General features: G+C 42.0%; 1 protein-coding gene across 1 annotated transcript; it reads right to left on the minus strand.

The window, feature by feature from the left end:
* Nucleotides 1-9,924: 9,924 nt before the first annotated feature.
* Nucleotides 9,925-184,890, minus strand: MYO10 (myosin X). Its single transcript, XM_050890685.1, has 41 exons — nucleotides 184,806-184,890; nucleotides 150,873-150,971; nucleotides 107,941-108,099; nucleotides 90,543-90,730; nucleotides 83,517-83,651; nucleotides 82,407-82,531; nucleotides 81,484-81,497; nucleotides 81,275-81,359; nucleotides 80,498-80,601; nucleotides 78,268-78,397; nucleotides 77,215-77,333; nucleotides 76,336-76,482; nucleotides 76,057-76,157; nucleotides 75,755-75,821; nucleotides 74,260-74,352; nucleotides 73,435-73,503; nucleotides 73,167-73,249; nucleotides 70,992-71,100; nucleotides 67,720-67,800; nucleotides 42,991-43,115; nucleotides 42,718-42,832; nucleotides 39,352-39,458; nucleotides 38,057-38,296; nucleotides 37,734-37,773; nucleotides 36,380-37,282; nucleotides 34,999-35,122; nucleotides 33,490-33,733; nucleotides 31,078-31,173; nucleotides 27,564-27,657; nucleotides 26,728-26,783; nucleotides 24,168-24,310; nucleotides 23,520-23,714; nucleotides 22,227-22,384; nucleotides 20,818-20,941; nucleotides 18,751-19,048; nucleotides 16,915-17,122; nucleotides 16,176-16,312; nucleotides 15,123-15,243; nucleotides 12,142-12,594; nucleotides 11,589-11,780; nucleotides 9,925-11,305 (listed from the first exon to the last, which is right to left on the minus strand). Exons 1-41 carry the CDS (start codon nucleotides 184,824-184,826, stop codon nucleotides 11,195-11,197), a joined length of 6,213 nt encoding a protein of 2,070 aa, XP_050746642.1. The 5' UTR covers nucleotides 184,827-184,890; the 3' UTR covers nucleotides 9,925-11,194.
* Between the last annotated feature and the right edge of the window lie 90,917 nt (nucleotides 184,891-275,807).

Here is a 275,807-nt window from a genome sequence, read left to right on the forward strand (position 1 = left end):
TTAGTGCATGATTATTGACTCTGTATCCAGTCATCCCCATGGCACTTCCTACCTTGTCTCTGCTTTGAGGCTGAAGAATCGCCTCAGTCATTCTTCGTATGGTAGCAGTTCTGTGACTTTGATCATCCTTGTTCCCCTTCCCTGAACCTTTCCCCGTTCTAAGAGAACCTTCTTGTGCAGTTCTAGTCACATCATCGCTGCGTTCAAAGTGGGAGCAGGTCATGGATTTAAATAGTTTCATAAGAATGCTCTGTGGTTTGCTTTATGCCTTTTGTAATAATTTCTAATGTCTGCTTTCCTTTTTTTTTTCCTTATTCTTTTTTTCTTTCTAACTGGTGCAAGACACCAAGTTGATATTTTCCTGGAACTATTGAAACTTCACAGTTTTGTCCCTTAGTGATAATGATCAGTTCAGAGCTGCTTGTACAGCTGAATCTGGGACTGGGCTTCCCCCCACACACCTCACCTGCCTCACTTTATCTACTTGGAATTTATTCTACCATTTTATTGGACAACTATTCAGTTTCCTAAAGTCATGCAGTTCTTTAGTCTGCCCTTGTCCCCACTTTCCTAAATAACTTGATGTCATCACTAAACTTTGAGCTTGCTGTTTGTCATTTTTCCAGTTCACTGTTGAACAGGTGGAAGAGCACAGAGCCCCTGCAGAACTTCAGTGATGATCCCCTTCCTTTGTTGAAGATGGACCATGTGCTCTTACTGTCTGTTGCCTATCTTCTAGCCAATTATTTCTCCACATCAGGACTTCCCTTCTCATGTGGCTACATAGCTTCTTTAAAAGCCTTAGGTGATGAATTTTGCCAAAAGCCTTTTGGAAATCCAGGTAAACCAGATTTCCCTCATTCACAGGTCTGTCAAAGAACTTCAGCAAATTTCTAGGGCAGAGCTTTATTTTACAGAACCAATGCTGCCTCTCCCCAGTAGATCATATTTCTCCAGGTGTCCACTAATTATATTCTTTATTATAATATTTACTAATTAACATTAAAAGCCTTTAGTTGCCTAGATCCCTCAAACTCTTTAAAGACTGGTGTCATATGTGACATGCATACAGTGCACCTTTCGTTAATCCTCTTTCTGCCTGAAGCTTCATGCATGCTTTTGCGGACTTTCTCATGGGTCTCTTCACTAAACTCTGATCTCTTTTATAGTTACTGTTTAAGTGTAGAATAACTTTACAATTAATAATTGGCAAACAGTTTTCTCCTTTGATGACACCCTCTTAGCCTTTCAGCATCCAGAAGGTCTCTACTCTATTGTGGAACATTGTTGAAACTATGTCCCAAACTGTTTATTCTTTTATTTAACTGTAATATGTCATAAACTTAAAATATGGAGCAGGAATGTGTTAAGTGTTGCCCTATGTTATGCAAAATGCAATTAGGACTGTGACACATTTTTTTAAGTATTTTACATACAAGTTTGTGTATCAGTTAAAATGGCAGGCAGCAACAGTCCTTTTCTACTCTCATCCCCTGCCGCGTGCTTCGAAAACACAGCATTCAGTTTAATGTTCTAGGTTTTGGGCTTCAGTATTGCCATGTGGGTTGTTGCAACTAACTAACTAACTAGTTGTCGTTAAAGGAAATGCAGGGAAATTCAGAGGCATAATTCCCAGTTAGTCTGGGGGAACATCAATCGCCTTCCAGAAACACTTTATTTTAGAGGCTGTCCTCTGCTGTTTCTCTCAGCCATCAGCCTTGCTTCTTGCTTTTTTTTTTTAGCTTCTTGAAGTAAACATAGGATAGCAGAATGAACATGGTTTTAAGTTTTGTGTGTCAAATCCAGCCAAGTATATCTTGTCCCAAATTATATTTTACAAAAAGAACTTTAGTCACTAAGGTCTTGTTTGATATTGATTCTGTGTTGTTTTTTCTTATTGTTTCCTTATTTTTACTTATGTATTCATAAATTCGTGTTTTCCTTCCTTTATCTAAAAAGGAAGGACAATTTATGGGAGAACTTCATTTTAAAAAAAACTAATACCTTGTCATCAGCAGGATGATGCTGTTTAGAATGCTTGCACTGCCTCTGCTGGCTTTTTAAAGTTATACTAGTCTGGAAAACAGAGCACTGGTCGAGAGTGAAGCGACCTGCATTCTGTTTTAGTGTTCCCACTGTCCTGCTGTGTGATAGGGGGAAGATTGCTTGTTATCTTCCCGATACACTGAATACTCCTTGTATCTTCCTGACCTGCTCTTTTTCTTCTCTGTTTGTTAGAAGTCTTTACAGATGGGGGTGATCTCATATGTGTTTGTGCAGTGCCAAGCCTAAGCAGGGTGCAATTTCAAACAGATTTCCCAGGTACTTTCCCAATATAAATAATGAAAAAACATGAGAGCTTGTAATTTACAAATCAAAACTGTGGTTGATTTATAAAACAAATCTTAAAAAAGGTCTGTGCTTGCAAAAGCTTGTAAGTGACCTTAAAATGAAATACTTAGTTGCCTGAGGTTATGAGACTACTTAGCATGTACATAATTGTGCTGGATTGTGGTAGACAATATTAGTGGGTAGGAAAAAATTAAAACTTGGTGCTTTTAACACCAGGTCTGCAAAGATGTATATTCAGGGAAAAAACAAATTAATGTGCATAGCATGCTAAGCAAAATTAAAGTTTCCCAGTTCAGACTTTTCAAAATGCTCTTATGTTACAGTGAAATGTTTATCTGTAGGGCAGCTGGAATTCATGGGACCTAATTGGCCTTGTAAGCTAAAACTATGTGGTGGGTTGACCCTGGCTGGATGCCAGGTGCCCACCAAAGCTGCTCTATCATGCCCCTCCTCAGCTGGACAGGGGAGAGAAAATATAACAAAAGGTTCGTGGGTCGAGATAAGGGCAGGGAGATCACTCAGCAATTACTGTCATGGGCAAAACAGACTCAACTCGGGGAAATTAACTTAATTTATTACCAATCAAATCAGAGTAGGATAATAAGAAATAAAAACTAAATCTTAAAAACACCTTCCCCCCACCCCTCCCTTCTTCCTGGGCTCAACTTCACTCCCGAGTTCTCTACCTCCTCCCCGAGAGGCACAGGGGGACAGGGAACGGGGGTTGCAGTCAGTTCATCACACGTTGTCTCTGCCGCTCCTTCCTCCTCAGGGGGAGGACTCCTCACATTCTTCCCCTGCTCCAGCGTGGGGTCCCTCCCACGGGAGACAGTCCTCCACGAACTTCTCCAACGTGAGTCCTTCCCACGGGCTGCAGTTCTTCATGAACTGCTCCAGTGTGGGTCCCTTCCATGGGGTGCAGTCCTTCAGGAACAGACTGCTCCAGTGTGGGTCCCCCGCGAGGTCACAAGTCCTGCCAGCAAACCTGCTCCAGTGGGGGCTCCTCTCTCCATGGGTCCACAGGTCCTGCCAGGAGCCTGCTCCAGCGCAGGCTTCCCATGGGGTCCCAGCCTTCTTCAGGCATCCACCTGCTCTGGTGTGGGGTCCTCCATGGGCTGCAGGTGGATATCTGCTCCACCGTGGACCTCCATGGGCTGCAGGGGGACAGCCTGCCTCACCATGGTCTTCCCCACGGGCTGCAGGGGAATCTCAGCTCCGGCGCCTGGAGCACCTCCTCCCCCTCCTTCTTCCCTGACCTTGGTGTCTGCAGAGTTGTTTCTCTCACAGGTTCTCACTCCTCTCTCCGGCTGCAGTTTGTTGTGCATTTTTTTTCCCTTCTTAAATACATTATCACAGAGGCGCTACCACAGTCACTGATGGGCTCGGGCTTGGCCAGCAGCGGGTCCATCTTGGAGCTGGCTGGCATTGGCTCCATCGGACATGGGGGAAGCTTCTGGCATCTTCTTACAGAAGCCACCCCTGTAGCCACCCCCCGCTACCAAAACCTTGCCACGCAAACCCAATACAAACTACCAGGTGGTAAAAGATAAAAAAATTAACGAGTGACAAAATTATATGAATGTTGATGCTGCTTCTTATCCAGGAATGTTAGCATTTGGGGTCTTTTTCCTCACTGCTAGGCTATGCTGCTTCTTAATGCCCGTGAACTCAAAGCTTTAAGAGTAGAACTCAACAACAAAGTAATATATGGAAGAATCATGCTTCAGTTTTAGTTTTTCTGTAATACAAATCATGATCAGGATGCTCTGATAGCCGTGCATCAGATATTCCTTTTTGTGTGCTTAATGTGTGTGAGAGCAATAGTAAATGTTCCATTCTCAAATGCAGCGTTGTTCTTTTCCAAATCCAGGTTCTATAGAATTGACCTAGTGTAACAATATACATTTCTATGTTTTGAATTGTTGGCGTGGCATTAGATGGATAATAAAGACAGATCAACTTTAAATTAGAAAGGACAATAGCTCTGACGTAACTGCTTAGGACCTGAGACAAAGGACTTTGCAGAAGAAAATGTATGTTGACAGGCTCAACAGCTATGGTCAAAGCCAATTAAGAAACCACTTAAAACAAGTGGTTTTAGCCCAGAAATAGTATTGTACAACAATCTTATAAAATATTTATACAATTTATAGGTGTTCAACACCCAACTATGTTGCTCTTCTTGTCTGTTTAATCATGCCATGTAGAGGATCAATAATTGATTTTCATGGATCTAATTTTGGAACTAATTACGGTAATCTCTTAGATAGCATTATCTGTTTGAATATATGTGGTAGAGAGTCGATAATGACTTTATGGGTTTAGCTGCACTCTTCGGTCAACTCCTCCTGAGAGCAGGCCAAGCAGGCCAGCAACCTTTTTGAATCTAGCAATTGTTTAGAATTTGTGAAACAGGTAAGCTCATATGGGAGTTGTCATTGGCAAGGAAGAATCAAAATTGCTGGGAATCAGCAAATTCGTACATTAGTCTTTTGGCTTTATTTGTAGGGAGAGTGATCTAAGCAAAAACATTAGTATTGCGGTAAAACTATACAATGCCTTAAATATTGTGGAGAGGAAAGTAATTAGATGCATTTGATTATTACATTGACTTTATGAACTTACTTTTTAGATGCAGGCTATGTGGGTGATCTGTCAAGAGTTGATGTTTGACGCTGTGCTTTGTTTAAAAACTGTAGTTCGAGAGATCAAGATTCTCAAAGTGGGAAGAAGTGTGGGGGACACAAAATTGGGAGCAGTTGAGAATGGAGAGAGTATGTTTGCTGTGTAAGTAGCCAGAACTGCAACCCCAGCTGCTGCCAGGGAGAGTGCTACAAATTGTGGTCTCCACAGCTAAGGCTGCAGGAGGGCAGTGGATACATCAGCGTGCTCTGGCGAGGGATAGTAGCAAACAGGTAATTTCACTTGAGGGTAAAAGGTCGAAATTCTTGGTGGCAATCTGTGGAGAGGACAGTTGGGTGTAATGTTGGGCTTAGTGAACTGTCAAGCTCATAGTGAGGAGCGGGCTAAGGTAATGCCTAGCTAGAGAAAACTGGATTGTGGCACTGTACTGAGAAGGCTGACTGTGGTAGCGTGGGTGGCGAAATACAGAAGGGGGCATATAAGAAAAAAGTTAGGGAAATGTCTTTCAGAATGCAAAACGGATACAGTGCCCTTTATATGGAATTTCCCAGAGTGCACACAAGATCCTTCCTTATAACTGAGAAAACAGATCTTGAAGATGCAATTTCATCAGCGTCTACTGTTTTTTAATTCTGACACAGTCAAATGAGAGATGTTTGTGATCTTACTGTTGGTCAGTTGGTAAATACCAGGAGTGTGATTCAGGTCTGCCAAGGAGATGTGTGTGGGTGACTAGCAGCAAAGGAAAAATAAACTCTTATGCGAGAAAAAGGAAGTAATCTAAAAAGTTTGAAAATTGCTGTTTTAAGATACAGCATATAGAAATTCTTACAAAAATAAGATGGGTAGGAAGGTGGCAAAAGGGAATATGTTGGGTTTTTTTATGGGACCTTACTAATATAAATCACTGAAGTTATAATTGTGTTACCAGGGATGGGTTGGAGATCCCTTTAAATGTTTTTATTGGTGACATGATTATAAGAACAGTGTTTTGATATGTATGAAGCAAAACTAGGCAGGATAATCACAAAGGACGGACTGGATGCTCTTATGGATACGAGTAAGAGAAATTACATGTAACAACACAGAATGAAAAATAATATGCTTGGGAACTGATTTCAAGAACTAGTTGAAATCTTGTCCGTTGATTAAGTTTGGCCCTTTGTCCCCTCCTTTCATCTTTATCAGTCTAGAATTCCCATGCAGAATTAAAGGGATGTCACTATGAACAGCACTAGTGAGATTATGAGATACAGGTAAAGTACTTTTAGTTGATAGAGTTTTAGACTGTTGTTATAAAGCAACAGTAAGGTGTTTAGAGCACTGTACCATTCCCATCTTTGTTTTTAAAGAACGTAAACTGTAATAGATGCTGAAAGATGCTATGAGGCTGATTAGGGAGAAGGGAGAACTTGCTTTTGAGAAAAGTTTATTTAAAAAAAGTTTTAGCTCGAGTAGTCTTGCAAAATGAACGCTGGAAGATGATGCAAATACTACTTATAAAACGTATTGGGAGGGAGGAGTGGGTAAAAATTCATGGAGGAAAAATTATTAAAAGATTGTGCTGGAACAGGAACAAATAAGCTAGTCATGAATTAACTTTAGACAAGAAATTGTGGAAAAATGTCTACAGAGAAGTTCAGGAACTGCCTTCTGAACAGGGTAATGGGGGCAAGCAGTGCCTCCCCCCCCCCCCCCCCCCCCCCCCCCCCCCCCCCCCATGTATCAGTAAAAAGGAGTGACTGTTCAATTAGAAACTTGCAACTTTGGCCTTAGAAGTTTCACTTTGTTTTGTTGGTGTCCCCTTTCTCCAGCCCCTCTGATGCTTAACGTATTTTTCACTTTATGACTGCCCAAAGCTAGAGATGGATGGGGCTGTTGGCATGTCTGAGGAGCAGCCCGAGTAGCTGTTGCTTGTCCTAATCACACGCCTGGTGGACATGGCGAGAGGGCTCCCTCTTCCTTCTCCTACCCCAGCCTGTTGCCTTGTGATAAAGATCAGGTAAAATCACACTACAGATGGAACCGCTGTCTGTATAGCTCACTTCTTTGGAACGCTGCTGCCCTCTTCTGCTTGCTTCCCATGGCTGTTGTAGCATGCGTAGTTTTTGATGTGTTGCACCAGAGGCCTTGTGTCTGTTGTGACGTTATTGGTGGGAGATATTCTCAGTGGGTTCCTTCACGATTAAACTTTATTAGATGTTTGCTTGTGATGTGAGTTTAACTGGCATTGATAACTCAGTACTTTGAAATAAATAGGGGTCGATTGATTGAAAGTCCTATGAACCAATTGCAAATGCCCATCCCCACAATCTCGCCCACCTTGCAGCCCTGTGTGTGCGCCTGTGTTTGTGACAGTACGGTTGTGCCACGGCACAGCTGGTAGCTGTATTGCTGTATCTGATGGAGTGAAATGCAGTGGGTTTCTAGGGCTGGGCACCATGCAGAATTAGTTAAGACAGTGCTGTCATATTTGGTTGGTACCCTTCTGTATTTGCTTCAGAGAGCTGTAAGTGATCTGCAGTAGACGTGCTGTGAGAAATAGTCTGTCAGCACTGAAGAAGCTGCCACTGTTCTGCCCAAGTTGCTGTAAAACCGACTTACGCCAGCATGACTTGCAGTGCTGCAGCACGTCTGCATTAGGTGTTTGTACTGGTGCAAACCTGTTATAGCCCTACGCCTCAGAAGCGTGGGGCTTGAAACCTAGGTTTCTGATGCAACACTTTTTGGGTGAAGCAATTTCCTCTGCATAACTTGTGTAATTAAGTTTATTAAGAATTCTGGCACCCTGACAAATGGATGTATGTGTATTATGAGGCACGGGGAAAGTGCCAGACTGAAGCCTGAGGACATAGGTGGAATGGAGGCACGGCCAGCTTTAAGGTGTGCTAAGATGATGATACACAGTTGTGTTATTTCCATTGCAGCTGCCACTCTATTCCTAGGCCAGACTGCACAGTTTCTGCCTAGCCTGGGCTCCTGCAGCATGTCCTGCCGGTGGGGTCCTAGGGCTTTTCTCGCTGTGGCTGTATTCGACCAGGCGCAGTCAGAGGGCACGGGAACCAGAGGGGTTTCGACAGGGTCAGTGTAACCACCTGGGGCTGGCGGCTCTGCTGGAGCGGCAGCACTGGGATCAGGGCTGGTCCTGGGGGCAGGGGTGGGCGGCGGCAGGAGATGGGCACAGGAGCACGCATTGCTGCTCTCCATTCCCTCAGAAAATACATGATCGTTTCAAATCCTGAAAACCACAACATGTACAGTAAAATTCCCCTTCTCTCTAGAGGTACTGGACAAGGCATGGTGCTTCTCCTAGAACCCTTTAACTGCTAATACTCTGTGATTTCTGATGCGCTCAACCTACAGCGTGCAGCAGTTGCAATACTATGGCCTGTCCAGAGGTACAGATCTACTCTTTCTTTTATAAGCAGTAGTAAGCTTCTACAGTGTTTGTTCTTTTGAAAACGCAAACCGTTATTTCAAAACTAGAATAAAAGTAAGAATGTATTCTATGATGAAAGTTCCTCTCCTCTCTTCAGATAAACTCAACTGCTACTGTAACAGAAGAGATCACAGGCAGGAGAGAATTTCTGGCTCTAGCAAGAAATTTCATGTATTCTTGGAATAAGCTTTTACTGAAGCAAAATAATTTGCAAGAACAGATCATCTCCTCAATCAATTTTTAAATATTTTACAGTTTAAGGAACACTGTTCTCACTTCCAAACCCAGGTATATCTATTATGCAGTACTTATTTTGATAAACTGTTCATTCTTTCTTGTGAGTATCAACAATTATGAAATCTTTTATTTGCCTCAAAAATAGTAACTGAAGTAAGATTTGCATGGCAGGTTGGCAGAATTGGCATGAACAAAGAGAAGCTCTTAGATGTAGTGACAGGCACTTCTGTGTATTGACTCAGAGCAAACATCCCTCCTAATGGCTGAGAGCATCTAGAAGTCAGGAGGTAAATGAACTGGGACTGGAGAAGTGGCATCAGCTTCTCAAGACTGTGACCCTGAAGAAGATTGTCACCTTGTATATTCCTGTTTTTTTGACCAATTAACCATGATGATGATGTGTCAGGGACTTCTCTGAGCATGTTTACAAACAGCACATAGACAAAACTGAACCACCTTGCTGCGCTGGCTGAAATGTATAAATTGCGTCATTCCAAGGATGCCTTGCTAAGAGCAGCTAAGTTCTTTCTAAACAACTTTCATATGGAAAAAATCAGAAGTGTTACAGTCTCGGATACTTTGTGTATGTGTAGCTATACATACTGGAGTTACAGTTCTCTCATTTTTCTTGTCTTGCTTAAATTAAGTTCACCTTTGCTGGGAGGGTGGGGACATGAAATCAGTAGTGTTATTTAGTAAGCCTTTAGGGAGTGAGGGGCAGTGTCACAGGTGGAGTGACTAAAAGTATCTGCCAGTTGGAGGAGGGTGGAGGATTTCTCATAGCCTTTATAGACTACAAGGCTCGCTATGTACGCTTACGAGGGCAGCACATGCTGCACTACCATGCTGCGGCTGGCTAGTAAAAACAAGCCATCTTACATCAGGGCTACACAAATAGCGAAAGCTTTACTTGCACATTCCTTGTGGAGTGGAATTGCTCAGCAGTCCTTCCCCTCTATCCTGTTGGTGTAACTGACACACATCACATGATCAAGGAAACCTGCCCCATTACAACACAAAGCACATGCACCTTTCCGAGCAAAAGCAGGTATATATAGATAGATATAGATATATATGTAGCCTATGCTGTGTTCCTGTCTTGGCTCCTGTGTTCCTGTCTTGGCTCCTGAGAAGACAGACAAAATTAGGGCTTTGTTGCAAGTCCAACTCAGTATGAAGCGGGAACAGAGCACATCACATATATTCTTTATTGCTGGACCTTTTTTTTTTTTCTCCCCAGTAAGTAGGCATGATTCCTTAAAGGCTGAGGTTTTTAATAACAGTAAGGTTTTTCACGTTTCTTTTTTTGCTGTGGACAAAAAGATACCTTTGATCAAAGTTTTGCCTTATATTACAGTATTTCTGTACAAAAATAGAAGTCCAAAATCAGCTTATTATTAGCTGATATTCCCCAATTTATTTACAGGGTACTGTCAAGAACCTTCATCAGGCAACCAGGTAAAATAGAGAACGCTGTATTAAAGCAGGTGCGTTGTATAACTTTGCGTTCTCTAGTCAACTCTGAAGGGCTCTGACCTTTGGCAGTCAGTCTGGGTTGGAGAGTCCAGCCAGAATTATAAGAGAGTGATGTCTAAAAGAAAAATTTAATAGTAAAAACTTAAGCTGACATTATGGAGTATTGAACTGATAATTGTATTTCCATATTAGGGTAGTCTATAAATATTCTCAGCTACATCTCTCTTTATAATACAGCAGATACAGAATGCAGACTTCTGCTACTTATATGGTAATACATATTTGCAATAGTAAAATCAATGTATGAAAATTTTGGAATTTACTTGTTAATAAAACTGCTTATAAAGTAACCATACAATTGTAACAACTATAACTCTGAACTATTAAAATGTACAGAAAGACTGTTTACACCATTGCACATACTTATTCCCTTTGCTTCAAAAAGACTTGTGAAATACAGAATAAAGTTAGTCAAATTTTACTGACAGCTCAAATCCGCACGCACAATGTGCACATCCATGGAAGCAAGGGGAAAAAAAATGTTGGCGTCCATCAGGAAGGCTGCCAGCAGCTCTCCAAAAAAATATACCTTGCTCTTCTTCCCTCCCCCTTCCCACATGTATACAGGCCAGTAGATTAGTGCAGAATGGATGAATACAACTTTGTTTTCAGTGTTCTGAAAGGACAAAAAAAATCCTCTTGACTTTTACCAGCAATTGTAGGTCAATACAAGTTGGGTTTAATATTGTAAGGCACTTATTACTGCTTGTATTGCAGTGGATCAAGTCTTAAGGCATTTGTTACATCAACTGAAGGTAATGCTGCTTTGGAAAGTTTTGAATGAGCCAGCAGTTCCAGTATGTGACTATTTCAGCTGATTTTCCCCTTCCCACCCTCTGGTCTTTCTAAAACAAAGTTTGAAGATATTTTCCGTGGAAACTCTGGTTCTTGGTTAGCTTGTCAACAGACGTGATCAGTATCATCAGGTCATTTTGAGGCCAAGCAACGCTATGTTCTATTTAGAGCACAGTAGAACTGGTTTTGTTTTCACCTGGAGCTGCCCTGACTTCCGTGACTACTCACTGATCGAGAGGTGCTGTAGCGTTTTTTCACGATCATACTGATGTAAGCTTTCATCAGCTTTGCAATGTCAACTACCTGCCAAAAGAGTATAAAGAGCAAAGTTCTTAGTAAGATAACAGTATGTGAATGAATTTCTTTAGACGCTAACAATATAAAACTGTCAAGCTTTCAACAAAACCCTTTTGCGGTTAAACAAATAAAAATACTCAGCACTTCTATCCATCTCATTATGTCTTCCCTTTAGCTTGACAGGGATCTTGAATAAATCTGTAACATTTGCAGCAATTACTTAAATTACTAAGTAGCCTGGCTATCAGAACAGGAAGACCACAACAACAAAATTCCTTCTTGCTCTTACCTCACTAGTTTCAAACAGCAGTTCTCTCTCATCCACCACGATCTTGTAGGTGTTGGCAAGCGGTGCACCAAATGACAAGATATGTTCATACTGAAACACCTCCAGAGGCCTTCCTTCCCCACGCTTGTAGACAGAAACTGCATCAGCGCTGACTCCAAGCCACAACTCTTGTGGGAATCCCCCTTCTTTACACTAGACGAAAAAATGTAAATTATCAGCAAAGGGAACAGCGGGAGCCACACACCACTTACTGTTGATGTTCTTGTCTGTAACTATTTTTTAAAAAGTTCATATTGCTTGTCCCTCTTTGAACGCAGCCTTTTACATTTCTCAAACTTGTTTGCAATTCATCAGGCTAGCATTCTGCCCCTCTGTATTTTATGGTTAACTAGCAGATTTAAATAGCTACAGTGCTTGCTTTTAATACCTACCATTTTATTACATCAGCTGTCTGAGCGTTGTGATACCGTATTTATGGTTTCACTACTCTGTAATGAAATCGTCGTCTATACAGTATGAACTGTAGTTCGAGTGTTCAGGAGGTCTTACTCACCTCTACGTCAAAGAGTGTTGAGCCATAGCCAGGCCATTCCTTAATCAAAGCCATATACTTTGCCATAGCCTGCTCCTGGTTCATCCTCTGGAGTTTTTTCCATTTGTCAATAATACTAGTCCTGGAAGCTGAGATTTCCTCTTTGACCCACATGTCTAACATCTGATCCTCCTCAACCTTCTGTTTGCTGACAGAGCCACTGCGAAAACTCCTCCGCAACGTTCCTTCAAGAAAGCTGGCTCGTTTCTTCTCAGCCTTCTCTGCTGCAGTAAATGTTTTGGTAGACTGTGTAATCCGAGACTTCAGCTTTTGCAAGGGATAGACTTCCTCCATGTCTGGTATGGTGGTATGCAGAGTGTAATCTCCCTGAAGGTACTGAAGACGCAAAGCTGCAAGGACCTGGAGGGTTTCTTCAGGAGCAGGATAATGTCCTCTAATCACTGCTTCATGAGCCTATCAAGGGGAAGAAGGTAGTTTTTTTATGTACAAACCAGTCTTTGAAAGGACTAAGAGAGAAATAGGAAGTAGATTTACTGCCGGGCAAACCCAGGATCTGAAATAAATGATCCATTAAATAAACCAAACGTGGTAAATCTCTTGGCAAATTTATTAAACTGGGTAAGACAGGGTTTACCAGAAGAACTGCAAGGCAACTGAGGAACTTGCTAAACGGGAATTACTGTTACTAGTACAGCTCTTAGTGAACTCACATATATAAGAGGAACTGAGTTACTAAAAAGGAAAATAAAGTGCAAAGGGGAGAAAAATCAGGATCTAAACATCTAATTGGGAGGAAGCCATCTATGTTCAAGGTCATTAGGAAGAAACGGATATCTAGTTTTGCTTACTGCTATCAATAATCTGGCTGTGAAAACTGACGTTTCCAGCCAAACAAGCAAAGCCCTAGGACAGCTTTGTAATAAACCTCACTGAGGGAAAACAGTAAATCTTCAAGGGATCCCAGATAAAGTTAGTAAAACGTTTATATGTTATAGTGGTCTGTAGCATCAGGGATGAGATTCTGAACCAAGAAGGCTCTTTCAGAGCCTAGCTCTTTGCACACCCATTCAAACCTTTGGAAACGTGCAGGAGCTAGGATTATTTTTTTTTTTCCCCCATATGACACTAGTACAGGAAACAAACATGCCTCATGTCTGGGGATGCAGGAATTGCAAGCAGTTTAGTGAACACAGAGATAATTCACATCTAAGTAAGAGCTAGTTCATTTAGGTGTACGCTTAGGATGGAGACAAATGTGCCTTTAAACATGCAAGATGGTTCACCTGAGATTGTACACATGCAGAAGAAAGAGCTGTCTTGTGGAAATGGAAGGACAGTATTTTAATGAGAAAGAACAACTAAAAGGTTTTCTTCAGTGCCTTATGAATTAAAGGATTCAGACTTTAAAATAATGGAGGTTACAGAACTAAAACTGATGACAAAAGGGAACTTTCTTAATTGGCTGAAAAAAGTCAATGACTGCCATCAAAAGCAGACAATTAGCAAAAAACCAGAACTGATGTTAGAATGTAATAAGTCACCTCTTTAAGGTATTGCTGTAATATTAATCGTAGGGATTGAATGTGCCGTGCTTTATAGCTGAAATACTATTGGTCTTGGCAAGACATAAAATATTTGGCGAAACACCAGTCAGCACAGAATGCTGCATGAAAACAATCTGCTTCAGCGAATGTGCTTGTTTTAGCTGTTCCGATGGAAAACTATCTAAATCTGCCTCTTAAACCAATAATGTAATGTAAAATATCTGACGCAGAGCTCTCATGGATTTTCTTCTTACTGTTTGAACTTCATCCCAAAGCAGAGGCATTAACTGGCTGACTCCTCTACACGTAAAAACAGAGAGACAGTCAGAATGGCAACGTTTCTAAAGCCCAACCAAGGCAATCTATTGCCCAGATCCTTCAGTCAACAATAAGCAGTTCTGGATTGAGCTACAGTAGTAGGCTCTGGAAAGAGACTTTTCGTAGACTCATGATGTAATATGGTGCCTTAAAACCTAAACTGTGAACAAGGAAGAAATACTCTATTACAGTGAAGATGTTTCTGATCCTGTGGAAGGGGAAAAGGCTTCATACATATGAAAACTGAAATATGTCAGTTCTTGATCACATCAGGCTTGCTTACCAACAGAACGTCAGTGTCTTGGCATTGCAAATAGCCTTACGCAGAAATCTTTATCTGTCTCTAGTGCCCACTTGAAAGAAGCTGTCCACTGGAAGAATTTTTAGCCATTTGCAATATAGTAGAAAAGGAGGAGGTCAATCAGCAATAATAAATGCCATCAGTGAGAGTTTCTGAGCAACTACAGGACTTCATATAATAGAAATCCAACTGCTGACGCATTTAATTTTCATTATAAATCAATTTCACTTATTTTACGTTTTGCAGTATAGCCTCATTCTGTGCTTAGCACATTCATTAAGTGGATTTCTGCTCATCATAGCTGTCTTACAGTTACTGCTGAGACTGGACTGATTTGTTTTACTACGGTGCCTATGAAATAATCAGTTTTTGAAAAGAGAAAAAGCTATTGTTCTATTAGTTCTGTACAGTTGCCAACATGGGTCTCTAACAATTAATTTGCTTGCCAATTACACATTTTTCACTTTCTCTTGCACTTTCTTACAAAAATGGTTTCATAAGAGCAAAATTAAAAGCACGTATTATCCTTTTTTTATCCAGCTTAGACACAGTTATCCAATTTTTTACCACTATACATAAAGCAATTCACAAGTAATGCAGAAGTAAGAAAAGTCATAACACTAGGTAAATCATATGTGCTTCACTTATGTCAGGCTAAGCCTGTTTTGACCACTGAACTGCTTTCTTTGCGCTTGATGCTTGAGTAGTAGTGCATTTAGTTAAACAGAAGCATAATCAAAACTGTCTCTGTGCTGCCTAGATCTCTTGCTTTTTTCCTCCTCTGAAAAGTGCCTCAAAACGGAACCTTTGTCCTTTACCTGCTCAAACATAAAGGCAAATTCCACGCTATCTTTTGGGACGTTTTCTGTGTCCAGGAAGCAGTAGAGCTTGAAGTAGAACTTCCAGTGCATCTCCCCAGCTTCAGCAGTGGCAGCAAGCCTGCACGGTTGTGTGAAGAGGAAGAGAGAGATCAGATCTGTGAAATCAAACTCCTTTCTAAATTGACACCTGAAGAGTCCAAGCAAGGCATCAGCTGAATTTTGCTTTGTTACACCTGCTATCAATCTGGTATTGTTGACAGGAGCTAATTGTTTTCAGCAGTATACCTGACTGATGTCATTTGGAGAGGGGGGGAGGGGGTTGGGGTGGTGTATTTAGAGCCTACAGCAACATCAAGGACTTAGAAATGTTGACTCAGTTCTCAGTCAACTGTTTCTAACCCAAATTCTCTTAATAAACTTTTATTTATGGCTCAGTCAGGTGTTGATAAAAGCAACATTATTAAGTCCTGTTATAAAATGTAATTGCACAACACTTTAGACATTCCTTTTTTCCCCATTATTATGTGGCTAAAGGAGGCTGATTGCCATGCATATAGCGTAAGGATGACAAACAGGTATTTAGGCTTGTATTACATTTTCTTACTACAGTGCTATGGGTGGTTTCAATTTTACTGGTAAGAAAAATGTTGTGAGCTGTACTGTGGTGACTTCCACGTGAAGTTAGGCAACGGGTAGTCAGAATGGCAGTGACGGCCTGGAGTTCAGTTCTCCCAGTAGTAGGGCAGCCACAATGCTAGTAATGGTGGAAAAATTTGTAGTAGTGGAAAAGAAAATGTGGAAATAGTGATGAGAAGTATTACTCTACTGGTGTCAAGACAGAGGAAAACCAAACACAAGTGAATAGGTGGCTCATTAATTCCTTTAAGAAAAAAAATAAAGATGCTTTTGTTCCAGAAATGGCCATGTGTGTAATTCAGCTGCATCATCACAAACAAGCAAGAGAAAGAGAAAACTCAGCATTATTGACACTGGAAATTTATTTAATTGCTACTTATTAGAGTGGTGAGAGAGAGGGAGAGGCACACTCACTTTTCAAACTTTGCCAAGACATCAGCCACAATGGTTCTGCTTTCAATTGCTTTATCAGTAGTTCCATTGTATTCAAACAAAGCAAACATATTTCTGCTATCCTCCATGGCCAAGCCACGAATTAACTTTTCAACCACCTAATGAAAAACAGCACATGAAAAACCATAGCACGGAAAAGCAGCACCACGGGGTAAGACAAACAATTAGAAGAAAACTCAGAGCCGGGTTTTACATCAGCCTAAAAACGTTGCTAGCATGTTCTCATCAGCAGTATTAATTGTTGTCAAATTCCACTTTAATTTTTATACTAAATAGTGCTGATTCTTTCAGCATATGTACGTGCTATCACCTGGCCAGGTATAACCCCTGTATTTCACCAACTCAGCAAGCGTCTTCCAGTTTTAGGAGGCAACTTGGCTCTCATACCCACCAATATCTACTGAACTTATTCCAATAATGCCTCTACTGAATTGCTTAGTCTTTCCTGTAATTTTTCCTGTATGAGGGAACCATAGTTGTGTAAACCCCTGCAGAATAAAGACAGTTTTTATAGCAGGGATTTCTTCAGAACACACTGGGGGGTTGGAGGGACACCTCTGTAAGCCTTCCCTCCCCTGAAAGGAGAGACTGGTAGAGAAACCCCCAGCGCTTCCGAAGTTTAACGCTACTACTGGCTGGAACTGGCACGTAAAGGGACACACTGATTTTGTGCCAAAGCCATTCTGTCACCACTTCTCACCTCTCCAGCTGTAGTGTGTGAGTTGATTGTAATCTTACAGGAGCCCCCACCATGGCAATAAACGGTGGATGTCATTTCCTGCCTGCCGATCAGAGCTTCTATTTCATCCCGCGATGGTACGAACTCTCTGCATTTGGTTTTCTTCAGAGATTCATAAGTAAAAAGTGCGTATTTCTCCATTTCGGTTCCTGGAAACTGGTCACGAACCCTGTGAGACAAATATTACTACTGTAAGCTGCCAGTCTGTGAAATAGAAAGTTTACTTATTTGAGAATGTGTTCTTTTCCTTGAAAGTACTTCTGTATCCAGTATGCTATTTAATTGACACGCTCAAAGGTTTATCTTCACTGCCAAGGAAAGCGTTCTAACTTGTGATTTACTGTGGGATAACTTACATACTTTCATCGTTTTGTTCTACAAACCTAATGGAAAGAAAAAACTGAGCTACCTTTATAGCATTAACTACAGGAATCTTGTAATGACTCAGATTTGACACCAAGACAACTATGAAAATCTTCTTGTAACCAACTCCCCTTTTTGTCAGTAACAGTTGTTGAATGAAGACTAAACTGCACTAAGGTGCTATAGAAAAAAGCAATAAAACATATTTGATTGCTCAGTTTTGTGGTAGTGTCACTTAGGATACTTGATTTCTATTCCTGATTTGCTTAAAGATTCTCTCTAGACCTTACTGTTCAGCAGTTAGTATTATGGGTATTCACTAACAACTTTAATGAACTCAGCTCTTAACTATTGAAAACTGTTGAATTCGGGTAGCTTTCAGTACCGAGTGTTTCTGTAATGTTTCCAGTGATATCAGCTTCTTAGAGCTACTAAGGTTTAATTTATGTGAAAAAGTACAGTTATTCATGATCTACAAGGCATAAAAAGATTACTGCAGGATTACAGAAATGCTGTAAGATGATTATGCATCTACAATATTGAAACCAACCTACAAATGTTGTATCAGCTGCAATTTTTTTTAACTAGGAGGCCAGTTTATGAGCTGAGTTAAACTGAGAAAGTGAATCAATGTTGGATTTTTTCATTTTAAAAGTTATATAAAGTGATTGATATTTTTCACTGATCTTACTTTGTTTGAAAGGTATATCTTCAATACAAGCATTTTACAAATATTTATAAAATAAGATTTAGCAAAGTGATTGACAAAATCCATGCTCTAGCACAAATACAGAGAAGACTTTTAAATTACTGAGAACAGCTTGTTGTTGGTGGACTAACTTTCCTAATGACACACTCTACATTCTTCTGCTGCATCACAGCAAGAGGAATTCCGCATTCTGGTTAGTGCTGAACTGTCAACAACGATGTATTTTTTTTTTTTAATGGTCACTAATATCTTAAAATTCGATTTGCAAACAGACATTTTTATCTCAAATACATCTTTAAATATGGTAATGTTCTTTTATGTGCATGATGCATACCTCATAAAACTAAGGTAAGCAGGGCAAATAATTTTTAACAGGTTGATTTGGACAGTTAAGAATGGGACTTGGGTGTATGGGCTGCAAGTCATTTAAGCAAGTTTATACAATTACAGAAAGCCCCCTTTTGTCAACATTAACAAATTGTGCATTCAGTTTTGTGGCATTTTGCTTGATTTTTCAAATGCGAATAATTCCACCTAGATCAACTCATACACACTCTTCCTACATCATTTTCTTTTTAGATTCATTGTTTGGCATAACCAGTTCACTAAGTGAATGCATCTTCGAGTCTCACTTCAAGATATCTAAACACTGTTACAAGTTGTGGTGAAGAAAACAGTGAGTGAAGAAACTTCTTTTCTTGCTTTAGTAGTTCAAAGCTTCTCACCTTTTGAGATGGAACTTGAGATATTTGAGGATGCTGCGACTTGGCAGAAATGTGCAACTCATGCAGGTGAGTATTTGCCAACTATACAGGTTCCCCACGCTCCCAGGGTTAGGCACTTTATTGGTCTGCTTGATGAGCTGACAGTAGAGCTCATCTCGAAGAGGTCGTAAATCATGTCCTGTTTGGAGGATACCTTGGATTATAGGGATGGGATCAGACATCGACTCCAGCTGCTGTAAAGAATTAAATATCTTGATGGCTTCATCCTGCAGAGTTGTGTAGCCTTTGTCTTTCAGCACTACAAAAGAAAAATAGGGAGAAAGGTGCTTAGACTGAGATATGAAAGAGAAAGCACTCAGGCTTAACGTAGGAATTGCTTAATGCAATTCTGCGACCCTTATTATGCAGGATATTAGAATGGATCTTTGCCATTTCAAATGTATGACGCAAACTCATTTTATGAGCTATTTTGCTATTAGGATTTGTTCCGAATTTAATGAAATCCCATTTTGACATTTTCTGACAACATAACTTAAAAAGTGTATCTTGCTTGATCAGAGTTTTTTTGATGGAGAATCTTCCTTCCAGAGCAATCCACACCGCTGAAGTGTCTATCATTTTTTCGCTGTCACAAGGAAGTGAAAATCTAATTGGATCGTAAGTGAGGTAAAGCATGACTGCGTTATGGAAAGTGACAAAGATACTTCGCATGACTTTTGTCTACAGCAGTAGCATTTCAATTAAACCCAAACAATAGTACTAAACTAAATCATTGCCACGACACTGCAACTTGCTTTTTGAATGCTGGAAAAGGTGTTGATTGTTTTTGTACTACAGGTTATTCAAGGTGGGCTAATAACTTTTACAATCTACTTAAAAGAACCACGCAGTTCTTGGTTTCAAGACACGGAAAAGATTGCTCTGATGTCTGAATCAGTTAGGCCTACTAACCATCAAAGCACAAAACAGTACAGATGTATGTTATGAAGTTTCTAACCTGACATTATACTATTACAGAAAATAACTAGAACTCAGCTGCAAGTCAAGGCAGTAACTGAGCATCAGTCCATCTGTGGAGCTACATTTAGTATGGGAAGACTTCGGCAAGACTTCTACTTCAGAGGGAGCTAGCTGTTCCTGTCCATGGGGAATAGAGAGCAACCATGCTGCACTCCTGCACAGGACAACCCGCTCAAGTGCCGAGAAGATCAGAACTGTGCCTTGCCACTGTACAGAAGGGGGAAGAGAAGGGCAGGGCTTCTCCTAGGATTTTCCTTCTCATTTGAGCAGAAGGATATCACTCGAGTTACCAGGAAGTCTTACCTGAAATACCTTAGCTTTTAACCAACTGTGACCTCCCACCCTCCTCCCAAGGATGAAACTTCTGATCTGAGTCATATCTTGTTTAACACGCAGTTCCAAAATAAGATAAGCAAATTCATTTAAGGACACCAAATTCACAACCATCAATAGCTCTGAACCATTCATTCAAAACAGACTTCTAAGTTAGTGATTGAGCCAAGGATATTAAAAAACATGGTCACACCTGTTTCAGGAGTAAATGAACCATTACTTTTTAAAACCATGTCCACTCAAACGTTGTTTCCATAAATAATGCTTCCCACCACAACTGATGAAACTTAGACTTGTTAATTGGAAGTTGTGGCTGGTGCAGCTCCCCACATGGGGTAGGAAGCAACAATGATTTGAGAAGGAAAGTATGATTCAAGGAGACTGAATGAATTAGGTTTAGTTGCTTATTTCAGTGCAAGGCTTTTCAAATTTGGTCTTCTTAGCTGTGTTGCTGAGGGTAACAAACTTATATTCCAGCAGCAATAGCAACTTTCCCTTCTGTAAGACCCATGCAGGAGCACCACAAGCCCATGGCTCTGTGCTAGACAAACTGCTATTCTCTACCTCCCGGAAGAGAACAGGGAAACTTGGCTGTTTGTATTACAAACATGTATTTTGCCTACCGTTACTTCCCTATAGCCCACTGACTAAAAAACCCCATCCTCTGGTTTAGTCTTCCATAAGGAAAAGTGTTTCTATGATTGAAAAACTTACAGTTTAGATTGATGTCCCCGTATGGCAGTGGCAGTAATGGTGAGTGCAACGGGTGATGAGTGTAACGGAGAATAGGGTTTCTCTTATAAATCTGTTCAACCACATCAGCATTCAGGCAGTTTTCCTATTGGGGTAAGAAAAAAGCAGGATTTGTGGTCCAGCATTAACGGTAATGCAATGCTTCGTGCCCTTAGGTTGGCTGTGAAAAAATTAGTCATCAGCGTTACCAGCACTGTTTGGTGCTAAATCCAGTTGAGGGTACTGTGGCTGCCATGGCACTCCGCGGGCTATGAATGCTCAGTATCTGCTAACCTCAGGCCTTGCATAAGCTTACTTTAACTGTGCAGTAAAAAACAAACCACAGCAGAGCTGCAGGACTCAAAAAATGAAGTTTCATAAAATTTTTTTGAAGTGTGTTTTCATTTTACAATCATTTTTACTCCAGTATTTCATAACTGGAAGACATCTGTATTCAAGTTTTATTTAAAAATGTTTCTCCAGCATAACTAATTGGCCTTTTCAGTTAGAATCTACAGGAGCTACCATAACAAAATAGTCCAGAAAAACTGCTGCTGTAAACCTGATGCACCCACTTTGACGTCTAAATACTGTTCTTTCTTAGGCCAAGTTTGACAGATGTGTGACCACTGTCTTCTATCAATCCTGAACTTCCACATATGTCTACTGCTCTGAAGAAAAGCGTTCATAGTCTTGGAATTTAGGACTTGATACTTCTTTTCCATGAGAGAATAGGTGGCACTCTCTAAGGGAAAACGTTAGTAAGCAGTTCTCCCCTCTTGCCTATTTTTCTGGTCTCTTCTGAGAATCTTTATCCTCTCTCCTGAAAGCACATTAGCAAAAATGTCCAGGACATTCTCTGGCTATGCATGCAATGTCTCCAACAGGACCATGAAGCAGTAAGCATTAATTGAATATGTTTCTCATCACACAGAGACATGAGATGCTTAGCCCGTGCTATCACAGAACAACAAAAGAACCATAATGAAAAAAAAAAATCACAAGAGCTGTCTAGTCCACATCCTGGTGTGCTGCTCACTGTGGACATAGGCAAACAGGTCTGCTAACTCATGAAGCTGCATACTCCGCTCTACTGCCAGGTATAGCAACGTCTGTCAAGTTACAAAAACGAGTAAAACTTGTTACTGTTTTCATGGAAAAAAGTCATCCCTCTTGCCCTCCAAGTTGCACTTCGTACTTTGCTCTTTTACTGTTTAGACAGAAATTCCTTGATCAGGTCAGTGAATACATTCAGGTTCCACAATTTCAGTCCATGTCACTGTGTGACTAAAACTTAATTTTCTGCTTTATTACCCAATATGGCAAAGCCAACATAAAAAAGATTTAAGCAACCATTCTTTCCCACCCCACACCCTCCTGTTTGTGCCTACCTTAATATCCTGAATAAGCTGCTGAGTTGGAGTATCAATTGGCGCTTTTGTGTCAATCACATTCTGGATGGCACTTGACCAGCGGGTCGCCTCATTAAGCAATTTTGTATAGAGACGGTAACAATGTTTGCGTCCGTATACGGTTACATTCCAATAACCTGGCACAACAGTAAAAATTATTAATCATAGAAGCTGTATCTATAAAAATACCCCAACTTCTATCTGAAAACAGCTGTAGTCCCATCAGACCCTGAGCGCTGCATTCTGGATCATGCTGGCAGTTTTTCCGGAACTAAGAAGTTGTACGAGTAATCAAGTATCATAATACAGATACTATGGTATTAAAGGAGATTCTCTCCTTTAGAAAAGACTAGCAGTAATCTCAGAGTACAACCACCATCATGCAGCCTCCCATTTTATCCAGTAATCTTAGTAAAAGTGACCATAAGACAACACTATGGAATGCTGTTAGCTACGTGTGGCTTGTGGGCCCTACTTCTCCAGCTCTGTCTTTAACAGGAAAATCTGAGACAGCCTTGCTTTGTATGCGAGAGTCTTTCATCATCTGTGGCACACGTACAAACAGGTATAAAGCATGAACTACCTCTTCTGTAAAAAAGTCATTAATTTCACACCAATGAAGTGGCAACTCTGATAGGAAGAGCATTTCAGTTCACATTCTCTCTCTGCATCATTGTATAGGCTTTTTATGAAGCAGATTCAATTAAAGAAAATCTATTTCATCTTTCACTAGCGAAAGCCTCTTTGAAGTATCAGTGACCCCAATGAGATTATATAGGACTGTCAACAGTCGCTTCTCATTTGCAAACAGCTGCTTCCTAGTTGAAAACCAGTTTTGAAAATGCACAGGAGAGCTGACTCAGGTGTAGTATGTAGGTTAGCACAAACTGGACTCTTAGTCTAGATCTCCCTATACTTGCTCCACCTCATAGTTCCTCAGCACATAAAATAATGTATGAGGAGAGTGCTACCCATATGTCTTTCCCCAGCTCTTTGATGTGTAAGCATAAGTGTTCACACTAACTTAGCAGCAGTGTCAGTCTATAACTTGAATGTTGGTGAGAACAGATTTTGCTCCTGTATACATTATTACCTCTGTTTTTCGCCCAGTAATTCCCTGTAAAATGCCTCAGTGACTTAGGAACCTGATTTGTTCATCAAACTGAAACCATAATAATCCATTTAAAATATTCGTATGCACGGTTTGTTGCATTACTACGTAGTAGGACAGAAGGCAACCGAAAGCATATTTGAACAAGAGCAAACAATTACCTGTCTCTTTGAAGATTTTTTCATCAGGTGGGACCACTGAGCAGAGGCTGTTCAGGACCAACGTACCCAATTTCAAAGCATTTTTCTCCGAACTCTTGTAGTAGTCCAAAGAATTGTGCGTCAAAACAAACCAACGCTTCTTTAATTTTAGTGAAGACATCTTTGGGTTGTTCTTTACTTCCTTGTGTAGCCATCCTGTTAAAGACACAATTTGAATCACACTTCTTTTTATAAACAGAGTTGAACAAAATTAGGCTGCTGAAAGTTAGTTGTATACTTTCAACAACAACAAAAATATGATGTGAATTGTTTAGCTCACATATTAAACAACTTTAAGTAAAATTCTCAAACAATGAAATGATGAAGATATAATAAAATTAATATGAGAAATTTTCAACTTCGGTGTTTACCTAGGAAAAAATCTTTTGTCAACTTACAAAAACGCTTTTGTCATCATTACAGTGTTTTCTTACATTGCACAGCAGGAGTATAATTTCAGCTGCATTACTTTGCGAGTAAACTCCACCGTACAAAGACAAGGCTCCAACACTACCATGCTGGCATATTACCCTGATTATATTGTGGGAACAATCTCTTCAAAGCTTAATGGATGTTATTTACTTTGTTACTGCCCCACTCAGTTCTTACCCCTCACAATGAATTCTTGTCCCTCCACTCTAGTGTCCCCCTTTGACCTTTGGAGCAGTGTTATCCAGTGATGCATCTCTTCAGGAGTGTCAGCATTACAGTGAAGAACACGATTAGCAGTGATGATCACAAATGAATTGGGTCTATGAAAACAAATGAAGATTGAAACAGACTTTACAATCGACATATGTACTGTTTACCTCACTCACCATAACCATAAACACTGTCCATTGCTTGCATTTTCTATTCAGACAAATACTGTCCACCTCTAAAGCATTTATTTCAACAACACTAAACCTAAAAAAAATTAAGCATTTGAAAAGACTCAATTATGTTGGATTCACACCAAAATGCTAGGGCTCTGAATGGTGGGAAAGTTTACATTAAATTGCAACTTGTCCTATCTCAAAATAAATCTATGGTGAGAAAAACCTCCTATCTTTGGATGTGAATCAGAACTCTATTTCAGGGTTAGATCTATATAGAGTGTCTGCTTCAGTAGTTACATTAGCTAAAACCAACTACAATTTACAAAGGTCTGTAGTGAAGCAGCACGATTCACACAGATTCTTTTATTTTTAATGCAGTGCAACCCAATTCGCAGAGAGTACAATCTATTTTTAATGAGAGCCTGGCTTTTACCCAACCCTACACCAGAATTCACTGAAGCATGAAGAACTAGCCCAAGTGAACTGTGCTGATGGCTCTCTGGATTAGAGAGACAGGTTCTTCAGCCTACAAACACTTGCTTTAACCCTTTACTGTTAATTTTTTCACCCTGGAACACACACAGTTTTTAAGAACTGCATCAGATGTAGAAAATGGGAACAATTTGGGCCCAAATGCAGTTTGGGCCATCCCATACACGAGAAGCTCACGGGCCTTCCTTTTACAGTTCTTGCAAGAAGGTAACTGGGTAGAAATTAGAACCAATCAAACAATTGTTTATGGGGATGGAGAGGTTCACCCAAATATGATACCATACTCCAAAACCAGTGTGTGCCATGTAAAAGCTAGATGGATGACAAGATAAAGAAAAAAGTAAATAAAACTATTGGGAGGAAAAATTAGAAAACTGTGTGAAGGGAGGTTACAGTAAATCAAGTAACATGAGAAGTGTGTAAGTTATCTTAAAAGTTATCTCAGAGTTATCTACTGCTAGTGCTCACCAGTGCCACAGAAGGGAGTAAGGGAGCGATCAGAATCCAATGTTTTGGGCGCACTCACTGTGGTGCTGAAGTGCTACATTATTCAGGAAGAGTGGTGGATGAGGAAACAAGTGGGCATGTGAACTGAACAGAAGAATTTTGTTGACCATGTTTTGAAATGTGTGAAGAGGAGGCAGCTTTAGATTGAGCTACATGAAGCACACACTAGAAAGCTGGATAATGTGATATACATGACAGAAGCTATAGCTGAGCTGTAGCAAGAGAACTGAAAAAGGAGAGCGCTAAGGTATAAACTAAGGTAGATCACGCTACCAAACACGAGGTTATGATCAATAGTAGCCAACCTTCCAGGCTCCCTTCTCCTCCTCAGTTTAGGAAAATGACGGAAGCCCTGTTCTTGGGATTCTTTCTGAATACAGATTCAAAGGGCGCTCTACTCAGCTTCTCTCTTTTGAGCTTGCAATAGTGGGTTCATTTATGTCAAGATAAAAATAATCTATTGCCTGTATTAGTCAAATTTGTTTCCTAATTGAAAAACCTTTCATCAGTGATTTAGACTCAGACAAGTAAAAAAAAAAATTAAATGAAAAAAAACCTGTGTGAAAAATGCTTACAGGAGAAATGCCTTTCTAACTTAGAATTTTGAAAGCTCTGGAAATTTGTGTTGTATTGTTTAGGAAACCTGGGCTTATAATCACTGTTACTTGTGGTATCAGGGTCTTGGCAGGCCAAGGACAAACCAGTAACTTAAACCCAACTGTTTCACACATGTGCAATGAGGAGACTGGAATGAACTCCTACAGTGCTAATAACACCGCACAGCCCCTAACCTTATAACCAGAGTCATAGCCTGAACCCAGATTACTTTTTATCCCCCAAAACACTGTTACAAGTTCAAGAACTAAGAATATCCTGACAGTTATTTTTTATGCTGCATTGTCTTCTTTGTTACAAGACATTTTTATTCTGGGAAATAATTCTCATCCCTGTAGAATACAACATTCTTGCATGAGACGCTGAACAGAAAAATGTTAAAATGAATTTTTCTGCCTACAATATTGCTAAAGGACTTAGCTGCTCTTTTTCAGGAGTATTACTTGTATAAATGAAAGAAATATTTAGTCGTCTACTTTTGGATCGCTTTAGTAGCTCAACAGTTCATATATGAAGCAGTGTCAGGGAAGTTAGTGAAGCCCCGCCCCCCAAAACCACCACCATTCCTATTCCATGTTTTAACATGTGGTGTTTAGTACTATGAAAAGGGAGGCAATAATGAATCACTTTAATGCATGGTTGGTCAGTAGAATATAGAGACTGAAGTATAAAGCATCCGATTTTGGCTTTGGAAAGGAGAAAAAGAAAGACAGTCACCAGGCATGGTTCTGACTTACCTATCTGGATTGTCAGCAGCACAGACAGAATCAATTAGTCCTACATCAAGTGTACCCTATAAACAAATATCCACCAGAAAAGGAGGAAGACATTTACTATTACATTACTCACAGTACTCTTCTCAGAGACAGCTGAAAGGAGCAGCAGCTTTGATCAAGCAAAATGAACTGCAGATTTAGGCATCAGTTTCTCTTAACCATTAAAACTGCTGAGGGGAAAACTAAGAGACTCAGATAAACACATCCAGTAAAAGATTATCTCTAGTTAAGCTGGAGGCAGCTCAAAAACTGCTCTTATTTTTCTATGCTTCCAAACCTGCTTGAATTTTTCACCTAAAAGTGTCATCCCAATATAAATGGCATCCTCTCAGAACACAGTTCTGAAACTATTAAGCAGAAGTTTTCATTTCCCTTTGTTTGATATTAGGTTCCAAATGCATCTCATTTATTTCCAGTGTATGTTGTACAGAATGATAAATGCAGGACCAGAGAAATCTCAAATTTTCAACTCTTGGTTTTTTAATTTACTCATTAACTGTATCTTTGCAAAACTTGAAACTCAAGCATACACTGTGGTGTGATAGGGAACTGGACCAGAAAAGAACATCCCCCAAAACAACACTCATTTTTCATCAAGGTGAATTATGGGAGAGGAATCAGAAGTCAGACTCTCTTCTTGTGTAGCTACAGGACGAAGGACATGGAGCCTCTATCCAGTGTCACAGCTACCACCACATTTAAGGAAACCTAGGTTGTGACTGACTCTCAGAAGCCGTGGCCACCACAGTGCCTCTGTTTTCTAAAAATATTTGCTTTGAAAAGTTCTTCAGACTTACCACAGCATTCTGTGGATTTGCCTGCTCATCATGCATCTCTCGGATCTCTTGCTCTGTGGAGGCATGGACTTGACTCAGTACACTAAACCACTGGCTGTGGAGAGAAAGGCAGCAGTGTAAGTAAAATGGTGCTTCTGCACAAGCCTTCTGTCACCTTTGTTCTGCAGAGATCTAGCAGGTTCTGCAGGTTTTTGAAATTGCTTAAGATTCCTTTTGTCAACATGCATAAAAGCAGCAAGGCTTTATGTCAGTTCAAGTAATACTGGGTACAAGCAAGCCCCTCCAAGATCTCCCATCCAAGCTCACGTCATACCCTTCTTCCTGAAGACAAATACCTTGTACAAAAAGTGGCATCTCTGAAAAACTGGCAGTAAGCACACTGAAACATCTGAGTGCTTAGAGAGTATTTGTAACACATTCCGCACATTTCATCTGGAAAAAAATATATTACTAGCTATACACAAAGCCTTTAATGGGAAACCCAACCTTCAGATTAGAAATTCTGCTGCACTGATAGTGTGACTGGTAACAGTTTCTTACAAGGATACTTCTGCAAAGACCACCCAAGTCCATCAAGTCCTCTGTAGAAGCACAACTGAGAGGGGGGAAAAAAGAATAAAATTCCCAAGCAAATACCTCTACATTTTTTGTTCCCTATGGAGCATTGGAAAATCCAGCTGCTGGAAGGACCAGTGAAGTTGAACCAGAGCCAATCTGTGCCACTCCAGTGGCCTTGTATATATCCACAACAGGAAAACCGACAGAGAGGTTTCCAGTACTTCAGCCCCTAGTGCTGAGCAGCAATTGCAGAAGGATTTAATTCCAACCCCACCTTCTGCTTCTGGGAAATCTCTACCCTTCTGGCACTTGTATATGCTAAAGCTCAACTGCTCTAAGCAATCCCACTGCACTCTGAGGGCAGAGCTTGGCCTGTTCGGCAGGTTCCTGAATGCCATTCTTTGAGATATGAATTTGCCATTCTAATGAAAACCACCTGGGGCCAAGTTTTCAAAGGGCTCGAAAGCCCAGCCTTTAAAACAGACTCCTCACTTTTCTGCAGAGGCTCCTCCACCACCGCCAGGTTGAGGAAACAAATGCAAAACTACTGCCTTTAAAGCTATCTGCATTTATGCTAAAGCTGCATATAAAGCTATCTTTTCTGCAATTGCTTATCGTCACAGAATTTATGCCTAGGACACTGAAGTGCAGCCTCCTTAACTCCAGCATTCAGAAGCCAACTGTTCCCCATAATGTAGGTATCTGGAAACCGAACCACCAAAATAGCTTGAGAAAACCTGTGTAGTCTGTCAAACAGTATGCTGCCATATCCTAAATCCTTTCTAACAGCTTATGCTTTCATTAGAAACAATGCAAGGCATGAAGAAAAACGAAGATTTAGAGTGCCTGACAATAAAGAAGAGGAGAAGTTAGTTCTGATTCTTCTGTGAAGACTTAGAGATACCCACAGAGAGGTTGTGCTTAACACTTACTTTGCTGGTTGTAAGACAAGGTCACTGAGAACCCCTCAAAACAAGGGAAGGGTCATCTAGAGAGAAGGAACCATCAGCTGAAGAAAACTAAACCTCATCTACCAAAAAATTCCCACAAATTAAATTCAGCTTTCCTTTTTGGGCTCAGGAATTGCAAATGTATTTAAATGTCAATCTTCTATTTAAAAACAAAAACAGATTTCATAGCACTGTATGCACATTTAGTAATAATTTATTATTGGATTTTAAAGAACAATTCAGAGTTTTCATAATTTCATGTAATCTTTGTGTAAACAATGAAAAAGAAATTAATCATGGCACTTTGCAAAAGACAAAGGCAGATTTTACTCTCCTTTTGCTTTCTTCCCTCTCGGAACCTCCTTTGTCTTTCAGCTGAGTCCCAGAACCCAGGAACAGGGAAAAAGACTGGGGATTTGAAAGGAATAAACCCTCAGCAATGGCTGCCCACTGAAGCATTACTTCTTTCCTCAAATACACTTTCATGATCAAAATAGTAATTCCTCTTTTGAGGGGGCTGTCAGGTTTCTCTTGTTTTTTCCCTTCATTTGAACAAACAGCAACCTCAGATCATGATCTAGCCCATGTACAAAATATTTTTTCAATAGCAGATCCAGAACCAACACAGTCCAATGATTTTGTACTTCACTTTCAACAATGCCAAACATTAACGAGGCTTTGACTTAAGCCTATCTGCAAGTCCTTACACATCTCCCTCATTAAAGTCTTCTGGGAAGACTGAGAAAAAAGAAACATGAAATACACTGGTAAAAAGTAATTTAATCTGGATGTGTGTTAAGTGTACTATGGACAACAACAGCGTATAGTGTCTCCTCCTCCATGTTTAAGAAAAAAATGAAAGAGATGCATGACAACAGACAAGGCTTTATGCTGATAATTTCTTATTGGTCCCTAGGCCATGTACACAAGTCTAATAGAAGAGACTTTAGCTAAGCCTTCATTTTAAAATATACTCACAGCACACAAGAATCTTAACAATAACTGCTGGAAAGCTCGTAACTTACTTCAAGGGTAATTTTAAGGATGCCTAAAAAATGAAGAATGATTCTGCGTTGTAAGCATTGCTAAATTTATACTCAGGGTCCTGTGATATAGGAAGGTATTATACCTTTAAAAAGAATAGAATACAAAGCAACTTTCAAGGCGTCAGAGCAAAGTAGCTCAAGTGATGTTGACACAGGCATCCTGTATTCTGGCCTTGGGGCAGCAAGGTAGTGGGTAATAAGCTTTGATTACTAAGTTCACTTTATTTAAATGCTTGATTTTTATGGGCAAGTGTATTATTATCTCGCATGAACTGTAGTGTGGGGATTTTTCTTTTTTTTTTTTTTTTTTTTTTTTTTAAAAACATGCACTACAACTGATCTGACAAGTCAAGCTTGCTCCTCACCTACCAGCCTCCCCCTACAGTTTGATATGGATCCTTTAGCAGCAAAAGCAAGACCCTTTTTAAATTGGCAGAAAGGGAAACACTCTCTTGCACACTCTTCTTATTCATGAACACGCTTTCACCCTAAAATCCAGTGACCACATTACAACTTCTATCTGAAAAAATTTTAGGCCCTGCTTAGGCAAACAGATCCCAACCCTGAAGAACAGTACTTTATTTCAGGCAGATTAAAGGGTCTTAAATATTGATTTAATCTATGCAGCTAAACACAGCAGGGTAATGCACAAGACAAACACCAATGGATGATGACCGCCTCTCTACAAACATACTGTATTTCAGAAAGTTGCTAGTAATAAATGGGTAACAGCCAAATTCTAGGCAAATTTTCATTGGCAGTCTGACTCCTCCCAGTAATGTTCTGCCACAAGATTTTCTTCTCAGCAGACCTTTCGAAAAAGTGTTATATGCAACATATTTAACACAGCCTGAATATTTTGTGACAGTGGGCAAACAAATTACTGACAAGCACAAGTCAGAATGGCATAGAGGTTAAAAAAGAAAAAAAGAAAATAAAAAGGCCTGATGATTTTCATACCTTGCATCCTCTGGAGACTCAGCAATTAAGTGGTAGGTCCTATCACCCATTATTAGATCAATACCATTTTCCTTGCCTGTATTATCAACAATCTCTCTGAAAAGAAGAAAACACCAAGATTGAGCATTAGAGATTGTCAACATTTTGAAAATTCTGTTCTGCTGAGAGGCTCACAAACTACTGATATGTAAAATAACAGCAGTCAGCCTTAATGAGGTTCATTTGCGAGACTCACGATGTGATTTATCAGACAGTATTAATTCACCAAACTATAGTTGTTGTGTTTTCTGCCTGTATGGTACAAATATTCAAACTATTATGAATGTCACTATACCAAGTTGACTATTCTGTTATTGTTTTAACAAGAACTAAAGAAAAAGCATTATCAAATCTCAAGAGAGGCAAGGATAACTGAGTTGAGAAATGGATATATTTCTGAACGGACTGCATACCCAAGTAATTTTTGGAGTGGTAAAAAGAAAGCTCTTGAAGATTACAAACAAAAAACAAACAAAACCTGGATTAGTGATTCTGTGTGGTTGTGAGTCAGCATAAAGACAATTCCAAACAAGACTTCCAGAAAAAGCTGAGCACTCATCCGCTGAAAAATTACATCTTTCTAATTTGTAGTTTGGACATCTAAGTATTGACATATTAAACAATCATGACCCACAAAGCACAAGGTTTTTAAGGAGTAATTTAAGTATTACATCAGGTTTTCCTGAAGCTTAAGAAATCAACTTGATTTCTTTTTTGCTGTTTCACTGTATTTGTCTGAAGCTTATTATTTCCTGAACTAGCTATACTTCCTTATCAGCTATACTATTCTCATAAATCTCTATCCCATAAAAAATATACGCAAGCTCTGCTTATCAGACTCATCAGGACAATTTATCTGCTATTAAAACAAAAAGCTATAACTCTGTACTGTTCTCTTTAATTTGGTTTCCTTCCCTCCCAATAACAGTGTCCAACAGAATACCTCCCTGTTCTGTGTTTTAAGTGAATCAGCCTACGATTTATTTAATTTGAACGAGGTCCCTAATATGGAGCGGTGAAATATGTAAGTTGCACGATATGTTAGGAATGCACTTAGTGAATATTAAAGTTACCTAGAAAAGCTATTGCTTATTTCTCATGACATACAGCTCTTTAAATACCAGTACCCTTTCTTTTAGCTATTTTATACACAAATACTCATTGATTGAACCTACAGTTCAAGGTAGGTTCAACAACCTTTACCTGACAACTTTAAAGGTACGTTCAGCAAAGAACTTGTACAGGGCATAGTCAATGAAACAATGTGGTGACAACAAAAAAAGAAGGTTTAAACATATTAGAAAAATATGCTAAATAAATACTATGATACATGAGACAGAGTCAAATTCAGTTTCAACAAAAAAAAACTGTGGTAGGAACTTCAGTCTCTATTCAGAGATTTACTTGACAGCCAGCAGCCCACTGGTTTTACAAGAGCAAGTCAGGATGCTCACTGAAACTATTTATTTTGTCCTGCTTGAAATCAGGCTCAAGCCAGAACTTCCAAAGAAAAGATTAATCTAAGCTTTCAATTTAGTTTAAGAAGTACTCTGTTAAATTAAGAAAATAAAATGGATAGTTGCAGATTACAAGGAGCAGAGTGGAATCAAGTGTTACAGCCATTTCTATTTTTCTCTACCTTGGAAGAAAGCTTAGGTACACTTTTATACAGAAATGAGACTACCAATGTTAGCGGACTCTAATTTTTAAATTAGTTAGATAATCCGTAAGTTCATAAAGCATACTGCTTGTTTAGAAGGAAAAATGCCATCCCCTTAGAAAACATTTTTGATGCATGCTTCAGGAAGCACAGAATTTTAAGGCATGAGGAACTTTAATAAGCAAGACATAAGTTACTAAGTTAGGTTTACTAATTCTATTTTTTTTTAAATGAATATATGCATTTTAAAGACTTTTCTACCACTACCACAATTATTTCAAACATGAAAAAAGTCGTAAATGCATACAGAAGATACAGCTTTGACCCATTCTAACTCAAATATATTCAGGGCCCATTAATTCCACCCTCTTCATTCTAGGTTTGCCTGCAGCTACGGACTTGGCAACATGCCCCAAATTACCTTGGGAATCATTACAGACTAAGTAGGGCCTCTAGTCTGGGAGAAAGTATAGATGGGTTCATTATAGCAGCAGTTTTCTGAAGTATTTGGCACTGGCTTAGCTCTGGAGCACTCCGTAGACTTAAGAGGGAGCCAAGTAAGGACAACACTTGCTTTTAATAACTTCATCACACACACTCTCATGCTTGCATTCACACAATTTGAAGGCAGGGCACTCAGCATCTTCCCAGATTAAGCCCCAAGAAGTATTTAGGAGGAACTATGGCTAACATATAAAGACATATAAACCTACTTGGCTGTTCGGACATCAATGGCACCCTTTAGCTTTTCTTCACTGTCATTTTCAAAGTACATCAACCTGGACTGTCTGAGGACAAACCATCGTTTCTTCCAGTTCCTTCTGGAAAGCGTAGATGATCCACCCCCCTTTTTGTGAAGCCAACCCTGCTTAAGCGCTTCCTGCTTGGAACGAAACCACAGGAAGGTCTCATCTTTCAGGACACACCAGCGTCGCTTCCATGTGTTTATTAAGCCACCTGGCAAGACAGACAGATATGGGTTTATACGTAGTTAAGACAAACAATTATATTATAAAACAGAAGCTGTGACCAAACCAACGCTGGAAGATGCTGACCAACAATGCTGCAGTTAAACTGAGCCTCTGCTGTAAGCCACAAAACCAAAGATCTCATTTTTGCATATCCTTCCAGCCACCAATATTGTTGGCAATCTAAAGACCCTTAAATTATAAATTATAATAAATCCCTATATAACAAAAACATATATGTAACATATATATAATAAACAATAAATTATTTAAAAGTCTTATTGCATATGAGAATCAGATCTTTAACACTGTTTTCAATGTATCTCAATGATAATCTAAGAAAAGTTTAGTGTTAAACTCTTTCCTCTCTCCAGGTTATTAGGAGGTAACAATGTTCAACTCAAAACCACAAAACCTGAAAAAGCTATACTTAGAGTAGGAAATATACCAGTGTGAGCTCAGTCATACCAAAGTGTGGCTATACGGTAGACGATACACCTTGCACTGTAGTTACATCACAGTCATAAAAACCTTAACCAAACCAATATACTCCTGTCATGCCACAAAAATTTATTGCTAACTATGTCAGAAAGTGAAAGCCATGCTAGTGATGACTGCATTATTTTTCACACAAACATAGCTGTGCGCACATTCATCACTGTTCCTATTTCAGGAAAATGAGTTATGCTGCAGTGATGGGTATCGTACAAGGATTCGTCTAGATTATAATTTACTATCAATCATCACAAGATAAAACCAAGAATCTTAACCAGAGAACTCCTGTGTATATTCTTTCAGAGTCTCTCACGTCCCTTTGTTACACGTATCCTTCTTTGTGTCTTTTGGATCCAAAATGAAAGTTGAGTGAGGTCAGTAAAACTGGTCTGCAACGTAGAATGCTGTCTATGTTACAAGGTTTTGGGAGCAGGAATCAGCTTTCCTCAAAATTTGGTACAATTTGACTTTGTGAGTTATTTTGCTATATTTATACTGGATATTCCATTGTTTACGAGCCAGCAAAAAAGTAAAATGAAACAGAGGCAGCCCAAAATGTTGATGTTCCTTTGCAGAGGGGAGAAACACTGCTACATGTAAGCCACTGCAAGTAACTTGAGAGCAGCTCAAATTAAGTTACTTTTCCATCACCCTTTGAAAAATAAGAAAATAGCTTAAGTCTACAGGAATTGGAGTGCAAGGTATAATAAAAATTTCTGGTTATTTTGTATATTTAGCAAATTCTGATTCACCCAGTACCTTTCATGTACAGAAAGCTGTGAAAATATGGCAGGCTGACACAGCTATAGACTGAGTCCCTCCGGTAGGAAAGTTCATCATCTGTATCAAACCTGGAGTCAAAATCTTCTTCACTGTCTTCAAACTACAGAAGAAAGGAAATAAAGGTGAAATGATCTCTCAGTAAAGAATTTAGATAAAATCGGTTTAGAAGTCTGTAGCTAAAACAATTTATGATGTATTGGAAGGATATGATTCCTTGTTGGTTTTCGTCCAGCTAACAAAGGAAGGAGTACATGGTAGTACGTTGCAGCTTGAACTGTTTGATTACACACTAGCCCTAATGTCACGTAACAAATCTACGAAACAGCTTTGTAGCTGCTCAGGAAAGTTATCCCTTTGCAAAAGCATGGCCAGGGTATGCTACCTTGTGCTACCTCCCTCCATCGCTGAAGTGCTGTGGGTAACAGTTTAGAAAAGTCTTGAAAAAGAAACATATTCCACAAACTGTGATAATAGCTCTCCTCCACCCTCACCCCAAATAATCAGAATTTCTGTTCTGTATCTGACACAGACCCAGAGTCGTGCAATAGGAAGGAATCCTCAACAGAGGCAGCTAAAAGTGTTTTCCTCTTAGGCAAGAACTGTGAACTTATCCCAACAACCATGATGGCTCTTTGACTGGTTTTCATTACCTCAACTGTAATAGATACTCTGGTGTTAACATTTTCCTTCTAAATAAGTCAGTGTTGCTGAACTACTTTTTCACTTTCCCAATCAGATAGTCTCACAGAAGTATTCTGTGAGTGGTAGAGGAAATCATATTCTTCAAAAAAATATTCGTAGGAGTAAAGCCCACAGTATACTCAGTAAACAGCACTGAAAAAGAGCTCCTCAGTATGAGTGTCTGCCTCAATAATTTTAACATTTGCCACCATGTGAAATTTACTCTCCAAGTAATCTCAAAATACACCTGGCATTTCAGGGACTTCTGTAAGCAGCTTATTCCTCCATACTGAATCTGTTTTTTCTGAAATCAATTCCCCACCATGCTACCTGGTACCCCGACTCCAAACACAAGACACTGAGAAGAATTTTGCTTATGAATTGCATCCAAGGCCATGCACTAAGCTCCTCACCAGATAATGTGCAGTTCTGCATTAAAACAGATAGAACCATATCCTTGCATAAGCCTAGGACTGCAAGCAGCATCTGAGCTACCTCTAACTCTAATGCACTCACCCCAGTGGCATCTAGATGGCAACAGACAACTATGTCCATACGCAGTCTAAGCAAGTCAAACTACACAACACAGACATTTGTAACAACAGCTACAGTGACTCTATGGCTGCACAGAGAAAGCACATATCAATTATTAGATAATAAAACCAATGATACTTACAGAAGATTGAGCTCCTTCAGAGCTAAATCGGTATGCTCCAGAGCTATTGTATGTCCCCACTGAGCATCGGTAGTCCGGTGACCACTGGCTACTATGCGAGTTAGAGAAGGTCACACTGCTACCAGAAGTAATAGCACCATCTTCATAATCGTCTTGGTCGTAATCATAGTCTCCATCGGGAGAAATAAGTTCCACAGAATTTGGGGGTCTACACGATACATTTTCTGGCATGCAGTATGTGGATTCACCACTTGAAGAGTTGTGGAGACTGACTGTATCATGGGTAGGAGGTATAAGCATGGTGTTGCTAGCAGCAGGAATTGTTGGCACCACAGTATCATTCATATAGGGATCCTCTTCTGAGGAATCATCACTTGTTCTGATGCCACTGGTCCTTTGATCAGAATGGCCATGCTCACTCGGGTTGGGCGAATCCTTAAATGCATCATCGTCAGCTTCAAAGCCCTCATCTACCTCCTCCTCAGGATATGGCTGGCTGAAGTTAAAATTGGGCTTTTCACTGCAGGCATTTCCAGTCTGTTCAGTCAGCTCAGCAGGATACCCATTGCCCACAGAGAGAGACTTCTCAATGTTTCGGACACATTCATCAATCTCATCAAAGTTCAGAGATTCCAGGAACTCCTGGGCTGCTCGACATGCTTCATCCTCAAGCCGCCGGAGTTCCTCATCTCGAAGCTGCTGCAGCCTCTGTAATGAAGCCTCTGTCAAGGACAGCTCCTGCTGCTTCTTCACACGCTGCAGGTCTTCAATTTCTTTTTCCAGACGCAGGATTTCTTCCACCTGCCTGCTTTCTTTCTGCTTCTCTACCTCTTGCTTCAGCTCTGCCTCCTTCTGGGCTTTCTGAATGGCAGCCAGTTCCTGCTTCTTTCTCTCTTCTTCAGCCTGCATTAAAAATAAAAGAAAAAAAATTAAAATAAAAGAAAGCCCCTCAATGCAAGATTCCTTTTAAAATTTATTTATTTCTAAAGCACTATGCTCCCACCATGCTGTTCATTTAAAAGGACCCTTACCCGTACATCAGAAAGAAAAGAAAAGGAAAGAAAAAGGAAAAGAAAAGGAAAGAAAAAGAAAAACAAAAGCATGATTACATTTGTTTACAGATACTGGAAAGCTCAAGTACATGCAGAAAGTTCAATCTTTGCCAGAAATTAAATGAAGTATGAGGTGAAAGAAATTTCCATGCAAACAACTGTATCAGGTTTCCTTTGGCTTTATCTGCCAACTCCTGTAATAAGTTTAGTTTAAATGCCACAGATGCCTTTTATTTTTTTAATGGCTGGGTTGAGATACTCAAATAAACAGGATGGCCGAAAGCATTAAGAATATCATTTACCTCCTGGGCAAGACGCTCTGCTTCTTGTCTTTGTCTTTCCCTAGAAGTGAGGGAAGAAAAGAAGTTAGTAAATCAAGCTCAACATAAGCTCATCGCATACCTTTGCTAGGGCAACAGCTCAGCTTACAGAGATCATCAGCCACATGGAAAAGACAGCCAAAAATAAGGTCACCAAGGATATGTTTGTGAATATGAAACTACCATGATCTGAATATGAAGATACATGCATCTTTTAGCAAAAGAAGCAAAAGTTTCCAAAATCACTTGATCAAGAATAGCCTGAAATAAAGGCTATTCAGACCAAAACCTAATATGGCACAGACAGGAGAGTGATGTAAGACGGCATGCTGCACCTTTCTTCCTCCTCTTTTCTTCTTTCCTCCTCTTGTCTCCGCTTCTCCTCTAGTCGCTCCCTGTAAACACGTCGAGCAAGCTGACCTCGCCGCTGCTTCTGAAGGATTATGGCTGCTTTCTTCAGACATAGGAACTTTTTCCTACCACTGAATGCTCTGTAGTTCTTCTGTATCACAACCACATAGTAGAGAACCTTTCTATACCGCTTTCTGGAGGAGAAAAAAAAAAAGGCAAATTTCTAAGGAAACAAGGAACTAATGAGCAGTCGTGAGAGGTCTTGCCATGGTGACCTGCAATAATGAGCCCATGGTAGTAAAACAACTTATTATTTCTAGCTCTGTGATGGTTTCCCCATTCTCGCTCACATTCTCCTCCCTTTGAGCAGAAAGAGATTCTCTCATTTCAGTGACAGCGCTGTCTGTGTCTTCATTAAGGAAATGCACATTACCTGTCTTACGTGTTCTTATGTCCCTGACAAGAGGATGCTAAAAGGACAGCTCTATGTGTGTGCACACATGTGGAGAAAGAATATACATAGACAGTCATCCCACATCTCTGAAAAGAAAGATCATGAGCAGCAGGATAGTTCTGTCATTAAAAAGGGAATATAGTTTTTAAGTAACATACTGGTCAGAATATAAGGACAGGTCTAATATACACATGAAGAGAAATTACCTCATTATGCAAACAAGTTTCCTTAAACTGTCCTCAACTGATTTGTAGAAAAAGCAGAGAAATAAACAGATGGGATGAGTAACTCCACAGAAATAAACAGATGGGATGAGTAACTCCACCTAATACATAACGCATGAAGCCAGGTAAACAAGTGAAACATTAACCAGTTACCTAATGTCATGGTTCTTTAAGAATCAAACTGATTAGTTTTATTTGCCTTCTCTTTTCTTACCATGACGAAGCAAAGATAAATCTGAATCTCAGCTAGTAACTTGGGGCAGCCCCACTAGGCACCATCCAGCTAGAGCTCCTACCATGGATCTAATGCCACGATACAATTCATTGGATACTGGCTGACCTCCAAACTTCCATACTGTCCTATTCATTATATTAAAACAATTCAAACTCCATTTTGTTTTATTCATGGATCTGGCAAAGACACCAGCTGGTATTTTCAAAAGCCACTTACAAGATTTGGATTCCTGGTCTCCAGGAAAAGTTAAGAATTGTGCAGGAAGAATTTAACTCCATGACATTCCACCCATTTGTTCCAAAGCTTGATTATTAATATTCTCATCTAGTCACTTACCGGGCTGCATAACCTAAGATGTGCGCTCGGATAATCATTGCTGCCTTGGTGACTTCCACCTCTCGCTGTTTCTCCAGCTTGTGTTCCAAGGACTCCCGGAGAAACACCTACAGAAGAAAACTTCTGGCTTAACAACTTGCGGAGAGCATCATACATAAAGGACAGCCAGGGTGCTGCCAATGTCAGTCTGAGCAGCAAGCCTCAGCTTTGAATTCAGAGACAAACATACCATTTCCTCAACAGAAAAGAAAAAACCAAAACATATTCCTCGTGATGATCCTGTAACTTCAGATTTCAGTGGGAAAAGCCTGATTACACTAATGGAAATTTTAATTGGGAGCAGGGTTTTTCCAAAAGCAACATCATTACTGGATTCATCAAACAGCCTTTCCCACCAAAGAGTAACACATGCCAAAGACTTAGCATGAACTTCCTGATTTGAGGGGCAGAAATACCACCCCGATAATTTAGCTGTTTCACAGTACATCAAGCTCCACAACCCCTTACAAGGCTCATTGCTTCAAATGACATTACTATAAGCCTGCAGAAGTAAGCAGAAGTGAGAGTGGTTGCATATTCGGGTTGACTCGACTGTGTTTTCCTGCCCTTACGTGGGGAGATGGCTGCTGGGGCCAGACAGCCCACCACAGCCGTCTGCCCTCCCTGCAGACAGACCACTCCCCAGGCTCTCATCTGAGCACTAACCTGGATCATTCGCCCGGACTGCCTAGGGCCTCTTAGAGGCAGCTTTAGCACATGGCATTGACATATATTGAGCTAGCCCAGCTTATTTTGCCTTAAATGAATGAAACTGCTTCTCCAGCCAAGCAGACGCATGGGGGATGCAGCTTCCCTCTTCCACCTGCCCTTCACTGCACACTCACAAAGTGGTGAGCTATCTGCTGCCAGCGCCTTTTCCAGGTCTTCTCAACTTTTCCTTTTTGAAGGCTAAGTCTGCTGGTATCAGCTATAGGTGGCAACAGCCTGGCATGCTGCTGCCTAAGACATGAGCAGCTGGAAATATCCAGTTCAGTGAGACTTTGATGATCCGGGATGAGAGCCAGGCTGCACGCCACAATGTGGTGACGAGGAAAGCGCACGGACAGTGTGGGCTCTGCTAAGGGAGGAGGGCTGCAAAGACATTTAAAAGCAGGAATGCTTCCTTGAAGTGTTTGGGGTTTTTCTTGCGGGGGGGGGGGGGGGGGCAGAAAAATACAGACTTTTGGGGGTGTTCAAGTAGAAAAAAGGTAGTTTTTCCCTCTGTGTTTAGAGGAAAAAAAGCCCATCATCAAAGCCAAAGCAGCAACACTCCTGAGAGGCACAGTTGTGAGTTTTGAATGTAGCTAGAAAGGGACTACATTTTACCACAAATCACTCAACACTAAGGAACATAGAAAGTCCCACAGAAAGTCTCAAAGTTCCAGCATCCGAATTGCACTGAGCAGCTCTTTCTATACAAAGTTTTTACTCATGGAAAAAGCCTTTTCTTTCACTCAGTGGGCAATCTTTCTTTGCTCTACACACACTGGCTTTAAAAACACAACAAAATTCTGCTTCAGAAAGGCATTCAGCTACTTCCTGAACAAAAATGGATGTTCAGCACACGTTAAACTCAGGCTAATGCCTTTTCCTGAGCAGGTGCATTGCAGCTTGAGATGTAAAAGACAAGAAAAAAAAAATCACACTGAAGCTAAATCATTGCCACATTGTTATTACCCCTTTTAAATAACACGGGCAGGGTAGTGCCCCATACCATGTTCAGTCTGAAACCAATGCGCTCTTGTTCTCTTCTACAATAAGCTGTTTATGAAGACTCTTAAACGTGCAGGCAGCTCCTGGGGTGGATGAGCCCAGGCCCCAGTAAGGGAAGTTACAACAGAGTTCTGGCTCCTGGCGAGGTCCTGATGAGCAGCTGGTTAAAACAATTTCGGGTTCTGATAAATATATGTCCCTAAGATGCCAAAGGGTCTGTGCATAAATACTGTTAATATACTACATCTGAAAGTATAATGGGGAGCACAGCCTAGCTCTGCGGCCAAATGTTATCACTGTATTATTTGTAAGCCATCGTCTACAAAAACGGCATGAAAGATGACTTCAATCATCATCAGAATAGTTCAGATTCTCTCTCCTACAGTAACTGTAAAATGATTAAATCAACTTTCCCAATCTCTAAGACTCCTCAAGTATGCAGAGGAATGGAGGAAACCCTTCAAAACTATGCAGTTGTGGGGAGAAGGGGACGGGGAGGAAGGGTGTTTCACACAGAAATCAATTAGATTTTACAAAATATTTTTGCTACCTTATGGTAATGAGAAAGTTTTTTCACATTTCTAACAATTGACAGGAAAACTGCGAGTGTAACACATAATTCAGCAAACTTTACTTCTGGATCTGTTTTTCGTTCTCTCTCCACTACGGAAGCCCTGGGAGTGCCAACAGGAGTTACTCAGAGAAAAAAGAAGAGAAAGCCATCTGCAGAAGCCTGGGGGATGATCCTTGGCAGTGATGGCCTGATGTCTGTAATTCACTCTCTAGTACTTTGCACCAGGTGTTTTTAATATTTAGAAAATCTCAGATCCTGCAGTGGGGAATCTTCTCCTGAGTATGCAATGCTTTCACATTATTTGTTAAGTCCAAGAGCACAAATTTGCAAGGCAGAAAGCTCTGCACGTAGCTGTTGTCCAAAATCAAACTTGCAAAACGAGCATGCAAAAACACCTGGATAGTTTTAATTCTCAAATTAAAATTCCATTCTTTTAATTAAAATAATGTGAATTTTTTTTGGAAGAAAAAAAGTTGTGGGCAAAGTTCAGGTTCTCTGGTAGGACACATATCGAGGTCTAACGTACCTCTGAAAAAGACTCTCAGACTAGGATGGCAAACACACTTAGAGCTCAACTCTGCCACATGAACACTAGCTAAAATTCCTCCCCCTGATTTCAGCCACTGAGCAGGTATCACGCAGGTGGATTTACTAGTATGAGTGAAGCTCCCTGCAGAACAAGAGTGTTACCTCACATGCTCAATACTTCTAAAAATGATAAAATCCAGCTACCACGTTTTAAGTTCTGATTCTCACCAGTGCTATCGCTTGTGAGCAGTGGCAGAAAATTCAAGTGGACTCTTTTTCCATGAGTGAAATCACCAGTCAGTGTCTAAGTGCCTTAGACAGCAAATTCCTCAGCACAACCACTAATTGTTGCTGTAAGGGTTTCAAGAGCACCAATAGGCATGTGTAGCTTCTTTTAAGGCCAGAAGTAATTACCATTACAACTACATCTCTGCAGCTGTGCAGTTTAAATCCTGTCCCCTCAGCTTTGTATAAGCACCAGCCCCACAATATGCACAGTCAGATTACTTTACCTTATTTTTTCCCAGCTGCCATTCAGTGCTTGTGTTGTCATACAGACGAAGCAGAACGGCACATTTCTCATTTAAATCTTCGGGCAGAGTTAAGTTTCTCATGAGGACTTTATACCTGGCAACCAAAAAGTGTTTATTACTTCATTTAAGAGACAAGTTCTATTTTTGCCATATAATTTTTTTGTTACTAGATTTTCACTTTATTCCTCAACATGGGAACATTGATTTGGTACCCGTGACTCACATCTGAAGTGCACAAGTCAGTGTGTTTACCTTTTATAAAAGTCTTGAAAGGGCCTCCGGACTGGGAAACCAGCCCTCCGAATCCTGACTGTCTCCAACATCCCAGAATAGCGCAGCTGGTTAAGCACCACTGTCTGATCAAACTGGTCTGGCATCTAAAACGAGCAGGTTCAAAACAAGAATTTTAATAGCAATGGTTGGAGATGTCAGGGGAAATAAACAAAGGGCAAATTATATGAATCTGAAATGCACAAAGGCTAAAAACTGGCTACACAATGTCTTAAAGGACATTAGCAGTTCTGAGCATATAAAAATGTATCTACAGGATGGAAATAAAGGGATAATTACACAATATAATTTCCATAGACACAACATTTACAGCCATTTAATGCAATCAGCTCTCTCTTTCCATTTCATGTATATTTGCAGGCCATTGCTGTGCAGGAAGAAATGACAGAAAGAAGCACAGGCAGCTAACAGGTCAACAGCTATAAGCCTGACTATTTTGTTTCTTTAGCAACTGAATTTACAGTCCCTGTAGACGATCCCAAATGTTGAAGATACTCAAATACAGTGGTGTGATACAGTTTTAGAAAAAAACAAAACCAGAAGGGCAGAAAAGATGCAATTTTTAGTGTAGTGACAATTCATCTACTATGGACAGGGATGGACGTTTGCCAGTGGTACCTCAAATCTTAAATAAGCTGTTTTTCAAAGAGTTTCTATTTGCTGCTATTCTGAACAGCAGAAATATTTTCATCTGTAAACAGAAAAAAAAAATCTCCTTATCGGAAGTAAGTTTCCCTTGGTTTGCATGCAGTTCTTTCAGCATCATTTTTCATTTAGAAAACAGGTAACCCCATAGCCACTCAGTCATGAAAACCTGCCAACACTGATCAGTATGTTCCTGCCCTTGGGAGCCTCCGGAATCCTCTCGTCCCATATCAGAATCCCCTGAGTCACCTGTGCTTTCACCACGCTTTGAGGTAAACCAGCCACAGCCACGCAAAGCTACTCAAGATAGTGCTAAGTGCTGCCTTGCAAAACGCCGGCAACCCCGATACCGAAATAACACCACATGTAAATACACCATACACAATTCATCAGCCCAAACATCCACTTTAACCCACCAGTTGACCCTCCTGCACAGTCATTTGCAGGGCTGAAGTACAGTGGTTAGTATTTTGCAAGAAGTTCAGAAGGTGGGATCTCACAGATATAGTCAATGGTTTATATAAGATCTGAAGTTCTTCAGCTGATAGAAATGACAGCAACATCAAGCCCTGAGCAACTGTAAATCAGAGGACTCTCTTGGTATTTATTAACTGGCTTTAATCATGTCTCTTTTTCAACTTAGCAAATAAATTACTCCCCCAAATTTTAACTTATCAAAAGTACTTTCAGGAAAGCACAGACTCAAAAGTTCATTTAAAATATCCAGTCTAAACTTTTCCATCAGCACCTTTATCCATAAAACAAAACTCTGTGTGCTAGTGATGATACCTCCAAGTTGTTAATTAGGTAGCTTCAAAAATACTGATAGATTAACTTCTACCTCCCTCCTTTAAAAGGCAAAATGTCTAAACCAAAATGTTGCTATTCTTCCTTTGAGAGCAGAGGTGGGAGGCTCCTCTGTAGATGCAGCAGCCCTTCTGCACCGAGCTGTCGCCGAGCTGCGCAGGCAAGTGCTTCCCCAGCGCTCACCATTCCTCTGACAGCGAAAGACTTTCCAACCCCTTCCTTTGGTACAGGGGCTAAAATTCATATGGAAAAACACCACAGCCTTGCCCTTCCTCCACAGTCAATAGCACTGAACAAAAATGAAAACAATTTGTGTTTTAAAAAAGTGGCTGGTCACCATGGTGAGCCCTGCCCTGCCTGGGGTAATTAGCACTGCATGCCGGCAGGACCTGATCTGGCCTGAGCAGGCAGACGGGGGCTACAGAGAAAATCAGCCACCACCAGCAGCTGCTTTTGCTTTCCCTCTGAGACGGGCGCTTTGCATCCCAGGGAGACTCAGGAGCTACATCAACTCCGCACAACTCTGGCAGTTGTTATGTTAATGGCTCAGTTACAAATGTAATTTAACATTTTATTTCCATACCTACACGTATAAAAAACCCTAATGTTCCAGAGGGGAAAAATGCCTCTGCGAATAACGCGAACAAACTCTTCTTTCTCAACAATTTGTTGAGACAATGTGTTTCATTTGGATTTTGCCACCACCAGTAAAATACACTGCAAGCAAAATCTTCATATTTTAGTGAACACACAGCATGAATGCTTACAATAAAGGTATCGATACTGTCATGACTGGCATTGCCAACAGTGTTTTCCATACGTGCCCATCCTATGGCAGTCAGGTGTGTTAGGGAACTAGCCTTGCAAAGCCGCCCTTTGAATGTCTGCGCACACACCTGCCTGCCCGTTTCTGTGCAGGTGGCTGATGATGCCCGACAGGAAAGGGAGGGAACAGACACAGATGCACACACAAATCCCGAGGAAAACCATATTCACTTTTTGCCTCATGTAACCCAAGGCTGATGCATGTCACAAGCAGACACAGGTCAATATATCTTTTTTTCTTTAACACTACATCTACGTTCAGTCCTTTTACCCCACCCATACTCATTGGCTCAAAAGGTGATGTTCTTCACAAGACTTGGAAACAAAACAGCATTTTCGGTGTGTTAAGGTGAGGAGGCAGACGCATAGATGGGATCGGGGATACACCCAAGCCAGGCAAAATTTTGGTGACACGACAGATGTCTCTCTCACAAGGCAGCCTCTCCCTCTGCAAGGGAGCACCTCCCGCTTTGAGAGCCAGATGGCTGCTGCACCATCTAATCCTTTTATTGCCACCTCCAGGCACTTAAAAAGTCAAAAGTCAGCCACGTGGCTGGCTTGAAAGCTCGTGTTACTTTTTTAAAAAAACTTTCTCTTTCCATCCCTGTTTTGAGTTGCAGAGGAAGCAGCAACACTTTCATGACCTTTTTCCTGCAACTACGGAAGTCAGAAACAGCCCTGCTCTGTCACCAGGAGCTGGGATTGTCACACAGTCACCTAACTTCAGACACCTGCATTTTTAAAGAAAAGCATGAAACACTGCAAGAGATGTTACCATGGTATCAAAGCAGGGCGACATAAAGACCATTGCAATTTTAATTACATAAGCCTACTCCTTCACAAGTTATTTTTAATTACTCACAGACACATGAGGCTATTAAATTGGAGGGTCAAATCCTGCCCTGGCATATCACTGGAATTACACCTGCAACAAGTCTGGCTGCTTTGAGTAAACCAGGGGTGGTGGTAAGAGATGTGCCGGACTCATCTCTTACACTTTTCAACACAGAGTACCAGAAGATACCCCCGCATCACTTCGGGGTTTTTGACTGAGCCATCACAGCAACTATTCAGTCCTCAGCAATGAGGAGAGCTGCAGCCACTCTGAAAGGGAGCCGAAACCCTAAACACTAAAATGCAGCCAGGGTTTCCCACGTCTAACAAAAACAACCAGAAGAAGTAACAAACGCAGTCCTGTGCACAACACCACAGCATTCAGCATGTCCACCTTATGACTTGGCGATACATCGCACCTCAGGTCGCTTTACTCTGTAGATGAAGAGGATTTCAGCCTCAATTGTATAAACACTTGCAGGCAGGGATAACCTTAAGCATAACTTCCAGTCAGCAGGACTCCTCACACTCAAAAAAATCAATTGCATGTGCATTTATTGAACCAGAGTGCAAATACTGTATATACCCCACTATTAAACTGCAGACACCTCTAAGACAAAGAATGACGACCATCTCCACTTGAACGATGCTCAGTGCAGCACTAAGGAGTTAAACTTGCAATAGTATAAAATCTCCATGCAAAGGGTTACCTATGCAGCTGATGCTCAGTCTTGTATGTTTACTGGTGTTCCTTCAGACTTCCTGTGGTAAGCAAGCTAACTTTCAGATTTACACTGAAGTAACACAGGACAGGACTTGTATCTGGGGTCTGCTAAATTTTTACCGGTGTTGCTGTAAAAACTGGACTTGTTTCACAAATGAACACTTGGGAAGAAATTGTATTCTGTAGGAAAATTTCAGATAGACAACAGAACCATAACTGATTTTAAAACAATATGTCTTCCAACGTAAAAATTTGAATTAATTGCTACAAGTAAGACTCCTGAAAAGTATGATCAAATTTATAAAAGAGAAGGCAACAGAAAAGGAAGTCAACTGATTGCATCTCAGAAAATTTTGGAAGCTATCAACCTCAAATCAACTCAATTTTCAACAGATATTTCACTTTTATCACGGAATGGCAGCACTAAATCACTCCGACATGCAAAATCGCCAGACAACAGCTAGACTCATGTGGGTCACAGCCATGTTAGGGCACTGAGCAACATCAGCGTGAAATTAATAGCTACGAGTCAGGTCTGTTCTACGTGATAAAGGTGTTTTTCGTGGTGCACTCCTTCACAGCACAACTTATAATTTATCATTTCCTGAATCCAAAAGTCTCCACTGAATTTGCGCCAGACGGCACTGAAGCCAAGGCTTTAATGCGACATGGACTCTCTGCTGGCAAGACTCTGGCTCCTTAAGCTGCTAAATGCTTGCTCTCATCTGTTGTGAGCCTCCTAAAGGTTAAAGCTTCTGCCTGAAATCACAATTAGAAGTAGCCATTAGGACAGACATCTAACACCTATGCATAATTTTAATGATAAAATAGTTCCTTAGATTACAGTCTGACTGAGGCTCGAAAAAACACCATCCCTTTTCCCTGCTGTCGTGGTTTAACCCCAGTCAGCAACTAAGCACCATGCAGCCGCTTCCCCCTCCCCCCTCCCAGTGGGGTGGGGAGGAGGAAAGGAAAAAAAGGTGAAACTCGTGGGTTGAGATAAGAACAGTTTAATAACTACAGTAAAAATAAAAATACACTACTAACTAAGAATAATAATAATTGTAATGAAAAAGAATACAACAACAACAACAAAAAGAAATAAGAAAAGACAAGTGATGCACAATGCAATTGCTCACCACCCGCTGACCGATGCCAGAGCCGCGATCCGCGCCGCCCGGCCAACTCCCCCCTGTTTATATACTGGGCATGACGTTCCATGGTATGGAATACCCCTTTGGCTAGTTCGGGTCAGCTGTCCCGGCTCTGCTCCCTCCCAGCTTCTTGCACACCTGCTTGCTGGCAGAGCATGGGAAACTGAAAAGTCCTTGGCTTAAGATAAGCGCTACTTAGCAACAGCTAAAACATCAGCGTGTTATCAACATCATTCTCACACTAAATCCAAAACACAGCACTGTACCAGCTACTAAGAAGAGAGTTAACTCTGTCCCAGCTGAAACCAGGACACCTGGCCAGCACCCTTAGTGGAGACCCCAAGGATCCGAACAACACACACAGAGAACACAACATTTTTTTGTTCTGCGCATCATTTGCTCCGTTCAAACAGAGAAGATACCTGACTTCCCTGTGCGGAAATCCTTTTTTCTCCCTGAACTACTGGCTGCCTCAGAAGAGTACAGGCACAATAATGACAGATTACAGCAGCCTCACGGGATTTTATGTAGGCAGGAGGAACTTCAGAGAGAGATCGGGGGGGGGGGGGGGGGGGGGCGGGGAGAAAGAACACCACCACCACCCCAGACCCTTGTTTCTATATTTCTCTGTGAGAACTTGAGTAGGACTATGTCAGCTTTGCTACTGTGTCTTAAAAGTGTTGATTTTCCTGGCTTAGGAGAGTGCTTTGTGGAAGAGAGGTACAGAGGAAAAAAAAAAAAAAAAAAGAAAAAAAGTAAGAGGATGTGAAAAAGTGATTTTTTATTTAAAAACCAGTAACTTTTCTCAATGTCTTAGTTTTTTAAATCTGCTCTTTTACTCCTAAAATGAAGTTTTGGCAATTTTACTCTGGAGAAAACCAGCAGAAATTAAAAAGAGGTCAGTCTTCCCCTGCTTCATAGCGGGTTTTGAACTTGTTTTCACATCCAAAAGTGTACTGATACTTCTTCAGAAATAGGGGGACTTATTAAGCCAGATCTTTCTGAAACAGTCCCCATGGTCTTCTGATCTGAGTCACCAGCTCCACAAGTCAAAACCAATGCCAGGCTTTCCTCCCAGACAAATATGAAAAGTGTGAACAGATTAACTTCTAATATATAATCTAGCTGAACTGATACGGAAATTTCTGCATGCCCATTGTTTGCCTTTTTTAAACCACATTACGCTCAGCGATTCTTATCCATACATACTGCTCGGCAGCCTTTACTCGTGCCGAGGATTCAAGCCAGTAACTTGAAAGAAGTGAAAGGGAAACGCCTGCACCCGCAATAGGAAAATGCACTGTAAAGCCAGGGCAGGCAGGGCTAGGGCAACCTCCCTGCCAAATCCAGAGACTTCAGCTGCAGTGCCATGTTGGTCACCCTCCTACCTCCAACAAACCATTTCACCCCCTGCTCTTCTAGCCATCATTTCTTCAGTCGCTTGCACCATAAACTTTGATGGCATCGGCTTATTCAACAGAGTTTCAACCTCAGAATTGCTGCGCTTCCAGCACAAGGAGCATTAAAACCTGTGTGTGTCCTGCCCAAGGACCTGGAGCATCAGGTCCCACTGACCTAAGAGCGCGCATATTTCAAAGAAAGAAACCCTCTATGGTCTTCTCCAGCACGCAGCTCGCTGTAACTGGAACAGGTTCAGGTCAAAATATAGGCAAGTTTGATGCCTGCTTTGTTTCTGAAGACGTTCCCTTGCTGTGCCAGGGTATTTGTGTCCACAGACAAACACCACAAGAGTATAGGAGAATAAAAACAAAGAACATGCCACAGCTAAAAAGTTTATTTGGTATTTCTACTGTATGGCACTGGCAAGTCAAGGAATATTTGGATAAACCTGAAATAAAAGTGTTTTGCATGTCCAAAGTTCTCCTGGCCTTTATCCACATACCCACCCCAAAACCCCATAAAAAGCCTTTAAAAATTACTAACACTGCTGGTGGTAACTTGCTAAAAAAAGAGCACGGGTATATTGCAACAACGCTTGTGCCTCAAAAAATTCTGCTGCACACTCCAGGCCGGATTTCACTGCAAACTCAGTAATGATATGCTGGCTCTTTTATACAATCTCTACAGGTCTGAACGTGAAAGTACTGCATTTACCAACAGCAAGCATTTACACAATTAGCTGATCTTCTCTTCAACTCCAACTACTGCATCTGACCTGCGTGACTCATCTTCCAGCCCTGAGTATTTCAGATAAGAGACAGACTTCAGAATTAGCCACTCTCATGCCACAGGTTAGAGTTGCCCGTGCTAAAAATAATTCTGTATAGAAGTAACACTGTAATTTTAGAGTTCTTCTACTGTACCAAAACAGTCAAAGGAGGAGACTCAATAAAGGAATGTGAAAATGCTTTTATATTTATATTCAGCCTGTCACCCAGCTTACTTTACAAGCAAGGGCATCTCAAGGATATTTTTAAGACAGCAGCACGTTTAAGAGCTATGAAGCAGTACATTACCACACTGACCATTTGCACTAGTGCTTAAAGATTTCAATTAGGTCAAGACACTGCTGAGTTAGGTCCATCTACAAAGATGCTGTAGTCACATTTCAGGTCCTGCTTGTCTATATAAAGCAAAGACAAGAGCTGGAACTAGCTTTGTTGTTGGAGAAAGATGCTCAAATGATTTTACCAGCTTGTTGCAATTTCATGCTTTTGTCAACAACGATCAATAAACTCACAATCCTGGAGCTATTTAATGTACTTTTTATTAGTCATTGTCACTGTACTCTTGCATTTCAGAGTTATCTTTTTTTTGTTTGGTTTTTATGGACTAAATGCTACCCCTGAGTAAACACACAACAGCCTCTTTGTGAACCTTCCTTTCTAAAGGTTTACAGCATTTCTTCTAAAGGAAGACAGAATTTGTCTACCTCTCTCATATAAGCCCAGAGGAATACTACCTCCTCAAAATGACAGTGTTGTTTCTTACACACAGGTTAAAACTTCATGGAACAGGAATGGATTGTTAAAGGCACAGGCTTGAACACTAGAGATATTTAGGTTTTCTAAGTGCATGTTTAGAGCTATCTATGTGATTGCCTAAATTTTCAGCTGAAGTGAGCCCTTGTTGCTTGAATACATTATTCAGGGAGTCCATTGAAATGCACAGCAAGTCTCACGAGCTGTTTGTCCCAGAACAGCAACTGCAGGCCCATCCATGTGAGACAGACAATTAAGAGCATTTGGGAAAAGAGGGATTTAAGGTTTGAAGCCGCTCTGGCAGGGTCTCAGCACACTGACAGAAGGTGCAACTCGCAGCACAGACCCCAGCTGGAAGTTTTCATGGACCCTCCTTCTCCACCTGTGAGTAATCTGTTGCCATTTCATCTGAGGTCATCCTCACTAAAGCCTCCAGTCCCTGCAGACTAAACCCCAATCTGGCCTCATTCTCCCCACACTGTAACCAGTCAGCAGGCTTCTCCTGAAGAAAATCAATCAGGCTGCCTGATAGCCACAGACATACCATGAAGAAACATGCTGTGAGGTACTAACTGCAAGGACAGCTGTCCTTCCTTACCGACCCCATGCCAAGACAGCCAACACCAACGTCACCACTGTTCATTACAACGGTCAAGAAAACAACTGCACACACTGTTCCGTGTCTGCTGAGGCTGCATACAGACCAACTGCAGATGGTGAAACCCTGACCCTCCATGTCAGCGATGACATCAAATAATTTACATGGACTGAGACCCCACCCTTATTTTTCTTTTCTTTTTTTTTTTTTTTTAAATTTTTCCACTGTACTTTCACTCTTCTGTGCCAGACTTTTCACCCACACCTTGTAAGTTTTTTTTTGTTATTTGACAATTTATTGGCAGGCTGGGCATGTAAGTCCATTTCTATACTTAAAAGCAATAAATCATGTTTTAGCATGGTTCCTCTAACATGATTTCTTCAGATAATAGTGTTTAGTATCAAGCATTTATTCCTGAAAGATATGAAGTTTCATCAGGGGATAGAAAATTAAGATGAAAATACTTGAGAGAACCTGTTTAAAATGGATTTCATCTTGCATGGCTGAAGTCTGACATAGCTGGAAAACCTTTTCTTGTAACAATCCATGTAAGAACCTAATCCTGTGTACTTCTAATTACTTGTAGTAACACTACACTAGGTATCTCACACTTGAATATGTGAAACCCTCCATGTAGCTAGTTCTCACTGAAATGCTCACACAGTATCACTTCAGCAGTACATCCTGAAATAGTATTGGAGATAACTTTGATCCACATTATCACAACTCTCCTTGCTTTCCCTGGTGACACGAAACTGAGCAACCTTTTTTCAGACTGCAGCTCCATATGGGGGGAGAGAGGATACAGGGATATTGCCTCCTCTTCTCTATTGCAGGTAAGTAGAAAGGAGGAGGTGGAAGAACCTCGCTTCCAGCCACAAGAGCTCGCGATGCACGGGTGGAGGGAGCTAACATCGCACTCCACAGAGGGACAAGAGACACCAACTCATAGAACACAAGGAAAGCAGAAGAGGACTCTAAATCCAAATCTCACTTTATTCTCTGCTTCAGTCCTGCGCACCCACCTGCTGCTTCTCTAGATCTGGTCACACCCTATTGCTTTAGGACCGCGTGCCTGAATGCCATTTACATCTTGGCAATAAAGATCCGAGTAAAAAAAAAGCAGTAAGGGACTTAATAAAAGCCTTGAGGAGCTCATCAATGAGAAAGCTGAGAAGCCTTGATAGTAATCTGTGAGTAGCTATACCAAGAGCATACATTCAACAACAATTTCTAATATACAGCAGATAAAGACATAAAAAGCATGAAAATCAAAGCAAGACATACCCAAACCAGAAGGCACACCTTTTTCTCACCGAGTGTATTCATTGGAAGAGCTTACCCATGATAGTGGGGCCGTCTAAAGCCATGAGACACTTCAAAGAAAACATGGGATGTCCTCCTCCTTCCAGCGGGCATTAATGGTTTCCTTACAGTTTGCCACACAGCGTGTTAGACTAAAAGATCTAACCAGTCCCCCTTCAGCACTCCAGTTGTGGAAAAAATACTACTTTTATTTATTTGAAGAAGCTTAGTGCTGACTTCTATAACCTTTGGTACTGGCACTCCCAAAGACAAACTCTGCACCAGAGAGAGGAACAAGACACACAGCTACTGGCCTGCAGCACACAGTGCAATCCGGAACTGCACTTCCCACATGCAAGCTTCGCCTTGGCAGGAAGAAAGTTCATTACTTATGCAAGTATTTGATGGTCCAGCAAGGGAAGTTTGGCTGAGATTTTACTGTGGCTGACTGTCTATGAAGACACAGGCTGCAGAGCTATGGACTAGCTTAGATTAAGTCATTACAAAGCCTTCGCACATTCACCATGAAATAATAAAAAACTCCTCCACATTATCAGCTCCAATTGTTAAAAATGGGAAAAGCCCTGCAACAATCATGAATCGCACTTCTGCAAACTATAAGGTTTAAAATAATAAAAAAGTTTGAGTTGTCTTTAACTGATTTAAGTGTGGAGCGTACGTGTTTGCTGTACGGCCACGAGGGCCAGCAACTTCCTAGCTAAAAGTCAAAATCAGATTCAAGTAACCTTAAAAAGTTAGCACTTGATCGCACCCCTTTTTCAATATTGAGGCCACAAGCAGTTTCTCCTTCTCCAATGCATTTCGCCCCTGCACGTGGTTCATTCCCTCAGTGGCCCATAAAAGACGCCTACAAAGCACAAGGCTGATGTAACGCACAGACTTGCTGCTCGGTGCTTTCTCAAGCAAGGGAACATTCCAGTGCAATTCCTATGCTGAAAAAAATATATGGTTTTAAAAAATTATCTCCTAAGGAGCCCTTTCTCCTCTCCTTCCTGTATTGAGCCTTTTGTTTGAAAGCTGTAATGGGAAATCAGCCAGGCTTAAATCACAGCCAATATCTGATATGTGTAAATGAGGAACGCCACAAAATATTCAGCCAAACAGCTTTGGGTTGCTAGGACACCGGAGGTCGGGCAGCACTGAAAGGGCAGATTATTCCCACCCCGGCACAGGCACAGGGCTCCATTCACGGCAGGGCTGCTGCCTCCAGGCTGCTGCCTGCACGGGTGCCACAACTCAGCCCTCCCGGAGCACCCCTGCTGCCTGGCTCCCCCGGGACCCCGCACCGACCCCCGCCAGAGTGGCCAGCATGCGGGCCCCTCTGCACCAAAAATGCCCCATCAGGCTGTGCATGGCCCTTGCTGTTTTTCATCATTACCGAGGGCTCGCTTCAACCTGGGGGAGCCCGGGATACCGGGGGGCTGCCTGAGAGCTATGCTGCAGCTGACTTGCAGTGGGTGGTCTGGAGATCTGCTTTAAGTTTTAAAAGTATGAGGAAACCTGTAACACTGCCGTTAAGATACTTTTTAAGTCTAGAGAGGGGAAATTCAAGTTTACAGAAGGTGATGGGCATCCCTGTGATCAGCACAGATGTCTACCTGGCTGACAGCAAGAGTTGCGTGATGGCCCAGATAAATGGCCCAGCTCAATCCCATGTAATCAGTATGTTAATTACTCCTACATCTTATATCTCAGCACGTCTTGGCGTCAGTCTAACTTTGGCATTTTTCTTAGAATGTGGTCTTCAGGCTGCTGCTCTTGTATCCCTACACATTTTTACATTACATATTCAGGACTTGCCTTGCAGATCTGCAACCAACTAGGCAACAAGATATCAAGACTAGCAAAACGTGTGTACCTGTGTGTTTGCAGGGAAGCAACAGAAAATGAAGGTAGTTGTTTCTTCTTGTGTACATTCGTTTCACAGAAAAAGGCAAGAAATACGTTCTCCTTGGACTGCTTTGTGTTGGACACAACAGTCCCGTGCCATCCCATCCCATCCCCCCATTAAGAGCTGGAAAGTCTCCTACTCAAGTTCTTTGATGTTTCTGAGAACCACATCAAAATCAAATTAGATATTTCTGATAATTCTGAAATTTCCATCCTAAACCAAACAAAAAGCTCCTTTACTGATTTCTTCATATATTTTATAAACATGAGATGGAGGCGCTCTGCAGATCACAGCTATCTGTGCTGCCACAGAGGCCACGCTAAAGGCACAGGTGAGTCAACATCATCTTGCCTAGAACAGAAGGTGGCTCCTGTGCTTCCTGCAAGTATTGCTAATAATTGCACTTGGTAGAGCAAAAAAAACATTGTCATCTCATTGCTATAGATTATATATTGGCAAACATTAACACTAGCAATGAAAGTCACCATATATTTTTCCATCACCAAAAAACTGCAGACTACTACTTTGTTCCAATTCCTATACATCTGTGAAATAAGAGTTGACTATAGAGTAAACTCACCTTGCTTTATTTGCATGGTGCAGAGTTACCCAAAATGGATGGCAAGAAACCTCCCTTAACACCAATATGGTTATCAAACTAACTATTAACTGATCTAACTACACGCACACATATACAGAGAGAGAGAAAGAATGAATTATAATAGATGGTAAAACTACATCAGGACCTAACTAATTTAACATTCAACCACCTTCTGAGTAATTTAATTGCGATGCCACTGTTCATCTCCACAAAGCCTGCAGAATTTACAGGCAGGGATGCCGGTCAATGGCCCTTTGTTTCACTAAGGCTAGTTCCATCTTTTCTTAGTTAGATGAAGCACACGCTTTGTTGATTCTATCCATTTTTGAGATGATCCTGTGGAGAAAAGTTCTGCCCTTACTTATGGTTTTACAATCTGCTGTGTCACATTTAAATAATATGGCTTTTCCTGCCCCAGAAGTGGATTTTTTCTATCCTTCTTCCATATTTTCTGATCGTGGTGAAAACACGCTATTGAGATGCCATGATCAGTTAGATGCACTTTCACTGCTGACATACCAGCACTACGTTCTCCTGGGACTGGCCAGCAGCATGGACTCCACACCACTGGCGCAACAGATGTAAGAAGTCTTCTCTTCTGCTCTGCACAGACAACTTGCAACTTTAGGCTGGGTACGCAACTAAGGGAGCTGCACATACGCCTCTCTCCCCTTCAAAGCTGTGTGACAAGAGGCATCGTGGCTCCATGTACTCTGCTATGTGCTGGCCAAAGCAGCATAAAACCAGTAATAACTTAAGCAAAGCATTTAGACATGTGCTTAGAGCTCATTGAGGTCAATGAGATGTACAGGCCCTTTAAGAACTGGGCTGATCTGAGACGCGCTATGTTGTGCGCACCAGTAGTCACAGGGAAATGGCAATTTTGGATGGCTGAACAGCCATTTCTCCCCTGAGAAATTCCTAGGCTGGCTTAAATATACAACAAAACATAACCCTTAATGTTTGAGTCGGAAAGAGACACTGAAGGTAGAATCAGCCTTCCTAAATGCGACTTTGTTCGCTATGCGAATTGTTTGCTTACATTAAAAACTTCTGTGAAGCTAATTTAAGTGCTAAACCACTTTTAACAAAAACCATCATTTCTCCCTTTGAAAGACTACTTCCTTAATGAGGCTGGACACTGTTTCGTTTTGGCTAAATATGCACAAATGGTGTGGCTGGCAAGCTGCAGATGGACATACTCATCCTTTTCATACTGAATCTGGGGCAGCCATTCATTCCAGAAAGCCAGTATCACAGACGATTTGGTATTTATCTGGCTTTCTGAAAGTGGATGTCTTCTCTCAACCCATCTACTTTACCTCTGCTTGACTATTAAAAGTTTTGAGACCCCCCAAAAGCCCCTACTTACCACATACTTAACGTTTAAGATTTCTAGATCTACAGAGACTAAGTTTCAAAAATGCCACAATAGATCTCATCATGTAAATGGTGGAAATGTAACATAGCACTATGAGTTTGGTGACAAACTTGCCTTTTCTACACTAAACATTGCGCAATGCTCACAGGTGTGTGACAATCCAAGGTGGCAGCCAAAATGAAAATGAATGATTTACATGGTGCAATGGCCTTCTTAGCTCACCAGCAACTTCACAGACCTTAACAGAGTGTACGCTTACCCTGTGCTCGGGACTGAACAACAAAACTAATACTGCCCACAGAGCCTGAGGAGTTGTGGTGCTACCACCTCCCCAGCAAAGCTCCCATGAATGAGCCTTCCCCAGCCTGAACAGGGAACGAACATCAGGAACATGGAGTAGACAAACCAAGAGCAGCAACCTCAAACCTCAGCATCTGTCAGCCAAAAACTTCCTGTAGTTCAGGCTGACTGCCGTCACACAGCTACGACTCAGCCTATGTCCTGAAACACGGACTTTACAGCTACTACATTCCACTTCATACAACTGAAACCACAACCTCACTTCTGTAATTCTGATGACAGTGTTAGGAATGGACCTGCCTTGCTTCCTAGGCTTCTAAACTGCCTAAAACCACCAGAAACAGTAAATTCTGAGTGTAAGTTAGACAACAAAGATAAGATGCTTTGATGCGCTTTCAGTAACCATTTCATGTTTAAAGTTCCATCTTATGAGGTGACAGCAGATGTTCTGAAGTGTACTTAGTCCTTACAAATTCATCACAGTGACTTTTTCCCCCCATGAAGTCTTTGCTTCTTCGACGCATCCTGTGACTAAATTAAGAAAAGCCACATATATATACACACACGTAAACAGATAGATACAGTTAAAGAGAAAAAAGTTTAGCAACTGACCCAAGTCTACTCTTAAACAACATTACCTTCTGCTCTTGACATAGGTTTTGTGTTCTGAGGGTAGCTCTGACAAAGATCTGTGAATAGTTGGGACAATACTGTAACTTTCAGATAATTCCTATCAGTAATCTAGCTGTATTGGAAAAAATCATTGTTGTTATGCTTCCATTTATGTTACTGGTTGTAAACACATTTTTTTAATAAGCCAACAAATGAAAAACAAATCTTACCTTTTTTGAAACTAAGCAGTTTTAGCAAAAGAAATACTAAATACATATCACTGATGTTCCACACCACAAAAATACCTACATTTTGACCTACCAGCACTGTTACCACTTTGGGTTTAAAAGGACACATCTTAACATCATTGAGAGAAGAACAACTATAAGTTATGAGAAACCCCTTTCCCAGTCCCACAGGCACTTTACCAGATCATATCTCCTCCATCTAGATTTGCAAGGCAAATCTAGGGTTGCTCTTCTTGACACCAGAATAAAACTCCCATAGACTTCAATGATGCAGGATCAAACCCATTCCCTTCATAACAGGTTCTCTCAAGCAATTTTATCCTAATTTTCTACCCTGTGGCTGAATTCTAATGTTTGCAGAGGCAAGCTCTTTAAGTGGGAAAGCAGGGAGCAAAATGCAGATCCCAGAAGTAAAGGCAATCAGCAGTGAAGAACAGAGCTATTTTACCTGCTAGGCTGGGGGGTTTATTTCATCGGGGGCTGAAGGGGGGAGGTGACACAGCAAACAAAGTCAAAATATACTGCTGTTATGGTATCCCTTCCATTACTACTGCAATTAATTTTTTTTTTTCCCAGGCATATTCCATTTCCTGTATTTCTATGGCAAAAAAATTACTGTCTCAAATGTGCCCCATCAAGTTTGTCCAGTAAAACTACAAAATTAATTTAGACTTCTGGGTGCTGCAGGTATCTTGCTGGACTCCCCCCACCCCGAACACACTTGTCCCCAGTGTCGCTTTCTTATCATGTAATCAAAGCAAAACTGCAGCCATGCCTTATGCCTTAATAAATTACAGGAATACTACGGTCCTAAACTTTACATAGCTGGTTTTCCTGAATCTACGCCACAGACAGAAAAGATCTTTCTCCAGAAAGCAGCCCATCACTACAACACAGGTCGGTCTTCCCCCCTCTGCACACACAGCTCTACTGCTGCTGACTTTTTCCCTGCTCTGTGAACAATCACCCCTTTAACTTTCAAACAGAGTGTGATTTATTAAAGCAGACTGCTTGGCAGCAAAGCTCTCTTGGCGTTCAAAAATATGATTAGACCAGTAAATTTAGTCATTTTTTTCATAAACTTGATTCTGCGTGCATTTACCCTCTTTAAAAGAAAATACAAGCACAGAAACATTTCCAGTACAGCTTGCTCAGCCAAACTCCAGGCAGTTTCTTTTCTTTTTCTACAAGTCCACTGCAGCTCCAAGTGTGCAAGATTAAAATTATTAAAAAACCTGCGTGAATTAAACCCCTTACCTTTTAAGGCTTTTTCACCCTTCAGCGTTCGCCCATTGTGAAAAACTGAATCTTTAGCAGTTGCAGCTACGCACACACACACAGACACACACAGAACAGGGCTTTCTTCAGCTCACTGGTATTTCAAGTCTTTCATGTGATATCTTTGGCTGTACTTGCTTAATTCATTCCTGCTGCTACTCAAAGGAAGTCAAGCCTAGCGAGGGCTGGCTCTACAGCAATCGCTGTAGATATTCCTGACTAACAGGACACGAGGGCTAATCTCACCTTATAGGCATCAAGAATGTAAATATATTTCACAGCCAACAAATTCCTAAAACTTAAGAGATAAAATGCACAAAATGCCCTAAGACACAGTTTAGCAAGGGAGTTACGAACGTTGAAGTTTTTGCTAGAGAACAATACTCTGTACCCCAGCGACGCTTTTGGAGCTCTAAGGACGTCTATTTATCATGGACTGTGCATATTCCCTTGGAGTAGTTACCATGAGAACACAGCAAACAGGATTTGAATGTAAACTGCCATCTAGAGATGTGGGGGGATTTTTTTGTTGTAGTTAAAAAAGAAAACTTCCAAAGCTTGATGAAGGACACAGTTTTTCTGCACACACATTTGCATGACAATGCTCGCAATTCAAATACTTGGTAGAGTGCACAAGAAGGAAGAAAAGCCAAGTTCTTTGCTCGGTATTTATAAAAAGCAAATACTTCAGACTTGGGATCAGTAGTTGCAGTTCCACGAATGCCCATCCATGTCACACAATCGCATATGAAGGAACTCATAAAACACAAAAAATCCATCAGGTGGCACAAAATGCAGAATTATTGCAGTGCTTCAAGTCAGCTGGAGGCAGTAAGACCCTCTGCTGCTGACAGATCAATTGCTGCTGCAGCAGTCAAAATTCTTCTCACTTCTACATATTACACTGAACTACACAGCAAGTGTTGCTCTTTAAAAATACCCCACCCCTAGGCATTTTATTTTTCCCCAGAATTGTTCTGGTACTTTGCCATTTGGGCCACCTCCTCCCAAGTCCCTCCTGAAGCAGCATTTGCTCTCCATGCGTCGCCCCACCCTGCTCACAAGAGCACACTGCCACCGCTACTGAGATCCAAAAATGACTCCTACCACTTGTGGACAGAGTCCTACCAAATGATCTTTCCGCGAAACTTGGCAACTGTGCATGTACGTGCTGCAAAACATGCAAAAATCTGTTTGCCTGCACTGCCTGGAGTTTGATGCAATCTTTACAGCACAGCATCTGCTCCCTCCCCAGCAGCATCCCATCTCAGCTCTCTATCCCCAGCCTTAAACATCTCAATTTTAAACTCCTTATACCACGGTCACTGAAAGACAAATCCTAATACACTTAGCAAAGGGATGCCTAGGCAGCCCTGCTTAGTAAACAACAAACCTTGATGAAGAAGAAGGACATGCCTGTCTGGGTGATTGCCTGGAGAGTGGAATGACCTACTTCAGCCCAGCAAGCAGCAATGCTCTGAGATGGGGACAAAGGGACAACCCAGTGGCTCCCGGGCAGCATAACCAACATGCTGCACCGCAGGAGTGATGGGAGCGATCTTTCGGAGGCGACACAGAAGACAGGCACTGCCTGTGCAGCACGAAACTCCTTGCAGGAATCGTCCTGTTCTTTCAGCCAGGGATTCAGATTCACACCTAACATTACTGCTGGCACTTTGCGAGCAGGAGCGATTGCCTTCCTCACGCCCACTCTCCCAATCACTTTTACCTAAGGAGTCTTCTAGCACCTGACCTAATTACTCAAGTGATGTGTCAGAAAATGATGCAGCTGGAACATACTCCACAAGTCTTGATTTGAAGCTATGTAATTCTGCAAAACCCAAGGTGACAAGATCCAGATAGCTGAATTAAGCGACGTTGGCCAGGCACGATGCCACACCTTGTGACTACGCCTTCCTGATTACGAACAATAAAGCCTTATGGACTAGTTAAAGGGCTAAGGATGAATAGTTTGTATTTGGCCCTGTGCGCTTGTCAGCCTGCGAGATCAGGCCAACATGCTATGGTTTTGGGAAATGGCTGCTCTCCTCCCAAAGGATGAGCCTGAACAGCAGCTCCCAGAGCCTGACCCACGCTGCCCCAGCAAGCCCGATCTCTGCGCAAAGCCTGTGGCTCTGCTTCCTCCAGAAGCAATGACAACAGTAATTGGCAGCCAGAAAGCCTTCTTAAAACAAGTATTTATTGAGAACAACTGAGATTAAAGAGAGATTTTTAAAACTGGCAATAAGGATCTCTAATACATGAGCTGCTTATACAGCTGTAAATGAATACTACTAGACCTTAACTTTCTCCAGATAGCACCGCACACACCCAGCAGCTGTACCTGGGCCATATAATCTATTCCCTTTACTTTCGAAGTATGACAGAGTAGCTATTAACGTGATGATCAGGCTTTCTATTCCCTTTTTCTTATGGATAGCAAGTCAAATTTACCCTGTGATCTGCTAGCTCCCAGTACCAGAGAACATTGCAGCTTTGCTGCAGAAGGGCTACCCCAGGGCTCTGCAACTGAGTAAGCCATAGAGACGCCTCCATGTAGGGCCTAACACTTTTTAGCTTTTAACTGCTGGGCTCAGCATCTTTAAAAACCCACAAAGGTACCTACTCCCCAGTAAGGAGACCCAGTCTTCTGAGTAACTGACGTTGGTGTATAAAGCACATGCTTGGTATACAACTGCAGTAGGATGTACATAGAAGTTTGAAGCTGGACCAATTTATTAAGGATAGTTTTTTAAAATAAAGACTTTTAGAAGTAAAGTTTTATCCAGATGCTTAGCAATCCTGTGCTGAAGGTACAGTAGAATATCCCTGAAGCTCAGAGAATATCCTTGAAGCTCAGAGTCTCCCTCCCTGCATCTTTCAAGGGTTTACGTCAATGCTGTTCTCAATGCAGCAGCATTAGACTTGCACTGTCCTTATCCATATTTCTGCAAAAAAATCTCTCTACAAGGCAAACTCAGTAATTCATACAGTGAAGTCTCAATACGACAATACTGCAATTCCAGCTTGACAACCAGTGCACATACTGCATTCACTGAACTTGTACCTGCTCCACACCCAGCATACAATCATCCTTGCAGACGGGGCCAAGCTGTTCTCTCATTGTTCCTTTGTACCGCGTTCCTGAGCTGTACTTCTAACTGGTGTTTAGGTTGGTATCATGTTATACTTATGTTTGTAATGATTCAGAGTTATTTTAAGAGCACAAGTTTAATTCAGACGCCAAGCGAAATAGGTTTGCATCTTATTTCATATTAGGGGACACACAGCTTGCTATTCCAGGGTGTCTCACGGCTATTAATGACCTGTGCCTCAAAGCACACTGCAGGTGCCAATAGCCATACCTTGATCCCTTTAAATGGCTCTGTCCCCAGAAGCGGTTAGCAATCTTACTGCCTTGATAATAATTTTCCCAGACTGAATATGGATCATGATAGGTCTCCTAAGCAGCACTAAGCCTCACAGAATTTATTACAGACCTTTTTCTACCAGTCTTTCTTTGAATTGCAAAGTTATTACTAGTTTCACTTTTTCTGTTGCTCCCTGTAACCCCTACCCTGCAGCAGGTTTACAATACAGGTTTAATTTTGTCTCATTTCTTTACCTTACCTAATTAAATTTTAAGATTACAAAAATTAATATAAAAAACCTGCAGAGAAACAGAATTGCTCCTTCAGAGCTCACAAGCTTCAGAGAAGGCAGCTTTTATCTTGCCAGTGGCAAGACCATCACTGCAACAGAGGAATGAGACAGACAATAAATGAGCAGACAGGGAGGTGAGTAGAGACCCTGCAATCCTGTTCAGGCAGCACACACGAACACAGGTTTCCTTAACAAAAAAACAGACAACAACAACAAAAAAGTGAAATTCTTGTCTACATCAAATATTTCATGCCAACTCTAACGAAGCCAGATTTTGCCTATTAGGACCAAACTGGACTTAGATCTGTAACCAAAGAGAAGTGGATGCACCTATCTACATGCATGAGAGAACATCTGCATCTGAACCTGCTGAAGTCTCAAGAACAGGGAATTACAGAAACAAGCTGTAATAATCGAGGTTTTAAGAGACCAGCACAGACGAGGCCATGCAGATGCCAGAGATGGGGGCCACTCGCAATTATTATGCCAATGTTATGCCACTCACTATGATTATGCCAATATATTTTCTAAAGAAAAATCCTAAATGGAGAAGGGAACTTGAGAAGGCATTTGAGCCAATCTGCCTGAGGCTGGCTCCTTCTGGCCAACAGGAAAATTTCTGCCTCTGAACAGCTTGCATAGGAAGTTCAGATCTTAAATTTACCCTGAACTGTCTCCTGAGCGGCACCAAGGCTTAGCAACTTTATTAATAGCAGCAAGCTGGAAGAAACATTCAGCTGATGGCTGTAGCAATGGTTGTAGCTTGTTTTAAAAAGACAGTCTTTTTTGTTTTGGGGTTTTTTTGTGGGTTTTTTTTTGTGGTGTTGTTGTTGGTTGTTTTTTTTTTAATTTAAGATGCACAAAAAGGGATAGCTGGAGACCAGAGAAGGCAAGGTTGCAGGGAGGAATCATTATCGAATAGAACAGGAGGTAGGAAAAGAAACATGAGACCAAGAAACAGAGAAAGATGTGTCAAAGTTCAAAAGGATGAAATGATATGTAGTTCTGCAAGCTGCACTGAAGATAAGGGGAGCTGAGGAGAAAGACCCTTCATTAGCAAAAATATTCATTAAGCATACCAAGTGGAAAAGTTTCCACGTTATGGCTAGTTCAGAACAGACTGGAAACTGTGAAAACAGATACACTGATTGTTTGGGGGTCTCCCAAAGATTAATGGGTCCTCTGTTCTTCTGTCTGAGGCCTGCTCGCTAAAATGTCTTGTGACAAAAGGTCATGTACTCTGTGTGCTCCCTTTATGAAATTGCACTAATGAGTGTAGATCCTGCTTTGATATGTAAATGTTCAGTGGTTTACTGCATATGCTGAATTGTTTTTGCTTGCCACTGTAACATATTTAAAAATTAAACTTTTGATCAATTAAAAAAAATCAAATAATTACTGTAAATTATTACATCTCTTATCCAACATGAATATGCTTTAATGTCTAGAAGAGCAGAGGAAGTACTGTCTGTTGCACGTTCTGCTTTTTAAAGGCTTGAATTTGTCTTCCATCTGCTAAACCTCATTCACCTACAGAATTTAAACATACTTCCAGAGCAAAACAGCTCTTCAAGCACCACCAGCTCCTCCCCTCCAGAGTTACAGAGGATGCCTGCCGATAGGTGTGTCACCTATTCGTACCCAACCCAGAGAGCAACGAGTAGCTTAAGAGGCTTTGCCCATGATAACACAACTTCAGGTCTCTCCTTGCTGAGTTTCTCTGGTCCAACTCTCCTTTAATGCTGCATATTTCAAAAAAGCAATTAAAACACCCCTTTCTTTCACATAATTTGTTATTTGGCAAGCACTGTTTAAGTACTTTTTGAAGAGCGACATTTTATCATTCTGCATCACCATCACTGGAGAGTAAAAACTACAGAAGGAAAACACAGAGGAAAATGCTTAGTGAAGATTTTTACTTTCTTTCAATCCCACTTTCTCCGTTTCAGTGGCTCATTCGAATGTTTCAAGCACTTATGTTTCTAACCAACCCTGCACAATGAGTCATGTATATGGTTATCCCTGGTAGTCCATGTACAGCTTACATGTCTCTGAGCTGTGCTGGTTCAGAGCTATGCAAACTGACTCACCTTATTTTCCTTTGTCTAACTGAAAAGAAGCAACAAGTTGTATGACAGGATAAACTATGAAATGTTTAACGTGATGTGCATCCACAGAATCCAGCTGAACTGCAGAGGAGCCAAATGCTGTTCATGTGCCTGCTTCTGTACCTGCACCATTGCAGAAGGAGCAACACTAACAATGTCACAAGATTGGCACTAAAAATCAGTGTCTGTGAGACACGGCGGGGAACAGAGCGCGGTGCACAGTGGACAAAACTTAAAACAGTAAATCCCAAAAAACACATTTTTGCACACTTCCCTGAGTGAAGAATGCCATCGACAAGTATTACATATGGCTTTCCTTCTTATTTTCCAGCTACAACAGGTAAACTGTGTGACCCTTTTCTCTACTCTTGCTCTTCAAATAGGATTTCTTATTTGGTAAAGCCATTGAATCAAGTTAAATTTGCAATCAAATTAAAGCAAATGGAAAACAAGGACAAACATTTTTGTATAAGATTTCAGTGACATTTTATAAGTACTTTGAAAGGGATTCTCTACAGGAATTTCCCAATCTGTTCCTGCATGCACTCCTGCAATTAGACGTGGTTTCCTGAGACTGTCTCAAGCTCCTTCTGCTTGCACAGCTGCTAATTCTGTAAGAACTTTGTTTTAATGATAGTAAAATATATGTGCAGATATAGTAGCATATGCCAAATTTGTCAGGGATAGAGCATTCTAGTGGGAAAAGACTGGCAGAGCAACAAGGAACATGGGAGTGGGAACTCAGTGTTTTCCTTGCTATGGAAATGCAACAAGTGCCTGGTTCTTGCATCAACCATGGGAAATCCTTGTGACTTTGGTACTGTGGAGATGAGCCTTACTCAGATGCAAAAGGACAAATAAGGAAAATGTGTGAGTTACTGAAATTCTTCGTATCCTCCAGTGGTAGCAGGTGGGCTTTAAAAGGATCATGGAGCTTCCAGGCAGAAACGGGAGCAGGGAAGAGAACAAGCTTTTCAAAACTGGCCTCCCTCAGTGATCAGGAGCTTTGCTACACATAGGCTCACAGACCCCAGCTGCTGGCCAAGGCATTGTCATCCATGTGGGTTTGGCTACCTGGTGGCTGCACACCTCAGAGCACCAAACACTTCAGGACGCAGAAAGCAGGACTTATTCACTTCCAGGCTGCTCCCTCTTGCTAAGGTGCCCACAATCTGCATGTTATTTGACACACCACGAGTAACAGTGCAAAAGCGGAGTTAGCAGTTAGCAACTGAAAACATGTAAAGTCGAGGATGTACTGTCCAGATAACACAAAAACCTGCAATGAAATCTGCCAGGTTTGATGTGTTAGCATCCTGATTAACCACACATCCTAGAAAAATGTAATATGTTGTCGTTGTTTTACCCCAGCTAGCAACTAAGCACCATGCAGCTGCTCCCTCACTCACCCCACACAGTGTGATAGGGGAGAGAATTAAAAAAAAAAAACCCTCATGGGTTGAGATAAAGACAGTTTAACAGGACAGAAAGGAAGGAAAAGAATGATAATGATAATAAGAATATGACAATAGTAATACTAAAAGAATTAGAATATACAAAACAAGTGGTACACAATGCAATTGCTCACCACTTGCCAACCAATGCCCAGTTAGTCCCTGAGCAGTGATCCGCCCCTCCTGGCCACCTCTCCCCAGTATATATACTGGGCATGACGTCATATGGTATGGAATATCCCTTTGGCCAGTTTGGGTCAGCTGTCCTGGCTGTGTCCCCTCCCAGCTTCTTGTGCCCCTCCAGCCTTCTTGCTGGCTGGGCACGAGAAGCTGAAAAATCCTTGACTTAGTATAAACACCACTTAGCAACAACTAAAAACATCAGTGTGTTATCAACATTATTTTCCTACTAAATCCAAAACACAGCACTATACCAGCTACTAGGAAGAAAATTAACTCTATCCCAGCCGAAACCAGGACACATGTAAAACTGGATTTATAGCGAAGTCACTTCTTTCTAAGTTGCCATGTGAAAACCGTAAACCAGATTCGTTAGCACCTCTGCCCATTGCGTTTTTGACATAAGCAGACCATACCTGAATAACAGTCTGTAAAGCCAAAAACAGATGCGCAAAAAGCCAGAATATCAGGACCAGGCTAACAATATTAACTTCAGCAATTACTATACCATTACTGCTTCATTTCTAGAGAGCCGTCCAACATATCTAAGTAAGTCTTGACATTGCCTTTCATTATCTGTGACTCAAAAGACAAATTGATACAGTAAGCCTTAGTTCCCAAGTCTGTTTTAAAAACATAATTCTGTAACAGAAGAAAACAGCCCGCATGAAGACACCTAGAATTGTACATAAATTGAAAGACTAAGAGTCTCATGACAGAGACTCAGTCATTCACACCAGTTTTGCTACATGCACCACCGTTCACTGCCTATAGTGATTTAAAACAAACTTTGCAGTTTTGACATTTTCTTCCTAAAATGCCGCTCTCAGAGTTGTCAAATGTGCAGTGCAGCCTTCTACGTTCCTTTTACAACCATCCTTAGAGCCAGTCATTTATCAGAGTTGTAAGCAGTGACCATTAAAAAGGAGACCAAAGACACGGCCCACGTGCAAAAAAAAAAAATCAAAAGCCTCTCCCAGTGCCTTCACCTTGCAGAGCCTTTTACAAAGTCAGTGAAGAACGCCACCCTCTGCTTCACACAGCGGTAAATAGCCAGACAGGCAGCGAACGATTAGGCCTCAGACATATACGAAAGACAGGCGCGATTTTAAGTCTTACCTTCTGCACGTTGGGTTTGATGCACCGAACAAAGAAAGGATTTGAAGAACTCAGCGTCGCCATTAAAGAATGAAGCGATTCCTAAAACACAGGTAGAAAGAAGACAGCACTTCACAAGTCGACTTTTTGTACAAGCAGCATACCCCGGCAAAAGCTCTTGCAGCTAAGCATTGCAGACAATATCTAACTGCAACACCTAGTGGTATACACCAGAAATTACTGTACCATGTAAGCTCTTGCATGTGAACATACAGAATCAATACATGCATGTTGATTTCTTCCACCAGCCCTTCTGATTAAAACTATCATCACCGTTTTGCAGTGAACAAGATATACAGATTGATATGAAGAAAACTGTTCATAAGGAAACACCAAATTGGAAAGTTGCTGTTTCAGGGATCTTTTGAATGACTGTTTAAGAGTTAGGATCCACATTCCCAAATTGCTAAACTCAAGCAAGTCAAAAGGAAGGATAAGGGGTCTAAGGTAAAACTGAAATACCCACAAAACCAGATTTCCTCTTTTCATTTCAACCACCCCATACCCACTCATTTTCCATTTTCCCTGCCACCAGCAGCATTTTGTGCACAGGGAGTTCCTCTCTCCTGTGCAGTCTCAACCTTTCTTGCTGAAAGGACACTCTGATAATAAATGTAAGCCAACATGAGGGTAGAAAAAAATATTAAAAATTTCTGAAAAAAGAGTTACGTTAGAATACATTAGACATTGTTTTATCAATACTAGATTTTAAAACACCCCCCTCCTGAAATTAACAAAAACTGAGTAAAGGATAGAGTGGTAAAGAAAACACATCTTATTGAAAAACAATGCTAACAGCATTAAGCAGACAGTTTCACAGTTATTTCATGTGATAGCTAATTGCATTTAACAATAAAAAGAGAGATTATAAGGTTCAGCTAAAAAAAAAAACAAACAAAACATAGAAGAAAACATGGGGTTTTTCCTAGTTTTAGAACTCTGAATGACCCAATACACATTAGACTATCAGTTGCCTGAACCTCAGCCTGGAGATAAAAATCACAAAAATCCCTCAGTCCTTTTATGATTATTACTTTAATTACACATCCGCCCCTTTCCCGCCTGAGCCGTCATTCCATATCTTATTCCAGCTTGCCTCATTCTGTGTCATTAAGTATGATAAACCATTTTAAACTGAAGTCTTGCCTTTACTTTGCAGAGATACAAATGACTGTATAGGCGGGGAGCCCAGGCTCTCAAGAGCCCAGAAAGCTAGCAATGATAATTCACCCCTCGAAGGTGGCACTGCATGCCAGGCAGCAGAGAGGATACAGAGCAGGCTGCCAAGGAGACAGAAAATTCACTTTTTAAAGGAGCAACACTGTGTGTCCTACCATATGTTTTGGAGTGAAACTGCCCATGGCGGTCTATTACAACAAGTTCTTGCTTTAATCTGCAAACCAAGGGCTTTCTTGATGATTAAACATGAAGGGATAAACGCAACAGGCAGAGTTGTGGCTGTGCATAGAAGCTCGTACAGAGCAAAGGGAGCAAATGGTGAAGTGACTGGGAACATAAATGATGGTTCTTGGTTTGTTTGCCTTTGCCAGCCTATGGACCAGGAGTTGGGGGCAGCAAACATTAAACAGTCAGAAGATACAAAGACAAATATTTTTGTGTAAAGACAAATATTTACAGCTTCAAAAAGTAAAGGCTTCATCTGTATTAAACCTGTGTGAACATTACAATGTCTATGGACAACTAAGCCAATTCTCTCAACACAGGCTACTACTTACAGAGATTGGAAAAGTTGGTCAGTCTAAACAAAAATGATTTAACCTACTTTCACATTCATCTGTGGTACAGAGAGCCAGATTCTGCACAGCGCTGCATGCCTCTAAGTCACTGTCAGGTGACGAGCTAATCTGAAGTTTGTCCTGCTTTAAGCAATAGGCTGAAACAGATGGTATCTAACCTCAGCTATTCTGCGTGCACCCCCAGGCACGCATTAGGCAGGCTGTCAAACGAAAAGAAGAGTTAACCAACCTACCATGAGAATAAAACTGTGAAAGCAGAGTTCTTATCTTCAGTTGAAATGAGATGGACTAATCCCTGGAAGGCTTTAAAACATGGAAAAAACACCCAACCTAATTCTTTGGGGACAGCACTATGTGAAGGTCAACCTCTTGTAACGCAGCCCAGCTGGTTAAATGGTCAGTTACTGCAGCTTTAGATAAGAGGCAACAATGTTTTGATTTCATGTTTTATCATACTTTATGTTGTCTGGGAGCCCTGATGGAGAAGAGAAGGAACTCTATATTATGTTCTACCTTGCAAAGTGGGTGCAAAAACATGGTCAATTTTTATACAGTAACATCTTAAAGGTCTACTTTGCACAGGTACAAATGACTAAGTGGAAACAGTAACTTCTGCTATCCCAGACAGCTAGCAAATAATACCACCTCACCTCAAGAAGCGGGTATTGTCTGAGACGAGCGATGGTAGCACAAAGCAAGCTGTCCAAGAAATATAACATTAGTGTTTTTTAATAAAAGACACACAGTGTCTTTTATTAAAGTATGCCCAGCATACACTCCTTTCTGTTCTGTCCAACACTTGGCAATAGTCTATTAGGATAAAATCTGCCCTCAAGGGGTTTGAGTCTGCTCCCTTTTTTAAAAAAAAGTGAATGAACAGTGCAAATGTATATTAATTCAAACAAAATGAAAGACAACTAATCCAGACTTGTACTCATGCAATTTAGAAAAGGTTTTGTGCCAATCTTTCTCTTTTAAATAATCTGCAGATAGACTTTATGCTAGATTTCAATTTGGTGCCATTTTTGATGGGAGGGCTATAAAGCCTCATAAAAAAGTATTTAATAAAAATGCTTTCCAAACTTTTAAGTTAAAAAGCAAGGCAACACCTTCATGAGGTATTTATTCAGTACTCATTTTTCTTAGCATATAAGCACTGCTGTAAGGCTTTGTGCGATTTTGTGCTTGGTTTTAGACTACAAAGAAAAACCAGGATGAGAGAGACCAACTTAATAGATGAGCTTTAAGGTAAGGACAAACAAGCAAGTGGAAAGCAACAGGAGTTTTGTGCAGATGGTGTGACGCGAAGGTTAGTGTCTGCTTGAAGCTAGCTAGTATGGCCAATCAGTTGATTAGTAAGTGCAGTTTCAATTTTGATGCTGAAGTTTTGCCTGTTTTAATATGCAACTGTTCTTTACTGAACAGGGTTTATCTATCACTGATTAGCTACAGAGCAGAGACGACACATTAACTAACCTTGAACTGGAGACTGACAGTGGGTTTTCGGTGCTTGCTTCCACATTTAAGAGTGTCTTGATTGTTGCGACTTGAAACATGTTCAAATAGATCATAGATGAAATCAAGACTGAAATGGGAAAGAAAAAGAGTATCTCTAAAGTATATCTTAACAGACTATGAGGTTTACCACTACAGAATACAAAGAAAGCACTGTCCCTTAGAAAGCAGCTCCTCCATCCAAAAAATGCGTATTGATTTTCTCCGTAATCTTTAATAAGCAGTAGATGTTGTCTTTGCAGAATTTATGCAAGGGGGAAAAAAAAAACCAAAACAAAACAAAGCAAAACAAAACAAGGAGGTTCTTTCTTCTCCACTCCCAACATGTCATTAGGAAAACAAAGTGTGAAGTCCTAGAGTCCTTACTGCATTTTACTCCACTCACTCAACCAAAACTCCAGCTGACTGTAATGGGAACTGTACCCAAACAAAGACTAAAAAACAAGACTTCCAGCTTGTTTGGGGCCATAAGACAAAATAACCACCCACATGAGCCTCACTTTCAGATACCAGCTGTGTATACTGTTTTCTACCCTATCAGTCGGGTATCCTCCTCTTACCACTTCTACAGAAACACAGACCTTTTAACTTGAGCTCCAGACAGATGATGGTGCAAGAGCAAAACCAGGCCTAGCAGCTTTAACTCATTTATTACTTCTACCTACATACTTGAATTGACAGATATTATGTCAGATATGCCATGAAACCAGAACAAACAACATGGAGAGGGAAACGCTTATTAAGTTTCCCCTGCACAGAAGGGCTTAAGGGATTTACAAACAAGCAACTTGCACAGCCAGGCAGGATGACTGGACGGGATGGGTGAGGGCAGAAGCAGAGACAGCAACACACGGGCTCAGCTCCTTCCTCTTCTGTCACCCCGCTGTGTGTCCTGGAGTCTTAACCATACGCCTACAAAAAGGGACGTGGTACTGCTCCGGCTCACAGGGTACCACTGTAAGGATCCTGAGACCTTACACAGCAGACTGATAGGAGGCATGCAAGTACCAAAGACATCCAAGTTTAGACTTTCAGTAACATAAATCTTTACACAAATTCTCCCTTTGAAGCAATTACTATATGGCAATTGGCACCGTGGTAGGTCCCCGACACTAAGCTTTCAACCAAATTATGGAATGCCAGAAATACAAGCAAATCAGGCTGTATGTGAAGCAAAAAACCATGCATGCATGCTGCCTGTGTGGCATCCTAAAACAGTTAAAAACCATCACCAGCTTTCAGCATCCTTACTCACTACTGAGTAGCAAGTCAGCTCTTTAGCAACCCCCTGGACTGAACACGGACGAGGTACTGTACAATGTGGGAAAACCCGACTTTGTGAGAACTGATTACAGTCAGATCTGCTTACAGGCACGTCATGGTTTAACCCCAGCCAGCAACTAAGCACCACGCAGCTGCTCCCTCACTCCCCTCCCTGCTCCCAGTGGGATGAGGAGGAGAATTGGGAAAGAAGGTAAAACTCGTGGGTTGAGATAAGAATGGTTTAATAAGTAAAGTAAAATATAATACTAACAATAGTAATAATGAAATATAATAATAATAATAGTAATGAAAAGGAATATAACAAAAAAAAAAAAAAAGAAGAGGGGAAAAAAAAGAGGGAAAAAAACCCCAGTGATGCACAATGCAATTGCTCATCATCCGCTGACCGATGCCCAAGCAGTGATCTGCATCCCCCCCCAGCCAACTCCCCCCCGTTTATATACTGGGCATGACGTTCTATGGTATGGAATACCCCTTTGGCTAGTTCAGGTCAGCTGTCCTGGCTCTGCTCCCTCCCAGCTTCTTGCACACCTGCTTGCTGGCAGAGCATGGGAAACTGAAAAGGCCTTAACTTAGGATAAGCGCTACTTAGCAATAACTAAAACATCAGCATGTTATCAACATTATTCTCACACGAAATCCAAAACACAGCACTGTACCAGCTACTAAAAAGAAAGTTAACTCTGTCCCAGCCAAAACCAGGACAAGGCACCTCTGGTATTTCCTCTATGCTCATTTCAACTCTGTCAAGGTCTGATGGTACACGACATCTAACATATTCAAACCCTGGCAGAATTAGGTGAAACGACACCCCTTAATATCATGTCCTAAACAAAAATCGCAGAAACGTACCTGCTTTCACGTAACAAGTTCAGGAGATCGTCTCTGAAAGTATCTCTGTTCTTCTCCAAGATCCCCCTGACATCATACTGGACCTAGCAGGAAACAGAGCTGATTCAAACAACGAGCCAAGTAGTCAGGTACCTCTCGCAAGAGTGGTACTGTAAAAAGTGCTGAGGGAACAGAGTGCTTTAGTTAATTTTGAGCAGCCTCAGGGTAAAATTAAGCTAATGAAAACTCCATTTGGAATAATTTCAGCAAATAAAGAAAAGAAAATTACCTCCCCAGCGTAGTGCTTCACTCCAAAGTTGTGAACGGCAACTCTCGGTTTTACATAAAAAGGATTGTTCTAATTGGAGGGGAAAGAAAAGAGAAAAATATTTGGGGGGGGGGGGGATGTCAGGGAGTGGAACAATATGAAGGGTCACATTATCCTCTCAACCCAGACCTAAACAAACCTTTGTCTTCCAGTGAACTCCCTGGAAGATTAGTGCTCCAAAAGCAAACAAGCAACTTATAACAATAATAGGATTTGTTAGTCTGGGCTGCTTCAAATGCAGTAGTAACAGATTTATAGTATCTAAAAAGGCATTATACTAAACTTGAACCCATCTGGTAGAACCATCTATTAAAGGCACTTTGAAAAAGAAGGCTCTGTCTTAAACTGGCAGTTACAAAGACTGGTAGATACACTTGTATCCCAGAAATTCTCGAAAATAATTCTTGGATCACAAATAAAGGTAACATTAATCCAGACAGAGGAAACAGCAACCTTTCAGTAAATGACATCAAGGTGAATACTTCATTAAATCAAGGGAAATTGAAGATCTAAGTAATCTGAGTTACTGCAGGTTGTCAGAACTCTAAGAGCAGAAATTGGCTTATTCACCAATATGGAAACCTTTATCTGGACAGTAACAAGGATATGTTCTTCCAGGTAACCAACTCAGTCTTGAAAGCAAATGATATGGATTGCCATGGAAGTAGGATCACATCCAAAACAGCCTCTACAACTATGCACCCATATATTTGAACCATGAATTTCTATGGAATCAAAGAGACCTTCCATAATTTGCACAGAAAACATGAGCAAAACATCACATACAGCATGCTGGGTATTCAACTTCTCCAGCAAGGTGGAGTCAGTAGCTTGAGGAAAATGACTCTCTTCATTTATGAGCGCCAGCAGCCCCAGTTTCTAGAAGAGCAAGGAGAGGCAGAAGATGAATTAGTGCACAGATGGACACAGATGTTGCCCCCAGTTTGGAAAAATCACAAAGTCCTTGAAGTTGCTGTGTGCAGAGAGGCGCAAAACCACCTGTACATGACTAAAACCCCACTCTCACAGAGGACTGCAATCCTATTTTTCTGGCAACGCTCCTTTTGAAACATACAGCGTATGATACATGGGCAAAATAAAGAAAAAGAAGCTACTGGAAGAAGCAACAGTTCTGCTGATGTAGGCAGTTTTTAGGTGCACGCAATGACATTGCCCCAGAATATATCCCCAGCCTTCGAGACCTCCAATGATCAGGAGTCCCTTAAATCGGAGGAGTTTGTGTAAACCACCTTTCAAAACTTTTTCTTCCATAAAATTATCTACTTAGTTGTTGAATCAATGCAAACTTTTAGCATCCACAGTGCCTAGGGGCACAGCAAAAGATACACAGTTTAACTACGCACTGCGTGAAACCTAACCTCCCTTTGCTTTGCATACGCCTCTGTGTAATTTCCTTTGATGTTCCCTACTTCTCATACTAGAAGAGGTGGTAAACAAAGCAAGCTACCCTGCAGTTAATTAATGTGTTCAGCAAGCTTCAGGTTGATATAGCCTCTCAGAAGAACACGGTTCTCCAGGTGCATATTTTAATAAGCCACTTCCCATCGGCCCAGAGCAGCTCCTGACAAACCACACGGTCCTGACTGAAGTCACGTCCTGGCAGCTGGATCCCCTGCCCGCTGCCATCAGTTTCTGCGGTCGTCTAAACTCAAGCAGCCACACACCCTGCTACGGAGATAAACTCATGCAGCCCGCTTGTACTGCTGGCAGAAGTGAACATGGATGAAACGATATAAAACTTTGGCTTTGTCATCCAGTCTGAGTTGTAATTTCTACGCAGTGAACTCAGACCTCATCTGCCCATTACCGCTAATGTTCCTACCAATAACCCTGCAGAAACTTCATGCTCTTTTACCTGTTCCTTTAGTACAAATCAGAACACAAACAAAATTATGGATGAAGCGAAAATTGGCAGGCAACAAATGAAGACTACTCACATCCCATGAAAAGCCATGACGGGAGCAAGACACTGTCATTCTTTCTGCCCCATCTTTCTATTCTTTTTAATCATCTCCAAATACTGCTTTTGTATATAATCATACACTGTTAAAAGTTACTACAAGGAAGGATACATACATTGAGCTTACAATATAATCTATAATATATCCATGCATAAAAATGATCCGATTAAAAGTTCACTATTTAAACATGCAAGATCCACCATTCTCTTCACTCGTTCTTTGTGTTGGCAAGTGTTTTAAAGACATATTACCTCAGAACAAAAACTAGAAATAAGTACCAGTACCAAATTCTTTATTACCTTTTCAATAAGATCCAAGCACTCTCCATTGTCTGTCCAGTCAATATCCTCCCAAATTAGTCCTTCCCTAAGGAAAATAAGGAGGGCCTTTTTATTGACAACTACAACGAAATTATTTTAAATATAGAAGTAGGAGAGGCTTATGTATTTATCTTGCAAATTACAGCAAAATCAGCTTGCCTTTAAAAAATACACAGCTCCAGACAGAGATTTTCAAAGGAAGCTAAGGTAGCTGGGAACCCAGATTTAAAGTGAATACTGATATTTTCAAAATTCTTTTGAATTTCATCTGTATCTCTTACCTGCTGTATTCCAGTTGCTCCAAGGAAAAGATGTGCTTGTTGAAATACTCCTGAAGCTTTTCATTTGCATAGTTAATATTGAACTGCTCAAAACGGTTTACCTAAAGAGACATAAAATTTTCAAAAATGCATACACTCCAAGTATTTTACTTTGCAAACAAGGAAATGGTTTAAGTCATACATGTTTAATAATCAAGTTCCAGTGAAGATGACAAAGATATGTAGAACAATGAAGCGTAAATATCAGACAATCCATTTGAACAAACTTTTGAAACCTACCTCAAAGTTTTCAAATCCAAATATGTCCAAAATTCCAATGGACTTGAAGTCTTCCTTGCTCCTGATTCTGCTGTTGATTTTCTTAATGACCCAAGCAAAACACTGAGAATAAAGTGCCATAGCCATAGAATCTCTGCTGTCTATTGCCTGCATTAAAGAAGGAATACACAACGCATCAATCACTCCTGTAACTGAGAACTTACCAGACTTTGCTGGTCAGTGTCCTTTGCACAGCATCAAGCAATGTATAATGCAAGCAGGTTTGTATTCCTATGTACCTTGACAGCAATTGTATTAAGTTACAGAGCGTCACGATTTAAGCTTTAACTGTGTAAGTTATAACAGCTGTACACCTATGTGGCTTTAAAATTACATTTCAAGGCTAAAGCATTCAAAAATTAGGAAATTATAAACTTAAGGTGTGGAGGAAGAAAAGAGCAGGGTAGGAAATAACACCTTAATTTACGCCTTTCTAGAGATAAGCATAATGTTATGTATACCTATTTCTAATCCCCTTCTTGTAAATAATAAAATTATTCTGCTGAAAGTTTTCAAAAACACCCGCCTGACACAAATGTCCATAATGAAAAATAGCAGCCTACATGATTAGAATTTGAAAAAAATGGTAAGCAATCAGGCTTAATTAGAACAACAAGAGCCAAGCTACAAGCCCTGGCTAGAACAATAGGATGGGATCTATAAAGATTTCTAAAAGTCCAGTTATACCCTTCTCAAAAAAACTGTGTAGTATATTTGACAGCAACTCTGATGCATGAGCTAAGCTTCTGTTCCTGAGTGATCAATGATTTCCCTGGACTTGAAGACCAAGCCATATATTTAACAGACCCTAAAAACATGTCAAAACTGAGAAGCTTTTACCTGCTGTATACTAAGAGGTGTTAGGATTTCTTCTCCCCTGAGTATCATTGACCTCTGTGTCAACGCTTCAGTTAGCTGTGTGGAGTCCAGCCCCAGTAGTTCAGCAGATCTACCCAGAGCTGGCAAAAGAAAGAGACAAATACAAATATGTTCTTAAATGTATAAGGTTATGAAACTAATTTGTTATAGGATTATTATTATTATTACTAGCACCACCATTTAAGATGCCTCTAAAATTATGGGGATTAGAGATAAAAACAGAACTAGAAACTCCAGAATATGTTTTTGCTGCTCATGAAAAGGCACAGTATCATAAATATGCACAACTGAAGGAATTTAGCAGTAAAAATTCATCACAAGTAGGTCACAAATATTTATTTTCCTCTTAATGTTACATGTCAATGATTCAAACAATCTACTGCTTACACCAACATATTTTTCCAGATACAGTAATTCACTCTTTGTCCACATGAATGCATTTCAGTTTCTCTCAGGATGATGAGGATAAAAAAAACCAATTAAATTTTTTTCTTACATGCATACTTTAATTTGTAATTTTTCTACAATGTGCTATATAAAGCAGTATGTAATGCTACTCTTTATTGCCATATTTGAACAAACATTTGAAATGCTTGCCAGCCCAATCTTTAGACATACCAGCACATACTTTGAGATTTGTAATTGAAGTATTGAAAGCTCTAACAAAAGATACCTTCAGTGGAGATCTCAGTTAAGGAACGTATTTGAGCACTTATGTTTTATCAACTTGAGAATATTTCAACGAAGGAATTAGATTAAAATGGAATTTCACTACTATTAATGGAATAAATATGTGCCCAAGGTCTTCCCTAATTAAGACCTAGCATCCAGCAGCAGACTAATTTGCCTTCTCTGTCAAAAAAACAAAAATAACATTTTAATCAACATTTACAGATGCTAAAAAGCAGTAAGACCCTTTCAGTGTTTGTCCTTGCTATGGTCAGATATACTAGCAACAAATATAGCTTTCACAGCCTCAAGAAACATTTACATTTGGATGCACAGCTTTCTCACCTGTTTTAAAGGACACCTGTGCCCCACCAGCAGTGATGAACTCAACGTTTCCTAGATGCAAAATGCCAGCCAACAGCCTCAAAACTTCTCGCACCTCCTCCTTGCTGAACTGCATCACTTCCATTGCAGTCTGGAATGACATGTGAGCTTCTTCAATAACATGCACACTGACTCAAAAACAGGGACAAGGACAAACCCACCAACTGTGTTGTCAGGCCTTAGAAAAGCAAGTCAGGACTGACAGAGGGCTGGCAGGAGTTAATTCCTTTGGTTTCATGCCAAATCGAATACACTGTAAGACATGACGGGGACATCTTGGAACATGTAAGTATCACTCTGGTTTTAAGAAACCTCCTTTTGATGCTGTAAGGATGCTGTTATTTGCTTTCAAGTTCTTCATTAACATTGTATAAATATTGGAATGCCCTACTGAGTCGTGCATCAGACACAATTTCACTAATCGGCATTAATAACTGATAACCTCCTCTGTGTTTTTACCAGATTTTGCCAATTAGCCTTGTAGGTAACAAGGCACAGAGGAGGAAACACAACAACACGTAAGATTTGCTCATTTGTTGTCTCAGCCACGGAGAAGTCAGAGGATAAAATGTGTTGAATTTATGAATAATCAATATGGCAACGATCAAGGCTCAACTACGTAAATGAGGAGAACAGCAAATCTCTATCTAAAGAAATATTAACACAAAAGGAGGAACACACGCTTTTCTTTGACATAGAAGGGGTAAGTAATTGTATGTCTCTCAAAATTATCGGAATTTCCCAATTTGGATTTAATATGAGCCTGTCTGAGACCAGATGACAGTTTTATACCCTTACAGTTAGACTCATCATGTTATGGTTACTGCAGGTGTCTGACAGATGACACATGACACATTTTATCTCTCATAAATCATCAATTACAAATGGAAAAGCCTCAGACTCATCCCACAATTAAAAGCAGAGAAGAGATAATGGTTGAAGGTTTATCTTGTATAGAAGACCTTTCACAACAGAGCTTTAAGAAAGGCAGCAACACTAGGAGTTCATCTCCATGCTCACCGTGCAGTTCCTCCCTGTCTCCTACAAAAAAGTTTCACTTAAGTAACATTTCCGGGATTTAAACTGCAACAAAAATAGGCAAAGGAGATGACTATAATAGGAAAAGACAGGAGAGGGCGAACTGTGGGGTTTCTGCCTGTCTCCTGCTCTGGGAATGCAGCCGGGCAGCCTCAGCCCCTGCTCCAAGCCTGCCCGCACTGCAGGCAGCACGCAAGCATCACCTGCCCAGCTGATTTCATGCTCTGCCTACCCTGGGACAATTAGCACAAATTAATTGTCACGCTAATCAACTTAAGCATGTGACTATAATATAGCTAAGTTACCAACTTTTCCAACACCTCCTTCTGCCATACTAGATGAGGGGTTTTTTACACTAAAAATAACCGCTGCATCCACTACACATTAATTTGTCAATTTGGCAAAGAGATTAACATAGCTAAGCAAAAATAGTTTGGTGAAGGGCATAAAATCAAATATTGTGTCTGATTTTTAAAATCTAACACATAGCACCTCGGTGATACAGTAAGCAATTAGAAATAATCCTAACAGTCAGTATAGGGAAATTGCTGTAGCTAATTGGTGTGGGTATAAGATATAAAGCCATTCAGAGAAAGACTCCATCAGGACCTGGTTTTTAATCTGTGTTTACATTTTCTTCAGCTGTATTGTGTAAGTTACTCCATACAACTGGATTTCCCAGCTGTTACTTAAAGAGTCACAGAGGCCAAGGTGCTTCGCTCGCCATGTGCTGCACTGCAGACTTGACCTAGTAGATGCTACATGATCTGGGCAAAGCTTTACGATGGAAAAACACTGGAAGCAGACATAGCTGTAATATAAAACAATGCAGGGAAGGGCAAAGGCATGTAAATGCCTTACTGTCTTCCCAACTGATGCTCTTTGCATTCCAAAATGTAATCATTTCACTAAATTATAGCACAGTTTGAAATAATAGAGTAAAATTCAAATATTGGAGGGAAGGTAAAGGCATGCTCAAAATGACAGTGAAGTGTTATGAGAAAATGTAAGTCCCTGTAAGATTAGTGCCTCAGTGAGAGAGCTGCATGTGCAGGAAAGCACAAGAAGGCTTTGTCCCCTGCTCTGTCAATGGGCCCCAGGTGCCTGAACCTCCAGCATTTTTAAAGCATAAAGAACTAGGGAAACAACTCACAATGACTTCCTTGAAAGAATCTTTGTCACTGATTGTCTTATCCGCTATACATCCAGACTGATTCAGGTAGTGGTAGTTCTCCGGTACAGATAAGTAAAAAGCATCTAATGAGGAAAGAAAAGAGGACGAGTGAAAAGAAAATCCCAAAACAAAAGCACTCCACAAATTACTATGTCAGAGTTAAACAGTTCACAATTTATTTGCTCAGAAATTATGATGATGCACAAAACAAAGTTTTATATTAAAATCAGATATGGGGTTTTATTTTGCTGTTTTTTTGCTTTATTTAGCTGCACAATGGAGTTAACTCTACTTTTTAGCATGCAAAGACAGCAGGCCCAAAGGGAGATGCCAAGACAGCTTTAGGCAATTTTGCACATATACAAATGTAATTTCTTTTGTTCAGTGGATTTATTCTTTATGAGAGAGGATTAGAGGAACCAGAATTATTTCTCTTTGTTGCTGTGGAGTTATTTAGTACCAGCAAAAATATTCAGCTTGAACACAATGAGGCATGTTTGTCCCCAGGTAATTTTCCTGGGGCCACAGCAGAAGCTGGGAGAAAAATTACTGGCAGCTCGGTGACATTCTTCAACTAAGCAGGTTGCTTTATCAAGTTGAGCTCAAATTCACACTCACTGAACCCCGGCTGAATAAATAACCTATTTCTCTGCTTGGGTTAGCGGGTTTCTGCAGTTAAATTCTCCACCACTGTCACCATGGCTGACTGCTAGCAGAAAGCCACTACAGTTGTGTGACTTGTGCTTTGCCACTCACCTTTCTCTCTCTCTTCTATCCCTGCCAGCAGAGCATAGAATATATGATAATTTCTTTCCCCAGGGTTTTGTCTGACTACACGATTCTGTCAAAGTAAAAAATAGTTTCCATTTAGGCAATCATTTTTAAGGAGAATTTTTTTATCCACAATTTCAAAGAAAATATTAAATCAAACAAAATTAACTGAGCAAAAGCAAACATCAACTTACTTTTTCCAATAAATCTATAGCCAGGAAGAAAAACTTCAGTCAAGGAATAAAGTAAAAAGCAATTAATGCATAAGCTATTTATAATCTTCCATCTTTCATTTGAGACAATAGGAAGAGCATCATGGTCTTTTCTTACGACATGCCTACTGCCATAATAAGATGAATAAAGTAGCAACAATGATAATATTGCAGCAGTTCTAATACCAATGTGTTCCCACATCTCCTTCTCCTCCATCCCATCAAAACTGGACTTGTCATGTTCTGGATTTTAAACGACATCTGCTTTTCTTTACTTTTTCTTTTCCTTAGAGCTTGGAAACAGCTTTAAGGATGAAATTTGTCCCATTGCAAAAGCAGCTTATGTTCAAAACACTAGGCAGGATCCTCTCAGTATATTCCTCATCCCCACACCTCTGGTGCTCTGGTGGAGCTGGCTCATAGTCCAATTTTGCCAAATGCAGGACAAATCCAAGGATTTGACCCACCCAGGCTCACACTGCAGAAATTCAGCAGCTCTGCTCTTTCAAGTACTTTTCCAGAAAAGTAAGCAGCTTATCTTCAGATATAATAAATGAGGAAAATAGATGACAACTGAAGTTATCCCCAAGAACTCAGGCTGGTTTAGCTGGCTACGTAGGAACACGCACATGAGCCATGCTAGCAGTAGCAATACAAAATCCTGGCCTTCCAAGAGTATATAAACACCACCCCGCCACAAACGCATGTGTGCATGTGCACAAACACATGCAGAATTTGGTGTTACTACTCCCCTTTCCCACCTACATCAGCTCAATTTAATTGTGTATGTTGCAGGATGAGGTGAAAGGACAGACAAGGGCAAGCCACTTCTCTCTCAGCCCTCCACAGAGGAGGTACGTGGGGGCTGCCTGCAAACAGGGGTAAAAATCATCAAACGAGGATACAATCTATAATTCTTCCTCCCTGAATGTTTCCTTTCTGACAGATGTTCAGCTGAATAAACTTCCCAAAGCGACTTGAGTTGTTGTTGTAAACAGTCTTCGCATTGCCAAAAGCTTCCATAATTGGGCTGTGAAAATACGGAAGAGTGACAAGAGCGTTAACGTGTGACCAGCATGCCAACCGTTTCACATGGGACTGGTGAAAGGAACAGCACTCTGAAAAGCTCGCTTCTGACACCGTCCTCAGCCACAGCCTACATCCTCAGTATTATCCTCAATTTATTAACAACGGGCATCTCAATTTTCTATCAAAAGATGCAAGTATTCAAGCAACAGGAAGATTAATTGTACTGAACTACTCTGCAGCTTAATCTGTAACTGCTCAAAAGATGCATGCAATTCTCATTGCAGTACTCAAATTACAGAAATACAAAATCTCAGCACATGCAAATTGCTAGACAGATGTAGGGAAAGTAGTCCTTGTCCTAAGGCAATTTAAAAAAATAATTACATCAAGATACAGCAGGTAAAATAGAGATGAAGCATGATAAACAAAAGTAATAGCATCTCAAATTGTCTTTGTTTTTAAATAGTTTAGAACCATGTGTTATTTCATTTGAACACTGATTTTTTTTTGCTTGCATAGAGTGTCCCATTTATCTGATGCATTTACTCATCTGTCTTATCAGTTCTCCTTATCCTCCCTTTCCTCAGCATGTTTTTACCACTTGCACACTTTATCTTCACCATGCTGTATCTTGTTCTACCTTATCCTCAGGCTATACAAACCAAACCAATGGGTTCTCCCTCCCATCACCCATTTCCCTCACTGTGATTATCTGAATTCAGCCCCCAACAAAAATGAAAGCCACCACTAAAGCATCATCCATTTCAAAACTCTGCATCTTTTTGCTTCGTTAAGATACACCACTGTGCTCACAACTCTCTAGAGCAGCCAGGTAATTTTGTTTAATGGAAAATTTCCCCCTTTCCAATATTCATTTTATTGTTCAGTGAACACACCCACATCTTTAATTACACTGCAAGCTCTTATTTCAATGACAAGGCTTACATCTTCTGGAAAAAACACTTGTGTATTGAAAGATCTACTACCTGCTCTCAAGAATAGCTTGCTCCACACAGGTGGTCTTCTCTCTGCAAGACAGCTCCAGTGAATGTTGGCTCATTGCAGACAAGAACTTGAGAATCAGCTTAGTGCTTTCCGTCTTACCAGCACCACTTTCGCCACTGAAAGAAGAGGAGGAGGAAAACGTTTGCACAGTTCCAGCTGCCAGGAGGAAAGCCCTCTGTCTGGCCAGCCCTCCAAACTCTAAATTACCGGAGGTCAGGAAGACTGGGGTGATTAGAAATGATACTCAAACGGCAGCAGAATACCCCTTTAAGCTTGCTGAATATGACATTAAACACAAAATGCAAGCTATCTTTAGACTTCATACCACTGTTCAGACAGCATTTCAAGGCATTGATAGCGTAAGGATGTACACATCACCCATGAGGCAACAAAGAGCTCTCTGAATACAAACAACTATCCAACAATTCTCACCACCATGGAAAAACAAAGTTAGAACAAAGGCATGGCAATGGTCAGGGAGAAAGTCCAGAACATGAATCAAGCTGGGCAAGTTCGGGATTATGTTGCAGCAATCTAGCTAAGGAGGGAGCCCTGCTGTGAGAAGGAGGAGGTTAGAGACACCAGTGCATATTATAACACATAAAGGCTACTAGTGTAATTAATACTGATATTCTTAGTGAGCGACACATTCTTTAAACAAACTTTTTATATGCCCATCCAAATAAACCCGATTCATGAGTTCAAAATATACAATTTTCACCTCTCATCGCCATCAGAGACATAAAACCTCTCATCTTCACCCATAGCAGAACAAAGCTATCCGATGTTAAATTGACATTTTAAAAATAAACTGTTAATAAACAATCTTGCTGATACAAACAGAAGGCAATATACTCAATTTCTCTTCAAAACCAACGCTCTAAAAAGGGAAGATATAAATTTGGCTCGTTTCCCCAATATAATTTCCCTTCAATTATGTAGCCTGATAATTAAAAACACACCGTGAGCCATTAAGAAACATAACTTGCCGTTAAAGTTTGTCTACTTTGCTTACTTTTCATCTGAAGTCATAGTGTTATATCCTAAGCTGCAGCCTAATTCCTAGTTTTCCTAATTAAGCTGTGCCTAATTCCAGTTTACTCCCAATGAAAGGAGGTACATTTTGGTCTTATCCTACCCTTTTCATTGCAGCAAGTGGGACTTTTGTCACTGACTTTGATGGAGCACAACTGGGCATGTGGAGCAAGCTTAGTTTATTTAACAGTCTTTTGTTGTGCCACTGCTGAATGGTGACCCTGGTGATTTTAGGTTATAGCAAAGTATGATGATGCTTTCTAGTAAAAAGCAAAGAAGAAAGGTACAGACCAAGAAAGCAGCATGCCATTTTCCTGCAAACGAATGCCAACAATTACAAAATAATCGGGGAAGAGGCATTCAGAAAACATGAGAGACAGAGTTTGTAGCTGAGATTTAAGTGTTTCCCAAGAAGAATCAGAGAGTCTTTAAAATGTTTCATAAAACTTCATACAAGATATGGTACTTGCTGATAGGTTCCAGCAAGTATGATTCATCCATCATACTTATACCATCTCAAACAAATTCTGTAGTATTTTAAATTTAGTTTTACCCTTGATGTCTGGCCTTTTCGGTATTTGTCCCCTTTCTCTTTGTAGGCCCTCACTCACTCATGCTCCTTTGCCAACAAAGCAAATATTTAATATTCCCCACATATAATACTTGCTCCTTGTACAAAACATTTCTACTACTAGTTTTGAAAGAGCTTCACAAACCCTTGCATTATCCTTGTCTAGTGCAAAAAATCATCAAGTGATACATACCTCTTCCTGCCTAAATTCTCACCCCCTCTGAGCAGTGTATAGCTCAACAGCAGGGATATGGGTGCCAAGGAGGACATCAGCTCTTTCACTGACACCATCCTTCCTCTGTCCCCACCCTCTGTCCCATGCTCTGGAGCATATGTAGTTCTATGGAAGCTGAAAGTTACACCACCGTAATCAACAGCAACTCTACAAGTGAAATATTAAAAGCTGATAGAAAAATATTTCCTGTGCTTATCTCTGGTACAGTCGGTATTAGGCACAATTATATGCTCTTGATTTTTTCTTAGAACAGGAGAGGCTCAGAACTGGGTCAGGCCAAAGATCTACTTGCCCAGTGTCCTATCTCTGACAGTGGCCAAACGGAGATGCCCAGGGAAGACATGCAGTACTTCCCTTCTGTATTCTTCCAGCTTCCAGTTATTTGCTGTTCAGAGGATTCCTGATCTAAACCTGGTTTCTCTGTGTCTTGTAACCCTCAATGGATTTATCTTCCATGAGTTTCTAGCCATACTCCCTTAAAAAGCACATGAACGTGTCTTGTTTCGGATGTGCCTCCTATTAGCTTCTTTTGATGCCCCCTAGTTCTCGTATCGGAAGGCGAAACCAACAACTCATCCCAGCACTCCCCCTCTCTGCTGTGCATGACTTCATGGATAGCCCCCCCAATCTGAGTTGCCCATCCCCGTTAGCCATTTCCACATATGGGACCATGCTATACTTTTGATCGCTCCTTTCTGTTCTCCTCTGAACCACCTCCAGTTCCACGAAGTCCTCCTGGATATCATGCAAGGGGGAAAAAGGCACGTGCAAAACACTCAAGATATGAGCAAAGGATGGATTTACCCAATGTTCTCTGTTCATTTACTAGTAACTGCTCTATTCTATTCAGTTTTACAATTACTATTGAGCACCGAGTAGATAGGTTCCTGGAGCCCTCTGGCATGACACAGTAAGATCTCACCCCTGCATGGCGTTGCTCAGTTTGGGACCCATAATTTTATGTGCATCAAGTTAGTTCTGCATTTTTCCTTTACAAAATGCTTTATAAAAAAGTTATTATTAATGAAATGAAAATAAAGAACAAGCATGCTAAACTTTAAAGTTGTTTATTCAACCCCACAGTACACACACTAGGTAGGTTAAGTGGGATCAATCTTTCAGACTCCTTAAAAAGCCTACGCCTACAAGAAGTTGCCAAGGTCAGTAAAAGGGTGAATTTTTTAATGCACAGCCAACCTTTCCAGCAACCTTTCCAGCCCCTGAATTTAAGTGCCCAGCTCATTCCACATCACTACATACAGTACTGTGAATATATTAAGTGTGACAGCAACCCATAAGGCCCCCACTTAGGAGATCTTTAGACTTTCTCCATGACTTGTTCTACGCAGGGCATCTCGCTAAGGGCACAGCAGCCTGGACTCCAGACTGCTGCAGTGGAAAAAGGGGTCACCGAGAGAGACTCCTCATTCTGAAGGACATAACGCAAGTGAGATGGTATCAACAGTACTCTAAATCACTTCTCAGTTCTGTCTGCTGGCTTTAAAACCCCAAAGACACATACACACAGACAAAATAGGCCCCTTCAGCAAATACAGTTCGTCAAACACATGTGAATTTTGGTGTGTCAGTCTCATAAGAACTTCTTCCCATCACAAGTCTGGGTCTCATCCAAAGAGTACTTTGGTTCACTTTGATTTTCAAGCTGAACAACAACAACAAAAATGTCAGGCCATCAAATGATAACAGAGAGAACAAACTGGTGTCAGACTGTGATTTCCCACTCACGGCACTGACTTGAATGTCATTCAGGGCGACTGTTGCTGCTCCTTTGACTGCTTCACACTTTTTTTCAAGTGCTTTAAAGTGGATCAACTGCTATTGCATCTGAGAGAAGAGTATGTGTTTGCTTGTGCATGGACTAGGCCACCTTAAACAGAGCAGCAACCAAAAAAACCCCTAAAGATATTTTCCTATTCTTAAAATAAAGGGGTGGAGGTTTGAACTTGGTCCCAACTTGTGAATATCAGCTAATCATGGAGGAACTCAGTCCCTTCCCTACTTGAGTAAGATGGACTCCCTTCATGCTCCTGCTGAGGCATCCAGCTGAAAAATCAGACGATGTTAAGTTTTTTTAACATGTCTGTTGTAGCATCAAATGTAACTGTGGTGGGCATTTTTTTTTCCCCGTTTTAAATGAAACTGGACTCTGAGGTAAGGTTCAGATCAACACGAAACTGAGCATTCAATGATGCAGATGTTTTTGTCTACATGCAATCTCTAGTTCAATAGCCAGATAAACAATTTTTAGCCTGGGAGAGGGAAAATAGCATTTCACAACTGTGTAAGTATTCTAATGCACAGGTTGTGCACAGCTTCTTCAATGTGCCATTTTGTTGACATTCTGGGTTGCTAAGTCATGTTTATGCAGCATTATCATGAATTAAAATAAGCCTGTGTAACACAGACTGATAAATAAGCACCTTCAGATGACTCCATTTAATATTATATCTTCTGTATTTCCTTCCTTTTCACTTCTGGTCTGGATGGTTATGCTGGAAAAATTGTCTCACATTTACGTTACATTTTGAGTCACTACTGATGACAGTTTTTAATTCAGGTTCTTGCCTTAACCCTCTCATCTTACCTCACCCAGACAAATATCCCAAGCATTTCAAAACAGTAAAAGCTTTTTCACAGGTTTTTGAACCCAATGCCTTAAAAAAGCAGCTCCAAAACAAGCTGAGCTAATTCCGGATGCCAGCAGGGGGCACTTCAAGTCCAGAGGATCATAAGAAAGCATTCAGTACCTTACCTCATGGGGCTGTTAAAAAGTTGCTACTTTTTAGATCCTAAAGTTAGCAGCAGGTGAAACTGCGTATCAGAATGTGAAGCCTACACGAAAAATTCACTCATTTTAACTGGATGTAACTGTTTATGGTGTTTTCGTGATGCAACAAAATTTTCCTTCTTATCATCTCCTACATTAAATACAAGACCAGAATATTTGCCTGAATTCAGACACTGCAGAGCTCCACTTGACCATTTTTTTCAAATGCCAGTAGTACCAAGAGAGCTGGACAGTGACTTGTTGCAACACCTAATTCTAAGCCAGTAAAAGATGCAGGAATGACCAGGATGCTGAAAATGACGAGCACACTTCTGATGCCCCAAACTAAGTATATGATCACAGGGACTTTCCTAAACCTCATGAGGGCCACTGAAAACCTTCAGTAATTTTAAAAAAATCCTGCTCAGAGTCCTTCACAGATACAGCAGATAATACTGCTTTAGGAAAGTACATTTGATTTTTTATTTTTTTATTTGAATTGCATGTTCCCTCAATTTCTGCAGAAACAAGATACTCTTATAAGGTTGTATTGCGGCACTTGTCTGAAACACTGAACTTATACAAATCATTGTTTTAATCCATGAGCACAATAAACAATTTTAAAAGGGACTGCTAATGCAAAACTTCTCCATATTATGGCTTATCTGTACCAAGGCAAATGGTTTACAGAGTGGGGACTGCTGGAGACTCCTCTGGAACATTAGAGACTTCTGCTTATGTCCTTTTTAGGACACAACCTGCTTTTCCCTTGGCAGCTTGTGGGGAACTGGAAGGAAAGGTAAAATACTTGGGCCAGTACAGAATGGCAAAAATACCACCGGCCACCTGGTAGGCACCAGAAATTATTTCGGTCCCCAAAATTTGGGTACCTGGGCTGTTCACAAGTAACTACCTGGCATTAAGACACAAAATCATTACTCCAGGCTAGCTATTTTCACATAACAAAGATCTCTGTGCACTTCATTTTTTCTTGGACTGTCACCTAGACTCAGCTTTATATGTACAGCACTATGTATTAAATAATAAAAAGTAGAAATACAGTTGAAGAAAGCTGAAAAACACACTCCGGCCCCTCCGTCTTTGTGCCACTGCCAGGCAGAACCTGGCTAGAGGCAAGGGCAGGTGGGGACGGCAACCTGAGAGCTTGCAGAAAGTTGGAACCAGACCTAGCTGTGTTGCACCTGATCCACATTTCTAACAACAGCTTGGGTGCTGCACTACATGCACCGAATCCTCCTCTTATCCAGGAAGCCTTGCAAACTGGCCTGTAATCTTAAATGCCAGTAGAAACTGCCTATTGCAAAAGGTGCTGCTCTTACTCTGCTTCATCCCCTCTCTGCCCCACCGGCTGCCCCATGCTGTGGTCCCACGGCTGTCGCAAGAGTTCCTGTGGAGGTCGGGAGACAGCCGAAATTGTGTCACCTTGTGTCTGAAGAGCTCTCCACACTTGTGCTGCTGCAGGAAGGTGAGAGCAAACAGGCTTAATCACAAAAACACTGTGAAGGGGAGAGAGGAGAGGGAGGGGAAACACAAGCTCTCTCACCCACCCGAACATCACCCCATGCCCAGAGCCCGACGGGTGGTGCCACGCTGCCATCACCACAGAGCTGCTCCTCCCGATCCGGTGGGCAAGGCTTCGGTTTCCCTGCCCGCACGCCAGCCAACGCAGCTGAGCTGGCAGACGGGGGAAAGGGAAGAGAGCTGGCTCCGTTTACAGCTCTTCTGGAGCAAGAAGGAAGGAGGAGCTGAAAGCAGCGAAAAGCTATTGAAATGCCAGCTGCTCTCAACGTACATTCGGCAGCAGCGAGATCCTGAACACCAGTGACACAGTGGATCAAACAGGAAGCTATTAAATCACCATTAAATTAAAGCACAACGAGATTAAGCAAGGAAGACTAATCAGGCAGAATTAAGTGGCTGAAATATGGAGGGTTTTCTCTTTTGCTATTCTCATTTACTGCATTTCTCAAGACTGGTGGGTTATTTTTTCTTTTCCTCTCGATACAGGGTTCAGGGTCTAGTGGTGACAAACTACTGAGCTGCACAGGGATGTTTAAACCGGTGGCGAAAGCACTTAGGGTAACATTAGATGGGTAAGTAGCAAAAAATGCACAAAAATAAAATAGATTTTTTCACTAAATGAAATTGTAAGATGCGTAAGAAAAATTAACATTTTGTTAGAGGTCCACAGAACAATACAGAGCGAGTTCAGAACTGTCTCCTGAAGCTCTGATGGTTTAAAAGCCTGCTTTCTTTTGGAGTTCTCCTCTCCATGTGGCCCAAGCCCATGCTGCTCCTAAACCACCTCGGAAGGCTCACCAGCAGGGATAATCAAATCAGCAGCAGCAGCCATTTACCTGATGAGGATACACTGGTTGTCATGGCGCTTCCAAAGGCAGCGGTAGCACTCGTTCGCCACAGCGAAGATATGAGGTGCAATCTCTCCCATGTGGTGCTTGCTGTATCGCTCCACGGCGGCGCAGTCGTACAGTCCCGGGATGCTCTTGTAAGGGTTCACAGAGGCAACTATCGAACCAATGTAGGTCTGCAAGCACAGAGCCCCCCAAAGTTGTTATTACACACAGGGTGGAACAGATTAACACTCTTCCCAAATGAAAGACAACAAATACACATTTGCAAAAGCCTAGCAATCCTTTGGATGAAGGTGGCTAGTATTTTTCCCTGCTTTCTTCCTTTCAACAAAAGCAACAGAAGGGCAAAAGTCGTTTCCGCTTCTGTCATGTTTTCATGCTTACCTCACCTACAGCACAGAGCTTCTCGGTTGTACGAATCCCTGCCTTAACGCCTCTTACAGCTGCACGGTAATGCCTACGAGCGCTGGTCTACAGCTGCTTCTCACGCGTTCTTAGAAACTTGCTGAACTTACTAAAACCTGACTGTGTCCCAAGTATTGGTGCAAAAGTCCGTATTTCCATGTAGACTATCCAAGTCCTTCTCTGCTACTCATTTTTAAAACAGCAGTATCAGACATTATGGTAGACACTAGCACCATTATATGGTAGCAGGCCCTAAGAAAAGCACGTGAACTGGCAGATGCTCTCAAAACAATGGGTTTCTGCAACTTAATTTATTACTAGTTTGATGTGCAACTGCAGCTGACAAGGCATTCATTTCTATCCCATTGCAATTAGACAGCACATCAGTTAAAACCACGCAAGTAGCAGCTTATGCCCATTCCCATTGCCTTAACTCATTAGGCTGTGGTAATGTCATCATTTGCAACAGTCTATTCGCAATGCTGTTCATTTTCTCAGTCACCCTCTATCCACTTCAATGTATTTTTGAAATAAAATCAAATTAAGCAAGGTAGGAGATAACATTAAGCATGTTATCTCCAGAATTTCCAGTACGTTTCTGGGGCATGTGAAATTAATTGATATATCGTATGGTGTGTGCAGTGTTACCGCTGTGATACTAATTTCATTTTGTTAGGCACCCTTTCCGCGGTTACAGGCAGGAAGCTGACACCTGGCTTCAACAGCCCTGCTGCGGACTTGCAAAGAGCCAGGCTGCGAAGCCTCCAGCCCTGTAACACGGTCCCCATGTACAGACAGATGCTTCACCAGCAGTCAACCCTCTCATCGCCGACAGCAACCAGCTGTGAAGTTGACAGCAGGACTGGGGCTCTCTTCACCTCCGCAGCACCCTACCCAGAAAGGGCTGGATAAAGTGAGCAGCATCTTGCACGCCACAGAAATGCAGCCCCACATGCTCCTCCTGCAGCCGCCCTCTTCTCTGGCAAGCCACCGTGGGGGCACTCCCTGAGACCCAGGGACCATCAGCTCCCCCAAGTTTTCCTTTCCTCTCTGTCAGTCTCTTCCACAGCATTTGCATTCCACATCTACCTGCCTCCCTCTTCTCCTTAATTAACATGTAGTTATCGCTATCAGCTCTCCTTTCTCACTGTTACCCTGCTGTTACATTCACCATTATCCACCTGTTCTTCCTCCATGAGGCCCAACACAAGTAGCAGCTTTGAGCTTTTGCTAAGGGGACTACAGCAGTGTCCTTGAAATTATGACAATTTTATTAGCTGTGAGGGGAATATTCCTCCTCACTGTAACTCAAGTACCTTTTACAGAGCTGTGAAGTTTCAATCTGTGTGTTTTATAAAAACCCCCACGCTGTGCAACAGCTCAGAAGGTTTCATCTAGAGGAAAGATACCATTTCAACACAAGATCGTATCGCAGGGCAGTTACAGCACTGAGACAACACTTTAATTTCCTGGGATCATCCCCTCTTGGGTTCTTAAGTAACTAACAAGGAAGTCTCTAAGAACAAACTTCCTCAGTTTGATACTTATTTCAGCACAGATTGCACAGGCAAAATTTTAAGAGACTTTTTTTTTTTTTTAGAATTACATGAATACAGGGCAAGCATGACCAATAAAACAGACTGCCACAGATCTTCCTCTTTACCTCACTAAAGTCTTACTAAAATGTAAGAAGAGTAACTTGAGGCACGCCACCACAACAGATGCCATGGCAAAGAAGCAAATAAAAAAATCCCCACAAAACATGATACCATCTAACATTATAACTGTAAGCATCTGCTCCACAGTTTCTGCATGATCAAGTACCTGACAGAACAGCATCACCACGCTCCCTGATCTTCCTGTGATAAAGCACGGGCAAAACTGCACCACCACTGGCTACAGTGCAACTTTTCTTGCTTCTCCTATTTCAAATGGTAAATATCATCAGAGGCAACAGCAGCCCACTTCTGCACAGACTTGCTTAACATGATGCAGTCTTTCACACGGCTTAAGCATAACTTTTTAAAAATGATATAAACACTTCCAGAATATTAGTCATTACTGCAAATAAGAAAAGGTTTTTATGAAATAAAGTCAGCTGGCTTCATTGCCTCGTAATTCATGTCAGGTATCATACAGAAAAAGGTAGTGTATTTTGGCAATAACAGAAACCTGGTGAATAGCAGAAATGATACTGGCGAAAAAAATTCCTAAGTCACCTCACAGAGTAACACTTCGGACATGTCACTATTTTAAAAATTCCTTCTCTCTCTCTTTTTCTTTCAGCAAAAATGTGAAGAACTACAGCCTCTACTGAAATAGGTCCGATTTTGTGGTTCCAGTCTTCTGGTGCTTTAAGTACGTATTACCTCTTTGCAGAAGTAGTTAAATGCGTGCACAAATCGCCACCAAATTATGATGATACAACACAGAACAAACTTGGGCCCTCAAAAAACAACTTCCTTATCCCAAGGCAAGATCACAAAAAAAAAAAAAAAAAAAAGCTATATTCTTCACAGACACAGTGGATCTGATTTATCATCTACCAAGTGTCATAATCCAACCCAGAAGCAGCCACAACTAGATATCTGCATGGACTAACTAGGAGTTAGCTGGCCCAAGTGAAACTTTCACCTTAACCCAAGGTAGTTCAGCAAGGTATCGATGAGCTGAAGCACCACTGTTATTAAAAACTATTCCCGTTATTAAAAAAGTTCCCATTAAAAGAGAAATCTTCCCAAAGTCTTTGTAAATTTCCCCTGGGATACTCAACAGCAGCAAGATCTGCTGCAAGAATTATTTCCTACATCACTTCCAGGCTTACTACTTTTCCCATCCTGTAACTATCACATGCTCTTACTAGTAGCAGTATTTTATAAACAGTAGATCCTACTCCTGCTAGCCTCTACCCTGGCACCTCTAGGAGCCACGAAGTCAGGGACTTGAGGCACGGCATGACCTGTACCTACATGCAGAAGAGCACCACTTCACCACCTCCCTGTTTGCAGGGCTCTGCTTTCCCTCCCTTTGGGGACTCTGAGCAGCCGCCCAATGCAAGCCCTTTCTTGGAGGGCAGACTTTCCAGTGTTGCAATTGCAAGCACCTTAGCAGCAAGTTAAACCAGTATAAAGATAAACAAAAAATGCAGGGCTGTTCAGTGGATGGGTATTGTCTCCTGAATGCTATTTCTGCACCAGACATCATCATATGGCAAATTAAAGCTGTTAACAGGCAGAAGTGGGATCTCTAAATTACTTTATTATGCTAACACCACAAGGCAGCCGTTTGGATGAAATTTCAGAAAAGGTATTTTCACATAAGAATGTCACTTCCACTTCGCTTAAAAGAGAGTGAATTAAATTTTCTCTTTGTTCTTTGCAGTTTCTAATCTGATTCTTGCAGTCAATAATTACTTATTTTAATGAAAGCACTCCAAAGCAGTTATGAATAGAAAAAAATGCTCATACATCTGCCAGAGCACTAGCAAGAGGACAGGATTTCTGAAGATTTCCAGTTGAAATAGTTTGAGGGGTATTTCAGAGAAACACTGTGTAGAGCTCCTATCACAAGCCTGACTTCTTAAATCCGTGGCAATGAACAGGACAGTTTACTTTTCTCTGTTATATGACTAACTCAACACTTCAGACAGAACCACACACAAACTCTTGAATTACTTTGTTACAGATTAAACCAGCAACAACTTGTTATCAGATCACCGCTAATATATTTATTTAAACCCAAGAATAAATGAAAGTTGAGTTATTCAGTCTGAATCCCAATGCAGCGCTTTGATTACCGTATTAAAAGGCTGGGCTCCTTTTCCACTTTCAAAGTTTTACTGCAATTTTACACTGATAATGCATCTCCCAAAACACTTTCGGTCAAAAACCACAGACACCCCTGCTCCTCCTTTCAGCACAAAAAGAGGAAATAAGATTGTTTGCTGATCCTCTAAGAGGACTTTCAGGATTAGAAGTTCAAGCCCTGTCTTCTCAGCTAGACATTCAGTAAGGCTATGGCATCGCAAGAGTCAAAATGAAAGATGTACTTGAAAAAGGAAGAGATTTCTCATCAGTTCTCCGAATGCTTTTTTTTTTTTGCTTGTTGCCTTCTGATAGCAATCAGCTTTGAACCTGTGTCTTGAAATCACCCCAGACTTCTTCAAACACTCAAAAACAATTAGTTCTTTAACAAGGTTCAAGAGCTCACAAAGATTTCTGATACCCACAGAAACACTCTAGAAAAACGTGCAATGGTCAGAGAAGTCCTGTCTAACATGAGAGGTTCTGTTTGTTTGTTTTATTTGTTTTTAAGGAAGACACAATCAGTTTAGTTTGATGCCAAACAAATGTAAATGATGTAAAAAGCTTTATTGGTTAAAATACACTTTTTCAAGTTAGCTTAAAATTACAAGAAACAAGTTTGCAATAGATTAACTAAATACAGTTTGAAATGTCTTTCTTTCCCATGTAGAAAAGGCTTTCAGACTAAAAGAGGAAAAAGTAGAGTAAGAAATTTCCCCTTCAAAATTTTTTTAGGTTCTCTACACAGAAAAAGCAATGAAAAAGGAAACTGCCCTAATGCAAGATCACTTCATTAATCCTATAAACCAAATATACTAAATATATCAGGACCACCTTGCTCTCCATCTTTTCCCCTTCACAGATGCTTTTTTGGATATATCCTTTCAGGTTTGCTCCATATCCAGCAACCATCCACCTTCCACTTATTCTCTTTTATGTCAAGACTTCTGCATCTCCACAACAACTTTTCTATTTCTGAGGATCCTTTATGATTTCTGTGTTTTACCTAAGCTTGCTCTTCCCATGTAAGGTCATCAATTTTATCCCACAGTTTTTTTCATGACCTCCTTTCACCCTCTACATCAAGGTACCCCTCTGTAGTTCCCAGACTTCTAGCATCTGAGACATCCCATTCCTCCTTCTTTCTTAAATAAATAGGGGACAAAAAGGGTGGGGCGGGGTGGGAAGGACGTCTTTCAGGCTTTGCGTATGTCATGCTACAGGGAGGGTGGGAGATAGGGCAGGAGCAGACTGGAGGACTGTTAAAGGGCATTATGTGCTGCTCTTGAACTAAGTCTTTGATCAACAGTAACAACAGAAACTAAAACTGCTTGCACTATTAAACTGGGCACAAGGAGACTGCATTCCTCAATTTCTATCATTGTGACTCTTCAATGACACCAAAAATCAATATATTCTTCGCAACCTGATACGAGAAATGTTGGAACTGATCAAACACAGAATTAAGATGTTTTGTTACAGATATATACATTAACATTGAGAAATAGCACTTTGTCCAACTTTCTTAAGAGCACTTTCAAGACTTTCTGCTTTGGGACAAGAAAAATCTCTCTCATTACAGAAACAAAAGCATGTTTACAGATGCCTCAAAAATTATGTTCCTGGGTTGTTTCTGAGCAACCCCTGACTTCCCTGGAGTCATTTAAGGAACTGATTCTATGTCTGAAAAGTAAGGGTATTTGTTTTAAAAAGGGGTATTAGCATCAACCTGACAATTTATTCAACAAGTACTATTTTCTGGGCTTACCCTTAATATATGGGAAACTTCAAACAAAACTGCAGTGCAACTGGCTGACTAGAAAGCTACTTATACGTCACTTTTAGACAATGTATGGGAAAAGATTTTTATCACTGTTCCACACAACTTGTGCATCTCTCATACCTTTAAATCATCACGGCTACAGTAACGTTACTGAATTACAATACCAGTGCTTTCACAGAATACGCAGAGGCAAACAACATTTGAAAGACCACAAAATAGCTGTCAAACTTTGTTATGTTTTCAACGCCAAATTTCAAGGTGTCAGGATGCAAAACCCGGGAACAGAAGAGTTTGCCCCACACTGCAGATACAGCCTCCATCGTTCCCAGTTCTCTCAGGTAAAGGGATGGACGGTAATCATGACTGTTTATTCTGAAGCAAAGAAACTAGGTCAACCACCACATACACATCAGCATAAAAAGGAGAAAGATGGCTGGACCATATTTTGGCGTGCTTTTTAGGGGAGGCAGCAGAAGGGGCATGGGTATGCCATAAACAGGATAATTAATGCCCTTGTTCTTGGTAAGACCTTGATTTATCCTCTCTGTGGTAAGTATACGTCATCTTGCAACTAGTCCCATGCCAATTTCAGTGGGACAGAATCCAGTTGTCTCTCTAAATTATAAACTAAAATGTCTGAAGCCAAGCTCCTTTCTTAAAAACCATAATCAAAGTCAAGTACTAAACTACAAGTTTAGATGTTTTCAATCAGTCAAGCCATTTCTAAGATGGAAATGTCATACTCTATAATCATCCTTACATGCTTGGGCTTCTGCAGCCCTCACCATGTTTGGTGACTCATGGTGGGTTTCCAACCGCCCAAAATTTACATCAGCTTTGCTTTTCTTTATCTCTGTGTTCCTTGTCAATGTGCACAACATTATGACCCCTAAATTGTCCTTTTTTCCTGTCAAGGTCAGCTGTAGAATTGATTGCAAAATGAGCTGTTTGTAAACACACAGGCCACACTACATATGCAAGAGTTAGCATCCATAGGAGAGGACCTTTAGAAGGGAACCAGAACACAACAGAGAACATCACTAAGAAGATCAAGTGCTAACAGGCAGCTACCTACATCCAAGACCCACCTGCTAAATGTTCTCCTTGTCATTGTTTTTGAAAAGCGTCTTCTCAGGCACGTTCACACTGCTTAGCTGCACTTTCCCATGTGCTTCAGTCCATGATGTTAACCTGCAGCAGTCTTTTCTACCAACTACCTCCCTGCTGGCCTTTTCACTTCCTGAGCTAAGCACAGATCAGATCCAAGGCATAACAGACCAAGACATTTTCAAAGCCAGGCTTTATGCTTGTTTTCACTGGCACAGCGTGCTGGTTTTGGCTGGGATAGAGTTAATTTTCTTCATAGTAGCTGGTATGGGGCTATGTTTTGGATTTGGGCTGAAAACAGTGTTGATAATGCAGGGATGTTTTCATTATTGCTGAGCAGTGCTTACACAGAGTCAAGGCCTTTTCTGCTTCTCACACCACCCCACCAGCGAGGAGGCTGGGGGTGCACAAGAAGTTGGGAGGGGACACAGCTGGGACAGCTGACCCCAACTGACCAAAGGGATATTCCACACCATAGGACATCAGACTTAGCATACAAAGCTGGGGGAAGAAGAAGGAGCCAGGGGGACGTTTGGAGTCACGGCATTTCGTCTTCCCAAGTTACTGTTACGTGTGATGGAGCCCTGCTTTCCTGGAGATGGCTGAACACCTGCCTGCCGATGGGAAGTAGTGAATGAATTCCTTGTTTTGCTTTGCTTGCGTGTGCAGCTTTTGCTTTACCTCTTAAATTGTCTTTATCTCAACCCATGAGTTTTCTCACTTTTGCCCTTCTGATTCTCTCCCCTGTCCCACCGGGTAGGGGGAGTGAGCAAGTGGCTGTGTGGTGCTTAGTTGCCGGCTGGGGTTAGACCACGACACACAGTTCACAAGAAGATTTTGGAATAGTTTTGGATTTTTTTTAAATATGTGATTTCAGATGATCAGAGGCAACTGTTGGGCAACAGCATACCCTATTAGATGCATCCTTGTCTATTATGTTGACCCTTCAACCCAACTGATGTGACCTTAAGCTTCCCTTGGTACAAGAGTATTAAGCAACACCGTCCTGGTTCCCAAGCCCCTCCAAGGGCAAAAGCTCTGCTACCTCTTCATGAAAAAAGTGGTATTTTGCAATCCAGCTACCTTAACTTCTAAACTAAGTGAATCCTTCCACTCCCTACAGCTTCAACCTTGCACATTCCTAGTGTCCTTGTTCTAGGCAGCTAACTGAAGCTGCCTAGATCTGTCTGTTTCTTAAGGGTTAAAAACTGGGTTTTGATCACCTTAGCTGTCAACGTAAATACCCAAAACAGTGCACAGAGGCAGCCACATCGTTCAGCTTAACTCCACAGGAGGCTGAGAGATGGTGAAGAACCTGCACAAAACTAAGAGCTCTCCACAGGTCGAGATACACTCATAGCTTAATCTCATCTTATTTTCCCATTAATTTTCTCCTACTGAATAGACTGTTCCATGTGGATGGAAATACTCAACGAAACTCTACAAGTGTTATCTAGAATCTGCACAAAAAAATCCAGTTGGGAAATATGAAACCAATATAAAGAAAAGCTGATAAAAGAGCATTGTTACAGCCAAAGCTAAAAACCAAAACAACAGACAATAATAGTGATGTCAGATATCTTTCCTTATTTAAGAACTTCACAGGTTTCTGGTAGTTTTTCTCCTGTATAAAAAGGACCAAGTCTCCTTGTTTTTATTGCTTTTTTTTTTTTGCTGACTAATGCAATACAATCTCTACCATGTAGCAGCCCTATCTACTGCCTGTCAGGATAATGATCTTTTGTGCATAGACTGTTTATATAAACAGTTATGGAAGAGTATCTCTCTTCACCATTGCCAAGTGGAGAGAGGCGGTGACCTCCTGAACAAAAAACTGTGATCAATCAGAATGAGACATTGATTTTTGTCATTTTCACGGGCTGCAATACAGCATGTGAATGTAGGTTTGCACATCAGACTGTAGCAATCTGTGTGCACAAATGCATAGCTTAACTCTAACCAGGCAATCTTTAGCTCAAATCAGAAAAGGCCCCACAAAGAGCAGAGACCCCATGGCTCATCACTTCATTTTAAATGGCCTGTGGCCACACACTAGTTCTTCTTCCTGCTTTATTATTGCAAAATGCTCAAATGAGTCTTTCAAAGTTGTCTGAAGGTCTAATTCACCCTCCAGCAAGGAAAAGAAAAAAAATGGTCATCTTCCTTCCTATAGATCCATCTTGGGAAGATGAAGGGGCTTTTCAGAGAAAACACATGCAAATGAAAACAAAAATGCTGGTAGATGATATACCAAAAAGCAACGCCTCTAGAACCCTGGAGAAATATTTTTAATTATAAAGCTTTGGAGATCCGTTTCATTCTGCCTGTAATATCAGTATTTTACATACTCATATCCAGATTTTCATAACTTCCATGATCCTTTAATGTTTTAAGACCTCTTCTACAGAAAGGGCTTTTTTAGGAGGAGAGCAGGAAGAGCAGGAATTACGCTTTAACAGAGCATGAAAACAGAAATCAAAAGCCAGAATAACTGAAATCTAAGTCTATGCCAGGTAGTTTGCTGGATGGCACCGAACTGCTGCCAAATAGCTGTGGGTCTAGAAATGAGCACTAAGGTGGCAAACGGTATTGGCAGTCAAAAATCTGCTAAATGGAACTTCTGGACTCCATTTGCTTTTAAAAGGAAAGACTGACAGACATCAAAAGGAAATTGCTGAAAGTGCTTGCGAGAAATGGACTACATCTTTTCAAATAAAAGTAACAGCCTGGCTATGAATCAAGAGTACATTTACGCAGGTAGACAATAGCTATAAAAGTAATCTAATTCATTCTCAACTTAAATGGGTTGTCTGTGGCCTTTCTAGTATTAAACTGCTGGAATATGTGAATAAGGCAGTTGGACAGCGTAGCACAAGCAGTAAATTTTGTGCAGCTCGCTTTACAGTCAAAGCCTAACTCACGTAAAGAAAACGTGCTGGTGACAGACAAGCAGCTTAAGTTTTGGAGTCCAAATTCCTGCCCTCCTTTCAATGCCTTTGTGGGTCTGGGAGCAACAGACAGTACAGAAGGGAGCCAAAGCTTACCTGCAAGCGAGGCAAAGGCGCACGCAGAAGCGTTCAGCACCATTTACAAACGCTGTGACTGAATGGCACTAAGCTGCTGTCAGCACTTACGCAAACGACCGAAAAATTTTCCTTTTCATTCTGCACATCGACCTACTTTCTGTTCTCAGCTCATAGAGTTAGCAGTGACATTCAATAAAGGTGTGGAGAAAACAACATGAAAACAAGCCTTCAAATCTGAGAAGACATTAGCAATATATACCATCACCAATGACAAAACCTGCACAAGATGATAGATTTCTACTTTGCAGTTTTCAATATGAAGTGACCGTTAAGTAGGGCCTAGGTATCATTCAAAACTCCTGGAAGTCAACAGGAATTGAGCCTGTTGACCCTGCATGTATTATTTATTCTCCTACCAACCAATCAAATGAGAAGAAAAATATTGGTACAGAGCAGACAGAAAGAGCAAGTTTTTTGATGTTTTAATAAACCTTTGACCGCCTCCCCACCTGCCTCACTGAAACAGCTCACTGATGACAGAGGGTAAGATCCCTACTGCAGCATATACACACAGCAGGTTACCAACAAGTACCTAATGTGCTGCAAACCGTAATATAACTTCATGTGTTTGTGCAGCCATTGCATACATGTAGCCATTGCATACATTGCAAAGTGTTTGTGTAGCCACTGCATACATGATAGTGTACTCAATTACACAGACCTTTCTGAGCAGCTCCCTTTTTAATGATATCACGTTGATCACAACACCTCAGGCCAAAATATTTGCTAAGATCTGAAAATATGCACCTTTAAAATCCGTAATATTTTCAGTTGTGAGGACAAAGTTCAGGCAAACATTCTTTATTGTTGTTGTTATTATTAGCAGTCCCACAAGTTCTGCAGTATGGAGGAATTCAGAAGCAAAGTTGGTTAACCAACCGACGGCATTTGTTTACTTCTCATATCATTACAGCTATGTTCTTCTAACATGTATTAAAAAAAGAAAAACAAATAAAAAATAATGATAATTGGCCTTTGGCAGACAATTGTTGATCTATATAACTGACCATCCTTTAGAAATAGCAATCACCAGAAATAAGTTCCACTAGATTTCCAATTAAAAGCCTGCTGTGTTTATACAGATCTCTGTCTGCTGCTCTCTAGTAACAGATGTGAAATGGAAGCTGTAATTAATGCTTGGAGACAGGAACTCACTTTGAACTACATTTTGAAAACATTATCTGATGTGTGTAAGCATAACATGCTAATTATGGAGGTAAGTAGCTATGTATAGACATTTGTCATGCATTCTTAGCAACAGCATTCTCTGCTCTCTGTACCTCCACTGAAGGAGTTGGTGGAGAGAATTTTCCCCATCTCCTCAGTAGCACAGGAAGGCATGAAAAACACTGTGATTCATCAGCACACTTTTAAAATTTCTTTACTGTAAAAGCAGAGCAATTAAATAAACTGCAGTTTCCTCAGTGACCATAGAGCAGATCCTGCAAACTGGTTACTTGGGACTCCTCTAGAGCACTGGATGCCTGTGGAGAGGAACTGTGCAACCACAGCTGGGTTGCAGACAAGACCAGGATAAATGTAGTTCTAGGAGCTAGTGTAATAACTAAGGACTTGGTCTAAATGTATGTGTACAAGATTTATATATAATTTATGGTACTAACTAATGCCACAATTTGTGTGTACCGTTGTTTGGTTTTTTTAAAGTCAATGGCCCACACTTATTTATACCACGGAGCATGACAGGCCAAAGACTATGGCTGTTGAGCTGTCTGTGATGGTGTATGGGTCCTTGATACACATTCTTTTTAGGTTCAGTTTCTGCAGGGAGTGCATCCAAGTTTTTCCATTTAAGAAATCAGTCATGACAGTTTTCGTCTTTATAAGTAAACACTTTGCGGCTCTTGTCTTCTACTGATCTTCCTTTGTCTCTCTGCCTCCACCTACAACTTGTGTCCATGGTAGAGGACATCTGAACAGGAGTGCTTTCAAAGTGTATGAATTATGTCTGTCTGTCTGTATTTAATTAACCATGACTTTAGTGTGCCCTGCTATTTTCTCACTATAACATGCAGCAACATCCACTTCCTGCTGACCATTGTAACATGGCACAGAGCAACTGCACTGGATCCGAAATGAGTTTTACTGTACTCAGGAAAAAAAAGAATATGCAAAAACCTAGACAAACAAGTCACAGAGAGCAACTGACCTAGACACTAAAGCGTCTGTGTCTGCAAACAGAATTTGAAAAACCCCCGACGGTGATTATTGATTAATACTGCACAAACATCAACTAGTTGCCTCAGGGAATCCTCATGACTTCGAGGGAGATAAATTATCTAATTACTGCAAGTTTAACAAACTACAACTGAACATGCTGCTAAAGTAAATAAACACAGATAGATTTAAAAATCAATGCATAAATAGCTGAATATACCTTTTAAGAACAGATAACTGAGAATTCAGTGTAATGAAGTGGCTAGGAGCTCTGCAAGCAACCTTGTCTGGGAAGAGACAACTTTTCCTGTTTGACACCTTTTTTAAAAATCAGCGAAATGTTGCTTTCTCATCCAAGTTATTCCATGTTTGGTGCTTCTGTTGAAGAGAGAAAGGAAGCCAGCCATGAAAACTGAGCTCCTAATTACCATCATCCTCCCTGTGATGTGGATGTGGCTGGTACAGCACTACATGTCTACGTGGCTGTTACAGAAGTTTTTATACATACACACACAAACCTAACAGATGGTTATAATTATCGGCAGGCACACTGCAGTCCTAATTTGAAAGTGAGCAAAAATAGTTTATGTTCTCTCTCACCCTTCCTGGCCACCACACCCAACTGCTGGACAACCTGGAGGCCACTCTCCCCATCAGGGGAGGGCGGCCGAGGGACCGCCACACCCCACCCCACACAGCATGCCTCTCTGGGCACAGGCACACGTTCTCCACCTAAACAAGACGGGCACGTGTCAAATCATCACCACTTCAAAGGGGAATGTGCCTACCTGGCACTTCAGAGCTTAATTCAAAAGGAAAAAACTAATCAGATGTGCTTTGAAACTTGTTTATTGCTTGAACTCAGGCAAAGGAGGGTGGATCTGATGCTGAAAACCTCCACACTGACCTGCACAATGTATACTGCAGTTATTTCCACCCGCCTCTCACCTCAGCAAAAGCTGCTCTCTAATCCTCTGGTCTGCCCTTCTGAAATTTGCTCGCCTGCATCAGTAACTAACCGCTGGCCACAGAGACAAGACAACCGCAGCTCATCCCAGAGCCGGCTCAAACACCATAATTTGTGCGTCTTGCAGCACAATCCACACGGTGTGGTTTACGGCGTCCTCTCCAAGGCTAAGCCGGTCTCCTCCGCAATGTGTACTTAACTAAAAGTAAATCAGAATCAACAGCTTTGGGAACAACTCGCCTTTGAACAGCGACAAGAACGGCCGCTGCAGCACTTTCCCTCTCCACATTGTGTGCCCCGTGCTGGCCTTGCTTCAGAGGCGACGAAATCCCCCATTCGCCTTCACAAAAGGCTCAGTTTTCAGACGTGGGCACCTTCCGCTTTTAGCACTAGTGTTTGTCTTTCCATATTTTGCTACATACCAGCCTAGCACACAAGCTAATCTGAGCATTCAAAGACGGGCATTAAACCTTGTATGCTGATGTCCAGAAGCTGGACCTCCCATATCAAGTTGTGCCTGATGGAGTAAAATGGAGGAGAAAGTAGCAATGAAAACCACTGCACCATATATGATCACTGCCATCCTAACTCTGCTCCTTTCCTGGACAACAAAAGCAGTGATAGCCCAGAAGCAACCTTTTAGATAAAACCAGTATTAATCAAGAAACCTGAAAAAATACCAGACAGGAGCCTGCTTTAAGTAATCAAGAGAGAGCTTGTACATCCCATGCTTCTCAGAGGCCAAAAAGGGAAAGCATGTACTCTTTTCTTTTACAGAAATTCAGACAAAAAGTATCACAAGCAGATGTCAACAGACTTGACACTGATACAAAAAGATGGTTGCACATAGACACGAACAACTTTTATCGTTCACCTTCTCGCTAACAGCACAGATTCAGCTAAGAGCCTCAACTCATTAAGTATAGAGCCAGGCATCATTCACACTATGAACATAGTCTGTATGCTAAATCAATATTAGTCCCTCCCCAAGAAACAGCAAGAAATATAGAAAATCGTCTGCTCACCCTTTATAGCTGCAGTTGTTGGCAGCAGCAAAGAAAGTCACTGACATATTTGACAAAACTTGGCATCCACAGCAAATATCTTTATAGTATTAATTAGGAAGTAGCAAAGAGTTTAGGAACATGGGTATGATTATGCGAGACAAAAATATTATTAAGTAAAGGAAGATTAAACTGAATTGAAACATCTGAAGATACTTAGTTAAATGCTCATTGCTGGAGAAACAGCTCCTCAAATAGAGACAAACACACAAGTTAACAGTGGAAGATTTGCATAAATAATTGTCTTCTTGAGAAAGCAATTGTTTAAATTTCCTTTTAATTGTTTCTTCTGTGTTTTTGAAATTATATATACTTTACACTACAATTTAGTATATTGCACTTAATATAATTTTTGTGTGTGTGTAAAGAAGCAAGCCTCAAAACTTACGTCCTAATTAAGCGCATTCCTCATTAAGGGTACAAAGGTGCTTCCCGGTCTTATTGCCACTGAGAAAACTAACAAAAAGCTTCCAGACTCAAGAACCACACTAATATGCTTGTAATGCTACAAGCATATAACTCAGAAAATGCCAGCATACCTTTGCATATCTTTTCCCCCCACTCAGGATGTGGACAAGGAGGTGCACAGAGCTGAAGTAAAGAGGGACCTGTAAGCTAAAGTCAGGACATCGCAATTATCTGGTGGTTTATATTCGGGGATGGCCAGGAGTCTTTCAATGGGATGATCAGCCCCGAAGCTCAGAGAGGGCACGTGCTTTCCCGATTTATCTCTAACCCACAAGGGACAGATACAGCCAAGGTGCCGAGGCAGATACAAGAGACAGTATGCGCACTACACTGATGAAGCAGTTCCTGGCCAAGGGAGAGGACTTTTTGGAGGGAAGGGAGAACGCAAATGTACAATCTGGAAAGTTTTAATTGCTCCTGGCATGAACTCCAATGGCTTCTACTGTCCTGTACAAGAACCACTCTGGTCCCAAAGCAGAATGACCAGGAACCTAATTTCTTCAGCTGCAAGCATGCCTTCAACACAGGTGAACTTAATCACCTTTCAGTCCATCTTTTTTTTTTTTTTAACATCAAACATTAAAGTATCATTTAACTGTTCAATACAGTTAAGAGATTTTGGCTTGAAAAAACATGATTCATTTTGCAATGACAACACCTCCTCCTACAACACATGCTCACATATCTATGAAGTTTCACAAAATTATTCGAGCTATTTAATCGGCTTTTCGTGTGGTTTCTGTTCCTGGAGCCCTGTCCTGCTAAAACACTACCACTGGCACAGCAGGAGTGGGGTACCAATGAGGAGGAAGAAAAGATGACGCTTCTTACATCAGGTCCTGGTTACATACATAGGACAACAGAGAGGCTTTCATATGCATGTCAAAACACACCTTTTTTTCAACCACCTTTCAATCATTTTTCAGATGAGGCGGACTCAAAAGAGTACGCAGTAAAATTAGCAAAACTGAAGGGACAATGAGTATTCAGCAGCAACTGAAGATCTGTCATCATTAACAGCACACAAACCTGTTTGTCTAGAAACATACACCACACTGAGCACCAAGTATCAGAATACCCTAAACTTGCCTTGACAAGCTAAGAAATAAGCTAGGACACCTCTCTTCAGAACAAGGTTATTCTTTGCCTCTTCAAAAAATCACCCCCTTTTACACACACGCTTTTTAAAAGGGGGAAGTATCCTCCATTTGAGTACACATAATGGCTCAGAAAACAATTTTTTTAAATTTTGACTCACACTGGGTATTATATTCTAATCTAATAACACTGGTGGAAAACTAAACTCTTCTCAAGTAGCTATTTTTCCCTGCACGTGCAGGATTGTTCATATATGCTATCCATTTTTTGTTTACTGATTTTTCTGAAAGGCAAAATGGTTCATTTGTTTTGAGAGAAAAAAAAAAAATACATAAAGACTTTTGTAAAGAGAACTACCTCAACACTTAAGATTCTCCATACTAGCCACTTTAAAGGTAATGTGCAAAGGAACATGATTTCCTTGTGCCCTTTTTTGCTTTTTATCATAAAGAAATTTCTAAATACAGGGAAAGTTTATTTTTACATTAAGATATGTTCATGTTTAAAATAAAGAAGGCAAACTTAATAGATGAAGCTTGGAATAAAGCATGTATATGGCCAAATTAAGGGCCTAGACAGGTGATGCAAACAAAAACTATTTGTTCTGCCATTATTAATTAAACACACCCCACCCCCCACCCCACCCCCCAAAAAAAACCAAACACACCAATCACTGAACCACTGCAAAGTGAGATTTCACAATCTGTAACAGCCACTAATACTCCTTGTATCTTTCTCACATTTAGCAGTTCCAGATTCAGGAAAGATTCACATCTAGTCAGTTCAAGATTAATGAAAATATTTAAAGAGCAGGTAAATCTAATCACAAAAACCTTCATTACAAAGCTGAGAAAAAGAATTCTGTGTGGACTGATTCCTAGTTTTTGAAACTGATAAACAGCTGCCTATTCTCATACACCCCAAACTCCGACTATCTGTATTTAACGGCACAGGTCCTCAGCTTGATGATCGTAATACCATCCCCTTTCTACTACAGTAGAAAAGGGGAAGCTGATCAGAACTGGATCTTGACCTGACAGGATCTCAAACAGCAGTCACAGACTAAATCCCACCATATCCTCTCTGGTGACGTACACAGCACGTATTGTTGGGGAAGAGAGTCTAAAGGAGAAGAGGAAAACGAGGGCCCTTTACACAACCTGGTCACTGGAAGTGTAAAAGCATATGTAGCATGCCAGTTTTTGAAGGTTTCCAAGGGATTGCCTGGCCAGCCCTGAGCTACCTTCTCCTTCCATCACTGTCGGCGAGAAATCACTAGACGAGGCACACTTCAGCTCTATGTGGATACACAAAGAACTGGAGAACATTAGTAGGGGAGATACCACAGAACAGCAAAACACACACAGCACTTACACATTCAAAAACATTCCCTCTGGATATTTTTCTTAATTTTAGAAGAAACTTACATAGATTTTATCTTGCTGATATCGCTGGAATAAGTTGTGCATAATGGAGCCTTCATGGAGATCTACGAGTGCTGCCATGTCTTCCACGCTCTCTGCGCTTGTTTGATGCATAGGCGTTACTTTTTGGTGTGTGATCGTGCTCTGTTTATAAGTGAATACCTGAAAGAGGGGAAACAAAGAAAATATAATAATCAGAGCACACATTCAAAAACTCCTAGCTGAGGATGGAGCTTTCATACCCATTCATATTCCCTATCCAGTTTATCAGTGAACAGAATTGTAAAATATAATAGCCTGCCAGTCATACCTTCTTCTAAAGTTTCTCTGACAGTAACTGAAGCCCCAAATACGTACATGGGGGTCACATGAAACTAGCACATACTGACAATGCATAAGGTCTTTTCCTTTTTAAGGGCAAATGTAATCTTGTTTCACACTGGACTACTGTTAGACTTTATCAGGAGAAAAATAAATCAAGCACTAATCGTTCCCAAAAAATCCAAAACTAACCAAACAAAAACCCACCCCTTACAGTAAGCCCCACTTATACTCAAATTACTCTGGGAGGAAATGTTTTACAGTGCAAAACAGCAAATGAAAATTATTGCTCTAACAGGCTGTAAGTGTTTATATATTTGATCTGAAATCCACTTAAATGTTTCCATTCAATTCTCCAGTCAGGACCACTATCGGGTTAGGTCATTATTACTAACCTAAGTAGCACGCTAAGTTCAGTGTGCTGCAGATATTTGGAAACAAATAGGCGAACCGACTTCTAATGAATGGACTTTTGAGACGAATTTCTGAAGCCTGTTCAGACGGTAAAAGCTCTAAAAAAGCTGCAACTTAAATACTCAGTCAGAAAACACTTCTACATATCTTCTGTAAAACTATCACAAATACGCTCAGAAGATGTACAAATCCCCAATCTAGCTAAACTTTTATGAATACTAATGACATCACTAAAGACTGTAAAACAATAGCTTTGGAATTCAGCTTCCCATTTCCTTTTAATTTACATCTTGTCAGCTCATCCTTATAGACATATGCCTGCATCTCATAGACAATGCTACTCAGGCAATACTAGTCCCTGCTAATGGCACTGTTTCAGTGTAAGAAAGTCAAGTGCGGGGTTAATGCAAATACTGGAATGATCTGGAACATTTAAAAAAAAACCTTTGCAAAATCCTTTGAAATAGTATTTATAAAGCAGATGGAAGAAGTGCAATAAACAGCAGCCCGAGTGCTGGTGAGCACCACAGGACTGCCGCTGCGGGCTGGGGATCACGCAGCACTGCCCGACGGACAGGGCAGCGCAAGGGGCCGCGTCTACACACAAGGAGAAAACCCCTCAGAGGTTTTCAGCATAAAAACATACGTATGCTCCTGGTAACAAAAGACTGAACAAGTGTCATCATAGGAGGCCATTCAGGAAAACAGTGGTGATGTCTGTCTTACTGAGGCAAGTGAGAAAAAGAAGCTGAAGAAGCAAGAGGCTGAATGCAGACTGGACTTAACATCAAAGCTCTGTACTCGGATATCCCACCAGCTGACAGAGGAGAATTGCCTGATGAAATTTTTTCATTAAAATCGTATCCCAGGCATACCAAATGCTGGCACAGGCCATTGCACTGTTACAGCTGTTACTTGCACCAGCACAAACCGTATTGGAGGAAGGCTGGGGTAGAAAGGAGATCCAGGGAACAAATTTCTAACAGGTGCTGGAAGGCAGCACAAATGTCAACAGTGTATGTGAGCAAACCAACAGAAAGTTCTTACAGATTCAGAGCATCCAAAGCACAATCCCTAACTGCAGGAAAAAGACAGACGCCGAAAGATCTGAGCCTTACTTTGTGGTAAACAACCATCAAGATGACAGGACAGGCATTTGTACAAGGCAGAGAGATACCGGCCAGGATGGAGAAAGCAGACACTCGTACATGATCCAGGGGCAAGTGGTCCACATATCTAATAGACAGAATAATTGTGAACAGCATCAATTGATAGCAAAACTTTTGGGGTTGAAAACGGTGTTAGCAGTCCCAAGACTAACCACACAAAGTGCAAGTGGAATTAGAGGTAATTACATCTCAAGAGCAATAAACTGCAGTTCCTAGTCAGAAGAACCATGATGAAAAACCCAAAGGTCATACTGTAGAACAAAAATATCGTAAGCTGGAAGATTTGGAAATAAAAGGGATTTAAGGAGAACAAATCCTAGAAAAACAAGCAACTTAACAGAGGCCATGTATCAGCCTGGAATTAAAACAGAAAAATAGACTCAGTGAGAGAATTAGGAAACCAAAAGGGGATGGCACATAGCCTCTGAGTGCATCTCATGTGAACATGAAAAGGAAACAAAACATCATTTCTAGGAGGAGAATCTTCATATTTGTGATTTCTGTTCTTTGATATGTGATGCACAGGTTAGTAGGGTAGGCAGAGCACCACATACATCACTAAGCATGTTTATTAACATAAGGAATTCATAGAAATGCACCAACAAAAAGAACGTGATGACTGACTTGTGTGTGGCAGGACTATCGAAGATGGTCTCTGCAGATTCATCCTTCCCACTCAAACCCACTATTTTCTCTTCTTCAGGCTGGTTATTCTCATACTTCCATCTCTCCCACACATTGCCTTTTTGTTTGGGTGAGGAAACAGCTCTGTGAGCTGACTCAGAGATAGGCCTGTGCGTCGACCAGCTAGAAAACACACCAACCGGTCATAATGGCTGCCACCCAAATCAGAAAGGAGGAGGACCTCTTCCCCAACGCCGGGGACTTACTTTTCCTTTACTTTTAATTTTTACCAGAACCACGCATCCCTCAGATTTCCTAAACCCACTGTAAAACTTGCTCAAGACCATCTAACAAGATCAAAGTCATCAGACAGGGCAGCAGGATCACATGCACAGACCTCATTTCCTTAACAGGCTTTTTGCAGTCCTGCTGCTCAAGCCCTGAAAGGCCTGCTTTGTTTTATTTCATCTTGACTCACACCTTTATTAGGATAAGGATGTGAAAAAACTACCTTGAACTTTATCGTTACTAACTAGAAGAGCACGTTATGAAATATTACAGCAGTTGAAATCCTCAGGAAATAGGAATCAAGAGCCATTCTGTGGGGTCAGCATGCAGAAGAGGAAGATGAACAAGTTGGCTCCTGAACTTCAAGAGGAGCCCGTTGGCAGAGCGCAGGAGCGACCATCTTCAAGGATCTTGCCAGCATTTCTGGAAGGTCAAGTAAAACATGCAGGAAACTTGGAATAAGATTTAAGACAAGCCTAAATGAGAATTCAGCAAAAACTTCTTTCCTCTCAAGATATAAATGGTCCAAGATAACAAACATGCTGAATACATGGAAAACTATAAATTAAACCCTAAAGAGACAGCATGCAAAATAAGAACTCTCAAAGTTATTATGGAAGTGAAAATTAGAGGTTGAGATAGGAAGGAGCAATGCAAAGAACAACAACAAAAAGAACAAGCTCAAGAAATACAAGACAAACCACCGAACTCAGCTAAACAACAGTAAAGAGCATTTCACTGGGAAAGAACAACACTTCCAAACTGCTCTACGGTCCCCACCATGGCTTACTACTGCCATGATGAACACACCAAAAAGGGACTCAAATGAGGAAGCAACCTGAAAAGCTGGGGGACCAATGCTACCAAGTTCCCCAGGTAACACGGGAAAAAGCTGTAGCAGGCACTCTTGGGTTCAAAAATAATGTAGGAGGGAACTACTGGACGCCCAAATGTTAACAGCTTGCTGAAACGGAGAACCCACACCTGAGGGCTGGAGGAGCGCTGTTTAGTGTCAGTCTTGAAGAAGAAAGCAAATATGACTAAAAGAAAGTAATCACATGCTGCTGAGTCAGATTTCTTTCTCTAGTCAAAAAAGAGAGACTGAAGAGACAGGTGAGTGAGGACAGGAATATTTGAATGAACATTAAAAATAGGGTGACATGCAGAAACTGTGAAAACAAACCATACTGGTGTGGTTTTGCCAGCCTGTTTCAAAGCTTTGATGATACGAACCTATGTCCTGACTCATGTCCGTTCAGAAATCAACAGGATTATTAGCCCAATTCTATTCTCTCCAGAACTGGGGAAAATTCATCAGCCTTGCTGTGATGGGGACATACCCAGAGCAGTGTCAAGGTCCACCTGCTCAACAACCGTGCTACCTGCACCACTTGCCAGATCTGCTTTAGGACACAATGTCAAGCCCTAGACACTGAGTGTGAGATCTACACTCACACTTCCCAAAAATATTATTCAGATGAGAAAGAAGGATAAGTAGAGAAAATGAATGCATCATCTCACAACGAGAACATTGGCCTTGGACATGGAACCAAGGAAAAAGAAATTAGAGGGAAGTTCTCAGCTGCACACCAGCACATCCAGGACATGGACACGACTGCATTGCGTAGATGGCACAGACTCCAACATCACCCTCTGAAACACCATCCAGATCCCCAGCTGCTGCTGCAGGAAGTGCCTTCTCTTTGCAGAAGATGCCAGTCGGATGTTCTCTAATGCCCTGTAGGAAGCTGGAGAACTTATAGCAGCACATACTGAGATTAAAGGTGAGACTGCAGATGAGCACTACATAAACAGGTTTTTGGCAGTTGACGTTTCGTGACGGGGTTTGTTCTGAAACAGTGGAGTGTCATAAATAAATAAATAAATTCATATAGGACTATTTGGAAAGCAAACAACCCCTAAATCACATACTAAGTCAAAGACATACAATGAAATACATATATAATTTTCCCTGTTCATAAATCCCATACCTATTAATAAATACTGTTGCATGAGCAGTGCAATACTGTACTCCAAAATGTACAAGTATTTGTTAGGCAAGTATATATCTTTATATTTGGTTCATAAAAACATTTTTTGTATGCCATGCAATTTGGAATAACTAGTATTTTACAAGAATATACGCTTTTAAATCAACTAGTGAGCATGTAAAGAAAACAACCCACCAACAAATCAGGAGTTTGAGGCATATGACTGCAATTAAATTCATTTCACTGATGCTTTTAAGAGCATGAAAACCACCAGCATGAAGATCTTAATATTCCCCACTTCTTTATGTTGAAAATGACATTTTATCCTGCGCAATTAATCTGGCATGGGGGGGGGGGGGGGAGTCTTTCAAGCATTCAATTTAAGGGGAATATCACAAAACAATGTCTAATTAATTTTCTGCACTGACAAATTACCCCTAAGCTCAAGATCTAATGGAAATTATATTTTAACAAAAGATTTAATTTGTAATACAATTTATTAACACCAGGAAAGAACGTCAGAGTGGGCCCTCAACGACAGGAGCACACACGCTTTCTCTCTTGCTGTATCATTTTGTGACATGATGCCAAGTGACAAAAATTCCTGCTTGAATAAGGTCATTAAATGGTATCCAGAGATTTCACCACAGCTGAGTCAAGTGAGTTCAGGCAAACGCTGAATTAAGTGCTTAGGTGAAGCACATCAAAAAACCCACACAATGCCCACTTCTTGCAAAAGCTGCAAGTCACACTCAGGCTTTCCAGTCTGCGCAGAGACCATACACAACTGAATCTCTCAGGGTGTTGTTCACAAGGAGATGGGTTTTTGGTCTGATGTTGATGATCCATATTGGATGGGAGGAAGGGAGAAGGTACTCCCAAAGTTTCCTGATCAACAATTCGGTATTTGAATTACGACAATCTTCATTGTTTTAGTGAGATTTCTGTGAGATTTTTATTTAAAGGTAGAAATAGGCTTGTCTGCATGTTGGAAGCCCTGACCCAAGCTAGATTGTTACTGAATCTGCTCTCTGAAACTGTGCAAGATCATCTACCGAAAAGTTTACACATTGCGAGCATTTTAGAACAGCCCCTTCTATACAGGGACCTGAACCCTCGCCCCTCCCAAACACAACTCCCAATCAGTGCAGCCTCAGGTCTCTTTCTTTAATTCAAAGATTGAGATTTGGATCAGAGCAACGGGTAGCAACGGGCACTGCTGCTGCCTCTAGACGGGGACGAGACGCCTGCCCACAGCCTCGAGCCAGGCCATCCCTCATGGCCGTCACCCACCACGCGGGCAGCAGCTCTTTCGGCCGGTCACGTGCCATCGGCTTCACCGTCAACAACACACGCCAGACATAGTGGCGTCTGACCGATGCCAAGTACTGCATGCTGCGGTGCTCGGGAACGGTTACGCAGCTTAGCATGTCCCTGTCGCCAGTGTTGTTGCAATAAATCAAGAGAGGGGGTTTTGGTAGGGGTAACAGAAAAGGAGCAACCAACCTCCCTCCGCTGCCCTTTTCTGTGCAACAAAACTTTTTATCAACCCTAGGCATACTTTACAAACTGCAGGGTCTTACAGAAGATGATACTGATATTTGTACACAGAAAACAGAAATATCGAAGTCTTGTCACACACTCGATTTAAATTAAGTTGCTGTCCTGGTCTTGGCTGGGATAGAGTTAATTTTCTTTTTAGTAGCTGGTACAGTGCTGTGGTTTGGATTTAGTGGCAGAATAATGTTGATAACAGACTGATGGTTTAGTTGTTGCTAAGTAGCGCTTAAGTCAAGGACTTCTCAGTTTCCCATGCTCTGCCAGCAAGCAGGTGTGCAAGAAGCTGGGAGGGAGCAGAGCCAGGACAGCTGACCCCAACATACCATAGAACATCATGCCCAGTATATAAACAGAGGGGAGTTGGCTGGGAGCGGCAGATTGCCACTCAAGCATCGGTCAGCAAGCAATTGCATTGTGCATCATTTGTCTTTTCTTGGGTTTTATTTCTCTCTCTTTTTGTTATATTCCTTTTCATTACAATTATTGTTAGTATTATTATTATATTTCATTATTATTATTGTTAGTATTATAGTTTACTTCAGTTATTAAACCATTCTTATCTCAACCCAGGAGTTTTACCTTTTTTCCTGATTCTCCTCCCCATCCCACTGGGAGTGGGGGGAGAGTGAGGGAGCAGCTGCATGGTGCTTAGCTGCTAGCTGGGGTTAAACTACGACAGTTGCTCAAATCCATATAACGAGAGGGATAATGTAAAATATGGTAGTTTAAATATAAAATTTAGTAAGAGAGGGAAAGTGAAGGCAAAGAGGTATTGTACAGAAGTCATCTGAGAGACACGTTTACAAACAAAAAAAAAGATACAACCAAACAACCAAACTTTTTTCAGTCATGCCTATGATATTAGCGAACTAACTGCTACAGCATCTGGCCAGCCCACAGACACCAGAAAGCAAAGCTAATTGTGACCCAAAAAGTGAAGCCCACAGCCTTCCTGTCATTGCCCCAGGGACTGCTCTATGTGAGTTTTTCACAGGGTTAATCCCAACTGCTACGGTGATGCCCACAAAAATCCACACGACTCAACAGCAACTCCAGAGGACTTGGCTTGTACGTTCAAGACATCAGTGCCCTCAGTTTTCTAAGGCATCTTTTTGATTATGGTCACTGACCCTGCAGCAGACAGATGAGCATAGTCCAGCAAAATACACAGGGCTGTACAGAGAAAAATCCACTTAAAAATATCAAATTTTTTTTCCTTCTCTGCTGTTGGTCTGAACTGAGGATCATCATTTGTGTCTCCCTCATGTTTAGAACTTAAAAGAATGCAATAAATCTTACAAAATGTCTTTATACATGAGTCCAAGCAGAAAAAAAGAGGCCTTGGGCTCACATTACAAGCTGTGGAATGCAGTGTTCCAGGGAGAAAAATAAATCACGACAAGCCCAAGGACCCAGAGATTAAAAACAAAAATAAAAATCTAGCAGTTTACTCTTTTTTTCCTGGAGAGATCTACTGTCTAAGTAGATACTTAAAATACAGGACAAGGAGGCTCTCCTATAAATCAAAAGCAATTTAAGACCAAATGTAAAGCAGATTAACTACTGACACTTTAAATTCTACGGTTAATCATGACAAGAGTGTGACCCAAGTAATGTTTTTGTCTGATAACTTACTATTTCTCTGTAACAGCTGACCTTAGACATCCATTCCATTGTCCCAAAACAATCCTTCAGGCAACAAGATGTACCATGGCCCAAGGCTTGCTTTGATGCAATATAATTTAATCTTTTTCAAGGCAACAAAAAAAACCACAATGAAGCTTCTTATCTATTAAACTACAGAGGAAAATGAAATAATTTTATGTAAGGCATTTATTGATGTCAAGAAAAAAATATTATCAACTAAACTGATATCATTACTACTGTGACTAACACTAGCTTTTTCTTCAAATATCCGATACACACATCAACTGAGAATCAGTTTATTTCCCACCCATTTTGTAAAATTCCTCCCCATTTACCCTGGAAATCAATCCACTCCCAAGCCTCCCTTCCCAGTTAGATGTTAGTCTTGACCTCTAATGCAAAATGTCTAAATGTCCACTTTGCACGTTATTGTACCTACCGAATCAGTTGAGTAACACACAACCCATAAACTGTGTATAATCCTCAATTTCGTCCTTATCCTCTGTTCACTTTGGTTCCTGCCATTTTCAGTCTTCGCTCCTCCTCCTATCAGTCAAACCCCTTCGAAACCCTTCCCCTCAGTCCTCCTTTCATAACACTTCTCAGACTTGCCAGGGCCTGAGACATCTGGGTCAGAAACTGCTCCCAAGTTCAAGCACTGGGAGCCTGTCCTGGTGCCTTCCCACACCCTTTCCCCAACCTCCAGCAGTGACAGCACCAGCGATGGCTCGCAGCGCCTCCCCTGAACGGCTTTCCTACTACAACTTTCAGGTAGTCACACCCACGCAGAATATCCCTCTTTGTTCCTGAGCTCCACAGCGTGGGGAAGCATGCTGCCAGGATGGCAATCCTGGTCATCACCGCAGCAGAGCTCAGCAAACCCACTACATCGCACCTCTTTGTTGTTTCCCTATGCATTGACCACTGTCAATAAGCTTGTCTGATTAAGACTTCCCACCTAACACCTATTCCACAAGAGGTATTTCAAGGTAGTTTATTCCACACACCGACCTGTTTTCATTCGTAGACAAGCTCTATCATCAAGTATGAACAAGCTTCCAATTACAGGTTCAGCACTTATGACCCTTCAATTGGGCTTGCCTACACAGACAATAAAGAAATTTAATTCAAATTAAACACATCAATTTTACCTAGATTATACTATAGTAAGCCTCTAGGCAGTCCATGCTAATTCTTACAAGAAAAAAAAAATGTGCATCTTTAACTTTCTTTGCAAGCGACCTTGTATAACTTATATAGCACCTGAAGACACCGCAAAGCTTGATTTTTAAGAAGCCCACATACAAATACCGTGACCATAGCACTGCAGAAAACATGAAACTTTCCTGGCACGTCACCAGCACTTGCTTCACCACGGAAAAGTGCTCCTTTCTCTTCATGAACCAAGAAGTGGAGGGACTGCAGCTGCCCAGACTTTCCCAGAATGCCAGACCAAGTGAAGTAGTTCAAGGGCGGGACACAGGAGACATACCACAAGACGGTCCTTCAGCTCCCTGCCAGGCAGCCAGGCAGCAGCAGGGTCTCAACTGGAAGCCAGCTTTGACCATGTAGCAAGCCAGGGAAGAGGCCTCCGACCTGCAGGGCACTGCGAGATGAGGCAGAGAGCAGATCCCGACACATAGCAGAGGAATGGAGGAAGGTCTGGGTCCATGTTCCCCAAGGGTTCAATCCTCCATCTGGCTTGGAACACCCCACCAAAGGCACCCCCAAGCCAGTGTTACTGTAAGCAGCACCCAGTAAACAGATGTAATGGCAATATTCCTTTTGCTTTCAATGCATATCACCTTAACTAGCTCCAAGGACAAGGAGGTGAAAATTGATGGTTTCCTCTTCTCAGAAGGAAGGCCAAAACACTAAAAAACCCACAAAAACCCCCTCACCCTTTATCCATCATTTTTCACACAATGGAAAATGCATCTATGGATAATGCCAGGCACTGAAAGCATTAGCTTGACTGTCAGCATCAGTTAGAGCTCAAGTGAAATTCTCAATTTCAAATTCATATTTGTTCAATGATTCATATGAGATAAACAACGACTATTTGCAACTGAATGAACAAGACCGAATTTGAATAAAACGCCCCGCTATGAAGAACTGGAACAACTGTGTTCAATAAGCAGCCTACAAATTATATCAGCTTTTTTGAGGCACAAAGCAATTAATCTCAATAGGTCTTTTTTTCTAAAAAAAGAAGAAAAAAAAAAAAAAGAAAAAACCCTGGAGGTAGCAGACTGGACTGCCTCCGAGTCTAGAATAGGAGCAGCCTGTGTGCAGCACAGCAGTCATGAAATCAGAGGCAACGCTTACGTGGGAGCTGGAGCTCCGAGGGGGCCATCCCTGCAAAGCAAGCCTTGTTCTGATCAAAGGTGCACTGGAGAAGGCAATACTCCGACAAGGCCCTCCAGGATGCTGAAAAAAGCCCTGAGCAACGCCAGCGTAAGCTTTTTGGCCTCATCCCTCTACTTTCCTTTCAGCCCAGCACTTCGTGTGAACCGACCCTGCCCAGGCTGCCAGCGCAGCCACCACGGCCTGTGGGTGCAGATGGTGCCCAAAGCCCGCAGGGACCATCCTGCCTGCCACCAGCCCAGAGGAACGCGCAGGGGGAGCAGGGGGCTGCCCGGGGAACTGCCACCAGGCACAGCTGCTTCGCGGGAAGCTGTTGTCAGGAAAGTCTGCGGCATTTATCACCATCGTATTATTACCAAAACCTGCCACAAGACTCTGCCACAGCACCAGCTATGAAGACTGAAAGGTCCTTGCAGCACCCCTGCTCCAGCTGGTCCCCCCTGCGAAGGGGGACCACAGCTGCTGGGCTGGGGCGCTCCCTCAGCAAGGCTGCTGCAGAGGGCTGGGAGGAAAGAAAAAGAAAACAGAGCCAGAAGAAAGGTTTTTACATGGAAATGGATGGTCTTGCTGGCAAATTTCAGTGCGCTGAGACAACATAGGGCTTGGGTTTCCCTCAGTCCTCCTGCCCTGTAGCAGCCAGCCCCTCGGTTCCGGTCAGTCGCAGCTGGATACCACAGTTTTAACTCCAGCTTCATCGCTCCCTCGTTCAGTACCAGCCGGGAGTCACTGGCTGACAGACCTGCAGGAGCACCCCAGCAGGCTCCAGTGCTGGGGCCACCCCACCACAAGCCATGAGGCAACTGACATGGCCAGGAGCTGGGCTGGAGAAGGGCCAGCGTGGGCAGCACACAGCTATTGGCTGCAGGATCCGGCATGCTCTTAGGGCAATGCACAGGTCAGGGAGGCCTGCGAGGTCTCATGACCCAGGACTACCTCCGTCCTGAAAGCCATCACCCACAGAGGCTCGAGTAGTGACCCACATGGCCCCAGTTCCCTCCCACCTTCTCCTCCTGTGGGTCTTACACCACTGGCAACGGAGCAAACCACGCCTCTCGTCCAGGGCTTTCCACCGACAACCATCTCTGCATTCCTCCTGCAAACCTCCCCTATTTGCACTCATTTGTCCCCCCGTTACATTCTCTGTTTCCCTCCCTCGCCTCCTGGTGCCCTCTCCCACCACTACCTCCCCACAGGGAGACCCATCCCTTTGCAGCCACCCTGTCCCAGCCAACCCTGCTGTGCCGGCCAGCCTGGCGAGGCAAGAACTTGCTTTCTAATCCACGCCTGCATTTGATTTTGAATTTAAACTGCCCAGTCCCTGAAACGCAGGCAGCAGTGCACATAAGTTAATTGGTTCCCACTCTGTCCTGCCCACATCCAAGGTAGGACCTAACATTACAGGTAACGCACCAGTGCTGGCACACAATGAAGTAGAGCTCTTACTGAAAATGGGAAGTAAATGTTATGTGAGGTGCCCTAAAACATCAGGGCAATAAAATAAAATAAAGCAAGAAAAGGATACTGGCAGACGTTATTCACAAATCCAATGCTGAAGGCAAAAACGCCCACTGCACTGAACATTTCTAAAGCCGTCTGTGAATTAAAGACACGACAACTTGCACCTGCAGAGGAAGTTCATATACACACAATCTCAGCTTTCAGATCTCCTGACAACATTTAACTATAAAACTCTCGTAAATTAAGTACGTTTCCATTTTATTTTAATTTCTCCAAGCCTTGGCTTGGTTTCTCTTACTGTATATACTGCACACCTCACAGAAACAATATTCAATTGTACTCAAATCACTTTTTAATCAAATCACTTTTTGTTCACAATGTGTCTGCTTCAGTAAGCCTTTCCCGCCTTAATTTAAAAACTGCCTTTTAGATCTTTCCATATCGACAGGTTTCTGGAAAAGCAGAATAGGCAAAAGGTTAACATGACAGTGAATTGGCAGAGCTCTGAAATGATCTTTGAGGGACTAATTTCCAAGATCATTTGATGCAACTCTGGTGAAATTTACATCGGAGCAGAGTATCATCTTTGCTTGTTTAAAAAAAAATTAGTTTTAGTTTTCTTTGCTTTTATGTTACAAGAATAAAAAAATCTGAGTATGAGAGATCGGTACAAAGCTCTGTATGACTTTGCAGAGATCCTGAAAGTGTAAATCTGAATTGCGGCACAAGCTACTCATTTTAATGGACAACAAAAGCCGGAGTCCCTTTCTCCCTTTTTTTTTTTTTAAAGTAACTTTTAATGTTTTTTATATAATATCACAAAATAACATTTCTACAGTATCACCAACTGCCTTCTAAAGACAAGCCAAAACCCCCACTTGACTGGCAACCTGCACTCTGCACTCCTACTCATACCCTCTCCACTACTTACTATTCCTTTAACACAGAAAATGGGAACTGGGTAACAAGTGATCCCAACACCATGCAAACACCCTAACTTGAACATCAGTCCCTTGCTCACACTCTTTTTGTGTTTTAAATGATCAGAGGGGCTTTTCATTAAGCCAGTCTTTACTACCTGTTTTTTTTTCTTGCAGGTTGCTTGTGGTATGAGGTTTTGACACAGTCATACTGCTACCAAGACAGTCAAGGACATATTTTATTCACAGCTCAAAGCTTCTTCATTGAAGCAGTCCTTTAACAAGGTAGCTGTCTATTCAGCTCCCCTCTCCCAAAAGTTGTAGGTGTATAATGGTAACTTACACAGGGGGTGGGAGGTAGAAAGGGGAGGAACGCAAGCCCTGAATACAGTAACCTCCTAAGGACATCTATCTATGGAAACAAGTATGTACATGATGACACGTAACACACAACGGAGAATGTTCAAAGCAGAATTATGGGTAGGTGAACTTAAAACATGGCATTTTCCCCAAACCTAAGCATATGCTACAGTTTCTATGGCAGCCTTGTTTACAAAGCTATGCTATTTCAAAGTTAACTTTTATCATGCATGATGATCTCAATTCATCAGCCTTTCAGGAAAGGGCTAACAAGGAGAACACTGCAAGGCCACTCCCTCCGTCGCTATAGCCGTTAATTCAGTTAAACAGCAATCAGGATTTTTTCCAGCTCTGCCTGAAGATAACTGGAAGATGCCCTTAGACGACAGTGGGAAGGGGTGACCCCTCCTTACCTACATGCTTGGTTCTGACACGCAGAGGTAATTATAGTGCAGACAGCAACAGACCAGCCCTCAGCGGGTCTCCAAAGCTGCCTTTCAACCTACCCAAGTTCGTGCTGGGTCCCACAACAGCATAGCTTCCTCTGCCCAAGAATGCACCCCAAATATCAACAAAATTTTTTTTGCTAACATGGAAGTACTGCCAAATCAAATAACAGGTGCAGGCAGTTTACCCACACTCAGAACTAGCCAGTGCCGTTCGTATGGCACATGAAACCTGTATAAGCATTGGCAAGAAGAGCACAGTCTAGGGACAGAAGATGCTTTAGCCATATTTCATAGTCTAGGCTGGAGCTAAACCTCAGCTGGCTCCACACAGCGTGAGTAGAGTTTTCTCTGAACAAAGTGCGTGAACCAGGACCCAGAGCACAGAGACACAGGAGAGTCCACGTGTGGAACCAGCCTGGGTCTAAGAGGGGATCGATCGTTCCCTCGGCTTCTCAACCTATCTCCCCGGACCCAGCAGTAAAGCTCGCTACAGCCCATGGCAGTGCCAAAAGGGGACAAGGAGGACGCAACAGAAGAAGGCTTCATGCAGCACACTGGAAAGATTCACTGGCTTTGCTGCAGTGCAGCAGAGATGAAGAGAAGCAGCAGAGCTTCAGCTCTGCACCGCAGTGAGCCAGTCTTCCTGGAGAGTGGGACACCATGAACCGCAATACCCTGGTCCGCAGTGCTGGCTCTGTGGTTAGGTAGGGCTGTGCTGCTCTTCCCAGCATGTCCTGTGTGAACCCGGCGTGTCTCACACTCCCGTTTCTCCCAGAAGATGAAGAGCTGGCTGTAAACCAGATTTTCAGCCTCAGTCTACAAATAAAAAATTAGACATCCCAGCTTCCACATGCTGGAGAGGAACCTGCCAGTGTATGATTTACTGCAGGGATGGCTGCCCAAGTCTGCAAATCCTCTGAAATAGTAATTCTGCAATAACCCCTCCTGAGGGGCACTGCTCTCGCATGCCCTGCTATCAGGACTGTGACAAAGGACTCTGTGTCTGCAGAGGGCAGGAGCAAGGGACCCTGCCTCCCTGCCAGCAGACCACCACAGGCTGCTGCACCGACCGTGTGGGCAGCATCCACTGGTCTCAGGAGGGACGAGGGTCCCTCTGCTGTTACTGTCTCTCCGACGACTTGGCAGAAATAGTAGATGATAGGTGAAAGGTGGGGGAAGGGAGCAAGAAGTTGGAATAATTCTGAATTTCTATACAGTAAGCAAAAAGTGGTGGTTTTTTAATAATATATTCTGAGGAGGTTTCATCATCAAAAATCAGCATAAACCTCATTACTTTCAAAAAGCACAAAGCTGCCTTATTTTAAGGTCTTGCAGAGTGTATTTTGCCCTTAGATTCTTGCTTTTCTCCAGGACTAGTGTGGTTAGACAACAGCAGCAGGCTCCAGCAGACAACCATCGGCAGCTCCTGGAGAAGCGCTGCTGGTCAGTTAGTATCGCTACACACGTCAGCGTGTTGCAGCAGGGCCTTGTTTCACTCTCTTCGACCCCGAGGTCCTCCTAAAAAGCCACCAAGACACTTTGCTAGCTGTGACACAAATCAAACGTTAAAGCTTCAGGACACCCAGGGCTCTCCCATTTGCATGATATTCTCGCAACAAGTCGCCCACCAACATGTCTTGTTACATTGAACTATCACAGAGAGCCACAACCGTTGTCAGCAAGGAAATCTGAAACTTAGTACCTCGGCGAAGTGGGACTGGCTCTCCACCATCACCACCCCCCAGCACTGTTAGCTGCAGCAGGAGGAGAGCTTGCTGCGAGAAAGAACGAAACAGGTTTGGACAAGCATGAAATGAAGCTGCACGTATCTTAAGATAGCAGTCGAGTCGGTTCAGCATTTTTCATTACAACCATGAAACCCAGATCCACATTCCGAGAGCCCAACCAGCTCCCGTTGACCGAGATCCCCCGGCCCTGTGCACGGCTGAAGTCAGAGGGTTCCTGCAGCCCCACGCCAGCCTTCGCCGAGGCACAGGAACCAAACTGCCACTGGCAGTTCATTTATGCTATCTTCAGATTTTCCTGTTGTAGCTACTTTTTTTTTAGCTGTTTGTTTACTTTTATGAGGGGGACACCACACAACTGAAGTTTTCCAGACCTCCTCTGCCCAAGAATTGCTCTGGTTTAAGATCAACAAAAACAGCTGAATATTCCACAATGGTTCATTCATCATAGACCCATGGTGAAGAGAAAGGCAAGTAGTGGAGTAAGAAGAAAAAAAGACAGACAGACACATCTAATAAATAAATAAAAAGCACTCTACTTTATCTTGTTTTGAAAAGGTGCAGAAATGAGAGGGAGGGTAGACTTGAAATGTATAAACTCACAGAAATTTAAGATCTTTGTGTATTTGTCTGGACTGCAAGCCCACACGCAACATTCATTCGTAAGAAAACACTGCAGTGGGCACGAATGCATACTTATCCCAAAGTAAAAAATCTTTAAGTTTAGACTTGGAAAAAGAGAATCTGCTTAGTTACAAGCAGCACACCACAGTCATCTTCTAATTTGCACTGAACAGGAGCATTAGTCAGACTGATTATACAGTCAGGCGCTAATTACTTAGGTTCTCTCAAATGCATGCTAGTAAATTTGACTATTACTCAAATAAAGTATACATTGTTAGGTATGCCAAAGTGAGCTCTTTCTTTGACTGAAAGCTTTTTAGGAAAAAAGCTACCTCTTTGCTATAAAATTTTACAGTGTCTGGCACAAAGACAGAAAGACCTCTTGGAGATACTGAAGTATGAAAACACTACTGCATTTTAATATGTCTGGCTTGGGGGAAAACAATATTATATTCTTTTGCTTGGTTCTAATCAAGGAGCAAGAACTTAGAAGGCCCAGGAGCCATAACAGATTCAAAGAATGGCTTAAAAAAGCCTTTCTTCTGTCTTTCTCAGACCCACCGCAAGTTCTCCTTTTTACATCCTTAGAGATAATACTGCATGTATTACTGTTAATTTTCTGTTACTGTGCAGGTAAGACGCTCTTTTCATTGCACTTGTGAAGAGCCTGTGGATGTTAAACATGAAACCTTAAAGCTTTTTTTGGGGGGGGGGGGAAGAAAAAAAGGGAATAGGTAGAAGGTTTGAATATGCCCAGTCTGGGCCATAATCCTGTAGTAGACTTCTTTTAAGAAAAAGATAAGTAAGTGGTGCTGCTAAAACTTGCCCAGGAGACTGGAGCACCCATCAGCCATTGCAGGGCCTGAATCAACAGGTATGGGCAGATGGAGTGGTCAAGAGATGCAATACCTTTCAAAGCCACATCATAAGTCTTATTGTATGGCATGGATATTGCTTTGACATGTGTGAGAACATGCATTATATACCGATAACAAAAAGAAGTTGCTCTTGGCTGCAAAAGTTTGACAGACTGTTCTGTAAGTCACTCCCATGAAATCTGCATATAAACTGTCTGGTTTGCATTTGAACTATGAACCTCCCACCTTGCAAGAAGCAAAAGAGCAAATTTAACACATAAGAAGGTGGCCCACTTATTAAAATGTGTGTGTGCAATTTAATTTTCCACAGCTAGCCTGTGCTTACATTTGAAAACCACGTTTGTATTACACACCAGATAGCATGTACGTTAGAGAAGCCCAATTACAATTGGTTCCCATGATACAAGCAAAGAGCAATTCATAGCATATTCCCCCCCTGCCCCCCCCATGAAAGGACAGTACTTCTGCAGTAGTTGTGTCAGAATTATGAAGGAGGCAGACAAGAAAGATGTCTTATATTCAGAGAATTACTTGGTAGCTTTACACATAATTGTAATGTTTATAGTCCTGGAAAGAAAAACCCAACCTTTTGCTGCAAAGAAAAACACACCAGCATTTTTCTGTCATTGTAAGGATACTGCAGTTTATTTTTGAATTTGCCTTGACAAACCTCAAGCACATGAAGCTGTAAAAGCCCCAGTCTATATTCTTTAAAATGAGGGTTAGATATAAGTTAAACAGGAAATATGGTGAGATTACCCTGACATGTTACTAAAAACAGATTAGAAGCAGCAGATTAAAATTGGACCACCTTTTCTGATTGCTTGCATGGTAGGAAAGGTTGAGAGAGAGATACATGGACACAGCACTCTTGTGTATTAGCAAATAGAGTTGCCCTCCACTTACCTTCCCAGGCTACTCTCAGCTATCCAAACAGACTTATTTTAGTGTGTTTTCTGACACATATGATCTCTTAAAACTCAGCTTTAGAGATCAATGGGGAAAACCCTCCTGCAAGTGACAAAAGGCTGTCTTTTCCCATATCAAAATCAATGTTCTCTTCCCCTAAAAATGGACCCCTCTCACCGCCCAAAAGATGCTCAGCTTATTACATGCACAACCTTTTCAAGGGTGCAGTCCTCCTGTTAGCATACCAACTAGCTATTTTTATTATTACAGGCATTTATAGCACATAGGCCTTAATGTGAAACAGGCTCAGAGAGTAGGGAATAAAGCTGCATGTCAATCTGGGACAGAACTGAACTGATGGTAAATAAACCCAGGCAGGTGTGAGCCCTCGACGCCCTGCACTGCAGGACGCTGGAAAGTGCGCAGATTGCCTGCCTTTTTACATCCCAGGCCCTATCCCTCTAAATGCTAGAATTCACTGTAAATTTCTAATAGTCTGCAAAGTTCATTATGTTGGTCATTATGATTTCTGGCGGAATGCAAGGTGAGCAAGGACCTTATTTAATTCTTCCTCATTTTAAGGTGAGAGGAAGGAAAGCAACTTCTACTGCAAGGGATGTAGAAGAAAAAAAAATATTGAGTGATTTTATCCACATAACTTACAAGTTGATGGGTATATTTTCCTTAACCTACTGCAGTACAGCAAATAAGCTATATCTTTGAAAAAGCCTCCTACAGAAACAGTGTCAGATTAGACGAAAAAGGACACATTAAATAACCATTTTATTTAGTTACCCAGGGCCCTAACTAATGTCACCTCACCCTAAGAGTATTTACCTAATGTGATCCAAGCGATTTCTCTCCCCTCCTCTGTCTCACCTGTGTACGCTTCAGAACTGAGACCTAGGCTTAGACTCACTGGCCAAATCCAGCGACTTAGTTCTCCACATAAACTCTCTCCTGCTCTGACAACGCAATGATTTTTGTTACATGTATCTTCAGCCTGGCAGATTAAATCAGAAGTTTCTAGAAACAAGGGCATGTTTCAATCCTACAGCCAAAAATTACGAAGTTAGAGAGACCGCTATGCTCTTTTAATCTGAGCGGCTGTATAACATAGAAAATAGACATAACAAGATTCAATTTCTATTTTGCTAAGTCTCAGCCCTGAAATATTGCAAATCTCTTTCCTTTCCCCTAAAATGTCTTGCATTTACTACCATCTGTTTGGATATTGCCTTTTCTTATGCACAATATTAATTTAAACTACCTGTAAACTTTTCTGCAGGCACAGGCATTTCTTATACAAGATTTATGGCTCCCAACTCTTGTCCCACTGATTTTTTAAAAGCCTGGATTTAGCGATGTTCTGTGTGGTACTCAGCCTCGCTTGTCCTCATCCCAGAGCGATTAAGCCCATGGCACTGATAACATACCACAGTATACAATGTGCAGGGAAAGCCATTATCAGTGGTGTGGTAAGTAAAGTGCACAGGATGGGCATAACTGGACAGTCATATACAGCTGGTGGTACAGAGGTACCACCTAACCCCCAAGTTTGAGTGTGGCCACAGGACTGCAGTTCTGCTTAATATCAAGGCAAATCATAGAAACCCATCCTCACCAGTAAAGAAAGATGCCTCACGAAGCTGCAAATGAGCAAAGTGCATCTGCAGACACAGCAGTGCAAGACTGGCTCTCACTACACCAACACGTGCAGCACAGGTGAACTCTAAAAAGGACATAATCTCTTCTCAAAACTCAAATGCTCTGGATTAAAGGCCAGACTTGTGCCTTCAAGTAAGTGGTTACACTCGCCACAGCTAGGACAAAAAGCTGAAAGTCCAAACAAGAAGGACAAAAAAGTACATCACACTACTAGGACTTCTATACACAAGCATCTCCAGTAAGTATTTTATTTGGAGTCATTTTATTGCCCTGAGCACTGCCTGAAGATATGGAACTGAGGCGTAACAAGCCAATTCAACAGAGGGTCATACTTCCCATTAACAAGAAAGCAATAGCGCTCAGTGACTTCAGAGTTCGCAGTCCCAACTATCATCTCAACAGACTATAAAAAAAAATAGTAAGATGACATGACAAATTAGTCATGCAGTACTGAGCTGACTCACCACCAGGTGACTCGTAACTAATGACTGACTCTAAGTCAACTGCAAAATATGAAAAATGCTGTGATCCTACCAAAAAAAACCATTAACATTTGTATCACAAGCTCTTTCATCATCAAAACACAAATCAGCACCAGCACTAACAGCAGGTTTCTTACACCATAACACAAATGTGTATAAAGTATTTAACCGGCAAAAGAAGAGATTATTTCCTAAAAGAATCCATTGAGATATATATATTCCTTCCTTTCAACACAGTAGAATGCTTACCAACTATTCAAATAAAAGACTCATCATTTATCTGTCATTCTGCATTACAATACCTTCAAATACAAATCTTTATACTGATATCTTCGCACATTTTTCTTTAACATCCATACTGACAAACAGGATACAGGTGACCAGGCAAACCACACAAAGACCTCCAACAGTCAGTTATATCCATGGAAGTTCAGTACCAGTGAGGAATCACAGAACCATAGAATAGTTTGGGTTGGAAGGGATCTTTAAAGGTCATCTAGTCGAACCCCCCTGCAATGAGCAGGGACATCTTCAACTAGATCAGGTTGCTCAGAGCACCCTCCAACCTGACCTGGAATGTTTTCAGGGATGGGGCATCTACCACCTCTCTGGGCAACCTGTCGCAGTGTTTCACCACCCTCATTGTAAAAAATGTCTTCCTTATACCTTGTCTAAATGTACCCTCTTTCAGTTTAAAACCATTACCCCTTGTCCTGTTGCAACAGCCTCTGCTAAAAAGTCTCTCCCCATCTTTCTTATAAGCCCCCTTTAAGTACTGAAAGGCCACTATAAGGTCTCCCTGAAGCCTTCTCTTCTCCAGGCTGAACAACCCCAACTCTCTCAGCCTGTCCTCACACGAGAGGTGCTCCAGCCCTCTGATCATTTTCACGGCCCTCCTCTGGACCCACTCCAACAGGTCCATGTCTTTCCTGTGCTGAGGACTCCACAGCTGGATGCAGGACTCCAGCTGGGGTCTCACCAGAGTGGAGCAGAGGGGCAGAATCACCTCCCTCAACCTGCTGGCCACACTTCTTTTGATGCAGCCCAGGATACGGTTGGCTTTCTGGGCTGCGAGCGCACATTGCCGGCTCATGTCCACCACTGTCATGTCATCCACCAGTACCCCCAAGTCCTTCTCCACAGGGCTGCTCTCAATCCACTCATCCCCCAGCCAGTATTGACACCAGCAGTTGCCCTGACCCAGGTGCAAGACCTTGCCCTTGGCCTTGTTGAATCTCATGAGGTTCACATGGGCCCACCTCTCAAGCTTGTCCAGGTCCCCCTGGATGGCATCCTGTCCCTCAGGCGTGTCAACCGCACCACTCAGCTTGGTGTCGTCTGCAAACTTGCTGAGGGTGAACTCGATCCCACTCTCTCTGTCATTGAGGAAGATATTAAACAGTACTCGTTCCAATACGGACCCCTGAGGGACACCACTCATTGCTGATCTCCATCTGGACATTGAGCCATTGACCACTACCCTCTGCATGCCACCATCCAACCAATTCCTCATCCACCAAACAGTCCACCCATCAAATCCCTCTCTCTCCAATTTAGAGAGAAGGATGTTGTGGGGGACCGTGTCAAAGGCCTTTCAGAAGTCCAGACAGATGACATCCGTAGCTCTTCCCTCGTCCACTGCTGTACTCACTCCATCATAGAAGGCCACTAGGTTGGTCAGGCAGGACTTGCCCTTGGTGAAGCCATGCTGGCTGTCTCCAATCAACCTCCCTGTCCTCCTTGTGCCTTAGCATAGCTTCTAGGAGGATCTGTTCCATGGTCTTCCCAGGCACAGAGGTGAGGCTGACAGGTTGGTATTTCCCAGGGTCCTCCTTTCTACCCTTTTTAAAAAAGGGTGCAATGTTTCCCTTTTTCCAGTCACCGGGGACTTCACCTGACTGCCATGACTTTTCAAATATCATGGAGAGTGGCTTGGCAACTATGTCAGCCAATTCCCTCAGGGCTCTGGGATGCATCTCATCAGGTCCCACAGACTTACATATGTTCAGGTTCCTCAGGTGGTCACAAACCTGATCTTCTCTTACAGTGGGAAGGACTTTGCTCCCCCAGTCCCTGCCTTGCGTTCCATCCACTTGAGAGGTGTGGGAAGAGAGGTTGCTAGTGAAGACTGAGGCAACAAGGTTGTTGAGCACCTCAGCCTTCTCCTCATCTGTTGTTACCAGTTTGCCAGTCTTGCTCGTCAGGGGGGTACGCTTTCTTTGACCTTCCTTTTCTGGCTGACATACCCATAGAAGCCCTTCTTATTATTCTTTGCATCCCTTGCCAAGGTCAGCTCCAGCTGCGCCTTGGCCTTCCTGACCCCATCCCTACACAACCAGGCAGCGCCCCTATACTCTTCCCAGGATACCTGTCCCTGCTTCCACTGCCTGTGCATTTCCTTCTTGCTCTTTAGTTTGACCAGCAGGTCTTGACTCAGCCACGCCAGTCTCTTGCCTTCCTTTCCTGATTTCTTACACCTGGGGATCAAGACCTCTTGCGCTCTGTGTAAAGCATCCTTAAAGATCTTCCAGCTCTGTTCTGCTCCCTTGTCCCTGAGTGCAGTTTCCCAGGGGGTCCTATTGACTAACTCCTTGAACAGCTGGAATTTTGCTTTCCTAAAATTCAGGGTCCTGACTTTACTCTTCGCCTGACCCATATCCTTCAGGACTGCAAACTCCACCAGTGCATGATCACCCAACGCCTCATTTACTTCAAGACAGGCAGGTACAAGAAAATCATACTTGTTTCTGGTACAGTTTGAAAATTAATCTACATTAAGTTATTCTCAGGAGACCCTTGTATTGTAAAGACTATAAAAACTACTGTTATATTGGAACTGTTTAATTCTGGAATTCACTAATCTGAAAAGCTCAGTTAACCCAACAAATTTGCTGACACCACCATCACAAAACCTTGCATGCCTAGCAGATGCAACAGAAATACATGTTCTTGTGCTTTTATGCGCAAATACTACTACACTGTGGCGAGGAAAAAACATGCCACAGGATCATACCTTTAGAGTACCCACTTGCAATAACCACACAGGCATAAACGTGAGTCTCCAATGTGCTAAATAAAAGACAATCCCAATGATTTTGCATTAGCTAGATTCCTTTGTAGCGGAAATTTTCAGGAGAAGGAAATGGATCAAAAAAAGAGAAGGAAGGCTCAAATTCAGGTGCTGGAAGTCAAGCACAAAATCTTAATATGAAATACTGAGCAATTGTAAACAGCTAGGAAGAAACTTAGCATCCCTAAAAGCAAGCTATGCAGGTTCCCATCATTACATAAATTAGAGCACCTGATTTCACTTACCATTATTTATAGGTTTTGATTTAACCGATCTGCCCAAGACCAAAACAGATACCCTTATCAGAGGTTGCATAAAAATTGAGAATTCCCCCTCCACCATAAGGCTATGTCCATCAAACACCGCTTCATGTTCCCAGGCAGGGAAACACACCGCATGCAGCCCAGGTACCAGCAGAGGAAGCCTGTAGCTTGTTGGTCAGGATAGACTACCGCTAGACTACCAGGATACGCTTCTTGAGAGGACAAGTCAACGAAAGCACATGCCCAGCATACAACCTTTCAATTAGATTAAGTCAGATAACAAAGTTGAAAAAGCACTCATTTTGATCCCCTCCATCTGCTGCAGCTCAGAGCAAGGTAACTCAAGCACCTGGATATATTGCGTTGCTGACAGAGCATAAGCAAGTGCTGGTCTCTGAAGAAATCCACTTCTTTACATCAGAGACTTTTCCCGTTAAGACAGGTCTGCACTAGATCCTGCTGATGCAGCCCTGTGAATCACAAATACGAGAGGTTTTCCTAGCAGAGGCCCTTGACCTCAGCACAATTATACCGACGGCATTTTTTTGGTGAATTTTCTTTTGCTCACAGGGCTACTGGGGTTACTTGTTTCAGGGTTAGCGGGCTGTCCCCTCAGCTGGGAAGTGCTAGCACATTGTCATGGTAGCCAGACACTGCCAAAAACTTTTTCCAGGCCCCTTGGGGCACAGTTCAATCCAATTAAAACATGCAGAAAAGCAATAGAACTCAAAAACTATTCCCTTGGTGCTGTGGGCTCCAGCAGTCCAAAGGTCTTTCACTCTACTACAGCGCCAGCAACTGAAGCCAAACCCTTTCCAACAAAGTTTCGGCTATTACTGACATCACTTGACTCTTTTCCATGTGCACCTGAGACTCAAACCATGCTGGCAGGCTGGGGTCCTTGGACCTGATGGGATTTTCCTACCCAGTTGCAAAGGAACTGAGAACGGCTTTGCCTCTGCAAAATTCAGCGCTTAACTGCAAGCATGTCCTTCTACTGATACAACCACACCACTGCAGTTAAACCACTCTGCTACATCAGCTGAAGTTACAGTGGTATCAGTGCCCACACTGATATTTTTATTTTGACTTCGCACAAACCACTTCCCAGAAAGTGAAAGATAAAAGTGCTGGGAAGAAAAGGGGCGGAGAGAGGGGGAGTGTTAAATCAAAATAAAACACTAACGTCAGAATTTTTATCACTGTAGCTAAAACATTCATAGTCACCATTTGGCTTACAGTTTTCTTCAGACATGCCTCTGGTGTTCAGCAGTTATTCTGTAAAACATCCCTCCAAAGGAGGTACTTGCATTTGGCGGCAGCTGCCATTTCAGCAGAGAATCGAAGAAAGAGGTGTACTTCCCTCAGACATGAAGATCCTCCACAAAGGACCAAGAACACAGATGCGTGTTCACCTATCTGATTTGGTGAGAAAAGACAAGCTCATTTCCAAAGAATGGTGCAAAAATGTGAGTTAGGATGCAAAGCTTCATCTACTTGGCGATCTGAAAGGTGTTTTGAACCATCGGAGAGACATCCCCCTGGAGCACAGCGTGACATGCAGATGCTTCGAACAGGATACTGACCACAGGGAATGGAGATTTCATAGTTCAAGCTATCGAGGCACGCACACAGCAACCTGTCACAGAGGAAAGGCGCAGGACAGGCTCCCGAAACACGAGGGAGTTTTAAATGCTAGCAAGCCGATGCCATCTCTGGTTCAAGATTGCGAAAGATAACACTGCTGAGGCAAGTTCAAACAGGTGCTCCCCACAACTGCTGCTGAATTGCAGGGCAAAGAAGCGCATTCAGATCAGCAACCAGCAAGTGTTTATCTCCAGTAGGAAGAGGCCGTCAGGAGTGCATATTCTGGCTACTCCAGCAGCCACACTCAACAAGCTGTGCTCACGTCAGGTACACAACTTTCACCCTGGCTGGATGCTCAGCCTCACCAACCCCACGCTAGATCCAACCCGCAGGGAAGGCAACGGGAGTCTCTGGCTAAAGCCAACACACACACGTGAAAACACAGCGCAGGTATACTGCCCAGGGAACTGCTGCACATACGGCTGCTAGACTTACCGGGAGCTGAAAAGTTCCTCTCAACTTGTAATGGGGTGTATTAGTATTTTTTATTAAGAAAAATGCTTACACTCCCACGATTATAGTCTTGTTTCTGACTATTTGCAACAAGAAAAGCTGCAATACTTCTCAAGCAGAACGTAAAAGCAAAGAGCACAGTTTGGGGATGGTTTGGGTATCTTTTTCTTTTTGATTCACAGACCTATTTTCAAACACAAAGCAAGAAGTGAATGACAGGCCTTTTAATACTAAATTTCTAGTCCCAGAAACTAAGTTTTCCATGAGCTCAGAGACCAAAACTCAGACACTTACCACTACTGTGTAGTTCAAAACACCTGTAACGGATTCAAGATCTTCGAAAAGGAAGTTCAAACTCCATTTGTACTCCAACAGTAAGAGCTGGCTTTTCTTCCAAGCCTCTTCACAAACCTGTTGTTCAATAATGAGCTTTCAAAACTATGTCTAATAGTAAAATTCATTGCTCCCTTTATACTCATCTCATTATCCTGGCCTCTTGCTGTGCTTGCTCCTTTTAACGGATGAAGCAAGTATTAGCTTGATTTCCTACCACACATCAAGTTTTCAGCTGAGCTTAGCAATATACATCTCTAACAACTGATAAGATCTCTATTAATTTACTACTAAATGCATAAAGCTAGAGATTTTTTTTTACCTTGCATCTGACAGACAGCGAAAGCACACCTTACTTTCCTGACATGCCGTAACTTCTGCACGCAGACACAACTGATAAGAAGAATTCAGATCAAGGCCAAAATTCAGTTATCATAAAAGTGAAATGAATATATCTATTTGCATTCATACGTAGAGGACCAAAAAAAAAAAAAATCAGAAAGAATACTACACTTGATGCATAACAAAAGAAATTTTTAATAGCTGAAGTTAGCAATGGCACATTTTGATGAGAAAATTAAATTAAAGGACATGGCTGTTCAAAATATGGCTTGCTGACGAAGTTAAAAAAAAAAAAAAGAAAACGGTAAAAAAACCCTTTATTACTAAGCCTCCCAGATTATATTCCTGAGACCCTGCACATTCAGACAGGGGTAGCCAGGTATGAATTCAGGTGAAGCAGCATAAAAGAAAATGTGGAAGGAAGCTGGAAGCAGTGCTAACAGATCATGGAAGTCACACCACTCCAGGTGACTCTGAACTCAGCAGACGTGCCAGGACAACGTTATTAGATGCTTTGCTGTTGGCAAGGCTGCGCTAACATAGACACTAAACGATTTTCAATTAGTAGACCGCTGGGTTTTTTTCTCTAACAGAAATGCAGATCACTTCTTAAGTTTCACAACTGGAAATTAGCGGATAGTATTCATGACCTCATTTCTGCCTCAGTCACCACGTATCCTCTGGTGCCCTTGGCTGAAGGCAACAGCCAGAACCTGCCATCCACCTAAATGCTGGAAAAAGTTAAAGTCTCGAGCATGAAAAGCCTGGTATTCTTTCTAAAGCTAAGGAACCCCTCTCCTGCAAGTCCACGGGAGCAAGAGCCAGCCCCTCTGTCAATATGTATGCCATACAGTGTACAGCATGTTCCCTTAAAGGAAAATGCCAAGGAGGAACTTGCTCCTTACGAGCACAGCTGATGCCAGGGCTGGCTGCAGGAGCTCCAGCCGTCCACGCTGCTACAGCTCACCCTACCCGACTGCAACACAGGGAGACACCGGCCGAAACCTGCCATGAGTTCTCCAATTGATCCAGCACTACGAGTTCCTCACTTCTGTCACGTGCCTTTACACACGACTCAGTACAACGGTGTAACAAATGGATGAGGATCTGCACGTTACTGCTCTGCAGTAAACATAATGCAGCAGTAGCTGATGCGCACATTTACTTGTATTAAATACGTATTTTTAAACACCCAAATCTTGTTGAAGAGTGAAAGAGAATCACCACAATAATTTTCAGAATTCCTCCCTACTGCAAGGACAAGTCTGAGCCTATCAGTACCAATCAACCTCATTTTAAATAAGTATAACAGCCCCCACAAAATTTGTTTATTGAAATTAACTGTGGGGCTGGGCATAAGTTTGGTTTATTTGCTGCAGTAATTTCCAAAGACAAAGCCGTATGCTCAAACTATTAAACAAAGCGCTGGAGTCAGCAGGACCTGAGGTTCTACTCAACCACTGATTCACTGCCTGACCTTGAAGAAGTCCATCACCTCGTCATAAATCTTTCGGCCCAGCTGCGAAACGGGATGAAAGCAGGACTTCCCTGCAAAATGCATGCTGCATCTAGTTTGGCCTTTTGTTAAATAAATATAACGCCCCCTCAAAACAAAACTGAAGAACTAAACAATGTGGGTTTTTTCTATATACAAAGCACTTTGTACTGTATGAAAATGGAGTATTTTACCAAGTGGGAGGGAAACAGATGTAAATATTTACACATGTACTGCAAAGAGCTGTTACTCACTCTAGGGACGTGTATGCTGGTAGCTGTATAATTAAAGAACTACATCAGCACACTGGGGGTGCCTTTGCTAGACAGAAGTAAAGTGCTGGTCTCCAGAAAGCATGCACTGAGCTAACAACGGTAAAGAGAAAAACCCTGACATTAAGGGGACAGTTCCTGCCAGACTGGAAACTAAATTAGCTTCAAACAAAACAGAGATTCAACAAAGCTACAAGTGCTCAGAGCTTAATTATAGGAGTAGATGAAACTACTAGGTTAGCATCCAGATTTTTTTTCCGCTTTTCCATCATCTCACAAACTCTTCCAAAAGGCAAGCGTATTTTGGACTGGTAAGCAAGCCTGGAAGCACAGAGGGTAGCTATTTCTCCTTATGCAACTGATGCTCAATTGCCCCTTATGCCTCCCAAGAAGACAAGCTCATGCAAAGATCAGGATGAGAAGGGCCACCTCAGCCAGTAACTCGGCTGCTTCAGTTGTGTCCTGGTGCAAATGCAGGACCTGCTTGCTACTTTACATCCCTCCATCCCTGAGCTCTTATGGAGGTTACAGGACACTGTTTTCTGACTGACACTTCTACTACAGTATTTACATCGGTGACATATAAGTCCAAATGCAAATTAAAAATTGATTTAAAATCTGTGCTATGTAAGGGAATCAGGTTGACTGGATTTCCTTTCACATGGCAAAGTCTGGCTCCATTAACTCATGGGTACTAACAGCTCAAAATTGCAACTTAAAAGTGATGCAAAAATCCAGAACCAGGTTCCAAAAGCTTCTTTATAAGTTAATTTCATCTTCCATTATAAAAATAAATCCGTCCATTCAGAAACTTCTCAAGAAAAGAGAAGTGGCTACTGTTTTCTGTTGCTATCACTTCAATGGAGGGCTTGTTTTACAAGCATCCGTGTGGTAATGTTTGCCCCTAGTTTGCTAATCAGTTGCCCATTTCTAATCAGCCATTTCTTTCCATTTTCATACGTAAATAGAGGAAGCATTGCTTGTAACTGCAAGCCCAAACCACATTTGATAAGCTGCTTAGTATTTACGTAATGTGCACACTGAAACTGATAAGTACATCACGTTGCGCACAGGTTAAAAGTCATGCAAAAAATGCATGACTCGAGAGCAGCTTCCGCAACTCTGAGTCTTTGTGGTGTCTGAATCTTTGTCTACCTCAAGCTGCCTAATCTGCTCTAAGGACATCAGGTACAGTAAGCAGTTTGTTCAAGCTTGTGGAGAGTCAGATTTAAGGATTTCATATTCAAACAGCACTGACTGAAGTAGCGATGTTCAAGGACTTTTCAAAGTGCAACTGCGGAGCTTATCAATACCACAAGGTGCATACTGCTCTGTGTTTTCTTTAGCCGAGGCCTGGGGTATTGTTTTAATCTAGCATCAGCATGACTGAGTTATAACTGAAAAATCAAGACTTCACTTAGAAAATTTCTTTAGGCTACTGCTGTCCAGGATTTCTTCTACAGAAATGGACACGCATGTGATGCAGAGCAAACACATTTTAAGTCCAGTGTTTTTGGGAAGTAGTACATATATACATCTGTGTGAGCATCTACACACACATTTCCCCACCTCATCGTCTACACAGCACATGTGCACATGACTTAACACTTTCCAGAAGAGCCATCTCAACCTATTAGAGGCATTAAGATACTGCATTGCACTGGAATAGCTCTGCTCGTTTCTGAAAGCATTTGAACAAATGCATGATACGTACACTGTGGGCATGCTTGGGATTAACAGATACCAGCAACTGATTTGGAGTAACTGAATATGCACAGCAGCGTCTGGTCTGATCTGTTAACACTGTCATACATCTGGAATACAAGGCAAGCATTTTAAAAAACGTCCAGAGAAACAACCCAGAAGAAAACCAAGGGTGATGCTTAAGAAAAGGTGGACCCCTAGCAGCCTTCTGCGCAGGCTTTGCTGGATGCAGCCCCTGCCCACGTCAAGGCTTTTGTTCATGTACAAACTCGGTGCAGCAGTCACATTCTCCTTAGAAGTACATGCTTCTATGCTGGACTTAGCAAGCCTTTGTCACGCTTCTGTTGCTTTCCTGATCATGCAGAAATACTGCTCGCTCTTCCCCCCACCGAGAACATGTGAAAAACATTAACATCTCTCAAATGCCTAGCACACCTTGAAGTATCCTTGTCAGAACTTTACATTTCCTGGGCAAATCTTGTGGTGACAGAAACCCTGTGTAATTGCATTTAAGCTAATAATGATGCACAGATAATGCCAATGAAGTCTGGCCAACAGATTTCAATGTATATTAAATGCCTGCCTGAAAGCAGCATTAATAATGGAACGGATTTTGTTATTTACTTCAATTAGAACTCCTTGCTGATGCTAGTGAAAAAATGCACTTTCAAAAGAGAAATAATCAGCAATAAAAGACGTATCAATATTTTCATTATAGGCTTGTGGCACTTCTAGCTATTAAGATTGCTCCCTTCCCAAATCTGTTTTCAATAACTTACAGTTCTGCTATACATGGAAAGCTTCAGATGAAGCATTCAATGGCAGGTACACATCTTACTAACAATGCATATATTTTCAAATTAGCTTATTTTATCACCACAGGCAAAACAGTATTTTTGTCTCGTTCAGGTGACAGTAATTCTGGTGATTCAATACATGAGTACTCTACCAGACTGTTCTTTGGAAAAGGTAAGTTTAATTTAAAAAGGGAATGAATTGTTTCCAAGAGGCAAGATTTTATCTTTCCTGTAAAAGTCATCAGTTCGAGAAAGCTATAAATCACTGGAGAAAAATCCCAGAGTGAGTGTTCAGTAGAGCCTCAGACATTTACCAGCTAAACACCTTGGGAAAGCCCGTCTGCCCTTGGCATGCTCTAGCTGCTGCTGAGCGAGACCTCCCCGTGCTTCCCCCTGCAGCTCCAAGATGCCGTCATCTATGCCAACTCAGACCGAAGCATGCGAAAGGAGGACGAGAAGACCATCTGACCCTTCTGCTCCTCATGAGCTGAAGGAGGCTTGACGAGGTTTTGTGCTCTGCTGAAGTTTGCTGGGTTTGCAGGGATGTGCCCAATGCCTGTGGCTGGGGCTGCCCCGCTGTCCCCCGGCTGCCCTGCTCCTGGCTGGGGGATGCGATGGGCCCTGGCTGCCAGGTCTTGCCATCACCCACCTGGGGAGCCCTCATGCTCCCAGCTCCAGGGAGCTAAAAGCCCCCTTGTGCCCTGACAGGGTGCACGCCGGCATGCGTGCATGTACACCCATGTGTCAGAGAGAAAAGCAGATGCAAACGGGAGCCAGGCTGCAAGGCCAAATGAGCAGGGACCCGTTACGGAAAGCGAAGTTGAAGCAGAAGCTTGGAAAGACCAAACAAGGAAAAGTGCAGGAGCCTGTGCATGGATGACAGGACAAAGGGCAGGTAGGAGGCATCAAAAAAAGAAGAAAAAAAACCCAACAAACACAAAAGGAAGGACTATTAGGGTACTTTCAACAAGCACCCTTTACTTCCACCCTCATATATACTTGTCCCCGTAACCCTACAACATCCAGAAGTTGCTCAGAGCCGATTGATGCCGCTTCCCCTGGTACAGGTCCCTCTCCTCTCCTGTGTGTGCCACAACCACCCAACGGCAGAGGGGCAGTACGCTGCTTTTCCTACAGTGCAAAAAGAGGCTGTGCAGCATTTCCTAACTCTCCAGGGTTTGACTTTGCAACACAGTGGGTTTTTTCCACATATGTTTTATGATTGTCTTTAGTTAAGTCAGTTTGGATAGATAAATCTCCTTAAATCGTCTCTCAGCTCCATCATGTATACGCTAAACAGGACCTGGCTTGTTTTACAAAATAAAGTGTGCTGGATGAGGAAGAGGCACATGACCTAAGCTAACATTTTCTTCCTCTGGTTTAACAAACATAAAAGCACCACTCTGAAAGAGCACTTAAACTTCCTTTTGCAACTAATACTGAAAGAGTTTATCATCACGTTGCAGAAACGCTTTAGGGGAAAACTCACTCCGATACCGTTCTCATGAGAAAGCCTGACGCTTTCAAACAACAAGTTGCTTTGAAACGTTCAAGAACGCAAACGTCATGTGGCTGCTGAAGGTGCAATAACGCATTTTATCCCACCAGGAAGCTCCTGCGTTCCCTGCTAAAAGAATCTGAAGTTCTGCAAGAAATACTGCACCTTTGAAACGGGGAGTATTTCGGACATCAAACCTTGAAAGTAATCTGGCATCAAAACTCCAATCTGACTGCATAGGTTTAGTCTGTTTAAAATTAACTTGCGCAGTGAAGGGTACCTGGAGATGCAGAGGATCCCCCTTCGCTTCTGTATTTCTCAGGTACACAGAGGTAATGTACACCTCAAGAACTACTCAAGTGACCACAGGGGAGAGATCAAACGAGCTTTCCATTTACAGAACTGGCACCGCGCAGTCAAAGGCACCGCAGCCTTCCCCAGAGGACCTGCCTCGGACACTGCCTACTTTCCTACGCATTAATCACCCCCACCTCACGATACTTGCTAGCCAGCATGTGGGCTGGGACCACCAGCACACCTAACGCAGTACCCTACACACCTGTCAGGTGGCTACATTTCTTAAACTACTCACTTGACTTGAAATAGTAACCTAAAAGGATTTTTCACAGCTCGCGCCCCTCAGCTCAGCCCTCTGTCCCCAACAGAGCAGCGCGGCAGGAGCAGGACGTGGCTCTGCCAAACAGTGGCTCCCAGGCAGCTGGCCATCACGGAAAGAGAAGGTAGCCTCTTCTCATGACTCTCAATACTTTTTAAAGTGGTTGCTCGCACACACACTCGCGTTTTCTTACAAGCCCTCATTGTGTAAAATCCCGTCCAGAATTACCCAGTCATTTCTTTGACTTTTTAATTTAAAAAATAAATAATAAAGAATAATAAAATAAATAATCTATAATAATAAAAAAGTTAGGACACTTTATACTACTTGGGTTTTGCTCAACTCTTAATGGGGATAAGTTCACGCACAAGTTGATGGGAGTCTTCTCCAAGTAAAAATCTCAGTGTCCATCCACCATTTATATGCACTGTAAGGTACAAAACCTCACCAGAGCAAAACTGAGCAGTGCCCTGTTGCAGAGCAAAGTATCCCGGTGCGTAATTGCACTTAACCTAAACCATGTGTTCCTAAAAACACCAACAACAGTGAACAATGAGACCAGCCCCACATCCAAGGGAATTTAGGAACAAGGGAACAACTGAAGTGACAAGCTTGCTCATCACAAAGCTACAGATTCATCACTGTCGTCATTTTTTGGCACGCTGCAGTCTGAATTCCTTCCCATGTTTTGTGAACAGCTGAACTGTGTTCCCTTACAAAAGAAATTAATATGGCAGCCTGTGTACATTTGCTTTAATCTTAAAACAAAAGCAGTTTTGCTATCTTTAGTACAAGCATAATAAAAGCACAAAAAAAGCACAGATGGTTTGGATTTTCTTCGCAGAAAGCAAGAGAGAAGACTGACATCTCAACTGTTTACGTAGCCACAACCCATTACGTGGCCACAGCAAACCAAGGGGGGATACAGTAAGTACCTCTTTGTCAGCATCTCAGATACGGACTGCTTTCAGTCAGGTCTTATAAAAAGCATAAAGCAACTCTCTGCTCACAGATAAATGCTTTTGTTCATACAGATTTAATTTATATTGTTAGTAAAACACTTAACAACAGCCACACTAATGCCAAACAAATTAATTTCAGTAAAGCTAAAGCAAACACTACCATTATGTTTAGACAACGCAGAACAAAACCCTTGAAAACCCAACATTAAAGTAGTTATTTATGGTCATTGCTCAGCCCTCCTGCCCCCATCATTTGTGTATGAGAACTCTCTGGCCTGCTCACTTGCAAACTCCCTGACTTCTGACAAAAAGTGGCTACACATTGGTAGCCAGAAAGTTCATTTTGCAGAAATAATAGTGTCAACTTGGTCTGGCAGTCAGGGGTGGGTTTTTTCTTTTGTTTTGTTTTTACAATTCAACCTCTCTTTTAAAATATCTCACTTCAGGATTAAAACTTGCCCCTTCCTGGAATTAATCAAACTGATAGTGGTTTTGGCAGAAAGGCAAGTAATAGGAAAAAAGTAAGGACAGCACATGTGCACTGTATCCAAGAAATACTTCATAACCTGCTCTGTATTTTTTAACGTAATAACTACACAGTAGTTCAGGGAAAAAACACACACAAAGAGAGGCTTTTCCCTATTACCCTTTAGCAAATATTCAGAGAATAGCAGTCGTGTAAAAATACCACTCTTGACATAAAGCAGATAAAAAGGCAAGCTGAACTAGCTCCTGAATCGGGGCAGGGGGGGAGTTTTCTGCTACCTTTATTGCTTCCTTTAGCATTATGAAATATCTTTTTAATATTTCTATCCTATAGCAATCAATGTTTTGGAGAGTTTAAGAGACCCAAACTAATGATTTTTCCAATTAGCAAGTACTTAAAAAGTAAAAAAAGATGGCACATCAGGAAAAAAACTTGTCCAATTTATCAGCGCTTCCATTTGAACCGGTGATCAAACACTGTACTTATAAGTAATGTTTGGGCTTTTGAAGCAGCATTTCCATTAAGGAAAACATTTGCTGCGAGGCCCTACAGTTGCATTAAATCCTTACTAGGCGTGGGGAAGCTTTTGTGCACTGCAGTTACGCTCCATTAAATGCTTCACAGGAGGGACGGGACGACAGAGCTCAGTGGACTTGCGGGACACGTGTGGGCTTGCAGGACACGTACAGCCTCTGCAGCCTCACCTGGTTCACGGAAATCTCTTTCTGAAGAGCATGGGATGGAGAAAGCATGGGCGAGCGGGGCACAGTCCTCCCTCCTTGCAATTCCTTCCAGGCGATGCCCCACAGGCTGGGGTACCAAACGTCGCCTTCCCAAGCTGGGCAGCGCCCGGGACAGAGCGAGCACGGGCTGTGCGAGCTGGGGAGGCCGCTCGCTCCCTGCGGATGCTCCTGGCGGACGCTCACGGTGCCCGGCTCGCATCTGTCATGAGCTCTGTTTACAGGCACGTCAACAGATGCTTGCAGTGAGAGTCGCTGACCTTTGACATCCCACATAAAGATCTGAACACCTCTCTGCAGAAGATAAAACCCGAGTACTAAAAGGCGCTCCGGCTGACTTCTGCCCTCCCCAACCCCACCCCACCCCCCGAACCCAAAATTCCCATACGCATCCCTTAAAAACAACAGCAATAAAAAAAAAAAGTGTCCCAAAACACAAAAACACCCCAAGAAGCCAACATGCAAATAGCGACAGCACCAAACTTTTTTACATATACTAATCAGGAGAATTATTACAAGCAAGCCAAATATAACTGCAGAATAAAATGAACTTTACAGTGTTTAGACAGATGGAATCCTATTTCCTGGTGTAAAGCCACTGAATTTGGCATTGACCCTGAGCCCCAAAGGCAAGGGACCTGCTGCCCGAAACACGCACGAGCTACCCAACGGCCAGAGTCAATAGTCACTACTCTTCATAAGCACCATTAAATTAAAAAGCATTAAAGTCTTCATAAAGTTTGCAGAAAGAGATGGATTCATTTAACGCTAAGAGCAGCCAAGACCAAAGCCCATTGCATATATTTGTGTATTTTCTTAAGAGGCTGTATATACAAGGGAGCACACAAAGGGCTTCTTTAAAATGCTCCCTTGTAAGGGTGTATTTCAAGGGTAATAGATATGGAATTTGGGGAAATGTCCAAAAAAATACTGTTTGAAAATACTGTCAAGTCTTCACATGGAAGAGCTAGAAGCAAGCACGACACTTTTCAACGATAACTAAGAAAATCCTTGTCCAGCAGGATTTACTTCTCCAATGCCTGATCCTATGAACCGATGCAGCCAAACACAGCATTTACTGATAAACAGTCCTACTGACTTCAGTAACTTAAGCCAAGTAACTTCAGTGGTGTTATTCATGCTCTGTGAATATGAACGGAAGACTCTTGTTTAAAAGGGCTCCTCACAGTAGTGAAGGCTAGCACATGAGAGTCCCAAGCGAGGGTGAGAACAGACACAAGGGGAAGAAAAGAGTCCTTATGAGAAGTGCTTAACCATTGCCTGCAAGTTTGGGATTTTTTTTTTTCTTTTAAACCAAAAAGGAGGAAACCATGAACTCTCCTGGTATAACCACATGGTAACTTCAACATAATCCTATTGCTAACTCAAAAAAATCAAACAAAAGGAACCCCCCAAACCAAGCAAAAAAGAAAAAACAAACCCCAAACCTCAAACAAAGCCCAGGTCTAACTTTTCTGAATGAGGTCACAATGAGAAACTCTCCCAGCCTTCAAACTGGAATGGGGGGGGGGGGTGTAGGGAGAGGTGAAAACCTCCATGGAAAACATACTTGAGCTGTGTTTAACAAGGAACATCTGTAGCCTTCCAATTCTTGAGATGCAGAAATGCCCCAGAAGAGCCACATTAAGTTAAACACACAGGAAAAAATACTTTTGTTGCTGACCAAACCATTTACAGGTGCCTCTGATTTGAAGCTAAGGATACTGAGCAGCACTATGTTTGCTGACATAACACCATGCCGTGAAGGACTTCTTTGTAAAGAAAGTTCACAGAAAGCTGGTTTAACTGACAAAGTCTTTGCTGGTGAAATGTGACATCTGTTTTTAAAGAGCCTACATTTTTGGGATATTATCACTCAGCTGCTTCTATTTATAACATATTTGATTTAAAAGCTCCTCTCGGGCAACTAAGCAGGTATGCAATCAAGTAGCCTGAAATTTCAGTATCAGACTCAGGACCATTTGCAGCAATTGATTCAACTTTTACTTCTCCCTGGATGAGTTTCTTCAGAGCAGACTTCCCCTACACGCACATGCACATTATCTCTTACATTTATAGAAATTTTCCCTTGCAAGGGAATAGGCATTATTAAAAATGTGTGTTCTTAGGTACTGTTCTGAAAGTCTCCAATGCTCAAAGGCTTAAACACAGTGCTACTTACACAAACCACCACGACTACATTAAAAAAAATGGGAGGGGGAGACACGCTGACTATACATTTATTGGCATTATTTTTATATATATTTGGATGTACAAATGGAAGAAAAAGTAGACAGCCCTAATTAGGAGACAAGAAAGATGTCCTTGAAACTAATGCCACGCAACTCAAGACAGCTCTTCTGAAAAGATTTCACTCTCCCCCCAAGCTTTTTCTATGTGCTATCTATGCTTTCACTGGGGACAGTTTCAAGCGTGTCTGTGTAAGTCAAGAGCATAATGCAGCCCTCTTTCACACAAGGGGAAAAGTTAGTATTTTATCTGAAATAAAGTTCACATAATTCAGAAAAGAAAAGGAGAGAAACTGGAAAGAGGTTTTTTCCTCAACACAACCACTAACACTCTACCGAACATACACAAGTAAGTAATTTCAAACAAAGCATACAGTGACAGCAGGGCTTTCAGCATTTTATTTAAACATTCACTTGAGTACTTTATAAGCTCACACAACTTCATTAAAAATTTATAGAATATGACGATAAGGAAAAGTCTGCTTTACTGTAAATAAAACCCTTAAGGAAGAAATCATTTTAACCCTAAAAATAGAGGTAGCAAAAATACACTCAAACATGAAAAAAAGATGCAGTAACTGTAATGTCATCTTGTATATATATGTCTATACACACAATGAAAGATCAGGACTTTTTTTAAGTCTGAGTATTCACAGACTGCACTGACATACTTTATACGTATGTTCACAGACATGGTGTTTCCAAAACATCAGACACAGAGTCCTTCACCACCTCTGTGCACACTAATGGAACAAAAAACAAACCAGCAAAGGAGTACAGCATCTTCTCTTCTGGAAAGCATCTGGGAGGTGCTTATAAAGAGAAAAACATTTATGATATGAATTTTCTGCTCATCGCAGCTTCTCGAGTCATTGCAGACCCTTCGTTTTGAAGGCCAGCCTGCAGAAGGCTTCAGAGGTGCTCCAGAGCCAGCTGCAGCCCAAAGCCATGAACGTGTGCTGAGAGGGATGTTACACCTTTCATCTCCCACTCCTTCGTTGTGGGCCAGGGTGGTGAAACACGGCCCTGATGTACTCTTCCCCTCCCTGTATTTAATGAGGCTTTCATCTACCCCCATACAGTGCCACACTTGTCTTTCTTCCATAAAGAGTTAAGACTGTTTCACAGCTATTTGCTCAGGGAAACCCAAACCTACAACCTGAAATTCCCTTTCTTAGTATACCATATCATATGTATCAGATATTCCATGCAGCCTATCAAATCAGCTAGTTTTACAACCATCTCACATAGAGGGTGACAACAGCAGAAGGCAGTACCACAATCATCTTTAATGATAAATAACTAATGGACTGCTTAATTGAAACATTCAGGCAACACAGGAACACTCGAGGAGCAATATCACCATGTGATTATCAAGAAGGGATTCAATACCTGACAGGCAACTTGTTAAAATATTGAAAAGTTATGGCATATTCTCGCAAGAGTATTGGCACTGGGTAGGATTCCCTACAACCAACATCCCTTCAGCATACAACCGCATCCCGCCACAGGTTTTTGTGGCAAATTTATTTACACCACTCAGAGCAGAACAGAAAGAAGAAATTAAGAAGTAATGTACTGTGCTATGATATTTCCATTATTCTGCAGGCTGACGTTGGCAAAGATCTGAAGTGCAAACTCATAAAAGTAAAACCTGAGCACAACTCCAGCAAACACACCTTCCTAGTCCCACTGCCCCATCAATCACGTCTTGAGAAGTCATGCAAAATGCTCAGTGGAAAGGCGAGAAGTGCAATGTCTAGCAGAAGTGCTTTGATAAGGTCCCAACGCTTTCATCAGTTTGTCATTAGACTTGAGCACAAGCTGCAGCTGTCAAGAGGGTCTGGGAATCAATATGCCGGCCATGCTTCAAAAATCATCATCACCCATATTTCTGCAACCTCACCCCTTGCTTCCCCTGCCTTGTTCTTCAAAGTGATATACAGCATTGCAGGGATCGCCAAGCCATCAGAGGTAATCGTGGGGCATTATCTCAGTTTCATTTCACCCGCTTGCAACCTTCTGCAGCCCGTAGGTAACAAAACAGCTAGGGCAGGATGGTCTAAAAGCGCATCAGGAAAAGCAACAGGAGAAAAAGTATTAATTAGTCAACGTCAGCTGGCACAGTCCTTTTACATGCGAAGCGCACTCCTGAAAACATAGGCCTTGAAAAGGACTAAAGTTATCAAATGCAGTGAATCGCTAGGATGCCTTTGGCTGGGCAGTAGCCAGCTCAGACCCGCCGAGGAGACGAGTGCCCCATAATGGGCGTGAAGGCTGCTCCCTATCCCTTTTTGCACCACCTGCTTTTAACACAAGCAGGCGAAACCAAAGGGGTTTTTTTTCCAGTGACATTTATAGCACCAAGGTTTTCTAAGGAAATGTAATCAGTCAGATGATATCACGGTAATGACTTGAGGCTTTTTCTGTATTACCTGAAGTTTCAGCTTGCATTATGTACACCATGGAAAGGCAGCAACATCACACATAACACACACATGCAAGACCATTAGCAAGCACCTCTTCCGCTGGCAGATGCCAACGTTAGCTCTGCCATCCTTTCCTAGGGCACCAAAGCAAGCTGTCTGTTTTACAACAGCATCTGCTGTTCCTGTAAGTATAAGGGTTTTGAAGCTCAAAACACTTCTAACAGTCAGGTTCTTTACAGCTACATGTCCAATTACAAAATCCTGTGAAAATTACAGGTCGCCCCTCCCATAAGCATGTGGGTCACTCCTACTAGAAGCTGGAGAGGGCTTATGTTTAAATGAAAGGCCCAATGTTGGACATTGCTTGGAGCATGTTAGTGTAACAACACACATGGCAGCCTTCCTACTCTAACCTAAATGTAATGGTGATGCTTTAATGTGAGGCATCCTTCTTTTTTCAGCTTCAAAGAGCCAACAAAGGAGACAGTCTCAGCCTCTCCACTTCACTGGACCTCAAATTTCAGTAGGACAGGTCAAAATATGCAACCTCCCAAATCTGAGCAACACTAAATGCACAATTTAACATGCAACCCACCGAAAACACACCAGCACATAGGTGGCCTTCTTGTTTCTCTGTGAGTAGGCTTTGCACCTAGTAGTAGATGCTCTCAGTATAGTTTCATGGATGTCTTCCCCCATACCATGTGTATCTGGGTCACCAATCCAATGTATCTGGTAACTTGGCACAGGTGCAAAGGATCACAGAACCATAGAACGGTTTGGGTTGGAAAGGACCTTTAAATGTCATCTAGTTCAACCCCCCCTGCAATAAGCAGGGACATCTTCAACTAGATCAGGTTGCTCAGAGCCCCCTCCAACCTGACCTGGAATGTTTCCAGGGATGGGGCATCTACCACCTCTCTGGGCAACCTGTCCCAGCGTTTCACCACCCTCACTGTAAAACATTTCTTCCTTATACCTTGTCTAAATCTACCATCGTTCAGTTTAAAACCATTACCCCTTGTCCTATTGCAACAGCCTCTGCTAAAAAGTCTCTCCCCATCTTTCTTATAAGCCCCCTTTAAGTACTGAAAGGCCACTATAAGGTCTCCCTGAAGCCTTCTCTTCTCCAGGCTGAACAACCCCAACTCTCTCAGCCTGTCCTCACACGAGAGGTGCTCCAGCCCTCTGATCATTTTCGTGGCCCTCCTCTGGACCCACTCCAACAGGTCCATGTCTTTCCTGTGCTGAGGACTCCACAGCTGGATGCAGGACTCCAGCTGGGGTCTCACCAGAGTGGAGCAGAGGGGCAGAATCACCTCCCTCAACCTGCTGGCCACACTTCTTTTGATGCAGCCCAGGATACGGTTGGCTTTCTGGGCTGCGAGCGCACATTGCCGGCTCATGTCCACCACTGTCATGTCATCCACCAGTACCCCCAAGTCCTTCTCCACAGGGCTGCTCTCAATCCACTCATCCCCCAGCCAGTATTGACACCAGCAGTTGCCCTGACCCAGGTGCAAGACCTTGCCCTTGGCCTTGTTGAATCTCATGAGGTTCACATGGGCCCACCTCTCAAGCTTGTCCAGGTCCCCCTGGATGGCATCCTGTCCCTCAGGCGTGTCAACCGCACCACTCAGCTTGGTGTCGTCTGCAAACTTGCTGAGGGTGAACTCGATCCCACTCTCTCTGTCATTGAGGAAGATATTAAACAGTACTCGTTCCAATACGGACCCCTGAGGGACACCACTCATTGCTGATCTCCATCTGGACATTGAGCCATTGACCACTACCCTCTGCATGCCACCATCCAACCAATTCCTCATCCACCAAACAGTCCACCCATCAAATCCCTCTCTCTCCAATTTAGAGAGAAGGATGTTGTGGGGGACCGTGTCAAAGGCCTTTCAGAAGTCCAGACAGATGACATCCGTAGCTCTTCCCTCTTCCACTGCTGTACTCACTCCATCATAGAAGGCCACTAGGTTGGTCAGGCAGGACTTGCCCTTGGTGAAGCCATGCTGGCTGTCTCCAATCACCTCCCTGTCCTCCATGTGCCTTAGTATAACTTCTAGGAGGATTCAGGCATTGGCCCGAGAACGAACCGGTGACGTTAGGAGGGCAGTGGATAAGAGTGGGAACGCAACAGCTATCAGGGTGTTGGGCTCCCTGACTACCTCTTCAGATGCTGAGGACAGCAGTGACTTTCACCCATCTCTCTGCCTCCCCAGGGACACGGAGCACAACTAAGTTTTGCCACCAGAGACATCATCAAACACTGGTGCTAGGACACGACCTCCTCTCTGTCACCCTGCTTCCTTTGCCACAAGCCCAGGGACTTTGAAGAGAAGGAAGACACCATTTTCTCTGCCTCAGACCCCGGTTGTTTCACCTCCATTTTCATCCCTCACTGCCAGGACCGCAGCAATTTAACCTCGAGTAGGTTATATCTTGCCCATCAAAAAACACTCTGCAACTGTGTCTGGTTCCTTTCCTGCCTGGAGAAAGGCATGCAAGGAAAGTAAGGGTTCCCTGGCTCTGAAAGACATGCTTTTCCACCATGCTTACCCAGAAAGACATTAAGTGAAGGCAGCAAGAACAGGCAGCATGTTTTCCAGTCTACCGTGCTTTTCTCAGCCTCGTTCACTACCTGAAGCTACCTTCATCTGGTGCAAATAACTAAGAAAAGAAGGCTAAACTGAGGGAACAAACATCCTCCAAAAGTCAAAGGGAGTGTCCTCCGGAGGTTGATGACTGTCTCAGCCTAACTGTTTATATCCAACTCAACCTAAAACTGAAATTTCTTCAGGGAGGCTGCAGGAAGCTGTCTGAATAAACCATGGCCTAATGGAGAGTAGAATAAATAAATAAAAAGTAAGTGCATGAGAAAGCAGAACACTTCCAAGCTGTCAGCAACTGGCAGGGCTAGTTCTGCCTTCTTCTGGGGGTTAAAAAGGAAAATTTAAAAAAAAAAAAAAAAGAAAAAAAAAGGGGGGGGAGCAGGGAACAAGCTCTGCACCAGCTTCCTTCACCAGCTGGCAGCCAGACACTGCAGGCACACACTGCCTGAGATGGCCGAGGTAACCCAAGGAGACACTGGGACCCATCTCCATCTCCGCAGGCAGGCAGGAGCCAGGAGCGCTTGACAGCCAGGAAGCAGATAAAATTTAAAAAAAAAACCCACAAAACCAAAATCAAACCCAAAACTAAATCCAAACCAAAAAAGCAATGAGAAAGGAGTAATGGTCCCCGTCCTTCACAATCGTCTTGCAACAGGAGCTGGTGGAGTTACCTTGGTTTTGCTCTGGGAGGTGTGCCTTGCTGCCTCCCATTGAATCACTGACATTCCACTACCGTGATGCCACAGTGCCACATGCCAGCCCCCCCTTTCTGTTATTGTAAGGGAATACAACCATGGAGAGGCCATGTACCTCCAGTAAACTACATAACCACCGACCTATGTGGAACAAGGTGCTCACACCTGGCAGCACTACTTCAGCTTTGTCAGACACGGTTGTAGCAACTGACCAGACAGGCAATGGAAAGAGCTATTAAAATCAAAGCTGTGCATTCAGGTCATACAAAATGAGTATTTTATTCACAAACCTTAGGCTTTTAGTTTCCCCTATGCCCTCTCCACAAGGAGAGCAGCTTCTTTTCCACACAGTGGCAAAAAGGAGAAAACAGAGGATCGATGCCCATACCTGACCATAGTCTGTCCTGAATACGATGACTCCTTCCGCACAGGAATGAACAGTACTGGGATAATGCTGATTATTTTCTCGCAGCCAGACCCGAGACCCCTACAATAAACAAAACAGAGTTATAGATGGCATAATTAAAAACTGAAAAAAGAAATTCACTCAATATTTTTCTCTGGAAATACTTATCAAGGAAAAGGACAGAAAGCGAGAGCAAGATCCAAATAAGCAAGAGAAAGAAATAAAATAAAGTCTCAGCAAGTATTTGTTGGTTTCTGCCAGAACAGTAAACACAGGAGAACTACACTGAAGTGCTTTTTTTTTTTTTTTGTAGAAGTTCCTAAATGCCCCCAAGAGCAGCTGGAGCCAATTCTCTGAGTCATGTGCCTCATGTTAGCACACGTAAAATTACAAAGCAGTGTTTGAATTTACACACAGTTTAAAAGATCCTCCTCAAAGCCGGCTGGCTCCCTACCTGTTTATTTTCAACCTCTCTGTTAGGCACTCACAGCACTTCCCCCCATCATCTTTCACCTTTTTTCTAAACCACTTTGCCCTTTATACAGTCCTCCTCTCCCGGCTGCACAACAATGCAGAGGATTTAAAAAAAAACAAACAAACAACCTACTAGCAAACAAGGTTACAAAGAAATTACATTTGCTTTTTAGAGGTGAGGAGGCAAGGGAGACGCTACCAGTGAGACACCTAAGTCAGTCTAGTAAGACAGGGTAGGCACAGGCTATTTTAATTTTCACCAAGCAAACAGAAGTATCCAGCACCAAGAACAAGGGAGGAGAAACCACAGCTGATGCTGCAGCAAAAGCCATCCCATTAACAATGCCCACTCAAGTTGCTCCAGCACGGGAAAAGGCTTCAGCTGGCATGAAAACATTGAGCAGCAGCACCCCATGGTCTGTCCTCCAACCCAAACTATACTCCTGTTCTCTACAAATGGACAGCAGGCTCCGTATCAGAAAGACAATATTTTAGTGGTATTTAGAGAACAGAGACTTTTTTTCACTAGAACAGTCAAATTCTCTCCGAAAGAAAAAGGGGGCGGTAGAAAAGAGCTGGGATATACCCTGATAATCATGAGGTTGTGACTTTAGGTGTATGATCACTGAAAAAATCAGCTCAAATAATTAATTTTGCATGCTAGCATCCAAAGGTTGTCCTTGCCTGAATTTCTACACACAGGAACTAGACTTACAGCCTTGCTAAAGTTGGTGGGGTGCAGGGTCCTGATGAACAATGACGACAAATACAGATTTTTATTTCTATTACATATTTAAGGCGAGTGGCCTGTGAGTCTACCACGGACTTCAGCCACGTTACGAGTTGCGTATGCTTTAGATAATGTTGAGTAAACATTATTCTTGTTTCTATGATGGGAGAACAGCAGCACTGAGACACAAAATAATGCTCACGGACAATGTAAAAACTCTTGCTGCTTGGTTTCTCTGAATGGTAAGAGCTCTGCTGCACATAGAGGACCATGTAAGAGCATCCCTCATTATTTTTCTCCCCTCCATCTTTTGACAAACAGCTTTCCATTTTAAATGCTGCAAATGCCTGCAGAGCTGTTTGCCCTTTTACCTCCGAAACCTCGAGCCACATGGTTTCCAGGTTTACAGCAAGTCCGAGGCAGTTCAAACACAGGGTATGTTGACTCAAAAGCACAGAGTGAGGGCAGAGGGGAGCGGAAAGGAGAGCGCTAGCACCCGAGGTGGGCAGGGGGGAGCAGAGAACTGGGAAACAGCGGGGAGAGGGCTCCCCAGAAGTGGTAAGAGCAATACAGAGGATTTGAACATTTAATTCAAAATCCAGTGACAGCAGTGGAAAGACCCACCCGCTCCCCTGGCCCTGCATGGGACTGCAGCCATCAGAGAACCCAGGGTGCAGCTCTGTTTTTAATCTTCTTGAGCGGCACGAACACCCCCACGCTGACCGGTCCAAGTGCACCTCTCAGCCTTCCTCCCTCTGGAAAACGCACGTTGACATGAGGGCATTGCTCTCGGCCTTCCTCTGGTACCTCCCCGCTGGAGCCAGCAAACAGAAATGTCCTCTGTCCCTTAGGTACAGGCACAGGAGCGATGACAACTTTGATGGTGACATCCTCGGTATTAAGGAATATCTACCACAACCACCGGGATGGGAGACGAAGGGGTCTTTCATGTTAATGCAGTTGCTGCCATCAGCCCACCGTCCCCAAGAGCACCCAAGAGGGAAAACTTGAGGCCTGCAGCTGCCTGTCAGCCATGGCGGGACAGTGCAATGCAGTGCTCGGCCGCAGCTGCTGCCCGCCCCACTCAGTCCACCGCAGCGTAGGTCTAAAGCCCATAAGGCACGAGTGCACAGCACTACAGAAGAGAGATCACATACCCATGCTATACCATGCAATACACTCAGAGCAAGGTAAGCTGAGTCTTTTGCCTCAGATTCCTCTATGTCCTCAGCCACTGCACTTCACCTGTGCATCACAGAAGGCTGAGGTTGGAAGGGACCTCTGGAGGGCATCTAGTCCAACCCTCCTCCTCAAGCAGGGCCACCTAGACCTGCTTGCCCGGGACCATGTCCAGCTGGCTTTTGAATATTTGCAAGGATGGAGACTGCACAACCTCTACTGGGCAACCTGTGCCAGTGCTTGATCACCCTCACAGTAAAAAAGTGTTTCCTGCTGTTCAGTGGGAACCTCCTGTGTTCCAGTTTGTGCCCATTGTCTCCAGTGCCATCACTGGGCACTACTGAGAAGAGCCTGGTTTCCTCCTCTTTGCACCTTCCCTCCAGGTATATATACACGTTGGTGAGATCTCCCCTGAGCCTTCTCCAGGCTGAACAGTCCCAGCTCTCTCAGCCTTTCCTCACAGGAGAGATGCTCCAGTGCCTTCATCATCTTTGTGGTCCTTCGTTGGACCCTATCTAGTATGTCCATGTCCCTCCTGTACTGTGGAGCCCAGAACTGGACACAGCACTCCAGGTGTGGCCTCACCAGTGCTGAGCAGAGGGGAAGGATCACCTCCCTCAGCCTGCTGGCAACACTTTTCTAATGCATCCAACAGAAATACCTATAGAAACCTCATGACATGCAATACTTCTGAGTTACCATAGGACACCAGGAGAAAAGAATCGTCAGCCCATGAAATAACCTCATTCAATGTGACAATCGCTGTTTCACATTTGAATATTTTTTGTTATTAGTGGGACCATTCTGACATAAAATGGAAGGACTACAAGGTTGTTCAGCTCATAGAAAATTTTTACTTCACTGGGCATTTCTGCTTTGACCTAATAACCGCACAGGAGCAAGGCATAGCCAAGCTTCCCCCTGAGTAAACAACCATAGTTTTGTTCACAAACTGTAAGAGATTTAATGATGGTGGCTACTCACACCGCCAAGCTCTGGAGACCTGATTGATGGCTCGAGGGGTGGCGGCACATACTACAGTCACCCCAAGCAGCAAAGGGAATTTGGCCCCAAACTTCCCACCACCCAGAGAAATGCTTTCGCCAGCCTACTGCTGGGCATTAAGTGTCTACTGGTCAGTCTCCACCTCCTCCTCCTATATGAATTCAATCCATCTAAATGCACACATAAACAGCAAAAAAAACTATTTGTCAAAATGCAGTCAAGTTCTTCAAGTGCTTCAGGACAACCAAACCCCTGTTGTTCTGCTGGTTTATTATTTGCCAGAGTCTCGGAGCTGGAGTAACATGAAGTTTATGCTTTCAAGGGCAATGAAAAGCTTATAAACACTAAGCCGCAACAAAATTTGCCAAAACCTCAGCATTCAAAATAGCCTCTCACGAGGAGAATGTTTTCCATCTTGATGTTAAATAATTAATTCTGCAATTTTTTTTCTGGCTAGGAAGGGGAAAAGAATGGCCCTGCACAGAAACGTTCACTTGGTTGGGCTAGTCCTAAAATAAGCTTTTTAAAGTACGAAAGGGTTTGATTTAAACAAATGTACATTGTTAGGGGTCAATAGCTGCTATTCAGGGGAGGCTGGAACAATGCAGTTCACAAAGCCCGAGGCATCTGAAATGCAAATACAATGTGTTCCCTGGCAAGGTAGCTCAACAATACAGTATCTGTCCATGGACTGGGTGCACTGCAAGGCCTTGCCGTCTGGGGGAGGGAAAAAACAAAAAGTCTTGGCAATAGATACCTCACAAGCTGTGCAAGTTACAGCCACCTCCTGTGCCCAGCTAGCTCTGCAACTGGGCTGCAGTCCCTCTGCGATGCATTAGCTATGCGCAAGTGACAGTTTTGAGAACAAAATCTTCACTAGTAGTCAATTTATGGACAAGATTGTCATACAGGACCCGCCTGAGGAAGGACTCCACTCAACGCACAAGGTGGCACGTTATATTGATCTGAACCTGTTTTGCGAGGAGAAGCCTGCTAACATGGGTTACTCCAGAGCTCCCTGACACGCCGCCCTTCTGTGGTAAGGGGGCAAACAAAGCCACGGGGCACTTACTAAAACCCAATGTTTTTTATTTCTATGAAGCGAGATTGTAAAAATACTTGCAATAGCATTTGCAGAAGAAGGGCCATATGCCATCATTTCCACAGCAAATAAATTTCTCCTGACTGCAAAAGGGAAAGGAAATAGGTTTGCAAATCTCACAGCTGTAAGACCACCTGGAGAAGTCCCTAGTCTTTCTAACCTCGCAGATTTTGCTGCTGAAAATGCAAACACCTCTTACCTTCCTCTATATTCTGTTCTTGGAGATGATAAAAATCCATTCTTTTTTACTTTCTATTGGACATATACACTGGAAACCACAAAATTAACTAAGAACTTTATCTCAACTAAGTAAAATGGTGAAGCATTCATTGCAAAACTAATTAACATGCCAGATTTTGTATGCATACAGGTTGTATGCTGAATAAAATAACTGTCTGCACATTAATTACATTTATATATATAGTATATATCTCTAGATATGAAAAAGCAGATATTTTATAATAACTGCGTTCTCATCCAAGTGAAAATGCTACTCATTCACATGTTATAAAGTAAAATCCAGTCGACTCAATGCAGTTGATTCAAAGCAGTTAAAACTGCTTTAAATTAAGGGCAATGAATGTAGGTTATGCTGCATCTGCATTCAGAAAGCATTTCGCTATTAGGGCTTGGCAAAACAAAAGGAACAGTAGTTAATAGGTATTTAGAGAACCTTTTGTTTATGCACCTCAGTAGCTTGGCTCCAAATACAAAGTTTGAGAGACAGGAAGAGATGTTATTAACTAGGTCAAGCTGGACATAGCTTTTTAATGCAAAAGATAACCAAACCCACATTTATCTTCGTTCCTCCTCTTTACAAATTCACACAGTGATGACAAACAAGGAGGACCACAGCAAGGAAGAAGCTATCCAGAAAAAATACGACTTTGCTAATTTCATATTAATGAACAGTTTTGTGTCTGAAAACTCACCCTTCATTGTTAGCTTAGGACGACTGAAAACACTTCAGTTTACGTACCCAAAAACCTGAACATGCCAAGTGCATGGCTGGCCAAACTACTCAGTGGCAAACTCATGAAGTTCACTGGAAGCTGGATATCCCTCACCGACTTCAACCCAAAAATGAAGTGTTCAGCCTCTTAAGCAGAAGACCAGACCTGTTCTTCCATACCTAAGTCCACGGAAACAAACAAGTAGTAATGGCCATTTGTCTGACGTATTACTCTGTAATTCAGAGTACTGATCTAGATCCCCTCCTTTGCAGTGCCCAGCTTCCCCAGTGCAACTTTCCTGCGCTCATCAACAAAAGGCTTCCACAACAGCCAGATGGCAGCGGTGGCTGAATATGAAAAATACTACAAAAGTCTGTGTACACTATCGCCACACAACACACAAAAGGGAAATAAACAAATACTCCAGAAATCACTCCAAGACAGTGCCACTAACGGGCTCCACTTCTCTCCAGCCAGCCTGCCTCCCCTCTGCCAATAGTTGGAAACCAGCAGTTTTCGTCTGGGGATAATGGGGTCGAAAGGGATGGATGGAGTTACAGAGAAGGACTAGTTGAACCCTAAGCCTCTATAGATAGTGAGAGAAAGCACAGCTTTGGAAGGTATTTGAGCATGTAATCTAAATTTCAGTACCTTAAACTCAACTTCATGAACTAACTATGCACTTAAATCTAGGCACATACTTAATTCAGCTGAATGGGGTAAAATTCATTTTTGAAACACTTACAGCACTAATCACAATTTCCTCAGAGATCACAGGAGTAAACTACTAACATCTTTCTCTCAGCAAATTTAGTCCTGCCTCCTGAACAATACTGCTTTGCTTTACTGTTTTAAAGCAGAACAAAGCCATAAAGATGTTTCCATGGGATATAAGGTCAGTTTAGGGGGGTTAGTTTTCTGCAGAACAAAATCTCCTTGAAAACGAGATGTTTCTGTTGTCTATCCACCCCCCACACCAGATCAAAGCACCAGCTCTCCTGCTCCTGAGGTCTGCGCAACAGCTGCTGATTAACCTTGAACAGGCTCCATCTCCTTGTTTCAGTAACTGGAGATAGCGCAGCGCCAACGATGCCATACCACTTTAAAAACAAGAGACTGGATTAAAACATATATTATTACTGACTTGAGAGAGAACCGGAATAAATTTGTACCTGCCCCAGCACTTTGAAAGCACCAGTACTTCTTACAAGACCGCCACGTCATATAATATGGCTTTTCTTTTTTTTTTTTTTTAATTAAAAAACCCACCAAAACATTTTATCTTCCAGCTATTCCCAACACAAACAGCACACAGAGATTACCCTCTATATATGCAGGTGGACGAGCACGCTCCTCCCCACCTTCTGCTGCTGAGTGTGAAGACACACATTGCTAACAGACCTCACTCAAAAGCCAAAAAGCAACTGCACTTCTCTGCCAGAGCTCTGAAGATGTGGTTGCCAGCTCCTGAGGACAATGAGGTTTCCACACCACTAGGGAACAACAGCTTTATCATACCCTCAAAAGCAAATTTAGCAATGAGATGCCATCAAGTCTTTTCGGGAGGGTTACTGGTGTTGCTACAGTCTGAACTATGACTTTCATGAGAAAGATTCAAGCGTTACCTTTACGTTTTGACAAGTTTTGTCAAATAGCTTTTTCGCTTTTGAGACTGCCCAACCTACGCGATTGCATCATGGCTGGAAAAACACGACAACACAGGAATTTAGAAAGCCTATTATCAGTTGCAGTCAAGTTCGACAGGCTGCTACAGGACAACAGCTCTTTCTCGTGCCTGCAAGTTTATGTAAAGAAATAACGGTTTCTGAGCAGTCAAGTCAATGGCATTTCTCATTTACTCCAAAATTAAAAATCAGCACTTGAAGTACTACTTGGCAACTGACCACGATGAAAGCTGCAAAAATGAGAAATCAGGGAAGTGGGAAAAGCATACAGCAACTTTCCTCTATTTACCGGATCCGCAGTTTCAGGTCCCGCTGTACATCAGCAGTGGCAGGTATCGCAGACTCGCCCGGCACGTGACACCTCCCCACACCTCAGCTTGTGTGGAAGGGGGGGCGGAATTTTAATCTGTTAAAACTCAGTAAGGAAGATAAGTAATTCAAAAAGACAACACATGGGTGAGGAGAAGGAAAAGAGGGTAGTTACTGACGACAGCGGGGAGATGTAAGGAACACAGGGGAAAAAAGAGCTTGGGGCCACTCTACACCTTCCTATCACCGTCTATCTTGGGGCAGGAGGGTAGCAGTGGCCAGGCAAATGACAGGCCTCCTGGTACATTCACGGTCATCTTAAAAGTAGCATGTAATTCTCTCTCATTTGAATTCCTAAAGAGGAATATACACTATCCTCACAAAAACCTTAGAACTTACCCTAAGAACCAAACAAGCTCTAACTCTGCCTTCACAGAATTCAATAGGAGTTGCAGTTCTGTCTCTGATGACAGCACAGTTTTGCCAAGCACTCATATTTTTCCAAAAACACAATTTTTATTAAGTCATGACTACAAATGTAAAAAAACCCACAAACAAAACAACCAACCAAACAAAAAAAACCCCAAACGCAAAACCACAAAAAAACCAAAACTTTGTTTCTTTAAAACCAACTGAATTTAACCAACCTGTATACATGCACACACTCTAATTCTTCATCCATGGGAGTTGAGATTTTTTTAACCGCAGCAGGTATTTTAAGAAAGACAGAACCGAGGAAGGACAGTGCACATAAAAGCAGCAGGGGAAGAGAGACTCTCCTCTAAAAACCGTTCACCAAAGCCTACAGCAATACAGCAAGAGTAGTTATCCCAGCACGACTGCCCAAACAAGCCAATTTAAAACACCACTAGCTTCTGCTACCATAATCTTTTCCATATCGTCTAGTAAGTTGTTACACTGCCGTGCAGCTCTATCACTCACTCGGGGACAAGAGGACAGCCTGCCAAAATGTCTGTAGCTCATCCACAGCACTCGGTTGTGCTTGGCAGTCCCCAATCCAAAAGCTACCAGCTTGGCAACTTCCTGCTTATGCTACATGCCAAGCTTACAAACTCACATCAAGGTGGAGAAGGATTTCTAAATCCACATGTGTGAAGTCATGCTAGCACCCTCTTCTCATTCCCTCCTTCAGCTACCCTCTTAGGACTGGTGTCTCAAAGACCAGTAAGGCAAAGCGATGGTAGAAATATCTTCTTCACTACCCTCTTTACTGGGGCTCAACCACACAACTTTGCTCTTCTTAAGAAACTTTGCCCTTAAAACGTCCTAGGTACCGAATTCATCATCTGCCACAGGTGGCTAAGGGTCTCAAAACCATTTTTCACAAGTGTTGTAAAACACCCTAGTGTTTTCTTCCACCTTCCTCTTGCCTCTCCTGCCTGAGCAGAATGCAAAGCAAAGGCCGGGGGAGCTGACTTATGAGCACCAGCCACGTGGTGTGGGAGAGACCGACCACTCTGAAACAAGGTTTAGTTTGAGACTGAACTTGAAAGATGTTTCTCATTCACCGCCTGCAAAACCCATGGAGAGTCTTGTTTGCAAAATCGGAACTCCTGCTTGCAAAGATACATGTTCAGTCTCATTTCAAAACGTTTTGTTTAGGAGGAACATCTTAAATTTGAGTACTTTAAAGCTGATTAAGTGGAAAAAAAATCAAAAACATTCCTTTGACACATGGGTCCTGAAGAGAGGCATTTACCACTTATTTTCATGAGATGTGGATTGTTAGGCTCATCAGTCAAGGAACTGTTCAGTTCTTAACATTGTTCTACATGTACGTGGACATTGACTTTTTAGAAGAAAATCGAATACGGAACAACTGTGTAGTACTAGTTTTTCCACAGATACTAGTTGTGCTACATAAGCATGGATATGCCTTGTCTAAAGGGACATTATACTGGTTCAGCCTGATTTGAATTTGCAAAGCAGATGAAATTTCTGATCAAGATACATTTTCTACCATTGACCACTCTTTGCCAGCCACCTGATTTTATTCTGGTAGCATTTATCAAAGCCTTCTTGCATCAAGAAGCATCACCGATAAAATGCCAGTGTTGCACCTGAAAGCACAGAGGAATTGAAATTAGCAAGGCAAGGACTATTCCTGGTTTCTAGGAAGTTCAGTGTTGTCTTTTTCTTTTTTTTTTTTCCCTTTCCCCTCTCATGCCAAACAAGCAGGCAATTCCAGCAAAACTTACCTTTAGTCAAGTGGGATTCTTGTATGAAAAAGATAATCCATATTAAGCAGCAGACTGTGCAAGGTAACAAGCATACTTAAAAATTATTCCCAAGAATAATACCACAGCTTTCACTTTGCAAGTTACTGGCATCAAAGTACAAAAGGTTCCACTTTAGCTCTTACTTCCATATTGTCAATTTTCATGATCCTTTTACAAGTCTGACAATATTAGAGGGATTTTTTTGTTTTGTTCATGTCTCCCTGCAACTGAAAAACATCAGTTTACACATTAATCATTTTCCTGGGTTAGAGTAGCGATGGGCAAGAAGGGAAAATATTTCCAGCCTTAATTGTTGCAGAAAACAGCTATAAGATCAGAGCCTTAAGACAAAAACAAACCAAGCCACCCAGCCCACATTCTTTATAAGTGTGGTTTTTTTCTTTTTTTCCCCTCTTCTTCCAAGCTCCATGTTTTCTTGAAATCAAAACTCAGGATTTTGGAGAGACACAGTTCACACTTTCATGCCATAAGAATTAGCAAGACTGTATTCCAAGGCTAAGAAAGTAAATGTGAAAAGGAGGGAGAAGAGAGGATAATGGACCAGTCAGCCCACAGTTCTTTCATTGATTTATTTCACTAATAGAAACATTGATTATTGAAACTAGGACAATTTTAAATATCAGGTCGTAACTTCTTTTCCTAAGTTGTATTGATCCCCGCACATTGAATTGACAATAGATGATTCAGCAGGCTTCATTTCTCTTTGCAGCTTCTCTTTCACAATAGGATCACTACATATCTCTATTTCACCACAAGAACACAAGTATTTAAAGTATGTAATTGCACTGAATTATTTCTTTACATTGCTAGTTCATGCTTCAAGGTTGTTGTTGTTGGTTGGTTTTTTTAATCCATCTCATTTGGCAAGCTACATGGGGTTTGCCCTACAAACACCAGAACCCTTTCCTACATGGGTAGTTTGCCCAACTACCGTGTCCTACAGATGTCAACAGGACCCTGCGTATGGGTAAACATCTGTAGAATAAGGACTTACTATGGTTAATACCTAATGGAATACAGAAACCAGGAGGAACAGATGAAAAACACGGGACAGTTGGTAAATTAAGATGTGCTGTTGGACCTGTTCAGTAGCATTTCCAACAACCGTTTCAGCCTTGCCTTTCTGAAGGCCCAGCCAGCCAGTCCAACCCCACGCTGAGGAACAAATCCCAGTTACGCTTTGATAACAAGCAGTTGACAGGTTTGGGCTGCCCCAAGCTTAACAGACGGAGCTCAGGTCCTCCATTCCCACGAGCCACAGCGATTCACTCAACAGCCTTCACCAACAGCACCCACTCGACCCTGTTCATAAGCCCTACTATAAATCAGGGGCAATGTCCTGAATCCAGGACAAGCACCTCTTCGCCACACCAGCTCCAACAGCTGAGACAGCTCCACAGCCCAGCAGCCTGCCCCGCACACACGTGGTCCCTCAGGGCGGGAGCAAGGCAGCACACCACAGCTCAAAGGCAGGAACAGGAGCCCAGAGAAGCTCGATGAAGAATAAACACATGCCATGTCTACACCTAGCCAGGAAAATGCAGTTTTCTAGCCTGCAACAAGTGACTGCAGCAACTGGGTAGCAGCAGCGCCGAGACTGATCTGGGAAGCTTGGGCAGACGTTATCAGACTTGCAGCATCACACAGAATGAGTCCAACATGGGTTACGAAACAACTTGAGGTGGTGGGGAACCAGTACTACATACCCAGGACCTAACCATCCTTAAAAATTAAATAAAAATTAATTAATCCTAAAAATCCAGGACGTAAGCAACTTGCCTTGGGGAAGCACACCCCTCTATGTCCGAAGCCCACCTGTGGTGCCTGGCTTTTACAAGCAGGTTTGGAAGATGGGACGATCCTTTGCCAGAGCAACACATGGACGTCCTAACGAACGGCGGGCAGCACGGCACCCGTCTGTGCTCTCCCTCCTTACCTTTCATGCTTCAGGTGAGCACAGAAAAAGCCAATCCTGCCACTGAGGTCCTAAGTTGCAAGGCTAGCATTAGCAGCTTCCCACACTAATTTGTACACTGCAAACCACAATAATCACCGAGCAACTCCAAATTGCCTGTCTGGAGATCACCTGTTGAAAACACAACCAATTAAGCAAAATGTAATGGCACACTTTATCATTAAAGGGCAGAGCACTGGCTTATTCCCATGCACCTGCGGCAGAAAGGCTGGCAGGCACAGCTCATGCATACAGGGAGTGCAGGGGATGCAGAGGTACACTGCTGTGCCCGGCGAGTATCGGCTAAGCTCAGCCTAGCTCCTCACACAGTACATGCATGGCCAGCCTCACTGCAGGCATCCTGGTAGTGCTCAGAGCAGGGAGGACATGCAGTCCAGACAATACTCCCAAAGAAGGGAAAGATTTTGTAACTCAGAAGGGCGTTTGCACTTTTTATGGCACATGATATCCGATGCCTTTTGCCCTCCAACTTCCTGCAGCTTACTGCCTTGCATACAGCAACGAAATACACGTCTTAAAACAAAAGCAAGCAGGCAACAGTATTTTAATTAAATCCTAGCAGCATATTAAAGCACTCACAATCCACTAAGTAACAGGTATTATAGTTCTACACAGAAAGGGGCAAGCATGTTTGCTGGAGAGTTATGGGAGCTTCAACCAATGGGACAGAAGTAAGCACCTAAAGAAAAGAGTGGTCAGGGTACACACTGTTTAAATAGATATTCCCTGTTTTCGGGGGGGGGGAGCAGGAAAAGAATTGAAGGGTGGCCCTCAGTTAGACTCCCTAGCAGACCTGTAAAGAGGCCCACAGGTCTACACACATAGAAAAAAAAAGAGTTTATTCCACTTTCCATTTATTTTAGAATTAAGTTGCATTCACAGCAGTTGAAAAAATGATACTAACAGGACCCTATGAAATACTGCACCTGTCTACAACCCTGAAGAGGTGTCCTTTCTTCTGCTTTCCCAAGGCCTCTTTTCGTTTGTCCTACCTATCCCCATCAATGGTCTGGGATGTGTGGGAGGAACCACCCCCTGAGACTTTGGTGGACACTTCTCTTGGGTCTGGAGCAGGTAGGAGGACTGGCTGTCAGCTCTTCCCATCTCCTCCTTCTCCAATGATTACCTTCTTCGCCTTCCCAGGGCAGAAACTCAAGAAAGGCTGCCAGCAAATTTTAACACTCAGCCATGAACTGAGATGTAAAACATGGAAGATTTGATCACTGTTTTATTTCAATGTAAAAGGACCTCCCCGCCCCCTTGAAATATGAAGAGAATGTATCAAACCGTGAAAGATAAAAACTATAACCTTAAATAATTTATTATTCAATTCAAAATTCATTCAGTTGGTAAATAGCTCATAAATAGGCTCTAATCTACCAACCCTGAAACAAACAAAAGTGTCAGTAAATATGAAATAGCTTCTCGAGTTACTTCTCAAATCTGTGATCAAATGTTTTTAAACAAAAATCAATTGCAACCTGCATTTGAAAACACCTAATTCACTTCCCCAACACAGGGGACAAGGAAAATTAGGTGGCAGTAGTGGAAGAGAAATTTAATCCCAGCCCAGTCTCTCTCTCAGCTGTTGGATGGTGTGAGCAGAAGACTGTGGATCAGGGCTAATCTCCGCTTTCCCAGAGGCTACATGACACCAAAGCGGGCTGCATTGGTGGCGTTTTACACCACTGTAATACATACAGAACATGCAACTTAGTAAAAAAGAGTTTGGGATCTATACCGAAGGCAAATTTAGCAACAAAGCTTATATTTTAGATAAAGTTAGAAAGCCATGAAGTTCAGATAAAAGGCAGCGTTTCCTGCATGCGCTTTGAACAGTTTTGCACTTTATCAGCTTTAAACTTCTCTCAGAGACAAGGTGATGCTTTGCAAGGTTTCCCGCTGCAGAGCCCCATCACTGCTGACGAATACCAATGGTATGCAGCAGTTGCAAGGTAAAGAGGCAGCCTGAAACACTGCATTCATTATATTCAGCCCCTCAAGGTCACAACCCTCTGAAAAGCAATCTCCTGCTTTTGCTTAGTCCACTTCTTCTCCCTGACCAGATACATTTCCTTCCAGTAATGCTACTCTTATTAGCATATCTGTTTTGATTTTTCTGCACTTGTGCAACTATAAAATGAAGCATCTACAGGGCAAGTCACTGGAGTCATTATGGCAAGTCATTTTTTCTTTTATTGGGATTTTTTCATATATATTACATACAATAAAAATTGACTCCTTCTAAGTTCATTCACCACTAAACTGCCAGAAGAGAACACCTTTAGTAGAAAACCCAGAAACGGAGTAGGTATTTATATCAGCAAACCTTCTCTTCTCCTGTCATAGATACTTTCACGCCATACACTGGACTGAACCCTGTAATTTCATACTGCTTCCCATCTCGCATCTATAGACAATTCCCCAAAGCAGGTCACACAAAGCAGCTCACAGGTTCCTTGGATGTACAACAATGCACCTTTCCTCATGGCTTGTAGCATCTTTCCAAAGAAGCTTAAAATCTGCACTCCACCTTTCAACAAAAAGGTGTGGCACATTTCCTCACTTGCAGGCACACCTAGAGATTTGATGCATTCCCATTCTGCATCCTTGTTTTCATGACAGGGATGAACATTTCCTGCACCACTCTGGCGTCGATCGCCTCCCCCCCCCCCGCCTTCAATGCATGTTTACATGAGCTGGTAATTGTTAAAAGGAAAAACGACTACCTCAACCTAGTACTTGTGGCAGGAGCAGAAAAAACAGAAACAGAGTAGTTGCTTCTGTAATTTTTTATGCATGCATGCATCCATGTTTCACTGTACTGCAGGTTGATAGAAGATTTAATCCGAAACTAAACCACAAAGCAATTAGAAGAGCTTAACCAAACAGAAGTGATTTAAAGCATTAACACCTGACAAAATGGGCATTTATCCCAGAGATAAATGAGGAGTACAAGGAAATGCATCTGGGCTGAGACTCTCTTCTAGTTTACTACGTCCAGCGTGCAAAAGCATCATAAAACCAGGGTTGAACAGCTGCATGCCTCTCAGCAGGCAAAGGACCTTCTCAGCCAAGTGATTTTGACTATACCTTGTAATCTCCCAGAGGTGCACCACTCATATATCGAGGTGGGAACGAACCCCTTGCACCCAAGCTCTTCCCATTAGCCAAGGGGATTAGCTCAAGCAAGAAGTGGAGCATCACTGCAGCACAGAGGGATTTTTTTTTTTTCCCCCCCTCACTTCTCCAGGATCAGGTCTGAAATCAGACCGCACTCTCTACTACCAACGTGACCTACTCGGGTCGAGACACTAAACTTAACTTTTTTGGTCTAAATCCAGGGAAGAGATCCCGTTTCCTTCACACAAAGACCTGCCAGCTGTGACTAGCAGCCACATCTCCCCCAGCCTGGAAGTGCCCGCAAGCACCAGCTGTGGAGAGCCGTGCTTCCCCAGAAAAACTGATGCGAGACCAGAGAAAGACCTGGCAAGAACACAGGTGCTTTGAGACAGACATATTCAAAACTGAAACCCAGCAGACTTTACGACTGGTGAAAGTGATGAAATGACAGCGGAGACCTAGGGGGTGTGAAATGTATTTGCGTGTGAAGCACAAATATCTTTGTGGACAGCTGCGGATGTACCAACAGGCAGGGGACCACGCTGCTAGCAAGAGCATAGCCAGGAGCAGGCACCTCTTTCCACTCCGGTCATCTTGTCGTCAAGAAGTCATATTTCAAAACACACTATCCAATACCTTAGGCTACCCATAGACTAACATATACCTGTATCAGGCAACAGGTAGACAACATACATGAGACCATGCAGCAACTTCAGGTCTGACAAAAGCATGCTTTTCTCCTGTAAGGAAACTGCTCCAGTAGGTTTACACATCCCTGCTCTGCATTTCCCCGCTCAGCCCCTCATCTTGCCACCCAAAAGGCATGCAGGAAGCTAAGAGTCAACACACTGGACAGCAAGCTTTCACGAGCAACCCTTGTTGACCCTAAAGCCCACGGAACCATGACTTTTCTCTTAGCTACCTCTGAAAGTATGTCTACTGAGGAGCACGAACCTTTACACAGCAATTTATTTCACTTGGCAATGAATTAAGTCAACCAACTCTTTTGTAAACGTCAGCCCAGACAATTCCATAAACATCTGCTTCCCACAGCGTGGTACAGTTCCCCAGTCTGTGAAATCTGGGAGGACTTTATAGGCCTTCCATCACAAGGATGTTGCTTTAAATTATTTATAAAGAAGGTGACTGCACAGTAAGTTCAAGTCAAATTAGCAGGGTGCCTAAATTAAAATGCAGGTGTAGCACTCAAAATGCAGTATTACTGATTCTTCCCTGCCCAGAGAGGTGCTTTTTCTTAAATAATAAAAAAAAGAACCCTAAAAACAGGGGAAAAAAAACCCACAAACAACACCCAAAGTACATGGACTTCACAGTATTCAAATGCCTGCATAAGCTCAGACTGGGAATTTTTCATGACTGCTTGACATAGTGCCATTAAAACATATTTAGTCTTACTTACTCATAATCAGATTTTTATGGCACTAAAGAATGCAAGTTTAAAACAAATATAAATGTCTTCCCCTGCCTAAACACAGCCAGTATCTTTTATTAATTTTCATACTAGTAATAAAGTCACTCATATTACTACACTGTGAGTCAACAAAACAGCTATTTGTTGGTTTTGGGTGGTGGTTTTTTTATAACTCTTAGGTAAAATGAAATTACCTAAACACCGTTGAAAAGACAACTTTTCCACAAATGCTGAAGCACGGAATTGTGCAAAGAGAAGCATTATTGGCAAATTACTGTAGAACAGAAGAGGATTCAGGAAAGCCTCCTTAGTCAGAAAGAGCACGTACTTGATTTCAGCTGATGTGAACGTGATGCACAACCAAGAATGAAGGACTGCTTCTTCAGCCCAGACCTCCTTTGGGAAAAATACTCAAACTTGGTCACCTAGAGGAGTACTTATACCTATTGAATTACTCTCAGAAATGCCATTTCAAAAAAAGTGAATGTTTTTAAGTACATTAGCAATTATTCAGACTGCTTTAGCCAAAAGGGTACTTTTACTCTTCAAAAATCAAAAAAACCCAGCCTGTGACCATTAATCTCAGAGCAGCAAAACATCTGAGAAGCATCTTGCTCATTATTACCAGAAAATCCAACCCCACATGACAGTTCTGCTGAAGCTGGTGCCCCCGCAGCGCTCCTTAACTGTAGGACAGTAGGAATCATGAAAAGCCACTTACGCTTTACTGCAAATAAATGTTGCAGTAGCAATGCGTTCCTCCACTGCCAGCTCCGTACTAGCTTCCTCCAAGCTTTGACTTGGCTGGTCAGAAAGACTTGGCCTTAAACAGAACCAATTTTCTTTTCAGAGAAGTCATAAATAATCTCAAAATGGAACAATAACTTTCTGCACGTACTACCTTTAACCCTTATGCAGCATATAAAATACTTCATTCTGCAGGGAGGAACAGAGATTTCCTCACCTGTAAGGAAATGAATTTTGAGTCCTTGGCACTCCACACCACTTCCATGCGTGCAGCGGAAAATACCGCAAACCAGAAGGACTATGTGCCTTCTCCTTCACCAAGGAGGTCACCCAGAACTTGGCCCCTTGCTTAGCACGGGCGGTAGATCTGGCTTTATTTGCATCAGCGCAAGGACCAAGGGAGGGCACTACACCCCTCTACCCAGGAAAAGGGAAGATGATGTTGGAAATTGGAAAATCCTGTAGCATTTTGCAACTAGAGAACCAAGGCAAAAGCAGACTGATTACCTGTTGAGGGCTGCAAGCCTTTGGCAGATGCAGCGATGCAGTTTAAATCATCCAAATCCCACGACAGCATTCACATGACATCACCTTCCCTCTTGCTCACGGGCCAGTCTTCCTACAATTTCCCTGTTGTTTCAAGTATCAACTTGTCTTTGTTTTGAAGAAGTGACTATAATTTCATCATAATTCTAGCTGCTCACGCATATGATGAGCACAGCTAAACTCTGGCAGCCTGTTTATCACCGAACTGAGATCTTTTGAAGAGAGCGCCTATACAGCATTGTTTTGGTCACGTTTTCAGCTCCCTTTCATCTTCAGATAGCCACAAGCATGTCTGTTTATGCACAAATGCGACTGCCAGAACTTCTGTGTATATTTTCAGATATACACATGCTTTCACGATGTTTTCTTCTCCTAGGAGTTAAATCCCCACCTCATATTCACATAAGCAAGATCCCATTTGTACGGAACAAGTACAAAATCTAGGCCCATAGCTAGAAGTATGCAGACACATGCTTCATTTTAATTCTCCAGATCACATTAACACCCATCTCAAACATATCCAACTTCCACAGGTAATACACAACTTCAGCCAACTTCCAAGAAATGTGAGGGGTTTTTTTACCCCAATATGCCATACAAGTCTCTCCCTCAGATAAAATTGTATCCATTTATTTTTTGTCTAAAAACAATTTATGGACACACTTACAGAAATAAAAGATGTGATTACATTCAATGGTCCTTCTGTTGCGAAAAGAAGCTTCCAGCAGAAATTTTTCCCAGCAAGTCGATTCTCGAATATGCAAGGGCGAGCACGGGCTGGGCATGAATCACCCCGAGTGCACACACATCCACGCCCGCCGTTCCCGAGGTAGCTGTGTGAGTAACACGGACAGTGCTGCGCCGCAGGTGTTGAACATTACTCGCCCTGTAAAACTCAGTTACTACTTTACACAATAATGCATAATGTCATACGCAGCTTCTTCCTGCTCGTTTCAAGGAGAGAGCAATGTCCAATTCTTCTTTAAGTCTATTTTCTACACAATGCCTCCAACTTGAGACTTTTTTCCTCCTAACAGCAGCTCTCGTGATACCATCTGGTGCCCGAAGGACACAGGCTGGCATGTAATTACCCCTATCCAGTCCTAATGAAATTCAATTTCTTCAGCAGATCTAGGCGCTACAAGACACCCTCTCCTTTACTCCTGACTTCATACACTGCTCTGCTTCCTTTCTGCTAAATTAAAGGAAGCATCATTGAAACTTAGCCTTCTGTGGGCTAATATGGTAGCAACATTTGCACTCTTCCAAAGCCCATCATCTCTTAAGGACAGCTTCCTAAAAAGCCAAAAAATCTCCTATGGAACTTCAGAGTCAGTTCTGAACATCTCCACTACAAAAGTCACCAATGGTAAATACTTTTCCCTCAACACATGCCATGCACTGCATCGGTAAGGAGATGGCGTGATGGCTTCATTAAAAAAAAATTAATTAGAAATAAAAAACTCATTTCCAGCTTTCCAGGAACACGTCTGCAATAAAAGCAGCTCTATGGTCAATGTACAAATCAACATAACAGTGATGCTGAGACGGGTTAAAAAACGGTGGTAAGTTAGACAAGTCATTTGTTAACAAAGCCGCATCTGTGCGGAGAGCACAGAGATCCAATTGTGGCAGAGACTTCCTGCCCTCGTCCCGGACGGTATGGACATGGCTGCAGAGGCCGCACCAGCACTCCTGGGTAAAAGGGGGACAAGGCAGCATGCCTTACACAGGGCTATTTCACCCACTGTTACCCACTTGGGAGTTACAGCAGCAATGCAGAAGGGCACTTCAGTGTGCACTTCAGTAAATGTGAGAGTAGATTTGCAGAAGCTATGCTTGAACCATGGTCACTACTACTTAAACGTAATTTATACCAAGATCAGCAGTAGTTACCTACTGGATTTTAGTCATTTTGACCAGTTACTGTTAAAGTGGAGTTTTGGGGGGTTCCTGAGTCCCAACAGGGATAATGTTCACAGAGTCATAGACTGGTTTGGGTTGGAAGGGACCTTTAAAGACCATCTAGTTCAACCCCTCCTACCATGGTCAGGGACATCTTTCCCTAGATGTTCATTAACTCTCCCATGGCAAGCTTGGACTGTGATGTGTAGGAAGCCAAGCGACTTGTACCCTGCTAGAAGCCAAAACCACAAGATATTTCAGAACATACTTAATTGTAACTACATTACAACTTCCCTAATTCAGGTGGAACTGTGTCCCATATTCATCCTGGGATCACCAACCTTGCTGAATCAAGATGTCTTTACTTATTTTAAGTAGAGCAACATCGGTAGCTAAATTTCCATGGAAAAAATTACACATCCTGACATTATGCAAGTCAAGGCACCAAATTTTAGAAACCCAAGCCTCAACGCTTTCTCCCACTGCTTGTTTTGGGTTTGTTATCTTTAGCCATGATCGCATAGCTTACCTATAGATCACCAAAACCCCAACACTCTCCTGCGCCTTTAAACCTACCCACCTGCACGCCTTCCCTTCCCCAACGACTTCCCCCTCCTGCCCAGCCAGAAGCCGCTATCGCAGCCGCTTGTTTGGAAACTGCCAATGTCTGCTGATAAGAGAAGCAAAGCTCACGGATCAGGAACAGTCTGCTCACCTGCCTCACCCGTGGCTCAGGAGAGACCTTTGTAACAGCCCTCTCAGCCGCTGGAGAGCTGCTGGGCAAAATGCATGTAGGAAGCCACGATAAGTAGGACACTCAACACCGCACTTCTGACTCAGGATAAGCCCAAGAGCATTGCATCTCTATTATCACTTTCCAAAGGAGCCCTAGAAGTGTAATGTGTCCACAAACGCACTTGGCATTAAAGGGGAAAGAGGACACGACAAGTGTCAATGCTTGGTCAGTCAACGCCAAGGCAGAAGAAATCTAGGTCTGAAGATGAACGTCCTAGTTCTGCACCAGCGAAGTCAAAGAGAGGTTAATTATTATTGCGCTATTCATGCAAGCCCCCAAGTTCCTCACTTAATTAGGCTGAGACACAGCTAAGCGTAAAAGGTAGCTGCTTCTTTAAACAAAGACTTTAAACTAAAAATGTAATTTGTGGGATCAGCACTGTACACAGCACAAGTAAAGAAACCCAATGACCCAGACTGCACAAGGTGCCCCTCTGGAAAAGGTTAATCCCAACACCTGGAGACCAAGAAAACCAGCCTCCCCTCTGAAGCTGCTCCCAAACCCCACGGGGAGGCCCTGGGGTCTTCAGGGCTCTTGCAGGGTCCCCAGGGGAGTCCCAGCACACTGCTACTTCACCCTGGTCCATGGCATCCTCCTCACCGCCACAGCAGGTGTCCCCAAGGAAGAAAACCAGCCTGCTCCTTCACAGGGCTGCAAACCAGGTTTTATTTTCCAAAAGACAAGACCTACTGACTCACTAGGTACACATTAGCTACTCCCTACACTGTTTCCATATTGCTCACACGATTACAGATATTGGCTTAGAACAAAATCCAGTGTTGTATCAAAACTGTAAATGTACTGACAGAATAGAGACGCTGCCCTGCAGGGAACACAACTTACTAAGAGTGAAGTGATTCATAAATTTATGTATTTATTTCAGACTGGGGCCAAACAGCTTTTGCCATTTATGCAAGCATACTTGAAGACCTTTCTTTGAGCAGAAAACAGCACAAGTGCAGCTATTTTTAAAGCTATCTAAAAAATGGCAGGGCATGACATACCTTACTTTTTACCACATAGTAAAGATGAAAAACTAGAACAACCTTCTCTCTTTTATCCATCTGAGATCCTAAATGAGTAACTCTTTATTTATAGCCACTAATGGTTACCACTTCTGAACTTATTTTTTCTCCTCAACAAACCACCTTTCCAGCAGGGAATTTAAGCTTTCAGCTATTCAGACGTTTTTGTTATTTTTGTTCAGTACGGCTTTTGAGCTGACAAGGAACTTCCCAGGTCATTGAAAAACAAACAAACAAAAGGCAATTTTTTTTTTTACTGTTTCAGTTAATTCCAACTACAAAAGTCAGAAGGAAGGAGCAGATATACAAACCAACTGCAATTTTTTTTGCTTTTAAATAATCCTGAAGCAACTCATCGTCATGTTTCCTCCTATGCAGACATTTCCCCAGCTGCACCAAATCATTTACTTAAATTTAAGAAATGGAAAAAAGCACGTGCAATATACCAGAACGTTAGGAAACATCAGCGTTAACAAGGAAGAACAGATTATTACAAAAAGAAGGCACAAATATCATATTTAGATCTGCACTAGCAAAGAGTACAAGGAATTATTTTCCCCCACCCCTCTCCTCTTCATTCGTAATAGGGAAAGGAAGCAACAGCACACAGCATTGCAGCTGGAGGACAATAAAATATCAGCAAGCTAAATATACACACCCACAAAAGCAGCAGCAGCTTATACAGCCATAGCTTTGAGCTTACTGACATAGCCTTTTCTTTTTTAAAGCACATACAAGGACCGTCCTAGCTTCCAGGTGTTCTCAGACCCTTCCACCGGTGATGACATGAAGAGCGGACTTCCCAATGGTCCCAAGCACAGACTACCTCCGGCAGTCTCAGGTAAAGCTCTCGCCATCTCACAGAGGTCTCTTGAAATTTCTCCCTCTTCTAACAATTACAAAGATCTGATAAAAATCCAGCTGTTTCCTGGAGAGCAAGTGGTAGCACCACGACTGCTCTTCTGGAAAGAAAGAGCAACTCACTCATTACTAGTTACTCTGGTACAACGTCTGGAACAAAATCAGGGGGAAAGATGGTCACATGACAACAAAACTAAAGTAGGAATTTCAGTGTCAATAAAAGTAAAAATGGCAATGTATTTTTACTACAATAATATTGACACCAACAGAGCAGTACTAACAAATGCCAAAGTTTTTTTAGGACATAAATTACTGCAGCTTTCTCAAGCATAACCCCAGATTTCTCCAATAAGCCTACATGAATCCATCCAGAAGCACATCATTGCTAAATACCACCAAAAAACAAAAAAAGATTTAAAAAGACATCCCTAAAAAGCAAGACTTTCCAAAATGCTGGCACTTATAATACTAGAGACCCAACCAGAAAAAATACACTCAAAACCTATAGCTAAGAAAACTCCAGCTGGCCTCAGGACAGCAACAGAAGATCATTCTCCAACTTTGACAGGAATTGCAAAGCCAAAAAAAGCTTAATTTATGCATTTTAAAGCAGTAGCTATCAGACATCGTTGTCCCATCCAACAAGGAGACCCCTTTGAGAAGCCGTCCTGCTAAAGCATCTGCTCCTGCTCAGAGCACGATGCCAGCTCCTCTCCTCTGCTTCCCCCAGGAGTGCCTCGGAGGATTGCCGCAGCGCCATGACCCGTGATCTGTTGCTGCAGCTGTCCAGACCTTTGCTGCCTTGAGCTCTTCTTGCCCCTTCAATTTAGTCACTGATTAACACACACCCACTCTTCTTTCCTAACGAGAGACGACTCCCACCTACACGCAGATCAGGAGGCACATCTCTGTCCTCTGTCACAGCCGCAGCTCATGCTGCGTACCAAAAAGCTCTGCTGCCTTCCAGCAGAAGAAACAAAAATCCCAGGAAAACAGCAAAGCTTTTGTAGCCTCTCTGACTGCATAAAGGCACTGTGCACTTTTCAGATCAAGTATCTGCAAGCAATATAAAGCAGTGTTTCTGTAAGCAGCATACAAGTTCAAAAAAATCAAAATTCAGGATTACAGCCTGTATTTGCCCAACTCCAGAAACACCTGGAACACAGTAAATGCTGAATCTCTATCCAAAGGAAAAGGATCCCATGACTCAATGTCTTCTCTTTGCACTCAGTAAGGACTGCTAAGAACAAGTCACCAACAAAGGACCACTGGACGCTCACAAGAAAATGCACAGATTTGGGTACCCCCTTCTGTCCTCCACCAGCTACTGCTGGCATCTCCACCTTAACTGCACGGTACTAAGGCATCCTACTGACAAAGGTATAACTATACACTAAAAGTTTAATACAACTATTTCATTACATTGCAATTAAGTTTATTCATGGGCTTTTGTACAAAAAATCCAGGGAGTTTACTACTGCACCAGGGTTATAGTCATTTAAGGTACTGAATCACCAAAGCAAAATGATGGCAGAAATGGTGCGAAAGAAACAGAAATTAGGAATAGAGACTCTCAAAACTAACAGGAAACAGAGAATCACCCTTTTGCTGCAAGCACTGCACAACTTTATGCCAAAATCCCATCTGCCATCTGTTAAAACTTCGCAGATTTGGCGCGCAAAATGTTAGAAATGTAATTGCAAGGGGATAAAAGGGGCTGCTGCACGAATTATATTTTCTAGCACAGACTGGCTGCGTTTGTTTATTCCTGAATATAGCTTATCAAGTATCACACAACAGAATCTGACTCTGGGAGTTTCAACAACAAAGAGCTCACTTCATCAGACACTCCTCCTGGTACACGGTCTGAAAAGCAGCAGGAAATGCCACCCTTCAAAGCCCTGCTGTAAACGCCGCTCTCATTTTCTTCTAGGGAATATAATTGCACACACCAAACAAACCTATCCATCATACCCATCACCAGAGAACTGTAATGAGGAGATAAACCCTAATCACAAAACCACAGTCTATATTTAATAAGGGGAAGAGATCCGAGAAGACGACCAACAAAGCAAGAAGTCCGACCTACAGAATCAGTCTACTCCTTGTCCCGATGTGAACTCCAGCATCCTGCCAACTTGGCTCCTTTCTGAGGCAAATAAAAATATACCCTAACCAAGATACACAGTTGGTTTTTGACCCACTAAAATGGTCAAACAGAAATGATCTCCCCTGCTTCTGTAAACCAGACGGGTACATTAAACAAAAGGATTCGACTTTTCCTCAAGATAAACAACCTCATAAGAAAAACAATCCCATTCTCTTAACAAATATATTTAACTTCATCTGAGTAAACATTTTAATGGCACACTAAACAACAGCAACTAAAATAGGACCAAATAATCCATTTCCGATAACGTTATAAACATCTATACTTTTTCAAAACAGAAAATAAACTTCTCATCTCCTGTCCCCAAAACGAGGGCCAGTTTGACTGAATGCAAAGGGGAGGCATGAGAATATTTCCAGAGAAATCCTGCATTTCTGTTAGCAAGGTCGGGAAGAAGGATAATAGACGCACGCAGTGCACAACATCAAAACCGTGCAAGGCTTTGCCAGTAGCACCACTTTCACAGTCCAAGATCATTTCAAGAACTACAGAAATGTTTCCTCCAGATGCTGGAAAGTTCATCAAAACGAGTTTTCTAAAGCCTTTTGAAGGTTTGTAAGAGAAAGGGGGCCAAGGGGTTTGGGGTGTTAACTTTGATGACAACTTTCAGAATTACTCCGCTTTGTAATTCCAGCTGGAGTTAATGGCAGCTAGCACTCATCAACCATTTGAGCCTCAGGTCTCTACCCAAGATTATGCTACAGGCACCAAAATCAATCCTGACTTTGAGACCGTGATGGCAGGCTTGGGCAGCAGGGTGCCATTCTGCCGGCATTACCATGTCAAGAAGTTAAGAACATAAATAACAACCCCAAAAACTCTCAGTACTTCTAATGACTACCCCAGCATAGAGGCAGACGTGCCATGATAAAAAGCCCTTGGGTAAACTTGCTCGGGGTGGGAATGCAGTTTTGCCCCCAGGGAAAAAAAACAACCACCAAACATTTTCCTCTGCTAAGGTGTCCTTACAGCATCTCCCACAAGGGCCTTCTCCAAAACAAAACAGAGACTTGTATTAACACACTCCTGTATCACTGACCTATAATAAAGGATTATGAATAGTTTCCCAAGAATATATAGGAAAAGGCAACACTAACACATCAAAGTGCACTTAGCCTTTTATTTCCTGAGTCCTCCAACACAGCCATTCACCCTGTGCATGCCATCAGCTAGGATCACGTGTGAAGGCACAGCTTGGCTCCTGAAGTCTGCTGCTGAGCTCCCCTCTCTTCCTTCCTCTTTCTCTCATTTGGAACAAAACAAAACCAAAACCCAAATAATTTCACAGAAAGATTTAATCCATCTAAGAGATGGATTAAAGAGAATATTGATTTCTTCCATATTCACCTTTGCTTAATATTCACTCAAAAATCTGTAGCGAGGCTTGCCACAAGATGAAGATCACATACTTTCAAAGAAAACAAAGTCTGATACCATAAACCAGGCAAAATGCCCCACTGAAGCAATTTAAGTATTTGCTAAAATGTATTAACGTACACATACAGAAACCCTATTCAACTCTGAAGTCTGGCAGGCCACTGAATGGTACAGGAGATTGATAAGGTCTATCTTCCAGGATGTTTTCCTTCAGTATGCCATTAATCCTAGAAGGAGTAAAAGGTATTATACTGACCTCCACATTCAGGCTCTGCTCCAGCAGATTATACTTACCTACTGGAGAAGGGCCACTGAGACACATAAGAAATCCAGCTTAAGATGTATTGGATCTGAATTTTCAATGCAAGTTCAGAAAACCATACAAGTGACCAGTACCTTTCACTTTTGAAGACTTCCTTCCATACACAAGGGTAAACTGCAAAGTTTTCCTCAAAGCCTTAAAAGGGCTGGAGCGCTCTTTGGGTTTTTTTCCAGTTACTGCCTGTGGCTGCTCCTTCTTAGTGAAAAATAACTAAGCACAATTGCTCACTAGGAAAAATTACAAGATCTCATATAGAAACTGTGTGTTAAACCCCTCTACAGAAGAGTTTACACAAAATGGAAATGTTAACTTCGGTCAGTAAAACCGAACACATACCAATTTCAGCCATGCTTCAAATCTGAACCAAAATTGGGTCTGTTCCTAGTGAGCTAGTCAACAAGGAAAAACACATATTATCAAGTTCCTCCAACATCACTCATGTTCGAGATTTCAATGAAAAAAAAAACCACCAAACCCTCTAAACTTTCTACTGAATAAGGCGGCTTTTACAGGCTAGACGGAAAAACAGTCACTTGGCCACAAACGAAAATAGCACCTAAATAGAGAGCAAGTATTTACATTTATTAGTAAAACAAGCACAGGTGTGACATGTTTACAGCTGAAACAACTCAGCAGCCTTCCCCAGTCAGTCACTGGTTTGCAGTGGGAAAGTGTCCAGCCAGTCATGATGTCCATGGAACAACACCCTGCAGAGAAGCCACCGCACGCCCCCCTGACCCGGCTCTACACTGGCTGTCCAGCTGAGGACATCAAGAACAAGCATAAACGATATTTGGACCTACCTGAGATGACAGTCTTGATCACTGACTTTGCAGAAATCAGCCTAGGAGTGGACAGTACATTCTTCCCCCAACATCCTCCTGCTACTTACAGGCACATTTAGAAATACTAGTAATCTTTACTCATTCCTTCTGTCCTAACAAACATTTCCCAGCATACTTTTCCAATATAATGCTCATATTTTCCATGTAACAAAGAGGTAATTTCTTCTTCAGCATGGATATAGTTTACTTCATAAGGCAGATCTAGAGGATAGTTACTATCAGTTCCCATTCTGCATCCAAACTTTGAAAAGTCCTGTCTTTAAAAGAATGGAGTGTTTGAGCTACTTAATGGACTTCTAACCAAAAGGATAATCCACTTAACCTTTCTTAATCAGGGGGTTGTCCAAAACAAAGTTGCATTACAGTAAATATGACCAATGGATAATGCTCAAATTTCAGACATACATAGGACATCTTAGAAAATCCCAAGTAAGTAAAAAAACCACCAAAAAAGGCACCATGCAAAACTTGAACCAATAATACCCAAAACCCAGTAACGTGCCCTCAACTGTTGCCCCAACACCAAGTCATCCTCCTTCATGTCTCACTAATGATTTAAAATGTCACGTAACGATAAATAACAGGAAGATCAAGAGAAATGAGAACGCCCAAGCCATGACCCTCTCATACAAGCCCGAAGTCATAATCAATCTAGCAAGTTTTGAGGTCACAACCCAAAACTTGTAAAGTAGCCACAATTAGTGACTTAAGGCTGGTAATTCTTTTTTTCCCTCTCAGCAAAAGTCTTAATTCACAATGACTTTTTACCTCCTGCCCTTCTACCGGGCTCCACCCAAAACTATGTTCTTGGCTCTGACCACAGCTGGCGACTGTGATTCACTAAGAAAAAATACCGGCCCTGTGGCCGAAAAGGTTGGCGAGATCAAACGACCCAGAGGACACGCTTCCCCCCAGAACTGCGACGGGCACGCACCCGCCACGCTGGGTGTGCAAGGGATAGAGCTGCTGCTCCTGCCCCTCACAGGAGACCGCAGCGCCTTCCACTGGGGCTGAATCCACCCAAGAGATGCGAAAAGACATTTTGCTTGCTAGATTTTTTTTTTTTTGATGTTACATTGATATTCACTCCCCATATTAAAACAAAAAAAAAAAAAAAGAAGGAAAAAAAGCAGCAGGCATGTTATTCACTTGCAAGGGGTTAGGTCTGGATTTGTTCTCTGAAAACACAGTGACACTACACAAATACGTACACACACGCACCCACACACAGAGCCGAGGACCTACCAATTTTCCTTCAGCTATCTTCTAAAGCCAAAAACCAGATTCATGAGACTATATTGGTCTTACCAAGCTGAAACCCAAGATTCAGCTAAAATCACCACAGCAGAAGCGCAACATGATACAACCGAGCCAACCAACAGCATAATTATTGATAAGGGGCCCCAAACTTTTCCTTCCATCTTTTGAGGCACACTGGGGCAACAAGAGCACTGAAAGGTTGCAGGGTTTCTCAGGTTACTCACGGGACCAGCGCACTAAACTCTCCATATGACACAGAAAACTCATGCTCCCTTTCCTTTCTGCTTCTCTCTCCTGCAAAGCGGTCTTCTCCTGCCTCCACAGAATCACAGAAAAAATTGTGGAGTGTTTCTGATAAAAGCCCGTGCCACTTGGCTTCAAAAATAAGTTGGGACTGGCCATGCTTTCAAACACAATTCCTTTTTACCGGGCAGCAGGCTGTGCAACAGCTCCAAAACCAAGAAAGAGCCAAAGAGGTTCACAACCTTCAGAGTATCACCCATACGGGGCTCACCAAATGAAAATACATATAAAGAAGAAAATCTGGTTAGAGCACGATAGCTTACACACAAAGTGCTAACACAAACATACAATTAGGGAAAAGACCAAAAAAAAAAAAAAACAACATTTCAGTGAGGTGTCACCAGAAGGTAAAAAAAGCCAAGACTCAGAAGCAGCCAAGACTTCTGTAATGGTGGGGGTTTCGCAGCTCTCCTTTGGTTGGAGTCTGACTGAACATACCTAAAAAACCACGAGCAGACCCTGCACAATGTAGAGCCTCTATTGCTGATTTCAATAGTTATGTGTTTTTCAGCTTTAAGAGAATTCTTGTGTCATTTTACAATATTCATGGTGCCAGCAGGGCTGCTAGGCTCCAGCCCAGCAACGACGACTATGCTCCAGTCACACAAATCTATCTTATGAAAGGCACATGTGAAGTACATGTAGTAGGCAGTTACAATGACGTGCTACTGATGAGCTGAATGTGATTTCCCAACTTACAGAAATAAACCTGCAAAAACTTTCTTTTCTTTCCGACTCAGTAAGGTAGACCTGAGCCCCCTTGAGACATTGCCTACGCAAAACGTAATGCTAATTAACCTAAAAATAACTGTTGACAAAACAACCATCAGCTTTTAAAAAACCTAAAGATGAGAAGGAGTCACAGCTCAGAAACTTTGGGAAAACGCAGCCAATGTCAACAGCCAAAAGAGGCACTGTTCCTGCTTGGCATGGCTTTGGCACTCGGAAGCCCTCCAGAAATGTAACCTTTATGGTGTCACTCATGGGATGATGGTTTTGCCTCACCGGCCTGAAATGCAACTTTGCTGTGTAGCTTACACTAGTATCACAAGCTGGAACATCAGACCCATACGTGTGCTATCAATAAAACACTTCTAAACGAAAACTGGGAGACTTCCGAGATTGTTCTAAATGTGTACGCTATGCTGCACAGCACAGCCAGAACCCGTGTATATCGATGCAGAAATTTATTAGCATCACCAGATTTTCACTTTAAGAGAGGAAACTTGGCAGTGCCAAGGTCACTTGGTTGCAGGACATGGTGAACCTCTCAAAGGTCTCCATGAAGGACTCTGCGCTGGGAGGCAGTGATCTTCCAAACACCAGAGCACGGGAGCAGCAAGCAAAAGTTTCCTGCAAGCTGCGTATCCAAAATAAGAGCTTCCAGGCTCGGCAGATACCTCCTCTGACAGCTCCCTGAAGCTAAGTTCAAAGCCTCAGAATTAATTTTTGCCCCATATCCTTCCCACAGAGGGAGGTTCAACACTTGCTCCTTCAGGACACACGCTGGGAGCCCTGCCCTTAAAACAGGGTACACAAGCAAATATGTGCAACTGTGGAAAGCAGAAATGAAGGAAACCATTCTGAACTTGAGGTACCAGCAGTACTGCTAAAAATAAATGCATGCTGGACACAGAGTATCTGCTGTGCCTCAAAGAAGGCTACCCTGCAGTTCCCAATCAACCTCTGTGCAATGTTAGAGAAACATCAGTAGGACCTCTATGATGATAATGCTTTTGTAACGCTCTCCTTCAACATCATCTACCCAGACATGCTAGACAGAATGCAGGAGACAGAGTTGTTCTCCCCCCTTCTCTTCCAATTGTGGAAATTAAGGGGGCAGGGGGGAAATCTGTTGTCTTTTAAGCTTGGTAGCAACTAAACGCAATCAATCCCAGCAGCCACCGCTATGCACACTGTGCTGCAAGCTCCCCAAGAGCTGAGCACCAGCTCAGAGGGCAGGTTTGGACAAGATGACCTCCAGAAGTCCCTCCCAACCTCAACCACTCTCTGACCTCAGCTGGGCTGGCAACTGCCACACTTCTCCTGTGACAAGGACAGCGACCACGGTTCAGTGCAACACACCATATATACTGACAAAGTCACTCCCCACATAAGGGGAAGAAGATGAACTTGACTTCTGCATCCACTTCCCCTGCTGCCCAGGTATGGGCATGTTCTGCTTGGGAACTTCAGATGCTGAAGAGGCAGTTTGAGCTTCCCTCTCCTGCCTTTTTTTGTGCAAAATTTCCTTGTGTTCCTTCTCCTCTTGAAATGACTCTCCTCCTTCCCTCATGGCATACAATCCCTTTTAGCAGGGACACATTCTCACTGGAAAAAAGAAGTCTGACCTCAACTACCACAGGAGACTGCTTCCTTGTGAGCACCCTAGCTGTTGGTAAAACATATGGGAACAATTTTTTCAGGCTGTTTTGAGCAACACAGCCAAATGGCTCTATTGGGCACATCCATACTTTTAATTCTGAGTATGGATCTCCAGGATTTCTACAGGTTTTAACACTTTATATACAAAAATATGACTATGTAAATATACTGAAAAAGTTACGATTCCACCACTGACCTTCCTTCAAACACCAAAAGGTAGCACAGATCAAGCAACAGCCTGAAATAGTCTCGGAAAACACTTCTCGTCTGTATTTAGAATGCAATTTTGTAATTATTTTAATATCTTCCAACAATAAAAGCATTTTGGGGAGTAAGTTCCAGGGCCAACTCTTCTAGCCTAATTCTTTACTCAGAGCCTTTTTTTTTTTTTTAATTGGCTGAGTTAGAAAACTGGGACAGGGATGGAAATCAAGGCTCCTCTGGAGACAGGTACAACCACTTGTTGTCCTATAAGAATAAAAGCTAAGAATACTAAGAAGTAGTAAAGGAAGGAAACTAGGCAGCAGGACGAAGAAGTCAAAAAGCTGTGAAGTCATGGACGATGGCAGCATCAGCTGATCTGCGGGAGCGTGGCGTTATCCCACACGTCACTTAATGTGGCAAGTCCCAACAGGAGCGCCTCCTCTGTGACACGCGCATTCCTGCACTCCGCCAGTATGTTACCCAGTTGCCTCATTTTGTTCCAGTGAGCATTGTCCTAGACTGAAAGCAGGTTACAATCAGCATCTAGCTATGGAAAAATATGGGAGAAACAGTAATGCAGGGTTTTTTTCTCTAACACCTTTTAGTTGTACAATACTTTTCTGCAACAGCCAGATTGAAGGCGCTCCTGCCTCCAGTGCAGTGAACAGGGGCTTCTTGGTAACGCTGAGGAATGACTCCTATGAAGTGCCAGTTTATACCCTTCTCACCTACCAGCTTTTCTCCCAAAACATAACTGTATCAGCGGACTTACATCACTGACGAATGAGAGCAGAGCAGACCAGGCTTTTTACCTGTGCCTTTCATCCAGCTTCCTCTTTCTTCCATGCACTACAACTTATTTTAACGAGAACAATAATTCTCTCAGATAAGTCAGCAAATATTTTTGTAAAGAGCAGCTGCAGGATGTCTGCCTCACACAAATTAAATTACCAGCTAGTGGCTCAATCCAGTGCCTTCAACAGACATTTTTCTGTGGTAGCTGGGTCAGGCCCAGTGCATTTCTGCTATTGTCCCTTACGCTCCCTATACGCAATTTACATATGCTCCGGTGTGAGGAAAGGAAAATGTTTATACTTATGGGTGGGACTTTGGATGCAGATTAAAGTCAAGGTACTATATTTACCCATCTTTTAAAGTAATATCAACATGTTGAAAGGGAGCAAGAGTTCTTAAGAAAGATCAAAGTCTGCATGCAGCAACCACAAATTAACATAAATACATGCTGAAATACTAACACAGACTGGCAAAATTTACTTGCATTTTCCCTGGGGCAAGTAATTTTGGCTAATATGGGAGTCAAAACCATTAAAACTCTTCTTCACCTTTATGTAGGGCACGCTACAGTACTTTGTGTCAGAGCAAATGACTCTTCAGATTAATTTTGCAAGGCTAGGCTAATACTACCATATTGCTCATGGCTTGCAAGCTTTTGAAAGGCAAGGGCTACATCTTCTATGGGGGGGGAAAGCAGTGTTACTACTTAACTCAGACTTTTTCAAAGTTAATCCTGCGTTTCTTACTTCTTATTGCACTTGACAGAACTTTTGTTGTCTGACAAATGAAAAGCTAACAAGCAGTAAGGCATATGACCTTCTTTTATTTGACTAATTACTATTCCAGTAAACAGATCACCTATTTTTCTTGTGGGAGCATCAACAGCAGCACCGAGAACATGACGGAAGTTATTTCATGAGGGCAAAGGACGGTTTTGCAGCTTAATCACAGTCCTGTAAAACAGATGCCTGGCCTGTATTTACAACCCTGACAGTGCAACCGCTTCAGCAAGGGGTGCGATTAAAGCAATCGCACAGTCAGTCACCAGAAGTCACGACGCAGTTGCAAGCTTTGCCAGCAATCTACAAGCACAACACATGCACAGAAGTCGCTGCATAAATACCGGACACCTTATGTTCACAAGGCTGAGTCGACACTAGGCGGGCCGTACCGATTTGGTAAAATATTGTTGAATACAATTCAGCTCATTTAGACCAGAAGAGGACCCAAGTTTTGATTTTTAGCGTTTATTCTAAGTAGCAAAGCGTTTTTGATTTGTTTTCCTCACCCGACGTGATGAAGTTGTCAAGATCCACAAGATAATGGTAAAGCTCAAACCACTTCCAAGACTTAAGCCTCATTACTTTGCATTTTGTATCAGAAGATTCTGTCTATACTTAATAGCCTACACTTAATAAACAGACCTTAAAAAAAAGACTGCCTAACAACAGCCCTGCTTCTGAAACCTCCATCACTTGAAGCCTCCTATGCCCATGCAAGGCGGAAAAAGTATACTCCCCGGGTTTCATGCAGGGAACCCCTGAGGAGGGAGCCCCCCGCTCCCCGCCGAGACACGGTTTCCGAGGCTGCCACGACGCCGGCAGCAGTGGCGGGGGCAGGAGGGAGGGCAGGGACCCGCACCAGCCCCGCCGGAGCCCACGGCAGCCTGGTTCCCGCAGGGGACCCAGCCGCCGGGACCCCCCCCGGGAGGTGCCGCCGGTGGGCGCGGGGCGGGGGCTCGGGCGGCACCGGCGGGCAAAGCCGCGGCACCGGCGCCTCCAGCCCCTGCCCCTGCCCCTACCCGCCGTAATGAGCCCCAATTAGCGCCGAGCGCGTCCTCGGCGGAAAGCCGGCGGCAGCCCTCCGCTTCAGCTCGGCGGCCTCGAGTTCCGCCCCCGCTCACAGCTAAAACCGCGGATAATTTGGGAGGGGGCGCCGCTCTCCCCCGCCCGCTCACGAAGCCCCGACCGCCGAGGGGCTGCTCCTGCAACCCCCCTGCAAGCCGAGCTGCTCGGGGACACACGCACGACACTTTTCGGGAGCCCCTTGCCGCTCTGCTGCTGGCTCCTGCCCCACAAAGCGACCCCACGCTGGAGGAGGAGGGGGGGGGGGAGGGAGGAGGAAGATCCCGCCGGCCCGCGCTCACCTCCGCCAAGAAGTTGTCCATGGTGGCCCCTGGGCCCGCCCGCGGGTGCGCAGCGCCGGGCCCCAGCCGCGCACCATGTGCCGCTGCCGCCCGGCCCGGCCCGGCTCGGCTCGGCCCCACCGAGCCGCCTCAGCCGCCGCGCCGCTCCATCGCGCCCCAGCGCCGGCACCAGCCCGCAGCCTTTGTCCGCCCGCCCCCTCAGAGCCGCTCGCCCGGGCGGTCCCGGCAGCGCATAGCCGCCGCTGGGAGCCGCGGGAGGGGGGTGAGGAGGAGGAAGGAGGCTCCCGCCGCCCCACGCTCCTGCCCGGGGCCGCCCCGTCCCGTCCGGCGGGGCAGGGGCAGAGGCGGAGCCGGGGCCGCGCCGCTCCCTGCGCCGCGCTCAGCCGCGCCCCCGCCCCGCCCCGCCCCGCCCCGCCCCGGCCGGAGCGCGGGCAGCGACCCCCGGGCGCCCCCCCCCCCCCCGTCCCCCCCGTCCCCCCCCCCGTCCCGTCCCGCCGCTGCCCCCCGGTGCGGCGCCCGCGGGGGACCCGGGGGCCGCGTTTCGGTCCGTCAGCCCCGCCGCGCCGCGGCGGCTGGTCGGGGCACGGAAACCCGCGTCCAAATGCGGAGTCAAACGAGCGCGGGCACTGGAGAGAGGCGAGAGGCTCGCCACCGGTCTGAGGGTGCGCTCCGCTCCCTCGTTTTGCAACACAAAGCCATGCAAAGCACCGCCATCCAGCAAAAGTTACTGACGAAGTTAAGTGTCGTTCAAAGAATACATACCTGGAGGCTTCCGCTGCATACAACTAGCTCTTATTTAAGTTTGTGGCAAACTTGTGTACGGGCTCTTGTCAGCCGTACCTATGTTCCTTTACTAAATACATACTGCAACGGCCATTACTTCGCACCGAGAGAACAGTGCAGAAGAACAGAGCCTTCGAGCCAGCGCCGAGGGATACACTGGGCTTCGTTCAGCAGCTCGCTCTGTAGCTTTTTCAGTCCTTTGCATTTCTGCAAAGCAGATATAAAGTGTTCATTTTTTGGAAACATTTCTTGTTCATCATTTTGCACTCTTGCCCTACGGTAAGTAACAGCACAAGGAGCATGGCAAAGGAGAATCAAATCTTGCAGATATGGGCCTATTTCATTCACATTACAGAAAGAAATGTACAAAAAGTAAGTTACAGCCATAAAGAAAGTGAATGTGGTATTCAGTCTTTTGGTTGCAGGCAGAATCTTAATATTGCTTTGGGAGCTTGAGCATGTGAGTAGTGATACGGGAGACCAGCCCTTGGTATCAGAAATAATCACGAGTGTGCAACTCTCATTTTTTTAAGGTGTCACAGGAGCTAATGTGCAGAGCACAAGCACCACTTAGAAAGCAAGTTTAAGAATACATACACTACACAAGGAAAAACATTCTTCTTTCATCTTTGTGTCCAAAAAAAAAAAAATTCTGAATAAAGAGGAGAGCAGGTAAAAGAGGTTTGGCTTTGAGATACATAATGTCCAAAATGGGGTTCTGCTGGTCTTGGAGGTTCACACGGTGACATCCAGGCAAATGGCTGTGCCATCAAGGTTCGAGCTGGGACAAACCAGCACACGAGGGACTTTCTGTCGAATGGGTACCTGTCAGAGCCTGCATGGAGGCTGTGGCTGCCTGCCCCGTCAGACAGAAACAAGGTGTGGGGAAGCCTTCAGGAAGACGGCAACTGCCTCGGACATGGCCATCTTCTATAGATCAGCAGCTCCCCCCAGCTCGCCTTACCATGGCCAGCCACAACAGCTCCTGGCAGCAAAAGCAGAAACACTTCCCACCTTGCCTGTAGCTCAGCAGGGTCCCCCGGGCAGCACCCCTGTTGCAGCTTGCCGAGCCCAGCCGGGAGACACACCGTGGGACACCCTGCAGCCTCAGGGGGGCTGCCGGGGGGCTGTCACTTCTCTTGCCAGCCCCCCCCTCCCCATCCCTACACCCAGGTATATGGTTCATACCTTCCTAAGGTTGCTTCGAAACTCAAGGTTTGCCCAGGATTTCACCTGAATTCACCTGTCTACACAGTACCAACTTGCAGTGAAGTTAGCCTAAATTGTTACTCCACTGTGGATTATATGATATAAATCCCCATGTGGAAGCTCTGTAACTGTATTCCAAACTACCGCACTTCCAAAGTTACTCCAGGGGAACGGCTTTTTTCCACGATCACTGTGCCAGAAAGCTTCCCCACTCAGACAAGCCCTAATTTGGGGAGGGCTGAGTCAGATGAGGCGTATTTATTAAGTTACTTTGACTTCTGATTGAGTACTTTGTTTGACACCATGCTATTGGAATGTAACGCGCATGTCTGGCTACTGCATTGCACGTACTCAGGTCTATGAAGCACAACAACGTAGGAATTCATGAAAACTTTGTCATCCAATAAAAGCAGCTTGTGTTTTTTTAAATGAGTATTTCAGTAAATTACAAGAAACCATTACCAATAGAATAGGACCAGATTTATGCAGCCTAAAAATACATTGCAGAAAGAATGAGTATTCTCTTGTGGCATGGATGTATTGCAAAAGACTGTAAAACTCCTAAGACTTTTCTTAGGATTTAGAACAACTGCAAAGAAGCACGAGCAGGAGGGGTCTAGGAAGAGGGATTTGGGGAGCAGAGGGGAAGGGAAGAGCAGTTTGTACGGTCACTCCAACAAGCTTCTTCCCCTTCTTCTTTGTCTTCTTGTGTCTGTCCCACTCACAGTTTGTAAGGGCTAGCATCTGTGTTTCATGGGAAAGGGGTTTTGAAACATGGCGTTTCCTTTTCCCACTCTGAAAATGACCCCAAACTAGTTTCTTATTCATTTTATGCAATTGTTTTGGAATTTGGAAAACCCCACAGATATGCTGTACAAAGCTCCATACATCTATGAACATCTGGGGGACTTGGCCAGTTCTGCACAGCTCCAATTTTCTTTTAATCGGTGGAAATTCCTTCACTGGTTGTGTGCCTAAGGTAAATTACTTCCTTTTGAAGCTGCTCACATGCATGCCGGCTCAGTTTTCAGCCCGGGTGAGGACCAGGAATGGACTGAAGGCTCAGCTGCACCTCCCCGATGAGACACCTCCTCGCTGGCTATAAAGGTCTTCCCACCTTGTGCAGGTGGCCAGTGGTGAGGTGGCTGGCCAGCGGGCCCCTTTCCCCAGCCTCTCTCTTGCTCTGTGCAGTACAGCTTCGGCGTTTGCTAGATTGGCTTTACTCTTAGCCAGCCCATTAGACCATTTTAATATTCCTCACTTAAATTCGCTGCATTACATGGGTCAGGTCATACCTTCACCCAGCTTTTCTGACCTTTCTTCCCTCTACTAGTAGTTGCTAAAGTCCATATTTGACCAAAATGTCTGACAAAAGACAGACATCTCTTCCTTCCTTAGCTCCAAAGTAATCTTAGCAGCTGCAGCTTTCATAAGACCCTGGACTTCTAAAACAGGTTTTAACCACTCCTGTCTCTATCAATGACTGGAAATTTCCCATAGCATGCAGCACCCTCCGTTTCTGCTCTGGAGGCAAAACCAACTTACTGACTGAAGCCCAGTTACCTATAAATCATATATTTCACCTGAGCCGTGTTTCTTCACAAGGAATTTCCACAGACCAAATTCGTGGGACCTTTTTTAAAGATTTATTGCACCTGCATTTATTACAAAGTTCATAGACATGATTGCATCCCAACGAACTATTAACTCATTCAGTACCACGAGCACGCTTGGTCAAATTCTAGATGTCCATTTTTCAAAGTAACTTTTCCCCCCGTTCTCATCTACCACTGTCAGGGCACTGCGGGGGCTGGTGGCTCCCCGGGGCTGCAAGCATCAGGGGCTCCCCAGGGTGGGTCATGGCAGAGCCTGGCAGCCAGGGCCCATCCGACCGCCCCAGCCAGGAGCGGGGCAGCTGGGGGGCACTGGGCCATGGGCAGGGTGGGGGGAGCCCTGAGAGAGGTGGGCAGGGATGGTCAGGGCTGGCGATGCCCTCGGGGCCGTGACAGTAACTGTGTTTGAAACCAAACAGGTTGTGCTGTTGCAAGTCCCTGTCTTTACCATGTCTGACTGTCCATGATGATGGTTTCTGTGCATTTCACAGGTCCTGCTCCCTGTTCAATAAGCAAACACTCATTTGATTGCCCCAACCTTAATACAAAACCTGTGGGGGGCATCTTTATGCTGAAAAGCTTTATATTCTATGATTTTTTAAAAAGGCTGTTGAGTTTTCATTACATGCATGTGATGCTTTGTTCTTGCCTGGCTTACGTTATTTTTTAGTTGCCATTTTTCCACAGTGGTATCATTTAACTGAGTGATTTTAGCTTTTGCATGTCTGACAGGTTTATTGCACAAAAGCTTTCCCTCTCCATCACCCTCTGGAGGAGCTTTCCTTTCCCTACTGACGGCACTGAAGTAGGTTATCTGCCTTACCCCACGGCACTGCTACCCCTTTCGTCAGACATGTGGGTTGTTTTCAGTCAAAGAATTAAATGATATATTCAGTTAATTCAATCTTATTAATTAAAAGGAGCCTAAATTAAAGTTCTCTTCTCACCAAAATGAGGGAGTATGTTTCTTTGCTCACAGCTCAAGGCCTCATTTCATCCAGTACTATCTCTAAAATTTGCTCTCAGATTTTTCCCCTTAGGGTCTTTGTCCATGGCATACTTCATTTTCAGAGTGGCTTTCCATATGGTCTACATTTCTGGTAAGAATTCCCGTTTCTTTAAACTTACTCCAAAAGAGGAGTTTAACCACTACTTGTGTTTATTCTCTGGGGCTACTATTGCACTTGTGAGCTCCAGTCAGGTTTCAGGTAACTAACTTTTGGTAGACAAGATGTTTGGCATTGGCATTGACATTGTCCAACAAAATCTGAGTTCAAGCACAAGGCATTATTGCAGAAGCAAATATTTCTGTAGTGGGTGACAGCATACAGGCAGACTGCTAGCACAGAGCACAATTTGCTACCATGCAAGTTTTGAAGGATACGATGAAAGAAAAGATTGCTCCAGCCAAAATTGTCACGATCTGTGCAGATCAAAACCCCCAGATTCCTCACGTTCTTGTCCATCGTAACTCCTTCACAAGCATGTGCTCGGGTTTCAAAGCCAGTTCCAGGTCATGGCGCTAGCTTTCAAACTAATTAATGGATTCTTTTCAAATGAATACCCAACAACAGGGCTGGACAGCCTTCCTCTTTTTCTGAATCCCGCTTGTAGTAAGCCTGCTCTCCCTGCGCACTGTACCGGGAGCTAAGTGTCTGACTAGCAGTTGTGAACTCCGTGAGATGCGAGGTACTTCAGCATTAGGTCCTGTTATGCTGAACTACGTCTTGCCAGGATGAGCCTAGCCCTTAAACGTGACAAGCAATGGATCAAATGAATTATTCATGCTCACAGATGAACTTTAGTTATTAACCTCTAGGAGTAATAAATAAATAAAAAGTGAAGAGCCGGCAATTTTTCTAACAACAGCCTCATTTACAGCTACTGTAACATAAAGTCATTTCAACGTTTTCTTTTTATGTAAACAACCTCCCAATAGGAATGAAGAAAAAAAGCTGGGAGACATTTTCTTGGCTTCTTCAGCCTCCCTCTCTCTTCTGGATCCCAACAGCTTCTTCCATCACATTGACCTCCTTACACCCTAATTCCCTTGATTGTAGTTTCAGTGCAAGTACTTTTATGGAGTCTCGGATGAGGAAAAAATAACAACTGTAGAAGTCTCACACAACAGTCACAGACACCATGGATGAGATACCTTCTGAGCTGCTGGGCTGACCACATATCCAAAACAGCAGACCCATGCCTTGTTTGGGATATACAAATGCAAAACGGTTATCATGGAGCTGGATTGCCATATGACAGTGCATTTAACCCTATCAGCTCGGGGTCTGGCGAAGGGCATTAAGTACATGTTGTTATACTCAGTTTCTGACCAGAACCTCTACCTGTCTAAGTTTTATTTTCCACATAAGAAAATGGTCTTTATTACAAGATTTCAAAAAATGATTTCACAGACTCCAGCCTTTTTTTCCCAATGACACAGAGCCACCTCTTGATTTAACAGCTGGCAGCACACATATGAAGATGGACAGCTTTCTAACTAACTCCCCATACTTTTACCTATTTCCTGAATTCTGCTCAGCCCCCAGGCATTGCCTTTGCAGAGCCTTGCTCTCCCTTGCTTATGACCCTTAGGCTGCCTCTTCACTCCATCCCTCATATCATGAAGCGACCTGCTTCCTTCTGGGCCCTGCAGGCAGCATCACTGCTCGTGGTGGCAGGCTATTCCCTACCTGCAGCTTCTGTCACCCTTGGCTGTCTGAGCCTCATTGGCCCTTCATCTCGTTTAAGATTGCTGCTACATTTCTTCCTCGCCAGCATCTTTTAATCCAGCTCTTCTTCTCTTACAATCTTACTCGTAACCTATTCATTTTAATTCTGTTTATCAGCTTGGAATATAGTTTTTAGAGAAGATGCCAACAGAGAAAGCTGTATTGTACAAGGGCATTGGTTTATCACATAAAGATGTCTGCTGGAAGAAAAACAGGAGTGACAGACAAAAGTTTTCAAAAAGCTTAGAATCAGTTAAGGGATAAAGACAGCGGGAAAGCATAAGAAAAAGCATAAAAAGAAATGAAAGCTTTTCTCATCTTCTTCTGAATCAGATTGTGAATATGTTTTCCTTGTCTTCACCCAGGAAGCCTGTTTAAAGACGTGTTTAAAGGCAACTTATAGTTGCAAACCCTGCAGTCACAGTTTATGCACATGTTCATTTATCAGGTAGTCAGACCTGTGCAAAACATTGCCACCCCCCTCTGAAGGTCACCACCCCCAGAGCAGAGCCCAGTGGGGGAACCCATGAGGGCACCTTTTGCTGCCTCAGTGCTGCATAAGCCAGGTTAGTTCAAAACACTTCCCCTAGCAATTTAAACTAGGTCATCCTCGTTTCTACTGAGGCAAACAAGGAACACCCACACTTTCCTTGCCACTGGCGGTGCTATGGAAGGAAAAATCTTCAGTAAAAGGGCAGCAAACCCCAGCGAGGGCCAGTCATAGTTTAAGCCACTGCAGCTGTTCAGTCAGCAGATATAAATCACAGGCTGCCTTCTCACTTGTGGTGTCAGGCCAGTTTAAACAATGTCCATGCTCTATCCCCACCATTTATTGCTCCCTCAGCTGTCGTATGTGCAAAGGGTAAGCCTACCTTAGCACTGTAGCTTGGCACCTTAGAAGTGAGTTTCCAGGTCTCTCCCACTTCTCATGCTTTGGCTCGCGTTGGGGAGCGGTCCCAGAGCGTGCAAACTGCATGCTCTCCATAGGAAATTAAGCTAAAGGATATGCTCCAGAAACACTCTTACTAGCTAAAGGGTGATTGGGACATAGGACCATATTAGAGTTAGTCTGAAATATAGCCTGCTGAAGTGTGCTTAGGATGGACAACGGGTCCCCAGCATGATGTTTCACTCTACGGATGCGCTCCTGTTTCCCCGCACTATTTGCTTGTGTAGCGTAGCTGTTACGTCTCTATGGGTCAGTGCAGTAAACGGGACGGGGGAACTGATCCAAACTTTTTCTTTTGGTTTGAGTTCTGTTTTTGTTTTTGCTTTCTTAAAACAAAAACTTGACAGAAAGAAGTTTTGATTCTGACCAATTCCCTGAGCAGGTTCAGATAAATACCTTGCAAACAAATACTGTTGCAACAGAGAGAGGTACATGGACAAGGGTGCTCTGCATTGCTGCTAGCATTTATTCCTCATACCAGGTCACAACTTCAAAGAGCTGGGAGGAACAACCTTCACAGTCTCTTGTGCTTCAGAGAAAATTTATGCCTTTCAGATATTTAGACTTTATCAGCCTCAGGGATAATTAATACTGTCCGTCAGTGCTCTTCCGCTAGAAGTTTCTTTCCATGCATCTGCCATGGTAAGAAATATTCTTCCCCTTTGCCCCTAGATTCCTTCCTGGATTTGAAATCAAGAAATCCTATCATAGCACAGGAGAGCAAAATATTCATTTCAAAGCAGACAGAATTTCGCACAAACTCTGGGAGGGCTTAAATGACAACACAGCAGTCTTGGTGAGACACTCAGAACGCTGCAAACTGACACATTATAGAGGTGGATGTTCTTAAGAAGTGTGTTAAAAACTGCATTTAATAATACAAAAATGAAATTTGGTCATTGTATCCTTTCATAATCACATCTCCAACTTAACAAATCTTGCCTGAAATCCTCTCAAAACCTTCTCTGGTATTGCATTGATGTGATATATTCAATTTTGGTAGCTTAAATTTTTGCCCAGATACACTTGTTTTGCTTTAATATCTTATTCATGCATAATTTTAGGATGCGTTTAGGTCTTGGTTGAACTATAGCTTCATAGGTTTGCTTATTTACTGAATGCATTCAAGTGAATAAACATGCCATTTCTTTGGTACAAACAAAAGCAAAGTTCCTGGCTTACATCAGCTTGTTGCCCCAGAATAGAATCAAAGGCTGCTGAGGTAGTTTAAGTCCCTATTTAGAAATAGGAAAACCTTTGTTTTGTGTACACAGATACTAAGCGCTTCAGCTTGAGATGTTAGAGGAAGCTGGGGAAGTTAGCAAGCCCAGTGCTAGCTACATTCTTGGCATGCAGTCTGCCTGTAGCAGTGTTTGTGTTTACTTGCAACAGATGACAATTAATAGACTGGAAAGACATGGTAGTGATGTTTAGTTCCAGGCTCGTTAAAGGATATTTGAGACCATATCTTCTATTTCCCTTGATTCTTATCCCAACTGCTCTACCCTATACCATTCCCCTAACACCCATAAAACTGTAGCAATGCTCATTCTTTTCTTATTCAATGAATTACAGGATTTGCACAGGATGCAGCAGCAAACTGTAAACAGAAAATAAAGTAGAGAACAATTCGATAAATACAGTCATTAACATTTGAGTAACAAACACGGTAGCAAAACAGGTATTTTTCAACAATGTGACAGGGAGCCCCCTAATTCCAATAGGCTTTCAAAGGGAAACTGGGAAATAACTTGGATTTGGATCTTTGCAAATTTATTCTCGAAACAGTTGTGGGGATGCATCCAAGCAAGTGCACTACCAGAACCTCATGCTTTTTCTGCCCAGCTGCTGCAAATAGATAGAATTCCAGATACAGTGGAATATAGTGACCAGTGACCCTTATTTTCTCTCCCCCCCCCCCCCCCCCCAACTACTTCAGAATTCCACAACTGGAAAGATTTTTTTTTATGTTTGTGGGCACAAGTTTGAATACAACAGTGCAGTATATGTGGGTTTTGCCCATCAGTTATTATGTCAGTAATTTTTTCCATTAGAAAACTACTGAATCTTTGCAAGAGATTTTTACTCAAAAGCATTCCAAAGCCTTCTAGAAACCCTGCAACACAGCTAATCCCTTCTTCTGCATTTCTCCTCCAAGTCTAAAAACTTCAAAAGCAAGTGGAAACCTCTACAGAGAGGAAGCCAAGACTAACGTATTTGTGTGAAAATCCCAGCAGAATCGAGTTAGATGGAGGGAAATCATCTGAAGTGAAATCTGGCAGAACAGCCAGCTGACATCTGGAGGGTGAGCAGAATAGTGATATTCCTCCTAGTTACAGTTAATTAGGGTAAAAACTGCAGGAAATCAAGCCCTTGCCCTGTGCACAGGTAAAGCACTGCAGCCGCTGTTCATCTACTGAACACTAATCCGGCAGCATGACTCTGGCTCGGCTGGGAGAGGCAGTCTCTAAGGTCTGATCTAGACTAAATTTCTTGGTGACTACATATCTGAAGGATATTTTTTCCTGACTAAGAATAAAAATGCCTGGTTGAATTCAGAGCAGCCTTTGCTGCTGACTGACCTAAATAAACTTTACTAGTTGAAAGGGACAAGTAGTTCGGCTTTGTAAGTTCATTTAGTGAATCAACTTTTGTCTACAAGCGCTGGGAGAAGGTTTCCTCTTATCTTCAGAAAAATAGGTGAATCCCTTCTTGGGGAAAAAGCCAACAAAAAAATAAACATCGAAAGATGAAGCTGAGTGTTGTTAAGAACAAAATGTGTGCTAAATTAGGGTTGTGTGTTTTGTCTTTCCTGTTATTAATGGCATCCTCAGAGGATACTGACTCACTCGATGACTGAAGTGCTTGTGGTTTGGGACCCATCCTGAGCCAATAATCCTAGAACCAGGGAAGCTCTTCCCTTTTCTTTACATAAGGAAGCTTCCAGATCCAGTTGCCATTTGTTGCAACACCAAGAAACATGGGCAGCGAAGTGCTCAAGTTAGGAGTCTCTAAAAGGGACCAAGTTATCATCTCGTGAAGTTATCCAGCTACCGGAGAGATTTTCTAACAGGGAACAATGAGGGTTTCGGCAGCCTTCAGGTACTCTTCCCTTCATACCCAGTCAGGCCAAGGATCGGTTTTGCAAGTTGTCACTTCACTCTGTCCCTGCAAGGAGGGATTTGTCAGCCTTGGGCACAGACAGACCTCACCTGTGGTCCGAGGAGCAGCGCTGAGGAGCCAGCCGGGGTGGTTTGTTTGCAGTGATCTAGCCTGCCTTCAGATTCTCTCTCTGACGTAAATTCCTGTCACTTCTCTTTGCGCTACGCTTACACGCTTGCAATTGTTTTTCTTTTGTTCCCAGGAAGTGATAGATGAAAGGGCTGCACATCTCAGGCTCAGCACTGTGTTTACACTTGGGAGTTTTAGCTTGATTAGAAATTCAACTCTTCCTATTCCTCAGGTGGCTGGGTTACTGATGCCTTTAGGGAAAGGAGATAAATAATTCAGGCCTTGTACTGAACGTCACCTTCTTCTCCCCCTGTGCTTGGTGTTTACTGGGACCTTCTAGCAGTCAGAGTCATTGCAATGTCTCCACTGTGTGACACTGACACTGCTGAAATAGGGTAGCATTTGTAAGGCCTCTTCTGCCTTCATGGTGCACTAAGTATGTGGCATGTAGGAAATGGACCTTCCCACCAGTAGGATGATAAATGGTTCTCCTTGTCCGAGTACTTCAGTCAGAATTGTCATTTTATGTTTTCCCAATACCTGGCCTGACCTCAGCAAGATAGCAATCCAGCTTTAAAAGTGTAACTAATCCTACAGAAAAAGTGTGTATTTTTAATTTTAGATATGGCTGTGTGGCAACATTTAATAATTCTTAATAGTCTAAGTGATTTTAAAAGGACCTAAGCTGAAGAAACTTTAAAAACAAAAAGGTTTCCATATTTAGCTATAAAATGCTAATGCAGTTTGAAAAGTCTGAGCAGGGTTCTGTTGAGCAAATTCGTTATGCATGCAGTGAAAAGATGCCCTCAAGATGCTCACAAGCTAGGAACCTGGTGAAGCACTCCTAGGGTTTTCTTCTCATCCTCACGTATTCATCTCCGCCTGTTTGTTACTGTTGCTAATAGGTACCTTTGGTTTCCAAATTATTGCCGTGTGAGTGGGCTTTTGGAACTGCCTGGAGCCCTTTCTTGTGCGTATGCAACAGCAGGCAGCCCGGGCAGCGGTTCACAGACTCACGCTTCACACTACACGTCTGGCTTGGCATGATGTCTCTGCTGCATGAAGATGAGCTTGTGCTTAAGTCTTTGCTGAACTGGATCGAGTGACAGTAATCTTGTCTAAGGTGGCCCTTAAAAAATGTAACTACTGTTTAGCAATAAAACCCGGGAACCTGAAGTGATGTGTAAGCAATTTAAAACGTTACTTTTCAAATCCTTCCTGTTTTAAACATTTACAGTAGATAACAATGTTTATGAAATACACCCAATGCTATTTTTATCTAATTGGAAGTTACTTCCACAGTCTTATTAGAAATGTGCTGAGATTTACAGCTGTGTAACTGAGAGACAAATTACATTTAAACAGCTGGACTGCACTCCGAACAGCGATGCAGTGGGAAAGTCGCTCCAATTTCAGCCGAGTAACTGCTGCTCAAGCCTCAATCTGCAACTGCTCATTAGTACATGCTGCTTCATGGACCAGGCAAATCCATAAATCCTTTCACTCCTGGCTAAGCCATGCCTATCCTCTGTGCTGCACCTTGGAGCCCCTGAAGAGGAAGGTTTTGTGCTACACTCTGGGGTCCTGTGGGTATTCTGGTGTTCTTCTGCATCTATCTGAGCTCTGAGAGCTGCTCCCTGACCTGTGCAATGTGACAGTGCGGTGCCACTGCAAAGCACAATGTTATGCTGGCACAGCAAGGGAGTGGGTTGATCTGTAAGAGCATAAATTCGACGTAAGGCTTCCCAGCTCATACATATAAGGAGTGTTTTCTAATTAAGAGGTCTCTACTGCTTTAAAATGGTCAGTCAAAATGGGTTTCTTTTTGGTTTTGGGGGAATGGGAGATTTTGTTTTCTGAGTGACCTTAAATTACCCAGACTATACAATGGATGGCATGATCAAGACACTCACAGTGACCACTTCTTCCTCTGTAGTCCTCCCCCAGCATCTTTTGTCCAAACTACATCAGATCCATTCATGAGGTTTTCTTCTTCCAGTCTTACACTATTCCTAAAAAATTCACAAAGGCAGAATTGATATTCTAAAAAATAATGCCAGCAGGAAACAGAATGGAGACTGAAGCAATCTCATCTTGAGAAACAGGCCAACAAAGAGAATATTGTCTTGATTTTGTAAAAGTTTATTGTCAAATTGCTTTGACCTCAGCTTTAGGCTTATCTATATGTTGCTCTGTAGCAAAATTTGAAATGCTGACAGAACGGCATCAATGCTCAGAGTACAGTAATCTCATGGCATCTTTTGCAGTTGGTCTTTATGCTCACCATGACAAAACAGCAGCCAAAAAGGGCACATTATGTCTAATTACCCTGACTCAAACTTGGACATTATGCAATGGAGAAATACAAATCAGCAAACGTTTTCTTGACTCAACTGCTGGCAGTATTCAGCTTTTGAAATCTTCCAAAATAAAGTATTTATGAAGCTTTTTCACTTAACAAGGTGCAATCCAGCTTCTAAATATAGTCCAGTTTTTCTTGGAAGCCTGCCACAAAAGATCAGTACTGAATATTCCTGATAGTAGCACATAAGTACACATGTAGCTTTTGAAGCAGCTGGTATTTCTTTAGAGAGCTGTGCTTTGTCAGGAACATCACAGTCTACAGGGATAGCAATGAGAGTGAGATCTGCAGACGTGAATAGGTCATCCAAGTAGTGACAGTCAAACAACATCAGATTTTTAAAGTCTGTAAGTACAGACTTTACATAAAATCAGCAGTCTCTATTTCTACTAAACTAAGGTGAAATGAAGAAAACACTGCCAATGTAGAAATTCTGAAACAGCCCTTAAACATTCACATCTCAAAACTGGTACCACCATACTTATACCTAATGACTTGAGTCCAAATAATTCTGAAGGTAAACTATGTTTTAAAAGATGTCTCAAAATCAATAGCTTTAGGTACTTTAGTTATGCAGTGATGGAAAATGCGCACTTCAGAGCTGCTTCCTGGGCTCAAACTTATGCAGTGAGAGTGGGGGAACTGGTCTCTGAATATGACTTTTTATGATCATCTAATTTTACTTAAACAGAAAAGTGATGATGTACAATGCAGACTTAGTTTTCTTTCACTTACACTTTTTTCCCCTGATGATAAATCCATTCCGTTAAGGAAGTCATAAAAATAAAAGACAGAAGCAAACAGGATTCAATTTATTAAAGATCAAAACTGAGACTGGGAGAAATACCACTGCATAGAAAAGCTACAAGATGAACCTCATATAAAATTCTGTGGTAGTTCATAATCTTGCGACACATCTAATGAAAATGTCCTGGGGGACAGGGCAGAATGAACATAGCTCTTTACACAGGACAGCATGACAGATAAGCTATCAGATTTTCATTACAGAGCAGAGTTTTTTTCATTTCTACTGGATTTATTATAGTAGTTATTAAGGTCAATAAAGCACACCGTTCACTCCAGGGAAGATGACAAGAGATACAGCAAACAAGCCGTTATTGATTTGGCTCAGGGACAATAAAATACCCACTGACCCATTCCCAGATCAGTTATTCACTGCTTTTGCTTATTGCTAGATGACAGTTAGCATGACAGATGTCCTTTATGTTTGTTATATATAAATATTCTAGTTTGCTGGAATATATACATTTGTGATGCTTCAGAATCTCATGATGCACAGATGAGATGCAACAATCTGTGCAATAAGATGCGCAGATATAGATCTGCAAAAAAAGTTAGTCTCTTGTTTAGCACAGAATGATCTTAATAAACGATACTCACCATGTATGTTTACATGTGCATCTAACATCTAAATACAAGGTTTAATCTTCCCTGTATATTATGAAAATTAATGGATGCCAGTACCTTGTCCAATTATAAACAATGTCAAGATTTTTATTTTAAATTTTGAACAGTGCTCTTATAGTTTATGGTATCATTGAAAGCCCTTGACAGATTTATGTTATGGATGAATTACAACCAGCTGTGAATTACAGGGTTGCAGTTCTATCAAAAGCTTCAGGTAATGTCATAAACCACAGGAGAGAAGCCTGATTCACTAAAATCCCAAGGGAATTACAGGTCTGTAACTTCCACCTTACTTGCAATTTTACATACAAGCTCTACGTGAGGAAATATCGATACATATACACCTCCTTGCCCAGATTCCCTTCTCTCAGCTCATCCTGCTTCATCGTTCCCTCCTTTTTGTGACTCCTCACATCCCTTCATACTGTGCCATATTGCTTTGAGTGGCAACTATAATCACTGTCTTAGCTGCAATTTTAAGGCTCATGAGTCCTAATCTGTCTATTCTGTTTTACATTATCACTGAACTGCCCCCTGCAGAAAAGTCAGCAAAAGCAAGCGTGGGACAATTCATGATACACACAAGTTTACAGGCCAGTGAACTGGCTTAACCCGTCAGTGAAAGTGTCTGTGCTAACCTCCTGGGTGGAGGAATGGTGTATCATCTGGGGTGTGGTATAACCCCTGTCCTGATACTTACTTATTTTGATGCAGATTCCCAGGAGGCACTGGCCGTCTGTCCCACCTTGGTCACCACAACCCTGGGAGAAAGGATTTCCACCTTCTTTAAAGGAGGAAGCAAGCCAGGTCATTCGTAAATCTAGCCCTTTTGATGATCCACTTTGCATTTTCCTGCCCAGTTTGTACTGCATGGCACAGTACAGAAGGGAATTTTTCTTCTCAGCGAGGACATATCAGAGTAAGTCTGGCAGATTACCTGCATTCTGGCTGTGACATCCACATCCAGCCTGTCCACGACTCCGTAGCTTGTGTTTGACAACTACAGACACGTGGTTCCTTCCGTTTCTAAAATGGAAAGAAAAGATATTTAATATACCACTTTTTTTCACGTAGAGTCAGGGGACCTGGAAGCCAAGAGGAAGAACCAGTTACCTGTCACCAGCCAGTACTCCGGTAGGTGCAGCCCAGTGCCAGCAAGTCACCAGGGCTCCAGGACTCCCACTGCTAGCCAGCGAAGCGGTTTCAAAGCACAATGCACTCCGCACGTCTTGTCAGTGTGACTCAGTCATATCACTTAACACCCAGTCACACTTTAATGACATGTCACCAAATAAAATGATATGGTTTACATAATTTACACCTGGATGAGCTACACCTCAGCTTGTCTTCCCCAATGCTCACAATTTAAGATTTTTGTAGCTTTCTGAAAATGTTGCAGATCAAGCCATATTGAAAAGGTTAAGTAAATCTAATAGCTAGCAAGGGTTAAAATAAATCTTATAGCTAGCACTGAAACCCTGGAATCCAGAGCTGCAAAAAGCCAGGACTTGCAGAATTTGGCACTTGAAAACGGATTGTACAGGTGCAGAAATATGACAGCTGTGTACGATCATAGTCAAGGAACAAATGAAAATTGCTCTTGAAATTCCCTTACAATTAGTGCAGGGACACTGCACATCATCAAAGTCTGTGCTCACAAGTCCAGGATTTCACAAAGTGAAATGAATGCTTATGACACTAGCTATGTTTCGGCGTGATTAGCAGTAATTAAACAGGGGGGGAAGTCTCTGCAGACCAGATGATCTTGGACCCCATTTTGAAGTCTGATGTGGAGAAGCATTTCAAAGAACCTGCAGGCCACCATTTTAAGATGGAAGCCACATCTGCCTGATTTACAATTTTAACCTTTTGTAGAAAGCACTTATTGAGACTGTAAACATCCGTAGAACAAACAGCTTGTTGGACGTATCACTTTAGTCCAAGTGGATTAGCAAAGCTCAGCTAATTTCCCCATACTGATAGTATACCTTTTTCACCACCAGCTTATCTGCAGATGACTTTTTAGGAGAAAGAACACAAACTGACATAAAAGAATAATCTAATTTCAGTGAATTAGTTCCTCTGGAGTGTAATTGGTTAGAGGAAAATAAATCAATACAAAAAAGCCATACTAATTTTTAATCTTTGATTTTTCAGAGTAAACATACATTCAGCGTTAAGCACATGAACAGTCCCATTTACATCAACGGAAAATTTCACAAAAATGAATCATGGTCGAATTTATGTTGAGTCTTTACAACTATGCAGAAAAGTGGGTTTTTTTGAATATTCGGGGTTTTTTGAAGATTCAGGTTTTTTGAAAGCATGTGGTTGATGTATCATATACAAAACCTAGACTAACTTATTTTTAAAATAACCAACTAAAGTCAAATCAGAAAATGCAATAGTAAAGCTCCTACCAAGATGGTTGTGTGCTATATTGACTTTATTTTTTCTTTAATGTAATACTAATCCTATTTCTCCAAGAGAAGAAATTGGGGAAAAAAAATGTGGAAACTGTATCTATTGAAAAGCATTGTACACTGGCATAGACAAGGCAAAACTCCTCTGAGTGGCCACTGTGTCAGGACAGTGTGTTAAACACAAATTATGGCAACATTTTAAAATGTGCATGTTGGAAAAAATCTGTCAGCCTTCTTCCCACTTACTGCCTTCTGTTTCAAGCATTGCAAAGATGTGTAAAATATATATGAATAGCAAACATGATCTTCAGGTCATAAAAATTAGGCATGAAAGATAATTAAGTTGTTCATTGTGTGCAGTTCATAATCTTAAGTTTTCTATGACACTGCAGAGATTTATGCCCATGCTTAATGTTATACATTGTTCATAATATCATCTACAACATGTCTAATTGAGCATAATGCATGCATTTTTATCAAGATAAGAGACCTACTGTGCTTTTTGAACTGCCTAACCCTAACAGTGCATCCACATCACCAAAATGAAGTATGGCTATGCGATGCAGGTTGTGGAGACCTGAATTCTGCACGCGAGTTTGCCAATGATTTTCCTCTTGACCTTGGGCAACTCACTAAGAAGGCCTACTGGCACACTGCCAGACATGCTTGACTCCCACGGGACTTAGTGAGATGTGTGGGAGGATTAGGCCTTCAATGCTGTGTACCTGCATTCATTTACATAGCTGGATCCTCAAAGGGAAGATTACCTTGTTTGCAAAGGTGTTCCTGACAAACATTTAAGACCTAAAATTTTAGCTGATATACTTTTTCCTTCAACTCATCCTAAGCAAAGAAAGACAGAGAAAAACAACTTCCTTCACTGACAGGCCCTAATCCTTTATTGAATGTTCGTGATAGACCAAGCCTCCCAACGCAGCTGCTTTCTGCAACACCAGCTCCTCATCCGTGGTGAGAACAGCTGGGAAACTGTTGCATGAAAAAAAGAGGGGGAGAATTATCTTTGGGACCTGTGGCAAGACCTTTCGCTTTAGGACATAGTTCTGTTTGCAATTTTAAAGTCCTGAAGCTTACGTACATACAGATGCCATATCAAAATGAACAAACGACGAGTCTGCAGAGTGAAGCACGGAGCGGACAGGAAATGCCTTAAGGTAACCCCGGCAACCTTAATTTTCTCCATTTGTGCAGTCTTTAATTTTGTCATCACACAGTAATGACTCTCCTTCAGCAGACTTTCCTGCCAGATGTTTATAGCAGCACAAGGAACCACCAAGTTTAAGGTATCCAGCCGGTCTGTGCTGGAAAAATAACAAAAAAACAGTGGTGAAGCCCACAGGGTAATTTACTGATCTTTCAGCTCTGACAAGAACCCCATAGTGCCTATGCATTCAGTTTTCATTTGTAAGTCAGGGGAAAAACTGAGGGAAAGGAAGCACAAAAACCTCTGTGAACAGTCCATCTTACATAGAAATGATACTTCCACGATGTTGACATGAGTTTATCCAATTCCTCAATACATCTGAAAGAAGCTATGTTGCTAGAAGACCAATCCTGACCACTACCAAGCTCTGTCTCTCAAGGTTTCCTAGCCATCAAGTTTATTTTTCAAACAAGAGCTTGCTCACTTAACTGAAAAAAAAAAATCATTATATTAAAATCTTATTTTCAATACACAACAAAATGTTTTTCAATAGATAATATTTTCAAAGACAAATCAAATTTCTTTATAAAGTCCCTTTTGGGAGAAACTGTTCCCCTGGAACTCTCACAAGTGTGGAGGCAACAGAGGAACAGTAACTGTTATACTGTTTATATAGTCGCTGTTTATAGCAAACACTGTTGCTGATTTTGTGATTTTATAGAGAGACTGCAGCTGGAAATGCAGTAAGATTGTTCTCCCCACCCCCACTGGATTAGCTACACTAGGATTTTGTGTTGAGGAGACTAGCAACTGGAGTTTTCCCCAGTACTAAAACTATAAATAATAATCCCCTCCTCTTCTCTCTAGCCAGTGGAGCTAGTAATCAGGCTAAGAAGGGCTTCTAGAGCAATTGAGGAATATCTGCATTAGCGTTTATGAAATATTAAGTACTAAAGAGCCAATCGGCTACTAATTTATCCAAGATAAATACTTCCACATGAAATTACAAAAGTAAAGATGGTACAGAGGGAAAAAAGTTTACCCATACTGTCTAAATTGTAGCATTTACTGCATGCTGGCTGAGTAACCAGCCACTTTATTATTTATTTGTGAATACAAGGGTTCTACATGTGTCAAATTCACTATTTTTCAGTTATAGGTGGACCAAAGCTGTAAAGCAGAAATCCGTGTTTAACTCAAAAGGCAGTAGGAGGCTGTGATCTATTACTGTTGAAGCAGGCAAAAGGATTGCCTTTGAAAAATGAGTCTAGGGTATCCACTGTAGAAAGAAAATACAAAAGTACACAAGCAAGAGTAATAAGCAAAATAGAAAAGATGAAGTAATACTAAATCAAGCGTAGAAGTCATCTAGGAACCTTGCAAACTGATGTGCAACTACTGCAACATCTGGAAAATTCCTCTGAATTTCAATCTCTGGACTTGAAGGCTCTAAAGAATGAGGCAAGCAGATCACAGGCATCCATTAATAATCCCTCCTGTCTGTTCTGGGGTCAGTTATCCCTTGCAACAGATCTCATGTTAAAATTTAGCATGGTGGCCCCAAAACTAAAATCAGGTTACTAATCAAAGAGTTTGAGAAGTATTTATGACAATCTCTTTTCCCTATTTTATCTCCCATTACAACAGGATGCAAAGGCTTTCATACCTAAGGGCAAATACAGTCTTGCTGCTTTGAAATAGGAATTTCAGTGTGGAGTTTAAAATCAACTGAAAACATCACTCCAGTCCAAAGATATTCCATCCATTTAATTAAAACAATAGGACAGGGGTTACACGTCACCTGATACTGAAAATTTGGTTGGTTTGTTTGCATGTTTGCAACGTTTGTTTCTAAGTTTTCCAATAAGGCAGGGAGGACAAAAGTCTCTCTCAACTTTCTGCCTCTACGTTTTCTCCTTTAAAGTTATGATATGGGCTGGTGTGAGGTGCTCATAGATGGGAAGGGGATGGCAAAAAGCATCTTGTCTTGTCAAGTTTCCCCAGGGTGGGTCTGCCACTGCTCATGGAGGTGCAGGGCTGTTGCAGATGCCCACTGACCACTCTTGCTCCTCAGGCTTGGCCCCTCTGCCAGGCCTGGGCTGAAAGGGGCCAGGGAGGGATATTGACAAGGGGAGAGACCAAGAGGAAGCCAGAAATGTTGGGATTTGAGGGTCAACTGGAGGAACAGCTTGGAGACTGTGGCAGGGACCCCAGTGAGGACCCTGCTGAGGGTTGCAGTGGAGCAGATGTGGAGCCCACAGAGCCTGGAGAAGAAGGTGCCCTACGGAGACTGCTGGGCAGCTCCTAGATGGTCTCCTTGCCAAAGAGCCCTCCCACCAAGCTGAAGATGTGGCCCCATTTCCAGACAGGCCTCAGTGCAGGCAATGGCCGGCATATGGCTGTGCATGGCTCATTGCCACACGCCAGGCAGGGAGCAAGGCTACAACAGAGACCCAGGTGCAGAGAGCAAATTGCGTGCCTTCCCCTGGCCACCGGCTCCATGCGTGACAGGCTGCTAGGGGGTGGACTCTGGACTTGACCTGGCATGGGCATCCTCATGCTCTAACTAGATCTCTGAAGGGATCATAACTAACTTTGAAATATGATATACAATTCTTGGAAGAATCCCTTATCAGGATTCCTCTAGAACCCAGATATCACCTCCATTGGCAGGCACTACTTCAGCAAGAAGACAGAGTACTCTAATAGTACTTCTGGTAGTTTCTGTTAAGTGCAAGGAAGTGCTAGGGGCTTGGCATTAAAAACAAACAAACAAGCAAACAAACAGATTTTGCCCAAAGCCACCTAAAAGCATAGCTACTCTACTTTTGAGGTCTGGTCAGGAAGATGCAGAGTGTTGGATCCAGCTGACTCAACCCATGTCTAAGAGCAGAATGAGGTGGGGGGAGGTTGTGCATCTTCTATCCCCCCAGCTGTTCTCCCAAGCACTGGTGAGCAGCAGGGGACCTCCTACGGCAATGTGAAAAGCACCACGCGTTTGGGACAAGGCAAAATCCAGGCATGTTGTAACCAAAAGATTTAAAATAGAGATTCACTTCAATAGTTCTGTTCACAGGATTAGAAACTTGCAAGAAGCTTTAAAAAAAAATTATCTTTGGACAAAATGCTTTTTCTAAAGTATACACTAAAGAAAAAAGTGTAACGTATTTAATTATATTTTCAGTCCAGAATAAAGTGTCACTGGAAATGAGGAAGACATGTGCCAAAAGAACCAACAGTTTGGTGGTTAAGGCAGCTCATCTGCTGTGTGGGATAATAAAGTCCAGATCCCGCTTTAAATTAGGGAATGTGATTTTCTTGCTACTAATTTAATTGTTTTCTTATTCATGCCAGGAGCAAATTTAAATTTACTTTTGGGAGGTCAAAATTCACTTCATGTTCTTGCAAATGGGCTGAATTATTTATAGTGCATAATGTTAGTAAAAAGATTAGGAAGAAGCAGCTTTTTGGGGGATAATCTACATTTGTATTAGTTAACCAACTTTGGGTTTGATCTATTTGGAAATAGATCAATTCAGAAACAATAAGAAATAATTTACTGACAATTAATAATTCTGCCCACATTTTTCCAGGGCTACAAGTGCTTGAATAATATTCACCAGATACCAAAGGGCAACAAAGAACATGGGAAAGTGAATTACCTTCACCATCAAATTTACATCCATATGCATAACCAACATATGTGTTTCTGCATTCTTCTCATTTCCCCATGAGAATGCAGTAATCCTACTATTCCCATTCAGGTAAATACATTTTTTGCTTTCTTTATTGTGAAAGTAGCAACAGGATTTGGCCCATGGGGAAATAAAACTGTAGCAATACTTTAGATACTTTATGCATTGTATCATTAATGTATTTTGATAAATAGCTTTAATAGTGGAGCTCCCATCCTTACTGCTCCTTCAGCTTCTTGATCTGAGCTTGTTCTCCAGGTCAGCAATTCAAGTCATCAACACTTTGCGGTCTTCATTAACCTTGGTGTTATATTCACTTGTTGGTATTTTCCTACCCCTTATATTTCTTAAAGACTTCTCCAAACTTAAATTAAAGCTTAATGGTACTATAAAGCACTTAAATTGGTTTACAACTAACGTACTGGAGTTCTGCTTGTAAGAATAAGGTGATTTTCAGTGGTATGACATACAAGCCAAGCTGACATTCCCAGCTGACATAGGCTAAACACCCCATCTCAGCATTTTACAGAAGAGCTTCGATACAAATTCTCCCTAAAATCAGCTGGGATTTTAAATGAAGTGTAACCCAATAGCTTGAAGGCAGGGGCTGAAGGAGCCGATGCTCATCCCCATTTCTGCAGGCCCCACTGGAAGCAACAGGACTTACTTAAACCCCAGTGGGGAGCCAGCGTGGACACCTGTGTGAGCAGCTCACCAAATACCTGCACGCGTGCACTGCAAGAACGTGCTCTGAGCTGTGGGAAACAGTATAACCACATCCCTGGGGCTCTCCGTCTGGGCTAATTTACATGGGCTTCCCAGTGTCTAGCACCAGTTCACTTATCTCTACATCTCTAGCCATATCTCTGTATAAAACCCCTTTTAGTTCAAAACCCTTTTAATTCAGAACCAAGAAAAACCCTTTTAATTCAAAACCAAGTTTAGCATAAGCTTGGCTAGAGCTGGTCGTGAATTCAAGGAGATTTAGAGTTGGTTTTTATTTTCAGTTTATAAAACATACTGAAACCGATTCATATACACAGGTACCTGGAACTGTGTAGTATTTTTGGAAATAAACCACTCATGGATAAGAACCTATAAAGTCCAATGTTTATAATTTTCTATGGCATCTTTTATGCAAGGATCTCAAAGCCCTTTCCTAATATTAAATATGCTTAAACACCCCATGTGTTATTCCCATTTTAAGGAAAAAGTGACACACAAAGAGGTTGAGCAATTTGGCAAAAAGGGACACATAACCCAGACATCCTGGACTCATGCCTTAGTCAGAGAACAATTCTATTGGGACTAGGTATTCAGCCTGCCCTGCTAAAATTAGCTAATTAATAGGATTATGAAATGAGAGACTTAATATTCCAGTAAGACCTGTAAGATGGCTACAGTTTCTAATGCTTGAAAGAGTGTCTGGATTGTGATACCATAGGAAGGAAAATACATTCACCACTCACCAATACATTACCATTCACAAAAAAAAAAAAAGTAATTTGTTTTTGTAAATAATGAGCACATGGACAATAAATAAAAAGAAAAATCATAAATGTTAATCACCAGGGAACCAGAAGAGTTCAGGGAACCCATCTCCCAAAATGTAAGCTTTCATAGCAACATATGTTTTTTTAAAAGGTCAGTTAAATTTTCAAATGCGTATATGTTGGATAAATAAACAATAATACGAAATTATATCTCATGAGGATTTATAATAATAAAGATTTACAGCAATACTGAACATGTAAGTTTAGTAATTAAATGAATAGAAAGTGTTCAAATTTAAAAACTAGAATGTTAATTAAAAAACCAACAGGTAGCTAACCCATTATATAAGTTAGGAAAGATTTGCTTCTGTAAATTCAGAGACTAATTTTCAAAGAAGATTTGAAGGTAATAGCAGGTCAAAATACAGCTTAACTATGTCTAGGAAGGTATCTCTTCTTTTATTGTGTTATTAACAATGTAAAATTATCCTAACCTACACAAAATATTGTTATTCTGATAAGGTAAATAAATGTATTTACTGATAATATCAATTATCCTGTCTTGCATAAAGTAATTTTATTAGTAGATTAGCAGCCAAACTGGCTCTGACTTCTGCCTCTGGAAAGCCTCTATTTCTCAGTTCTCTTCAGCAGTGACTTCTAGACATTTTATTTTCTTTTGGCATAAGTGAAATTAAACTGAACATTTTTACATTTAGCCTTCTTACGATTACTTTTCGTATGTACTAGTCAGTTGCTCTCAATACTATCATATTCTGCTCTCCATATTATCATATTCTTCTGTCTCTTAAGCTTATCCTATGCTATTTCCTATATTTCCTTGTGCTAGGTACAGCTAAGCATAAAGGACTGAAAAGTAAACAATAGGTCTACATGAAAGTCTAAAGCAATAAAGTGTTACAAGTTATCCTGGATCCAACAAAATTAAAGGATGAGGATATATTTGCATCTCTTGAAATGTTCTAATTGCCAGACAGCATACTTTCAACACAGGTGACCTCACAGCCAGACTTGAATATTGTGTGTGACAAGGTTTAAATGGCTCATCAGAAAGTTTAAGGTTCTTTTCCTTTGTCGAGGTTTGCCTGGAATGAGTCTGCTGGGCTAGCACCGTGACTGATTCCCTTAGGTCACCACCAGGCAAAGAATAATGTATTTTTTCCTGTACCCTGGGCAAACTTCTGTTAAAATTAGGAGGTAGCTTCAATTAATCTCAGGTTTGTATTTTGAGGAAATTTAGGCTGCTGTTAATTCTAAGGGTCCTTTTACATAATCAAAACAGAGTAAACAGGCAATGGGAGGTGGTGGGCAGATACAGGCCTGCTAGGGAATACCTTACAGGAAAATGATTCTGTAGAAGATGCAAAGCCACCAGTATGGTCCTCTGCTAGTTCTCCCTGTCAGCAGGTCCATGACTAGCACATCTCCTTTTCTCCAGCTCTTATTAATCTCAGCTGGTCCTACGAGTCTTTGGCTATTTTTATACCACACCATAATTAACAACCAGTACAGATGACTGGGAATTCTCCAGCCAAACTGACAGAAGATACCAACGAATAAGAACACGTTGTGGGAATGTGTTAATATCGATGGAAATTTCATTTGGGAAGACTTCTGATCCAAATTATATACCTTACAATAGCCAATAAGCTAGGCTCAGTTTTAAATTACTCCTTGGTCTGACTCAACTCTGCAACTTGACCACCAGGCCGCAGGCAAACACCGAGTGGATTTCCCAGTCTCTGCAGTTGGAATGGCCTGCTTCTCATGATTTTCATGATGTTCTATGGAGCAAGGACCTGAACCTTAGTTCCCACTGTCCCAAGTTACAGTCCTCACAGCTGGGCTTGCCAAAGTATTTAATGATTAACACGGAAAAGCTTCAAAGAGAGAAATTGAAACATCCTGCCCATTTCTACTCTTTCCAAGAATAGTCAGCCTGAGGGCGGTAACATGTTCCTGTATAAATGAAGACACAAGAACAAGGACTTAACCTGAGTGGCCTAGAAGATCACTCAGGCACATCAGCTATTCTGGGACAACTTCCTTCACCATCTTGGTGGGTTTGGAATAGTTTTTAACACACAAATTGGTGTGGTATAGGAAAAAAACATTCCCACCCAGTTCTAGCCCTGTGGCTATATGGAGTTGCACCAAAAGCTCATCTGGCTCCCAGGCCTCTGAATCTAAGCAAACACAGAGTTAGCTTAAAATTGTTTCGTGCACTGAGACTACCATGAGTTGGTTCTGGCCCTTTATAAATTCTCTTTTGCATCTGCAGAAGAAACTGTTCAGAGAAGATTTAAACTATACATTTGGCTTGATACTAGTTTGCTTTGCCCACCCCTGCATGATCCTCAAGTACAGACTTTCGTATGTAGCTCTCACTCTGCCCATGGGTACGGAGTGCTGATGTCAGGTACGGTCCTACTGTCCTAGCCAATGATACCGCGAAAAGAAGGTCCCAGTCTGAAGAGCTTCCTTCCTCCCCTACATCCTCCGATACTTATATCATCTAAGGGGTTGGATTTTGGTTTTGTTTTGTTTGTTTGTTTGTTTGTTTTTAAAGTAGATAAGCTGGGAGACAGAGGACAAACAGCAACTGGTCAAAAGCACAGTCTCTCTGCAGGTTTGGAGGACGTCTGTGTGGAAATCTGGGCAGGAAGTAATGTATTTGGGAACTGTAACAGCTCTGCAGGTTTCCTATTCAGCTGTTAGCCAGGTGGACCTTGAAGGAATTTCCTTTTAGAAATGAAAGAAAAACATATGGTAGTATCTACATACACTATTAAAGAACTCGAATATAAACACAGCATCCTGAATTATTTTTTATTTAGAACAGATGGTATTTAAAAAGGGAACGCAAAGGAAACACTTTAGATGGGATATACACGGTACAAAACAGGTGAGTCAGAAGAAAGGTTCCAGTCTTGTTTTGCAAATTAAATCTCTTTCTGGAAAAACAAGGCTACTCACATTCTCAACAGAACAGTGACAAAAATAAAATTATGGGCCTCATTTCCAGCCCTTTGTACATGTGTCAAACATTGACACTGTTTTTATTCAGGAAATGTGACAGACAGGACTTGCGATGATGATGCAAATCATGACTGAAGTGTACTGGCAAAGAGCTGCAGGGGCTGAAGGAAATATGCATAATGACCGTTGAGTCTGGATCTGCTCCGTACTATTCGTCACCCAGTTCTGCCAGAACTGCTGCTGTAAACCATCAAAGATTGGGGGATGTTAGCCTCCTGCAACACTGGCTGGAGATGGGAGGATGGTTAAGTCTATCTTTCTCATTCGCTGACACATCACAACTTCATTGCTTCACAGGACTGTTGCAACAAGTCACCGATAGCTTCTTTTAGATCATCAACTCTTCTAACGTCATCAACTTCCTAAATGTCAAGGCACACTCTCACTTTTTTTTTAAGCAACCCGGAAAGGATCTGTGTGTTTACAGTGCAGAACTGGGGGTCCAGCGGTCTATCTTCTACTCCCTGTAACACTGCCAAATTCTTGTCTGACCTTGGCTTGGGATGTGGTGCCGTGAGTCAGTTACCTTGTATTTAAAAGAAACTAAAGCTCCCCTGCACCCCGCAAGACTTGTCAATTCTATTTAGTTATGATGAAAGAAATGATTCTTTTTGTTGCAATACATGCAAATATTTTATAGTTCATTATATTAAAGTCATAACCACAAACATGACATGTTGCCCAATACCAAAAGGAAATCAGAAAGCGTTTCAACAGAACAGTTCTTAAGAGTGCTTTAGCAAAGAGACCTCTGCTTTGTAATTTTCCTTTTGCAGCAGACATCACAACAACTAATGAGAGCTTGTCCATTGATATAATCCAGCTTTGTATCAGGCAATTCAAACTATTCATCAAAAATATTAATTTGATCCTCAAAATCCAGGTGATGAGCTTATCTTTCAAGAATTGAATAATCATTTTAGACTCCTACTCTTCAGATTTTTTCTAATGTTTTCAAGTTTTTTCTGTAGCTACAAAGACATGCAGTACTTAATTTGAAAATACATTATATTCTTTCACTTCTAGTGTTGTCTTTAAAAAGCACCTATCACTTCACCTGTCCTTGATAATATCACAAGATTAACCTAATATTAGTACTAAAACCTGTGTGACCTTAAGAATTAAACTTCCAGTGAGGAAAGAGTCACATGATAAAACATATGTGCCATATGCCAGCAAGTAAATGTACAGGTATGTAGTCCTAAAGGAATTCCTCATCTATGTATCAATAACATATATTGTTGAGATTTATCGGGTTAAGATTTGGTTTTATAATTCAGGATATGCAAAGATATGTAAATTTCCACATTAGCTGCCATGGAATCAGGAGCCCTGCTCAACAGTGAGCTTGTATCTCCTTGTTTGGCCTTCTACTGCTTATGCAGAGGCCGAAACTCTTTGTCTTGCCCTTGATGTCCCTGCCAGTTCAAGCTGAGCTTTGGCTTTCCTAACCCCACCCGTGCATGCCTGGGTGGTATTTCTAAAGCCCTCCTTTGTAGCTTGGCCCTGTTTCCACCTCCTGTACACGGCCATTTTGCAGTGGAGCTGTGCCAGGAATCATAGAATCATAGGATCATTTAGGTTGGAAAGGACCTTTAAGATCGCATCCAACCATTAGCCTAACACTGCCAAGTCCACCACTAAATCATGTCCCTAAGCACCACATCTGCTCATCTTTTAAATACCTCCAGGGATGGTGACTCAACCACTTCCCTGGGCAGCCTGTTCCAATGCTTGACAACTCTTTCGGTGAAGAAATTTTTCCTAATAGCCAATCTAAAACTCCCCTGGCACAACATGAGGCAGTTTCCTCTTGTCCTATCGCTTGTTACTTGGGAGAAGAGACCGACACCCACCTTGCTACAACCTCCTTTCAGGTAGTTGTAGAGAGTGACAAGGTCTCCCCTCAGCCTCCTTTTCTCCAGGCTAAACTATCCCAGTTCCCTCAGCCACTCCTCATAGGACTTGTGCTCTAGACCCTTCACCAGCTTTGTTGCTCTTCTTTGGACACGCTCCAGCACCTCAATGTCTTTCTTGTAGTGAGGGGCCCAAAACCGAACACAGTATTCGAGGTGCAGCCTCACCAGTGCTGAGTACAGGGGGATGATCACTTCCCTAGTCCTGCTGCCCATGCTATTTCTGATACAAGCCAGGATGCTATTGGCCTTCTTGGCCACCTGGGCACACTGCTGGCTCATATTCAGCCAGCTGTCGACCAACATCCCCAGGTCCTTTTCCTTTGGGCAGCTTTCCAGCCACTCTTCCCCAAGCCTGTAGCGTTGCCCGGGGTTGTTGTGACCCAAGTGCAGGACCTGGCACTTAGCCTTGTTGAACCTCATACAATTGGCCTCAGCCCATCTATCCAGCCTGTCCAGATCCCTCTGTAGACCCTTCCTACCCTCAAGCAGATCAACACTCCTGCTCAGCTTGGTGTCATCTGCAAACTTACTGAGGGTGCACTCGATTTCCTCATCCAGATTATTGATAAAGATATTAAACAGAGTTCCTGGTTTAGCCGAGTCAGGCTGCTGCTATGTCTGCTTGTCTTCCTGCGTATCGGGATGGACCATTCTCACATCTGGAGGATGTGGTCCATATAGTCCTGGCAGTTCCCCTCATCTCCTTCACCCTTCAGAGTGGCTCCCCTAGGATCCCAGCTGCCCACTCCCTGGACAAGCCGCAGGCTGCTCGCCTGGTGCCCTGCGTCCGGGCTCTGCGACGCCGCTCCCTTCCTCCCCTTGGGATCTTCATCTCCACGCTTTCACGCTCACTACAGCCAAGGCTGCCATGGGTCGCTGCCTCCCCTGCCGGTGCCTCCTTGGCAGGGACAGCAGATCCATCAGTGTGACCCCCTGGGCTGGCCCAACCAGGCCCTGTATCAAGAAGTTGTCCCTGACATCCTCCAGAAATCTCTGGGACTGCATGTGTCCTGCCGTGCTGCCCTTCCAGAAGGTGCCAGGGAGGTTCACAGCCCCCAGCAGCACCAGGCTCTGCCCCCCCTAGACTTCCTCGAGGGGTTTAAGGAAGGCTTTGTCCCCTCCCTCACCCTGACCCCATGGTTGGTAACATGCTTCCCCCACGCTGCTGCCCTCCTTGGCCTTCCCTTGGTTCTGACCCATGAGCTCTCACCAGACCCTTGTCCGTCCCACAGGAGAGCTCCATACACTCCAGCTGTTCCTTCGCACTGATGGCATCCCCCCTCTGCTTCTTCCCTGCCTGTCTTTCCTCATGAGCTTGTACACTCCATTGCAGCACTCCCGTCATGCAGGCTGTCTTGCACGCTCAAAGGCACATTATTTGATGTATTAAGTGTTGTTCAAGTTCAGTACCTGTTTCTTCTACATGTTGATCCTACAATATAGTATCAAAAGAACAACAGATTCACCAACCTGTTTATCTGCTGTAGACACAATTGCTTGTCACAGGTAGGTGAGTAGTTAGTCTCACAATGGATCATTTGGATTTGGAGAAAGGCTGGGACATTCACATCTGCCCACTCTTTAAGAGGCTACTCAGAATGAAGGTCACATAAAACAAGATGCAGTTAGACCCCAAATGATCCAGGGTTCGTTCGTTCGTTCGTTCGTTCGTTCCTTCCTTCCTTCCTTCCTTCCTTCCTTCCCTCTCTCTTTGCCTTTCTCTACTTTTCCTTTTCTTTCTTGTACTTCCTTTCCTTCTCTCCTTTATTCTCATTTTCCATATATCCTAAGAAAACAGTACAAAATAAACTTAGGTTTTCCTTGACGCTGTGAAGGGTTTGATATTTCTGCCAGGGAAAAATCTCTAAATTTTACAACTGAAACCCATATTTTTTTCCACACGGAAGAGATTTTTAAGTAAATTCATATAGACTGGTGATGAACCTAAATTGAAAAATGGTCAAGTTTTTTGCAGAACAACTAGTGTCAGAGTTCTCAGATAGTCTTCCTTAAAGACTACTAAACCTTCAGTCATCTTGTAAAGAAAAGGCTAACCATAACTAATTTTTGTGGTAACATGAGTTCAGCAGGCAAAAGAAACCTTCACAGAAGTCAGCTATTTTCATTTTCCTGGAGAAATTTGTCAAAGAACTGGTATTTGGTCATGTGTTCAGTAGACACACACACACACAAATACTCAGAGAAGAGCCAAAATGATCATAGATTTCAGTACACCATTTCCCCAGTAATTTAAATTCCTTGTTCCATGACTTGCAAGCCATGAAAAAGTGTTGAGACTCACAATATTTTTTGAACTCTGTGACTCATCTTCCACACCAGCATTTTGTACTGTCTCAAAATTTTTCTCGCAGCTTTGGCTATTTTGGAAGCCATCTTTTGCTACTGTTCAGTCCAACACACTTGTAACTGAGAAATTAGGTATGCAGTAGCTACACGAGCTCTACAGCTTTTAATTTATCAGTATAATACTATGAAAGCTGAGTGAAAAGTTGAGGAGAGTCAAAGTATTGCTTTTGATCAAAACTACCTGGGAGAGAAGTGAAATTGTAGTGAATGGTAAATTTCCATCATGACAAAGGGGGGGTAACAGATGAGTCTCTGATACTACACTTGTTCTCCTAATAGTATCACTGTGTAGGTGGAGAGGAGAAAACAACTAAACTGAGATAGCGACATTTTTCAGGTTATATGAAAAAGTCAAGAAGAGAGATGTGAGAAAATTTAGGATGGCATCAGTAAGTGAATGGACAACACGCTGACGAATGGACTTCAGTATTGACTGGTGGGCAAAGTTTAGACTACTGATATCTGCCTCGTGGTTTCTGCAAGGGCAAGATACATTGGCATTATCATGCAAGCACTGCATCGGACATACCTTGCTCCCTGCTCCTACCACCCCCCTGCCCTTCCTCCAGAAACTCCTGCCTGAGCTCGTCTCAGGCAACATGAGCTTTTCCCCGCTAAAGTTCAAGCTGGAACCCAGCTATCTCTGCCCTGCAGGGGAAGGAGGCCGCCCCAGTCCCTCTCCCACTCCCTTCTCCCAGGGAATGACATGCCGTTTCTACAGCCGCACCCCTGCCTACAGCTTTGTAAATCACTGCAGGAAAGGGAGCCGGCTGCCACTTGGGCTTCGAGAACAGCACAGTAACAGTCTCTACCTGATGCAAAGCTATTGGCAGGGTAGGCAGATGTACAAGGAACAAGGCAAATAGTGCTGGAGAGACACAGCTGTCCATAGACTGGGCGTGCAACCTCACCTGGTCATCCTCTCTCAAAACGAATGCTACACAGCTGGAAGGCTGGAAAACCTTTCAAGGAGTGGATGTTAAGACTATTTAAGACTACTAGGGGAACATGCCAAAAAGTATTTTTAATGAAGTTTTGCAGAAGGCAGATAAGGAATTCATGTTGTCCCTGATTCCCTTTACTGTGGCAGAGATGGGAAATGTCTGCAAGATATTCTTCTATTATACTTGACAAGGATCTGCAGGAAGTTAGTATTTGTGATTTTCATGCCTTTAAGCTAATGCAAGGCAAGGACTGAGGGGACTGGAATTTTGCACAAAAGCTCTCCTAGGGCGTGCAAGCGTACGATGGAGCAGGGCCTGCATATCCTAGAGGCAGTCTCCAGAAAAGGAGGCAGTACTCATGGGTCAGAAAATTTCTGTGCTTGAGGTCCAAGAGACGTCATGTCCAACAGGCAGGTTTGCTTTGCTTCCAGTCAGTGCAACTCCAGAGGAGTTACGCTGCTCCCAGAGCTGCTTCACTGCATTACATGGATACATCAGTCTGCTCAATTAGTTCACGGCTCCTTACACCATACTTCATTGCGTGATGAAGACATTAGCCCTGTGTTCAATACACAGTGGACTTCTATCTATCATCTCACACACAACAGTTTTAGACTTGGGATTGGTCAACTTAAAAATTGAAGAGAACATCTTCACTGTGAATACTGCTGCAACCTACTACGCTAGCCTGGTCAAAAGGAACAGTGGTATATTGCAAGAGTCGACCTGGGTTTGAACGCTCACTTGAAAAACTATTTAAGTGATGGGACAATTAATGTGTTTTGTGCCTAGTGCAGTCCCAAGCTGCTGTGGTACTCTGTTGTGGTTTAACCCCAGCCAGCAACTAAGCACCACACAGCCGCTCGCTCCCTCCCTCCCCACCCTGTGGGATGGGGGAAAGAATTGAAAATAAAAAAAACCTCGTGGGCTGAGAAAAAGACAGTTTAATAGGACAGAAACGAAGGAAAAATAATGATAATGATAATAATAATAATAATATGACAATAATAATACTAAAAGAATTAGAATATACAAAACAAGTGATGCACAATGCAATTGCTCACCACTCACCGACCGATGCCCAGTTAGTTCCTGAGCAGCGATCCACTCCTCCCGGCCAACTCCCCCCAGTTTATATACTGGGCATGGTGTCACATGATATGGAATATCCCTTTGGCCAGTTTGGGTCAGCTGTACTGGCGGTGTCCCCTCCCAGCTTCTTGTGCCCCTCCAAGCCTTCTTGCTGGCTGGGCATGAGAAGCTGAAAAATCCTTGACTTAGTATAAACGCTACTTAGCAACAACTAAAAACATCAGTGTGTTATCAATCATTATCTTCCTACTAAATCCAAAACACTGCACTGTACTAGCTACTAGGAAGAAAATTGACTCTATGCCAACCGAAACCAGGACATACGCAGAGGCCATACTAACTAGTTTGTAGCTAGTTCAGTCAGGTCTACATTATACTGTTTTCACAGAAGTGGCTTCAACATAGACAGCCTATGATTAAGGAGCCATCAAAAGGCATTAACGATTCGTGCTTTTCCTTCTATCATTGAAATTTTGAATGAGAACACCACATGGATAGGACTGGAATAACAAAACACACTCATAGACTTTTACAGACCTAGATGTAGGTGCATGCTCAGCATCTGGAGTTAGTGGTTTATGGTCTTCACAATAATTCTCTAATATTAATGACATTTGAGTAAACTTTCCTATCAAAAAGACAACTCACCTATGCTATCAGCAGTTGGTAAATGATTTACAGGATCTGTATCCAATAACTAGGTGAGAAAAAAAGCTGGAGCACATTCTGCTGTTAACACTGTCACAGGCAATGTCATATCTAAAACAGATCTAGTCAGTTTTAGTAAAACAAGTGCTCTAGTGAGTAATTTTAGCCTTAACTTCTTAATGCAAGCACAAATTACAGTTTATAGGAACTTCACAGAATTTTTCCATTTTACAAAATACATGGTTAAGAACACACTTCCCTCCCTCAGGTGAGGATGTACTTTAACCTCTAAAAACCTGCACTGGAAAGACTCAGCAATTTGCCAGGATTAGTATTTCCAATATAAGACTTGACCAAATATGAGTTATGAGTGTTGAAAAGGACCAAGTCATACAGAGATATAACTATAGGAAAGTATTTCCTCATCCTTTAAAGTCCTGGGTATTGTGTAAATAAATCTCTTCCTTTATTCTGCTGACTTCAGATTTGGAGGTAAAGTTCATATACATATTTAATCTAGCATTATGAAAGTTCATAGAAGAGACCTGTACTTCAGGACTAAAAATCAGATAAGACCACTGCTGAAAAAAAAAAAAAGCCCAAACTGTTGTGGCGAACTTGGAAAAACCACTCAACATATGTATTTATGCTAATAACAGAATACTGGCACTAAAATTAGTGTTGGGGTATGCAAGACAATGTATTCTAATAGTGAAAACTTGACACTAGCTAGCAGTGTTAATACATGGTACTATACATCAGGTAAAAAGAGTTCCTGATCGGAGTTTATGAGCTAAATTAGACCAACAACATGAAAGTCATAAGCACTGGAAGAAGCTGCTAAGGGTGAAAAAAGGGGGGTCTGACAAACAAATAGAAGCTAGTGGAAAAAAAGATGAGTTCTGTGTTTGTTTCTATTTAGTTTATTTGCAGGTTAAGAGGAATCTTGATCCTAGTCAGAAATACTGGGTTGGAGAGAAGATTTGATAGAGAGCTCGTTATCAAAGAAAGGACTTCCAAGATTCAGTGGCCAGAGATAAAGCTCACAGAGGTGAAGTTCACACCACAGATCAGGTACAAGCTTTAAAGTAAGTTTAGCTGTTTGTACTGTTTACACAGAGACATTGTGTTTTCCTTTCAGAATGCTATGCTTTTACAGTATGTTACAGTTTATATAAATTACCATGCTGGATGGAAATTGCTTGGTGAAGAAGTTGCATGGCTTCTGTTAAACAGATAAGACAGAAAACAGTAAATCCTGACTGGGCAAAGTCCAGTCTTGCTTACCAAGACTAGGTTTTGTTTATGTAATTTTCAAAACTGTTTTCTGCAACTATTAGGAGCTCAGGGCTGGAAGTCCTGCTCTTGCAGTCTCCACCAGTGATGAACAGTTCTTTAATCCATACAGGCCTGTTTGAATCCCTTCCCACTCCTTACATTCCCCTCTTTAAAACTACATACGGCAAACGAGAAATTTTCAGATATCAAGTCAAGAGGCTACACAGACTGTTTGGAGGAGAGATAACATCCCTAATTTCATTTTCCTCTTATCAGATGGGCAGCAGTTCTGAAATGGAGCTCTGTGCGAAATGTCTGGTACGGTGGCATCCCCTGCTGTGCATGGAAGTGGTATAATTATACACATCCAGGACTCAAAAGCGGTGGTGCTGTGCATATCTCAAGAGATTTGGAAGTTTGGATCAGGACTGGGAGCTTCAAAGAATTTGGCAGATTTGTGTTCACCACACCAGCCTCTCCTTGCTTCTACAGGTATCTTCTTTGCACCCATAGGTGCAGTTGCATCTAAGCATTACTTCTAGGTTTTCCTTCCTAGATGTGAAATTCTGTTGGAGGAAAGGACAAGTCCAAAGGGTAGATTTACCATTTTAATTTCACTTTTGCACTGGTAGAAACGATCTGTTTTGTTTCCTGTCAGGTTACATATTTTGATAGAGAATTCAAATACTTTCTTGTTTGGTTGTACTTTCTTAACATAAATATAGTCCATATTAATCTTCTCTAGCCTGGGCTGTTGGAAGTCCTCTAAAATCAGATGTCTAATTTTGAAGTCTGCACACATGATTATACAACACAAATAAAGTAACCACACATTTTTTTCTGTGCAAACTCAAGAAAAAAAGGATGGTGAATTATTTTGAAGCAACACCATCTTTTAGCGAATTGAAAAACAACAGGGACAAACTCAAAAAACACTCTGCTGAGAATGTGTACCTGCATTCAAAGGTACTGGAGGACACCACATATCCTAAATCTGTTTAATAAATCAAAGAAATCAGAAAGATGTGTTTTTTCTATGCTTGTTAAATTGTATCAGTTACACCAACAGTAAGTCATCTCCACTCTGGAGTTTGTACTATTTCTCGGAAAGAAGTCAAAAAATTGGCAACAATAACTTTTAAGTACATTTAGGAAATAGATGTATACTCTGAGGTGTGGTTAACTACAATGATCTTTGAGTTCACACAGAGACAAAAATACTTAACATAAACAACCAAGGTTAAGCCTTGCACCCCTTGAAAATACAGACTGTGCCATTTAGGTCTCCTTTTATAAAATGCCCAAGTATTTTTTGAACACAACGTCTCCAAGCACATCACAAGTCTTCCCTGCTTTGATGGGAGTCTCCTGGGTAACAGACAACTGGAGTCATTCTGCTAAATCATTAAAAGCTGAAGATACCTGCTCCTTAAATATATCCTTTCTCTAAACAGTTGCAGGGTTTGAGTGACGGATACTGTGCTAAGCAGATTAATCAATATAGTTTTAAAAAGCGTGATTAAAGGCATCCTCATTTGTTCCTCCTCAGCACCTCAACTCTTTCTTTCTAATCACTCTCAGTAAGAAATGTCATGGAGCTGAAGTAGTACTAGAACTGGTGGGAAAACATGCCAAGGAACACATTTTCTGGGCCATCTTCATACAGTATGGTGGAGCATATAATTACATTTTCTTCTTTGCGGGTCACTTTTACTTCTGCCATCTCTGAGGTTTTGCAAAGATTAGATCTATCTCAGTGATAAGAAGAATGCCACAGGAATACAGCATAATGGATAGTAAATAGTTGACACTGTATTATGGAAATCAGAATCCACTGCTGGGCTGGAAAGTCTAAAATGGATTGCAACCACAGGTGACTTGGGAGGTTTCTGGAGTCGCAGAAGTCGTACCTAGCTCTGATCTGAGTCATACAGTGGCTGTTGCAAGCTGCTGTATAACCAGAGAATGCCAGTATTTGTCAGTCATAATTATTTACACGCACAGGACAACCCTGGGCACCTTTTTTCAGGGCCCTGAGGGCACCGCCAGCCCTGCCTATCCCTGCCCAGACCCAAGAGCTTCCCCCACCCTGCCCACGGCCCAGGACCCCATGTCAGCCCCCCAGGGCTGTCAGCCCCTGCCTCAGCGATGCTGCAGCAGGGCCGGTCTCCTGCTCTGACCCACCCGTTGAGCCCCAGGCACTCCCAACCTGTGCAGTGGTCTGAGCATATTGCAGTCATTTAAGTAAACTGTGTTATTAACACCATCCCTATGAAGTGGAAAATGAACCATCCTTTATAGAAAGTAAATGAAAGTCTTTAATTTCATCTAGAATTATGCAGGTATTTGGTTAGAAAAGTCCCAAGACAGAAGCATGATGCACTCTTACATGGCAAAACATAACCAAAATGCATTTTTTTAGTAAGCAATTTTATTTTTATGTAAGTGAGTTTTAAGTGGGAAACTTACTTCTAATTGACTTTAAAAAAAAAAAATCCGGGATCAGACTTCTATCAATGTTTTCTTTCCCCAAGCTTTGCAACTGATTGGAAAGAGGGTCCCCAGGGAGAGGAGCCGAAGCTGACCCCTCCTGCCAGCCAGCTGGCTGAAAGCAGGAGAGCAGGCTTGTAGCTCCAGGCTGGCCACAGCATATCCCGCCCAGTGCCCAGTGGGGATCTCTGACCAGAAAACCAGGGATACTGTCATTGGCGAGATATAGGGAACATGGGACTCCTTTAGAACCCAGTCTTCGCTAACTCTGTTCTTTATGGAAAACTTACTTTAGACAGGTCTTTGAAATGCAGCTTGCCATAACTATGTTTTGTTCATCAGCAAGTACATTCCAGTACTTAACAAATGAGACTGTCTCACTATCACATATAACGTCTCTATAAAGCACGTAATTCATCCAATGCAGTACTGTAAAGCAGTGGCAGAAGCGGAAGAAAAGTAGGAATCCCAATTCCCTCTTCCCTGACTAATCATGAAACTATACTTCCTTTAGTTTTTCTTTATGATGTAAAGTCTATCACTCTTTACAGAGATTACATTTATCTACCTGGATTGATGAAAGAAATCTGCCTTTACTGTGCTTGCTATCAGAACTTCTCACAGCACCGTGCTAATGCACGAATCTTATCCCTGGGCTACTTAAATGCTGACTGACACAACTGTTGCACAGGCAGCTTTAGTAAAAGGCCTTCGGTTTTACAGTTTCACAATGCCTATGATCTCGGGATTTAAGGCCAGGCTGTAGGTACAGAGGAACAAAATTCTACAGCCCTAAAAAAAAGAGGCTAAACAGTGTGACCATATCTTGAATCATCTAAATTCCTTTCTGCCCACGCTCTTTGCAGTTATTTATGACAAATTCAACAAGTTCAACAATGGGAAGAATGAAACAAACAGATGGCGTTGTTTTTCAGCTCTGGCTACTGTCAAACTGGGCTTTTAACCAAGGTGGACATGTTCTATTCTTCCTTACAGATCATCACTGATCTGAGAATGTGCAGTACCTACAAGTGCAATTGCTCTCCCTTTACTTGCAGGTTATACCTTTGCAATGCAGTACCATCAAAATGGGACTGCTAGGTCCCTTGTAGTTACTCTCCTTTAAAATTAATATTATATACTGCTCACAAAAGTGAGTAGCGTAAAGGAAAATTCATCAAGGCTAATGAAGTCCTTTAACTTTTACGGGTGGAAAAGTACATTATTTGCCCCTTCTTTATGTGCAAATTTGAGAAATGGCTTCATCAGAAAAGTGATTTTAGTAGCACTTAGTGCTATGACCTATCCACAAAATAAGAAATACTCTCTTGCTAATTTAAAAATTAATTGTGGAAGGAAGAAAGGTACCAAAGTTAAAACACTTCTGCAATCATGCAGTATATGTCAAGAATATGTTGAGAAAAGAACATCTTATAGACTTTCAACTACTATGGGTGCCCCTTTCTTCTCCAGCCACATGTTCCCAGTCCCCTTCTTGTACTAGCTTGTGCCAGTTTGACCTGGCAGTAAACCAGTCCATAGTAAAGAAGAATAAATCTTTTCACTTTTTTCCAGGTTGGTTTTTGATTGGTTTCATGCCCTAGAACTGATTTACCAAGAAATCATCTAAGCGATATTGTTGTTGCAAATGAGGGGATTGTAGCAGTGCTGGTTTAGATAAATTTGGGCTGCCTTGAAGCCACACCCTGCGGCTAATGTCCCAACCATAGACAATAATATTTCAACTGTATGCAATCTTAGCTGCCGATCTCCATTTGATTCTATATTTGGTTTTGCTTTGCACCAGCATTTATTTTCCTCTGATGGTATCAAAAGCCACTTACCATAAAAGTTCTTGGAGGAGAATAGCAAACATGTTATGTATTGTTTTCTTCTCAGAGTTCACTATGATGCACAATGGCATGTTATCATGCAATGAGAAACACAGTACCGAGCAGCACCCAGTTCGTTTCAATTGTATTGCGATCCTGAAGGGATCTGCCCAACAATGCTGTTAAAAAAAAATATTTAACTTTTGTGGGAAATGTCACAGACTTCCATTGAAGCTTTTCCTTCCTTAATACAGCAGTCACAAGCCTAATAACTTTAAGCAATATAGCGCTCAAGTTCCCACAAAGAAAGCATTTCAGAGCATTTGCTGGTCTGCTGTGGAAAAGCATGGCATGAAACCAATGGTAAATGGTATTGTTTTACATCATTACATGTGTACTTATTGTTTCATAGCATAATGTTCAAAGAGGAAATAGCTCTGACAGACTGCACTATGAAAGCATGGGATTAGCAGCAGAGTCAGGACTAAATTAAATAAAGCAGGGCTCTAAACATGTATTCTCTCTTTGGAGACATCCTTCATTGCAGGTCACTATGAAGGGACACACAAAGGATAAGACAAGACAATTGTCTTATAAGGCAAGTTGTTGAAGACAATAAAGAGAAATGTCTAACTAAAGATGTTATGAGGTTTAGTGGGCGATAAAATAGCAGATTAAATTCAGATAAACAAAGAGCAATCCGAACTTTATATACCCATTAGTGTAGGATCTGAACTCAATGTTTCCACCTAGTAACAAGATCTAGGGGTCATACGTTCCCAAAAACCTTGGTTCAGTGTCCAGTAGCAAACACAAAACCAACCACATATTAGGAAATTCTAAGTGGAATGGAGAACAAGGCAGAAAATATCATGCCACTATATAAAACCCTACATTTCAAATACTCCTACTAAATGTACTCTTACATTTTAAATACTTCCTATAGCTCTCTTACCATCTCAAAAAGTATGCAGGAGAACTGGAAAAGGTGTAGAGAAGGGAAAACATGTGGAGCAGTTTCCATATGGGAAGTGATTAAATGGGCTACAATTCTTCAGGCTCAAAGAGAGATGACGAAGGAGTAACGACACTGATTGATAGACGGCATGTTCAAAACAGAAAGATATGGTCCTCACACAACATGCAGTTAAGCTGTGCAACTATTCACAGCTTTGCTGTTGTTATTAGAATTGTAGATGGATTCAAGAAGCTCTGGACAAATTTATAGACACCTTTCTGGCTGAGGACAGACCTGGATACTTCAGGAAGGTATCCCTTATGCCTTATTATATTCTTTCCTAGGCATCCACTGTTGGCCTCTCTCATAAGCAAGATATTAGATGGACTTTTAGTATGAATCAACATATTTGTCCTTATGTTCTTAATCAGATCCTGAATCAGATAAAGCTGTCTGCTGCCATGTAGTTGATCCAATTTCACCTGTGATTGAAGAACGATGATTTTTTTGGCAACAATAGGCATTGTGCAAGGGTTAAATAATGAATATTATTTTTATTTTGGAGTATTAGACACACCTAACTGTTTCAAATCCTAGGCAGCCTTGACCACAATAAAGCATATTGTCTGAATGATTCTCTAATTTTAAGAATATCCTTCATAAACCACAGATTAAATTTGTTTCAGTGCAGATAATTTATTCAAGTCTCCAGACGAGTGAGGTTGATCACAATGATATATTTTATCCTCCTAGAATAATCACAGCGGAAAGCATACAGTGAAGCATGCTCATTGAGAATCCAATACAGACCAAGTGTCCTTCTCCTTCATAACCTCTCTTCAACAATGGCAATAAACAGATGCCAGTGAAGAGTAAGTATAGGGCACGATACTTATCTCAAATTTTCTCCTAGCTGCCACATATTTTCAGATTGGCGTAGTCTAGGCCTAACATGATTTGTCTGTTTAGCAATCCTGAATAGATCTTTCCTCCAAATACTTATCCTTTTCAACTCATGTAACTTTCAGTATCCACAACATCCTTTGGAAAGGAGTTCTGCAAGTCCACCACCCACTGTGCCAAACCCCACCTTCTTTCATTTGTTTCGGATCCAGTTCCTACTAGAAGCCTCTCTTATACTGCAAGAGACAGTGAGCAGTCAATCCTTACCATTATCTCTACCAATGTGTGATTCTGAAGGCCTCTATCATATTGCCTTGTAAGCTCTTTCTTTTCTAAACTGACAAATCCTACCCTGGTCATTCTTCTGGCATATACTTGATCATCCTTGTTTATCTTCTTTGGGCCTTTTCCAGTTTTAGTCAACCTTTTTTTGTGATAAGGGAGGCAGAACTGCACACAGTATTGATGCTGAGGGCAAACAATGCATTTATGCATGCAAAACAATGCTATTGTTCTGCTCTTCATTCCTTTCTAAATCATGCCTAACTTTTATTTTGCCTTTTTTTGACTGTTACTGAATAGATATTGAATTGACATTTTCCATTGAATTGCTGCTCATAATCCAAAGGCTTCACTCCTGAAAGTCATTGGTCAGCACAGAGCCCGTTATTTTATGTGAAATGGGATTTTTCCTCCTTACCTTTATCTGCATTGAATTTTATCTAACATTTAATTGTCCAGTCACTATTCTCAAAAAGTCCTCCTATACTTCTTCACTGTGTGTCTTCATCTTTATTATCAGAACAACTTCATATCCCCTGTAAATCATTTCACTTATCACTCACTCTCTCCCTTGTCCTCCCTCTCCCCAGTCAGTTCAGCAGCACAGGTTTCGGCATGGACCCCCACAGACTTCTGTGGCTTCTCTCAGTTGCTATAATTGACGTTTTCCTTCCATCCCTTGCATCCTATCTTGTAGCCAATGCATGTCTTACCCCACGGCTCTTTGGATTCCCAAGAGCTTTTAAAGGAAACTAGCTTGAGTATTACCAACCAGCCATTTTGTCTCTTCCCACATAGATCACATATATTCACATGTCCACTAATTCAACTATTTCTTGGAGTTTTACTAACTTGCTGGGTATAAATCTCATGCTACAGATGTGTAGTTTCCTTCATTCTCCCTGGAACCTCTTTTAAAGACTGGATAACATTTGCCATTGGTCCAGCCCTCATGTACCAAGATAGTTTTAAACTGAGAGGTTACACATTGCCGTTGGCAGTTCAGCTATTTCATTCTTGACTTCTCTTAAAGCACTTGGGTGAACACTGTCCATCACCGGTTAGTATTTGCATTGTCAATGTTTCCACAACCTCTTTAGCCACTTCAGTGTCAGACATACTCACTAAGGAACATCCTCCCTCTCCAAAGGGATCCAACATGGATCTACAATTTAGTCCACAGTGAAAGCTTATATAAAGAATTCATTTGGCTTCTCAGCAGTTGTCTTGCCCTCTCAGTGCTCCTTTAATGCCATGAGCACCATTTGGCTCTACAGCCTCTCTGGTATGCTTCCTTGCTCTTGATATGTCTGAAGGAATATTTAGTATTCATTTGATCCTTTTTGCTCATTGTTCCTTGACCTCTATTTTGACATGCACTATTGCATTTATACAATTAATCCGCCAGAGTTTACAATCCTTTGTCTTCTCCTTGTTTGGATACAATTCCAGATTTTTGAAAGATGTCTTCTTATTCTAATAACCTACTTATTGTGCTGATTAGACATGCTTGCTTCCTTTTTGCCCTTATTCAAGCCTTTCTTAACACGTGGTACACACTACTGCTGGGCTTCCAGTATGCTGTCCTTCAGTAACCTCCTTGTAGCCTGCAAAAATTTACTCCCTTTAGGTTCAATTTATCAAATTCCTAATTTTCACATATTTCCCCTTTTTGAAGTTGTGTACCACTAGGGTAGTGATGGTGGGGGGTGAGGCTGATGTTTTTACCTCTGTAAGGATGCTGAATTTGAATTTAGGACTTGTTTGCAGTCCCATTAAAATCAACAGGTTGTGTCTAAGGAGGATAGGTTAAGAACTACAGGTCAGGACTTACTGGGTTTTAAAGGAGTAATATCTATTGGTGTCTCAAAGCTGCTTAAAAATCGGTAACATGATTAACGCCTACTCAAGGATTTTGGCACAATGAAAGTCAGAGGTACTGAAAACTTTGTAGTAGGAATGAATTCAACAATGGGCTGCATTAGCAACATTAGCAGCCTTCAAGCTAAAGAATAATTTATATAACTAAGAGCAGTGTCCTTTTGCCATTCATTCAGTAGTGCCATTTATAAACTATAATCAACAACCCCTCTTTATTAAGTTTAATGTTACATATGTTATTTGGAGTATGTCAACCATAGTTTTAATTAGTTAAAACATAGGGAGCCACTAAAAATACACAGTAATCAGTGAGAAAGCTGAGACATTAAGCACTCTCTAGCTCATTTTTAAGCTGGTACTTTACTAAATCCCTACAAGCTCTCTGGATCTTCTGATACGCCTGCAGAACATGGTAGTTTGAAAACATCAAATTAACTTTTTTAAGAGCCATTTTATAAGATAAATTTATTTTTTTATGGACGACTTCCCTTTTTTAAAGCTGAATCCTGTCAGGAAAACAAAGCAATTCTAATTTATTTCACACAGATAACATATTCTTGTGGTTCAATTCAAGATATTATTCAGTAAAGAAATTTGTTACAAATGTGGCTCAGATTTGCATTATGGTTTAAGAAATCATTAGTTCTCTAAAAATACTTGCAGTGTCTCCAAAAGGTTTTACTAATACTTCTCAACATGTTGAAAAAAACCTGAAAGTCACTAAAAGTGACATAATTCATGTTAGGCAAACCTCTGAAGCCATTGAGGGGGAAAAAAGTCATACTATGCTCTATTTAGAAACTATGATAATGTATGTTACAGACGATCAGCTTAAAACAGTACAGTTAACAATATTTCTGGCATGGTTGAAGAGAGCTTGATTTTACAGACTTAATATTCTTCATGTGCAGTATTTTGCGTGCCATTTTCCAGATCTTATAAAAGACAATCTTAGCAGTGCCTATCAGCAGAGCTGGAATTTTAATATCATGGCACAGACCTCTGTCATTTGGGCCAACAGTGATATTCACAGCAGACTGCTCTTCTCTGTTCAGGCAGATCACTGGAGGAGACACATGTGGCTTTTGCTGAGCCTTTTCAGATAGTAGAGTCCAATCACTAGTTTCTCACAGTCCCTACTGCCTACTTTCTTTTATCCTACTTTTGTAGACCTTTTCTGTTTCTGTCTGCCCACACCCACAGCACTCCTTGTCTCTTCCTTTACTATCCTCCCTCCCCACTCTGATCCCTGTTGCTACCCCATCCTATCCTCTTTATTCTTGTCTCCTTAATCTTCTCCAATTTGCTTTATTTCTATCGACAAAACTATGTCTTTTTCTCCTGTATTGGTCATAGAAACAACTGCAATATTTAAGTTGATGCTCAAAACCTTTTCTTCTTAGACAAATACCCAAAGGAAGTTCAATCTCAATTGCATTTGGCAAATATAAGCATTTGGTCAATAGGAACTTATATAAAACCCTAGCTACCAACCTGTCTGTAACAGTTAACTAACCCTTTGCCAGTGTCAGAAAAGCCTGTAATAAAGAAGGCTCTCTAAATTTAGCTTGGAATCCAATCATTAAAAATGAAGTCTAGGAGCTAACCTTCCCCCTCATTGCCACGTCTGCAGACCAGCTCTGCCTTCACCCAGTGATGTCTGTGCAATGCATTCACTTCTGTGGAGAAAGTGGCAATTTGATATTTTATCTGAAAATTTCAAAAGGCAAGGACAAACCATGGCACCCTGCAGGCATACATTCTCTTGTATATGCTTCTATTTTCATATCAAAACCCCTCCTAAACCCAAAGCTAATGAATGGCAATTGGATACATGGCTAAGAAAACACACACATCATGATTATTGCTCTGAATTGAGCACTGCATGACATTGAACACTGCAAAGTCAAAATAATCATGGACACCCTCCACTCTGGGCAGCATGAATAATCCAGACTAATGCTGTCTTGGGAAAAAATACTTTGAGAACAAACATGTGACCAATCACATTATCACCCCTTATTAATTTCTTTCACAACCTCTGGCAACCTGAACATTTCAAATTCTTTCCTAGTGACATCTGTATTCATGCGTCTAACTTAGACTAAAACCCACAGCAACAACACTACCCTTGTGTAAGTAAACATCACTGTCAGCCCTGTTCCTGTACTCACCGAAACCCATTGCCCTTCGGAGCCCTGCTATCAGTTCTTTCCTATTGATCCACTTTGCATGACCAGATACAAAGGACATCCCACAGCCACCTGTAAACCCTGCACCTTCTAGTTTCCAACTGACAACAGTCCTGCTCACTCATTATTTCTCTACTCTTTCCTCACCAACTCCTCATATCTATCAAATGCCCCATTTCTGTCATTTGGGAGTTGGCTTAAAACTGCAGGACAAGCAACAAACACAAATAGATGGGAAAGGTTTACTTGGAGTTACGCGTACTCCGTCTGCACTCTACCTAGGCTGAACAGCGCAGTCTGCTTAAAGCATCTTACACAACATGGCAGGGAAAATAAACATCAGCATCTCAGTTATACAGAATTTGTTCCCATCATGCTGACCGACATGTGAATACATTTTCTGTCTGAGCTAATAAGTTTTTGTTGCAAAGTTAAAATCTTTTTCATATTACACTGACCAACATGCTTAATTTAATTTTTTTATTTGGGTCAGGATTTCAAACTGTCAGCTTTTTCTAGTTGAAACATATTCTTTGGACTCTCTCCAGTTAATATTTAAGTAAAGTGGTTTCACCAGCACTTAACCTGAATATCAGCTGCAAACTAGGACAACTAGTCAGGAACAAAAATGCAGACCGTGCAAACAAATCCACAAATTTCACCAATTTTTGCAAGAGCGAAATGACTATACTGAAGACCACTGGAACTGTTCCAAGAAAAAGGGGGTATTTATACTAGTTTAAATTCACACTTAACTTCAGAGGTTGAACTTCCCTGGGTAGACTTTGCATTTGGAAAGTACTGTAGATAAGAACATCAAAGCTAGCAAACCTGAACAGGAAAAGAGGTTTCACAGACTGGTCTGAGGCAGTTGGCAGCAAACCTAATTTAACATAATATTCAACTGTGCCCCAGACAGAAGCACTTGAAGTATGATACAGCTCCATTCTCCAATTCTTATGGACGTGCCTACATGCCTACTTCATCAGTCATACATCAGAGACTATAGCTCTTTTGTCTTCCATGTGGCAGTTTTCAGAAGCTGCCAAAGGTCATAAAAGTAACAAGGATAGGCAAACAAAGGGAAAACATGTTTTCCCTTATGGAAAGGCAGATTCAGGACTCTAGTTCTGAGCTGAGTGACTGGTGGGAAAAAAAAAAGAGATGTGGGAGCAACAGTTATTACAATACAGTCAGTTTGACTTACCAGATTTAGTGACATTTCCTATTCTTTGCAGGGGCATGGCCACGTGCAATCCTAAGTAAATTTTCCAAAATGTAACTGCTATGAATTATGGCTTTTTGCTATGAGTTCAAAGCTCTCCATGACAGATCTACAGCCTGACTCATTGTATTTGGAGTAATGATTATCCTGTATAACCCACAAAAACTTTCTCCTTGGGAGATACAATGGAAGACTTTCCCAAGTGCCTAAACCTACTACTGTCACCACTTAAGGATTCACAGAAGTGGTTAATGGGACTTTTTGAAAGTACCCAAATTCTTAACCATCCCTGGAATAAAAGTTCCCCTCAGTATCGACATGTAGATGCTCTACCAGGAAATGTCCTGCCTTAATTCGCTCAGACTGGATCACTCACATATCTTTAAACACTTAAATACGAATCTTTTGTATTTTCCCCCATTGCTCTGTGTATTCAAAGGAGGATATTCAAGCAATCTGCCAAGCCACGCACTCAAAACATAAAGTATATTCTTCTGCCTTAGCAGCTGACTACCTTTTGCCGCTATCTCTGATCCCAGTTCCTGTCAGTCTTCCTCTACTCCTTTCATGAAGCCCATTTCCATATGGATTCATCATTCTTCAGACCTAGTCACCATCTCCATTAGGCTTCCCTGTCTTTGGGCTATGTTAGCATTGGAAAGGCCAGAGGCTCTTTTACAGTAATGAGGTATAGATGTGCCTCTGCTTTTTAGTCTGTCCTGTGTTCCTTCCCTGCTCTGAGCTAGTAAGATAGAGCTTTATGCTCTTTACATGATGTGGTATGAAATCCACTTCAGGACAATGGTCCTAATTCCCTGCCAAATCTGGAATTGGAAAAATTTCCTAGGGATGGGAAGCTTTGAAGAATACAACCATCTACCAGTAAACTTCAGTTAGGCTTTTTTCCTATAGAAATGAGTAGATTTCACTTTTTGGATGTAGATTACTTGCAGAAATGTCATCATCTAAATAAGATAAACTGTATCTGGCAAAGCAGAACACACACTGCTGAAGCTGCTTTATCTCAGTGAAACAGGGGCAGCTTTGTATTCATGAAAGTGACCATCAGAAAGGGTGCTAGTCTCTTATTATTTAGTCTAACAACTAAAGGAAGCAAAAGACCAAGCTATTTTAATTTTTTTTTTTAAAGCACCTCTTACACAGACTGTGACGGGAGTATTTTGTGAAAGACACTCTCACATCGTACTTGAAATCAGGTCTAGTTGGGGAAGGAAGCTTTTGCTTCCTTTTGCTGCTGATTAAGAGTCTAGGGCTTAAAGGGCAATTCCAGACAAGGAAGGAGATCTTTATCGCTGCCCTTGGAACAGTTCCCACTGTTGTGCTCATTTTTTCCCCTGTTTTAATCACAATTTACAGCTGAAAAACATATCTCGGAGAATGGTACCAGCATACCAGCTGTTCCATGAAGATGCTAGATCATTCAGCATTGTTATGTTTTCAATACTTATAAATGTTTCTAATAATATTACATGGTTTCAATCAGTAAACACTACTTAAGAACTACCACAGCTGTTTTCTGAGTAGCTAAAGTAGATCAGCTTGTAAGAAAGCAGCACAGGAAAGTCCTCCTCTAAAAAATACAGTGTGGGCTGAAGCCATCTGGTGAGTATTACAGGTCACCTTCTCCTCTCAGCAATATTCGCCTAGGGTCCAGTCCATACAGGAGAGATGTTTTACAATGCAAACCAGGAGGTGAGCTTAGGATCAACTCTCAGCATTCAGATATAACGCGTCTCTTTAATCAATCAGTAAAGTTACGTGGACATGGTTTCCATGCTAAATTAGGGGGATGACATGACAAATGGCAGAACTTCAGTTCACAGCGACCTGAGAAACTCAGGGACTGGGGCAACAGAAAACTTGTGGGATTCAGTAGGAAGAAGTGCACCTGGGGCAGAATAACCCCAGGCATCAGTATGTGCTGGGAACTGGCTGGCAGAGCAGCAGCCTCCATGAAAAGGACCCAGGCATTACAGTGGATACCAAGTTGAACATGTGCCAACCCTGTGCTCCCATCAGGAGTAAAGTAAACCACTAAGGGTTACCTTAGGGGGAACATGATGAGCAGATCAAGGGAGGTTATTCCTTGCTTGATCTGCTGCTGGGGGAGTGGAGCATAGCTGGTATACTGTGTTCACTTCTGGGAACCCACATACACTTCAAGAGGGATGTCAAAACCTGGAGAGGGTCTATAAAGTGTCTATCAAGATGGCTAGGGATACAGAGCACATAAGCTATGAGGAAAACCTGAGGGAGTTGTACTTCTTTTGTCTGGCAAAGGAGAGGCTAAAGGGGGATTGAGTAGCAGCCTATGACTACATGAAGGGAAGTTACAGAGACAACAAAATCAGACTTCTCTTCGCAGTAGCAGAGAACATAACAAGGGGCAAGGGACGTGTGTCGTGACTTGGGATATTCAGATGGGACATTAGGAAGAATTTCTTCACCAGCAGGATAGTGCAGCACTGAAAGCAGCTAGGTAGAGAGTGGGTGGACTTTCCTACTTTCAATATTCAGCTAAGCAAAGCCATTGCTCTAGTGTTGGTGATAGTCAACAATAGTTGGTGACAGATACAATGATCTAGCGATGGTGATAGCTCTTGTTTTAAACAGAAGGATGGACTGAATGACATCCAGATGATCACTCCAACCAATGCTTCTATGATTGTGTGAGAATTTCTGCAATGAGAACTGACAAGTGATGCAGCTGAGGCTCCCTGAGCTCCCACAACCCAGATCTACTTTATTACTTTCTTTATTTGCTGAAGGAAAAAACAAGTGTTTGAACTGTCTTTGTTGATGGGGAAGCTCACATAGGCAGGTTCACTCAGGGGTGACAGTGTTAGGACTTACATACCAGCGTAATTCCAACTCAGTCCTTACAAAATAGACAGTTGCATGTCTTCCATAGCTTCTTTCTGTCTTCCCACAGCCAACTTAGTATAAATTATAGTTGATACCTTTTAAGTGGCCTGTACTATACTGTAAAGCTTAGAAGAAAGGATTCCTTTCCAGTAATTTTTGCTGACTTTCACAGTTTGAGAGTGACTGCCATGACTGCCATACCAGGACATAGGAATTTGAGGTTCCTATTGGAGCTCTGTATTTGGCAGAGCTCCAATATTTTTTTTTTTTTTGATTTACAGTGATTGTCAGGTTGCCCAAGGTCTGCAGTATGACACTAGCTGTCTCATTGATTTGCCCCCAATACTACTGAGGTGCATGTCTCAGTGTGGATGATTCTGGCCATAAACATTTTTGTTGCTCTGTGACACAAAATAACATAATTTACGCCAAAAACCATGTGTGATTGGACAGGACCTGTTCTCCATTGAGAAATTTTCAAAGTCACAGAAACACATGAACAAAGCATTCCTGGGAGGATGAACGTATCTCAGTGTGCAAGGAAGAAACAACACAGGAACAACTGAAGCCCATGCTCAGCCTGCTGCCTGTGCCAATAAGGTCAAAAAGCATCACTTGTACTTTTGGGCTACTGTGTGAAATTATCAAAGCCAAAACGTGTGTTATTACCAAAGTTGAAAACTGCATAATGCTTATATTTTGTATACTTCACCTTATTCAAACCTACCCGGACATACTTGCCATCAGTTCACAATTTTGCCTAACACCTCTCTACTAACTTCACCTACCACATCAACACAGAAGAGCCCTCTGCATTGTGGTTTTGGCAGCATGCATCCAAGCATTGAGAATTAAGACCTTGCCACACTGGGATCATGTCTCATTGTTGACCAGTTTCCCAGAAACACAAAAGAAGGCAGATGGTTGCAAAACCAAAACTCGTCTAGACTGACACTTGGAGGCTGGCTTCTAGTCCACAATACTGAACTTATATGAACTCCTCAGAGCGCAGCATGCTTGACTGCACAGTGCAAATAAATGTTCATCCAAGGTTAAAATATAGCTATCTTTAACAGAAATGTTCCAAATATAACAGAGCATCAGTGAAAATGAAGCCTGCCTAAGCTTGGGCTATTGCAGTTACTTTCCTTTATTCTCCAAAGCTGCTGACAAGTCACTCTTTCAACCATAGGACTGGGACCTGTGTTAATATAGGGCTCTGTTAGTCGGAGCTTTTGGGGAAGGACAGTTCTTGTCTCTGCTGGCCATCAGTCGTCAATACTATGATCATCAGGTTTGCACAAATGCCTATTTTAGGGTAGTCAAAAAAGCTTCTCTCAGATATCTCCAGATCTAGATGCCAACGTCTTGATGATTATTCTTTCACTATGCCCTATTGCACATCAGCGAAAAAACAGCAGAATTTTTTTGCATTTGATGTTTGTAAGCTTCATATTATAGAAAAGCTAGGAGTCACTGTCAGCAGGACTGACTAGCTGGGAATGATATGGCAATTAAAAACACCAAAGCTTGTCCTTAATGTTTCAGCAGGTGAAACATTAATTGTTAAACTGGGGACAGGTGACAGATTCTGGAATTTAAACCTACCTTATAGCAACCTGCCCGTCAAGTGTTATAATGAGAGATGGGTAGCAGCTAGCTGTCTCAGCCACTAGTCCAACCGTTGTTCTGGAGGTGGTTGTTTTCCCCACTACAACTCCATGTTGTTTGGGTTTTCCAAATCCTGTTTGTCCTCCTCCCCAGCACTAAGACCAAATGTGATATGAAATATTTTGCTAATAAGCTATCAGACATATGGTCTAAAGGGTGATCAGCATTCCTTGACGTAGCGCCCAAGACAAGGTACATATTAAAAGACAGTCTTCTTCCAGATTCCAACTCATTTCCAGATTTGACATCATCATTTTTACCTGTGATGAATTCTACCTGGTTTTGTGTTAAAACATAGTTGCCCTCCAAGGAGAGCAATAGCTCCAACATCTTCATCCAAATCCTCTAACATAACTATATGAAATAATAATATTTAGTGTTCACATTTTTACAGGGAAAGAGTAATGGACAAGCAATATTAGGCATGCCTAGTATTATTTTTGGTCTTCAGCGTAAGACATATGTGGTGTGTTACAGCTCTTTTTCTCAATGGTACGAGTTCAGCATTTCATTATACTACGTGCTAATTTTATGTCTTTCTCAAGCCTTTGTACAAAAAGAATGCTAAATTAAAGAAAACTTAAATCACAAGTTCCAGCTTGAATCATACAGAAGAGAAAGGCAATTGATTACTTCATGACTGCAGAAGTTAATTTGATTTAAGAGCTAGGAAACTTCAGATTCTCTTACCAATATTTATTTCCCTTTTCTTTTATTAACTGCCATTAGGGCTACAACACTGCAAAAATGCATCAGGAGAAAGGAAATAGATGGAAAAAAAGAAAATCTTACTATTCACAATGTAACATATACAAAGCTTATACAAAGCAGTGTAACGATCTGTGAGCTTGGTCTCTAGCCAATTTTAACTTTATTCCTGAGAATGGGATTGTCATCTAAGATTTTGGTTTCTTTCAGAACCAAAATTTGGATATGAATTTCCACTCAGTTCAAGAATGCTTGGATCCACGCTTAGTCTGAGACTATAATACCAATGAAGGGTACATTAATTTAAGAGAGCTAAAAGGAAAAGACTGTAGAAAAATCTAGGATACTCTGGGTAAAAATTGCATAGTGCTGGGAGAAGAGAGAGGGGTGGAAAGCATGCTTGCTTAAGTAATGCTTAGAGCAGTAACCTCACTTTCTGGTAGGGCTAATTTAACTTTCAGAGCTAAAGGTACAATTGTAAGATTCAAACAAGTACATGATAAATTCATAGATTCTCTGCAACTCTACTACAGCAAAAAAGTTATCCAAAGGGGATATCAAGTGGCTGCTGGAAGCCTGGAAGGTGTTTTCTAGGGCTGTTTATATTGGACTGCACAGTGATGAAAGCTATTTTTGTGTTAGGATTGTGTCAAAGCCATTAGGGAAACTATCATGCTAAAGCCAAAATTAGAAATCTTGCATAGTTTGGGGGGGGCGGAAAAAAAGGTTAAGACAGAGTCCCCTGCTCGGGGAATTCTGCTACTATATGACTTAACACATCAAGTAACCTCTCACAAAATGAAGGAAAATAGCTTTGGTGAGAAGAAAAACATCTTACACTCTCAAAGACTGTACAATTCACCTCTTTGCTCACTTTATTTTGAAGTAAATGGTAAATTTCTGAAAATCCAGATCTCTTTACACATTAAGTATAGATTTATAAGGGAACGGGATGATGACCGTAGTTCTCCTTGGCAAGACAAGAAACTCCCCTCAGCTGTATTGCTTGTTCCTTGCTAGCTCTGATCTTACTCAAGAAGTGAACAAGAACACATATTGCCCACTGGCTTCATTCCTCCTTTCTTTGTTTCCTTGCCTTACAGATATAATGACATACATGACGGAGAAAAGGAAGAGGACAAGATCTGCAGGATCTACTGCTAGCTGTTGCAGAGCACCTTAGGAACCAGTGGTGCTGTGAGCACGAGTACTAATGAAGTCTGATTTCCTACAGGTGTGCTCCTGGACCTCTCAGCTCTGAGTATTTCTTCTGGATGGGGTTCCTGATATCTTATAAGGAAATAAAAAAATTGTAGTCGGTATCCAAGTAGAAACTTTTGAGTCACTTCTTTTTTTTATGAAGCTTACAGTAATTATTGTAGACTTTTTCATCTCTGGTAAATTTGATTGAAGTCTTTCAAAGAATCAGAGGGAGAATAGGGACACAGCTGGCTGGGAATAGCATAATCACCTATGGCTTATTCTCTCAGGGAAATAAACAGGACATACTTTCAGCAGGTGAGAAATTAAAGTACAAATTATCACTGTAGAGTGGAACAGTCATGGTAGACCTGAGCTGATAGAATGACAGAAGGCACAGGAAGATCCCTTGTGACTTGTCATGTTGACAATCATTTGGTTTCGTCTACCTACCTTTATCTAATGTTGGTAACTACAGAAAGACTCCTGAAGACTAGTCAAATAAGATAAAAGCCCTCCCTCCCCCAAGCCCTTTGAAACATAAAATATTTTCATAAAATAAGCCAAAACCTAAAATTATCCAGTATCAGTAGATAATAGAAAGAGTTGAAAACTATTTGGCCTTGTAGAAGCATACTTACCATCTACCCAGTGTTATAGAGGACTAAACAACTGATCATGCTTGATATTCTGTAACACCATTCTAAACCAGGAAAATCTTTTCCACTGATTCAGTTTTCCTGTAATGGACATTTTATGCTTTTTCTTCTATACTGAATAGTGCGGATGGAAACATATCTCATCTTGCTGTTAGAAGTACTGTCTTTTCTTTAGTGGATAAGCAAATCCAGAAAAGCAGAACTTGGCATGAGTGTGTGCATAATATAGCAACAGAAGCAAATGCTGATCCTCAGCTTAACAGCATGATTTAAAATAAAGTGAATTGATATAGCTTACAATTACAGTTTTTTCAGCCTAGATTTTTATTCCAAGATAAATTTCAAGCTAATTTGAATTTCAGGTATCGTCATTTGGCCAAAATAATTAACGGCATTATTCACAGATTATCATGCTGTGGCATATATGTATGACAGAGACAAGAACTGTTTGTCTGGAAATAATTTTATTTACAAGGTAATTTGTGACCTGAATCTAAAGCAGTATGGCTTTGCATTCTCCAATCTCTCAACCAAATGGACTGCTATCTAAAAGACTGAAACTCCATGCACCATTATTTCTATTGACCTAGTTTAGTCACTCCCTACTGTTGATCTGCAGTAAGCTCTGGGAAGGAATACTTTTTTCCTCATCACTTACTGTAAAGCAGCAGACTTCTAATATCCAAGAGTAATATTGTAAAAGGTAGTCCATCTGAGGCCTTGTTACAAGCTCAAGGAAACTTCACTGTGACATGACACCAATAGATCCCCACCCCGCACAGAAATATTGGTTCTCTTCAAAAACTAGCATTTTAAGCTAAGATACAGAGCCATGCTATTTTCTGGTAGAGTGGTGCAGCTAAGCCCAAAGAAAGCCTGTTAATGACTGTAAGGATATGGCTGTGCTCATGAGTAAGTGAACAGACACTCAAGATAGCTCTAGAGAAAGCAAGCATGTGGAGGAGGTGAAGATGTATCCGTGTTAAGGAAGAAAAGCAGAGGCTGAATATATTTGTCCTCAAAATCTTCACTTAAAGTATTCATAATGAACAACTGTACTGGAACTATACTAATGCTTAAAGACACAGTTCAAAGCACAACAAAGACAATAGGAACATTGCCATCACCTTAAGAGGAAAGGAAACTTATTTAGATAATATAGGAACCAGTTTGAATTTTCCCTGAGGCTTAAATCCCATCATTATTTTTCTGCCTAAAAATGTTTAAAGTTTTTCATCTTTTCCAATTCCCTTTTGGCAAACACCTCATCATGTTCTGTGCTGCTGGCTCCAACCAAAATTTACAACTTAAACGTCCATGAAAAGGCTGTTCTCATTGTATTTCCTCCCAAGCCAAAAATCACATGTTGCCGGAAATCTTGCAAGAAACCCAAATGTTGCAAGATTTCTAGCCTAATTAGACTTGGATAAAGAAAATAGACCAACTTCTGATGATCTTGACTCTCACAGTTTGTCAGTTCAGGTGTATCTACAGCTATACTAACCCTGCAGTTCGGATTTACTTTCTTTACTGTCTCTGCTATGCAGAGAATTTTTTTTTTTTTTTACACCCAGCTGCAACCATGGCTGCAGAAATTTTGTGTTCTCTGCGATGTCATTATCCAAAATTCATGGCTATGAGCAGAGCTTACATGCTTAGGTGCAGCACTGGGCTATCACAGTTATGCCATGTTAAAGATAAAGTCATTTGCACATGCTCAATTTGCAGTAAGTTACCACTATGAAAAAAATGTTAGCTCCAGATTGCAAGAAATCATGCAGTTGTTTTTTTTAAACTAACTTCAGTCTCTTCATAGAAGAATCAATTTTTAGCTAGTTGGCTGTCTTATGAAGGGTTCCTAGAGGTAGATATGCTTGTAGGACACAAAGAAGCAGAACAAACAAGGCTGGTTCTCCTTTTTTTCCGAGCAAAATCTCCCATCCTACCAGAAAAACCCATCCGCCTCTCCTTAGAGCTACTCTGAAAATGTATTGGAAATTTTGTTCTTGTAGCATGGACTGATACAGTGCAGAAGTCCCTGATAAACACTGCTAAAGGTCAACCTGAGACTGCTCCTCTCCCTGAGCAGTTCCACAGTTCAGAGAAAAAGCTCCCTTGACCACATGATTAGTGGATACAGCTGCACTAATCATCTCCAGGAGAGCCAGGCAAGTTGAATCAAACTTTCTAAATGTGCATCGACTGTCAGGTTTTTATTGCTCACTTGCTGTCAAGTGCAGTCATAACACCCAAATACGAAATCTGTTGTTGGCAGTAACTACATGCATTTGACCTTTTGGAAAATATCAAACAATACACCTGGCTTCTGAAACTCTGAAAACAGCAGAAAACTTTGAATTGTCTTTGATTTGAATTTGAATCTTCCTGGACCCCAGGAAGCTGGGGTCCTCCTTGTTGCCCTTACCGACGGGTGCTGTTTCTCAGGGTCTGAACACATCAGGCTGGTATCAGGGTCCATCGGCAGCCCCAGGCACAGCAAGTGATGAACCAGGGTCAGGGTCCATCCAGGGGGTCCAGTGTGGAGCAAAAAGGGGCGAAGACAGAGACAGGGCTGGAGACAAGGCTGCAGCGTGGGTCTGAGGTCCATCCATGAGGCAGAGCTGGAGACCAGCACTCCTCCGGCACAGCTCCAGCCAGGTCTGGGTGCCCCAGGCTGGACTGAAATGGGGTCCTGGGCCATATGCAGGGTGGGGGTGGCCACAGGGGAGGCTGGACAGGGACAGTCAGGACTGGTAGTGCCCTCAGGGCCATGGCACTAAGCTGATTCTGCCTAAGGATATCTTTCATAAGTCTGAGGGTTTGAGACCCAGTAACCGAAGAGTAAAACACTTTCATCCCTTTCATTAAAGGCTTTGGAACCCGTTCATGTTTCTATACATTAATGTTCATTAATGAATATATACTAGAAGCCTGGCTTTCCCAGTGTAACCTTGAAGTTGTTCATTTCTGGGCTGTATCTATCCAAACATTTCCCAACATTTCCCACTGCAAATTCCATGCTAACAATGAATTTAGGGGTGTTGGCTATTCCTTGCCCAGCCCAATTACCCAAGGGAACTGAGGGAAAAAACAGAATCCACTATGATTTAGTCAACACAAAATGATCCTGAAAAATAGGTCACTTTTTTTTCCCTTGCCAGAGCTACACTAGGTACTCAAAACATTAAATTCATGACTTGCTTGAGCTGCCCATTTTCCATGCACAATGAGATCAAATTCTGTCTCAAAACCACCTTACTTTTATGATAAAGTAACTAGAGGAATACTGCTTGTCTAAACTTCTCTTATGACTCTCTTTCCACGCAAGCATGACTGAGAAAATCCTTCCCTCATTTGGCTCCATTCATACCTATGAAACTTGCATTATTCTCTTGGATGAACGGTGTGACTGGATCATGCATTCCCAACAGGTTAATGAAGGTACCAGACATTGCAGGACGATCTTACTTCCACCCAGATAAGCACATGAAAATCAGACGTCTCCCGTTCCACTGAGCAAGACCAGGTAATAGGACAAACACAATGTAGAAATGCCCGGTGAAGATAAACCTCACTTTTCTGGTCTTCTTTCTGACCATCAAGTGTGGGCTGAAAAACAGAATCCTTATGCTGCCCATTACTCCCTGAACTTCAGGTCCAACACCTGAGTCACCCTTAACGTGAGGACCAACACAATATTTGACTGCCTTATTTTTGTAGTTGTAATAGCAGAATGTTTTGAACTCAACTTTTTTTTTATTTTGAACTCAAATTCAACGTGACCTTTTCACTCCGTGTAAGCAGGTCCATCAGCCTTTAGCTCCATGCAGGTGCTGTGCACAGCACTCGTGTCACAGCACACCTCCCAGGGATGTACGAAGGGAGGCAGCCCTGCCTCCCCTGAGGCTCAGCAAGGAGTCATCCTGTTAACCAGAAGCTACTGTACTTTCCTACCTTTGAACTCAAGTTGTTTGGCAATTTTTCTCATAATAATTATATCCTCAGAGACCTTGGAAATCCCCAGCTCACGCATTTTCTCAGACTAAACAGTTATCCATTCTTTTATCTCCATTATTGCACTTATTGCCAATAGCATTTTTCACAGTCTGTATTGAGACAAACTAAATCCCACCTCAGTCCCACCTACTTTGATGTCAGCGAAGCCTGCTCACCTCCCTTAAAGCCAGTCATGAAAAATGTGTTACATTCCTTGTGCTGTGGAAGAGGGATAAACTCGTACAAAGGAACTAAAATTGCTGGGTTTGGCAAGGTAAGAATTACTTGGAGAACCTATGCCGTAGGAGCTGTTGTGGGCCTCCTGCTCCTTGCCCCGTACGCTCGCATGCTCTGGAGCAGCACACAGGAGGGACAGGCTACAGGACAATCCTGGGGGCTTCCCTGCAGCAGCTGAATTAGCAGGGAAAGGGTGGGGCGTCTCTCCTCACTTGGAAGCAACAAACCATGTGGGGAGCTCGCTCCCGAAAAGAGAAGAGCTCCATTTCTCAATCTCACTTCATTCATTTTTGTGCATCCAAAATCTGTTTTGTTCTAGCCATAATGTTGCGCGGAGTCTTAACTCCTGGAAGAACAGAACCATCTGTAACGATACTGTTATTTTTTTATACAACAAGTGGTGCTGTGCTCCAGGGATTTGCTCTGCTTTATTACCTTAATCATTCTCTAGGAAATGTTCATCTCTTCTCTGTGTGAATGAGCACTGATGAAAACAGGTGTTCAGTATTCCACTCAGCTTCCATTACAGTGGCTACTAACTCATTTCATGTGCCTGCTGGTACAGTCAAACCAAAATATAAGTATATAGAAGCAGAGTTAGAAAAAGTAAACCAGAGCCATCTGTAACTGATTTTAGCATCTGTTCTGCTTTGCATGCTGACTGTTCAGGTATATTGTCAAATTCACTGACAGTTTAATCACTTCCCTCAATATTTTAAAGAAATTCCTCGTTTGTATTATGATGTAGTACTATAAACTAAAAAATAAACAAACAAAAATTAAACTAAATGTTCTTTGCTTACACTCCGGAGAAAAAAGAGGACATACATACCTTGTCACCCTGAGCTGCATAGGAGTAAGAGCAACCAGAGCTGGTTTCCAGAGGTTCCTGCTGGGCACTCAGTCACCAGCTCTCAGCCAGCCACTTGGGAAGGTAAGCTAGACCAGCTGAGTAGCTGGTCAGACCTAACATGAACACAGCCTTACTGGGCAAAGAGCAACAATGAAAACCAGCAACGCCCAAATACCCAGTCAACAAGACTGCTGCCTCTGAGCACCTCAGTAAAGCCCTGTGCTGAGCCCTCCTCTTAAGCTTTTGAGTGACTATCCCTCTTGCTAAGCTATATGTTATACTCTGCTATTCACTCATGCTCTGTAGTGATCCTTCAACAATTCACCTCCTGCAGCTGTGGGATGCAGGAAGTTCTTGGTGGTGCTACTCCTGACCTCCGGGATTTAGGAATGGAAGAAGAAAATCCCCTGTGAAGGTGCCATATGAGCTGTGACAGAACCGTCAGTGCTCAGTTATGCCAAGCGGGGGGGAATTACTGCTTCGGTTCTCCCTCCGTGCTTTTATAAACTGACCTAGACTCACCCTGCAGGTTTTAACGCTGGTTGGGCACAGCAAATGGGTTATTTGTCCCTGTTTCAAACCTGAATAGCAGTGTGCCCAGTTTTAAAACTTAGCAGTTGTAGCACAAACATTTCTGCAAATGGGGTCTGGCCCACCCAGCCACCCCCACCTGTACACCAGCAGCAGCCAGCAGACACCCCCCTCCTGGCACTAGCAGCGACTTCTGCCCATCTCGAAGACTTAGTAAGTGACTGCTCATTTCCCATAAGAGGTACCAATGAAGTCTCAGTCACAGGCATTACATCAAACTCTTACTTCTCAAAGTAAACGATGAATACTCCTACAGTAGTCAATTTGATGGAATTTTGATTAGTTTCTAGTAATTCTCACACACTGACTATCATGGACTTATCAACTTAAAAAAATGACAAGATGAATACTAATTATTACATCCCCAGTAAAAAGGCACTATAAAATAGATTGTGTCACCTTGGTACAACATACTGGAGTAGAATAAAATCAAGAAATAAAATATTTCTCTATTTTGATCTTTATATTCATAAAAATTGCCTTTGGCCTTACAGTTTGGGGATACAATTATGGTCCTATTAAGAATATTTGTCAAGAAATATTTCCCTATACATATAATCTAAGAAAATGCTATATAATGTGTCTTTTCTTTTTCACATGTGTGAAGATCCAAAGTCCTTTAACAGGTTAGGGGGAGTAGGGATCTATCATGGCTCCAGTGCAGGAGCATTTGTGACGGGAGCTCCAAGAGCCAGGAACTGAATGCTCACCACGCTGGAAAGAACAACTTACCTGTGTCAGCAGATGTTAATTTCCATTTTTTGCCACTCATAAAATGGGCATGGTGCTTGCTAGTTTAGACAAAAAGCCCGAGATTTACAAATCCAAATTTCCTTAACAATATTGTTGTTACCTCACACAAATATTGTGACGGTAAGTTCGCTACGTGTATCAACTTTAAAAGTTAAAAAGACACCATATGTGGTATTAAGTGTATTATTAAAAAAGGTAAATATTAGGAGCTGGTTACAGCAGTTTACTGACATGTGGCAATCACGGCTCCTTCAGAAAAATACAGGAAGCTGCCCTCAGGAAGGGTAATGATGCAGTATCCTGTTGACTCCACACTACTATACAAAGGGATGCAGACTCAAATCAAAGAGGAAAGGATGGAGAACCTGGCACCACTATAAGCCTTCTGGACAAAGGTTTGCCTTTTTGTTATAACTGTATGCTTTTTAAATATACCAGAAGTGTATAAAAAAGACAACACATGTTACAAGGGGCAAGGACAGGTCTTCTGCAAACCAAGGTTGTTTTCACTTTTGTGTATCATTAGTTAATATTCCCAACTAGGAACAAAGATAGCAAGAAAAGAAAAGAATATAAACACTAATGCCCCACGTCTTTAAACTTCACTTATATGTTAAAGCTTTCATCAAAGGGGAAACAGTTTATGTCATTACTTCTTCAGTGCCTTCTAATACTGACAACTTGCTGTCAGCTCTCCCTCTCTGTTCATTCAGTTTTAGTGAAATAATCCAGAGGAAAAACTGAAATACCTATCAGCAATCCAAAGTATCAAGACACTTGCTAAAAAGGAACAAAACATATGTGTAAAAGATTCTTTAATCCTTCTCAAAGGCTCATAAACTTTGGATTTTCCTACTTAAGACAGTGCATGCAAGCTCTCTGCAACTAAAGTTTTCTATCAATTTCTCATTTAAAGACCAGTAACAGGTACTTATTCTCAGAGGCTCCAAATCTGGATGCAATCATTGTGCTGCCATGTGGAAGTCAGCAGTGAAATGCAACTGCACTTGGAGCTGAGGAGTGCGAAATAAACCAGGGGTTTGGGTTAGGATATCATCTAACCTGTTCTCAAAACTAGTAAGTACCCTGCCTTTAATTTCTGAAGTGAAAAATAACTGACAGTCGCTCTGTCTTCAGAAAGTCAGTCCCCAAAGCCTCTGTCAAGGGATTGCTATTAACATTTGGTTAGCTTAAAAAAACCCAGCTTCTGCCTTAAAATATGGGTCCGTGATTTCAGACTGCACAGTCTTGTCCTACCCACATGCGGCAGTTCGTATCAAACAGTTTGCAATGTTTTTGCATTTAGGGATGATTAGTTAACAGTCTCTATTCCCAGTTACAATCACGTACTTCTGTAATATGTTTTCTTTTAACAGAAGCTGCTACTTACTAACGCACAAGTATGTCCTTGGGAAGAGAAGCGCTCCCTGCTCCTTGGCGTGGGACAACTCCTCATCTTTCACCACATACAGTTGGCAATGCTCTCTCCTGTCAGCACAGGCAGCTCTTGCCATCCAGTGTGGAAACTCTTCAAGGCCTGAGAATAATGAATCTTTTTTTTTTTCACTAAGTTTTAGTGCAAAGTGCAAACTTTAGAGTTTGCTATAACCCTTGGAAAAGCAGGCTGCGCCATTTACAAAATCAATTAAGCGCTGTGTTTGCACAGAGCAAAGAAGGAGTACTGTTTGAAAAGGGCTGCTCTCTCTTGGCAACGACAGTGCATGTCAGACACCAGCCAGAAAAAGAGATCTCAATTCCCTGCTCTTAGTGATGAGAAATGGAGGTGAGTCCAGGAGACAAAAGCTAGATGTGAAGATGGGACAACGCAGCAGGCAGAGGAGAGCAGTGGGGTGGCAGAGCCCGGGGGAGGAAGGCTGGCTGTCTTGGGGCACCGGGCTTTTTTCCAGTTGCTTTTTTTCTGCTGATTAGGTCCCCACAGAGCAGACAGGTAGATCTGGGCTCCCTTCCACAGTCCTCTGCTTTGAAGGAAAAATCTCACTAGCCTTCCTGGTCTGCAATAGTAGATGGTTGTGGGATGCAGACCAGGGTGCAGGCTGGTTGGAGCTACACAGCATATTTGGCGCTGATTTCTCCTCCTGCCAAGTTTCTGCAGACCCACTATACCACGGGAACTGCCTGCATGTAGTCTTTGATTCTGCAGTGCAAACAAAGCACTCTTTATTCGTGCAGAGAAGGAAAGTGAGCTCATATGAGCCACTGGCTGAGAATGATCATATGGTCCAATGCCTGTAGCAGCTCCCATCTCACACATCTGCTCCTCCACACCCTGGATAGGGTCCGCAAGGGTCCAGCTTCCCAGTGAGAGACACACCACAGCTGCAGTAACATGTACAGAATTCAGATTTGAAGTTAGAGGGAATGAGCACTAGGTCTTGATTGAGGGAGAGGAGAAACATGAGACGTGATCTCCAAATTGATGTGGTTCTCAGATGCATGCATTTAGCCCAAGTCATACATTCAGGGTCAAAGATAACAGATGATGCCAAGTTTGGATTCTGAACTCCTGACACTTGCAATGTTTGCAGCTACTCAGACTCAATTTTAATTTGAATTCCTCTCTATTTTATGTCATTTCCTGAAAATGACAGCTTTGGTAATGTTGGGGAGGCAATATTGTTTTAGCTGTTCTTTTCAGCCTATCAGGAAGGTTATGTCAAATTAAAATATAGTGACCTAAATTAAGACTGAGCTTTAGCCAACCAGCTCAAAGCATTTCTCACCAATACGCTGAAGAAGCAGTTAATTCTATCATTTGCATCTAAGGGCAGAGCTAACATCTCATCCGTATACGGTAGAGTTCCCAAGATGCAACTTATTGTTTCCGATAGTGTTGCCATGTAAATGCAGACGCATGCTCACCAAAAAGGGGATGAATTCAGGAGACAATGCTGTCAGAACGAAGAAGGCTAAACAGACAAAGCTAAAACAAATGCAGTCTTATTTCTAAAAATAAATTATGGTAGCATTGCCACTTTCAAATAAGGAAGAGAAAGCTCTATAGTATAGTAAAAGGTATTTTGATCTCTTGGTGTTACAGCCATGTTCAATAGCAAAGAATTGGGATAAAATAGTACCTACCGTTTCAATTATTTTCTGTCAAGAAATACAGATGTGCTCTACAAATATTAATGAAGCAACCTTCACAATGCCTGAGAGACACAGGAGTGCCATTACAGGGAGAATTTTAATAGAAAAAATCTTAACTGGATGCCCAACCACAGAAACATTAAGGTAGCTTTACAGCTAACACAAATATCCCATATGTCACAATTTATACACCAGGCATATATCCTCTGCATTTTTTAATTCACTGTAACCAGGTGCTTTCAGACCAGCTTCCTTCTATCTTCTGTGACTGGAAAAGGTGCTATATATAGTACAGAACATTACCTTGGACAATTTTTTCAAGGTTATTAAACAAAAATTTCTCATTATTGGATTTGTGATTTGAGGTCCTAGAATATGACATAAGTTTGATGTATGTTTTTCTACAGATCAAAGACCTGTAATATGTAATACATCATGCAAAACCAAACATGTCCCACTTTTCTCTGAAAAATCAGTGAAAAAATAATTCCTTGCCCTTTTTGAACTTCGGCATTACTATGTAGTAGCGTGCGTGCATCTCTAGCTGAACTTAAGACAGCTGGAGGTTGCGGGTAAAATTGTGTTTGGCCAAAACCCGGAGCTATGGAACATCGTACTGGATTCATAACGTGCAATACAGCGCAGTGGTAGCATCTTGAGTGTGGATTTCTGAAGCATTGCATAAGATTAGCTTTTTTGAGTATTAGCTTAATTTTTGAGAATTAGCACTCAGATTGTGATTTTTATGGCTTTGCTGGGGTAGTATTAGCTAGTAAATGTCAGAACAGCCATCCTGGTTGAGATCAAAGCACTGCTTAACAGGGATCTAAGTTGAATGCTTAACCGTAGAGTGACAGGCATGGCTGTGCTGTCTGAGTCTTGGCATTGTAGCGGCAAAGAGGAAATCCTACTGTATGGTGTATTGAGTGCCTCAGGCTGTAGTCTTTCCTCTGACTCCAAACCCTCTTGCTGAGGTTCTGGCTGCACTTGCCCCCCTCATTTTTTTGACACCTATCCCTTTCTCACGCCCACCAAGTCCCAAGACATCCTCATCCATGCTCTCCTTGTCCCAACCGAGCTGACCATCCACCGCAGTGGAAAAAAGCAGCATGACAAGGGAGACCTCAGCAACTGCGGATCCTATTTCTGTTCCCTTGTCCTGTCATGTCTCCAAGCAGTGAACCCTGGCAGCATCCACTGGTTCCTCAGACATTTCCATGGAGCAATGGGCACTGTTGGAGATCTCAGCTAAGCACCTCCTCTGGGTATTTTGCATTTTTGATTCTTTAATCCTTCACCTCATCCTTTTTCCACTTAGCTCCTGTGGGATCACTTGTGCTTTTTCCTGAGCTTGCTGTTTCTACTTCTCCCTTTTGGTGTTTCTCTACCCTCATTTGGTATTCTGGGGGGACTGTTTCCCATGCTTAAGGGAAAACCAATAGCCCACAGCAGACACAGGGGGAATACTAGAGTGGGGCCATTATGTAATGACACGTCTTCTAAGCGCTCTCCTAGCCTCCAGCATTTTGTGGCTCAGAGACTCACTGAGCAGGAAGATGTGTCTTTTTATTTAATAGAATTTGACAGATTCATTTTCCATTTGCTCGTCCAAAGAGATGCTTTATCAGCATTAGTTGAACTGTGGCCACACACAAAGTAAGAGAAGTTCTTGCATACATGCAGTGTAAACCCTGAGTGTGTAGCATCTAGTTCTCTTTGGCAATAACTCCATAGCTGCTCTCAGATCCTTCAGGAAGATTTTAAACCATGCTTTAGAAAATCACCACTATTAAATATTTTCCTTACTTCTGACATTTTTCACTGTAGTTTAGAAGATGAATATGCACAGGCTTGTTTCAGAGCCAGGAGCTTAAGTCACCGGTGGATAACAGTTATGGTTAGATCTCCGGCTGGTGAGGTGATATATATGTAGATTGCCTGGAAATCTTTTTACATTTGGCATTTTGTCCCTGACCATATTCATTCCCAGAACAACAACAGCAGATATTCATTGTTCCAGCATATCAGAGGAGTACAACAAAGACCTTGCTGAGATTAAAGCTTCCATTCCCCACTGTAAATCCTACTGAAAGGTGAGAGTTAGTTATGTATTAGTTACACACCACAGTTTCTGTAGTCATGCCCCATTGATCAACTGCCCCTGCAGCACTGAAGTCCCTTGACTTTCATTTTTTGCAGCAGTATTCCAATGAAAGCAAATTTCAAAACGTATAGCTCTCTTTTCAAATTGTAATCACACTTTATGGGTTTGGACTGATGAGTCTGAGATAACATAAAATGTTATTTTATGTTGCAGTATTTCCATTTTGTCCGTGGCAACAACTAATATTCTGGTTGAAATATTTGAGTAATGAGGAGGATCTGCAAGTGACTGTGCTTTGAAAAAAAGTGTAGACACATAATAATCCTCTTTTCAGACCAGGGTGCCCAGAAAAGCTCTTGCAGTGTTTGGTCAGCATTTTTGCAAATGTTCACAAAGCCCAATTCACAGGGTACTGAAGCATCTGAAATACCACCTGATCGGGGGTGGTGGGATCTTGTGACCTTTGACAATCTGTCCTCAATGCTTTATTTTCTAGTATTATATTTGTAATACAAGATGAAACATATCTGCTTTATCAGTCAGTTACTGCTTTGTGGTGCCTTGCATCCCCCCTTGGCTCAGGGGCATCACAAGATCCCCATGTGCTCAAGCATTAATGAATTTTTTTCCTCACAGTGAGAAAGTGAGATAATGTAGGAGTTATCATCCCCAGCTGATATACCTTTTCAGAAAATACTGGTTCTGGAGGAACATACATATCTAATGTCTCTGTAATCATTGCTATAGATAAAGTCAGACTCCCTTGAACCATGTATTGGCCTCTGAGAGTCTTTTATCCCCTTTCTATCAGCTTTTTCTTCATTTTTCCCTTCTGCTTATAGTATTACCATGAATTAATGAAGGACAACGCAGAAGGCTTTGCATGCTAGTGTATTGTTTTCCTGAATACAATCTGTAGAAGATTTCAGCAAGAAACCTATAAATATCTTGATTTGTTTTGGCTAGCATGCAGATTTTTTCTAACATGTTAAAATTATCTGGATAAACTTCCTTGATGCTTTTGCTAAAAAGAATTCCAGGGGAGATTCAGGAAAATCTATCAGTGAGTCGGCTGTTGCTGCAGAGCTATGTTTGTTGAATGAGTACAAGAATTAGTGCACGTACAGATAAATGACACACTTCAGAGGATCAACATGTTTTTTTGTAAAGGAAGTCATGTCTCATAAATCTCTTGGAACTTTTTGAAGGTGCAGTCAAGTACATGGCTGATTTAGTCTTCCTGGATTTCCAGAAAGCTCTTAAGGAAATGAGGCAGCCTTCGCATAAAAGGGAAGATCATTCCATAGATAATCAAATAGTTAATATATGAGGGTAGGAGAAAAAGGTTAATTTTAGCTGTGGAAGAGGACGTCAGCAGCACGTCATGGTGAAATTTGATAAGGCTGATGTGATGAGATCTGCTGTTCAGCACAGTCATAAAAAAATTGGAAGGGCATGAGCAGCAAGGTGAGAAAGTCTTCCAATTATGTCAGTTTATACAGGATAGGAAGAATGAATTGCATGTAGCCCTGACTGGACCGAGTGACTGGAATTTCAAATGACGGATGAAATTCAGTTGTAGATCAATATTAAGTGGTGTTCATGGAACTATGCACTCCTAATTTAAATATTAACTGATGCATTCTGAACAAACTATTATAACTCCCAAATGAGAAGTTAGTTATTAATGTGTGGATACATCAGCTCAATAGCAATCAGAAAGCAAGGACAACGTTGAGAGTTATTAGGAAAGATACTATATCGGTATGTCACTGAATACTTCCATGGCACATCCCCCATCACGAATATGGTGTGCAGTTCTGCTCTGTCAACATAAAAAGGATAAAACAAAACTAGAAGAGATCTAGTGAAAGCCAGCGAGGTATGGAAGAGCTTCCCTACTAAGACCAGGACTTTTCAGTTTGGAAAAGAGATAACCGGAGAGAGACATGACTGAGTGCTACAAAATCCTGAGCGGCCTGGAGATGTTGAGGGGGGAACAGCTGTTTGACAATTCTTCCAAGAGAAGAAGAGTTGGTCATTGTGCCAAATTAGAAGTAGGGAGGTTCCAAATAAAAGGAAAAGGAAGTAGCTCCTCATCGAATAGAAAGTTAAACTGTTGCAAGAAATCCCTTGCCAAGGGGTGGTGTGGATACTGGTAGCGTACATGCATTAAAAAAGCAACCAAACATTCGTAGAAGAGTATCCATCAGGGGTTATCATATACAAAGCCTGTGACATCTGCCTCTGGAAGCCAACAAACTGCAAATTGCTAAAGGATGGGAAAGTATTCTGGGAACGTATCACAACATGAGTGCTCTGCCACACTCTTTCCTAGGTATTAGCTGTTAGGCTGGTCGAACCTTTGGTATAACCCTGCAGAACAGTCACACCATTTTCTGTCCTGGCAGCTGTGAGGATGGCCCCTTACAAATGTTTCTCTAAGGATATCACAAAGTTGTCCCTCTTATTCCTTTGTTTCCGTTTTACATCACAATGCAGAGCAGCATACAAATCAAACAGCAAACTGCTCTTTTGTTTTTAGTATAAAATAGATAATTTCAAAATTGTTAACCTTCACTTTTCTCAGTGTCATGGTTTAACCCCAGCCAGCAACTAAGCACCATGCAGCTGCTTGCTCACGCCTCCCCCGCCCCTGCTGGGATGGGGAGGAGAATTGCAAACAAGCAAAACTCGTGGGTTGAGATAAGAACAGTTTAATAATTGAAATAAAAATATAATATAATAATAATAATAATAACAATAATAGTAGTAATGAAAAGGAAGGTAACAAAAAGAGAGTGAAATATAACCCAAGAAAGACAAGTGATGCACAATGATGCAATTGCTCACCACCCGCTGACCAATGCTCAGCCAGTCCCCAAGTAGCGATCTGTGCCTTGCGGCCAACTCCTCCCAGTTTATATACTGGGCATGATGTCATATGGTATGGAATGTTCCTTTGGCCAGTTTGGGTCAGCTGTCCTGGCTGTGTCCCCTCCCAGCTTCTTGTGCCCCTCCAGCCTTCTTGCTGGCTGGCCATGAGAAGCTGAAAAATCCTTGACTTAGTAGAAACACTACTTAGCAACAACTAAAAACATCAGTGTGTTATCAACATTATTCTCATACTAAATCCAAACCACAACACTATACCTGGAAGAAAATTAGCTCTATCCCAGCTGAAACCAGGACACTCAGTATATCTGAAATGCTAAAAGCTCTGTTGTTCTGCAAATGCAGGGTCACTCATTAGCCACACGTTGGCTTTCTCCACTGTGCAATTCTGCACTGTTTGTGTATGCAGCACACAAACTATGCACAGCAGGTGTCATGTTAAGCTCTTTTTGAATATGTTTGGATGAATTGCTTCTAATTAGTTATCCTTGCAAACAGAGTAAGAAAATGTGGTAAATATGGTCATGTAGGCTGTCTACCTAATAGCCCAATTAAGTCATTGTTCTGTGGGGTCTGGCTGGAAGTTGCTGCCACGTGTGAAATAGAAATAGACTATGTACACTTTTTTAAGGACAGTCCATCGTGGCTTCTGCAAAGAAATATAACAATAGTTCAGGCATTAATGTGCAAACTGCTGTGTATTTTGCATCTACAGTTTATCTGTTGTATAAAATATTTGGTATCACTTATTAATGTCAGAGCTGCAGCTGGATGTATTGAAGAATAGTCTAAAGACTACCCTAAAAGGTGAAGCTCTGAGCATTTCAAATATCAACACCTCATCTAAAAGGTTCAGCCAATATACTCTGAATCAATCTGAGAGGTCAACAGTGAACACAATTAATGAATACTGATTAAGTTGCCCAACGTGAAATATTTTCATCTACATGGAATTTATTGTCCTTACTAAGTTTCTTGTAACACAGTTCTCATACACACCAGGCTGTTTCTCTAGAGACCTGACTGGCAAGCCCCTGCTCATGAGTAAGCTGACTCAGCATTATGAATGTTAGAGAATGGGCCCAGCAGTCTCATTTAAATAAGATGATAGCCCTTTTAAAGCTCTTCAGTCCATAATTTAGATAAATGCACATAAACAGAGAACAAATGTCTGATCTTCAGCTGATGCTAGCCTCAATGTCACACATTAGGTACTGGCAACCTGTGATCTGCTCTAGTGCTAGACCTGCAGTGACCTAGCTGCAGCTCGAGTTGAATTCGCACCTGCTTGAAACCACGCTAAGCTCCACTGGTGCCACAGAGAGCTGCAGTTTGTAACCTTGGGGGTTTGCGCTGATGCAGTTATGCCAGATGGTGGCTATGTATAGCATGGAGAAAGCTGACGTGGCATCTGGCTTGAGCTACTAAAACCCTAAATATGCTTCACTTTAAAATAAACATCTGATATGAATAACATCTAAATTGAGGGTCTTATCCAAACACAGTATCAAATGATTGTCTAATCCTATGGCTATTCTCAATTACTGAAAATTCAGGGTACATCCTTGTCTGAGATGCTATACTGGAAAGTCTAGGATTCCTTTTGTAACCCCTGAGACTAGATAGCTCCAAGCAAAGGAGCTTTAAAATAGCAACTCTAAAACTGCCAAAAGCATACTATTGCTAGCGAGTTTTACTTGAGTCTATAAAAGCAGTGATGACCTAGCTTGTGGCTTGGCATAATTTTAGAGAACATGGGAGACAATAGGGGAAACTCTGCCAACACTAATATCACATTTCTAAGAACTGTCCAAGCAATATTAGTTCAAATTAATCATATGGGATAAATGAAAGTTTACCTAATAAGTACCATTTTCATGAAAGCAGCAGTGAATTAAAAATGGACTAGTAGAAGCTATGTTGAATTTTGAAAAGTTCATGCTGCTAAATTCTCCCCCTCCATTCAACTGAAGTTAATGGGATCTCCCCAGAGTAAAACAAAATAGATGTGACTTGGTGGAGAGGGAACAAGTCTCATTCATGTGTGCAAAACTTTCACTTCAGAATAAATGGGTGTGGGAATTCCTTTTCTCTTCAGTCAGGCTATCCTAGATGTCATCCAGAAGTACCTACCTGAAGAAATTTATTTGTTAAAAAATACCTGCTGATATGTCCTATGTGTGGACCTTTGTGCACACTCCTTCTCACCTGGACTCGAACGCCAGGCTTTGGGCTGCACTGCATGCTGAAAGGCTTAACTTTATTTGCTTTTTAATTTTAAGTTGTTTGTGGAAAAGTGTCTTGGTGTGGCATATTCTACTTCAGGGGCTTAGTCATTGCACTCTGTGATACCATGGCTAAAGGTTTTAAGATTGTCCCTTAACAATTAGACAAAATTGAAGAAGTACCTTTGTGCTCATGAACCTAAAGCAAAAATTTGTGCTACTAAATAGGGAAATGACAAGATTAACACAATTCACAAAAAATAAAAAAATGCCCCAATGCAAATGCCATTCAAAAGTAGGGATTCAAGTTCATGTTTGTTCTGAGAAGTATGAAGTCAGAGTTCTTGCAGTATGAACTCTGTTCCTGTTGGTCATGAATTCTCTTGTACAAACAGCTATTTAAGATACACAAGGCAGTGGAATATTCTGATGAAAATGTGAAACTTTGAGGAACTGAATTGCTCTCTAAAGACTCTTTCTTTGCAGGGGTTTAGCATAATGCACGGACTTTTCTTTATAAATCTGAGAAGACAAATTTTGCTTCCTTGTCTGCAGCTAAGGGCTTCCTGCCAGCAGTCATGGTATTTCTAACATATTTAAAATACCAATTATCTGAAGTAATGGTGACCCTCTGCCCTTCTAAAATTTTTAGCTTTGCACATAGGGAGTGAAGTTAAAAAGCAGATGGTGAAACTGGGTAACTGAATGCTGCTACTTACCTGACTATAATGTTGTCTAACTCTGCTCACAGCACTTTCTGCTGAATTTTGTGGGGGTTTGCTTGGTTTGTGTTTTGGGTTTTTTTCTTCCATGGAATTCATCTGGAGTCTGTATTTTTGCTTAAAGGAGAAATCTAGAGAGCTGTAAATGAACATAGTCCATGTTTTCTTAAAACATAAACAGTATACAGTGTGCTCCAGTTCCTGCTGGAAGTCTCTTAAACTAACAAGCCATTTGAGTCAATCATTGCAATAGCTTAAGGGAAGTGCATGGCCTGCACAGTCCTTCTGTTCTCCTGCGGAGTCAATCATCTTTTACAAATGAGTTTTTGGCACCCAGGACACTTCTAGACAAGTAAACCTGTTTTCTAGGAAAGCACTTATTCAGTACTAAATTCTCCTTTCATTTGATGGCCTTCAACATTATGTACCTACTTGCTGTCAAGTTTACATTATTTTTGTGTTTACATAATGGAACTACCCAAAGTAAATCAACATGTGATTAAGGATGTAGATATGCACTCCTTCATACGTAAAATGGCTTTAGCTGTATTGCCCTGAGATCACTTCACACTTACCTGGCTGAGCATTCCTGTGTTTCTATCTCTGCATCTGGAAATAAATTGGCATGAGAATAAGAGGACATGAGGAGCACAGGAGTAAGATGAGTTCAATCCTCATGACCTTGCTAATGCACTCAGTTCACTGTGGATCTCAAACACTGACAGATCACTTTTAACTGAAGAACCTGCAGGCAACCAAGCAGTGTCACTGAAAGCTCAAATCCCGGTCTGTAATTGTTCATGCACAGACTGTACTGAAGACCACCCTGTATGCATCTCAGTCAGAACTTTGTGCTATTTCTCCTTCCTGGTGAACAAGATAGTGACTGTTTCAGCCTTCTGTATTACGGACAAAACTAAATTTGCCATGTAGGGAAAACTGGGGAGAGCAAAGGGATGTGAGCAATTTAAAGAGGGGTACTTAAGCTTTTGGGTAATGCTATCTCCAGATGAGGTGAACTGTCATCCTTCCCCTTACCACGTTTGTACAGGAGATCGGTTCATCAACCATACCTGCTTATGGACTGGGTCTATCAATACCCACTGTATAAGAAGGCACAGAAAAGCCTTATCAAAAACTAAATGGAGTGTCATGGCTTCCAGTAATGTTCACAAGGTCTTTCCTTCTTTTTCAGAATGCTTGTCATTTTTCTTTCAAAAATCTAAGCTTAGTTCTACCAGTAAATGTCTTAAGGCTTTATGCCCTGGAGATAACATTTTAGTTTTAATATCACATTTCAACATGAGTGATAAGTAAATTCTTTAAAGCAAGCTAAGCAATAAAGGACAGGAGCTCTGCAGCATTGATTCCCTCCTTGTTCCCTCTTGGGGCACCTGAAGTCCTACATATTGACAAGTTCAGTGACTGTTTTTTCATGATTTCAGGTGAAACTGATTTTCTGTTGAGCTTTTCCTAGCTCAGTCTCATTCCAGTGCTATAAACCTGAAGAAAACATAACAAAACCAGAGTCAGGAACAACATCAGAAAATGATCAGTATGAATCCTGACACGAAACAAAATATATCCAATTACTCTTATTGCAATTCTGTTTGCAAGTCCTGTTACACTGGAGTTCATTTATATGTGACAGAGATAGTGATTAAGTTCTGTAGACTTCAATTCACTAAACAGACTGAATTTACTCTTCTCATTCCTGGCCATGGCTTTCAGACTTCAAATCATGCATGTAGGTCTCACTTTCCAAGTCAAAATTCCATTTTCAAAAGTATTCCAACAGGCCTGGCAACAGCACACTCCAAAGTAATATAATCTTACTTGTTAGGGTTTTGTTCTCTCAGTTGTAGTATCTCACTACTTAGTGTTCGTTGTTAATACACCGTGACTCTACTGATATTGAGGAGGATCTATATGCCAAGGTAAGTTCATTTAAGAGTAAGCTTCTTCTAATACTGTCAAATGCAAAAATCAGACGTATTTTTCACTTGCTGGTGCATTCAGATAATCTTTTTTTTCCACTTTTCCTGCTTTTATGATAAAAAAATCTTGTGTTTAAGTACAGGATAACTCAAAAAGAAGTAAGAGAAAACAAATTGTTATCACAGCTACAGAGATTTTATCACTCTGTTAACTGTCCTGTGATGTTCTTGGGTTAAGGAAAAGTAGGTAAGAAGGATTAACACCACCTAATTGTTACATCACATACCACCATTATGACTCAATAATGTTTTGAACTGTATGAGAATAGTAAAACTTACTACATGCTGTAGATGGCTTTGTGCTAAGTGTGTTACATCAAAAGTTCTGTTACTTCTGTTTGCAAATATACCTCTTACTGAAATAAAATTTTTCTGTAAACCTCATTTTGAAGATGAAACAATTGATCCTACACTATTCCCAAGTACTTAAGTGGTTACTCTTCCTTGTTAGCCATCTAAATCCTTACTTAGTTGCCTGTTTTGTACTCAAGTTATTGAAAAAGACCTGCTACCTTGAGTTCATAGCTTTTCCATCTTCCATTGCTGTTTCTGACCATTCATCCACATCAGCTTCCAACATAAACTGTCTGACTTGTTCTGTCATCACATTCGCTCACTTGTCCAGCAACTTCGGTTTCCTTTTGCTCTCTCACAACCCTTCATTATTACAGTCTTTCATTATCTATTCCACTTCATATGCCTGGGAACTAATCTTCTTTACAACCATATCCACTGCTTCTCTAATACAAGCTCATCTATTGTCATGACTGAAACATGACTCAAACCTACCAATCTCGCTTCCACTACTGCACATTAAGTCTGATTCAGTGCCAGCTGGCAGTGGATAGGAAAACCCAATTACTTCATTGAGCTTCTGAATGAGTCTGGAAAATGATGATTTGCTCACATATTAAACCTCCTTGTATTTAAGTAAGAATAACAGCGGCCCTCATGTTCTATGATACTTAGTGTTTTATACCCTAGAAGTCTCAAATTATTTCTTAGACTAATTTGGTTACTGCTGACTCTAGAAAAAAAAAGGAGATTTGTATCACTGAATTTGATTGAATCTGCTTTGGGCCAAAGCAGGCTGTCACCTTCTGGTCTTGGGGGGAAGATGTCTTAGAAATAATAGCAGTTCTGGCTTAAATTCCTCTTCTTGAAACAAATACCAAGAGTCCTTTCCCCAAGTTCAAAGTAGCTGGATCCTACTCTTACACTTACTAATTAACAGAGCTTGTCAGTGAATTACGAAATAATTTTCTTTAATGCTTTTGATACATAAGATAGGGAAATATTCCAAATCATGCATGTGGGAGTGTAGCAGGGACTAGAGGGAAAGGTGAGCAGGCAGGTGGGGAACACGTGCCACCCTGCAGACAGTGTGCTCTCATGGTTTCTTCCTCTGCCTCCTGACACCCCATTGGCCACAGTACTGGTACCCTCAGGCTACAGTACTGATTTGCACCAGCAGAGCTGGGAGGACAGGGTGTTTACTCTTGAATGCAACACAGGATCATAGGATAATTCAGACTGGAGGGACCTCAGGAGGTCCCTATTCCAACCTCCTGTTACAAGCAGGGTTAGCTGTGAGATCAGACCAAGTTGTGCAGGGCTTTACCCAGTCTGGTCTTGAAACTCTCCAAGGATGGAGAGAGACTGTACGGCCTCTCTGGGCAACCTGTTCCAGTGCTTGACTATCCTCAGAGTGAAAAAAGTATTTTTTTCCTTATTCCAGTCCTTTTTCCTTTTTCCAGCCTGAACCTCTTTTGTTTCAGCTTATGCCCGTTGTGCTGTGTCCTCCCACACTCTGCTATGAAGAGCCTGGCTCCATTTGCTTGATGACCTCCTTGCAGGTACAGGCAGGCTACTGCTAGGTCCCCCCGAAGCCATCTCTTCTCCAGGCTGAACAAGCCTTGGTCCCTCAGTTTCCCCCACAAGGCAAGTCCTCCAGGCCCTGAGCACCCTGGGGCCCTCCACTGAACTTGCTCCAGTTTGTTAATGTCGTTCTTGTATTGGGAAGGCAAAACTGGGTGCAGTATTTGAGACGTGGTCTAAGACATGCTGAGCAGAGAAGCATAAACCCTTCACTTGATGTCCTGGCTGCGCCCCTGTGAATACCTCCTAGGACGCTGTTGGCCATCCCTGCAGCCAGGGCACACTGCTGGCTCGTGCCCAGCTTGTGTCTGCCAAAGCCCCCAGGTCCCGTCCCACAGAGCTGCTCCCAGCCGGGCAGGGACCGGCCTGTGTCCTTGCACCAGAGCTTCCTGCCCAGGGGCAGCACTTGGTGTTTGTCCTTGATGAATTTCAGCTGGTTTCTGCTGGCCCATTCCTCCAACCTGTCTAGGTCCCTATGGATGGCAGCCCTGACCTTGAGTGTATCAACAATTTTCCCCCAATTTGGTGTTATTTTCAAACTGGATGAAACTGCAGTCAGGCCATTGCTAAAGATGTCAAGCAGGACAGGTTGCAGGAGAAGCCCCACAGTACTCCACTTGTTACTGGCTTACAGATAAAGTATGACCCATTAACCCCTACCCTTATGAGCCTAATGAATGAGTTTTTAGATGAATGGTTGTCCATTCATCCAAACCGTAACATCCTAGCTTGGATACAAGAATATTGTGTAAGACTGTGTTGAAAGCCTTGCTGAAGTCAAGATAAATGACATGCAGTGCTCTGACTTTGTCCAGAAACGGAGATCCTGATCACAGGAGGCAATCAGGTGGGTCAGGCATAATTTACCCTTGGTAAATCCATGCTTAATTCTCTCCCCAGGGACCATCAAAGTGAAACCAATTAGCCTGTAGTTCTTCAGGTTAACCTTTTGGCCTTTTTTTTGAAGATGCGTATGCCTTTTGCCTTTCTTTAGTCATCAAGCACCTCCTCTGGATCTCCAGCGGTACAGCTCTAGATAGGCCTTGGGAGGGAGGCCTTGCCAGGTAGTGTCCTTGCTCTGTCTTCCCTTCAGACACTTTGTTTGGATGAACAAAGTTCACTTGGAACAGAAAACTGCACGTTGCTTTGGGTTTCCCTTTTTAACACAGTGGTAAACTTCCATCAAGCAGAGAGGAAACGGAAATTCTGCTGCTGTCAGCACAGACAGCACAGATGGAATCATGCCCTTTACACGTGTGCCCACATGCACTTACGGGTAAAATTTCAGAGCCCTGCTGTAGAACTGGGGAAAAGTAAGGGATACGAGGCTGGGCTGGGGAGCTGCTACTTTACACGGAGTACCAAAATTTCCCATTCTAAACTTCTGCATCAAGCTGAAAAGACTTGAGAAACTTTCTTCAGTGACCTCTACAGAAAAAAAAGAAGGGCTCTAAATTTTCCCTCTGTTTATTTATATTTGGTCAGAGCATATGGTGTGTTTTTTCACACTTGAATCGTTCAAAAATAGCTCAACAGATTTTACTCAGACATCCAACGTAATCACTTTTGGGCTGAGGTCGAGTGTGGAAAATTGAGGCCAAAAGGAATTTGAATTATGAGCAATGGGAAAAGGGATAGGGAGGCAGGAGAGCAGCTGGATTTCTAACTACGTAATTCTAACTACATCACAAAAAGCTTCACAGCTTCAACTACTTTCCTATTCTAATACCTGGTGAATGAACACCACATATTTGTATAGGTAACATGGGAAGGAGTTTTCAAAGTTGCAAGGGCAAGTAGCCTGCAAACATCAAAACATCAGATGGTGTTTTGCTTGTGTGTAACCAATCACTTAGGGGAAGGGAATGGGAAAATGAAATCTTTTGAGGCGGTTGACTTAACGAGCAGATGCAGAAAGTTTGTATGATTCATGAGCTGGAGCAAACGGTATCATCTAGCTAGCTGTATTTACCAAGGTCTGCTGAGAACGGAGAGTTGAGGATGTTGCATGGTACGGGTTAGCTCAGTGACAGTCCATGGAGTGGTGACATGGCTGATGCCATACTGAAGTGAAAATTTACCCTACAAAATACCAGACTGATTTTTGAGAAGAAATAACTAAGGGGGAGGGAAAGCCACCTTGTCTGTGAGTTCTTCAGTGTAGGCTGAAGCATGCTACTTCACAAATATTCTGGATTCCCTGTGTGAAGAAAGGAGAGGGCATGAACATAGGTAAATATGTGAGTGACAGCAGAGCAAGCACTAATGTGTTTCCATAAAAGCTGCTGCCCCCTGTTTCTGTGGTGGTCAGTCTCTCCACGCCTAGCAGGGAATACCTGGTGATATGTAAATTATCTCTGATGACTAAAACCGGCTGCCTTCCCCTTCTGTCTCAGTAAGCCTCAGACTCGCTGTTGCTTAAAACAGCTTCTTGGCGGCTGCCTGTATGAATTTGAAGGACAGCTTGGAAAGCTGAACTTGAACATTTTCTGAAACAGTACTGGCAGGCAGCCTGAGACAGTAGCTTGGCTAAGTGTGATATGCTCAGTTTTGTGTTTGGGTCCCAGAGACAGGCCGGGGTGGATTTTCGCATTGAACAAGATGGGAGTCTTACCACTTCCATGGGAGCCCTTGGGAAGTTCATCCTTTCCACTAATATAAACAAAAACCCTCAGCATTTTTTATGTATAGACACAAATGAAAATGGTGTTATAAATAAAAGCACAAGAGCCTACTGACTTAATCTAGTGAGATGATTGCTGTAAAAATGTACCATGTGCTAGCATTCAGCTAAATCCAGAGAGCTGCAGGGAGGCAACTGGGAGGCAGGAACTTCAGTTTACCCAAGTACTGCCTCCAAGGAAAGTGGTGAAAGCAGCACAAATGCCCAGGTCAGGAAAAGAGGGATGAAAAAAAGATGTAATTTCTGTCCAAGCTCAGTGAGGTATGACCTAGTGCAGCAGTTCAGTCTTGAAGGGTGCTCATTCAAAAATATAGATGGTTAATTCAGAATGTGATCCAGGGGAAATTCAAGTTTCCTGTAGACTAGACATTTAAATACATTTCTGAAACATTGCAATGACTTTTAATTAGTGAAATTTTATATAAGCTTTTTATACAAATACACATTAATAAAATGCATACGCACATAAACATAACAAAATTCAAAGAGTGTCTTCTCTTGCAACAAAATACTGCTTTCAAGCTCAACGAAGACTGAAACATCTATTTCCATTTTGAAAAGAGTTTTTTATAAAAAAAAAAACAGAAGAAGAAGAAGAAAATAAAACTATTCAACTTTTTCCAGAGAAAATATGTTTTCAAATGTGAGGACAGGAATCAATGTATTTAAGTGTCACAACTTGTTTCTACTTCTATACACTTTAGGCATTACTAAGAAAACAATATGCTAGATACAAAGAAAAAAAACATCATTTGTCACGTTGAGACCAGAATGTTCCTGAAAAATTGTTTATTCCCTTTTCACAGTGTCGTTTCCAACATCAGTTACACCTGCACCTTCTGAGGATGCATTAGTGATAGGGAAATCAGAGGAAATGGTTAGACCTACTGGATCTGTTCTGGTCCAAGGCAGCTGAATACTCAAGTGCCTGTCTGTTTGGAATCGCCATGGCCCAGAAGCAGCTTGAATATAAAAAGAGCCCTGGTCCATATATGCAACACGGTCAGAGCAGCTGTGTGGTCCTCTGCTCCATCATTCCATAATGCTTGAGGAGATTCTCAGCTTATCAATGATAGTGTTTGTGCAAGCAATTAGTGCTGCATTTGGTACATATTCTGTCTTGTCTAGGCTGTTTCCCACTATACTTCATTACGCTGAAATTGAATAACTTAATACTTGTATACAATTGCAGTTAAGGCCATTGTATTTTCTTGAGAAAATAAATCCACCCTATGCTTGATGAGAACGCCATATGCACAGTTACATTGTTTTGGTCATAGAGGCATCTAAATACACATTGCTTGTACACCGCAAGTAAAACTTCATTCTATCCTAGACTGGGAAGAGAAAATACAGAAAAGGAGCCAAATGCCATTGTTAGACTACCAAAGTTTAGCAGAATACAAATGTTATAATTTATCTTCTTGTATGTTGAAGACAACTAAAAAGCAGCTTGATTGAAGGCCTACCATGTTTTCTGTCACTGGGTTTGTGAAGGGTTTGAAGTCATAATGTCAGTCTCCTACAAGGAGCATGGTTTACTACTTCTCTGGCCCTTTTGGATTAAGATTTCATGAATGCCAAGCTCCTTAGAGCTTGTTTTTTCCATTGGAAGGAATTCAGGGCTCTAAAGTTTCACCACCCTTCTACAAATAGATCATACAGAACCCACAGTAACATGTTCAATTTTCATTTTTATGTTTTCATATGAAATCATAATGTCTAAAGTTAAATTTACTACTTGCTTGCTATGAAGGACAGTCCTTGAACATGCTTTAGGTACAAAAATCCAACACCACTTTTACAAGAACAAATATTTCCAAAGAAGCATGGAATTTTCCCAGAATTACCAGTGACTCACCAGGTCCACAGCTTTGGCTGATGTAAATTAGCATAGCAGTAATAAATGAGGTTATGCCATCTACATCAGCTGAAGACCTATCTCACTGCACAGCACTGAGAAATTTGATGAAGACATACCCATTTTATGATCTAACTAATGGATCATACAGTCTACTACTGACGTGCTTTTGTTGCTCTTTCCTTTGTTGGTTTACTTGAAAGTTGTAGCATCTGTGGGCCACAAACAGAAGACCAAAAGACTGAAGCAGTTCTCTGTTAGCTGTTTTGTAGATGATTATAAGCCAGACCAGAACACTTTTCAAGAAATGTGCATTAAAATCATGAGGGTTTCCAATCTGAAAACAATGACATGTTCTGGATTAAGTGTCTTTCCAGAAATTAAACAGTAAGTTACAAAATAGGCTAGTTCTCAAGCATTTTGGAATGACAACAGTTCAAGATTTTTGTGGTGAAAGCATAACCTTTGAAACTTATTTCACAAACAAATGGCAAGCTCTGTCCTTCTTCACACAAACACAAGATTTGATTGCATCTGTAAAAACTGCCCCCCAAGCATTTCCTTTGGCTGATGTGGAATGCTGACTATTCATTAAATCAGACACAGAAAGACATTTTTTTTTGGCCCTTATGAACTTCTGAATCTTTGGGGGCTAACAGCTGCTTATCTTGTGAACAGAATTTCCTGTTAGTATCCTTCCAGCCTATTTGTTCACTAGAAGCACAACAAATGTCAACAAAAATAACACACTATGTTCCAATTCTTAAAGACAATTGAGAAATCTCAGATGTTTTACACTTCCCAAATAGACTCCTGTTCTATTAATGAATGTACTATTATGGCCTTCCTCAGATCTCATTTAGTTCTGCTGACTGTTAGCTGGAGTGAAATTATAAAGACGTTGAGGGACTGACTATAAACACCGTCTTCTTGTAACATACAATGCACTTCCAACAGCAGTGCTAGCAATCATTTTAGGAAAGAGTGAATATTTTTAGTTGTAAAAAAATGGCTCTTTTCTTGCTGTGACAGTCAGATTCTGAGTAAATCTGTTGTTCTGCCTCCCTTCAGGTTAGCTAATAAGCAGTGATTTTGGCTGACAAAACGGGATGTCTCCCGGTCTCTCCACCCTGTGGAAAGCTGCACTGCCTCCAGAGTTATCTCCCTCAGCTAATTCCAGTTATAGTATCGGTGGAGGATCTGTGTACTAACCCATTCAGGACATCAAACTATTAGAGTGTGCCAGAGGAGGGCGACCAAGATGGTGAAAGGCCTTGAGGGTAAGATTTACGAGGAGCAGCTGAGGTCACCTGGTTTGTTCAGCTTGGAGAAGAGAAGGCTGAGGGGTGACCTGATCGCAGTCTACAACTTCCTCACGGGGGGCAGTGGAGGAGGAGATGCTGATCTCCTCTCTCTGGTGACCAGTGATAGGACACAAGTAAATGGCATGAAGCTGCGTTAGGGGAAGGTCAGACTGGACATTAGGAAAAGGTTCTTCACCGAGAGAGTGGTCGGTCACTGGAACAGGCTCCCCAGGGAAGTGTTCACGGCACCAAGTCTGTCAGAGTTCAAGGAGCATCTGGACGATGCTCTTAGTCATATGGTTTAGCTTTAGGTAGTCCTGCGAGGAGCAGGGAGTTGGACTCCATGATCCTTATGGGTCCTTCCAACTCAAGATATTCTATGATTCTGTGATTCTTGGGAGGAAAGGCAGCAAACGTTCTGTGGCCAATACTCCTGATCCTACAAACTATGCACTACAGCTTTCATTTGGCCAAGAAATAGAAGATGGGGACTGTTGCTTACTTCCTGTGTGTGGAAGATTGAGCGGGCAGGACAATGATTTTCCAGGAGTCCCACTCCAAGACAAGGTAGGGCAAGCCTGGGCATAGCAAGAGCCAAGGGCAGGTAGGCAATATTCATCTGTGCACCTTCTGTAGTACTCCCAAAAATGGGAGTTAGAATTAGCTGTCGGATCCTGCTCTAGGAGCATAGGACCGCTGCTCATCCCAGCAGGCAGCCTGGGATGTTTGAATTACTTGAGAGCTGGTTTTGGCCCCACTTGCATGAGCTTAAAATAGAAAACAAAAGATATCAGATTCAAACAGAGGGAAATTTGGAATCACTAACTGCTGTTTTTGTAGGACCTAAGGATAAACATGCTGTTCCTTCAAAAGTTCATTCAGACTGCAAATAGTTGAAATGAATCATTCCCCTCTGGTTAAAACTCGCCCTGATGGGATTCTGCTTGATTTTTGGTTTGGTAGATGAGCAGAAGCATGAAGCTTTCTGATAATGCCATTTCTATCAATGCCTGCTGCATAGAACAGCGCTGATCTACTCTCTCCAAGGGTACTTGTCACCAAGATTGTCACCACCACCAGATGTCACCACCATCTGGGTGGCTCCCCAGTTTCCATCAGAGCAGGACACACAAGTGCATCAAACAGTGCTGCTCTGCTTATTCCCAGGGAGGTAACCTGAAAACTATGCCTGCTTTCTCAAAGAGGGGACCAAACACATGACAAATGATTTATTTTGCTTAAGACAGTACTGGAGAGTGTTCACATGCTGCAGAAAGCCAAGAGTCTAAGAAGACCACCCACCATCCTGGACTTAGAACTACATTGCCTTGAACTCCTTCGACAGCATTGGCTGAAATTTGTAGCACACAAGTTTGTGGTGCTTTGTGATCCCACCCAAAAGGCAGGAGCCAATTGGGAAGCTATGAGAATCATGCACGACAGAGCTTCACAGTGTTTGAAGGAAGTGATCCTCCTGCTGGCCTTGCTAGATTAACAATATCAAGAGAAATGGCTTTGTGCAAGAAAAGAAGGAGCTCTGTGAGCAACCGAAGTTACTGTAACAAGTGGAAGTTTGTTTTCCAGATCCCTGTAGCTGATGTTCAGTGTCTACCACACACATGTTACGCTGCATGTGCACACAGCAACTGCAAAGCATGTGTGTAGTAAAATCAGACCATCCAACATCTGTGCAGCACATCTGGTCTTGTTTATGTAAGACGTTGACTTGCTATGTACATGTGCCACAAGAGAGACGTTCTTAACATGCCCTTAATAGCTTTTTTGCCTCCTGACTCCAGTCTCTACCTAAAGATGTGTCCAAAGTTTTTCCTAAACCCAAGGCATTCAGGATGCTCACACAAGCACTTTCTGATGTCCCTGAGGTGCAAGCTCACATTGCAGCCTTTCCCTGAAGTGGAGCAAAAACGGAGTCCCTCTAGAAAAGTAGGTCACTTCTTTAATGAACACATGCAAGCTTTTCATGTGACATCTCTGTCACTGTTGGATAAAACTGCCCGATAGGTTCAAAGTTGTGGAGGTGGTGGGGGAAAGAAGTTTAGACTTTGCATTTCTGCTTGCAAACACTGTATTTCCCATACAAACCTTGCTACATATAGAGCATCAGCAGTGGCATTATCAACTTTGTCCTGTACCCTGGAGTCCAGAAAGCTCTTTTTCTTGTCACCGTATGAATTCTTGGGCTTGTCAGCAAATAGCAAATGCAGAAAACATGCATTCTTCACAGTTGTCATTCACCCTAAGACTGAGACAATAAATCCAAAGTAATCTAAAATGTGTTTTCATTGACATTAGTGATTCTTAACTTTTCAGGGGATATCTGCTTATTCACACATATATTTATACCTTTTCCATAAGGATGCTGCATTTCTACTTGCGGTGGTGAGGAAATCAGACACTGTTCAAGATTATTGCATCACAAATTCAAGAGGGATCCACAAGCCACATACAGTCTGACTTACAGTTTATTACATGGAATACAAGTATAATTTTCCTTCCTCGTAGCTGAAACACACTTTAAATTAGCTGCTTTATAGATAATCAAGCATATAACAAAATCCACATGAGTACTAACCTGAAGGTGGCTCTGGATTCCCACTCACAAGCTCTACAGTCCAAACCTAATATGTTTCCCATGTGAAGGGGGATAGTCAGCCTTTCCTAAGGATGATTTCCCCTTATTGAGTGCATAGCAGTGTCTTGGGTTATGAAGAATTGATTCATTGTGTTCATTAGCATTTCAAAAGCATTTAGCTTGGCTGGAGCTCTATAAAAGATTGCTGTGAACTGTATTGCTGTATGTATATAGGCACTACTGAATACAAAAGGAAATAGGATATATTTACATTTTTATGAGAGTCTCCTGAGTTAAAGGAATGTGCTTACTACTTTGAAGTTGAAAGCAAGTTCTCTTTCTGATCTTCCTCAGCCTGAATGGTCATGTGTGCAGCGTAACTGTAGTATCACAGTGCAGGTGAAGTCATTGCTGTTCTAACCATTCCTATATTTTCCATGGGTGCAAATGGAGGTGTGGGTAGAAAACTGGATCTGGGGATTGTCTGGTAGCTCATCCTGGCTCATTTCACACCTTGTCTGTGCTTGTGAGCCATGTCACAGGGAATAGCTGTGTTGTCCCCTTTCAGATCACAACTTCATGTACCCCTGTTTGCAGAAGGGTAAGGAGAACAGGTCCTAGATTTCTTTTCCCTCCAAAATATGAAACAATGTTTAACACAGCAGGTTTTGCATAACTTCTGTAAGTGAACAGTAAGCTAGCTATAAACAGACATCAAGGTTGGACAACTTGAATGTGGATCCTGTATTCCCCTCTTGTATAACATAAATCCCTGGTGAACAGAGACTGAAGCCCATGGTCAGGCATGAGTAAAGGCTGTTTAGGAAGGACAAGCAGGGAAGAGAGGAGGGGCGCTCATGAATAGTCTGGCTATCCAGTCCTCCAGTATAAAGCTGGAGGACATGCTCATTGAGCACGTCTCTGTGTCAAGAACAGAGGAGGACGATACACTAAGGATGAGTCTGTAAGAAGTACCTGAGCAAGAGGACATAGCAGATGAGGCTTTCTAAGATGACTAGTAAAGGTCTCCTGTTTTTAGGCTCTCATCCTCATGCAGTTTTCAACCCTCTAGACATTGACAACATGGCATTATGTAAGCATTCCAGGAAAACCCTAGATTGTGTTGGTGATAATTTCATAACACAGAAATGTTAGAGGCTCGACCGTAGGTAATGCTCTACCAGACCTACTGCTCACAAACTGTGAAGAGCTAGTGGAAAATGCAGTCATGGTTGGCAGCTTGGGTTGCAGTAACCACAGGATGATTGAGCTCAGGATCTGAAGGAAGGCTGGGAAGGAAAGCAGCAGGGTTAGGACTCTGGATTTCAGGAGAGTAGACTTTGGCTTATTTTTAGGGAATTGCTAGGCAGAGTGCCCTGGGAAGCAGCCATGAAAGGGAAAGGTGCCCAGGAAAGCTGGCTAATTTTTAAAGAACACTTTTTGAGAGCTCAGGAACAAACCATCCTGTTGTACAGGAAGACTGGGAATTCTGGCAGAAGGCCTGCTTGGCTAAGCCAGGAGCTTCTCAATGAACTAAAACACACAAAAAAGGATTGTACAAGAAGCGGAAACAACGAGAGGCAATGAAAGAAGAGTATAACAATATTGCTCGGCGATGCTTAAGGACAAATGCTGTAGGGACAAAATCAGGATGGTCAAAACAGAAGGTGGATCTGGAGCTAAAACTGGCCAGGGATACAAAGGGCAATAAGAGATGTTACAGGAATGTTAGCTGGAAAAGGAAGTTCAGAGAAAAGGTAGGTCAGTGGATGAATGAGAAGTCAGTCTAGTAACAAACACGGAGACGACTGAAGTACTGAAGTCCTTTTTTGCTTCCATCTTCACAGACAAAACCTGCTCATGACCTCTGTGTGTACCAGCACATATTTGGAAGGAGGTGGTGGGTAGGGGGCACAACAGTTTAGGGGCTACCTAGAGAAGCTGGAAGTATTCAGTCTGTGGGAGGACGTGGGTGCTGACAGAGATGGCTGGTGTGATTGTGATGCCTCTGTCCATGGAAAATAATGACAATCAGTAGAGGCAGCTGAGGAGCATGTCCTCTGGACATTTCCAAACCCCCAAAGGACAAGAAGGTAATGAGGACTAGTCAACACAGATTTCCAAAGAGTAAATCATCCTTTGCTAACCAGATTACCTTCTCTGACAAAATGACTGGCTATGTAGGCGAGGGGCGACTGGTGGGTATAATATACCTGACTTTAGTAAAGCATTTGACACTGCCTCCTACTGTATCCCAAATCTCACTCAGAAGCTGAGGAAGTTTGGGCTTGAGTAGAGTAGAAACTGGGGCTCAAAGGGTAGAAATCAATGGCTTGAGGTCTGACTGGTAACTAGTGGAGTCCCTCAGAGGGTAACACTACAGTCCATATTATCCAGTGTTTCATCCATAGTCTTGATGATGAGGCATCACACACCCTCCACAAATTTGTGGATGAAGCTAAATGAGGGGGGAGTGACTGACACAGCAAATGGCAGAACTTTATTTCGCAGTGACGTGTGATACTCAGGGACTGGGGCAACAGAAAACTCACAGGACTTAGTAAGGAAAAGTACATCTGGGGCAGAATAAGCCCATGCATCTGTACTAGCTGGGAACTGGCTGGCAGAGCAGCAGCCTCACTGGAAAGGACCTGGGATTACAGGTGTTACTTGGTGTGACAGTGGATGCCAAGTTGAACACGTGCCAACTGTGTGCTCCCATCATGAATAAAACAAACAGCTAAGGGTTACCTTAGGGGCAGCATGGCCAGCACATCAAAGGAGGTTATTCTTTGCTTTAATCTGCTGCTGAGGAGGCCATAGTTGGACTACTGCGTCTGGTTCTGGGACCCGCCAACACACTTCAAGAGGGATCTTAAAACCTGGAGATGGTCCTGCAGAGGCCTGTCAAGATGGCCAGGGACACAGAGCACATGAGCTATGAGGAAAAACTGAGGGAGTTGGGCTTGTTTAGTCTGGTGAAGAGACGAAGGGGAGATTGAATAGCCTATGACTACACAAAGTGAAGTTACAAAGATGACAAAGCCAGACTTCTCTTCACAGTAGTAAGCACAAAGCAGACAAGGGTAAGGGATATATGCTGTGACTTGAGAGGTTCAGATAAGACATTAGGAAAATATTCTTCACAAAGATGGTAGAGCAGCACCAGAAGAAGCTATGAGAGATGCTGTAGACTCTCCACCCTTGGAGGTTTTCAAGACTCAGCCAGATGAAGCAATGATGGGCCTAATTTAGTGTTAATGATTGTCCCGCTTTAAGCAGAAAACCGAACTGTATGCCTCCCAAGGTTCCCTCAAAACAGCTCTTGTAATATGCTATGACGTGTCTTTAGTCCAAGCTGAAATCTTGCATTTCAAGGAGTTTATTTTGCTCATGTGCTGTATATTAGTGAAGGATATACAATTCAGATTGTCAGGGAAAACTTCTGGCTAAGGAACTCATTTCAGTTGATGGTCTATTTTCCTCCTCTATCTCAAAGCAGATATTTTTTAGAGTTGTTTGTTGGGAGAGAGAAGAGAAATATTATATTCAGGCACTCTATTTTGAAAGGTCTCGGTAACCAGTAAAATTGGATTGCACATAAATCCAGAAACTCATAATTAAGCAATTGAATGGAAAGCAACCTCAAGTCAAACTGCTGACATTTATTTTTTGTTTACAATATTAACTCTAATACACCCTGGTCAAAATGGTCTGGTTCAGCCTTGCTATCATAATGGTACAGGAGCTTGCAGTATATTCTTCCCATGGTTCCTCACAGCAGAACTACCTTGTGGTGGACTCAGCATTCTTGTTATTTACTGAGTAACAAAGGTAGATCTTGTTCTAGCTTTTTTTGGTATGAGAAGGCTGAAATAAGTGGAAGCAAATCTTCAGCGTCTTTCATTCATCGCATGGTATCGGGAATGAGCCGTATCAGCTTAAAGTGTCTTTGCAGTTTGTGCTGAAAGCAGCTTCACAAATGTCGATGGTTACAGGGAACAGGAGGAGAAGACAGCCTTCCTTCAAGCTTCCTGTTTCTTTATCCGGTTGGGGCATCTAGTGGCTCTTGTGACTAAATTGCTTTGTGGCTGTAAAATAAATTGCTGGCTACAGGTTAATTCCTCCATGAGAAAGGCCTACACTGTAATGGGTAATTTTGGGAAAGATTTTCAAGATTATGCTATAGAAAAGGCTAGCAAGTGCTTGCTTCTACAGACAGAAGAAAGTGTTTGAGAAAGCAACATGGGAAAGTTTATGCTTTTGTCCTCTAATATTACATTTCATCTGTGCTCAGAGGCTTAATTATTCAGGCCAGAACCTACAGTAACTTTTGCTTAAAAACAGTCTTTTAAAAAAATAACATGTAAAGAAAGAAGGCAACAGGATTTGCTTTAAGTTATGTTACTAACTTCTACATACAAAAGAAACAGACATTGAGTAGAAGTGGCAGAACAAGAAAACCAGATGTAGATTGTAGACTGAACAAGATTGGAGCTTCAGACCATGCGCATGGCTATGCATTGTATTTATTACATACCACTGCAAATTCACCATGAAATTCTCAGAAGTAAGTCTATTGCATCTGTTGTGGAAAAGCGGTATTTACTCGGAATATGACTGCCCCAATACGCTCTGGTCAGCTTTTCTTTCTAAATGCAACAGTAAGGAATTTTTATTCTTGCTACTGATGGCTTCCGTGCCAAAAATCGGGTGCAGGTAAGCTTCTTCCTGAAGTGATCTGATAGCCCCTCCAACATCCTTTTTCTCTTTCTGCAAGGAGGAAATCATCTGCTCTAGGTGTAGTTCTGGCTTCAGTCTATCCTCCCTGATGCATAATTTCGGTTATGCTGGCTATGTTGGGACAAGCAGCAGGAGGTGCCTGAGCCAACTGCATCGTCATTAGCTACTGATACAACAGAGGGGAACAACCCCCACAAAATCCAGCCTTGTTGCCTCTTAGGCTCTTTTATTCCCATTATAGGGGCATCACTCATCCTTATGCTTTTTATGATCCTTACACTGTACAGGAGCCTAGCCAGAATCATGATCTTACTAATCTATTTGACTTGGCTAGGACCTGCAATGCATGGGTGTGTATGAGCAGGAAAAGTTTCCGCCTTGTCACAAAGACCTAACACTGCAACAGGACAGAGGGAGCAGATGATATCACATGAAAGACTGAAATGCGAGGCGACTGTGGCGATTTTGAGTTTTGATTATGACTTGATTTTACTTACATTATGAATTCCTGCAGATTCCTTACATTCCCTTTGCATTGGTGAAAGATGGTATAAACTTCTGCCCTAGCCATGCCGAGTACTACATCCTCTCTGGCAAGAAGACAAAGTGCCTGTTTGTAAGGGAAGGAAGGGGAGAGCATGGACAGGGAGAGTACAAAGAAGAGCTGAAGCATCTCTTAAACTCTAAATAATTAATCATTCGGCTAACTGGCAACTGTTTTGTACTATGCCGTTGCCCAGTTTACTTTCTCAGTTCAAAGAAATAGCTGCTTGAAAGCCCTTCTGCTAATGCAGTGGCTATCATATTTGGAACAAAACTCTTTAATGATTCGGCTTGGAATCTTTGCGTATTAATAGCTCAGCCTCAGGCTTACGGAGCTCATGGAATTCAGGATACATTTACTAAACTGTGACTTACCTCCAGGTGTGGTATTAGCCTTGTTTTTCTGACTAATGAATTCAAACACCCAAGTTTGCTTGAGACTACAGAGCAGACGGGGTCAATACAAGATGGCATCTATGAACTTCATTGATCAGAAGTAAAACCATATGCCTCTTCACAGAAGTCCTATTGGACAATACATTGAGGAAGTCTAGGCTGTAAGGTCACATTGTGGCCCACTGGTCACAGCTCTTCTGGAAGGAGACCATCTTGGAAATTATGATGTTCCAGAAACCCTTGGAAAGTACTCCTTATAGAAAGTTACAACTTTCCAGTCAAACAGGCTGCTTGTCCTGTGAGCTTTGTGTCAGACCTTCCAGCAGTGGGGCCTCTTTTAGTGATTTTGATGAGAAAAGATGATGCCCTCCTTGTCCCATTGGAAAGTTCTTTCTCAGCTTTTTAACTTGCTAAATAGAAACTGGAGGTGCTGTTTGCACAGTCAGATGTTGTTACCGCAATTAACTGATCTTCACTGAAGGACAGACTGGTGGTGTGGTGACAATAGCAGCCTGTGCCTGTCACCAAGGCTATTACCTGTCTCTAAACAAATATGAGCTGCTGGGCAAGCAAAAGCAGCGTCTGCCTCCATTACATGAAGTCATTCAGTTACACTGGTCAATGAACTGCAGCTGATAAAGCAGGGAATGTCTGATACTTCTGTGCTGGAGCACAATCAAGTTATCAGCTTCTGGAACTCCCCAGATCCCACCAGCCTTTATCTTTTTCTTTCTGAAGTTTTTCAGTAAAGCTTGAACCATTTTGTGTGTGTAGCTTTTGATTTATGCACTGTAACAACCTTGATCCTACCATATGTCAGGACTCCCCATATGTTCTTTCATTTGTAGTATCCACAAAGTTCACCCAATAAAGGCAAAAGGTACAGCCTGGCTACAGATCCTCTGTCATTCAGCTACAAACAGCTGGTAGTGCACATTACAAGGCTTATTTAAAGCTCAAGTACTTTCACCCACCCTCTGATAACTAAACTTGGCACGTAAAAACATGAAAATAAAAATATCAAAGTAGTGTAGCGTTTCAAAGAAGCATTCAGGAAGCAGACAGCATGTCTTGCTCCAACACCGAGAATCCTGTGGCTGAATGCATGGTGCGTGCTTTGAGAATGTACCCATCTCTGGTATGGAAAGGACAGGTCATCTAGGTGTGGTCGCATAACTTACCATGTAGCTGCTCACGCTTGCATTCGCTAGTCTGAAGCACTGGGTCCTTTCTGTGATGATCTACTGCTAACACTTCAATTTCAGAGAAAACTCCACAATTGACCCTTGATGGGAAGCAGAGGAATGTTTTCGTACATGGGAGTGATCTCAACAACTCGTGCTATTGACACGGCTGGTGGTTAGTTGAGGAATAATGGTTTTGAGGCGTGAGTATTATCTGGCTCTCATTTTCTGGGAAAGCCACTTCCATCTTAACATTTACAAATATTTTCAGGTTTAGCCACCTCAAACGTAGTTATTTAATTTGACTCTCCACAAGTCATTTGCAGCTTGTGCTTGGCACAAATAGCGCAGTAAAGTACAAGAAGCAGACAGCTTTAAATCTAGTGCCTCCAAGTTGAAGGAATAAAGGATACTAAGAAAGGTGGCTGTATAGGACTAGAGCTGCTGTAATTTATGCAGGTTTAAACTCTTTTTCGTGACCACTTCAATCACCAGAGGTCCTCAGAACACCTCATTTCAGTCAGTTCCTGTCCTAGAAATGCCCTTCATCAGGAGAGGGTGGAAAAGGACGGGCAAGGTATATAAATGAGTGCTGCAACCTAGAGCAGTAGGAAGACAACCAAATGATCCTATAAATTTCTCCCCTGCAATGAACCCCCAGGCTTTTCCAGAGTGAGCTTTCAGGACAGGAGTGGCAGCAACAACAGATAGGTGTCAGGAATATTTGCCCCCGTTAGACAAATTTGAGGTGGGTGTCCATCTTGTCCTTTCTCTGCTTTGACTCTGTGGTGACACTGGCACTGTTAGGAGAGTTTTAATTATAAGACTAAGTTTGCGAAAGTACAGATGCAGGTGCTCCTGACGTGGCCTCACGTGACCCAGTTTGAATCTGAAAGCAGAGCAGTGTCGTGAGTGCCTTCACCAAGGAGCAATGTGCCAGGTAAACCAGATGGCTTAAGTTGGAGTTACCTCAAGGAACTGCATTTTGTGCTGTCTTTACACAACTAACTGTGTAAAGGTGCCAGGAGGCACCTGTGACAAACTAGATATTGGGGAGCAGC

Source organism: Gymnogyps californianus, chromosome 2, assembly GCF_018139145.2.
Source record: "Gymnogyps californianus isolate 813 chromosome 2, ASM1813914v2, whole genome shotgun sequence".
Lineage (NCBI taxonomy): Eukaryota > Metazoa > Chordata > Aves > Accipitriformes > Cathartidae > Gymnogyps > Gymnogyps californianus.

Excerpts from the sequence above, each read along its gene's own strand:
- MYO10 (XM_050890685.1), bottom strand. The coding sequence starts at position 184,826 with ATGGACAACTTCTTGGCGGAG. Across the intron at positions 39,459-42,717 it reads GGCAGCTGGGAAAAAATAAG|GTGTTTCTCCGGGAGTCCTT; the intron begins GTAAAGTAATCT and ends TTTCTTCTGTAG. Across the intron at positions 33,734-34,998 it reads CAGCTTTCTGTACATGAAAG|GTGGCTTAATAAACACATGG; the intron begins GTACTGGGTGAA and ends CTGTCTTGCCAG.